General features: G+C 40.1%; 3 protein-coding genes and 1 non-coding gene across 6 annotated transcripts in view; 3 read left to right on the top strand and 1 right to left on the bottom strand.

Annotated features, from left to right (window-relative positions):
- The window catches only part of LOC145999583 (BTB/POZ domain-containing protein 2-like), a 113703-nt gene extending 29523 nt beyond the window's left edge, over positions 1 to 84180 (top strand). For both annotated transcript variants that reach the window (XM_083136614.1, XM_083136613.1), the window contains exons 2-4: positions 50249 to 50342; positions 75383 to 75592; positions 79240 to 84180. In XM_083136614.1, coding sequence (XP_082992740.1) covers positions 50293 to 50342; positions 75383 to 75592; positions 79240 to 80257 — 1278 coding nt within the window. In that variant the 5' untranslated portion in view covers positions 50249 to 50292 and the 3' untranslated portion in view covers positions 80258 to 84180. The remainder of the gene's footprint in view (positions 1 to 50248; positions 50343 to 75382; positions 75593 to 79239) is intronic.
- Positions 16591 to 16662, top strand: TRNAG-UCC (transfer RNA glycine (anticodon UCC)). Its single transcript has one exon. It is a non-coding gene; the product is annotated as a tRNA-Gly (tRNA).
- A 5034-nt stretch (positions 84181 to 89214) lies between the features above and the next one.
- Positions 89215 to 93466, bottom strand: LOC145999584 (BTB/POZ domain-containing protein 2-like). Its single transcript, XM_083136615.1, has 3 exons — positions 93253 to 93466; positions 91914 to 92102; positions 89215 to 90295 (listed from the first exon to the last, which is right to left on the bottom strand). Exons 1-3 carry the CDS (start codon positions 93306 to 93308, stop codon positions 89512 to 89514), a joined length of 1029 nt encoding a protein of 342 aa, XP_082992741.1. The 5' UTR covers positions 93309 to 93466; the 3' UTR covers positions 89215 to 89511.
- A 29359-nt stretch (positions 93467 to 122825) lies between these two features.
- Positions 122826 to 265423, top strand: Tmep (Transmembrane endosomal protein). 2 transcript variants are annotated; one of them, XM_083136610.1, is made up of 10 exons: positions 122826 to 123105; positions 126244 to 126459; positions 219740 to 219905; positions 230024 to 230114; positions 233341 to 233508; positions 235747 to 235916; positions 237990 to 238234; positions 242162 to 242246; positions 249650 to 249880; positions 258165 to 265423. In XM_083136610.1, exons 2-9 carry the CDS (start codon positions 126253 to 126255, stop codon positions 249844 to 249846), a joined length of 1329 nt encoding a protein of 442 aa, XP_082992736.1. In that variant the 5' UTR covers positions 122826 to 123105; positions 126244 to 126252; the 3' UTR covers positions 249847 to 249880; positions 258165 to 265423. The 2 variants fall into 2 exon arrangements, with proteins under 2 accessions (XP_082992736.1, XP_082992737.1); XM_083136611.1 differs by lacking the exons at positions 249650 to 249880; positions 258165 to 265423 and adding an exon at positions 245132 to 246841 and having other exon boundaries at positions 122827 to 123105.
- The last annotated feature ends 22935 nt before the right edge of the window (positions 265424 to 288358 follow it).

Here is a 288358-nt window from a genome sequence, read left to right as displayed (position 1 = left end):
AAAAACATTAACAAAACACTTTTAAAATGTAGCAAATTTTGACTTCATTTGTCTGTGAAGCACATAGGCTACACACGCTAGTAACTTTTATTGGGGAAATGTGTACATTATATGCATTCACAAACATCTAAACGTTAATGCAATTAAAAACCATAACAATTTCCATATTAATTCACTTTGTTATTTACATGGAGTACAACCACTTTTCGGGGAATGCCCCTATTACAATCTCTTAATAACATAACACCGTTGCTTTTTTGTTATATGGCACACAACGTATCTTTGATCAATAGAGTTGTCTGCTTGGAAAAGACGCGCCATGTAGCGCTTTCCGGAATTCATCGAATATGGTTACAAGATCTGGAGTTCTTTATTTAAACGATGCACACCAGAAATATCCACAGTGACGTCAAAATTTTTGCAACACTCCTCCAGAACCAGTGCTGACGGAAAATTACCACCCTTTGCACGTTCGAGGCTGTATAATGGCTAATTCTAAGGAGACTGGTTTTGAAACTGAGAAGTACACTGAGAAATAAGCCATGTAACTACCATAAAAATATTATAATAAACGTTTTAAAAGTTTTAACGAATAGCGCATAGTTAACCTTAACAGTAATTAATGTAATTTTAATGATAGAGTTTTTAAAAATATATTTATGATGCATACAGCTACAAATTATGATCATTATCTATCTACATGCAGTATATACTCGTAATATTCAAATTAAAATTGCAAGTTTTTTCTTAAATGTCTGAATGCTGTACTATCGGCACGCATGCACATACACACATATGCAGTGCTTTTTCGAGGAAGAATTTTTCAGGTACTTTTCATCTTGATTTGCTATTGTGTTCATCCCCTAGGAATTAGGAAAACTTGCCTGCTCTTCCATCTTCTCTTTTATTTGTAATTCTTTCTTGCATTTCCAGCTTTCGATCTTTTCTCACTTTTAGTACCTGTTCGTCTGTGTTTACTTCATCTTTCTTGACCATTTCATTTTGTAAATTTTCTTTCCTATTCTCTGTCAGTTTGTTCTTTATTCTTTCTCTTTATCTTCTCTCTTTCTTCTTTCTTTTCCACGTTTTTCTTCTGTTCCTTTTTGTACCTCTTGCTTTTCTAATTTCTTTGACTTCTCTGTTTCTTTCTCGCCCTATTTCTTTCGCTCTCGCTTCCCTATTTCTCTTCCCCTCTTCTCTCTCTCTTGCTTCTTTAGTTCTCTTACTTTATCTGTTTCTTACTTTAGTTTCTCTTCTCTTTCCTTTCCTTTTCTCTCTCTCTCTCTCTCTGTGGCTTCATTCATTCTCTTCCTTTCATTCTCTGCCGCTTCTTTTATCTCTCTTCCCTTAAAACACTTTTTTTTGTATTTTTAGGTTCTAAAAAGTGTGCTTTTAGGTTCCTAAAATAGGCTCTAAAAATCCTAAAATAGATTCTAAAAATCTTAAAATAGGTTCTAAAAATCTTAAAATAGGTTCTAAAAATCTTAAAATAGGTTCTAAAAACCTTAAAATAGGTTCTAAAAATCCTAAAATAGATTCTAAAAACCTTAAAATAGGTTCTAAAAATCCTAAAATAGATTCTAAAAACCTTAAAATAGGTTCTAAAAATCCTAAAATAGATTCTAAAAACCTTAAAATAGGTTCTAAAAATCCTAAAATAGATTCTAAAAACCTTAAAATAGGTTCTAAAAATCCTAAAATATTCTAAAATCCTTAAAATAGGTTCTAAAATCGTAAAATAGATTCTAAAAACCTTAAAATAGGCTCTAAAAATCCTAAAATAGATTTTTAAAACCTTAAAATAGGCTCTAAAAATCCTAAAATAGATTCTAAAAACCTTAAAATAGGTTCTAAAAATCCTAAAATAGATTCTAATAACCTTAAAATAGGCTCTAAAAATCCTAAAATAGATTATAAAAACCTTAAAATAGGTTCTAAAAATCGTAAAATAGATTCTAAAAACCTTAAAATAGGTTCTAAAAATCCTAAAATAGATTCTAAAGACCTTAAAATAGACTAAAAATCCTAAAATAGATTGTAAAAACCTTAAAATAGGTTCTGAAAATCCTAAAATAGATTCTAAAAACCTTAAAATAGGTTCTAAAAATCCTAAAATAGATTCTAAAAACCTTAAAATAGGCTCTAAAAATCCTAAAATAGGTCCTAGTAATCTTAAGTTAGGCTCGAAAAATCCTGAAGTAGGTTAAAAAGAACTTAAAAATTGTTCAAAATTCCTGAAAAATTCTGATTAGGTATAGTCACCGGCAGTGAAAATGGGACACCTATATCCTGAAATACGCATTATCTTGCATAACGTTATGTGTGTTGCCTAACCCTACGGCGATGGAAGAACTTACCATTGGAAATTTGCTATTAAAATCCACTCTTCACAGTTTAGTTAGGCAACAATCTTTTTTCATGTTATCTACAGCCTCTGTGTGACATAAAAATCCTGTAAAACCTTTAAAAATACATCAAAACCTTAAAAAAGGCTTGATTTAGGCTCATAAACCTAAAATAGGTTCTAACAAGCAAAATAGGTTTTTTAGGCAATATAAAACTTCATCAGTTGTTGCGTTTTTTAACGAAACGCTGACGTAACTTATTTCTTCTTGCATACCTGTAAAGGAAAAAAAAGTAGGTAAAAAGCCTAAAATCCGAGGTTGACGTTAAAAAGATGCCAATATAAATCTAACTTACCCATGTAAGAACTACTCAAAATAGTGTGGTGCATTCATAAATGATTGTGCATGTAGACACACACACACACACACACTTCTTTCGTAAAAGTAAAACTTCCTTAGTTTTTATTCTCGCCTACACAAAGGTGACAGTATGGCATTCACGGACTTGATCTAACCTTCCTGGTATCAAGGAAGAGCCTCCCCGTTAGCGTCGTCGCCTTGTAATTAAGGGGTCTCGGGTTCGATACCCGGTGGAGGCTCATAGTGGTTTGGATCCCACTTTAAACTGTAGCTCCAGTCCCGATTAGCCTATCTGTGCATAAAGTTGACTTAAAACAATAACTCAACTCAACTCAGAGCCTTTAATATATGAATAATATTTTTAAGTTACAAAGTAAAATGTGCCATCCTTCAACTTTTGAGCGAAATTGCCATGTCATTCAATTTGCATTGGACTCAGTGAAGGCTTCTGAAATAAGTAAGCACAACACGAAAACAATTTATCTACAGTATAGCTTCTAATAACATTCTTAATGAACTCAGAAATAACCAAAATGTCACTTACCATGTTTTACATAGAGCCCTCCATATGTGAGTGTTTTTAGCCACAGCACAGAGAAGTGGCGACATGGATGGGCTTGCCGTCATGAAAAAGTGGTTGTGTCCCATTTTTTTTAAAATAATAGGCGAACTTCTAAATTTTAAGTGAATAATGTAAATTTTGCGGTACTATAGGTCTTTTCTACTGTTTCTGCGGCCGGTCCTCATGCTGGCAAGAGAATTGGGGAGCGGGGATTACACCGCAAACCAACCAGACAACAGCGGTGGCGCCGAGAGTTACGACGCGGCGTTAGGAAGCACTACGTGCACCTCATTCTACAGGCTGCTGCGTTTCTTATCGTGCTGGATTGGTCGCTTCTCCGCTCCCCACTTTCCTTGCCAGCATATAGAGCGTCCACCGTAAGAGTAGAAAAGACCTATAGTACTAGTGTAATTTCACGTAACAAGAACAAATAGAGAATGATGATAAAGTATTTAGATGTGTGAAAAGTTGTACATAATTAACCCTTACAATGATACCAAAGAGCCGAAACACGCCCTCTCAATAACGGTGATTTTATTATTATTATTAATAATAATAATAATAAGCACTGGCAACAAAACAATCATGTGTCACACAGTCCAGGTAAAAAACCATTCACTGATTTCATCCTCAAAAATATCCTTCTTCTTCTTCTTGAGGCGCTACAACTTCATGTATTGAAAGTTTTGGCCTTCTCAACAACATCTCTCCATTTTTTCCTTTCCCGGATGCTCTTCGTCCAATTCTTTACTTTCATGTCTTTCAGATCTTGAATTATTTCATCTTCCCACCGTTTCTTTGGCCTTCCTATGGCTCGTGTCCCAAGTGGTTTCCATTTATATATTTCTCTTACTAGTCTTTCATCAGACATTCTATTTACGTGCCCAAACCATCTTAGTCTTTGTGATTTTATGAAATTTATGATATTTTCATTCCTGATTAACTTGTTGAGTTCTTCGTTGGTTTGTATTCTCCAATTTCCATCAGGTTCTTTTAGAGGGCCATAAATTCTTCTTAAGATTTTCCTTTCAAATATTGAGAGTTTCTGTTTACATGAGTCTTTGAGGGTCCAAGTTTCGCATGCATATGTGGTTATGGGTCTTATTATGCTATAATAAAGTCTCAGTTTTGCAGATTTAGATATTAGTTTACTCTTAAATAGGGCTAAGTTGGCAAAATATGCTTTATTACCTAGAATAATTCTCTCTCTAATTTCTTCTTCAATTGTGTTGTCGCCATTAACAACTGATCCAAGATATTTGAAAGATCTCACTTCTTCTATTCTCTCGTCGTTTATAATTAGGTCTTGTAATCTGCTTTTACCTTTTACACATCTGAGATATTTAGTTTTCTGCATATTAGTTACGAGCCCCATGTTCAAAGCTTCACTTTTTAGTTCTTCAAATGTTTCTATTAATGTCTTTTTCGTCCTTGCTGTTATAAGGATGTCATCGGCATATGCAATACATTGTTTTAATCTTGTTGATATGTTTCCTCTCAATTTCATCTTTTTCAATACAGAGTCTATCACTATACTAAACAGCGTTGCAGATAAGGGATCACCTTGCTTGACTCCACCTTCTATTTCGAATTCTTCACTCATTTCCCTGTTAATTTTGACTCTTCCTTTATTGTTGGTTAAGGTTAACATAATTAGTCTGATTAGTTTAGATGGTACTTCATATGATTTTAAAACATCTATTACTTTGTTCCTGTGCACCGAGTCAAATGCATGGGTAAAATCTATAAACAAGTTGTAGAGTCCAATATTAAATTCATAGCTTTTTTCAAAAATCTGTCTTACTATGAATATATTATCTATAGTTGATCTGTTGGCTCGGAATCCCATTTGATATTCGTCAAGTTTGTATTCAGTGCATTCCAATAGCCTTTTATTTAGTATTATAGCAAGTATTTTATATGCAATGTTTAGGAGTGTAATTGGCCTGTAATTATCACAATTTAATCTATCTCCCTTTTTGAAAATTGGGCACACTATACCTTCATTCCATTGAGTTGGTAACTTTTCATCATTCCATACACTTAATATCAGCTTGTGCAACTTCTGTTTCAATGTTCTTCCTCCATTTTTAATTAATTCTGGAGGGATGTTGTCTGATCCGGCAGCTTTATTTGTTTTTAGATTTTGTATTATGTGTGTTATTTCGTTCCACGATGGAGGATGTAGTTCTTGTTGATTATTGTCATTCTGTTCTATTGGTGCCTGCATACTTGTTGTTACATTATTATTAAGAATCTTTTTAAAGTATTCCTTCCATCTATTTAGGACTAGTGCTTTTTCTGAGATGATGTTACCTTCTGTATCTTTACACATAATTAACCCTTACAATGATACCAAAGAGCCGAAACACGCCCTCTCAATAACGGCGATTTTATTATTATTATTAATAATAATAATAATAAGCACTGGCAACAAAACAATCATGTGTCACACAGTCCAGGTAAAAAACCATTCACTGATTTCATCCTCAAAAATATACATATTCAAAAATAAATATCATCAAAATTGAAACTAAATGAAACGCTTTCATAACATGAAAGTTTACAATATAGCCTATTTGTTGCAACGGACAGAAGGGTGATAAAATATTGATCAAATGTCTGAGGTGGAGGAGGGGTGGGTGGCATTAGGTTTCAAATCCTGCTGAGTATTCGTGTCGAAAGCTTAATGTTTTCTCCTTATGCACTGTCTTCAGAGTCAAATAATCTAATTATTCTGAGATCTACAATATTGCTGCTTGCGTCTTGTAAGGATGTAAGTTCGAGTCCGAAACCAAGTCTTGCTTTTCGAAACTGTCGATCTCGTTGTAGACTTTTTTAAAAAAAGTACAAGTACGTAAATCAAATTTTGTTTATTGTTCGTCTTCGTCAGACATACCAAACGAATATCTACCTGATTATTTACAGGTAATTCATATATTTTGCTTGTAGTAATCGCAAGTCAATCCATGAGCGCCAATCGTGAACCAGTGCTGTTTCGTTGCACATATTCAGGGTAGAATTTCATTTTTCGAGAGTCCGTGGGGTCGAAATGAGGCGTCCAATAGAAAATATCGTTAAAGTTGTTCGCCTCAACGAACACGCTGTGAAAGTTTGTGCGGTGACAACGCTGTACATGCATGTTGTTTATACTATATACAGGGCGTTACAGTAAAAAGTTAACTGAAAGTATCCAGAACGCACAATGTTATGTTTTCTTTTCTTGCATCACCCTGTATATGTTTCGAGACTGAAGACGGGACCTAGAACTCCTCACACACGAGAATAGAGATGGCTAAATCTCGTCTCAATACCACCCCTAAACTACCTAACTATTACATTTCTCATAACTAGGTTGTGTGAACCACATGATCAGTTGTTATGTTCAGCTTTACAGTTTGTTGCTTTTTTTATCCCCATGGTCCTATACAATCGTTTGTCTGGCTAAAAGTTTATCGTGTGTTATATCCTGTGTGGAGAGGAAACGCATGCACGAGGACAAATTAATATTCTGTATGATTCATACACTTCCAACTGCTTGATTATTGTCATGAAATTTCGATGTATGAATTTGACATTTAAGTTATATTATGATAAAATGCTTTATCACAGAGGAGGAACTGGCATTTCCCTGTTCACTGTCTTGACGTAAACAAAGACATTTTAAGACTAATTAAATTCTTTCGTCAAGAATAAGAAATACAGGATGCGACACTGATGATGCCATAATGCCCAGAAAAGCTTACAGTATTACAACCGCTTGCTTTTAAATTTCGAGCGTTTGAATATGCAAGACTAATCATAATACCACACAAAATTCGATTCAGGGACATTGGTGAGTCCCAGTGGCGTATTCTGGGCTATCTTTTTCATAGGAATGGACAAAAATGTGCTTGGGGGGGGGGGGTTCTTTTTCGTTCAATGTTTATGATTTTGAAGCGATGTGACCTTGTGATTAAAAATACATACCTTACAAATAATTATGAAAATATCACTGCATGATTAAAATAGAAACAGTAAGGAACGATTTTCAAGTGTTTTATGTTTATTTATAAAATATAGAATTATATAAAATACATCAAATATAGTCGATTATTCCCTATATTTTAGCCTGGGCTTCGGAGATAGCCTAGAATATACGTGCCTGGTGACAGTGGCGTACCCAAGGTGGTTGGTAGGGGTTATAACCCCCCTTTTGGCCCAGTATTCCTAAAAAAGGAACATCAGACGCAGGAAAAGATGGCAAAATGAGGGCTGACTACTAAAAAATGTATACCTAACCCCCTCCTTTCGAAAATCCTGGGCACGCCACTGCCTGGTGAGTCCGAAGAAACAATTTATGCGGGACAAATGATACCATTCCGGGACTGTCCTGGAAAATCCGACGTATAGCCAACCTACCATAATCTCAGTATGAGGATGTTCCTGGAATTAGCCTAATTCGTGCCATAAATAAGAACTCATGATATGATATTATTTAGCACAAGCATGACAACATATTTGCCAGTTTTACTAAATGTTGTATAGAAAGTTTGCAAAGTAATGTGAAGTAACTGAAGTGATGTTTTAATTTTTGTCAACTCTTTGTAAGATTCATTGTCCATATCTAAACGACATAGACTGCAAAGACATAGCCTATGTTGTTAGTCTGTTTCAAAATTTTGCATCTTCTCGTATTGTTTCGAGACGAGACCGAGTGGTTTGAAACCAGTGATGTGCGTCTACGCGTAAACAACGATAGTCTACATTCTACACGTAGATTACGTAATCTATGTAAACAACATGGCGAAAGGTGATAACTTAACACAGGGCGCCGTGGAATTAAAAGAAAATTATATTGCGTATCAGTTGTTGATGTGTGAAGAGAACTTTTCATACTCTTTCTTCCAAATTCGAACAGTTTCTCACCTAGGAAGAAACCTAATATAGAAATATTCTAGTGTTTTATGGGAAAAAGACCACTCTTGCCTCACGACTGCCATCTGTTGTTGTTTTAGCATACTATTTATCTTCTTCCATAGTTGATGATAGAAGAGAAGAGAAATTTTGTTGTAAATAGGATTCTTTTCATTTCGTTAGGAACCAATATAGTTGAAAATGACACTTTCCTTTCATGAAAGCCTTGAAAATTAATTTTAATGCACCTTTGATTGTCTACTTAGTTTATGTAAACTACAACCCAATGTAATCTACGCGTAAATTACGTGTAGACAACGCATGTAGACGTAAACTTATAGTCTACGGCACATAACTGTTTGAAACCTTCATCGATAATTGTTGACATCAGAACGATAGTCTACTGTTCGTTGTATCACCACATTAACGGCATACAAAGGGTGTGGAGATTGGGCCCCCACACCCAGTTCCGAATCTACAAATCTTGCCCCCCCCCGCAAAATATTGCCAAAGGCCCCTCTACCTACCTACCTTTACACACACACACACACACATTCATATATATAATATATATACGACATATATAATGTATGTGTGTAATTCTTGATCTCATGTTGACAAAGTCCCTTAACACCGCCTATAAAAAGTAAAGGAGTTAGGCTGGGTACAATTGGTCATGATAGAAACAGGTTAGTAGTGTTGCCCACGGGACGAGACGGGACAGGCTTTTAAAAATTCGAGACGAGACGAGATTGATCATGTGTCCCGAGACAAACGAATATTTTCGAGACGAGACAGCATTTCACAGCATTTCCACGAGACGAGACAGGCCAAAGTCTCGTCTCGTGGGCAACACTACAGGTTAGGCTTAGGGGTGTCTTCCAAGCGGACGTCCGCCATATTTGTGGCCGCAATATTGAATTCAACTCAAATTTTTAGATGGGAAAGAGGTGATGTGATATACATATGACACTGTTTTCTCACACCTGGAAAATGATACATTTGTTGCAATCATCGAGTCATAACTTTTTCCTGATTAAAGATAGGTTGAAGAAACTTTCAGCACTGCATTTCTCGTGAAATTCCAGCCTGATTTGATTCTAGTCTGACCGCCACGCGTGAGACCCGGGGTGGGTGATCTGAGGTTGGAATTTTTCCGGCTTTATCCCCGCATAAAGCGGCTCTAGGGCCCACCCAACCTCAAGTCAAAGTGTACCGGCGAGAGGGTAAGGGCGGCCGCAGCGTGTTGCTGATCACTTCACCTCCAAGATGGCCGACATCGCATTGTGCTATTTATTCACAGGGAACTTTAACTTTACATTTACCTGTATGTTGTCACCTTGTAATCAAGGGGTCCCGGGTTCGATACCCGCTGGAGGCACAAGTTGTTCGGATCCCACTTTAAACTGTAGGTCCACTCCCGATTTGCCTTACTGTGCATAAGGCGTACTTAAAACAACAAATCAATCAATCAATCAGTCTGGATTAGCCTTACTGTGCATAAAGTGGACTTAGAACAACAAATCAATCAATCAATCATTTACCTGTATATATTGTATTTGTTTCTGTACCCCTGAGTACCTAAGTTTATTTTTTAAATATACGAACCCTTTAATATGCCAATCGCTGAGGGCCCCCTAAAGGCTTACTTGTCACTGCGGGGTTTTGCGGCTTGTAGGTCCGGCACTGCCCACACCCCATATACATTAGACAACAACGCCGGGGATTCCGGGTTCAAATCCTTGCCAGGGCATGGGTGTTGTTTGCGAGAGTATCCCTTCACCAATTTCATTCTCATCTTTGCGATTAGTGAAAAGTGGCAGAAAGGCGAAGCAAAATAAACCAAATAAGTTGAGATGGCGTGATCAGCACCACGCTTCTCTAGCCTTGCCCACGACGGTTGTCTCCAGGTAGAGTCCAATTACTTTCGGAACATCTCCAGCAGACTGAGAGAGTCTGTCTAGCGAGCCTAGTGGGTGTGCAGAGTTTGAGCAAGGGGATTAGTGATAGGTTCTGGGTGGAGATGACGTCAGCGGCTTACTTCGTTGATTGGCTGCTTCGAGAGTTGTGACTCGCTCCGAAGTTTCAAATGCATAACAGCCAAACATGTTGCGGAAATAATCTTCCTCTACCCATCGTTGACTGGATGAACCCCAGAGCCGGAGGGACATTAACAACAGCAAAACCCTGCGAAGAATCTTAATTCCTGTGGTTTCGCTCACATTGTTAGAACCTATCGTCTCCTCTTGACCTATATATATATCCAACGCCACAGCCGGCTTGGCAACAGAAGGGTACGCAACCAGTTCTTGCAGCAAGAGATTCGGCAGGTGATGCACGACGGGGCTGTTGTGAATGAAAGCCTCACAGACTCCATTTTTTTTGTCTTCGTCCTGGCTACGGAAATTTCCACGCGTCGTCTTCCCCCATTCCAGCATTCCCCTTTCTTGTTCTGGAGCTCGTCCAGGAATATTCTAGTCCAGGCATGTCAAACTTCAGCCCCCATACACAGATCCTGCTAATCCCTTACGCGCAATATGGAGAGTGACAATAATACCTATAGTGTAAAATCGATCGTTTCTGATGGTTCACGATGTTATACAGTGGCCGACGCCAGACTTCAAGCTTCTAATCATCAAATTTTTGCAATTCGTTGATTTTCTTAGGAAGATTTCACACTGAAGCGACACGCGCCTTGTGCGACATGCCGCTACGGTGTGAAACGTTGCTGCTGATTGGCTCGTTCCCAAACGAAACCTGTCGCTGTCGCCTGCCGTTTTGGAGTGAATTCTCCCTAAAGCCCGCATCACACGGAACTGGATTAACAGTAGGCATGCGCTAGTTGGCGCTGGTCTGCCTACCAATTTGCTAGTTTTCGCCTCACACGATACTTATCAGCGTACTTGTAGATAGACTTTTGTTCCCATACGAGGGAAGTTGTAATGGCGGCCGCGTGAGATGTAAACAATGTATCACTTCACATTTTTAAAAGCCGATAACTATTCAACCAAGAGGAATAACGTTTGGTTATTGGCGCTGCTTAAATACATACTTTACAACGTTTACTGTAAACGTATGGAAGAATATTTTAGTTGTTTCAAATGTAAACACCGTGCACTCAGCATAAATGGTGTAACTCAACGCGCCTTTCATGCTGTATACGTTATACATTGCTGGAGTAACACTCGGAAACCACAGATAAAAGCGATCCTTTGCACACTCACAGATTATCTTAACATGGCGAAACTTTGCTCTGATTGGCTGTTCCACAGAATGCAGTCGAGGAAAGCAAGTAGCAATTAGAACATGTCCCATTCCTCCAAACCAGTCAAGCAGTCAATCAGGCGGCCATGATTGCTATCTAGAAAGTTAGTTCAGCGCCAACTAGGGCATTCCTACTAGAAATCCAGTTCCGTGTGATAGGGCTTAAAGCTCACACAGAAGCGGCACGCGATACATGTCTGGAGACGAGACGCACCAGCCACCATCAGCTTCCCCTGCGTACGCCAGCGGTACTTAGGGAGATTTTACACCAAAGCGACACACGACACATGTCGCTTAGAAACGAGCCAATCAACAGCAACGTTTCACACCGCAGTGGCATGACGAGCCGTACAAGCTTGCCTTCGATTGGTCATATCCTCAAACGACACGTGTCGTTTCGGTCTAAAATCTCCCTTAGATATCCTTACCTATAATTTTTCTTAATATCTACATATTGCAACATTTTCTTTTCATCGCTTCACATTCTAGTGATACATTAACATTGTCACCAGTATGTCATTGTGCAAGTCAAACTCATCTTGGGGTTGATCAATGGTTACCTTTGACGCGCACAACTTGCTAAACTTGATGCTGATGTGATCAACACCACGCTCCGGCCGCCTTTGCCCCATCTCCCAGGTTTACCCAGAGATACGATTTTTTTTTATAGACTGCGAAAACACCAGAGCAGCCTTGTATAGGGACATGTTCTGAGTAATCCCCCACCTGAGACCACGTACAGTCAGGGTAATAAAGATGGGACGCGTATTTCCTGAAATACTCTCTTCAATACTTTCAACGACAAGTTCTAGAGTTAGGCAACATAGGCGTGCGCACGGGGGGGGGGGGCAATGACCCCCATAATCATGGGCGTCCGCAGATTTTTTTCCACGGAGGGACAAGCAGAGGTATTTTTCCATGGGACATATTACCCCGATAATAGTGTTGCCCCCTCAAAAGACACCACTTGAATTTGAAATTATCGCATAAATATAAATCAAATTATACGTGTGAAATATATACTTCTAGGTTGACATTCGGTTTCTAAGGGGGAGGTGTGGCCATCCTCCCCCCCCTTTCAAGACGTCCTACATTATTGTACTTTTACCTAGAAATTTAGTGGAGAGGAATCTTGTCGCCTTTAATAAACGATTGAGTATTTTCAAGCAGATTAAAGTTCAAAGCAACTACGGGGGAAGGGAGTACAGTGGTGCAACCCCAAGGGGCAAGGGGGGCAAACATTGAGGTAAAAGAAAGCAAGACTAGTAGAATCTAAGAGTAGGAGGTCAAAAGTATTCTTAAGATTGAATTAGTTTTCACGTCTTTCTTGCATTATTTCTTCCAGACGGCCAAGAGCACCTGCTGGGGGACACAGAGGGGTAATTGCCCCCCTCGATATCAAGATAATACATTCCGCTCGCTTCGCTTACAATTTCTGATTTTCCTACAGTTTTGTAAAGTTCGGAGCCGTAGTTAGGAGGCAGCGGGAGTTGACCCTGGGCGCCGAACGATCTAAGTGAAAAAAATTATAGAAGAGAATGCCATGGCACTCTATGAAATTTTTTGTCCCGTATTAAATCAATATTGTTTCCAATTTGCAAAGATTTGGATCTAAAAATTATCTTGCTCGCTTCGTTCGCGATTTTTTTGTCTTCGGTAATTCATTGTAAATTACCAAAGAGAGAAATTATAACTGCTAAGCACTTCAGACTCATGCTGTTAAACAGTTTTGTCTTAATTGTATAAACACAATTATTTGGAGGAAAAGGAGCGCGGTACAATTTATTTATTCGTTATGCTGCCACTATGTTTCTGCATTATATATATATATATATATATATATATATCAATACAATTAAAATAAAACAGTGATAATATGAGGGTTTTTTCCGACTGAAATTTCATCAAGGCTCTTGCCCCCCCCCCTCTAATCATAGGGTCTGCGCACGCCAGGCAACACACATAACTCATTGGCGGGAAGCGAGCATTTCGATCTAGGTGTTCCATTTTTATTGGCGGTGACTGTACCTCTGGAATCGAACCCGGGTCTCATGCGTGGCAGACACCCTATCGACAGAATCATGGCGGAAATATATAATATATAAAATTATTAACAGTAAGAAGAAATGCATTAAAATTTTTGACTTGACAGAAAAATGACCTTAGTGAAAGGAGTTTGTCAGGGCTGACCCAGAGTAATGTTTACAATCTATCAACACAGACTCGTTTATAACAATGAACTAGCATGGAGTGGTATTCTTAGAATCCCGACTTGGTTTCTTCCTTCTTCGAGGAAGCAAGGTATAAAATATATTTGGAATATATGAGGCGGAGGCTTATGCATTCATTCAACTTCTACTTGAGCAAGGACACCTGGACGCTGAAGCAGTGGAATATGACATATTTACGACTTCGCTTCCAACTGGCGAAATTTACACCAGTTCTCCGAATGTGTGACATGCAGTTTTTTCTCGCGGCAACTGTTCTGCGCGTGCATGGTATTTTCGTGTGTTGCTTTCAGGTACAGTAGGACCAGGTCTTGTCTGGTCTCGTTTGGAACCTCGAAATTGATTAACTTATGGAGACGATAACGAAACCAGACTCTTCCAGACTTGACCAGACACTTGTAGTTTTGTTGAGGCCAGACCCTTCTAGACTTGTCGAGACGAGACCGGACCCTTCTAGACTTGTCGAGACGAAATCAAAACCTTCTAGACTTGTCCAGATCTGACCAGACCCTTTTTGATGTGTCGAAACCAGACCAGACCCTTCTTGATGTGTCGAAACCAGACCAGACCCTTCTTGATGTGTCGAAACCCGACCAGACGCTTCTTGATCTTTCGATACCAGAACAGACCCTTTGTCGAGACCAGACCAGACCCTTCTTGATCTGTCGAGACCAGGCAAGACCCTTCTTGATCTGTCGAGACCAGGCAAGACCCTTCTTGATCTGTCGAGACCAGGCAAGACCCTTCTTGATCTGTCGAGACCAGGAAAGACCCTTCTTGATCTGTCGAGAACAGGCAAGACCCTTCTTGATCTGTCGAGACCAGAACAGACCCTTTGTCGAGACCAGACCAGACCCTTCTTGATCTGTCGAAACCAGACCAGACGCTTCTTGATCTGTCGATACCAGAACAGACCCTTTGTCGATACCAGACCAGACCCTTCTTGATATGTCGAGACCAGGCAAGACCCTTCTTGATCTGTCGATACCAGAACAGACCCTTCTTGATCTGTCGAAACCAGACCAGACGCTTCTTGATCTGTCGATACCAGACCAGACCCTTTGTCGAGACCAGACCAGACCCTTCTCTTGATCTGTCCAGACCAGACCTTGTAGACTTCGGAGACGGGACCGAGAACAGACGAATCTATGTAATAATCTTAACGAGACCAAACTAGGTGTCCTAGACCCTCGTATTTGTAGTTTGTGATGTAGCGTCATTTATCTAACAGGATTGGTTGGGTTACGGTATGTTAATAAGGACGATGAAGATAATTTGCTAAGTTCAGCGGTGAGATCGAATGTTGACCATTTTTTGGTCTCGTATTGTTCGAACCAAAATTACTTCACTATGCAACATGTTCCCAGTGTGTGATAATTTACAGATTTTGTTTATAGTAATATCAGAGTTAATCAGTTATCTTTCTTGTATGGTAGGGGATAAAAGAAGTTCAGCATTAACGTATTCCAAGTTGCGTATCCAGAAGTTACAGAAGAGAGGGGCGAATTCATTCGGGTACCCCAAATCATCTAGAATCACCGTTTTATGTAAACAGGAACCAACCTGACTTCCTTGTTCTATCTAGAGAATAGCGTATTCTTTTGTGAAATTGGGATTGAGGGCGCTGGATGGTAAGTAATGTATGCCTTACCGAGGTAAACTGAACCATAAGTCGAAGCGTAAAGTTCATAACCCGAAACAAAAAAACATATTCTATCAACAGGCATCGTTTTTTTTTTCATCTTTTCAGGCATATTGCACAGTGGTATCGTTTGGTTCCAAATTGAAATTGTAGCGTACGTCCAAATCCGATCAGCCTATGTTATTGAGCGTGTTAAATTTGGTGATAAGAAGAGTCTTCAATTCTTCAACAGTATTAGGCATAATAATATATATAAAAGCGTGCAGGCCCGTAGCCAGGATTTTATTTCGGTCGGGGCTCATCCCTTATCAGCAGCCACCATCTAAATCTGTAAAAGGACGGAGCTAGAAGCCCTGAAGATGAATTTCTCAGTGTATTACAAATTATTATACAAGATGTTTAATCCTGATAAGGAAGTCAAATTAATTACCACTATACACTATTTAAGTTAGATTTTTGTAGGATTTCGGGGCGCTTCAACCTCCTTAACCCTCCCCGTGGATCCTCGCCTGCTTATTCCCACAGAGGGAAGTATTGTGGCTTTTCACATTTCACGAAATCGGGATCACCTTGATAATTTCGTAATCCCGAATAGCCGTAAAATTCCAGATAATCTTATTTAAAAGAGGTTAATTCTTGATATTATCTGCACTATAAGTGTCTGAAATTGAAATTAAGTTCTTATTCCGGAAGTGCAAATCGGCCCGGAACGTCAGGTTTGTTAATATTTTCTTCCGAACGCCGTCCCAACGAAAAAATTTCTGTCCCACACACGCCCGAGTTACGGCAGTCAACTCGATTCTAATGTCTCTTGTGAAAAAGTTCTCTCGTTTCTATGCTGGACATGGCAGTCATTTGCTGTAACTAACAGCCTGTAAATCACAGAAAACAATATTGTTTGTTGTAAACTATCGCTACAATTTTACCATTTGAATTACATGTTTTTCCATATATATTTCAAGGTGGTGACAAGTGCCTCCCCCCCCCCCCCCCGCGGGCGCCCTTGGTTCTGAACTCTTCAAATGTTGAGGGCATTTACATTTACATTTGAAGACAATTTGACAGACTAGGCAATTGTCTTTCACGTATTTGTTATAATGTAAACACATTCCAGCTCCTGAGTTACATGAACAAATTGTCAAATACATAATGATTTTCATAAATAATTGGCAATTGAAATATATTAATTAGTAGCAGCACTAATAGAAGCAAGAAATAAACGTTTAATTCGACAATGTATATACTTATTGGATTTGTCATTGCATTGCGCAAGATTGCCTCTGAAAGTAAAGTGCGATGGTGGTGTAATGGTCAGCATAGTTGCCTTCCAAGCAGTTGATCCGGGTTCGATTCCCGGCCATCGCACGTAACTTTTTTTTTTTTCGAAAATACATTCTGAGTGTTTGTCTTTAATTATATAAATGTGGACGTGTTTTTTCTTTTCTTTTAATGACACATCCGCAGGAAATCTCGATACACTCTAGCATTGCTGTAGACTTTCGGGTAACAAGTCACTACTTAACCTAAATCTTAAGGGAGTAGAGTTACATTTTCTCTCGGTCTCATCTACCAAGCTAGGGGTCCCGGGTTCGAATCTCGGACATTCTTCGCCTCATCCCCAATATTCACGAGCACACACACACTTATAATATACAGGGCCTTCCCGATGGCATAGGGTAACGTCGTCCCCATTTAATCAAGGGCTCCCGGGTTCGATCCCCAGTAGAGGCACATGGCACAGTGGTTCGGATCCCACTTTAAACTGTAGTTCCAGTCCCGATTAGCCTTTCTGTGCATAAAGTGGACTTAGAGCAAGTATTCAATCGTATAATATATATATAAAATATACCAATACTGCGTGTTCGTGCATTTAAACATTTTCATATCTAGCTCCATGGTCCGCGAGTCATATTATATATTAATTACCCTAAAGAATGCTACATCAAAATAAAGTATGAGGTTTTATGACGATTAAAGGCGGCCACATAAAACATTTGGCCGTTTCCCATTCAGCAAACATATCCAGGAGATATCTAAGGATATCTTCTGGATATCCAGCAAAATCCAGAAGATTGATTGATTGATTTAGTTTATTTTACTTCGCGTTTTGTGCCTCTTGGCTAATTTGCGAAGATGGGGATGAGTGATGAAATGATGAAATTGATGAATGGACATTCACAAACAACCATACCCGACCGGGATTCGAAGCCGGTACCCTTGGCCTCGCAGCGCGAAGTGCTAACCACTCGGCCACAGGGTCGGGGTGAAATCCAGAAGACATCCCATGTTCAGGAAACATCCATGGGATATTCGGAAGAATGTTTTAGACATTCTATGGATAATTTTTGAACATGTGGCTGATTTTTTAGATATGTTTCGGACATCAGTACAACGTGGTTCAAGTAAACGGGACATTCATTATCTGGATGTCTTTATTTGATTGACGATAAGGATATATTCTAGACATTAACATTTTTCACACATACTTTGGATACGAAATGAACATTTTTGGACCAAATTTAGACATAATCAAAGATCTCGTGTACACATATAACATGTACTTTTCTCTCTCTCACGCACGGACGCACACACAAGTCTACACATCCGGAAAATGTTTCTAATCATACGCATATCCATGATAAGTAGAGTATGCACCGAATTTGAGCTTATTCTTCACTACCATGGGCGAGCACTGCAACTGCTTCAAAGCAAACATGCGTGGCGAGCGAGGCTCAAGGAACGTTCAACTTGCCTTGCGCGCATGCGTGAAGCGCTGGATCAGACAATGGTGATGTTTGCGAGTTATGAAAGACTGCGTGTCAAAACATTTATGCCAATTTTTTTAATAACACGTGGATACATGCCGCATATCCCATGAATATCCAACACTACAGATCCTCTGAATATCCAGGACAGGACATCCGAGGAGTATCCATGTATCTGCTCTGGACATTGTGGATATACAGGGTGTCCACAAAGTCCTGCTACCGTTACGATGAAACTTAACTCCTAAACTATATGAGATAAATACATGCTGTTTTTTGCAACGTGTTCTACAGCTCTCAAAGTTTTATTTACAATTACAACACTTCCACATGCGCCCCGTTAGTTGCCCTCAGGACGTCGAGACGGTATTCGATCTCGATCCATACATGCTGCAGCATAGCAGCATCAACCTGTTCGAGAACTTCTGCAATCCGTGTACGAAATGTGACAATATCTGGAACAGGGATTTCGTAGACACGATCCTTGACATACCACCAAAGGAAAAAAAATCCAAAGGGTGATATCAGGGGAGCGCGGTTGCCAGGAAATGTCTATCCAAAAGATACCTCACAACATAATCTGCAAAATCTACAAAAAAATAATAATAACAAAAAAATACCACTACTTATTAAAACATTGCGAGCTGTAGAACACGTTGCAAAAAACCGCATGTCTTTATCTCATATAGTTTAGGAGCTACAGTATGTTTCATTGTAATGGTAGCAGGACTTTGTGGACACCCTGTATTATGGATATATTGGAGATTTGTGCTCTTTGGGTTTAAAGCTTCTTTTTGTTTATAAGATACTAGAGGTTACACTTCAGAATTTGTTCAGCTGACTAGGCGAGTCTAGCGAGTGAGCCTACCAACAATCCACAGCGTCAGCAAGATGGTTAGCGATAGGGATGACGTCAGAGGCTCGTTTGCTGGTTGGAGGCTGACTCGCTCCCAAGCTGCGAACGCATAACAGCCATTGATGTTACGGAATTAAGCTGCTCGTTCTACGAGAAACTAATAGAACAGATTACTACAGGAGGTAGATGATATCATCTCAAGAAAACGGGTAAACAAAGCTCATATTATTTCAGTCTACGCATTTTTAAAGCAAGTGATATTGTTGTGCTTGTCGTTAATGCCACCACCCAATTTATGACATCAGCGCCACTGTACAGTCACAGGCAATACAAATGGAACACCTAGATCCTGAAATACTCGGTTCCTTGTAAGGCGTTATGTGTGTTGCCTAACTGTACGGCGGTGGCAGAAGTTGCCATTGAAAATTTGCTATTAAAATCCACTTATCGCCTTAGTTAGACAACACTCATAACGCCTTGCAGATAAGCAAGCAAGCCGGTGACTGTACATCTTCTTTCACGTCGCTGGGTTAATCGCGATGAAGTAATGGATCAAAACCTACCTTCACTTGGTTCGAAGCTGTCTTGTAGATTAATTATTTCGCTGGTCATTGTTGTAGAGATGGTAATTGTGTGTTCCGTGGAAGGGGTTGTGCATTTGAGAAGCTCATCGACCCAGATTTTCTCAAGAAGAAACTATTCCGTGGAGAGATGGAAAAAATAGAGCTGGATGCTGAAAAGAAGCCATTATCTCCTTTTTGAGGGTCATAAATTCCTGGGCCTGCCACTTCAATATCCATGAGCGCCACACACGAAATTGGCAGGACTCGAAGGGAAGGCTAATAAATTAATTTGAAACGTGCCGAAAGGGGGAAGAGGAAAGGGACTTGAGAATCACGTGTAGGCGAGTGTTGTTCTAGAGAGGGACTAGAGGCAAGGCGGCTAGGGTCACAGGTCAGGAGACTTGCTGCCACAGCAGGAAGAGCGACATCTGTGAGGAAGTTGGAACAGTGGAAACAAAAGAAGAACGTTGCTTTGTTTTGGCTTTTGCCAAATTCATTAGCAAGTGTGTATAAAAGTAAATAGAAACACGGAAAGTCAAAATATTAAAGCTACTGTTATGAATTGGGCTCGGAAGTTGAAGACCCATAAATTGCCAAAAAAGGACCTATAAAAAGACCTAAAAATATCAAAAAAGGACCTAAAAACGGAAAAAAAGACGTATAAATGTGATCCAAATTAATTAATAACTTCAGTTTTAACCTCCCCAACCCCTCCCTCTGCGCGCCACCTCCTTATCTGACTTGAGATCTTTGCAGGTGCGTGCTGTCTGGTCGTATACACCGTGTTGAAAGCTTCAAAACAAGAGAAAGTAGCCACTTACAGCTCGACCTTCCAGACAAGTTACGGTTAAAGTACCTTACCTGCTTCAGGGCCAGTTTTTCAATGCCCTGTTAATCTCTCTGTTAACTAACTGCCAGTTGGAGATAACAGCCAGTCTTAACCAGCACCGGTTTTTTCAATGTGAAAGTAACTGCCAGTTAACTAAACCATGGTTCGTTCTCCGAAACAGTGTGTTGGCAATTCTGAAGCACGGAAATTACAGGAAATCGATCTGCGCGCCATCTGTTAGTATAGATTCAAACCGCGTCGACTGGCACACAGCCTGGCGTACATTGAAAAACCGAAATTTTCACTAACTTCCAGTTACGTGCTAACATGAACCTTAACTGAACATTGAAAAACCGGCCCTCAGTCGTCCAAAAATAATTTTCTCTCGTTTCAGGGATGGTTCAAATATATTTATTTCTCTCTTGTTTTATTTCTTTACTACAGAAATGATGTTTAAGAGGTGATGAACTGATGATGATTCGAATTTAGAATGGGTGTCACGTGCCAGTTTCACACGACACAATGAATGTTGCAAGGAGGAATGGTTTCTCGGAATCGACAAGAGATGGCAGCACGCTATATATAGAGGAGTGAAGGAAATTATAAAAAACTTAGAGCGGAGAATTTGGATTATATATATATTATAGTAAATTGAGAAACACATAAAAGAAGAGTTCAAATACTATAAAAGAAGTAAATAGAATGATGTATATAGTAAATTAAAAGAATTAAGAATATGGCCGCATATGAAACGTTTAGGAAAGTTATTAAGTGAACAAATGTATTCAGAAACGTATCTCAATTTCTTTTTGATTCTCTGACGAGGAGAACATCGTCAGCTTTTGCATTTGTCCGTTCCCCGGTGGCGCTGTGGTCAATTAGACGCCCCGAAGCACTTTTCGGTTGCGCTTTTTATTAGTCGCACTGGGCCACTGGCAGCGCTTGTTATTAGCGATCCTGGTTATTCCCCTTTGGTCGTCAAATAGGAGGTGGCGCTATTGTCAGTTTAGTCGACCCTACTCTTTCTACAAGTATAGCTTGTATTGTTTGACAAAGAAGCGGGGGGAAAGCGAGCACATAAATAAGATTACGCTTTAATAAAAGAAGAAGAAATTCAAAGAAAAAGAAGAAGCCATTTCCATATTAAAATAAGAAGAAGCCGTTTCCATAAGAAAAGAAGAAGCTTTTCCATATTAAAAGAAGAAGAAGCCTTTTAAAAGAAGAAGAAGCCCTTTAAAAGAAGAAGAAGCCTTTTCGATTATACATATACATATATTTTCTCTGTATTTTGTCAAGTTCTCAGAATATAGATCCGCATTTTACTATATCCTCTTGGCTATAAAACGCTTTCTTATTTGGAATTCTGAAACAAAGAACCTATCCCCCTGAGATTAAGATATCTGTAGCCGTGGTAAATAACATGTAAGTACGTACCCACAAGGGGCGTAGCATTAGTGGCGCCCATAACGTGGAGCTTTACCTTACCCACGAATGAGAGGTAGCATGGGCAGTAAAAACGTAAGTGAAAGAAGGGCAAAAGGAGACGTTAAGACCTTAAAAAAAGGTTAAAAAGGCCCGATAAGCAAAAAAAAAAACGGCGAAAAAGGCAAAAAAGGACAAATAAAACCCACCTTTTTCTGGCCTACAATGACCCAAAAGAACATATATTATGTTGGGCCTCGTCTTCAGACACTAGGGAAAAAATGATTTTTCCTCAACTTCCGAGCCGTTTTAAATAGTTTGATTTCCTGTGTTTTTATTTACTTTTATGCACATTTGCTAATCAATTTTTCATCTGTATTGTAGTCTCTTGGCCAGGGTGTTAAAGGTCCCGGAATTTAAAGAAATTCAATTTCGGTCCAGAAGAGAAAATCAGCAAGTGTAAATGTGTCTATAGACCGTAAATAACCTTTTTATGTTTTAAAATATTTCAATTCGGTCCAGGAACCCTTTTTCCGGATAAATTTAAATCCGGTCCAAGTTCCGTATTGTAATGAAACAATACTCAACTTGAACCGAATTTGAATTGTGCGAGAAGAAAGGCCCTGTTACGGAACACATTAACATTAACAACCCTCCTCTGGGCTTAATGGCTTCGCAGATAGCCTAACTATATTAGCCAAGAATGTACGTTTCTGGCTTGAGGAATACACAGTGCATTTCACGGGCAAGTCGTCCGTAGAGCGACCAGCGCACCGGGCAGTGTGAGCGCGTCTGCCGGCAGACTGCATGCAACATCCGTACAACTGCGCTAGCTATGTAGTGACACAAGCTTGTACAATTACATTGACAGCTGCAATTAAAACGAGCAAATACCTTCTTACACGGTAGGTAGAGTTCCCCGTGCACATAGCACCGTACCATTTAGGGCCCCACACATTCTCGATCTCGGCCATTTTGTATGTGGTGTGATCAGCACCACCACGCTCCGGCCGCCTTTGCCCCTCCCCCAGGTACCCATTGATTTGAGGCTGGGTGAGCCCCAGAATCGCTTTATCTGGGGACAAGGCTGGAACTTGGATTACCCACTCAGGGAATCGAATCGAACTCAGGTCCCCCGCTTGGCAATCAGGTGCCCTACCGACTACACCATCGCGGCTGTACCTTGTTACAAGAGCTGTTGGAAATGTTGTCCTCCTGCATCCACACATGTACGGCTCTTTTTTTTAGGAAATTTTCACTAAAATGTTACCAGTTCCTCTTCTGAAATGGCTTCAATTTCTCCCCTGATATTTTCTTTCAATTCTTCTAATGTGTGGCTTCAGGTTTAAACGCTTGGTAACTCGTCACGCAGAAGTCATGAAAATGTCTGTTTCTTGTGCAAGGGGCCTGGATTATGTTTGAGGAGTATGTTCCAATCGTGCTCCAATGTCGTCTAGTTTCTCCTCAGTAAGCACACGCCCTTTCACCCTACGTTTCGTATCAAGAACACACCCCGTTGCCCAAAATTTGTTTCGAACACTGACTCTGCTGCAAAACACCTAACGTCCCTGGAAGAATTCGTTATAACTTAAGAGTCGAACATAAAAAAATCGTTATTTTAAATTGTACGTGTAGCGTGGCATTGTTTAGGAATGCAGAAAAGTACCACTAATACGTAAACTAAAACAAAACAATCTAAGACACTTGCTAACACCTTAACACTTCACAAACACGTGCAAACTGGACACCAGCTATCTGGATACTGAAGCACTGACGCGTCCAAGGTCAGCGTACAGCTGTGGATTTAAATGCAGTCAGACGCGCTCTCACCGCCCGGCGCGCTGACCGGCGCTCCACGGACGGCTTGACCGTGAGAAGCACTGTATTTCTGACGATATAAGCCGCCGCAACTGAATTGCGCACACTTTAGATCCAGAAATGCGCACAACTCTCACTGACCTGTTTTGCGCACAGATTTTGATCGAACGTTGCCACTTTGTTAGCTTTAAAGTCTGTGCGCAAAACTGTTTTTTCTTTAGACAAGAAGAGAGAGAGAAATAGAAATAGAATAGTAAATCTCTTAAGGATTAAATAAAAAAAAATATAATTTGACCAGTAAATGTAGCAAGTCAAGATAGGTTAGGTTAGACAAAACAGCAAAAACACGTGTAAGTCCACACACACACAAACAAAGAAAACAGAAGTGAGAACGGCTTGAGAACATTTTTCATCTGACAACATCGCCTCATTTTTTGTGCACAATCCTGTACATTGTGATAGCTTGTCAACGGCTTATCAGATACCACTGATAAAACCGGAAAAGTGTGCGCAATCCGGCTGTAGCCATGTAAGCTGGAGTTACATTTGTACAATTTTCGCGATTAGCCAAAAGTGACAGAGAAGCGAAGTAAAATAAACAAAATTACATTTGTATAAAACAGGAAATAGAGGGAAAATAGGATAGACTAAAAGCAAATAGAAAATAGGAAGAAAATGAGTGAGCGAAGGATAGAGAGTGAAGGAAATTTGCGATTGAAATGGCAATAAAGAGAATGAGAGAGAGAGAGAGAGAGAGAGAGAGAGATAGAAGGAAGAGAGAGAAAACATAGAAAGGGAAATATGTATAAAGAAGAAAGAAATGAGTAGGGGCATTGAATTTTCGCGATGCGCGAAATCGCGAAATGTGAAAAAAGATGACATTTTGAACATTCTGCACGTAACTACACCCCCAATGATGAAATATGCAAGAGTTTTATTCGCGAAGTAATGCGAAATGTGTACTTTTCCACGAAATGAACGCTATTTCGCGAAATAACCGTGAAATATCATCAAATTAAGTAGAAAACACGCAAAAACCGGCTATCGAGGTTGTGCGCGCAAACTGTCGATTTGTAACGAAACGTTTAGTTTCCTACCCCTTGCTGCTGAAGAACGTTTTATCTTCGATCACATCAGGAAGACGCTGCAAATTGGGATTTCCCATGCACATAATCTCAGTTCGAAAACTTCGCTCCCTGTCAAGCTGCATTTCTTTCTTCCCCAGAATGTCTACTCAACTTCCAGGTTCATTGAACTTGCTAGCTGTAACAGCGATAAGATTAGTCTGTTCCCGAACATCAAGGGAAGCAATGGTGTCATTTGTGTTCAGTTATGAATGCATTTTGTTTATCATCATGTGATTTTCAACATCTGTTTGTGTATATGCAGTAGTGATTATTTTATTTGTTGGACAGCAAGGATATCCTTTAAATACATACAATGAATAAATCACTTGAGATATGCAATTTAGAAATGAAGTGATTTTGTGTTGATGTTTTCTTTTTGGTTGGACAGCTAAGTACTTGTGTATGTGCACAGTATATAAAAATGAATTAGTTTATCAATTTATAGCTGTTTTGTATGTTGTTTCCTCTCATAATGAAAAAAGTGTGTGACAATTTTTTTTCCACCGCTGGTATATACCGCTGATCTAACATTTTATTTACCGCTCTCCTCAGTTTTTATTTACCATAAATTTTTCTCCCTAGAAGTGAGGAAAGAAAGAAACAGGGAAGGTAAATATAGTAAAGGTGACATAAAGAAATAGGAGGGAGGGAGAGAAAACACACGAGTTATGGGGAGAAAAGGGAACAGAAATAGTTAAGAGTGAGAAAAACGAAAGAAATTAGAAATCTGAAACTCCATGTTCACACCATTTTTTTGGTTGTAGTTCAGTGGAAAATTATAGTAACGTGAAACCTAATGTGTTTTGTACGTGACTAAATTTGAGACGTTTCAATCTTCAGTAACCTCCAGGATTAAGTGTTGGTCATAAAAACAGTGCTATCAGCGTGAACAGAAATTTATTGGACTAAAATCGCCGAACTGTTAAATGAAGCGGTAGGCCAATTGGTAAATCTCTCGTGGAAGCGTCATTTTGAAAGTCAAAACAAAACCAAGCTGCAGAGTGGAAATGAGATATGTGCCATTGGGTATTGTGGGTCAAAGAGCTTATAGTGTATAAGCTTCTCTGTTGTGGGGTAGCAAGAGGGAAGTTTAATAAGGTGCAACCATATCCTCTTGGAGATTTCTCATTGGCTGCCAGAATAAGTCAGAACTGCAGAGTTTCCCACAAAATACAATGCGTGCGCGGTTTTCAAGTTATTTGAAAAATATCGGAAATTTTAATTTTGTATAAATACGAGGTACGTCCAGAAAGTAAGTTCCGATTAGCCATAAAATAAAGTACAAGAGTAATAATTGACATTTAGTGCATTAGTTACAGTGGCTCATAATCTACTTTACGACATATTCACAGGTGCTGTTCAGGCATTTTTCACAGCGTGGCAATACATTTTGTATGCCCCTCCCATGTGTCTGCCACCAAAGACTGGAACCGTCTGTACCGTATCGTCGCTCGTCAAGACAATGTCGTGCCAGAAACAGCTCCAACCGAAGGAAGTGATGAAAGTCCCTATGCGCAAGGTCGGTGCTGTATAGGGGGTGGTCGAACCTTACGACTTGGAAGTGATGGAAAGGAGCCCGCGTGAGCTCGGCTGTATGAGGTCGTGCACATTGGATTGGCCTTCCGTGAATTGTCCGTACCATCGTTTCTAACCATATTGTCGCTGGACTCACTATTTGTCCGCCTCGAATCCTGGCGTGGGTATGAAATTTCTTTACGACTGTCACTTCATCAATTTCTACTCATCGCCGCGACTAGCAAAAATTGGCAGAAAAGCGGCGATAAATAAGAAAATCCAGAAATGCAAGATATTCGCTTTTTATGCCTGTGGTAGCACAATGAAGCAAATCCGGTTTACGTAAAATTTTCAAATATACCGAAGTAGTAGAACGAAACCGAGAATCTCGATATCCACACTGTCCCGGGATTTTCTGAACAGGGGAACGATAAGAAGGACTCTCCCTCTGCGCAAGAAGGACTCGCGAGAGGGCTCTGTCGATGAACGCGTGAGAGGGGAGTTGAGCGTATTGAGGGCAAGACGTGGATACATCTACCAGTCGTTTGCAGTAGGGTGCACTGCTCTACAGTTTCCCGAGACAGAGTGTACAGGGCCGTCTCGGTGTCGTCTCGAATTGTCCACTGCCATGTTGGTTCGTTTTGTTTTACGTTGTTCTAGAATCGAAATAGAACGCGAAAGAAACAATTGATAACTTCTGCACCAACACCAGTGCATTTTCATCTCTGTACAAGAGCAAATGGTCATGGACAATTTGTTTCTTCTTTATACTGCAAAAAAATTCCATCTGTCTTATTAAAGAGTAGGCCACATTTCGTATACGTACATAAACCTCGGCCACCTTTGTTTAAGCTTAGCTAGAATTATGTTTGCTGCTGTAGGAACGGAACGTAAACACTGACGTCATTTAGATAATGTTAAACGGGTGCCATCTTTGTTGGAAATACAATCTGTCGCAGAACACACGGATCTGCAACCAAATATGGCAATATACTTCAGGACAGTCTTACTTGTCGAATTGATAACAGTGGCACAATCAACACCCATTTCCTGTTGCCATTTTTGTAATTATTTGTCCAAGATAGAAAGAAGATAGTAGTGAAGCCTTTTCTAATGTGTATGCAATATCTATAGCTCTTGTATGCCAATATCGAGAAAGATTAACCATACACAAATTGGGTTATTTAACAAGAATCAAGGGGCATATACATGGTCGTCCGTAGGATTTTTCCCAGGGAGGGGCAAGGAAGGTATTTTCCCCAATAATAGTGTTGTTCCTTCAAAAAACATTGCTTAAATTTGAATTTACCATATTCTTGCAATAATTAACACCTATTATTGTGGCCGAAATGAAATAATATGTGTGAAATATATAATTTTGGTTGACTTTCGTTTTCCAGAGGGGTGCCACGGCACCCCTTGGCCCCCCTTCCTGACACCCATGGGCATAATATACCCCTTGAAGGATTCTAAAAAAGAAACATGCTTATGAGTGGAGGGTGGGTTTGTACGCACTACAACACTTGAAATTGTAAACATATGCGCACCCAGGAATTTTGTATAGGGAGGGAGGGGGAGGAGGTTTCAACCAAATGAAAAATATGATTCTGCCAGAACATTGCTGTGCCGTTTCAAACAGCCATTCCCGTTATCTGAAAATGATACAGGGATGAGAAAGTTTCCTTTATAAGATCGTGGAAAAAGGTAATTTGCTTTATAACAAGGGTGGGCCTGCCCCCATAACCCTCCCCCTCCCTTCGGTTCGCGCATGGACGTAAATGTACCAAATTCCGATTTTGGGTAAATGTCTTTTTGATGTCATGCCTTATATTGCATATTACAACGGAAACGGGACAAAATTAACCATAATGAGAGGAAGTGTAGAGTAAAACGCGGCTGCAGCTACCAGCTGATTCCAGCATCTCGCAGTGCTTCGCTCCACCCTCTCACTTTCTCCTCTTCTCTACCGTTATGCGCGACCTTGTTCCACATTTACCGAGATAGAGTGTACAGTACGCTGAGTCAACGTCATAATTTTGGAGGCTCCCACCGGGAATCGAACCCGGGATGGCTCCTTGGTACGAAGACTACGTGTTTCTGTTCACGGCAGTTTCTATCACCTTGTAACAACTTGCATAAAATATATTATTAGAAGAAACAAACGAAGGAAACTTAATCTTCATTAGCACCTATATCCATCAAAGAAAAATTGGGTTCGATTCCCGATGGGGCACATAGTGGTTCGGATTCCACTTTAAACTGTAGGCCCAGTCCCGAGTAGCCTTACTGTGCATAAAGTGGACTTTAAACACCAACTCAATCAATCAACCAATCAAAAAATTCCTGATCATAAAAAATTAGTGCAAAAAGAGTACTCGAGATTGGCACAGTTACCAAGTATTAACAAATTCAGCCGAGATAATATCATTCTGGAATCTGTGTTTATTCTGAAGTTCTTGGTGACGTCACAATTTTATAAGCAATGCGTAATTCTTGTATCATTACCCCTTTGCTAAAACAAATAGTGGATTTAAAAATAGTATCACAAATGACAACATTGTTAATCAAATATGAAGTGATAAGACTGTCTGCAAATGCATGTGACGCTTAATGATCTTTCTTAATCTTTGGAGCGCAGATACGTCATTTGGTGAGAAACAGTATTGCCAACTTTCGTACGAGAAAAGACTGAAACTAGATGGTTATAATCGTGTGTGATGCGTAACTTGAAGTTTTCCCATGCTGGTTTGCATAACACGTGCTATTTCTCAGGACCTGCAATGACTGTAGGTGGCAACTGTGGAAAATAGAAACAGTTGAATAACTGCTTGCGTTACAAGAAAGAGAGTTACCAACTATGACTAGCACATGCAGGATTTTCCAGGGGGGAGCTGGAATTACAAATGTGAATATTACATAGCTGCGTTCTAGGTGGGGCGGGATACACAACCAAATATTTTGTAGTTACCATTTCTTACCTTCATTTTAAGTGTGTTCAAAAACAAAAATAGCAATTGGAGGTAATTTTAAAAGGATTTGTATTTACCACTTTGATTTTTACTAAGTTTTTTACTGCTTTCATTTGAAAAAAATGTGATTTTTTAAAAATATATTTCGGGAGGGGCTGTGACCCCATCAGCCCCCTCTGTGTAAGCCAGTGCCGACCATAGTTGTCTTTAGAATTTACGGTGCTGTGTTGCTAACTGTACTGAATGATCTTACGTGTAGGGATTTGTGACAGCAGTATACAGGGTGATCCAAAAGTATGGAGATACCCGAATAAAAGTTGAATGACATACTGTTCCGCAAAACTAACACTGTAGGTTTGTAATAGGGGTGAGGGGAAATTTTATAGGGCATATGACGATGACGGCCGCCATATTGAAACTGTCATCATGAATTCAACTTCAAAATTTTAAATGGAAACTATAGCTTGTGACATCTTTACATGACCTTATATCATTTGTCGAATATATAGGATTCCAACAATGAAACTTATGTGAGGACTGACAATTAACAACAATAAATATTGAGGAAAATCCGTACACAATGGGGGAGATGGAATGCGGAGTTTTTCAATCGTGCTGTTTCGATAGCACTCGTTCTTTTTAACATCAGGTGTTCCATTTTCGGCCAAAAGACAGTGTCATTTAATTTTTACTCGTGAATTTAAACTTACCCAGGAATTAAGTATATTTATACTGAACAAGATTTTGTAATTTTGTCAATGAAAAGTGCACCTCTAAATCAATGTGACAAGTCACTAAATGTTGAGATATGAATTGTAAGTTGGCAATCCGTGTAGATTCTCACGTGTACCCTGCCGTGCCCCTTATTCATGTTTGGCGGGAGAATGTGCGATAAAACCTTTATCTTTTCGTGTTATGTAGCGTAAGCAGTTGAACTGTAGTCTGAGATGACAGCACGCTCCCCCTTCTGTTTTGACAACTCCCACTGAAATACTTGCATAGTAAGAGAATTGACCAGGGCCATTGTAGGTAACGTTCCCACAGAGTTTCCTGAATTGATTTCTCGGAAATAGACTGTTTGGAGATGACACCCCCAATTCCTTGTGCTTCGAAATGTGCAATCCTCAGCAAGTTACGACCATAACATGGTTCTTTCGGGGTATTCGGGTTCGCGCGCTTTTTTAGCGGAAGTAAATAAACACACAGTCGGTTTAATGTACCTCTCTTGAATACCAGGGTCAGAAACTTTGGTTAATACAAATGGCAGGCTCAAAGGTGAACCAATATATTTTCAAATTGTATTTCTTTTTTCTCTCCTTCTTCCTCTGTTCCTGTTTCTCTCTCTCTCTTTTTGTTCTTTCTTATAGGTGGGTTTCATGATGCACACAGCCGCCATGTTTACGACCAATTTTGTTTGTTGTGTGCAAGGAAGTATCTTGAAATAAGGTGAGCTTCTGTTTGAAACACCGAATACTGCACAATGAACCATCGTAAACAAGGTTCAAATCTCTCGCCCGCCCGCTTGAATTCCGTATGTTTGTGCATGATTCACCTTGTCATTTGCGATGGACTGGCCAAGTCGGATAAATACAGACCGGTCAATCAGAAATAAGCTAACAGGCATTGGTTGAGGCAATCTCATGACGCGCAACTGCTTTTGCAGACTGATTACTAAACATGAGACCGGTGATTACTAAACCATAACCGTCTAACCTGACCGCCATCATATGTTATCTACCTTGTATAGAATAACACAATGTAAATTAACGAAAATATGATCATCCTTACATTGCTATGGTATGTGAAACGTGTGGCAGTGACAAAACACTAAAACACACGCTATGTTGGGAGACAAAATACAATATATCACTATTGCGCTTAATAACCTTGACCTAGAGTGTATGTATTTTCAATATACTATTTAGTATTTGTTCTAGTGTTCATTGTACAGAAACATTGCACATAATGGGATTCATTCGTTCAGGAAAATTGAATCTTCAAACCCCGCCCTCTTAATACGTTTATGTCAAGACTAATTATACATCATTTCAGACAAACTCGCTCAACAAACTACTAAGTAGCATTGTGGATGCGTAAACAATCTCTGGCTCGTTTCTGACGAGCCTAGGCTAATTTCAAGTTTTAAAAACGACTCTGTTCTACAGTTTCCATGAATTGAAGACCACACATAATTTACTTCAACAAGCTGACACCAGGAGCGCTCTTATCGTCTGCAGCAGATCTTCCTTGACCGTAGCTCAGATAATTTACATTGTGACTCAACAAATAAGACATCTGAAGGCGGCTTTTGGACCTAATTTCGCCCTTTCCCAGACCTGTCATCCTCAATTTGGTGGTTAGAACATCGTTAACATACAAAAAAAGAAAAGAGCACGTTTCTCCTTTTGTTGGTGCCAGCTGTTCTTGTGTAGACGGACACAGGATCTGAATTCTCAGTATATTGTGATACTAGATAGTCTTCAGAAAGCCAGTCCCCCTTGGATTTGAATGTAGGTGAATTTCCATTCTTTATACATTTCAATTTAAATTACAACACATTGCAATTATAGGGGATTGAAAATTATACATGACTAAAATACCGTTCTTACAGATTCGTCACAAGAAAACAAGAATTCCCAAATTAGTAAAATAGCTAATTTATTCCTTCCTGTTTACAACATGCCAACACCTGAAATATTGATTGATTGACTTATTTTACTTTGCTTTTTGTGCCACTTTTGGCTAATTTTGCAAAGATGGGGATGAGTGATGACATGATGAAACTGATGAATAAACACTCCCAAACATCCATGCCCAGACCGGGATTCGAACCCGGGATGTTCTGTCAGTTTTCACGTACATGGAACATATTAATTATATACAGACATGGTAAAAGTAGGATGCTAAATTTCTAAATAGTTTTCTACAGTGTTATTTCTTTTAGCACGTGCTATTATCATGCTATTTTCTTTTGTAACAGGAAAATCTTACCACTGTAAGTGTCATTATCCAAGAATATTAGGACCATATCAAGGATAATATACATATAATAGATAATCCTTGACCTTATGTTAATAGTGAATGAAGCATGTTCAAATATGGTCATTTCATTGTTTCTAAAGTTGATATTGATTTCAGCATTCTAATGGAAAATATAGTTTTGCCTTGTTTTGCTCACAGGTGATCTATCATATATGTGTCCCATTTTAGACATTCATGAATTCATACGGCAAAGAATTTGACTGAATTCACTTGATTTACCTAATGTGGCACTTGGTTCGTCGTTTTTAATTTTATTTCCCATGTGATGCAATTCCACAGCTACAGTTCTGCCAGTGTTTACTATTATCTTCTTGTCAGTGAAAAAATAATTGAGTTTGCATAAGTCAAAATGTGCACAAACCTTTACACGTGCTCGGTAGATCTTCACCAGGGCTGTGAGAACTAAGTTAAATGAATTAATGTTAAAAGCATGTGAATTATATTTTCGGGAAAGATAACAACGTGCATAATTATGGCATTTGTATTTTGATGTTACGAGCAGTCGTTAGAAAGTCAGAAATCGTAAGACTTTTTCCACTCTGAACCGTATCACCTCAAAAACAAGAATGGTAAAATGACACTTGACGAGTGACAGAACTTGAAAGAAAGCTTGTTACGACACAAAAGAACTGGAAAAAAAGAGCAAGATGAAAGGTGCTAGTGTGTAACGGTAGCAGATTCCAGGTGTAGCAGTGAGTCAGACTTCCAGCCGTGGCGCTAAGTTACGAGTTGCTTGTGACATTCATTTTTCAGCAAGAAGTTGGTAACCAGATGTTGCACGAGATAGGGAGGAAGAAAAAAAAAGTTTCTTTATCTTTTTATAGCCTTGCCCTGGACAAAGAGTTGTGCGAACCCCTTCAGCTCACTGTGAGTACAAGGGCAAAAATGGAGAGCTAAGAAGCACGTTCAAGACATGTGTTTTTGAGCTGCATTGGTAATGATGATTTGATGTTTTTATCGGTAGAGGGCAGTTTCAAACATGATCAATGCTTATTGAGCAGAGTATAAAAACTTTCGGAGTGTGCCACTAATGACTAGGTGTGTCTACTGTGCATTTTGTTGTTGTATTTAACTAGTTCATCATTGCTGTATGTAGAGAAGAAAATATAATAACTTCACGAAAGATTTGAGTTACTCATACTGATTCAGATATATGAGAGAGAGAAATATCAGCCGGTTAAAGTGAAGAATAATACTACGTCAAAAATTGTACATTCATGAACAATCTTGTTAACTTAATTGTATTAGAGCTGAACTAATTCTAGTGCAATTATTCTTGGCTCAAAACGGGATCTAGTCTCCCGTGTCCGAACGAATTGAATATTGCCCCAATAACTGTGCCATTGATGATTTTCTGCGTGTTTGTTCCTCTTGTCAGTTTTCTAATCATCATTCATTATCATTCGGTGTGATTAACCTATCTCTCGATTCAGACAAGTCAATATTTTCTTGCGTAAGATGAAAGAACAAGTCGGTAGTGAAAGATAATTTGCACGTGCTACTCATTGGAAAATTCCATTATACTCTCTGTTGAAGGAGAAAAACCACAGTTTGTGCGTAATTTCATTCAGGTGGCAAGAATGGCGCCAATCTGATAATGTAGGATTAATTAAACAGTATCTTAATAATCGACTTCTATGTTTCGTAAATTCATTTTCATTCACTTTACAAGGAAAGTGTGAGTTTTCCTCCTTGTAATGAAAAATTACACATTCGTGCACGTAATGTCCAATTTTTATTTTTACATTTAAGTTCTTAAACTTTTATCAGTTTTCTTCATGCTCGGTGTCTACATTCCAGAATTGCCCCATTATATTCATAAACACACACACGTAGACGCGAGGGGGGGGGGAGGTGAGATAGATAGATGTGTTCCATGTCATTGCCTCAGTGAAATTCCATCCGTTAGAAGATCTAATACATTTGATTCAGTCCTCTCGTTGTTTCTTTTTTAAAAATTTTATTTACGAATCCAAATTGCACCCTGTACGGAATCTGTGTCTCAAATCTAAGCGTAGATCTATGCGCTTATATTATGTACACGTGAGACAAGGTTGAAGTTCAACGTCACCAGCCAAGGTCGCTTTACGATTGTTCTGTTTCACGTCACGGCCCCACCTTTACAGCATAACCCTTGCCAAAATAGAATTCACACAAAGAGGCAAGTTTATCTTGTTTCGAGAATATGAACTGTCGTGAAACAACTAGGAATTAAATTATACCTGCAATTTTAGTACGACCAGTAATTATAAAAATTTGAAAAAGCACCGATTTATAGTCATTTGAGCGCTGAAATTCCATTTACAGCTCCTAAAATATCTGGATAAGGAAGCCATAGTACCTTCAAACGGGCTTCTTTAGTTTTTAGAAGACTTATTTTGAAAATGTTTTCGATATAAACGATATCGGTTTGTCATCAAGTGATTCCGGATTCGATTCCCGGTCGAATAACATTCCACAGTGGTTCATATCACCCTTTAAACTAAACGTCCAGCCCAAAATAGGCTCTCTAATCTACGTTCTTTCTTTTATGAGATAGTTAAGGGCACTTCATTAGAATATATAGTCAGGGGCGCCGACTTGTCAAAATTCTTGGGGGGGGGGGCTCTGATCACTGAAATAAATTAATGAATGACTCACTCTCTCCCTTTTTTAAAGTTTTGATCTCAGTGTTCGGAATCACGTAAAAGCCCATGAATTCCTCAAAAATATCAAAATTTTTATTCACAGTTCTAATGCAGAATATTAATATTGTCCACGAATGGATATTTCACAACTTTCGTCAACCATAATAGCAAAATATTCCCGACTTTTAATATCTGCTACCACGGAGCGCAAAACAGATCTCCCTAATATATCAATGATCTCGTTCTGAATGTCATGTTAGAGCCATTTGTAGCCCAAAAGTCTCATCCACTACCCTAGTTCATGCACATCGTCTTTTGAAACTCTTTTTAGTAAAAAAAATTAACAATACTCATAATTACATACTTAGTATATAGTAATAAGTCATGTGTTTTGCTGTCTCTGGTCATATCCCCCCCCCCAAACTTGATGGTTTAGCGGTCTCAGCCCCCCAAATTGATGGTCTAGAACATTTCAAATGTGTATTTAAAGTTAAGTTCATGTGGCACAATTCTGAGTAAACTTTACAAGAGAAGCAAAATAATACATTAGATCCTCTAAAGCAAAATTATTTGGGGGCTCTGCCCCCACATCCTTAACATTGGGGGTCTCGAGTCCCCCCAAGCCCCATGGAGTCGGCGCCTATGTATATAGTGTAATAATTGCTGAAATAACCGTTGGGTGTCACCTATACCCCTGCTATACAAAAACAAAGGTTTCGTATTTTCAACCATTTACCACCTGTTATTCCAGCACCACATTATCTGCCTCATATTGCAAACATGTGTGTTGCAATATTTTGCTACGAATGTTGATTTTATGTACTAATGGCGTTGTCTCGTTTGTCTGCAGAGACGATCTGCCCTCTAGACAAATCTTTAGTTACATAAATACATTGTCTGTCCGGCGGCGTATGGACAGACAAAGATGTGCACAATACTCCCTTCCTGTCGCTCCGAATAAATACCGACAAAATTTGGCGACTATTATCTTAAGTAACATCCGAATGGCGTAAGAAAATTCCAACTCGAGGATCCTTGTTTTTATTCTTTACATTGAACTTCAAACCTACCACCAGGTGGCACTATCTTCCTCATTGCAAGACTTCATTGTTTTCCTCATTATAAGGCATCTTCTTTCCTACTTTACTAATTTTTCTGATAAAATTAATTTGATTTAATTACATAAGATATAAGAAAATGTGGAAAAATATGCTACAACAGTTGCGAACAGTTCGGAATTTCCATTATTTGCAAAGCTTTACTTACAATATACAACTATTTCAAATCTTATACTTGCAGCACAAATTGTGTTCTTGAATATATGCACCACTTTTACGTATGATTTCGTTTCAGAGTTAGAGCATGTAGTGAATACCAAAAGCAAATTGGGAGCCCTGAAAATTAACGCTACCCTTCTAAGACATAAATAAAAGACATAACAGCTGCAATCATTATACTACCTCATAGATACAGTACGTAACATTGTTATTCGTACACAGAATTTCCGAGGAAAAAATCTCATATCTACTAGTAAATATAATCATTTTCATATGTACCTGGAAATTAATGTTAATGAAGGTTTCACCAACAAATGTCAATAAAAATATATGTTCAAAGTGTATAAACAGAGCATATAATTTGTGTGAAAAGAGAAAAACACGCTGTTTCATGCAACATTGTTATTCGTACAGGCAAGAGTTTCAATCTTCCTCGCATACTGCGCCACCGCTATTCGGGCGATTTTGTGCATTTTGCAACTTCGTAACAAGTTTTAACATCCCGTCAAGTGGAATGCTGGCGTAGATATTGTTGTAGGCCTATCATCTATCTATCAGCGTGTTCGAAATAGGTAAGGTGAAGGAACTTAGTTCCGATCTGAAGGATGTTATTATAAATGTGGCCCTTAGAGGTTATTCGTTAAGAAAAATTGGACAAACAGTCAATAAATCACACTTTACAGTTCAATACGTAGTAAACAAATTTAGAGAAGAAGGTTCAACACAGAATGTGCCGAGAAAACCAAAAGAGAGACGGTTGAATAAACGTGATGAACGTTTTATTTTAAAAGGAGTGCGAGAAAACCCTCGACTAACTGTTCCTCAGTTACGACCGTTAGCAGAAAATGTTGCTGGCAAGATGATGTCCGATCAAACTGTCCGACGTGCCTTGTGGAAGCATGGATATCATGGCAGAATACCATGAAAGAGGCCGTATGTAAATAAGGTGAATCGCAGGAATAGACTTTCATTCGCGAAAGAGCACATTCACAAGGACCAGGAATTTTGGGATAGTGTCATATGGTCAGACGAGTCCAAGATTAATATATACGGGTCAGATGGGATAAATAGGGTCTGGAGAAAATGAAATGAAGACAATGATCACATTAACACAGTTCCAACAGTTAAACACGGTGGTGGGTCATTAATGATTTGGGACTGTATACCGTCCAAAGGTGTTGGTACCATCCAGTTTATTGATGGTATCATGGATGAATATGTCTATTTGGACATACCTGATCTTTGCATTCGATAATATTTCACGAGTAACTTACGAAATTTTAGCTTCGTTATTATGCAAAATTTGTAAAATATAATAAAATAAAAAAATAAACTTCAGTACACATTTTAATAGATATTTTGTCGTCTTTACTACATATTCTACCATTTTAAAAAAACGCCCTCTGCCAATATATATATATACATGTAACGGGGTTTGACCACTCGTCCGGAAGACCGAAGTCCCCAGTTCGAGGTGCCAAACTACTCTACCGCTAGTCCGTAGGTTCAGGGTTCCGCGGCCGCCCGATTGGACGGTCGTCGGTCCTTGGTTCGCGTCTCCGGTTAAGGAAACACGATTCCTACCACCAGCTAACGGTTTAATTCCAGGTTCATGTCACCGGGTCGGTTATTTACACCTCCGGCGGTAAGCCACGTCGTGCATAGAGTGGTGCTGTTATTCATTTATACCAATAATAATAATAATAATTGTTGTAATAATAGAAAACTATAACCCTTCTGGTCAATGGAGACAAGCTATGCAGCTTCAAACTCAGGACTAAAACCAAAAATATCGACCATACGAGGATATACATCTATACATACATATAAATGAATCCAAGAACACCTGTAGGATAACGAATATATACGTGTATTCGGCAAATATAAACACAACAATGATAATGTAACCATTACATATCCCCTCACTCTCATTCTATCATGCACTCACACACACACGCTGCAGGGGTGAACACAATATACCATTACATGATAAAATATCTAACCGCCTCTTTGGTTTATTTTCCGTGTACCTTCGAATTTGAGATTTCTATTAGCCCCTTAGGCTTGCTTTCAATGTAAATAAGCGCGGCCAGCACTCTGTCACGAATGAGACGCGATTAGCTAGGCGTCATAGTTACAAAAGTAAATAATAATTGACATTACACATTGTTGAGGCACTACAATGCAAATAAGCATACACTAAATGAATGACAAGAGGAAATTAAGTTGATTACAAGTACACGAGTGCTGATAATACAAACGACTGTAATATAAACTAGGATATATTAAAAATGATTAAGTTGGCTATATTATTTAGTACCTAGTTTTCTAATACCTATATATCAAAGAGCACGGTAAAAGTCAAATAATTAATTATATAAATACTCGGCGCGAGAATAGGAAAACAATAACAAATCGTAGGTCTTTACGTTTATAGAATTTCGAAGGGTGAGCGAAATAGGTTCTTAATTTATGAAGATTTATAGTACTTTTGATTTGATTGGCCAAAATAATTTGTAATTGCAGGCAACATTGTTCGATTTCATCTCGCTTTGTGTTATGACGAACCAGTAGCGACGTAGGTGGACAAATGTTCACTCTCACACATAAAGAAATAACTGGAGGATACTATACCGACTCAAAGGCGGCGCGGTCCTCGCTGATGTCAACTGTCCTCGTTGCGTCGTCCCGACGATACTCGTGGCTATGACAGTCTGTCCTCCTGGCGGGCAAAAACTGTCTCTTCGACTTAGACGTAACATTCATTTTTCTTCCTATTTTCCATCGCGGCGACGAAGATGGGCGGAAAAAGCACCTCGCTTCCATCTGTCTGCTCGGGGCGTTGCATCCGATCGTGGCTTCAGTGGCCGTTCGGGGATACGCAGGGCGTCGGGTCGTCTAAGGGCGGACGTCGTTTCATCTCTCTCTCTTCTCTATCTCTTCTTCTTTTCTCGGCGTAACATCCGTCTCACCGTTGTGGTAGTGTCGTCTCTCATCTGGGTTGGCAATGCGAGTTGTCGCTGCGGCGTGGCTTTCATCTCAGACGCCGTTATGCAAGCGTCGTGGTGTGGTTCTCTTGACTTAAGGCGTCGTATAGTTAAGCAAGGGTCCTGGCTTCTTCTCTTGGCTTCATGGCAGCAGTAATCGGAAACCCGAAGGTCCCGTCCCTCTCGTAGTTTTCAACCGCCCATGGTTATTCAATGTCCCTCCTTACAAAAAGGGGAAAAACACACATGGAGCACGTGAAACACGTAATTAACACGGCCTCAATTCCTGGCACTGTCACTGTGATCACACACTCACGACAATTAACACGACGCGGTCGAAAAGTTAAAACAAAGCAAAGTTCCGTAACCCGCGCAAAGTGACGCGGAGATGGTGTTCGGTCTGAATATGGCGCTAAACTGTGTCGGTCCTCTGGAGTCCAGGGGTATTTAAGGAAAACTTGAAACTTCAAAAAATCAACCGCCTCGCAGTTCGTTAGCTTAGAAAAAATGCTGGACGGTGGTCTTTCTTCCAGGCTCGTTGTCCACTTGGGAGGTTTGGGGGTGAAGAAAAAAAAACAGAGCAGTCCTCACACGTGTTGCGAAAGAACTCCCCCTCGGTCAGCAACTTGGACGTTGTTCCATTCGTTGAGCATGTAAAAGTCACCCTTAGTGTCAAAAATTCCACAAATCGCTATTGTTTTCCTACCCTCGCCGTCTAGAACCGAAAATCCAAGAAAAGCCAAAAAGCACAACTGGCTACAGAAAGTTGTTAAGAGTATTTACGAAATTCTAAAATACACTCACATAAACTACAAAAAAGACTGGTGACAAAAGTAATTGTCACATACATCCAGACTAAACAGTTATGAAAGGACATCAAGACGAACAAATTATTTCAATGCTATTTTGCTTCTAAAAACCGGCATTTTCTATCCTGTATGCATGCAACCGCGCGCTACATATTCATGGTTGCTACTGACAATATAGTAGCATTCTACATTACCTGTAGAAAAAAAGTTTTTTTAAAAAAATTTGTAAAGTACGCTACAGACAGATTGCGTAACCAACTAATGCAAAGGAGTGTGAATATCTCTGCTACAAAACTCATGGAACATATCTTTAATGCAAAAACATTAAATTGTGTACACAACATCCGTGTGGAATGGTTTATAGCAAGGCCGTCGAAACCACAGCTCTCGGGCCATATCCGGACCGCCATAGCTATTCATGTGGTTCTCCTTAGTACTTGTGTATAAGTACTGTAGATGAAGTCCTGATTAGCCTCTCTGTGCATAAAGTGGACTGAAAACAATAACCCAACCCATTTTTGGCGTTCCGTTCTGGTTCTACGACGATATTACGGGCGAGTTGGATAGCTAGCGAGAACGAAGCCATGAGGATCCTACATTAAACCAGTCCCGATTAGCCTATTTATGCAAAGAAGTGGACTTAAACTTTAGCAAATTTTGTTTTTTATAGTTAAGAGGGTGCGTGGGGAAGTTGTCCTCCAGTGTTTGCAACTTTCTGCATCCGCACTATGGCCTCGTCTACCACTTGAAAGTAAACTGTCTTTGCTCCCGTATTTTTGGCACCCAATCGCCGATACTGTTCGTGGGTTTGACAATGCCTGTAGAAAGACCAAAAATATTTCATTTCAGTGTAAAGTGACAGTATATAAAAGTAAAATTTTCAGGAATGAACAATACCCGACGTCATTTCGGCACGTGTCTTGTGCAATAGATAACTCCATGGAAGCGTAGCATATATTTGTCTCCGTAAGGTTATACTAGTTTATGATTCTTTGCTGTAGGTCTTCATTTGTTTACCCTGGTTCCAAGTTGGCACTTGTGTACATAATAGCTTAAAATTCGTCTGTACCTAGAATACACACTAGGTGTACGTACCTTTAGCAGTAATAAAAATGTGTTTGCTACTTTACCATCCTCCATACTTATTGGTAAGTAGATACTATGACTTTCGCAAGTACCCTTTAATCCTTGAATGTTTGCTCTTGTACATTATAATCTTTCCCCAGCAGCTTTTATAGTCTGTGCTTCTTGCTACGCGTAAACGTGGCATATTGGAATGTGCAAGGGGATTTCCAGCCTGTAGCCTGTGAAGTGTCTTGGTAGAAGATAAAGATTTTTGCTAACATACCTACATGTTCAGACTTGAACCATCACTTTTATTAGATTTGCGACTCCTTCCTTTGTATTCTATTTACTTCCAATGTTTGTTTCTTGCCGCTTATCTTTCAAAACTAGGCTATCCGTGTGTAGTTAGCTTGCTGAATCAAGCGTCAAATTCAGCAGAGTACTTTATGTAATCAAAGTTAACAAGTGATCAAAAAATTGTGCATTACAGTGTTATTAGCAGGGCTCGAAAAATCCCGGTCGCCATGGTGACTAAAAATTTCAGCCTGGCGACTGTGATCTTATGCTGTAATATGTACGAAATTTTGATGATTCTAAGTTTAAATTGCAGTACAGCGTAAGTTAGCGAATGATTTTTTTTTTTAAATCAACGTTGCGAACATTCCAGAGAGTGAGTAATAATTTCTTACTCTTTGTCCCCCAACACCCCATTTCCTGTTTTCTCGAATGATTTAGCGATGTTTTCAATACCGTGATGCTCAGCTTCTTATACAGTGTGTTTCAAAAGTTGCACAACCCAAACTTTGAAAATGTATATCATGAAAACGGTAAGAGATACGTATTTCTCAATGCTTAAAATTATCAGTTTTCTCCATGCAGAAAATTTAGATAAATTAATAACTGGCGGAAAGCAGCGTTAAATTTTTTCAAGAAATGCACTTTTGAATGAGAAAAATACGTAAGAAATTATCGAAGGGCCATAATTAGACGTATGATGACTGATGCCATATCAATCTGTCATTTGCGACCAATATTGGTCATGTGCAACATTTGCTGGATTTTGTATTGGCGATTTTATGGGTTGAGTGAAAAGTGCCATTTTTGGGACATATATGGTATGGCAATGCTAGCAGGTCGAAATATTGTCAACAGACGCACGCTACATGTGTCTTAAGTATTAGCTATACATTTACGTGAAAAGTCATAAACCATGATTTTGTGCCGATATTGGACTCTTGAGAGAATCCTAATCTGCCTCTGGTTATTCTGAATTCTCTTAGCTCACTTTCGACGCTACTATGCCTGTTCTTTTAATTGATTCAGCATGGCGTATTCTTTGGAGCATCGCGTGTGCATTTCTGAAGAGTATTTTACTACTCATTGTTACACTCATGTGCAAGAGGTTTTCCAAGAAAAATCCCCTGCTTCTGCTGTACCAAACAAGCAACTGTTTTACGACTAGTCCCACAAATTGTCATGAGTTGGTATTATTATTGAAGATTAGGCAAATACAGGAGATGTACTACGTAGAAATTTTCAGCGAAAATGCAGGCTCGACCTGGACTCGAACCTGGGTCTCTGGTATACCGTACGATTTCTCTAACCACTGAGCTACTGAGTCGGCCTGGCCTCGCCTGATTTCTCGCTGTCGCTTTTTTACCTGTGTGGAATCGTCTCTGCCAGTGCTACCGCAACGGGATCTGTTGCCTTTGAAACACAGTAGACTTTGACATTGCCTGGTTCCTTCCAGCGTAAAGATGTTAATGCATTTTTCGCTGAAAATTTCTACGTAGTACATTTCCTGTGTGTGCCTGATCTTCAATAAATTAACTTCTCTGAGTAACCAGGCAACATCGAAGTCTACTGTATTTCTGGTTATAAGAGTGCTGGAAAGATAGAATAGCACAGCAGTTTGCGTCTAGTGATTGTGGAATCTGTGGTGAGTCTTACTACTCGCGTGATGTGATGCTCCGTAATGGTGCCGATTGGATAGAATGCATGACCTGTGGAAAATGGTTTCATCTGTTGTGCACAGGAACACGTGGTCATGTGTTTGTTTGCGACGAATGTTCTGGGGAAATTGACGATGATTAGAGCTGTTTCTTTAATGTAGTACACAAGACAGCAAGTACAGGAAGTTCATTTTAGATAACGTTAATTACCTGTGTTCATTTGTAGTCATCGTTAATTTACACAAAAGGTGTTTTCTTTATTTACTCCTTCATTATGTAGATGTCAACTGCAACCTTTGAGTTATTTTGACTATCACGAAATTACCAAACCTGTGTAACGGTATTAACAAACCTATCACGATATTACCGTGTAGACACACTTTCCTCAATACTCTAAATTTACATTATGCTATTACATAATATGTACAAAATATTACCTGTGGTGTAATGCGTAGATAATGGCCTGCCTTTTGCTAAATGTCCAATGTCCAACAATAAATCCATCAAAAGTTATATCATTTTTTTTCTCAAAATATCACGATAATACCAACCTTTACCCTAGTTGAGCGTACACACTGCAAAAACATTGTGGTCTCTTCTTTCCTAAGCTTACTTTATCTTCGCGATTAGCAAAATTAAAGAGATCAATCAATCAGTTAAGATTACTTTGTCATCTCTGCCATTAATTGCAACGATAACAACTTCCGTTCCCTACAACGCAATTCAAAACCGGAAAAAACGGTTTTAATATTCTTGTATACCACCTCTACGAACATCTATACTCTTCGTCCTTATCATAGCAGGTAATCTGAAGCTAAACACACAGGAAAAAACAGAAGCATTCATTCTATCACGCCAGATATAGAATAGCCTATATTCATGATCCTTAAATTTCTTTGGGAATTAAAGGGATCTTGTAATTTTTGATAGCACGATTCATGATCAAAATTAACATAAAGTTACCGTAGAAAGAAAAGTGCTGCAAAGTGGGACATTTTGCAAGACCCAAATGTATGTTTAGGTGGGCGACGGGGGGGGGGGGTGGGGGTGGGTGAAGATACATGTAACATGTATATCATATACTCTATATATGCAAATATCCACAGTGTGTAGGATGTGAAGGCGAATAACGTTTCTTGGAAGTACTTTGCTCGTGAAGCTGTCATACAAAAAAGGGAAGTTAATTTATGTATGCAACCACGCGGTGCAGATCCACGATTTTCACTGGCATGTAATTATTCTGTCAGATAAAAAACTATTAATATGAGACTGACGAACACGTGCCGCTAATCTAAGCAAGGGTCGGTGTGTAAAGTGTTAGTACCCTTTTACTAAAAAAATTAAAAAGCCAAAAGCGACACGTGTGTATTATGATAAATGCATATTTTGAAGGAAGAAAGGTAAGCCCAGAGAGATCGTCCTGACAACTCTGCAGGCATTATATTTTTCGTAAAGCACCATCACTTTCTTTTAGGATCTTAACCAACAACAAATAACTTATTGCAGGAACCATGGATCTGTACTTCGTGGTTGCATACATACAGGATGAAAAATGCTGTTTTTTGAAACGCACTACTTTATTATTGTTGCACTTCTATAGAGTATTAAACCTTACATTACAGAACACGTAGGCTGCCTCTACAATTCCACTTAGGCCTATATGTAAATACAGAAACACATATACATACACTTACGTGAAAACATATATTATATGTACCTACTTATACGCAAACATTTAGGCAGAAAACTTGTAAATAATTTATATCTATTTTACACTGTAAATATAACATAAGAAATATATATACTAACATTGACATTTAGCAATCTATATTCTATCAGTATTGCGTATTTTCTTCTTATTTATAGCATTAAGTTTATTACTTTTTTTACCTATCAAGTTGAAGTGATAAATCTTAAGATATTGGTGGTTTGCAGAAAGTATATTGAAACTATTGCGTATTCTATTTATTGGTGAGTTATTCTATTTCTGAGTTTTTGAAATCTTAGAAGCCAGAATATTTGTATTGCGCATATTATTTTCTCTCACATTAAACTTTATTTGATCGATTGGTTGATTGATTTACTTCATTTTACTTCGCGTTTTGTGCCTCTTGGCTAATTTGCGAAGATGGGGATGAGTGATGAAATGATGAAATTGATGAATGGACATTCACAAACAACCAAGCCCGAGTAGGATTCGAACCTGGGATCCTTGGTGTATTTGATCGAGAAAAGAGCTATGATCTAAGATGCCGTTATTTTCTTTCTTTTGCTAAGACTCAAATCCAAATATTTCAAGCAGATTATTATAAATCACGTTATTTTGTCGTGGAGTAATATATATTCCTTGTAAAACAGATACCTTAGATAGCGTTTCTGTATTCTTTCTACACTGTTTTCGTATGATCTGTATATTGCAGACCAAATAATGGACGCGTATTCGATTGATCGACTTCGTTCATTTTACTTCTCATTTCTGCCACTGGCTAATTGCGAAGATGAGGATGAGTGATGCTATGATGAAATTTATGAAGGGACACTCCCAAAGAACACCTATGCCCAGGCGGGGATTCGAACCAGAATCCCTGTGCTAACCACTCCGCCACGAAGGCCGGCCCCACCTGAAATTACCAATTTGGGGAATCGAACCTAGGTCCCCCGCATAACAGACGTAGATAGGCAGAAAAGCAAGGTTTTTAACAGTAACGCAATAACAAGTAAAACACCAGATGACCAATACTTTACAACATGTGACATTTACTAATAAACAACGCAAGACAAAAACGACCTCCCGAATATTTCCGAAATGACTCACGAGCACAACATGGACTTTCTTTTATCCCTCAAGATTTAATTGAGTCGGCTAGCTTCCCTTATCGACATATATATCAAAGGGCCTGTCAAAACTTCCGGGCTCCAAAACAAACACAACGACTCCAAGACCAAAACACCTGCGTCCTTTTCAGAGTTTAGTCTCGAGACTCGAGTCAAGATCACGAGTGCATCTGGAGTTGATGAAAGAATGCCAGTGTTGCCGCTATAGCCATCGCGAAAATAAAAAAAAAATCCCTGCAAGACATTTTACTGATTGGGCTTATTCTTCTTCGCATTTCTGCCTCTCTTAACTAATCGAGCAGATGAGGATGAGTGATGCTGGGATGAAGAGACACTCGCAAAAGAACACCCATTCCCTAGCGGGATTCGAACCCGGGACCCCTGGCGTCATTGCACGCTGTGCTACCCCGAAGATTTTATTGATAGGACCGTTGTTTTTAGTTAAATGAATACACTTTTGATTTGCTTTATTTTACTTCGCTTTTTGTGCCACTTTTGGCTAATTTGCGAAGATGGGATGAGTGATGATACGATGAAATTGATGAATGGACACTCGCAAACATCCATGCCCAGACCAGAATTCGAACCCGGGACCCCTGGCGTCGTAGCGCGATGTGCTAACCACTCCGCCACGGGGTTTTCTAAATTTAAATAAGATTCCTGATGAATCTTAGAGGGAGACTAGCTTATTCATTTAATAAACTATATTATCTTAGGTAGCTTTCAGACCAAAGCGACACGCTCAGTGGCGTACCGAGGGGTTTCGTAAGGCCCTCATTTTGCCATCCTTACTGCCTTTGACGTTTCTTTTTTAGAAATACCGGGCCAAAGAAAGGGGTTATGAACCCCACCAACCTCCCTTGGTAGAGTCCAATTAATTTCGGAACATCTGCAGCAGACTGAGCGAGTCTGTCTAGCGAGCCTAGTGGGTGTACAGAGCTTGAGCAAGGGGCTTAGCGATAGGTTCTGGGTTGAGATGACGTCAGCAGCTCGCTTGGTTGATTGGCTGCTTCGAAAGTTGTGACTCGTTCCGATGTTTCAAAGCATAACAGCCAAAGATGTTGCGGAAATAATCTTCCTCTAACGCCACTGCACACGCGAAACGTATAGCTTGGGAACGAGCCAATCAACAGCAGCATTTCACACAGTAGCGGAATGACAAGGCACACAATCGCAAGCCTGCGTTCGATTGGTGAAATCTTCAAGCGACACCGTGTCGCTTGTCGCTTCGGTGTGAATCACAGAGTGTAACAGTTTTCATCGTTATGCGACTGTTTTCTTTGCGATATTTTTTTCTTTATCTGGGGACTGTAATCGGGCTTCCTTGTCGCACGGAGATTATACAATTTTTTGTATTTGCTTTTCTGTGTCTGTGCAGCTGCCCTACAGTTTACCCAAAGACTCACCCATCTTTTCATTTCTTGGATAACAAGAGTCAAGCACCGATAACAGTAAGCGTCGCCCTTCTTTCAACGCCTCTTGGAAAAAGAAACACTAAATCAATATACTGCAGACATGCATGAGGATTGTGAAGCAAATTGTCCAACACCACATTCATTTTCTTCGTTGAATTCACAAGTATTGCTCGGCAAATTTTCCACGACTATTTTCATTAATTTTTCTCTCTACCTTAGTGTTTTCGAGAATAGATTTTTAGCAGCTTGTTACAATTCTCAACCTTTCTATACGTAACTCAAAGGGAATAAACATAATGATGGACAATTTGTCTGATGAAATCTGCGCTTCATACTCTAAGCAATATATGCTGATGGAAGTGCTGCGTAAATTCTTTCAAAATCTTACAATATCTTTTATACCAAAGCGGCAGGCGGGAAGTGACAAGCCACAATCGGTAAACGACGTTTGTCATTTGGAAGACAATCTTCAGACATGCAACGTTTCGTACCAGAGTGACACGGTAAGAGAGATTTCACACCGAAGTGACATCCGACACGTGCCGCTTGGGAACAAACCAATCAGCACCGTAGCGGCACGACAGGCCGCACAAGCCTGCGTTCGATTGGTGAAATCCTCAAAGCCACTCGTGTCGCCTGTCGCTTCGGTATGAATTCTCCATAAGTCGCATATGTCGCTTGCGTGTCGCTCGGAGCCGGCCGTTTTCTTATCTATCAGGCCGAAGCGACAAGATATACACGACAGGCGACAAGCCAAACGTCGCACCGACGTGTTAAGAGACTCGAGCCCCCTTCCGTCTATGAACAAGTATTCACCACGCATGCGCTAACAGACCGAGACACGATGTTAGGAAAACAGCCCAGTCCGTCGCGTCGCCTATCGCTTGTCGATTAGGTGTATAACCCTCCGTGTCATTTGTCGTTTATGAATGAAATCTCCTTTCGGTTGCAAATTTTGACTTTTTCACTTAATGCACTGTCTGATTACTTTTTGTCGATAGATTCCTATGCTAACCGACGTAACCTTAAAACAGTCATAAGTCATTTTACCTATGACATCATTTATCCATTTTTTCCCCAGAACGTTAAATATTACAATGCTTTAATCTCAAAGTAATTTGACATTTGTGAGACGATATGATGTACGTACACGAATATGTTATCCAATTAGGGAAGACGTGACAATCAATTTACTTCAATCGGGTGACGTTTCAGCTTTTTATCGCATCTGACGCGAAGTAACTTGTTCAAGATTAAAACAACCATAACTCCACCCCCCCCCCTTTACAGAGAAATTTTTTTTCCTTGTGAGAAATGACAGATTTTTGGTACATATTTTCCGTGTTAGTTACTGAATGTTATCATTCGTATAAAAAGGGGTGTGGCAAAAGCTGCCAATGCCGATGATTTTTTGTTGTGATGTTAGTATCTCGATGGGACTGTGTTGCACTTCTCTCCCAGATTTGGATTGATAAAGTGTAAGTACTTTTTGCTAAATAATTGTACATAAACAAATGCATGTTATCTGATTATAATAGAAAATACTCTAATGTTAGACTAGATGAGTTTTGTGGACAATATTCATTAAGGGATATTGCGTGCAGTGGTGAGAGTTTTTATTATTATATTTTAACTCAAATTTGTACGTCTTCAGTTAGCAAACGACACAATTGTATGACAGTCCTCTCAGATGGCGTACTAGTAACGTCGTCGCCTTGTAATGAAGAGGTCCCGTGTTCGATACCCGGTGGAGGCACATTGAGGTTCGGATCCCACTTTAAACTGTAGGTCTAGTCCCGATTAGCCTTACTGTGCAACAAGTGGACTTTAAAAACACCAACCAAATCAATCAGTTGCAATCAAGGGGTCCCGTGTTCGATACCCGGTGGAGGCACATAGTGGTTCGGATCCCACTTTAAACTGTAGGTCCAGTCCCGATTAGCCTTACTGTGCGTAATATGGACTTAAGAAGAAAACTTCTTTCTTCAGTAGTTCATGCTGTATTTTATTATCTATTTTGTGATGCTTAAAAAAATTAAATCTAGGTCGAAGGGCACAGTCACTGTCTTACACACTATATACCAGAGGTAGTGCGCGCTACCCTTGTCTAAGGGTTGGTTCATTATGATTATATGGTCAGCTGTTATTGAATATTTTGTGAACATATTTTAAAAAAAAATAAAAGATAAGGTGTGATACATACTGGCGTATTGCAGAAAATACGCACATACTTGATATACAAAGGAGTGGGTTGGTCTTTTGTAGCTCACGCTATTCCCCTTTCGAAGGGAGGGTTCGCCTCTGCTTGCAACATTTACCCCCCCCCTTTCATCGAGCACACCTCTGATTGTATTATATTATGTAGGCTATAGAATCAGCGAAAACGACATAAAAAATGTAGCAAATAATTCTCGTGGGTCGCGTGTGTTAGAGGTTATATAATTATTGGCATTTGCACACGAGGTTGATTCAGGATCGAGGAATTTCCCATGGGGAAAGTGAAGATATTATTTGAATTATTTGAAAAGGAAATAACATTTATTGTACTTTCCACGTATAAAAGCACAATGAACAGAATGAAAATGTCACCTTTTTTTGAGGGCGGAAAAGCCCCCCCCCCTCCCTTACTCCCGCTGGATACACCATGATCACCTAGAATGTAAGAAGAAAATGAATGAAAATATTAATGGTTAACCTACAAATTAATGTTCATACATCTAACTGTATAGTGGCGTGTATATGTACTGCCAGGCAAGGTCACCATCCGCTATAACAGCATGAGTTCAATTTCAATTTCATTAGCGAATTAAAATAGTGATGGGCAAATTACATGGAAATACTTATTCATACCACTGTACAGTACCTATTGAATTATCCAGAGCGAGTTTGCCCCAGCTGCCATAATAAAATAGAGCACCCTTCTTTATATCAGAACCTAAAAGAAAACTCTGGCCCGCTATAGTACTCTATTGTTTTTTATTCATTACTGCCGTACAAAATTCTTGTATACGCCACCGCATGACTTCTAGCAGTAGTGTAATATGATTTCTCTAAAGCCTTATTTTTTCTGTATTTCAGGCGTCCACCAATGCAACACTGCCACTGAGAAGCTTCATTTCGACATGAATAAGAACGATGATGCAGTTTCCGCCAGACCCCAATTCTACAAAAGGTATGATCAGTTATTCGCTGAAGTTATCCTGTTTTAAATTCATAATTCCTCTCCCATCTCTGACCAGGACACATCAGATTCTCAAAGTGTCTGGAAAGAGTGAAGAATAGTTATGCACATCCTAACAACTCATTTGGTGCGATGAAAACTAACAACCTAACAAAAATAGGGAAAACACTGGCGAAAAACCCACCCACAAGTGGTGTGGTGAGGGCCAGAACTAATCATGCAAGCAAGATATCAGCTTCATTCAATATCCAAAGTGTTTGGGATTTTTTGTGAAAAATAGCTTAGAAACCATCAGAAATCTACCCTTTGACCAATTAAGTGGACAATTTAACACATTAAGGCAACATACATTAATGGTATACGAAAAGTTGGTGCATAATTTATATTTTTAGTTGTGCCCTTTTAGATTTTAGACTTCAGGAGGGAAATCCAAATTCAAGTTAAGGCTTACGTGGAAAATTAATGACATAATGTTTCTTATGTGAGTTGGTGTATATGTTATATTTGTGTGCATATAATGAGTTACGTTGAGGTGCATTTTTACACAAATATTAAAAGGTGGTTGATAATTGATTGATTTGGCTTATTTTACTAATCGCAAATATGATGATGAGGGATGATATATCATATATGATGAAGATACACTCACAAGGCCGGGATTCGAACCCGGTATGCCTGGCCTTGTAGCGCGCTGTGTTTCCTCCGATTCATACATTGTAGCTTTATTAATTTCATCACAGTTCTCACCAAGATAATGATAGAGCTTTGCCACACGTTAATAATGTTCTTCTTGAGTAAATCCAAACAAGAAGTAATCACGTTTTTATCCCTCGCAATCAATGGATCAGATTTAAGATTTATGGGTTTATTGAACAATTAAGGGCTATTTTCTTCGTACTTCCGTTACAAGTACAAAAGTTCATTAATGTTTTGCATGAGCAAGAACCAAGATAAATATAATTTTTTGCACCTCACACGAAAATTCCATGACACACCAAAACAACCAGACGGATCCACCTATACGTACATCTATGTATTCTACCCTTGAAGACACTAGAAATATACAGGTAGGATTGTAGCGAGCAAAAATACTGGGGCATTGTGCAAGTTCAAAGAACAAATGTTTCAGTCTTTCAGTCTTGTTTTTCTATTTTCCCCAAAGATCCCATGCTGTGGCACAAAAGAGTGAAAGTTGATCAGCTAGGTAAGGTCAAGAAGCGAGGATATTAAGCGCACCTGTTCTTATTAACAGGTGTAACTGACCTATTAAATCGTGGCTTTTGTTTCATTCTCTGTGCGGCTTCGAACTTACCGGTTAAATGTTTCTGGACCACGTGTCGGATCAGTTGCTGTAGAATTATTCTAAGATACATTTTCACAGGAGTATTTGTTTCGGGATTAATCTTGAGATTTTGTGCTTTCAGCAGTGTTGCCACAGGATAGGCTTTTGATTAATTCAATGGTGTTTCAAGTCCACTTTATGCACAGTAAGGCTAATTGGGAAATGACCGACAGTTTTTAAAGTGGGATCAGAACCACTATGTGCCTCCACCGGGTGTCGAACCCGGGACCCATTGATTACAAGGCGACGACGCCACAGACGACGCTACCACTGCGCCATCAGAGGCCACTGGGTCGGTTCTAGCTATTGAAATATATATGGTATGTAGTTCAACGGTTTTAACTCGCCGTGAAATAATCTTGGTCCACGCTTCTAGCTCACTTAACATGTCGTACATGAGGAAATAATCATTTAATGCAGGGCAAGAATTACGCATACATACAGAGAGAGAAATAGAGAGAAAGTTAGAGGAGAAGTGATGAGAAACAGGAATAAAATATATAGAAGCGGAGACTGAAAGATAGGGGTCGCGCTTATCTCATACCGTATTGAACACCGTCTTCTATTTACGTCAGTGTGGAATGCCTTCGTTGTTAGGTTGGTTTGATTTGTTGCTTTAAGTCCACTTTTATACACAAATAGGCTAATCGGGACTGGAACTACAGTTTATAGTGGAATCCGAACTACTGTTCCTCCACCGCGTTGTTATGTTGAATGATTGATTTTCTTCATTTTACTTCGCTTTTTGTGCCACTTTTAGCAAATTTGCCAAGATGGGGATGATTGATGATATGTTGAATGGACGCTCACAAACATCCATGTCCAGGTCGGTATTCGAACCCGGGACCCCTGGGGGCCGGCTAGGTCTGTTAGGTTTAGTTGTCTTAGCATAAATACACAGCAGTTTTTCGGCGCTTGACAAAAAAGCATAATTTATACTAACAAGGGGGGTTATCTAAGTGTCCCGCCTCATATGTCAAGATGAGGACAAATTGATGTGGGGATCTGACCCGTGTCCCCCTCCGATTTGTATGACATTTGGCAGGTGTATAGAGGGCCCTATGCCCCCTGTTTCTCCCTATGCCATATTTACGTGGTTTCGGGGTCAGATCCCCACTTCAATTTCTCCTCCTCTTGACATTTGAGGGGGGGGGTTGCCCTCTAAAACAGTTTTTTTTAGCTGAAACACAAAAACACGGCATTTCTTCCTTTGGGCCCTTCTATACACCTGCCAAGTTTCATGGAAATCGGAGGGGGACACTTACATAACCTCCCTTGTAACACCTCTACACCTAACGAGAACATTTGTCGTGACGTCAGTAGACGACGATGTTCAATAGTGTCCGATAAGCGGAACCCGAAAGGTGGAGGAAACTGAGGAAAGAAGAAAGGTTTAGAAGAAAAAGATAGAAGGAAAGGAGAAGAGAAACAAAGATAAATAGAGAAGAGGAAGAGAGAAAGGTATACAATTTGGGAGAGAGAGAGGAAGAGAAAGACAAAGGTGAATGAAGAATTGAAACTAGAAAGAAAATATATAAACAAAGGAGAGAGGGAAAACAGAGAGATATAGAGAAAGAGAAGGAGGAGGAAGAAGAGAAGATAGAAAGGGGAGAGAGAAAAGGAGAAAGAGAGAGAGTTAGAGAGTAGCATGCATAGTAGAAGCAACATAGTAAACATTTTCCTCCATTTCTGGTTTGTTTAGCAAAAAGCTCAACTATACTAGGATCCCAAGAATCTTTGGAGCAAGGCAGCGCTAGAGAAGGGAAGAAACCGAGTGGGCGGAGCGAAGCAGTATACGCTAATGCAAAGGCTGGTAACTGCAGTCGTTTTTCCCCCTCCACGTAATCCCGTTCCCTTGCACTTCTTTGGTGGAGCCTTCTGGAGTCACTACTTTCGCAGAGACTTGCTTTCGTTCGCTCGCTCCAGGGATCCCCGGGGCAGAGTATATGTTTTTTTTTGTTTAATTAAAACATAGAATTTTGTGATTTTTTTTCCGAAAAAGAAAAGGAGAATGCGAAATTTGTGGTTGTGCTTACCCACATAAGTCTTTTGAAACCAATCCTGCAACAAATTCCATAGTCTACGACCCCCTCCCCCCTTCACACACACACATACACACACACACACACGAGATTATCCAAAAATGGAAGAATAGCGCCGTGAAATAACCAATAATAGACACAGGGTGATCCGTTTCATATCACAAAACGGTACTACACTTTGTAAATTCAACATTTTGACGATAGAGTTTTTCTTTTGTACAGTGGGATCCGTGAGTATTACCGTGCAAATTGACCATCACCATGTTCGTGCACTTTACTTGACCCGATAAGAGCTTCAAGAACTAAGAGAAAACTCAAAACAAGCTGTTGACAACTTCTGCACCAACATACATAAAAATCCATCGCTTAAAAACACATAGGATGTAAGAGAAAAATTAATGAAAATAGTCATGGACAATTTGCACGGTAATACTCATGGATCCCACTGTACCAACTGCAATACAGTTTAGCGATAACGTGAATTCCCCTTGAAGCACGAAGCATGTGGCAACAAGGCTTATTTCATTCTCATTGTGACTCGTGCCACTGTGAAATCTACATTGAAAATCCAAGCACATTAGATTGAAAACCACGTATTCCAACAACTTTCTCCTCTTTCCTCTTTGCATTAAGAGCGGAATTATCCTATGATGCCGAACTTTTGAATCAGTTTCTAACATAGCAACAATGGCAATAAATCTAGTTCTTTGGTGTCGGACTTAGCGTAGTGCTCTATTAGTTTATCTTAATGATACAAATCTACTTATGAAATCATAGTACTTAGATTTGTCAATCACGGCTGAAAAGTTTTGCATGCGAAACCAGTGAACCAAAAAATTGATCACATCACTCAACCAATTTGATTATACCAAAGCATGTCTTCAGACAAGGAAGTTATACTGTTTACAAGGAACTTAACTGTTCTTGCTTTCTTTGAGTACTTATGAACAGTTTATCTTATCCTTGAAGCTGAGTATGTATTGTCATGGCATGAATTCATGTCAAGTTTTTAGCCGCACACTTGTACATTACGGTAGATAATGCACCCACTTTGATATGTCCTTAACATATAATCTATTTCCGGTTAACAGGGAAAGAGTATATAGAAAATAATAATTGATCTTTGATTCTTCTCACGTGCAATATCTATGTCCATTGTAGTAACAATAAGAGTTACCTACTGTTGTTCTGATACCGATAGGAAGACCGTGTCAAGCGCAATTTTTCAACATCTTATCTCCTTGTCCTTTCTAAATTTACCGACTTCATATCAGCACCGTTTACTGAAGGATTTCAATTATCTACAGTCTACACAAAACTGCAGTGGCACTCCGCTGCAACACACTCCTTCAGGAATTCCACTTTCGAGTGCCTATGCGCACGACACGTAACACAAACTTATTTAACACAGAAACACCTAGATTGGAAATTCAAAAAAGACCACCCTATATGATGACCTCCTATAAAGTGTTGACATCTTCAATTCAGGCGTTCCCGATGGCGCAGTTTTAGCGTCATTGCCTTGTAATCAAGGAGTCCCGGGTTCGATACACGGTGGAGGCACATAGTGGTTCGGATCACACTTTAAACTGTAGGTCCAGTCCCGATTAGCCTTACTGTGCAAAAAGTGGACTTAAAACATAAAATCAATCAATCAGTATTCAATACACACAATGCCTTTCTATCTTCCATCAGAAAAAAATGCTTGCAAATAATATAATAGCGCCATCTTGACTTATTTTTGTTAATATTTTTTGTGTAATTTCATTTTTGGCACTTGCCCCCTGAGCTATCTGAAAAAAAAGTCCATGTAATTTGAATGGTGTAATTGTAGCGGTATATTATTACAGATAATGTTGTTTTCTGTGATTTGCAGGCTGCAAGTCACAGAAAATAACTTCCATATGCAACATATAACGAGAGAACATTTCTATCATGAGATACATCATGTTGACTGCCTTAGCTAGGCAGTGGCGGCTATTAGGGGGACGTGGAGGGCAGTTGCCCCCACTTTTTGCCACTTTTTCTCCCGCACTATGCTAAACCTTATCTACCAAGGGAAGTTAAACTGTCCTTGCCCCTCAGCTTTGGCACCTTGCCCCTCCCCCCTTCCAGTTTTGAAACTCAATCGACACCACTGTAACTAGGAGTGTGCGGGATGGAAAATTTTTGGTCGGGACAGGATTAGAAAGGGAAATTTTGAAATCTCTACTTTCGGGACTGAAACAAAAATCACCATTTCCCGACTAGGTTGTGAAATTTTCTCTGGCATACTATTTCCCAATCGAGTGATTGTTTTTGTACTTCTTGATTAAGAAAGCTGTTAATTTCATGAAATTTTGGACACTTACAGTGTAGATAATACCAACAATTAACTACTTTTAAATACGATCGTTTGGAATTTCTCAACGTTGGGGATTACGAAATGTCGGGGAATAATTTCCTAAAGCTAAATCTTGACAATTCACACGTGCCATCATGTTGAATGACATTTTTACAGTACCCTTCGGCGCGAGAAAAACATGGATCAGAGGTTCAAATCTGTTTGATGTCTCTGCATCGTGAAAAAGTACAAAAGAACAAAGAACTATTCAACATCAAAGTGAAGTGAATCCAGTTTCTATATCTAAATATTGAACTCAGATCTGAACGTCTCAACAACGCCAAAATATTTCAATTGATTTCAATTTTATTAGTATAATAATAATAATAGTAATAATAATAATAATAATAATAATAAAAAGGTAAAATTGAAGTTTATTTGATTGAAGGACAAGATGTGAAATCTTTCTCCTTTCTCCCCGCTCCCTTCCCGGAGAAAAATTCCTGCGTGCGACCTTTGCTACGTATCAAAGGCTTCAAAATATATGAAACGACAATAATGGAACAAGCACTTCTATGAATGCAGTAGCTCAAAAACACGTGAAGGATGCATTTGTTATGATAAAACATAAGCTCAAACCTATCGCGGACTGATGCTTCACTTTGATTTCTTATTTAATCATATCTGAAGTGCATTGAATCTCGAGTAGGAATTAGAAGAAGAGAACAACTTCATAATTGCGAAAGCTTATTAACAGATTTTGCATATCAGAACGTATTTCCTTATCAATAGATACATATATCAGATTATCATAATGATTTCTGAATAGGGTGTTATAATGCTTTTTTTTTTCCTTTGGAGTGTTTCGTCCTTGCTAAGTATAAAGTCACGAAAACCGACATACCATTTACATACGAAACACAAACAAATATATGTGTAATAATATTTTAATAGCATATACTACTACAGAATAAAGCAATTCCTTTAATCATCATGAAATAAAATGAAAGTTCTTTGGACTATTTAGCTCTCACTGACAAGATAACAGAAAACACATACGTATAGATCATGTGCTTCACCTGCACATTGAACATGTGCTCAATGATTACACATTATCCACTCTTCACCACTGGCATCTTCAGAATAAAGTCCTTCACAAAAGTACATTCAACATCTAAATGGGCGTAACTTGGGACTTAACTTGGGGGGGGGGGGGGTTGCAGGTACGAACTTGAGGCTTAATTTTTGGGGGCAGAGTCGAAAAGTTTTTCATCCCATAAAAATAGTGTCCAGGATTATTTGATAAGTAACTGTTACATTTGCGAAATCATAAATATTATTATGGTCTTAGGATGTTAACAAAAATATCCCTAACGTGTAAATTTTAACGAGCCTGAAAATTTTGGGGAGGCAAATGAACCCCCTGGCCCTCGCCAAGTTACACCTATGGTCGACAGCGAAAGTAAAGGATATCCGCCACTGTTTTTTAAAAATTAAAATTATATTTTTACAAGGTGGAAGCAGCTGGGTCAGTGGGGCGAGAGGGAAAATATTAAATTTATTTTGTTTTTCTTCGAAATGACAGGGCTTTTAGCGGAGGTGAAATTTACACATTTGGCTTCCCAATAATTAGTGTAAAAGATAGAAGAAAAAGAAAAAAATAATATTTTTGAAAGAGATTGGCATTTGACAGGCCCATGTGACCACCACAATAGACCGAAATGAATTAAAGAAATGTAGTATGTACGAGCATTTGTACACTCCTACAACCATGCAAAGTTTCGTTGAAAACAGGCTGATATTTCTTGTGGGGAAAAATAATAACAATATATAGGAGCGGCAGTGTTGTCTGTTTATGGAAACAATTTCCGGAATTTCAATACTAACAGTAGAGTAAATATGTACTTCTGACCGCAACTCTGATTTCTTGACTAAACGACCACAAAAAGTTGAAAAACTCACTTTCTCTCCCCGTTCCGCGCCTCATTTATTACGCTGACGACGTTTCACGGGTGCAAAAAGGCAGTGATGAGTGAAAGAGGAGCTCTCCTCTTCTCCTCCTCTCCTCTTCTCATCTTCTCATTTTCTCATTTTCTCATCTTCTCATTTTCTCATCTTCTCATTTTCTCATCTTCTTATTTTCTCATCTTCTTATTTTCTCATCTTCTCATCTTCTCATCTTCTTATTTTCTCATTTTCTCATCTTCTCATCTTCTCATCTTTTAAGGACCAAATGTTTGTAGATCGTGATCTTCGTAAACCTCTCTTCTTATCCTCTTATTTTCTCATCCTCTCATTCTCTCATTTTCTTATTCTCTCTACCTTTAGAACATTGTCGTCAACATTAGAGATGAAGTTGGAGTGCTGGAATCAAGGGGGCCAAATGTTTATATATGGTGATCTTCGTAAACTTTTCTCTCGGGGGGGAAGGATGTGGCATATACACACGCGTGCGCTCTCATCTTCTCATTTTCTTATTCTCTTATTCTCTTATTTTTGAAAGATGAGTGTATTTTATCGTAATTTTCCAAGTCTGGGACCAAATGTTTATGTATTGCGACCTACGTAAACCTCTCCTCTCATCTTCTCATCTTCTCATTTTGAAAAAATGAGTGCACCTTATCGTAATTTTCCAAGTCCGGAGCCAAAAATGTTTATATATATCGTGACCTTCGTAAACCTCTCCTCTCATTCTTTTATTTTTGAAAGATGAGTGTATTTTATCGTAATTTTCCAAGTCCGGGACCAAATGTTTATGTATTGCGACCTACGTAAACCTCTCTCTCGGGGAGGGAACGATGTGCCACACACATACGTGCGCGCGTGCGTATGCCTCTTATTATTTTCCGTATTGTGGCGCAAGCAAACAAAATAATAATTGTTGTTTTTTAGGATCCCTGGCCCCTATATAACCTCGCCGGGGGTGCATGGTGGCGACGAAATCATCACGAGTTTAGATTTGTACTGTAAATATTGTCAAAAATTTAATCAATATTGTTTATTCTCGATACTAGAATCTTACATAAATTATTCTCTAAAAACAAAAATCGATAATCCTATGCCAAGCCCCCAAGGCACTCAGGCAATTTCTAATGTTCGCGTGGATAGCGACGCTCGGTAGAATTTTTCCTGTCCCACTGTGGAGCAATTGTGTTTCGTCGCCCAATGTAACATTTTCATCACGGACCAAACTATCCACAGCAACCCCTCCCCGAACCCATTCACCTTGCATCCTCTTTCGCCCGAAGAGATTCTATTTTTTTCAGCTTTCCCACGGTTCTGAATGAAGAATCCATCACATCCCCGATAACAATAGAATCAGAGGGGGATGTGGCGGAAGCAAACACAGCAGCATCTTCCGCTTTTTAAGTTTTATACTGGGAATTGTTTGTTTCACACACCACACCCTGACGGGGCGTGGAATAGAGGCCGAGGGGAAATGATCGACAATACATACATGGGTGGAACTATCAACGTCCCGTTTATTGTTATTTGTCCCCCACAGGATATTGTGCGCATCACAAAAGTTTTTTGTTGAAAAAAAATATAGCATGAATAAATGAATCAGTCAACAAGGGTTTTATTTGCTAGAATATTAACTATAGCCCTCATTGTGTTTTCACCAAAGAGAGTCGCGTGGAGTAGGAAGGAAAGAAGGAGAAAAAAAAGGAGTTCCTATATAACGTACTAGTTTTTTTGTACGTCATTATCATAGTGAACGTCAATCGTGGCAGTTCAGTATTCTTAATTGTTTATCTGGTAGTATACATATATATTATCGTGGAAGTTTTAGTGAGCTACAAGTTTTATTTTGAAGTCTCTCTATCTCTCTTGAAAGGTGAACGTCAATCGTGGCAGTTCAGTATTCTTAATTGTTTATCTGGCAGTATACATATATATCATCGTGGAAGTTTTAGTGAGCTACAAGTTTTTATTTTGAAGTCTCTCTCCACCTCTCTTGAAAGGTAAGTTTTTATTTTCATGATATATTAATATTTTTGTTTTGCGTCTGACACACACATATTCAGAGGAGTCATAAAAATTGACACACACTTACATGTCGTATATTTTTAACCCCCTACAACAGTGCACACACACATACATACATACATACTGTTTGCGTCTAATATATATGTGGAAGGAAAAAATATCTAGCATTTTTTAACTTTTTTTCCTTCTGTTTCAGTGCGCTTTCCACTACCATTACCACAACCCCCCCCAAAAAATTTATCTGTATATATATAAATAACAGAGAGAAAAAAAATGGAATCGCAACCAGGTCCCTCCGGTCTTTGCGTTAAAGTGGCATGTCGCAACTGCGGAATATTAATTTCTAAACGTAATATTGCCAGGCATTTGAAAAAATGTCGTCGACCGGATCATGATGTTGTAGTCCCGCCGGCAAAGAAATCTCGCACTGATGGGCATGAATGCGGTGCTTTGAATAAAAGTGCACGCATCATGACCTATAAATCTGGAAGCGATGAAAAGTATGACTCGAGTATCTTCCTCGACAACGTGAAATCTCTGGTAGTCGATAAATTACGTGATTGCCTCGTCAATGTTGCAATTAAAATTCATCTCGTCTTGACCTTGCTGTATGAGAAAGTTGTCTCGTCCGAGTCAAGTACTTTTAGCTTTTACGTAGGGTGTGAAAGCTTACACGATGACAATAACGAGAATCTTGACGAGATAGTGACACGGCTATTTGAGCACTTGACACAAAAACAAGAAGAGTTTGAAGGTAGAGGAAGTGGGTGGAGTCTTTGCGGTCACAACCACATGTTAGAACTTCGAGTCTGCAATTTCACACCATTACGCAGCGCTCAAAAAAAAACAAAAAAACAAAAAAAACAAAATGCAGTGTTGAACATACAAAGTAATGATCAGAAGAGTTTCCTATGGTCTGTCATCGCCGCATTACACCCAGCAAATAATAATGACCCCCAACGCCTGTCCAATTACAGAGGATACGAGGGAAGATACGAGAATATGATGAGAGGAATTTCCTATCCTGTGCCCCTGAATAAGATCAATCAATTTTTAAAAAACTATAGAGAGGAAAAAGGAGAAGATATCGATATTTCTGTGTTTGGGGTTGACGATTCCGGCAATATTCGTGTCTTAAGACCTGCTAGAACCCAGAATAATGTAATTCGACTCTTGCTTGTAGATGGCCGTTACAGTTTAATTCGGAATTTCTCAGGATTAGTAGGAAGACAGATCACCAAGCATCACGATAAGATCGAAATTTGCGATCGATGCTTGAGAATTTTTCGCGAGGGAAAGAAGATGAAAGAACAGCACAAGTGTTTTGGCTCCGTGAATGCAGAACCCGAAGATGTCATGCCGGAACCCGGAACCAAGATGAAATTTCAGAAACACCAGGCTCTTCTCCACCATCCCGTCGTCCTTTATGCCGACTTTGAAAGCTTCCAAGTTCCCATGACGTCTTGCGACCCTGATCCCTCTACCTCAAGCACGACCCAAATTTTTCACCACGAGCCTTGCAGTTTCTCCATCTACGGAGAAAAATTGAATGATGTCATCTTGTATTGCGGACCCGATGCGGCAAAACATTTTGTTGAGAAGATAGCGGAATGCGCGAGAGGACTTGCACCCAGCCTGAAAGGCTCTTACGTTTCTCCACCCGCTCTCACAACAGAACAACAACAGAGACATGACGCGGCGACAAGATGCGAGGAGTGTAACCAGACTTTCACCGCCGAAAATTACAAGGTTGTCCACCATAACCACCAGAATGGATTATTTCTAAGCACCATCTGTAATTCATGCAATCTCAAGATTAAGGAGTCGCATTTTGTTGCCGTGTTTCTGCACTACACGGAGAAGTACGACACGCATCTCTTCGTCAAAGAGCTCCACAACATAACTTCTCGAATCAGCATCATTCCGAGAACGAGCGAGAAGTACATCGCGGTGAGAGTGTGGATCCCTCTCGAAGAAGGAAAAAGTGTGGAAGTGCGAATCCTGGACTCTTACAATTTCCTGTCCTCCAGCCTCGCAAGCCTTGCATCTCAACTTGGCGACGAAGATCTTGTGGCCACCAAGCAAAAATGTTTTTCGGGGAGAGATGAGAATTTGAATCTGTTGCGTCGCAAGGGCGTCTACCCCTACGAGTACGTCAACAATTTCGACAAATTTGACGAGACGGAACTTCCACCCCGGGAGGTATTTTATTCTTCTCTCACGGAGGACGTCTGTTCCGAAGAGGACTACGAACACGCTCGTAGTGTGTGGACGGCATTTAATTGCCAAACTTTTCGCGATTATCACGATCTTTATCTGAAATTGGACGTGACACTTCTGATGGATATTTTCGAATCGTTTCGTAAGAGATGCATCACGATATACAAGTTGGATCCTGCGTATTTCTTCACCACGCCGGGATTGACTTGGGAATCGATGATGAAATACACCAAGGTGGAACTGGGACTCATCGCAGAGAAGGAACAGTATGCTTTCATGGAGAGTGCGATACGCGGTGGCATCGTCCAATGTCCCCGACGCCATGCTCAGGCAAACAATTCTCATACGCCTGGTTACGATGCATCGAAGCCCAACACCTATATTGTCTACTGGGATGTCAACAACCTGTACGGCCACTCCATGTCCCAGTGTCTTCCCATCAGCGACTACGCGTGGATGACCGAAGAGGAACTCTCCTGCGAGGATTTTCTCAACTGGAGCGAAGATAACGAATGGGGCTGTTTCTTGGAAGTGGATCTCGATTATCCCGAAACACTTCACGAGAAACATCATGGATTGGCCCTGGCCCCCTCCAAAAAGAAGCCACCTGGAGGATCGGAGCCAAAACTCATACTAAGCATGGAGAACAAGCGGAATTACGTTCTGCACTACCGACTCCTCCAATTTTACATAAGTCACGGCTTGCAGTTGAAGAAAGTTCATAGAGGATTGAAGTTCCGACAGAGCAAGTGGCTCGAACCGTACATAGCCGAGAACACGCGACGCAGAGCGCAATCGACATCGCCTGCAGACAAGGATCTGTACAAACTGTTCAATAACGCCATCTACGGCAAGACGATGGAGAACGTGCGTAATTACATCGACGCAATGTTGGTCACGAACGAAAAGAAATTTGAAAAGATCGTCGCGTCCCCCTACTTCAAAAACTTCACTATTTTCGACGAGAATCTAGTATTCGTCGAGAGGAGCAAGAAGCAGGTGAAGCTCAACAAGCCGATTGCCATAGGTGCCACTGTCCTTGAACTATCAAAATTGCACATGTACCAATCGTACTACGATCAGTTTCAACCCTTTTATGGAGATAACATCCAAATATGCTACATTGACACGGATAGCTTCATTTTTCTAATCCAAACACCAAGCCTCGAACATGATCTGACTAAGATGAAGCATCTGTTTGATTTTAGCAACTTACCATCAGGCCATCACTTACATTCGGCAGAAAACAAAATGACGATTGGAAAATACAAAGATGAAGTTGGCGGGGAGTACATCAGCGAATTTGCGGGGCTTCGTGCCAAAATGTACTGTGTAAAGATTACAGAAGAAAAAGAGATCAAGAAGGCGAAGGGGGTGGGAAAAATAAGTACCAGCAAATTTAGCATGCAAGACTACAAAGAATGCCTTTTTCATGGTAAAAGGCAACTCAGCACCGATCATCGCATTGCAAGTAAATTGCATGATTTGTACACGACGCGCGTAACCAAAGTAGCATTGGATGCAAGGGACAACAAGTTACGTGTTCTCAATTGTCAAATCCACACGCGAGAGTGGGGGCACTACAATGGAAGCGATAAATGTGACGCGTGTTAACCGTAACCTCATAGCCATGAAGTCCGCTGTGTTTTTGAAGAAGAATAGCATAGGGAGGAAAAGAATGAAAGTGGAAGCCCTCGGGCGATAAAAAATAAGAGTTGAATTTAATGAGCCTCGTTTTGGAGCGGGCTTAACAGCATAATAACAGGTTGCAACTTTTCATCGCCCGAGGGCTCCCACTTTCATTCTTTTCCTCCCTATGCTATTCTTCTTCAAAAACACAGCGGACTTCATTAACACTTAATGTGTTAAATAACTAACAAGGACAATGAATCTCTTTGGTTTTCGCAAAGAAAGCAAGATGGACACTCCTTCACCAAATTCTAATAACCTCTTACCTTCCGTATTATCTAAACTCAATGGTCTACTAATTGTACATCTTAATAGTATATGGACGGAAATAAATAACGATGTGGGCAAGATGTTTTATGTTTTTAATAACAATTTACATTTCTATGAAATTCCGATCGACGGGAAACTTCAAATCACCGTGAATCCGGAGAACGCAGGCGAAATCAAAATTTCTACCGGCAAGAACATTTTTCGAATGAAGCACGACAAGATACTTTCTAACATTACGTACGATGTGTCTGCAGGAGATTATCTTTACGTGGAACTCCTCGGAGACTACGACAAACTTATTCCTCTCTTCGTAGAATTACGAATCGTCTATCCTATTATAAATAACCGTTAACCAAAAATGCCTAACGACATTTTCGGCAACACCAAGCGTGTGGACCATGCAGAAGAGATTCTCATGTTGGACATTCGAGTTAAGAAGTTGAGGACTGATTTGATCGCTTTGCAGGAAACCTTAAACAAAAGTTTAGAGTCGGAAATCGCTACGCTCCAAACGCAATGTCTCGACCCTATTCTGAAAATCGATTCCGAACTGAAAACGCTGATAAAAAATTATGTCGACGTACCTTCTTACGACAGCGTTCAAAATATACAGTTGAACGTGGATTCGCTTCAAAATGATTTGGCCAAATTACAACAATTTCAATCGAAAAATGAAGATTTGGAAAAATTGAAACTCGAAATCGAAGAACGAACTTCCGCAATAGAAAAGAATTTCTCTGAACTTCAAACTGTGGTGAACGATATAGACGCAGAACGCTTGCATGTCGTTGTTTCCAAATTACAAGAAGAATTCACCAGCACGTTGGAAGAAATTAAATCCAAGTTGCAGACTTTGGAAGATACAATGACGAACCTACCATCGTCGGACGAACTGCAGGTCATCGGTAAAAGCGTTGCGAACATAAAAATTCAATTGGAGGCTTATCAAGATTTCGAACACATTCAAACCACCATTGCTACGCTTCAGGCGTCTCTGGAGTTGATCAACGAAGAAATTAAAAATATTCACGCTGAAGCAAGTGTGTTGACGAGTATTCAGGACACGTTAAGCACAGTTCAGCAGAAGATCCAATATTTGGAAAATTTGAACGTCGAATCCAATCTTCCTCATTTTCATCACGTACTGGACAACATACAGGGTGACTTGGAATCGTTACGAACAAGCGTGCCTTCGAGCGAAGATTTGGAAAAATTGAAAACGGCGGTGACGGCACTATCCGATTCGAGTGACATCAAAAGTTCGTTGAGCGATCTCGAGAGTAAAGTGGCCAATCTCCCTACCTCCAAAGAATTACACGCTTTGAAAAGGAACATATCACGTATGCTGAAACGACTGGAAACGGAAACGGCGAATGTGGAACAGATTCGAGACGAACTTGCTTCGCTGGTGTCGACGCTACCCACTTCGCAGAGCGTCGCCGACCTTCACACGCAGTTTACAGAGATGCGAAGCATCGTGAACGATCTTACCGAGAAGAGCTCGAAATTGAATCAAGTCGAGAACCTTCAGAACATTGTCGTCAACATCAGAGATCAAGTCGGAGTGCTGGAATCCACGCAGGAATCGACGCTGGCCTCTTTCGGTGCCAAGTTGCAAGAACTCAACGAAAGCTACAAGCAGTTGAACGTGGAAGTGAAAATCAAACCGTCATTTTCTACCGTAACGGATACCATAGTCGAACATTTGTTGCCCGTACAAAACACACTGGGTCAGCTTCACAGCAACCTCGTTAGCGTCGACACTAAATTCGCTAAACTGCATTCTCTGCAGGCCATCGAAATCAACAGCGTACCCAATCAACAGAGAATCTCCACCTTCGTCGAAGGTAACAAACTGTACATGCTACATCCTTATCATCCGTACTACAAGTTTCTCCTCGATGGCACGATTCAGATAAACGAATTTTCGTACTGGTCTCACGGCAGAAAAGCTAGCGTTCCCACCATGACTTTGATATCGAATCGTGGTGTCCAGAAAGCAGGAAACATTCCTCTGGCGCGTTGGAACGAAACGCGCAACATATATGAAATACACGAAGACGAAGATCTTACTGTTTTCGACGTGAGTGCCGGCGATAAGCTGATCATTCAAAACACGAGCGAAGTGCCACCCTCTTTGAATCCCATCACGCTGGTGCTTCTTTTGAAACGTAATCTCTAAAAATAATAAAAAATGTCTAGGCAAGCCATCGTCCAAGAATTGCATAAACCTGCACGCCGCAACTACGAACGTTTGGCTGTGGTAACCAAGAGAATCGACGACCTCTGGGAAAGCGACCTCGTCGAAATGAGTAGCGGCAAGTTAAAAAACGTGCATAAATTGAACAAGGGCAACAAGTACCTCCTCACCGTCATAGACACATTTTCGAAATTCGCATGGGCTCTACCTTTGAAGGCAAAAACAGGAACGTGTGTCACGGAAGCATTCAAGACAATTTTTCGCGAAAGCGGCGGCAGACAACCACGGTTTCTGCACACGGACAAAGGGAAGGAATTTTACAATGCCGTATTCCAAAAGTTTATTCAGAAACACAACGTTCAACATTACTCGACCTTCAGTGACGTCAAGGCCAGCATCGTGGAAAGATTCAATCGCACTCTAAAATCGCGCATGTGGTCACGCTTCACGCTTCAGGGAAGTTACAAGTGGGTCACTATTCTTCCGGAACTTGTTAACGACTATAATCACACACGGCACGCAACGATAGGCATGAAGCCAGCTGACGTTACCAGGTCTGACGAGCAACGTTTAATTTCTAGCGTTTACTGTCCAAAGTACACGCCCACGACAAAAAAGGCTAAATACAAAATTGGAGAACAGGTGAGGGTTAGTAAATTGAAGCGAACGTTCGACAGGGGTTTCACACGAAACTGGAGCACCGAACTTTTTACCGTGGTTCGAGTTCTACCCGGGAACCGTCACACGTATATAATAAAGGACAGTGGCGGTGAAATTTTATTGGGGCGCTTCTATGAAGAGGAACTCTCTAAAACTAAATACCCCGACACGTACCTTATTGAAAAAGTTTTGCGCAAGAGAGGCAACAAATTTTTGGTGAAATGGCTGGGACTTCCGGAAACAAGTTGGATCGATTCAAACGAAGTGATTCTATGAGTACGTGGAATGTTGTGAAACGTTTACCTAATTCGGAAAGTCAAACGAAGAAAAAGAACGGCGAATTGCTTCCCGACAGCATCCGCTGTCTGATCGTAGGTCCTTCAGGGTGTGGGAAAACGACACTGCTCGTGGACAATTTTCTCCTCGCACCGAATTGGTTAGATTGGAAGAACAGGCACCTGTACGTGTTCTCGAAAAGTTTGGAGCAATCCAAATACCAGCAACTGATGAAACTGTACGATGGTCTGGACATTGCAACGTTCGCCTCGGAAATAAAACCACTTGACGATTGTCGTGAAAATTCAGTCGTTGTGTTCGACGACGCCATCCTGGAAAATCAAAATGAAATTCGCAACTTTTTCACGCAAGGTCGTCACAAAGGAATGGATTGCTTCTACCTAGCTCAAACGTTTTCCAAAATTCCAAAACAGTTAGTACGCGACAATGCTAATTTCATATGTTTGTTTCGTCAAGATCACACCAACCTCAATCACGCGTACGATGACTACGTAGGCGGGGACATGAACTACAATCAATTTTCGGAAGGCTGCTCTTCTTGCTGGAACGGTGACGATTTCGGATTCGTGACGATCGACATGACGAGGAAACCCAACGACGGAAAATACAGAAACAAAATCAACGACTTTCTAAACGTTGCAACGTTGTGAGAAACGACGTATATAAATAACGTCATGACGAAACGAAAAATTGAAGACGAAAATCTCAAGCTTCGCGATTACCTCGCGAAACGCTTTAAAGGTTGGAAATCCGAGAATCGCGGATTCTACGAAGAGAAGAAACGTCAGGATCAACCTGTGATTGATGCCATCAGCGGTCTAGGTAAAGAAATTAAAAGTGTCACGGAACAAAATAAAAATTTGATTAATGAACTCGTACCGCTCGCAGCTAAAAGTTATGCTGTACCCACCCCCATTTCGAGCATTCCTTCGACACCGTTCGAACTGAAGGATGTACCGGCACGACGTCGAGCCATAGGTAGCACGTCGTCGTCTTCGGATAAAATCGAGTTGGGACCTTTGGCACGAGACTACCTGAGCACGGGGAAGTTCGACAAGGATGAAGTGTTCGGATTGTATCCCAGCATGGAAACCAACGAAGGCGGCGGTGTGGTGTGGAAGATTGGGAAATCGAAGGTGACCTTCGAAGGCAACGACATTAAAGTCAATTTAGGCGACAAGGATAGTTGGACCAGGTATCCGGGTACGGTGGGACTGTGGGAACTCGTCGCCAAAAAGCAGCCGAAAGATTACACCGACGAAGATTACCAAAGTTACAAGGAAATTCTGATCATGACGGATGCCTTGTACCAGAACAACGACGCCTCGCAGAATAGGGTGAAATCGAGCAGCGGCGAGAAGTACAGGAATCTCATCAAACCGATTTGGAACCAGGTCAAAACAGGCAGCGGCGTCAAACGCTACAACACGTTACCCAAAGAATTCGTTTGGGTGGACGACGTTAGGAAACTCGTGGACCGATTGTTGGTGATAGCCGGCGAGGAGAATTCAGGCAACCGTAATTTCTACAACGAGAAGGTTGGCATCGTGGACATGATCAGCACGAAACTTTCCAACTTCATCGTGAACGATGACAAGGGCATAGGTTACCTCATCAAAATCATCAACACGCTGCCTCCTAAATTTTGGAACGTGGCCGAAGGAAAGGGGCTTGTGAACGACATCATCAACAAGTTACCTTTCGAGATGCATTTACCAGGCTACCAGTACTGCGGACCGGGTACCAAACTCGAGAAAAGATTGGAGAGAGGAGACAAGGGTGTGAATCCGTTGGACGCGGCATGCAAAGATCACGACATCGCCTACAACACCACACAGATGGATCTGGATGCACGTCACGAAGCAGACAGAAAGTTAGAGCACGCAGCTTTCGAAAGATTCGTCAGCAGAGACGCATCGCTGGGTGAACGGGTCGCCGCACTGGGTACCACCATCGCCATGAACACGAAACAAAAATTGGGGTGGGGTATATAAATAACATACAGTAAAAAAAAACAACATGGCTTGCATAACTGATTTGCCACCCGAGCTACTATCTAAAATATTCAAAAAGATAGTAAACGGAGATGTTAATAAACTTGTAATCATAGCAAGAACGACGCCGGAATTTCGCATCCCTTGTGAAATGGTTCTCAAGGACCTTCTTCGGGAGATCAGCGGCCTGAGGTGCGGTGATCTCAACATTCTGCTTTCGGCTGCAGGGGAGAAATTGAACGATAGGTCGGACGAACTGTACGAGGCAAGGCAGGGAAGAAGACGGTATACTGATGATTGGTACAAGTCTATGCAGGAGACGGAAGATATCACTACGCACATCATCGCATTTTCCGAAGCACGGACTTTCTTCCTCTGTTAAAAAATAATAATATATATATACGTGTCAAAAAAACTTGATATATAAATAACACGCATCGTGAAAAAAAATAATCTTCGGTATATATAAATAACACACATCGTGAAAAACAATTAAATTTCTCTAACACCCACACTGAAATTTTTCTCTTCTTCGATATGACAACTGAAAAAATGAGTGATCTCCAAGCATTAAAACAAATGCTAAATTTGTCAGTCGAGTATGTAAAAATTCGGGAATTGGAAGTCGACAAATCTTACACGATAACTTCTGGTTCAATCGTTTCTACCCAGTATGGCCCCAAGGTACGCCTGTTGCTCAACGCACAATACAGTTTATTTTTACCAGATCGATATGTTAATATGTTATCGGACGAGAAGCTATCTATTTTAATCGAGAACAAAACTCGAATCGTGTACAAGGGGACAAAGGAACTTTTTGGCAAGAAAACAAAGCACGTAATAGAATTTGTGTAGCGACTGCGGGACCGTGAAAAAAAAATCTCAGAATATTTATATATAAATAACATACCGTAAAAAACTACACAAGAAAAAATCTCAGAATATATATATAAATAACATACCGTGAAAATAACACATAGAGCATCAACATGAAGCCCAAGGGTGTCGTGTACCAGATACCATATTCGAATCTAAAAAATCTAGGTACCATCGATGGGTTACTCACCAAGAAACAACGCGAGAAGAAACGTTCTTGCTTGTCGAAAGGACATGGAATGAAATTACTTCTCAGCACACCTCAATTGAAAAGATTGCAGCGTTCGCGGAAACAGCAAAAGATCGGAGGTTTCATATTCAGCATCCCGGCCATCCTGGCAGCATTGGGGGCCGTTGGAAGTTTGGCCGGCGGAAGTGCCGCCATCGCGAAAACCGTCATCGACTCAAAGAAGAACAAGGCGGAATTGGAAGAACAGAAACGTCACAACCTGGCCATGGAGAAGAAGGGGAAAGGTATAACCAAAAAACAAAAAAGCAACCTCGATGCTTTGAAGAAATATAAAAAAAAGAAACAGAAGCACTCACCAACCGAGACATTGAATCTCTGATCGAACCGTTACAAATCAAACACTTCAGAGGAGTTTTCATGTCCGACTCGTTACCTTCAAGCTTCAAAAGAAGAGAATGTGGAGTAGTCAACTTGGACGGTCAAGAAAATCCAGGCACGCATTGGATATGTTACCACAAAAATAATGATAAAGCATTCGTTTTCGATTCTTTCGGAGGTGTTCCACCTACAAATTTAATTCATTATCTGAAAACGAACAAAACCTCTATATACTACAACGACGAACGCATTCAAAATTTCGGAGACGTGAACTGCGGTCATCTCTGCCTCTCCGTGCTCGCGTTTCTCTCTAAAATAAATAACCCTACGATCGAGGATTTCCAGAAAGCATTGTGGAACCTCAAACAGCATCACTAGGATGGGCGTGTTCCATCTCACGAGCGAATCTTCAATCTTGAAACTCACGCTGCACGACGACATTGTCTATCCTAAATCCGTGGCTCTGCGTGCATTCTACAGCATGTACCTCATACCCAATGTTACGCAGCACAACAACAAAATTAGCGTCGGAAGCGAACACATCGTCGTCACGCCAGGACAATACAATCTTTCCACTTTGCAAGCTCAGTTACCCAAAGGCACGTACCTTTCTCAAAATTCGGTCACGCACAGAGTGGAAATCCTGTCGGCGACGGAGACCGTGGACCTGGGCACCATAGGAGAACTTTTAGGTTTCGAGAACAACACAAAACTCGAAGCTGGCATCAAGCACGTGGCAACAAACATTCCTAAATTTTTGGCCATAGAGACTCTGAACGTACACTGCAACGTGGCAGAAGGTATGATCACGAAATCCTCGGATGGATTGTTAGGAAGTCACAAGCAGACAGGAATCATAGCCACTTTCAAACCAAGTTCCGAATTCATGGAACCGATCATCTACACGCCCTCTTCGCCGATCTATTTTCCAGTATGTCGCAACCGCATAGACGACATAGAGTTGGTGGTGACGAACGAGAAAGGAGACGTGGTGGATTTCGCAGGTGCAACAACTACTGCCATCGTGGAGATCAACGTATAATAAATAACCATACATGTAAAATGGAGCAAATCGAAAGTTACGAATTGCAATCTTTCCCTCCCAACCGTCGCACGTTCGCCAATCTCAACGAGGCGAACAGGGAGATCGAATACGACGTTGACGTAGGCGATGGGTTCATTCATCCTCACAGAGCGGACCTCTACCTTCAATTCGACGTGGTGAAGAAAGAAAGCGGAGACACGTTTCCCGCAGCAGCAAACTTGATACTCGTAGACAACTTCGTGCCTCACCTGTTCTCGCAGGTGGAGGTGAGGAAACACAACACCGTCATTGACAGAATAGATTATCCAGGCATCACGTCGACGGCAGTGGGAACTTTGAAATTATCCAAAACGGATGCAGCATACTATCAGGCGGGAGGATTCGAAGCCGGGACCAAAATATCGACGAAAAGTCACACGGTGCTCTTTCCCATGCGTCTGCTGCCTGGTTTCTTCTCGGACTACAAGGAGATCATGTGGAAGGGAGGACTGCGCGTTACGTTTCGAAGAGCGGCCAACGACAACGACGCACTGATGCGATACGCTACTTTGGGTCCGGACGGCACCACGCCGATAGCCAACACTTTACCCGAAGCAGCGAAATGTGTCATCCGAAGCATGGAATTGAGAATGCCGGTGGTGGAATACGAAACGAACTACGCCCTCAAGTACAAAGCGGAGATCTTGAAAAGTCCGCAGGTGCCGATTCACTTTCACGGTTACCAGTGCGTGCAAAAGATGGCGTCCGGAAGTCACATGGAATTCGACGTGACAACGCAGTTCAACAACATACAGTTCGACATGCCAGATTTCGTCGTAGTGCTCTTTCAGACCGGGAGGGACAAAAATCAGGAAAAAGATTCCAGCAAATTCGACGACTGCAAGATCAAGAACGTTTATCTGAAGAATGGACGCAACGAAGTGTTCCCGCGCGAGAATTACAATCTTGACGTGACCAAAAACGATTACCTCAAACTTTACGAAGCGTTTTCGGCTTACAAACGCGTGACCGAGGGAAGCGTGGACATGTACTACACGCCCAGCGAATTCAAAGCACGGAGACCCATGACCGTCATCAACACATCTAAGAGAAAGCAGGTGGTGGTCAACGATCGAACCAACATCAAGGTCGTCTGCGAGTTCCACGATGCCTTGCCCGAGGATACCCTATGCAGTGTCATCCTGATTGCAGAGAAGTCCTTCGCCTACGACGTGAAGAACGAGAGGGTCACAGAGCAGTTTTAACAAGTTTTTTAACATCTTTTCTTGCACAATAAGAAATTTTCTGCACTAGCACAATCAGTTACAATGGCACAATACGAATTTCACTAGTTCAGATCAGTTACAAATGTCAATTTCATTAGCAATCAGCTACAATATCTTTTTGCACTATAGCACGAGACAATCAGAAAATTTGCACAAAAAAAAATTGTTGTTGTTTTTACACGTGAAAATTAACAATAAAATTTCTTTTTTATCGTTTCAGATGCTGTCGAAACATCAAAAACATATACACACACACTAGAAAATAAGCATGCAACTTTATTTGTAACACACACATACATTCTCCATCTTCATCAAGAAAATATTATAATAAACATAATTATTTTTATCTATCTCATAATAAAACTCTATATCCAAAAAATATCACAACATCAAATAACACTAGAGTCGTTAGTACACGTTGCATGCATTACGGAGGTCCTCTGTAGGGTTTCATGGAAGTTTGGGGGAAAAAAAAAAACACGTGAAACTCTACAGAGGTGCGGTAATCTATAACCGCAGCCATTAGAAAACTTTTACATTTTTGGTTGGGCACCACGCACCCTGGCGAGGTTATAGGGGCCAGGCATCCTAAAAAACAACAATTATTATTTGTTTGTTTGTTTGTGTTACAATACATAAGCGCGCGCACGTATGTGTGTGGCACATCGTTCCCTCCCCGAGAGAGAGGTTTACGTAGGTCGCAATACATAAACATTTGGTCCCGGACTTGGAAAATTACGATAAAATACACTCATCTTTCAAAAATAAAAGAATGAGAGGAGAGGTTTACGAAGGTCACGATATATATAAACATTTTTGGCTCCGGACTTGGAAAATTACGATAAGGTGCACTCATTTTTTCAAAATGAGAAGATGAGAAGATGAGAGGAGAGGTTTACGTAGGTCGCAATACATAAACATTTGGTCCCAGACTTGGAAAATTACGATAAAATACACTCATCTTTCAAAAATAAGAGAATAAGAGAATAAGAAAATGAGAAGATGAGAGCGCACGCGTGTGTATATGCCACATCCTTCCCCCCCGAGAGAAAAGTTTACGAAGATCACCATATATAAACATTTGGCCCCCTTGATTCCAGCACTCCAACTTCATCTCTAATGTTGACGACAATGTTCTAAAGGTAGAGAGAATAAGAAAATGAGAGAATGAGAGGATGAGAAAATAAGAGGATAAGAAGAGAGGTTTACGAAGATCACGATCTACAAACATTTGGTCCTTAAAAGATGAGAAGATGAGAAAATGAGAAAATAAGAAGATGAGAAGATGAGAAGATGAGAAAATAAGAAGATGAGAAAATAAGAAGATGAGAAAATGAGAAGATGAGAAAATGAGAAGATGAGAAAATGAGAAAATGAGAAGATGAGAAGAGGAGAGGAGGAGAAGAGGAGAGCTCCTCTTTCACTCATCACTGCCTTTTTGCACCCGTGAAACGTCGTCAGCGTAATAAATGAGGCGCGGAACGGGGAGAGAAAGTGAGTTTTTCAACTTTTTGTGGTCGTTTAGTCAAGAAATCAGAGTTGCGGTCAGAAGTACATATTTACTCTACTACTAACAATGGATATATCGTTTTGTATTTCAAAACACCTTTAGAGATATACTAATAAACAAAAAAGACAGAACTGAAATATCGTGTCTAGTTTTCAAGGAATGGCACGTTAAGTACTGCCATGTGGTAGGGGTAAATTTTGAAAAACGGGCCTTTGCTTCTGCGTCCCCTCTTTACCCTTAATTGTCCCACGTTAATTAAAATGTTGCTTTTTACGTATTATTGCATGTAAAATGTAATAAAAAAAGAAGCAGTGATTTACGAGCTATAGAAACTTATATTAATCTAGCCCATAATATTACGCGGGGTAACAAGGAACTTTTCAATCTACTCTTGTTAATAATAGTAACAATGGTTGTATTGTTTTGTAATTCGAGTATCTTGTACCTTCATATACATACTAATGAACAAAAAAGACAGAACTGGAATATCATGTGTAGTTTTAAGATAATGTAGTTTTAATTACTGCCACGTGGAAGATGGAAGATGGAAGTGGTTTGGATCGAAACCAGCTGTCCTCTGAAAACGTTTATTAGTTTACAAATCCTGAAAATGTATATTGAGGAAAACAATTCAAAATTCAAATTTTCTAGCTTTATTGCTCGATCTGAACACCTTACAACTCTATTTTTATAAATTCATCTTGAATGTCGTTCGATCTGCATGTTCTTTCCCTTTCCAGAGCGGATTCCTTGTTCGACAATGAAGCCGGAAGTGACGTAAGCTTCCTCGTGGGGATGGAACCGGACACCTGGCGATTGCCCGGGCACCGGAAGATCCTCGCAGATGCCAATCCTGTTTTCCATGCCATGCTCTATGGACCGATGGCGAGCAACAACTCCACCCTTGTTATCGATGATGTAGACGGAAGAGCTTTTGACAATCTGCTAAGGTAAAGACATATTTTCACTAGCCTACAGTTTATGTAATAAAGTAGATACTGTTCACCTTTCAGTTTGAATCAAGACCTGAAAATTTGACACTACACTAGTTCCCGCAGAACAATAATAATTCATTTTCATTGAAAAGTAGAGAATGTTGTAAAAATATTAAAACATCTAGGAAAGACAATGAAATCACATTTCACCCAGCTGATTTCTGTTTTGATAATATTTCGTTTAAGAATGTTGTTTTATGTAAATTCATTCATTTTCAATAATGTTGAATAAACTTGATTCATTTGGGTGATGAAAGTCAAAAATATTTATTAGCATGTTAATTCATCGGCGCACAGAATGCTAAAGTTGACGTGTTTACTTGGTTATGGTGCAAGATCTGAAGCGAGCTGCCGCCAACGTGGGTGGGGATAAACAGCAGGCGAGTTGTTTTCGTCCAATCACACTCAACCTTCGGCCAATGGGCGCAGCTGTCATTCTGCTCGTCTACTCCACGTGGAGTCTCAGTCACATGACTGTGGATATCCTGTTGCCGTACTTTGCAACTTCAATGTGGAGACCGTGGGAAGGCGGAGGGACGACAAGGTGGCGTAGAGTAGATGTGTGGCAACACTGTGCGTTGAATGTGATTGTTGCAGCTGGTGTGCGCGTTCCGTGGAGTTCAAAGCCTGCCGGTCGTTAACGTAGCTAGCGTGTCAACTACACCTGCTCCGCTTAGGACATTAGCACAGCATGAGATATCTCAGCGTAGGGTTCTTTATAATACACATGTATAGAAAGGAAACAACTTGAGGAGCTTATAATGGAGATATACTAAATATCGTTATATTCTGAGATCATCAATATTGTACATCAACAATGTTTGACATGTTTCTTTATTAGCATATACAGGTTGCTATTTGATAATCTTCTTATTTCTATATATATTGAATTATTCTCTTACATGAATATGGCTTCTACTTCTACGCCAAATGATTAAATATCTCCTTTCTCAGAAACATGGACTTGGATTTCTTCTATTTACAGGAATACAGACTTTTGTTTCTACAGGAACATGGACTTCTGCTTCTCCGCAGGTATAATTGGATTTCTTCTATTTACAGGAATATAGACTTCTGCTTCTCCGCAGGTATACAGTAATTGTTTCTACTTCCACAGGAACATGGATTTCATCTTCCACAAGAATATAAACTTCTGCTTCTCCGCAGGTATAATTGGATTTCTTCTATTTACAGGAATATTGACTATAATTCAAAGGAATCTGCTACTGTTGTCGACTGCCTCTTGGATCTTGTGAATTCTTATCTGCTACCTCCTGATGTATGCCTGTTGATACGTCAGATACATCAACCGGGATCAATTTATATTCCGGTCGCGCTTTATTTGAGTCATTCATTAATCCAAGCCGATCTTTGATCATAATAGAAGGTTTAATATCATCTCCTCCTTGACGCCTCCCTATCTCTTAGATAGCTTCTCGTGCATTCCTTCCTGCTATTTTACCTCTTTTCTTAGGCATTGGAGATAGATCTATCTGACTACTCCCTTCTGGGTCGCTGTATGAAGAACTTTGCCGCCACTAACTATAAACCAATGTGGGGACAGCTCTGGTTCGCGTCAAGCCACGCGCATGTGCCGAATCCGGTGCTACATATTGAATGTGCAAACCGTAGCGCTTGGGGGCTGCCCAAAGAAATGGCGCCACCCCTGGGGAACCAGCAAAATTCTTAACAAGACCTTTCTTGTTAAGAGGGACGAAAGACTGAGGCCGAAAGACCAAAGGCAAAAATCAAAATCGGTTCTCAACCTTCTTTGATTTTTTATACATATCGTAACTATCTTTCACATTTTCCACTTTTCTTATAATTCATTGTTGCACATACGACTTGATTTAATCACTCATTGTAATGACCTAACTTTCCATCTTTGTTTTAATTATCCTTTACACCTTTCTACTTTATTAAAATTAAATTAGTTTTATCCTTTGTCGCTGGTGCTGCCATCTACTAGTGTCTATGTTAAACATTTTCCTTTCATCCCTCCTATGGACATGTAACAAAAAGACTCGGAACATCTTCTCCATTCGGATTTAATTTTCTTGAAGACAAAATATCAATATAATGAATTTGCTCCCTTCTTGATTTTCCTACCCATAATGCCTGATCCCTATTTCAATTTCTTCTGAGCTCGTCTGTATTGAACGATTATAATAGGACCTGGAAAGTTACTTGAAAGTACGTAGAAAACGTGGGAAAATACATGCAATTTGATTTTGCAAAATAAGTGAGAACCCTAACAGAACCATGTTTAACGGCATACTATAAGGAGCAAGAAAAGAATTAAAGTTTTTAGATTAACTTTGGATTCTCGTACTTGTATTATTATAGAAATTGATAGTGAGAAATACGACTCAATCAGGTCTCGAAACTGAAACCTTAGTGACCATGTCACTACCCTATCCACTGAACTTCGAAGTGGAAATAAAGTGGCGACAGTCTTACGGGTTGGAGTCCTGGTCATCAACGTACACGAGTTTTTCTTCTGTTCTGCTTCAAAACACATACGTATCGACCAGTACATGATAAACTAATAAATCATTGATTTCCAATTAGGTATATTAGTTATTAACCCATCAATCATTAATTTTCCTTATGACATTTATACTGCATGATAATCTATATCTGCCCCCAGCATTTTCTTTATTCGTTTACGATCTCTTTACAGTTTATTATCTATTAATTCATTTTGTGATAAGTCTATTTACAATGGCTACAGAATAAGGAATCTTTTCCGTGTGTGTTTGGAAAATAACAAAATAATCAGATTGAAATTGTTCATATCCAGGGGTAGAAAAATACAGGATGCCCAGAAGCCATGCCCCCTAATATTTTCACCAGGCACCTGAATTTTTAAATTTAGATCTATTTTTTTTTTTTAATATTTCTTGTATTTCGCTTACGGAAATGTCCATTACCATTAAGAGAAAATAGCGAGTACAGTGTTTTTTTCTTTTTTTGATGTTCGTGTGTTTTCTGTATCATGTGTGTAAATATGCCATTACAAATTTTTGAACTGTTGCTAGCCGAATTTTAAAATCTGCAGTGATATGGTATGTGGTCACATATTAAAATGTATTGCATACTTTATTTGAACCAATAAGAGCTTCAAGAATTAAGAGAAAACTCAAAACAAGCTGTTGACAACTTCTGCACCAGCATACATAAGAATCCATTGCTAAAAAAAAACACGTAGGATATAAGAGAAAAACTGATGAAAGTGTCATGGACAATTTGCACGGTAATACACATGGATCCCATTATACATGTGACTCAAAAGCAGACCAAAGCGCCTGTATTTGTAGTATGAAATTTTGTCTAAAATAAAATTTTAAACAAACCTCTTACATAGTTTAATATAATGATTATTCTTACTGCATGTTTTACATTGAAATATCTACTCTAATTATACAATTTGTAAAGTAAATTACTTACAAAATACGTGCAAAGGCAACCCTACACACAATATTATGTCACATTCGAAGATTGCAAGGGTATGAATTTAGACATGGACTTGTACTTAAGTTATTCAGAGTACTCTTTTTCTTTTTTGTAGTAATACAAGTATAATATTGTTTTCTTTCTAGGTTTCTGTATAAAGAGGAGGTTCAGATTCAGTCAGTAGCAACAGCCCTCACTTCATTGTACGCTGCCCACAAATACCTGTGTCCAGGCCTTGTTCAGCTGTGTGTAAAATTCCTAGGCTCCAATCTTGACCAAACGTGCGTCCTGGAAGTATTCCAGCATCTAAGGTTGTACTGCAGCACGGAGAAACCTTACCTGACAGGCGACAAGGGATCCCAGACTGAAGATCACATTTGGGCACCATCGGCTCCACCAGAAGAAGATGTATTCGGATCACCAGAAGCTAAGTACAAACACAAGACTCTCGCAAAAGCTTTCTCCAATGCAAAAGTCAAGGATGACAAATTCGTAGTCAACAGTCACGTCAATATGTCTTGCTTGTGTGCAGAACTCCTGGACAACTGCCTGCAATACATCGACAAGAACGCGGATGCCGTACTTGCCCAGGAGCAGGTTGAAGATCTAGATTTGGACGGCCTACGGATGCTTGCTGAAAGGGATACTCTTGGGATATCCTCGGAAGCAATTCTATTTGATGCCTTCTTCCGCTGGTCGGACCGGGAGTGCAAGAGGAGAAAGCTAGAACTTTCTAGAGAGAATCGTCTGTTGGTTCTCTGCAACTCTCACTATCTCGTGAGGTACCTCTGCATGAACTCGGAAGAATTCGTCGCTGGTCCGGTTCAGTCTGGACTCCTGAACACCGAGGAACAGACCTCTCTCCTGTCTAACATCCTGAAGCATAAGCATCGTCCAAAACTTCCACGTCATCTTCAGGATATATTGCCAATTTTGCAAAAACCACGTACGAAAGTAGGGGCCAAGTCAGCAGAAGGAACGAACACCGTAAGTGCCATAAATACATCTAAGTCTCCAACAAAATGTAAATCGAAGTTTGGCAAGAAGTTCAAGAGTAAGAAAGAGGAGCAGAAGAAGAAGAAGAATGAAGGAAAGGAACAAAGGAAAGAGAAATGCAGCTTTTGTGATGTATGTTTTTCTGTATTATCGTGTATATTCGACTAAAATGTTTCTTTCGTGTTGTATATACTAGAAAGCTGAACTTTCTGAGTATAGTTAAGGGTTCTTTGTTACCAAGAAAATGTTCAAATTGTCATATTTTCAAAACCGAGTTACGTATACATACATATATATCGAGAGAGAGATAGAGAAAGATGACATCACATGGAGATCTTTGATGGTCTGAAGAATATTAGTATTGTAACGTGTTGTAACATAACTGTTTACACTATTTATTTGAAAGGTGTTGTAACATATGTGATTCTCCACATATGAATTCACTTGTTGGATTATCTTTGCAGAGTTTTTTTAATTTTTGAATATAAAAAATGGTACTCCGGGGCAGTAGTTTTCAGCAAATTTGTGACTATTTCCAACTTATATCGCTCGAAAATTTCTGGGGGGAAAAAATGTGGCTGAGCTCTTTGAAATGGTTTGATAAATTCAGCAGATAATTAGAAAATGTCTTCTGTCACATTTTCGGCTAATTGTGATGAATCATATTATATGCGATTGGTATTCGTCAAGTACAGACTATGTAGACTCATTTTCATGACCTATGAGTTATACTAGACACTACTGATTCTATATGTTGTCATCTTTCTTCTTTCTCAACATTGTACTTAACCTAAACATTTAACCCATCTTGAAATAATTTGTAATTTCATGATAGTGTCAATAAAATTTGGAATAAAATTCCATATATTCTAAGGGAGGAAAAATACAACTCTTTATTCCCAACCGGCTATTAACAGTATTTGGTCTCTTACAACTTTCACTTGCTAATTTTGTCTTTATATATGTAAAATTTTGCAACAATCATTTTTCACGTAACAAAGAACTCTAAAATTTCAAATACCTCGTTATTTATGAAATGTTTAGATACGCTGTAATTTTCCACTATTTGCATTTTTATATTCAAGTTTTTAGTTTGCGAGGATGTTTCTTCTTTCTAATTAAGAAACAGTTTTTTTTTTTTAATATAGTACAATATTCTGAAATTTTAATTCCTTGTAATTTGCACCATTTTCCAAGTTACAAATCTTGTCTGGATGTTAAATTTGTTCCTGTATGTAATCTGCCTCTCTCTTTTCCCCATGTCGTTTTTTGCTGTTATGTTTGCATACAAAATATGTTAAATTTTAACATTTATCTTATATAATTGATTGTGATAATATAGGTGCTTGCATTATGGTTTTTAAGGCCAGTGATAATTTGTTTTAGAATATGGTTTGATTCAGTTCTTTGTTTTCGCTGAAGTTCATTCGTATTCCTATCTGTAAATTAATATTGTTTTAGCGCATTTGGATTATGAATGGGGATGCCATATAAGAAAAAAAAAACAACTATATGTGTGCCATTTATTAAATAGCAAGATAGTTATGAGTAAAACTATGTTATGGTATGCAGGTATCACTTTGTACTCTGACCACGAATTCTCTGTACAATGTAATTTGTATTTATCATACAGTTTAATAATAATAATAACAACAACACAATGTTACACTTAATAGTGACTTTTGGTCAATATTGCAATTAGAGGCACATAAATTATATTGATGTGAAAAATCAGTTGAAAATAGTGCCTTACTATAGGAACAGAATATAAACAATCTATAAAAAATATCAAAATGCATTGTTGGCATCAGATTGTGTATATTTCCCTTGTGTCTTAAACTGTTTCGTTACAAAAGCCTGAAAGTATACTTTAGTATCCATTTATCTATGTGCCAATAGAAAAATAATACCAGTCTTCAGTTAATACCCTTTCCAAATTATGCATACCTATCTCTTTTCTAACAGTATTCTTCCATGACATTCTTCTTTTTATAGAATTTTTAATGTTATTTATTTCTAAAACTTTCTTTTCGAATCTCGCTCTTTCCGATGAGTGTTAAACATTGCAGTTGACATATTACTATGATGTATGACAAATTCACATCATTCAAGATAATGAAATATTAGCATGGCTAGCAGAAAAATGGAACGTCTTTCTAAGTATAGTGAATAGAAGTTTAATACTCCTGATAAAAATACATGAGAATTTATGAATGAATTTTCTGGGTGATCCATGAAAAATTCTGTTTCAAGTGAACCTACTTTAAAAATATAGAAAGAATAAAATAATAGTTTGAATTTCAATTATCCATACGTATCTATATTAAAGATGTTCCATACACACTGAAACTAACACACACATATTGTGTTCACTCTGATCATACTTATTTGTAGATAGCTTTCATAATTTGTGCCATTTGTAATCGCTAGTCGATTTAAGTTCCTATGTAGAAGGGATACTTTGTGTAAATACTAATATGGTTTACATGTCTAAAAAACATGAATATCTTTGAGAACAGTGTGCAAAACAGGTCATAAATATAGATAATATCATTGTTTATTCAAATAGTGAAATTGTAATGTATTTAATTGTGTACATATTGGAGGAGCATCCCAGTGATAATGAAATAGTATAGAAGAATACCTTTATAATTGATAGATAAGACTTTTATATTATTTTATTTTTGACATACTTTTGTCACAAAATATTGCAACCAAGAAATATGTTGAGGGGAAATGTAAGTACAGTAAAGAACTGATCTGTATCATTAGAAAGTAGTAAATTCTTCAGATTTTTATTTCAGATTATAGCAAAATGATGCTTGAAAAGCGATTGTAAGATTTATTTTACATCAGAAAATTTTACTGTCTAAAATAAAATTCAAATGTAGTTCCTATTTATATAAGGCATCCATACTTACAGCTCCCCAAAACATATTAAATTTGTTGTAATAATTTATGAACTCTTGCAATTAAAGCTTGTGTCATTTTGATATGTCATTTACAATACACATGCAAACAGATATACAGTAGAAGTTATTATGCTAATCTCAATTTCCCCTATTATATGCGAATAGTAAACATGCAAAAATTTATATTCGTGCTAGGAAATATTTGCATGTTAATAAGTTTGGCAATATACATTTTCAAAACTTCATAACGTTCACTGATATAAGTAATTCTTAACATGATAAATTGGAACATTAAACAAGTGTAAAATTGTATAAAAGATGAATTTACAGTTATAGTATTATCAACAGAAACTTGTCGTCATTGTCAAAATAATGGCGGTAAATTTATACAGTGAATGCTGTAGAGGCATATTTAAAAAAATTGTATTTTCCAAAATGTATGAGTTTCAAACAAATCTTTACTGCCGTTTAACATATCCATTCCTATTTTTCAATTTTTTTTTCCTCGGAAGATTTACACAGTAATGAGTATTGCATATTGTTAATTTTCATGCATAACGTCTTTTATATGTTGCCAAATTTTGCACAAATACATCAAAATAACATTCTTGTCCTCTTTATTATTCATGTTCTATTAACCTATAACCAAAATCTGTTGGAATGGACCATGTTGATAATCATAAATGTGTATGCATCTGTGATTGTGTAATTATGTTTAGTATAACTCTAGTCAACAGTGCTCACTTACTTACAGCTATCGGAAACACAGTGGTACGTTGAGTGGGCGTCTGAATTGTATAGTTAGTGCCATTGCATGAAGCTTTGTGTATTTATGCACAGCTTAATAATGATCCATCATTCACATTTGTTTTATTGTACTTAAGCATTTTTGTGTGTATGTATTATGATAGATTATTGTTACTAGCTTTTGTAATATCATGTCATGCTGGCTATGATTGTAATATAGAATAAAATTTTGATAGTTTCATTTTATTACTAAAAACAAAACATTTGACTAACTTGATTCTCTAGTAACCACAATTTGATCTATCATTTTGTCAGTAAAAATATGTTTTGTTGTACCACGAAAATTGTTAATTTTTTAAATGTAAATTTTATTTATTCTGGTTATGATATATTAAAGAATCATGTTTCTCAAATTTCATTATGTAGAAAAGAATGTATGCTTTTGTAAAGTATTTCCTATGTGTAATAAATAAATTATTTACAAAGATGTTTGCTTATTAATTCCAGGAGTATTAGTTTTTTTTCTTTTTTGTCACGAGTAGGGTGGTGCTTCGATAGCAGAATTCGCTTCATTTCATGTACAGTGAGTCTCATGGGAAATTTGGCCGCAGAGCAGCGGCCAGCGTTTCGGACGGTGGGATCCCATCTGCCGGCATTTAGACCCACAGCTGTACGCTGACTTGCCACTGGAGTGCCAGTGCTTCATTATGCAGATAGCTTGTGATCAGTTTGCACATGTTTGTGAAGTGTTGAAATGTTAACAGGTGTTTTGTTTTCGTTTATGTATTACGGGTGCTGTTCTGCAATCTAATAATGCCATGATATCCGTACAATTCGTCCTTACCAAGACAAAGGGGTGTACCAAAAAAAAAAAAAGAGTTAAATTGAGATAAGTCTACTGGGGCTTTCCTCTTGGTGACATCTACAAACTGCCGTAGTGGCGTATCGCAAAACTCAACGGATGCGAAGTTACGGTCTCCATGAGTGACGATGCATCTCAAAAAGTAAGCATTTGTCGCAAGACAGAAGAGCGTAACTCGAGTTACTCGAACTACAACATAACTATTTATGACCTCAAAACTAAGATGTGTCACTGTTTTACGTGGCATGAAAGACAGGGAAAAAGAGGATCATGTGAAATCACCACTTGCTTGAGAATGTACCTCGAAAATCTAAATGCTGGACATAATATAAAGAAGTAACTTTATTTGCGGATGGATGTCCTGGACAAAATAAGAATTCCATTGTAGTAACCATGCTCTTGCACACAGTATCGAGCTTGGAAAACATTTGAGAGATCAATGTTTGTTCTTTTTTTTAACCTTACCACTGGCAGAACGAAGGAGATTGTGCACATAGTGCCATTAGCAACTGATCACAGTCTTCCGCCTTGCGAGGAGAAAGAAACCATATATCCTGCACACACTCCAGACTTCTGACTTCCTGGATTACAAGACCATGGCACGTGATCTTCGCATACTATCGATCAGAAAAGATGATCAGGGAGATTCTGTTGACTGGATTGCAATGCAAGAGGTGATGGTGCAAAAGACTGATAAGCACAAAGTCTTCTTCAAGACCAGTCATCTGGTGGAGGCATTCAGATCCTCGAGTCCGAAACTACGATTTCAGGCCACAACTCAATTGGCAACTACCATGTAAATTGTACTCAGAACCTCCTAAGATTTCAAAGGACAAATATGATGATTTGATGTACCTTTGTCACAATATCTTACCTGTAGTCAGAGTAGCGGATTATGTCAGGTTTTTTGAATTCCTGCCACATTGAAAACAAGACAATCTTGCTTGCAGTAGTTTCTCAGATGTGACTATTTGTATCTAAGGGTCAAAATATGATGTTCTGACAGTTTGTGATTATGTCACTTCATAGTATTTGCGACAGGAGTCCATATAGTTCTGCATGTGTGTTTACCTTAATACCAATATCATTATGGCAATACCAAACATGTTCCAGTATAGTATTATGTACTTGAGGTTTATTGTTACTGTAAGTGTCCAGTATTATTTTGTTAATGGGTATGCAATCTATAGTACAATACTTTCCACAATGGAATATTACACAGTAGCTAACTGTATATTGTAAGTAAGTCTCATATGTATACATTCATGCCTTTGCAATGCTTTCTTGTATTTAATGTTTTTTGGTGTGTTTCCAGATTTCTTAAATTATTTTTCTGATACTAGCAAATGTTTATTTTCATTTATCTACCATTAAACAGTTTACCATGTTGCTACTTCCATTATATCTTCTTTTTAAAACTGTTTTGTAAGCATTAAGTCTAAATAGAAAGCTCTATGATGTGAATGGCCTGTTTCACTTAATTACCAATCTTCCGCGAAACATTATCATACAAAGGAAGACTTTCTGAACTCTTCATCATCAAGATGCTGTGACTACTTTGGGCTTACCTCACTTATTCCCTACTTCATGGCATACTTTGTGTGATCTCCAGTTAGGAGACAAAAATGCGTATCTGTGGCGTAACTCAAAATATCTCCACTGGAACATGTTTGTCTCACAAGACAAATGGGGCGTCTCTGTTTCAAACTGCCAAAAAAGCCATTATTACTGATTTGCAAAAATACAAACACACTCACCAAAAAGCACGGCTCTTTAGCTATCTGTATGCTTCGACACATTTCAATACCCCTGAAAACAAAAGTGCAATCTATGGGTGCGTTCCGAAAGTCTTAACGAAACGAATGCATTCAACGAAAATAACTGGGCTCGTGAATCTGGTGAAACCAGTTATTTTACAGACTTATGGGACACTCTAGGCGAAAGCGCAGGCGCAGCGTTTTCTTTAGAAAGTTTCCACATGGCGTCCAGCGGAAGGAATGTCCTTATGGCAAAAATAAACTTTACTGTGGACAGGACAGTTATTAATTTTAATCACATTCTAAGAACGGTTAAGGCATATTCATCTTGTGCATGTTGCTTCATATCGCTATCTGTTATAATTATAATACATTTTTCAAACTAGTGGAGTTTGAATCCATCAGAATGCACGTTTCTGAAGGCAGCAGACGATTCTCACCGAACAAACCAGCCTCCTGGCGCGTGCGTTTGGTGAATCTCGTTGTTGCACGGAATGCGACTTTTGGGACAGCATAATGAAACGCACGGAAGCACTTATGGGACAGCTAGTTACCATAACTCGTTTAACGCGTTAAACTCGTGCGACTTTCCGAACGGGCCCAATGATAATGTATGATCACAAACTTTACAATGCTCTCCTGAAAAATCAAGAAAACTGAGATACGCCTCATTGTCTCGGTAGGGATGTATTTAAAACAGCGATTTTTTATGTACGACTCTTACGTAATTACGAATTATTGTAGAGAAGTTAGAAGGCGTTTTGCAGCAGAATTTCCAGATGTTACACTTCCACACAGAGAAAGTATTCGGATACTTGTGAACAAATTTAGGTAATCGGGGTCTGTTCTTGGTAAGAAATTAAGGGTTAAACGGCTTTTTCTGTGGAGAAATTAGACAACATTAGAGCACAATTGGAACATACTCCTCAAAAATCTCTAAGGGGGTACAGACATTTCCAAGTTGTCTGCATCGCGAGGTACCAAGCTTTGAAATGAAGCCAATTGAAAGAAAACATCAGCAGAGAAATTAAAGCAATTTCGGATGCGTGTTAGTGAAAGTTTCCTAAAAATGTAAATGTGTGGATGCAGGACGACAACATTTCCAACACCTCTTGTAACAAGGCAAGTGCTCATTTTAATTGTAACTATCCATATAATTGTACCAGCTTATTTCATTACATAGATTGCGGTTCTAGTTATTCGGATGTTGCATTTAGTTTGCCGATAGACGCGCTCTCGTTGACCGACGCGCTAGCGGCCAAGTTTCCCGTGAAACTCACTGTATACGATACCAGGAGCGGAGAAAAGTATTCACGGTTGACATCCAAGGTAATCCATAAGTGTGGAAACGCCTGTTTAAACCAAATACGGACTTGGAAAAGTGAATTACACATCTTGATACATGATATAAGAAAGGGGGAAGAAAACATTTAGATTATGTTACCGAAATATCGGCCATCTTGGAATCAAATTCCTTATCCTAAATGGAAAAGTGGTCATGAAACATCAAAATAGGATGGAATTTGTCGAGAAGCATGGGGATGTGTTTAACTTCAACTAACTTTCAACCATTACTCTCTTTGAACCCCAAATGTTTTTCATTACGTGGTGTTAACTGTGCGCATCATCCAAAATTTCTTAATATGAACCTGGTAATATGTTACTAGCGTACGCAAGGGGGAGACAGTGGGGATACAGCCCCCTTCCGAATTTTTGAAAAGTAAAAGTTTTCAAATGAAAGTAGTAATGAACCCGGGGAAAAATCAAAGTGGGTAAGTGAACACTCACCTTAAATTTCGTTGAAATTCGTAGGTGGAGGGACCGTTACTCGAATTCAGGGATAGGTGGGGGATGCTTGTATGGTTCAACACGGATACAATGAAGAATATGGGGGAAACTTAACCAAATTAGTCTAGTTGGGGCGGATGCATTAAGCAACTAGTATCCCTTTCGTCCCTTCCCCACTGGCGTAACTGTCTATGGGGATTCGGGGCGCGCCCCCCTTCCAAATATTTTGCCAAATGAGGAACCAAGGGATATGCTACATTGACTTGGGAGAAAACACGATCCGATCTACATTTTTACAAATTAATTTTAAAATCTAGAATTTCTTGTTGCTGTACTGAACCCAGCAGGCCCATCGTTATTGAATCCTACAAATGTATTCGCACGCGACAGTTAAGCCAGGTCCAAGCCAGACAATAAACCAACTTGGATTAGACAATTCCCCACGGTCACTCCTCCAAAAATGGATTTGTCTGGGCAGGGTGACAAGCCACTGTCTGCAGGACACAGAAATGACTCGATTTAATCGCCTCATTTTACGTTAGAAAAACTAGAAACGTGGAAATGTTTTTGACAGTTTTTTCATACAACCATTATTTGGTGATCCTGAATGTAAATTTATTCTCAAACTACAACATTAAGAGAAGAGGAAGAACGTTTTTTTGGATCAGTTTGTGATTAAATGGAAACTATAGACTTACGTTCTTGCTTCTAAATCAAGGTTGGGTAGATCAATATTTCATTCTATAACTAGGCCTACCTACATATTATGTATCTTTAAACCATAGATGCTCTAACTGAATAAATATGTTGATACTTTTGAAAGAGTTCAATGTGATAATTTTACCGACATATTTGACAAGCCACAAGGGCAAAAGTTGCTTCGAATAAAAGATATGCCAGCACACCAACTTCGGAAACTTCGAGATGAAGCGAGGGAGCAAAAATCGGGCTGGAATTTATTATTATTTATTATATCAAGTTACAAAGTAATAGTATAAATTAACTGTGTCACATAAAACATCGTACACATTGTAAATGATTTCTTGCAGCTTTTATTCTGTCAAGTCGTATATGTAGTGAAAGCGATCAGTTTGAACATAGTACATAGTTACATACGTTTGTATCTAACATGATGCATCAGAGTGTAGTAGAAGTGGACTTAAAACATCAGAGTTTAGTAGATAGTTTGTTCAACTTCTTACATACGGTATATTCGAGTTTGTAGATGTTTTCAATCTTTAAATGTTTATGAAATTATACTTAGGTCTACTGGATTAGAGATGCACACAACTGAAACAATTTGTACACAACCAAAATGTTATAATGTTCTAACTGTCACACATGGAATAGTGAATCTCAGTCGCAAAAGGGTGAAAAACAAGAAACTATCAGGTCAAGTAAGCAGTTAGGCTCAACATTTTCGTTATTTCTTTCACTGTAACGATGAATCGCATTATAGTTAGTGAATTCATGCGATAACAGATTGTCTGTAACAGTGTAACTTGGCACGGATTCATCTTCTTTGCTTGTGAGTTGCGGCTGACATATCTGCAAGTTGCCAAGAACTGATGAGATATTTTCACGAGAAGGTTCTAACGATCTTCGTCGACATTCAATATTCGACCAACGAGCCAGAGTTCTCACAATGATTGCTTTCGATGACACACGCAACGTATTTCTTTCAATAATCATCAGGAGATCCTCAAGAGACAGATCTTCTACCTGCTCTTGGATCAAAATTTCATCTGCGTGTAGGTCGATGTATTCGAGGCAGTTCTTCTCCAAGCTTTCACACATGTACTGCAACGAAGCTTGAATGTTGATCAAATCTTTCTGCTGGATAGTAGCTGAATATTTACACTCTTCCTGACCTGGCTTTGCAGATTCGAAAACATCTTTTGATGGTGGTGCAGAAGGATCGTATGGGCCTTTAGTCGAACGTGTCTCATTCATCACAGATTTCTTGCTGTAAAAACGTACATATATGAAAATATCAAGTACACAGGAAACGTGAAGATTGTTGTTCAAGAACTCCACACAACGTTGAAGAAGACCTGGGCATAAGTAGCGGCAGGCAACTTCCAAGGTGGATAGAGCTGTTGTTACTGAGTTTATGTCAACCTCATTCTTCTGGAGGAATCTAACAAGAAAGAGAAGAACCAATTAAAAATTTGACGGGACTTCGTTGATCAAGAACCAAAATGAGTACTGGGAAAGAAGTGCAAACAAATTAACAGGATTTGCTAAACTATTTTTGACCCGGTTCAATTTCTACTGAAAAGGTGTTTGGTTTGAATTTAGAAAAGCATAAATCAGCAATAGAAAGTACTACGGGTTTCCATGGTGGCAACCAGGAGCGTACCCAAGGGAAGGGCGGATGGGACTGTAGCCCCGTCCCCACCAAATCCATGAGTGAATAAGATATTACTCTAGCTAGTTATGATTTGTTGGAGATAAATTCTTTTACATTTCACACAAATTTTTCTTTTACAGAGCTTGCAATAACTGAGCAGTTAGCTATCTTCTACACATTGTAAGAACGTTTACTTTGTCACATTGTATGTATAGACATGAGGTAACCACAGGACAACAAAGTGTACAGTGGGATCCATGAGTATTACCGTGCAAATTGTCCATAACTATTTTCATTCATTTTTCTCCAACGTCCTCTGTGTTTTTAAGCGATGTTTTTTTATGTATGCTGGTGCAGAAGTTGTCAACAGATTGTTTTGGGTTTTCTTTTAATTCTTGAAGCTCTTATTGGGTCATTTAAAGTGCACAAACGTGGTGATGGACAATTTGCACGGTAATACTCATTGATCCCGCTGTACAGAGCATTCTAAACATTTCATAGGTATGTATGTATCACTGACGATGTCGGCTGAGGACAGTAGGGTACTGAAGTAACTATATAAACACATGGAGATCGCCAGAAGTTTTGTAGAGGGGGTAATTTAAAGTAGAAAATAATAAAATAAGTACTATTATTATGAACTAATCATATCGATAAACTATTACTTTGTTATCAATGTCATCATTGTGTATATTATATTGTTGGGAAGACTTCCTATCAATTACATAATACAAAAACTGTACCTTGCCTATAATATACTTAGTTATTTATACACGAATTATATACATTTGAGGACTAAAAGTGGTAAACGTTGTAAGTGCAAAAAGCGAAAGTGTTGGGAAATCGCATCGTTCAGCACATCAGCCCGTAAGAACGTTCCCACTAGTGACCTCTTTACACGCCCTCTGAACTACTTAGGCTACCAGCCATATTTCACGATTACCACATTATAAAGCATGGCACATTTCACAGTTTAACGTGGAAAACTGTGTTTGAATTATTGTGGAACTTACAGCGTTTGTGTTTGAATTATTGTGGAACTTACAGCGTTTACCAATTTTAGTCTTCATTTATCTATCTTATCCCATTTTCACTTCACTGACTTATACAATAATATAATATTATTAATAAATATAATAATGTTATTCTATAAAGGGAACCACATCTCTTCTGGTCTCCAGGACATACAAAGTGCAAACCACACCCTTCATATCTGTGTTGTAACTCATTTTGTTCTGTATATCAGAACAAACATAAATAAATCCTCAACTGAACCGTTAAATTGTACCGTTTCATTTATCTATGTATCAATAAAGAATTATTATCTGTGGTATTACCTACACGCATTGTAATGAATGTTTAAATACGGTCACAGTACGTAAAACAAAAGATAACTAAAAAATACCTCAAAAGCAGAAAATATGATCTAGGTGACACGTCCGGAATCACAACAGTGGAACTCTCGATTGCTTCAGTACCAAAGAACATAGCTTGCAAAACAGGATTGGCCTCTGCAAGTGCCCTTCGTTCTCCCTTCATGCACCAGATGTCAGGCTCGTCACCTACAAGAAACGTCACGTCACCGCCAGCATCGCTGCAAAAAATGGGCAAAATGAATAATTATCACAGTGCCTTTGAATCGTTCAGTTAAGGACAAAAGATATAAATCTTTCAAGAAATTATTTAACAAGCCTTCTTAGATGTCGGCTAAATTACACCCTTGCCTCTAAAGACTTGTACACTAGGAAGATTGTGCAATCCCAATCTGTCAGTTGGTGCAACTGAAGGGACACCTGATCATATTATATTTGAATGTCGTCTTAATGTAACTACGCGTCAGTATTTCTTAAGAGATCTATAAGAAGCAGGATATAATGAGGCATACACCTTGTCAACACTTTTGAGGAACCCGACTAAGAAAATAATATATGTACTTACCAACTATATTGTAAGAGAAAATATTGTATTATAAAATTATGAAATTGTAAAATTATGAAATGTAAAACAAATGTACGAGTAACTGGTGCATAGCTGAAAAGCTACAACCAAATATACATTTGTGTGTGTATATACTGTATATATATAATAAAGGACAAATTATTACCCTATCAAGATCGGCTGATCGACTATTTTTATCTATTAGACAAAAGCTTTGCTGATTGAGGTTTTTGCAGAATTTCATCGGTTGCACTAATTGAATCCTGCGATGGTACCTTTAAGAATAGTCACGGTCGTTTCTTCGTTTTGAATTCCTTCGTCCTAATATAGTACAAACGAAAGAGGTTAATTAAATTATCTAACCGACAAGCAGTCAAGGTTGAAAGAGATATACTGAAGGGGGCGTTATGCGGGTCAGGATCCCCCATTTTGATTCGACTTTCCTTAAAAATATAATTGTATCGATTCATTTTTCTATTCATCATTGCATTAAAAATGCAATGCAATCCTACATGTTGATACTTTAACACATCACACTACTCTGTGGGGTTCTTGGTTATCATTTGATTTAGCCAACCAATCAGGTATAGCCTTACAAATTAATCTCGGATCAGTTGAACGGAATCTCGTGAACGTCGTTTTTCGTTGGTGCAATGCAAATCTTTAAACCAAGTTCATTTAGAGTGGATTAAAATTGATCTCGTTCATCTGAACTTCGAAATAATCGGCGTTGGTGAACGCGGCCATAAGTATCACACATTGTATCGCAAATATCTTTAAGAAGAGTTATCTCAAACTAAACTTACCTTTCACACAACTGCCCAGTGTTCAAGTTAGCTTCGTATGTACTGGACTTGCTCATCTTCTGCACAAGATGGAAGACGCTAATACCAGAGTATGATTCTTTGCGATCGAAACAATGTCACTGATAAAAAAACGATTACTCAAATCATACTATAAATGCTTTCGGCTACAGAAGCAATGGGTGCAAGTTTGCACAGTGGGTGAGTAAGCTCCACTTGGCGTAGTCTCTCATCAGTTGTGATTTCCTCTTACTTTGAATGCTATCTTATCAGAAGCTTGTATTTACGTAATTATCAGAAGACGTACACTTTCCTTATGTAGACCTCTTTGATAAAGGCTTCGTCTTGAAGTGAACTGCGCAGTTCAAGTTTACCAGATTATTACCTCATTCACACCTGCTTATCAGTGAACGACTTCCGAAAGATTATATCAGCTGCATCAAACGTTACCCATAAGTAACCGTTATAAAATGAGCAAATTTCAAATTGTATTCCTTCATCGCCTTGAAGTATTACTCTCTATCTTTTAAGGGTATATGAACGAAGCTCCTCTACCAGTTACATTCTGATGTAACTCTTTCTTCTGCACTTCTTTCCATATACCACATGACTTTTATCTATTCATTTATTGAGTTCGAGTTTGTTTTTAAGTCTGCTTCATGCACAGAAAGGCTAATCGGGACTGAACATACAGTTTAAAGTGGGATCCGAACCACTATGTGCCTCCACCGGGTATCGAACCCAAGACCCCTTGATCCCAAGGCGACGACGTTACCGTCGTAGGAGGTACCTATTCATACGATATATTATTTTATCTTTCGCATATTTAGTGTTCTCCGTTTCTTATCTACACACCTTCTTTCTTGATCTTCCTATTGACTTTCTTGTATGTAGTTTCCTTCACCTTTTCTGCACACGTTCTTCTTGACTATATCTATCCACCAGGCACGTAGCCAGGGGGAGGGCTAAGGGAGTTAAAGCCCACCCGAAACCCTACAAATATCTAATTTAAATGTTATTTTTATTGTTAATAACAGAGAAAGTTATAACCACAATAAAAACTGCATTACATCGAAAAAAGTTTAGTGTATAATAGAGGAACCAGTTTATAGTTTTATATTCTACCATTTTATCCAAAGAATAAATGGATCCACACGTTCCAAAACTTATAGTTTGCTTTGTGAGACGTCACAGAATATAAACTTTATGAGTAAAATTTACCATTAACTGTTAAAGCCTTTTCTGTGCGATTGTGTAAAAGTTAATAACAAAATACAATAACGATGATTTCCAGTATACTAACTGTACAAAATATGTGAAAAATAATGGACAACAATTGTGTTAGTTATTCACTGATACGGTGGATTGAATAGCGAAGTCTCTCAATTTATGTAATAATAACAATACATTTTGATTGAAATTGGTATATTTTTAATAACTTATAATAGTTATTATTGTAAAATAACAATAATTATTATTGTAAATATTAATTGTACTAATCAAGTTTTATCTAAGGCCTGAGCGTCCTCTACAAATACTTCTGGCGACGTCCGTGCTGATAAGGGATGAGCCTCCCCCCCCCCCGAAAATCTGACTACGGGCCTGCTATCCACTTCTTTGATCAGCCTTTTGATCTTTCTCCACCTGTTACTGGAACATCTTTCTTCACTCACTCTAGCTATCAATTCTTTGGTCTTCCTCGCGAAATCCTTTGAGCTTAACTCAGGCCCGTACCCAGTGGGGGGGCAAGGGGGTGATGCCCCACCTCGAGCCATGAAATAAATTGATGCAAACCTACAAAAATAACACGGATCATTTTAAAGATTTTGCAAGAATTTAGATTTTCTTCTTGTATAAATGAATGGGTTGTCTCTGGAGAGAGGCAGAAGACTCCAGAAGTCTGCAGTTATATTTAGTAATTTTGGTTTTATAACCATTTATGCGAAGCTACTAAATGTTCCAATTTGGTCGGGACGGTTCACCATACTTACTCCCTGTTTTGACTTTTTTCGAACTGCAGTCTTGATGAGAAAATGTCCTCTTTTTGTGGTTAATTCACATTCAGACATGTTCTTCATTCTAAGGATAATTCCATACCGTTGGTGGTCACATTCATGGCGGAAGGGGGATCTCCCACCTTCCTACCAACGATCTTGTTCTATTAAAATTTTTTCCCCATTAAAATTTTCCGAGAGTAAGAGTTTGTGTTATAACAATAAAGATAAGCAACATACTTTAGTAAGAATAACATCATATACACATGCAAAGAAGGAATAACAAAGCCTGTGTGAGAATGTTTCATACATCTCTTGTTATCTCTTTCTCTCTTTAGGACTGGTAACAGCATGGGGTAAAAAAGTACTTCTACAGTCATAGATATCAATTTGGACTAGTAAGAATTGCAGCCGTAGCTGCGAAGGTGGTTGTCATTGTTACCTTATGTCCCTGAAACACAGAAATTTCATCGACCAGTCATTTCTCCTCCATATCTCACATCCTCTCGTCGGGAATAAAACATAGCACTTACATGTAATTTAATAGGAAACTAATGTCTTCTTAAAGTTTCTCATTTCTTGTCCCTCCACCTAGTTATCCTTAATTTGCAATCGATTTTGCAGATGTGAACAATAACACACACTGCTTGAATGAAGATGGTGTTGGATGCACAACCCACTGTCCTCTTATTAGCCACATTTATTGAATGCTAAGTTTTCTTTCGATTGGATTCAGCGGAAAAGAGTAAGTACATAAAATCTCTACAATGTCTAAGTATGCCATCAACATCTAGGTAGGGGGTTGCAAATTCGGTGCAGGGGGTGCGAAAATCATTCTCGTCCTGGGCGATGAAATCCCTAGCTACAACTCTGATAAGGAAATATTTCCTTTCGAGACACCATTAATAGATTTACACCATTATAAAAACATAACACAATAAAAGAATAAAATATAATTATCATTTTTAATAAAACGCAATAATTAAATAATATCTAACACTTATTAAAAACATTTCACCTATCTTGTGATTTCTTGACATTTTGAACCGGTCGTTAAAGAAATTAATTTGCTAGTTTATAAATGTAGCAAATTAATTTGTTTAAATATGTTTACAAATATAAATAGGAAATTAATGAATTATTTAATAATATTTCATGACAATATATATATACACAGTCCGTCCAGTAGGAAAGGTGACTGATTTTTTTTTGCCACGGAACCACCAGTGCCATTTATGAAGAAGTATATGTACTACGTAGCGACACATTTCGACTTTCTTCCTGCAAAGTTGCAAAGCACTAGCGCCATCGGTCGACGCATACGGATCTTGTCACTGACAGTACCTGCTGAACGTCAGTCAGAAACGGAGCAATGTGGCAACATCAAATTCTGTTTCACATTGGGTAAAAGTGCAACAGAGACGTTTCAAATGGTTCAAACTGTTTATGGTATTGAGGCATTGAACCGTAAGAACGTGTTTAAGTGGTATGCAAGATTTCGTGATGGTCCGGGGTCCAGGCTCCCCAAAACCGAAGAAATCGCGCATGCAGAAGAGCCGAATCAAAACTCTGCTCGCGGTTTTCTTCGATTCCAAAGGCATCGTCCACAAGGAATGCACTCCGGACGGTCACACTGTGAACGCTGAGTATTACGTGGGTACGAGTATTTTGCATCGTCTATTGGCCAGGATTCGTAGAGTTCGGCCTGAATATCGGGAACAGGGCTCATGGTCTCTGTTGCACGACAATGCACCCGTGCACAAGAGCAGGTTGGTACGCAAGTTTTTGGCCAAAAAGGGATAGTGGAGCTCAATCACCCCCATATTCTCCAGATTTAGCTCCATGCGACTTCTGGCTATTTCCAAAACTGAAATTGGCTTTGAAAGGAAGGCGTTTCGACACCATTCCAGACATCCAAAAGGCTTCGACCGCGATTTTGGAGGCAATTCCGAAACAGGAGTACAAAGACTGCTTCACAAAGATGTACAACCGCTTCAGTGCCTGTATTGACTCACAAGGTGTCTATTTTGAATAAACGTTATTGTGAACTACCAATCCACAACGTCTTGTCTTTCATTTCTCGTTAGTCACCTTTACCACTGGACGGACTGTATGTGTGTGTGTATATATATATATATATAAGGTTTCGAGCTTGGTCCCCCCCTCAAAAAAATCCTGGGTACGGGCCTGGCTTAACTACCTCAATACAACATTTTACATAATGATAGCTTCAAATGTTGCTTTATCTGTAAATTTCGTTGCAGCTGGCAACAGCTGTGGGTGAGTTTGTCATGTCTCACATGATGCAAGCTGTGAAGTGGCATGGGATGAAGCCAGCTCTACCGTACGTGCAACACGAGCATTTGCACGGGGCGGCAAGCTCAAGGGGGCGCCAAAATGTATAAAAAATGGACGCTGCATTATTTGAGGCAGTTTGGTCTTCTTGGGGCGGAGAAAATTCAAATTAAACCCATTTGCATATGCATATCCAGCACAAAGCAGAAACGGATAATAAAAGCAAAGAGTAACTGCGAAAGAAAGCGGTACCGAAAGTTTCGTGTCCTCTCGTTTCGCCTTATTGCGTTTTCATCTCCCCCAATACAATTTCAAATGATTTATGTGACACGAACTTTCTAAGGCGAAACGGGACACCCCATTTCGCCTTATCCTGTTTCCCACCTGGGAATATTATCGACTTGAAGGGTAATTCATAATAGGTTAGGTTAGGTTAGGTTAGCTGGGAAGTACAAGGAAGATCCTTGTGTGAAGAAGTGGATTCGGCGAGCTGCTGCATCATGCTGCATCCATCTAGAAAATTGAAATAAATTATACTTGTAGTATGAGTCCAAGAAACACGCGATAAATGCACGTTATATCAATGTAGCATGGTGTTTTAATACATTAATAATAATCACCCTTCATGTCGTAATCGAAAGTTTATATTAGTTGTCGTCTTACAAAAGCAGCTATTATTGTTTTGTCTGTGAAAATGGTAAGCAACGTCTACTGTGCGTGTGCTGTGCCAAGTTAAATCCCTATATGCGCAGATCACTGCGGAGCACTTCCTATTACGTCATCCTCCCCACCATTCTTCTGCGCACTGGTCTGGCCTTGAGACTACGAGTGGAGCCAACTCAGCAAAATTAAGCTAAAACAAATATGACAAACTATTTTTACTGTGTGGATTGTCGGTGCTGGCTCATATCAGTTTATCAGTGGTTCATTTCATTTAATCCGGTCTTTGAAAATGCGTGCGGTGCGCGGATCGTAAACTGTAGTATTACGCATGCGCGTTAACGTTTATAACGAAGAGAAACTACTGGGCGAATGACTTCATTTTCTGAATGCGACATCGAGCAGTGGCCTGGTCTTTCTTTAAAGCCGAGTGGGGTGGGTGTTATTTTGTTTATCGTACAACAATCACTACTACGAGAAGGCAATCTGATAACACGCTTGACTGTGTTCTTTTTTAAAGCCATGAAATGTTCTTGCTCTTTACTCTAATCTGAATATTTTTGAAATGCAAAAATCAAATCATGCCGGGTCCAACGAAATCCACAATCTGCTCTGGAAAGCCCCTTAGAGGACAGGCCAGAGAAATTGTTTACAATGTTGCAACATATTTGCGAAATTAGAAGGAGTTACATAAACTTAAGTATAATGTTGCCGAGTCCACAAGCGCCGCCACGGGAGTATCTAAATGGATGGTTTCTCAAGTTTTAAAAGAATTGGATTGATTTTTTTTTATAAGTCCACTTTATGCACAGTAAGGCTAATCGGGACTAGACGCACTGTTTAAAGTGGGATCCGAACCACTATGTGCCTCCACCGGGAATCGAACCCGGGATCCCTTGCTTACAAGGCGACGACGCTACCACTGCACCATCGGGAGTTCAAGTTTTAAAAGAAGGGAAAGAGTCGTTGGCGAAAGGTGAGCTGAAATTCTGTACTCCGACAGGTAGAAAACAGCCCAGGAAAAAACGAATACAAATTTCGTTGAAAATCCTCAGACCATTCCGCTCCCTCCAGGTTGCAACACTGCGAAGCAACGTCGCTGCGGAGAATGGAGTGGGGAAATGTGGTGTGAGCTGCGCAACAGCTATTTGCAGCGTCTTGTTTTCAAACTTTTCAAACTTGTCAAGTTGTTTGATCGCGCGCCAGTCCTCCGCCCCCGTCCCCTGTTATCGAGGTTTGAGTTTTTGAGTTAAACTGACGTGTCGCATTCGGTAGTCGGAAATGGGTTCGGAACACTTGCACGGAGTGACACTTGCACGAATCCTGTCCCAGATCAATCGACCTTGGCTGAATCATTATTTGGGTTGTTACACTTTTACGGAAAGTAAGACGGCCCTCTCGATTCGCCCACGAGCTATCATGACTTTTTTCTTTCGAAATTTTGTTTGTTTTGAGAGACTTTTAGCTGACAAATGCCGTTTCCAGGGAACACCGCGTGAAGGTAGTCTCGCTTCGTCTCCCATAAATTTTGTTTCTCTCTTTTCAAAGCTCGTCATTTTTTTGTTTTTGTTTTCATTGTTTCTGGTTCCAGTGTATGTACAGTCCATTTGTGTACATTATTTACAATTTTACATTTTCCAGGCGATTACTCCAATTTCTGAATATAAGCAATTCAGCGGCGTATACTCTGGGTCACCTAGGTAATCGGAGATGACCCGGCGATAATTTTTTAAAAAGTTGTGTTTTGTTTCTTCGCAATATTCTTCCGAACCAATCTTTGATCCACGTATTCCTTTGCTTCCAGGGCGCGAATGTTTTCAACCGTTTGCCGCGGAATGTCCGAGAGGCTTTTTCTCCAGCTGGTGGAATCTGGTGACGTCAGGGTGAGATTCCACCGTCTCCCTTTAAATCCCTTGACGGGAGGGAGGGGAAGGAAACACTGCTTCTCAGACGCGGTTTTTCCGTGGCAAGGGCAACCTCCTTCTGGAGAGAGTCCGTCGGTCGCACTCTCCACCCCAGAGCCTTTTCCGTTCATTCAGCTGGCAGTGGCACCCTCTTCTGCCATTCTTCCCCGATGGCCTTTGTATCGTAGGAGCTGTGTTGTTTACGACAGCGAAATTTCTCAGGAAACAGAATTCTGGGTTCACAAATTACGTACTGAAAAGGAAAGAAGAGAAAATACATCTGAAAATGCGCGAGAAACACGGAACGCTGAACAATATTTGCGAACCAATTCCATGTTAATTCTCATTTTACGTTTGCTTCTGTCTTCCTGATCTCTGCTATTTCAACAGGGGGAAAAAAAAACTTTAATATTGAAGATGAATGTAATTAAATAAATAAAAATTTTAACTAGAAATTCAAGATATTACACCGACCTCCGTTGTGGAGTGTTAGCACAGCTCCCTACGACGCCAGAGCTCCAGGGTTCGAATACCGGTGTAGGCATGGGCGTTTTTTTTAAAGGTCGCTTCATCAATTTATTATCACTCGTCGTGATTAGCCAAAAGTAGCAGAAAAGCGACGTCAAATAACAATTTAATCAATCGATTAATGAAGTAATTGAACTATTTATATGCTTACTATTTCATTTTTGTATTTTAAAATGCGTGATTACTTTCTTTGTAGCCTTCAAGACCAGTGAGAGTACTTCTTTCACAGAAATGAATAATTTTAAAAGGGAAAGCTATCAGAAATAAATTATATATATACGTACACATATATTAGTTAATTTAAGTTGCTTTCCCCCCTCTTTAGATTAAAAATGATAATAATGATAAAAGATGTTTGAATGTAAAATATATAAACAAAAGACACAATGATTCCAACTTATAGAACCTCGCGCATCGCAGGGAATATAAAGCTGGGAAAGGGAATGTTTCAGCATCCATACGGGATTTAATTCTGTGTCAAGCAGGAAGGAACCACAATAGAAGATTGGCGCAGGGAATTGAATGCGTGTTGTAGCGATTCGAGAATTTAATATTTGTTTAGCTGTTAGTGGTTTAGTATTCGTGCTAGTGCTGTGTTTACTGAAGTTAAAGGCAGTGGATATAATACAATATTTGCGTGTGAAAATATTTGGAACGGGATTTTTTCCGGAGAAATTGCAAATAGTTAATGTATGTAGGCCAGTAGCATCTCTTGTACCACAGGTCTTGAACTTAAACTTCCGTGTATAAAAACAAAAATCGGGAATGCACGAGTAACTGGGTACTGGGGTAACTTGAATTTTACACTTCAATTAATATTGAGGGTTTTTATTTCACTATCGCATCCCTTTCATATTCTTTGTTACAGGTTTTTTCTTATAGATTTATTTCATTTTCTTGTTTTATTATTTGAAATTCTAAACTGCAAGTGCAATCACAACAATTATTCGACAGTGGTCGCAACAATAAGGTAAAGTTTTTAACACATATATTCATAAATCCTGTATGAATGTTGAGGTAAATTTGCAGGGAGACTTCAGGAGTGGGTGAATGAATCAAGTGTCGGAGATTACCCACTAGTTAAAACCAGCATACGCCACTGAAGCAATTGCTTTCAGAATTTTTCTCACACTACTGTTTCCTCAAGGCGTCACTTATAATCTTATCAGTCCTAATTGCAGATTTCTTTCTTCTTTCGCCGTCCTGATTGAGAGTTATCCTATCTTAAGTGTGGCCATGGTATTCAGCGTCTTCTCGGAGTGTGTTCACCAACGTGTAGATAATCCGATGACCCCTTGAAAAAAGATTGAAGACTAAAATTGGTAAACGCTGTAAGTGCCACAATAATTCAAACAATGTGCCATGCTTTATAATGTGGTAAACGTGAAAAGGACTGGTAACCCTCTAAGTAGTTCAAAGGGCGTGTAAAGAGGTCACTCGTGTGAACGTTCTTACGGGGTGATCTGGGGAACGATGCGATATCCCAACACTTTCGCTTTTGGCACTTACAACGTTTACCACTTTTAATCCTCAATTGTTCAGCCTCCTGTTCCAACCTTCCGAGACGTTGTTGGTTCGGTGGCGTATACCAGAACAATTCCACATATGCCTTGGAATAGTTTTGTTTTCAAACCACTGGTAGACGAAGTAGTATTCGTAGAAACTTCGTAGCTTACCATTTGCAGGTGTCTCTTCTTGGATGCATAACCAACCATTGTCAATCATATGAAACGGTACATGGGCTAGTGCAGCACACATTCGAACAACCCGATACCGTGCCCTCGTATCAACTATACTGAGCACCGAAATGTTCTGCTGAAACTGGTTGACAACTATCATAAACCCAATATCATATTTGAGTTGTGAGTTTTCGTTTTTTAAGTTCATTTTATACACAAATAGACTAATCAGAACTGGATATGCCCGGTGCCTCCCCGGTTATCGAACCCGGGATCACTTAATTATAAGGAGACGACGTTACCACTTTGTCTTCCATGTGTTTATATTTGTCAACAATCCTACACACGTAATCAAACTATTATTACTCTTATGATGGTGTTAGAATTTATTTATCAATATTTAATTTCATAGGTACATGTTAATTCATGCATAAAATCTTCAAGGCTAAGGGCATTGACTTACAAAAAATACCGTGACACGTTTCACGAAAGTTGAGAACCATTTCTCTAGTGTATAGGTATTCGCTTTATTCAGGCTGAAAAGTCTAGCGTATACAGTTTCAGGTCAGTGCATATTATTTCTCAGTTTTCTTATGCACAACATGCCTCTCCCAAATTTCAATAACTTGCACAAATTTTACAATTCAATTTACATGTAACAATGTCTCTTGTTACGTTATTTTCGGGTGACTAATAAACTGATTAATGCAATTATATCGGTACCATCATACAAACAGAGAAACCTGTGTCGCGTGCATCTTGTCTCTTCGGTGTGAAACACTCGTGTCGCGTGTCGCAGGTTTCTTCCGTGTGAGTTCTCCCTAAGTTGTATCACTACCCTGGACCTTCATAGAAGGTCGGCATAGTGCAAGCGAATATCGCCTCGAGGGAGTCTCTGATAAGAACGTAAACCAATCATGCGTGGAGGAGGGGAAGACGTCTTGCAAGGTTTCTGGCGAGGATGGAGTTTCGTCGCAAATTAAAAGGTCATGGACATTGACCTCTCCGTGCAACAGTCACTAAATTCACCTCCGTGCAAATGTAACTACGGGCAAGTGTCACAAACTCGTCGCAAATAGAGCTGCATTGTTCTTCGGCGTGTTGATCGCGAAAGATGGTGATGATAGGTATTGCCGAATCGCGAAAGGTGGTGATGATAGGTATTGCCGAATCGCGCAAGACGCAATAGTAAGTACGAATATCCGCTGTTTTTGTCGTTGCTGGTTGCACCTCATTTACGATCTTGACGGGGTAACGATAGTGCAGTTAGTGTATGTCGTGTGTGAGAACGCGCGCGTGTTTGAGTGTGACAATGTATTGAGAGACTTGTGTATTTGTGCTGTCATTAAAACAACTGGTTTGTCAAGTCGACGTAAGAGATTTAAAAATATATATGTTGCATTTGTAATTGTAAACTAAGGTATGTTTGATAAAAGGGGGGGGGACTCTCGGGTGCAGAGTGTCGTAAACGCAAACGAGAAAAAGAGCGCAATATAGAGAAGCAAAGTGGAGCCTTGCACAAATTTCTGAAATTTGAGGCAAGCGATGTAGTGAAAGCCGAAGAATTCGAAACCGGTGATTCTGAACTCGTGGCAGGTTGTTCTAATTGCGATCCTGATGATAATGGTGTATTTCAGCAAAAAAGTGAAACAGAATCTCCTTTTGTCGGTGCTCAGGATGTAGTGGAACTGCATGAAGAATATACAGATCCAGCGAAATGGAATCCACATTTGAGTGACGCCGAAAGAGTGGAGATCGTTAAAAAAAGGCCCACCTGAGAGACCGAAACCTGATTTTATTTTCTCTCGCAGCTCTAATGGTAGGAATTTTTCACCTGCACATTTCACTCGCGAATTAAGTAATGGAGAGAGAACACATTGATAGAACGTGGCTGGTTTATTCAATAGAAAAAGAATCTGTCTTCTGCTTTTGTTGTAAGTTGTTCTGTAATAACAAATTCTCACTCACAACTGAGGGCTACAATGATTGGGGACACTTGTATGTGTACGTTAATGAACACGAAACATCTACGAATCATTTACAATGCCACAGGAAATGAGTTGAACTTTCGTCACGTCTTAAATTGCAACAGACGATTGATTTCGTGCAACAAAAATTAGACTATGGTTCTGTTATTCACGACTTTGTAAATAGAAAAGCTAGACTAGTTCATTTGTAAGCTTTCAAATTTAAGGGGGGAAAAGGTACGAAGTGAATAGTGTAATCATGAAGAAATCGTGGTTTACGAGGCGTACATAATAGTTTATTGTAAATAGTGATGAAGGGAAGATATGTTACTTCATGTACAACGTTCTGGAAAATGTACATAATTATGTACAGTATAAATAGTCATGAAGAAATAGTGAAACAAAACAGGAGAGCTGAGAGTTCAGCACAGATATTTTATTATTATTAGGCTTAAATATATATTATTTTTTATTTATGAATAACTTATCTTCTCACATTATGTATCCTTTAATTTTATTATGTTAAAAATTGGCTATACCATATGAAATTGCCACGGATAACAAGCTTAGTTGTTCATACATTACGTTTTCTTTGTGCGTATTTTGGGGTGGGGGCGGCGGGGCAGGAAGCCAGGTGCAACTAAATATCCTACATATCCATTCGAACCAAATCATTTTGCTATTTTTGGCCGCCAGAAGTGTAGTGAAGTGAATTATTTATACGTGATACATAGGCGTGCGCAGACCCTCTGATTAGGGGGGGGGGAGGGTAAAAGCCTAGATGAAAGTTCTGTCGGGAAAGAAAAACCTTATTTTATCTCACTGTTTTAGTTTCATTGCCTTCATGGCGGTTTATACAACCCATCAATACCTATATAAATTCAGCAACATAGAGGCACCATAACGAATAAATAAATTGTCTTTGAAATGTGCCGAGATCCTTTTCCTCACCAAATTGTGTTCATGCATTTAAGATAAAACTGTTTAGCAGCAAGAGTCTGAAGCACTTAGTAGTTATGTAACTTTTGTCTCTGGCAATTCACAATGCATTACAGAGAAGAAGAAAATTGCGAGCGAAGCGAGCAATAAATTTTTTAGAGTAAATTGACGGAATATTTTACCTCTCTTTAATAAATACATATGTGAAATTTAATTAACGAAATATTCAAACTAAGAATGAAAATGATAATAATAATAAGTATGATCCCAATATTATGTCTATTTATGTAAGTAGTAATAGACCCATTAATAGCCCCCTCAATCCAAATTTTTGCAAACTGAAAACAATATTGATGTAATATGGCGCTAAAAAAAATCATGGGGCGCCATGGCATTCTGTTTTTCATTTTTTTTTCATTTAGATCGTTCGGAGCCCAGCACCGACTCCGGCCGCTCCATAGCTACGGCTCTGAATTTGACAAGACTGTAAGAAAAGCAGGCATTGCGAGCGAAGCGATCAAGAAAATTTTACGAAAGGTATTTTTAATTGTTTACATTATATATCGAGGCAATTTCCCTTTGTGCCACCCTACAGGTGCTCTTGGCCGTCTGGAAGAAATGATGCAAGAAAGACGTGAAAACGAATTCCATCTTGAGTATCCTTTTGTCCTGCTACTCTTAGAGCTTTCTTTTACCTCAATGTTTGCCTCCCTTGCCCCCCTAGAATTGATTTCCATGGAAGGTTGAGGAGGGGCAATCCCCTTCCCCCGTAGTTACTTTGGAATTTAATCGGCTTGAAAATACTTTATATTCTTTAAGAGTATAATATCGTTTAATAACGGCGATAAGATTCATCTATCCTAAATTTCTAGGTGAAAGTATAATAATGTAGGGACATAGACGTCTGGAAGGGGGAGCAAGGATGGCCACACCTCCCCCTTAGAAATCGAATGTCAACCTAAAAGTATATATTTCACACGTATAATTTGATTTCAGTCATAGTAATTTACATTAATGCGATAATTTCAAATTAAAGTGGTGTTTTTGAGGGGGCAATATACCCCATGGAAAAATACCTTCCTTATCCCTGTGTTGAAAAATTTGCGGACGTCCATGATTAGGGGGGCAATTGCCCGCCCTGCGCCCCTCTTGCGCACGCCTAAGACGTGATATCTTGCGTTGTTTTAGCGGCAATAGTGTACAGTGTGATCCACAAGCATTACGAAGCAAATTGTCCACCACCATGTTTATATTCTTTGTTTTGAGCAATCAGAGCTGCAAGAATTTAAACAAAAGAAAACAAACAAGCTTTGGACAACCTCTACTCCAGCATATAAGAACAAATCTAATCCGTAATCCTTAAGAACGAGTAGGGTGCAAGAGAAAACTACTACATGAAAATGGTCGTGGATAATTTGCTGAGCACTGCTTGTGTATCCAACTTTACAATAATAAGCTTATTGACTTGGTTTACGAAAGTAGGTCGTTAGAAGATATTCAGTCTGGAGCTGGGAAACTGTGGTTTAAAATTTCTGGAGAACTGCAAAGCACTAACTAAATTTTTCGTTATTAAAAATTCGGCCAATTTCCAAAACCTCTCTCCACTCTCTCCAATGGCAAGGCTATGCTTTACAAATTATTTACGTGAACGTATTTTACTTTCTTTTCAAGCGGTGATTAGATCCGTCCACGATTAAAGCATCATCAGCAACAGGTGCTGTCAGGGCCGTTTGTGGAGGCCCCTTGACAAAATGTTTCGTGGGGACTGTTGTGTATTTGGAACACACGCAGATCGCACTCAAGGTGTCGAATAGATTATAAATAATATGCACGCATAAACCAACATTATTCAATTGATCACAAAATTCCATTCAACAAACTATAATGAACTCCATTTATACAAGACAAAACACCATCTGTTTTTATCAACATCTTGACAACTTCAAAGGTCTTATAAACAATGCAGACTATTTATGCAATAAGCGTCACACATACGACAGGGACCTCCAAATTTTTTTTATTATTTTTTACTAGGAGCTCTATTAGCTCAATATGTTAACCACCAATTTTCAGCAGTTGAAATGGTAGACCTGATTTTAGAATCAGTAGTCATTCACAATCGAACATATCGCAGATAGGTTTGCAGGGAGAATAGCGCAGTAAAATAAAGGGTAACAGTATGGTATAGTGAAAACACATTTATTCAAATTTACAGGAGAAACTACTTACGGAACTGAGTTTCTGTAGACTTTTGGAAGGTTATGGAAGTGTTTTCTCCCTTCGTTCAACTTATTCGGCCGGTAAATCATGTAGTTTTCGACATAAATGTATCTCCGATGCACGATAGCTCTTGCCACCATTACCGTCGACTACGTGAATCAAATGTTCCGTGCGTTCGATTATGTAACCCCTGTTAGTGTAGCAACCAGGCGGTAGTTTTACAAAAATGAAACAGCGGTATTTTTCTCCAATTTAATTTTCTATGTTTGCCTAACCTAACTGAACCCAACCTAACCTTCCGTGAATGGTTTGTGGATGAATTTTCGCTGAAAAACCTTCTGTGAATAGATTGTGCGGCATTTTTCGGTCAATAAGTTTGAAAACAATGCATATCAGCTGACGATAGACAACGTGAGTCAAGATTTGCCCTCCATATTGTGTGTAACGAAAGCGAATCAGCAACGAACAATAAATACTTGTAATGTGAATAATTACGCTTTTTCAGTGAAAATAGCATAATCCCACTTTCACAAATGTTCCGCTATGCATAACAGGTAAGTACAAATATAAATAATTAGGAAATTAACAAGTGAAATGTGTTTTCACTATACCATACTGTTACCAAATAAAGTTTCAGGACGAAAATTGTAGCGCTATAGCAGCAGTAAAATTAAAGTTAGGTGTCCCGTAGTTCACTGATGCACCGAGAGAGAGCTCTAGTATCTCCCCAATTTTTTTCCATAGAAAAACTCCCAGTTCAAATATGATGTTATTAACGAAAGAAAGTTATGTACTTCGTAGGTTTATTTATTATCTTAATCGTATCTGAGAATTGATTGTTTGAATAAGTTTGCCTTATTTCGACATCACAGCCAAATCAATCCATGGTATAAAGTATACTGAGCTTCAGATATCTACAAACAGATCGACTGAGAGCTGTTTTACAATTGGATCCAGAAGAGTATAGACATCCGACAATATTGAAGTTTTTTTAAAAAAACAACTACAACTTCTTATGTAATTTCTCACAAGCATAGCCAGCTGGTTAAAAGATTTTTTTTTTGGTGGAGCCCCTTCATATCATCCTTTTGGTGCTGGCCCAGGGGCAATTGCCCCAGTTGTCCATAGGTTAATCAGCCCTGGATGCTGTTGTGAACTTGTGGTCACACTTGGTATCCATGAAGTCTGTGGTGCAAAAGTCATGCGGAAAACGAGTTTTTAAAACATGCGACAAATTTAAATAGCAATTTCTTCATTGTTATCATTTTCTGAAATAGGGAACATATGCGCTCTCGGATTTATAAAAACAGAAAATTGAGCAGAATACGGGAGAGTTGGCTGGCAACACTACATACATACAAGGTGAAAACTAAAAAAAAAAACCTAAAAAAAAATGAAGATGTCAGATTAATTTGAAACGAGCGAGGGAACTCGTATTAACCGCGTATCAAACTTTTGTTTCATAAATGTTGTGATCATATCTAATCCAAAAATCCAATATGCTAACCAAGGCATAATTTATTTTATTTTTAAAACATAAACTAAACGTTACGTTTCAATCCTCTAGCAAGGTCTTCTTCAGTCTCTGTACCAAATATAAGTTAAATAAGGTACAAAATAGAAAGATATATACACAAAAAATACTCCCCTCCAGACACAAAAAATTAGAAAGTTGTGTATATACTGTACATCTTCTTGTTTTGTACCCTATTTCATTTGTATTTGGTACAGAGTCGGAAGAAGACCTTGCTAGAAGGTTGAAACGTAACGTTTAGTTTATGTTTTAAAATAAAATAAATTTCTGCTTTGGTCAGCATATTGGACTTTCGGTTATCATTGGAACAAGGCTTATGATATCTTATCCATGTTGATAAACAAGAAAGTCACTTTATCAAATATGATTATTTTTAATCGAAAGAGGAAATCTTAGCAAAATTCTGTTATTTGAACCAAAGGCCAGATTTATTTTATTTTATACAAAGACAATTTTGTACATATGTACATCTTTGGCACAGGGCCGGCGCTAGTCATTTTGCCGCCCTGGGCAGTGGCGGTAGATGCCGCTCCCTTTCGAGCGCCCCACCCCCCGTCATTACGCAGCAACGGGAAATTGAAAATCAATATATTCCTAAGTAAAACATCAAACTAAAAAATAAAGTACGAGACTTGTTAAGCTATTTCAATACTATTAAACACAAAAGTATATCTCGCTCGACCACAGTTAAACTTTAAAAAATGCGACACTAATTTTATATTATTATTATATTTTATGAAAACTCTATCTCTCTCTCTCTCTCTCTCACTTAAACACATCTTAATTGTAACAAGTATTAGGAAAGAAATGAAGTCTTGATTTCATATGTTTACCATTGTAGATCTGTGATATATGATTGGATTTTTAAAATGTAATATTCCCGGATCTCCCGCCTGGGTTATCCAAGGTCTAAATTTTACCTGCGTTGTTCCCACATAAAGCGGCTCTGGGGTTCACCCAGCTTCAAAATAATGGGTACCTGGGGCAACCCTGGGTTGCCGGAGTGGTGCTGATCACATAACCTCCAAATTGGCCGACATCGAGTCCTATCTTGCATAAAATGGAAACGAGCTTGTTTCAGACATGATTGACCGAAGATAGTATTTTTATTAACCTTATTTTTTTAAAAAAAAAAATATTCCCCAGTTGCCATGGTTACCGACAGAGTTAATAAATTCGAAGTTCTACACTCACATTAGGTGCAAAAACATGACACTTTATCAGTTTAAGGTCTCCTTTGGTGTAATTGTTTTATTATAGCCGAAAGCAAATTCAGTTCATCTTCATAATTCAGTAACCTTCATGTGTTAACATTCCGCAAGTTTTCTACACTTTTCAGACAATAGATCAAATGGCATGTCTTTATGCTTACTAATATCATAAAATAAATTGAAAGATGCACTATGATGTTTAAGCTGCTCAAATCTTTCTCTTAGAGCTAAAAGAATCGTCTAGGATTCGGTAATAAAAATCAACTTTTTCCCGTTTTGTGGATCTTCAACACTTTCATCATACTGAAACTGCTTCTTCTTTCGATTTCGAACCTGTTCAGTGTTGCCTATCTTTGTATCATCTATATCTAAATTCGATGCCAATTCTTTCTCAACAACCGGGACTCACAGGGGTCGCCTCTACGAGTGGAGGGAGGAAGACCCTGCCAGGCTGCCAAGTGGCGCCTAAGAAACTTTGATTCATCACTCCTGCTTTTTTTTTTCAAAGCGCTGATATGCTTGCAAGAAATCATCTAACAGCATCTAACAAATCGTAGATTAATATTTTGAAGACATTTGCTCGTTACATTACGTGGAGTAAAAGTCATACCAGATAACTAGTGAGCAAAGAAATGTAAACCACACATCTGGTTTGCAATGCAGTGAGCCTCATGTAAGACCATTTGGACAGTTTTATTGTCGCCAGTTATTTGAAGGAGTTCATCAAAGACTTCTCCCACTTGATATCTCAACGGAGTTAAGGCATCGTGGTTTTAAAGTGACACTACTGATATGTTCCTTCAAAACTGTGGGTTGGCATATATTAACTTCCAAGTTATATAATATAATATTATAACTGTCAAGTTTTCAATAGGCTTATATTTTCTCTTCTTCAAATTTTCCCGCCCTGAAACTTTGCCGCTCTGGGCGGTGCCACGGTTCGCCCCCCCGCCGGCCCTGCTTTTGGCAGCAGCCTGACAGTGGCGTGCCCAAGGGGGGGGGGGTTGGTGGGGGTTATAACCACCCTTTTGACCCAGTATTCCTAAGAAAAGGAACTTCAAAGGTAGGAAAATATGACAAAATGAGTGCTGACTACCAGAAAAAGTATACGTAACCCCTCCCTTTCGAAAATCCTGGGCACGCCACTGCTGAACCTGAGTTATATATGTGTGCATTATACGTACACACGCACGCACGCATATGACAATTATTAATAATTAAATATTATCATTAAATATAGAAAAAGAAAGAAATTAACTAACTAACTAACTCCCTAGCCTTCTTAAACCCGAAGGTTCATGGCTGCAGCAACACAGGCCTTCCATCTGTTCCTATCTTGAGCAAGTCCTATATACTCTTTTCCATCCCTATCGATTTCCCTTAGGTCCATCTCAACGTTGTCCCTCCATCTTCGTCTTGGCCTTCCTACAGGTCTCTTACCATCAGGTTTCCCAACAAGAATCCTGTAAACTCCTCTTTCCTCTCCCATTCGTGCCACATGGCCTGCCCACCTAAGTCTTCTTGATTTAATTATTCTAATAATATCTGGACATGAATACAAATTATGTAGTTCTAAATTATGTAACCTTCTCCACTCACCTGTCTCCTCATCCCTTTTAGGTACAAAGATTTTCCTAAGGATCTTATTTTCAAATACTCTCAATTTATGTTCCTCTTTCAATGTAAGGGACCAAGTTTCATATCCATATAATACTACAGGCAAAATTACTGTTTTGTATATTTTAACTTTTAGTTTCTTAGATATTAAACGAGAAGACAAAAGTTTATGAAGAGAGAAGTAACATGCATTTCCTGAATGAAGCCTACTTTTTATTTCCTCTTTAATATAATATTCATTTGTTAATATTACTCCTAAGTATTTGAATTTGGAAACTGGTTCAAACGAGTTGTTATCAATAATTAGATTTTGATTATTGCCTAACACTTGGTTTCGGCCTGTAAGCATATATTTAGTTTTCTCTTTGTTAACTTCCAAACCTATCTCTTTAGCAGTTTTGAAAAATATTTTAGCATTATTCTTAATTGTATTCACATCATCCCCCAGTAAGTCTACATCATCTGCATATGCTAACAACTGAGTCACACCATTTAAAAAAAAAAGAAAGAAATTAACTTGTTATGTACGTATTTATAAACTAGCAAATTAATTCATTTAACAACTGATTCAAAATGTCAATTATAAAATGGATGAAATGTTTTTAATAAGTGTTCGATTTTATTTAATTATTACTTTCTTTAAATAATGATGAATAAAATTTCATACTTAGGAATTGTAGCTTTCCTGGCGACGAAAGGAAATAAATATTTGCTTATCAAAGCTGTAGCTAGAGATTTCAGCGCCCAGGACGAGAAAGAGAGAGAGAGAGAGAGAGAGAGAGAGAGAGAGAGAGAGAGAGAGAGAGAGAGAGAGAGAGATATATGTATACAACATTCACACACAGACAGACAACATTTGTTGTTTGTGTTTCTGATATTATTCCAAGTAAAACGTATTTAAAATTTAAAAAAATAATTGCTTATCTTTGTTGTTATAACACAAACTTTTATGCTTTTTTAATGCTTTTAACATTGAGAATTACCAGTGGTGGTTCGTCAATGAACTAGACGCTGAGCATTGCAGGTGAGAAAAGACGTACAGTAACAAAAATAAAGTAGGATGGGGTGACCTAAGTATATTTAGTAATTCAATGTGGAAAGACATAGATTCTTCTTTTTATTTGTCTGTTTCGTTTTAGTAGTCTTTTGTCTAACATTTACAAATATTATCTTGTGCAATTAGGATTACAAAACATCACCTACTTTTACATTTTATCATCCAGAACAAATGCCACAATGGTGAACCAGGAAAAATATCACAATTATTAAACTCAACAGAACACATCTTGCATAACTTAAGATGGCATGAAGAATTTACAGCAATCTTATCCTGCGAACTTACTTCGTGGCATATAAATCTACTGCTTTCTCCAGAAAATCATCAGTTGCAATCTTAGGTCCCTCTATACTTATTATCATGCAATGCACTAAAGTTCCTTGTAGCATTCTATAGTACAACACACATAAATTTGCCGTTCCGTAGATACCAATGTTCGTTTCGTCTCCCTCTCTCTTAGTATCACGTGTTCTACCCTGCTCGAAAACCTTCGCTATTGTTGCCATATTGTCATTCCATTCCTGGATACACTCGCGCAAACATCATTGAAAACAATTGAATAGCGCTCCAGCTCGCGGTTCACACCGTTCGGCAGGGACGGTAATGTGGCAATATAGCATGACGAAGTGGATGTTTCTTTTATGCAGTGCATGTTCATTGGCTAGCTAGTAACTAGTGTTGCCAATTGTAATAATGAAGCACTATTTCTCTCACGGAAGGGGAAAGGCAGGTAAAATGACGGTGAGTTTTGTTGGATTGGAAGCACCATATTTTTATTTTATACTAAGCATTTTACCGGTTTGACGTTGTGTGCGTGTATTGCGTGTGTGTATGTGAAAGTGTGTGTTTGTTAATGAACGTTAAATTCCATAATGCCTCCAGTTCTGTCAAAGTTGAAATCAAAAACCTTGCATAGCCAAGCTCGGAAAATTCTAAGCAACGTGCACGAGTTCATGAAGGAGGAAGCCAGTGAAGGTGTTAGCATCCCAATACAGCATTTTGGCAAGAGAGCAGCGGCTGCGACTGGAGTTCCTGAACGAACAATCAGGGCTATCATGAACGAAAGACAATCTCTTGAGATGTCAGAAGGTCCCTCCACATCATTCCACACTCCCGGGAAAGAACGACAAAGACCAGCGACCAAATCGTCAGTGGACGCTTTCGATGAAAACGTTATCCGTAGGCGCATATACGACTACGCTCTGCTTGAAAATGAAGTGCCGACATTGAAAAAATTGCATGTCAAATTACAGGCGGACATACATTTTGCGGGAAGTCAAGAGAGTTTGCGACGTTTGCTGCGAAAGATGGGATTTAGGTGGAGGAAGAGGAGGCTGTCATTTTTGCTGCTTAATGCGATGCATATTGTTTTCTGTGTTAAAATTGCCATGCTTTGATGGCTGACCAAGTTCATAGCAGGGCCGGCGGAAGGGGAGGGCGAACCGTGCCACCGGCCAGGGCGGCAAAATTTGAAGACAAGAAAAAAAATAAGCCTATTGAAAACTGTGGTCGAGCGAGATATTCTTTTGCGCTTAATAGTATTGAAATAGCATAAGAAGTCTCATTATTTATTTTATATTTTGATGTTTTACTTAGGAATACATTGATTTTCAATTTCCCGTTGCTGAGTAATAGCGGGGGGGGGGGGGGGGTCGAAATGGAGCGGCATCTACCGCCACCGCCCAGGGAGGCAAAATGACTAGCGCCAGCCCTGGTTCATAGCAAAAGAAAAAGCCGCGCAGCTTATCGTCTAGTGGCAGTATATGTACTTGTTATTGTTGTGGAAGCCGGCATCGTTTGTAAATGTAGAACAAAGGCAACCGACTTTCGCCGATCACAGAGAGGAAATAATAATACTGCTTGAGGAGGAGTGTTGTGGTCCAATTGTCGCGGTTTAACACGTTGGCATGTTGTTATCTGCCGTTGCAGTTCCGTAGATAAAATAACCTATTTTCAATTAGCTCAATAAAAAAAGTTTAAATTGTTTATAACTTATAACCATTATCTTGCTTACCACAGAAATTCGAACCATTGTATTGTGCTTACTACGATTTAGTTCATTGACCTGTGTTCTTGGAATCTTCTTTAAAGAGATCAAAACTGTTCAAAATGTGTGTGGAAGAGTGAAATCAGGTAAAGATTAGTCTACTCTGAGAAAATCACTCTCCAGGCGAATGCTCTTTTGTATAAGAGGGTACACATTTCTTAAGAAACGGTAGCATCGATTCGAAGATAAGATACAAATCTTCATCAGAAGAGTATATGACTGACCTTTTCTTTTCAATTTTTCAAATGGAATTTTCCGAAACTAAATACTAACACAAACGAGACTAGATACGACAGACCAACTTGGGTGCGTACAATGTACACCTCTTAGGGCCTCGCCGATAGAGCCTTGCCTTGTAATCAAGGGGTCCCGGGTTCGATACACCTGTGGAGGCACAAGTGGTTCGGATCCCACTTTAAACTGTAGGTCCATTCCTGATTAGTAGAGGCACATATTTTTTGTAAATAAAAAAGCAAAATTTCGGTACAAAAACTGAGTCAATTTCAGGTTCAAAAGCGGTAAATAAAATAAAATATCGGTGTTATAGCGGTGAAAAAATGGATGAAAAGTGGTATATAAAATGACATATTAGTTTTAAAATTGTGAAAATAATCCTAAATTTGATTTAAAAACTACACTTATTCCACAGAATTAACATTTCACTTCTAATAGCACATTTATGTAGTTATCAGAGTAATAAGTTTATTTCTGTGTAAAGGAGTCCATTTTTGCTTCTCCAATATTAACAGCAGAATTAATCAATTTTCCGGGAATTGCATAACACTCAGGATAATTCAGACCTCGGAAGGTGTCGCGTCGGTGAATAAACCCTGAATTTCGTGTTTAAGAGTTAATTTCGCTTTTTGCTGTTAATTTCGCATTATTTCGTGACAAAATATGGTCACAAAATGCACCTCACACCTTTCAAAAACATGAAAAATTAACACTACAATGTGTTTTTTCAAATTTCGTTTTTTCGTCAAACACGAAATATGCATGCCCCTACTGATTAGCCTTACTGTGCATAAAGTGGACTTAAAACACTAACTCAACAACGACAATGTACACCTCGGAAAACTGTACTTAAAACTATATAGGCTATTAAGAGATTTGTTGAAAATATAGATGTTTCTAAGACAAGAAAAGTCTCTCCTCTCAAATTTCAAGACGAGAATGAACTAAATCTCTGCAAAATCAAAGCGAGACAATACTTGATGTCCGAGAGAAATCTCGTTGGAAACTTTGGTTATCATATTTGAAGAAATTACTTAAAATAAACGTAAAATACTATGTCTTATTCAGACATATCAAGTGTATATCTCATTGATTTTTCAAATTAGCAGCATATTTTTTTATTGTAATTGCAAAGTAAATCCAGTAGTGACAATTATGAGCCTGTGCTGCCCGATTTCATCTATTCAGGATAAAATTCCGTATTTCGACGGTTCGCAGTGTCGAAACAAGATGTAAAGCAGACAAACGTTATTGAGAATAATTACATATTGTACGTTGTGAGAGTGGTGACACAATGTACATGTTGCTTATACTAAACATTTCTTGGGTCAGGACGAGATTTGCCGCCCCCGTGGCGGAGTGGTTAGCACATCGCGCTACGACGCCATGTTCCCGGGTTCGAATCCCGGCCTGGGCATGGATGTTTGTGAGTGTCCACTTATCAATTTCATCATATCATCCCTCATCCCCATCTTGCAAAATTAGCCAAAAGTAGCACAAAAATCGAAGTAAAATAAAGCAAATCAATCAGGAGGATATATATCGCCTTGTAATTGAGGGGTCCCACATGCACAGTGCTTTGGATTCCACTTTAAACTGTAGATCCAGTCCCGATTAGCCTATCTGAGAATGAAGTGAATCTAGAAAAAGTTTTAATAACTACTGTTCCGAAACAGAGACAAGAATAAGCATAAACAAGATGGAGAAGGACCTCACCACATAGGTGCGGTTGCGACAATTTTCGACTCATCTCATCGCAATATCATTTCTAGGTGAAATGAAATGTTTCCTAATCATTAAAGCAGAGTGCGCTTTGTAATTTTATCAGAGAGAGAACTTATTTTTACCTATGAATTAGATATACTTAGAATTCAGACACGAATTGCTTAAAATCTAATTTGATATCGAATGAAACAAAAACACAACGCCATTTTAAGTTAAACCCTAAAGTCAAACTGTAAGAGAATCAGATAAATGTACGAGAGAAATGAGAATCACTGCAGGTTCTGTTTTGCCAGTTTGCTTGTCAAGGGCACTGTGATGGTTAGATTTGATCCAACTTCTTGTAAACTTTTCTGCATGAAAATAATGCGATGGGGTCTATTTATTGAAAGGAAAAGTAGGTTTAAAACTATTGCATTGAATCCGCTTTCACATTCAGTTGATTTTGGATTGGATTCACAAAGTCGTTTAGTGAGATGTGAATTTTTGTTTGATCGATTTGGTTTATTTTACTTCGCATTTCTGCCACTTTTGGCTAATCGCGAAGATAAAGATGAGGGAAGATATGACTAAATTGATGATCAGGCACTCACAAATAGCACCCATGCCCAGGCCGGGATTCAAACCCGTGAATTCTGTCATCGTAGCACGCTATGCTAACCACTCCGCCACGGAGGACGAGGAATTGACTTGTCACCCTAAAACACACGCATATATATATCTACATTTAGTGCCACTACATACGAAAAAGAAACCTTGGCTGGCTTTTCCTATTGTCCACCAAAGATTGAGAAGAAACTTTTGATGCTTGCTCTGAGATTAAGGATTTCGATTTTGGTGCTTGAAGAGCGTCATCAGGTACAGATAATTAATTATATTACAAATAAATGCTTTGCCATGAATTTTTAAAGATATTGTTTTATATGTAGGCATGGGACTTTAAAATTAAAATGAACTAAACTGAAGGGGAACACTATAAGTATGATATATTCAAATATGGTTTCTATATCCAGTAGGTGGGAGATGATTATTCCTTGTTGGGAAGGCTCAAGATAGAGGGGATGGGAATCCTTCTCACACCCTTTAAATCGCAACCTGCATTAAAATGAATAGATGTATCTTTGTTCGCAATTTTCACATTTCGAACTCCTGATTTTCAGTTCCATTAAATGCAAAATGAGCCCAGAACAAGGTTCAGAGCTTTATATGTTTCGGAATTATTATCTGGTCTGTTTTTAAAATAATCATAAATCTAAATGAAAACAAAGAAATAAAAATTATTTGTGCAAATTTTGCATTAAATAAGAAGAAATTCGTGTGTGCTGTTCTAAAATGGACCTAGGAAAATTATACCTAGAAATAGGTTAATATATATATACTATGGGAGGCTGAATTTTGTACCCCCCCCCAAATGAAAAACGTTCCTACGCCACTGCTTCTGACATCTCAAGAGATTGTCTTTCGTTCATGATAGCCCTGATTGTTCGTTCAGGAACTCCAGTCGCAGCCGCTGCTCTCTTGCCAAAATGCTGTATTGGGATGCTAACACCTTCACTGGCTTCCTTCTTCATGAACTCGTGCACGTTGCTTAGAATTTTCCGAGCTTGGCTATGCAAGGTTTTTGATTTCAACTTTGACAGAACTGGAGGCATTATGGAATTTAACGTTCATTAACAAACACACACTTTCACATACACACACGGAATACACGCACACAACGTCAAACCGGTAAAATACTTAGTATTAAAATAAAAATATGGTGCTTCCAATCCAACGAAACTCACCGTCATTTTACCTGCCTTTCCCCTTCCGTGACAGAAATAGTGCTTCATTATTACAGTTGGCAACACTAGTTACTAGCTAGCCAATGAACATGGACTGCATAAAAGAAGCAACCACTACGCCGTGCTATATTGCCACATTACCGTCCCTGCCGAACGGTGTGAACCGCGAACTGGAGCGCTATTCAATTGTTTTCAATGATGTTGCGCGAGTGTGTCCAGGAATGGAATGACAATATGGCAACAATAGCGAAGGTTTTCGAGCGGGGTAGAACACGTGATACTAAGAGAGAGGGAGACGAAACGAAAATTGGTATCTACGGAACGGCAAATTTATGTGTGTTGTACTCTACCAGTGTATACGGGTTTTGGGAGTGAACAGATCGAACGCCACCAGTGCATTAATGCAATGAAAAATACTATTTTTTATTTTGTTTGAAATCACTCAAATAAGGAATCGTATGAAGAAGTCTTCTTTGCAGCATTTTTGGTAATTTTACGTATGTGTTAGTTCATATTTTGCGAGTTTTTAGTCCATATGTATGTAGCTACATACAAAGCCACTTGTTAGTACATATTAATCCTAGTCCTGGTATAATGCATGACGTTTAAAACTCAACGTTAGATAGACCTGAATTCTCTAATTTTATTGTTGTACGTATCAGCTGTGCATCGGCGCACTGCAGCGATTTTTCTATCTGCTTCATTAGCAACACTGCTTATTTAGTTCTGTCGCGCATCGCACGGCAGAAATATCTGTGCTGGACTCTACTTCTTGTCCTAGTTAGTATCCTATTCATAGCACTGAAAGACCTTTCTACGCCGGCTCTCGTTACGGGAATGGTTAGAAGGACTTCACACAGTTTTATCAACTCGCACTATCCCACGTTAGCTTCTAAGACTTTCAACAATGGATTGTCAGCTTCTGTATACTACATATATATTCCATTATCAAGCATCGACTTGACATAAAATTTGTAGGACTTGAGGTCAGCAAGAACGCCTTCCAAATTAAGCATGGGAAAATTAGCACAACACCTTTTGACTTCGGTGTCTTGCAAGTTGACTACTGACTGAAAGGTTTCAAATTGACTTGCGAATCTCATGGTATCAACAGATTGATCGTTGAACCTGTCTTCCATTTCTTTCAACAGAAAGTTTTCCTAGCATCTTCATCAGCAACCAGGTGTGCTTCAGATCCGATATTCTTCAGTTCGGTTCGAATACCTGTTGATGTTTTCACACTGATTTGCAATATCCTGCAAATGCAATTTGGTTGAAGTAATTAGAGGGATGACTTTAGCCAGACTCAAATGCTTCTTTTGCAAAGCGTTGCTGAGGATAGAAAGTGCACTGAGGATTTCATTCATCGCATTGCAAGTAATAATGAAACTTTCATTCGAGATGAGAGAGAGGAGATAAAGCTAGTGCGGTTGCCAGTTTCATTCTGCTTCTTCTGTAAGGTTGGACAAGTGTGGGCGTTGTTATTTACAGAGGGAAATACAAAGGCAAAAATATTCGCCACACAAAGTAATGCGGTCCGATGCCAGGGAAAGAACGGCAACAGAAAAGTTTTATACTTTGGTTTTGTTGTACAATTTTGTCCGGGGGGCGGTATAATCCCTCCGGGGGTGCCCCGGAATAGTGCCTGAAGAAACACTGAATGGGAGATCCCCCTGTTATTTCGTACCCTGGATGTGACCACCAACGCTATGGTATTATTACAGATGGGCGTGCAGTTGTAGAATTGTAATATTATTGTCCCAAAGCAACGGGGGAAAAAATCAACTCGGCGATAGAGCCCACCCTCCTCTCCCTGACCCGACAATCAACAACGAAGTCGCTTACAGAGAAAAGGTGTCGTGTCACACGGCATACAGCCAAAGGCGCAAATACGATTTTTTGTCTCCGGCGGGCGGGGGGGGGGGTGGGGGGGGCAGCACCACTGAATGGCAATGATTTAATTTGATTTGATTTTAGTTGTAATAATTACAATCTATGTTTAGAGAACAATATATTTATAAGTTAAGTTATACGTATTAGGAATGATTTTTAAAATGAAGAACATGTATGAATGTGAATTAACAAAAAAAAAAAAAATCTCAAGACTGCAGTTCGAAAGAAGTCAGAACAGCCGGTAAAAATAGTGAATTGTGCCTACCAAACCAATCAAATTGGGACGTTTGGTAGCCTTGAGGTTATAAAACAAAAATTATTAAATATAGTAGACTGCAGACTTCTAGAGTATGCCTCTCTACAGAAACAACTCATTCATTTATGCAAGAATAAAATCGAAATTCTGAAAAATCGTCTTTGTTATTTTTGTAGCTTTTTTTTAAGGTTCACATTAATATATTTCATGGTTCGAGGGGGGAGGCATGGCCCCTTTGTCCCCACTTCAAACTGTCCAATTGTTATCAAGTTTCCTGTGAATGTAAATAGCACGGGAGTTTTTTTTTTTTAATGACAAGGACTGTTTTTGAAAGCAACACATATTTGTTAAGTAGTAAGTACTTATCAACATTACGAAATATAGTGAAACATCTAAATGTTGAACCACTGTATATATCGTTGTGCAATGTATGTTTTTCCACCCACGGCTTGTAACATTTAGATAAAATGCTACAGTGTCTTATCACACTGGGTTAGGTTAATATCATTACATTTATACTTACACGGCTCTTTAATTTACTGACATCTATAAAAAATAAAATAAAAATCCGTTGCGCAACAGCCCTGAAGGGCCTAGGCTTAACTACCGATTGCCGGTCTCCCTATGGTGGATGGATGCAATTGATGAGATGATGCGCACAACCAGTGTGGTATTTATGAAATTTCAGGGTGGGAGGGGGGGGGGAGAATTCTACCGACTGTCTAGTGACACTATGAGATAATGTTTATATACATATACACATACATACATATATATATTTTGTGGCCGCCAGAAGATAGGGGCTGCAGGGGGTTCAATTTTTATGGTAAGTGGGGTCACTCCATTCAACTTTTTTTAAAAAAGCTTTGAACAAATCATATTTTTAATAAGGGATGAAACTTTTCCGATTTAAATTTGTTGTTTGAAAAACAACAACAGGAAAGAAACATCACAAATCTCTCTGAATGTTGTTGTTTTTTCAAAAGAAAAGGGAGAGGAATTTCAATATCATTATTGCATGACAATACAGAAAAGGTTGTAGTTATTGCTGTTTGAAAAACAACAGCAATAACTACATTTTCTCCTTTTTTTGTCGTTTCAAGTTTAATTAATAACAATCCGTCGCACAACAGCCCTGAAGGGCTTTGGCTTACTTTATAATAATCCTTTGCGCAACAGCCCTGAAGGGCCTTGGCTTACCTACCGACTGCCGGTCTCCCTCCCACGCTTTCCTTCGTCACATCTAAGCGTAGAGATCTGCAACCAGTATTGGAATAGGCGGGGGGTCAGCCCGACGTATCCCCAGCCGTTATAGTAGGTTTCCGGGACCGGATTACGCTTACTCATTCGAAACCCCCCAACATCCTCACGATGGTTTAGCTATGGTTTTATTTGCTTTGAAACAGTTGCTTATAAATAGTAGAAACATTAAGTCTTGACATCTGTTAGCAACGACGAAAACCAAGTTGCAAATGTAGTTCTTGTAGCTGCGAATAGATGGCAGAAAGGTGCTTACGACTATGCGAAACGAAGTGTTTTAGTGACATCTAGTTGTAATGAATTTAACCACTTTAGTAATGTAGTTTTGAAGCTCTGGTGTAGATGGCAGCATATAAAACCAAATGAAACTCTGCCAAATTTGTGCGTGTGGTGTGTTTTTTCGTATGTGTGTGTGTCTGTCTTGGGGGGGGGGGGGGTTCTCAATCTTGGTGGGTGAAAGGAAAAATTAATTATGTTGCTTTTTCGCATCGTTCTGATTGTAGAGTATAAAAGAACAGATACTTTTATTTGTTAATTTCGTTAAAACGCGCCATACGAAAGGAATGGAAAGAGATGAAACACTGCTTTCGTTTTGATGAATCAAATTGTTAACTGTTTACATTATAATTATTTATCATAAAGAATATATTCCGAAGGCAATCTGCGATTATTGCAGATGAAATTCATTTCGAAATTTACATATTACATTATTGCAGAAAAAAAATTCTGTACGAAAGAACACTAAGTAAATTGTGACGTTCAAACTTGACATGCGCAGAAAGTACTGACTGAAAATCGTTAAGTGTCCGCTGATCGTAGTGTGAACGGGTTGTGTTCGTGGAATTGGCATATTCTTCAGTGTGAAATATGTAACGTACGATTAGAAGGATTGCAACACACATTTCATCACAATGTTAATACACATTCAGTGCGTTTGATTATTGTTGCAAGTGTTTTTGTGTCAGATTGAATTTATTGCGAGTGCTATTTGACAATCGTGGCAGTGAATGTTTGTGTACTTATCAGGTGGTGGGAGTTTGTTGTTTTGACAGCAGGTGGGTTTAGTGTAACGTATGGTATGAATATTCTTAAGATATCTGAGTGGAGAATAAATTCTGTTACACCTTTGTCATGACTTGTACATTTGAATACAGTCTTAATTTGTTCTTGGTTGTTTAAAATAGAGTATAGTTTGCTTAAGTTTTACTCGATTGGGGAGACTTGGTATCAAAGGTCGCAATGACAACCATACGGTGCTAAACCAAGCAGCTGATAAGTAAAATAAAATGTTTCAAGTGAAGCTATTAACGCAATTATAGCAACATACAGCACTTGCTTCAATATCTTCAACATAGATATTGTATTCTGAATAAAATGCAGGTTGTATGTCTGTGAGATCTGGATTTATTTTTTTATGATTTTCGATACATTGAGATTGCTATTTAACGGAAAATTTCGTTGCCTCATTTTTTCCAAAAGGCAACTAATACAGTAGGTTATGCTGTAAAAACTATGAATAACTCATTATTACTCTTTAGTTAATGTGTACTTGGAGTAGCTATAATATATATTTTTTGACATTGGAATACATTTATTGTAAGAAGATATATAAGTATGTTCAGGAAATTAACAAATGAGGAACAATCTCTTGTAGGATAATAGAACTTAATTGCAGATAGTATTTAATATCTTCCACCACACATTTGTCTTTTGGTGACCCCCCCCCATTCTTTAATAACAGGGATCTCACTGATCAAGAAATAAGATATCTGAACTTGTATGAATATATATTTTTCACATTAATTATGAAATCGCCATTTGTGCCATTTAGGTGGTCACACTGGTAGCCTTATATAGGCACAAATGGCTAACCACAAACACAATTTATGACCAACCAAAACTGGAATAATTAGTTGTCATGTGGAATGAAATATAATTGATAAAGCACACATGCCACACGTTCAGTGGCGTGCCCAAGGGGTGGTCTGCGGGTTATAACCCCCTCCCCTTTTGGTCCAGTATTTTTTTAAAAAAATAAAAACGTTAAAGGCAGGAAAATATGGCAAAATGAGGACTGAATACTTAAAAATGTACCCCTCCCTTTCAAAAATCCTGGGCACGCTACTGCACATGTTGTAACTTGCCAGAAGTAAAATGCACACTCGTATTTCATATTTTTTATTTGGATTCTTAGTTGATCATATTTTATTTGAATTAAAAACAACATTTTAGTTGTATTTGGTTTGTTATGAATCATTTGAGTAGTGTGTAGTAACAGAGATTCAACACTTATTTACTAGCTAAATTTATTTTAAAATACTTGGTAATGTCAGGAAAGTTTTGTAGGAACCCTGGGATAAATAAGTGTTGATATTTTCATATTACCAACATCATATATTAATCACCATTAATTAATATGTTGACACTAATGTTGGGGGCCTTTGTCCAACTGTACCCTTCTCGAGAATTGTCAAATTTTTATTAAGTTGATAGATTTCAATGTTTTATGTAATATAAAGTGTGTTTCATGGTGGGGGAAACCACAAAGAAAAAAAATAGACCTTATGTCCTGCACGAGTAAAAAAAATCCTCAATCTCAAAAGTTTTTTATTCACACTGAAATAGTGAAAAAGACACATGCAGATGATAACACCACGAAACTTAACACTCCTAATCTAACAATGTTTAAAGCAGTAGGCACTAGAGTGCTGCATCGAGGCTTTTTTGCTCGATCGTTTAATAGTTCGCATGGATGACGCTAGATGGCTTACGGATTTTACTGTTTCTTCGCTCGAGCAAATAACGCTTGAACAGGCAAACGATCGATATATGCTCTAAGCCCAGTAGTTTACGTACAACCGTAATTTGCCTGTGGTAGTTGACCTTCAAATATACTTTGTGAAGTGAAAGACTCATTGAAATTGAAACTGAAGTGAACATAGTTATCATCTCCATGTTAAAATGTAGTTTAGTCTATTTTACCAATACATAGCAATATATGAAAATGAATAGATGATTACAGGCTGAAACTACCAGCACTAATATTACACATATTTGTACGATTATTGTCGCGCAGTACTTTAAAAGTGTAAATCATCAACCCTGAGACCTTCTGTAAACAAACCGTCTCACTGCTTTGATGTATCACTGAACACCTTCCCGCACGCATATAACCTGCCATGTTGAAAGTGGCACTACTTCCTTGCTGTTCACATGATTATTTTTAGAAAATAACCAATGTTACACAAATCCCTAAGCTCATTGAAAGTTACAATGCATATTCCTACAAAATGTTCACACTTATCTTGCCTTGCCATGTCACAAAGTTATTTTACGAAGTGCATTATATTTGGCGGATCAAAAATCGTTATTAGGATGCTTGTCAAAGTTTCCAACCGCAATACATTTACGAACTTTCTTTGTCTTGTTTTGATCATCATCATCAATATATTTATTGGACTTACAGCATTGCATATGGCTGTTTATGCCCATTATATATTTTATTTACATAAGATACAATTTACATAAAATCTACAAACAAATTTCAAATACACTCTTATCTATATCAAACCTTAGAAATATACATTACCATGTTATATAATTTTGTCTAAAAAAATGCAAGTAAAATATATTCAATTCGCATGCAAGAAAGAAGCCAAATTTATGGGAAATGATTACTGGTGCAAAGAGTTAAGAGTTAACCATAAAGGTGAAGCAATAAGTACAAAAGAAAGAGCATTGGATTTGAAAGTGAGACGTCATTTGCGGCAGCGTATCCCAGACTACAAATTGTTTTACCTTACGTAATGAATCCTGTAACAACACTGGATTTTCGTGTGGATTATTTTACTTCTATGAGTTTGCAATGCTTTCTGCATGCACGTGGTTTTGTTTACAGAAGGTCTCAGGGTTAGTGATTTGAACTTTAGTAGGCACCATCCCATTGGTGTTCTTTGGTTTGTCGTGTCGAGTGCTATATTCATTTATGCGAAACCTTCAGGCAGGGCTGCTTCAAGCTAATATAACAGAGGTATATTTGCTTCACCAATGACCTAAAAACAACAGAAAACGTCAATAAAACCATATAATATTTATAAACCTTGCACAATTTTTTACTTTCTAGCTGGGGTACATAGGGTGAAGGATAGCCTAATGTTGTTTGCATTTCTTATTTCTTTTTCAATTTTTTTCAGTTGGAAAGGATGACCAGTGCAAGTGGGCTAGTATCCACTGGAACTTCTAGTGATAGTGCAGCGACGGTGTCATCACCGTTATTATCTTCTATGACATCCCTAGCGAGCAATGACTCTATCCCTGTGGAAGTGACCCCGATATTTCTCCAGACAAAGACAGCGCAAGGGATCGCTGGTGCTTTCGTTTGGATTGCTCTCATCATAACTTGCCATCAGGTAAGTCTCTCTCTCTCTGTATAATTTCCAGATGGCGTGTGCATTTTGAAAGTGTTGTGTGTTTACGACATTTGCAGCAACTGGCCAATCTGAAAGGCCTCTTATGAAGATTGTGAAGTATGTTTTGGCATTCTAACAGCCTCAGTGTGATTTGTGCAATTCATTCTCGTATGAAACTCTCTTGGTGTAAGCGAAGTTTGGGCCCAGGTTGCGATTGTTTTATTCCGTATTTAGCATGGAGCACAGGCATTTCTTTAAATGGTTCAGATTATAATTCTGTCTGATAACACACACTTCAGTCTCGGTGATTATTTACTACATGTTTTCTAGAACTATTATTACGCTTCCATATACTCCTCCATGATTTTTTTGTTTACGAGTGTCCATTTTTTGGGTGCAGAGGGTATTTTGTTGCTAAATACGGTAACGGTTCCAATTGTTTTATGAATTCTCCTAGCATGAACACTAATTATCGTAGAATTTTGGAAATCATTGTCACACGAAATTTGAACCTTCCTTAAAGTAATGAGCACTGTTTGGACTGAAAGAATGTTATTTATGTTAAAAAAAACAACTTGAAAATTACCTTACGCACTTCTCATGGACAAGATATTCTCAGTCGACAAGCGACAGTAAATATCGTAGAAGCGTGGGAATGAATGTAGAAGTAGATCGGAACCTTAGTAGAATGCATTTAGGGACTTTTATTTTAATGCTAAGGGGAACCAAACCTAACCATGGAAGCATATATTGAACAAAACCTTAAGTAATCGCTAAAACTCCGCAGTATGTGTTAACAGACATACATCGAAATTGAACCATGTAAAAATTGATTCTGGTTTATTTGGACTTTTAACCACTGTTATTTAAAAGAGATGATTTACCAACGTTTCGGAGGCTGCATCTGCCTCCGTCTTCAGGGTAGCGTGTCTAAATGGTGTCCTACACATTGCACACCAACCCCGATTTACGTCAACGTGCAATCCGGGGCGGTCCAGTCCCCGGTGATCAAGGTGGAAACCTAACGGTGCCACACGAAGCCTTGATCGTGACCTCGACGTGGTCATTTTAAGAAGTGGAGCCTGGCCACTGATTATCCTACCTGGCAACTTTTTATATACTAGAGGTCCTTGTGACCAACAGACGCGGTGGAGCCTAGGCCACCTAGAATAATCTTCCAAGGCAACCATTTAGACACGCTACCCTGAAGACGGAGGCAGATGCAGCCTCCGAAACGTTGGTAAATCATATCTCTCTTAAATAACAGTGGTTAAAAGTCCAAATAAACCAGAATGAATAAATCACCACTGATTAGCTACAAAAAAGAATGTAAAAATTGCATTCGTAGCATGATGAAATCACAATAAAACAAAAGGAACTTGGGCCCTTAATGCTTTTGTTATTAGCTTAGGCAGGTCAGGTTTAGGACTCGGAACATTAAAATAACATCCCTAAATGCTTTAAATACCTGATCAAGTAAAATCTGGTAACCCTCTTTGAGCCTTCCGTGAAAATCGGTAAATTTCCCTGTCCCAATTGACTGGAAACCTAGAACAGCTGCTCGTTTAAGCTAATTTTCAAATCAGAATTTCTCCAGTAAATAATGCTTAGTGAAGCTTTTAATTGTGCTAATTAGTTTCTCCAACCTTCAAACTTACTCCCACAACCGTTTCCAGTATTCTAAAGCACTTCGTTGTACTCATATCGAACTTGCAAAAAAATCACTATACATTTAGGACAGTTGCCGGAGTTTGTTTCGTTCCTAGTTGCAGACCTGCACGTACAATGAAATTAAAAGAAAGTGATATAATGCAGCAGGTGGAAAATAATTCTGTCTTTAACTGCTTGAGCAACCAGTATAAACCTCAGTGCAGTTCTGTTGTGGTCTTTCTCTTGTCCATCTGTGTCCGAGTGCCATTTACAGCTTCAGCTGTCTGTGGCTTAGTGGTTCTAGTTCTATACGTATTAGTCATGCAGATTTCAATTTATAATAGTGGGGCAGTGATTTTTGTTTTTTACTGGCGGCTGTTGACCCACTGTACCCGCTCGAGATGTATGCTGAATTTTTTTTTCATAGACAGATTTTGATTTTTTACGTAATATAAAATTGGTTCCAGTGCGCAAAAAAACTCAAATAACTGATATATCTGATCCCAAAGTATGGCCTGCATAAGTAAAAATGTGCCATTTTGGAGTTATTTTGCCACTTCTTATTAGTAGAAACCATTTGTATGCACACTAAAATAGTAAGAGAACATGTAAAAAATAACTATCAATGTCAAACCTAACCTAATGATGTAAATTTATAGCTACTGTTGGGGAATGTCATGTTGGATGCTATATTCACTTGTGCGAAGCCTTCAGGCTCTTCTGCTTCACGATGAGATACATACATTACTTCACAGTAACACATTTTCAAATAATTGAAAACATTCATACACAAGAAAATCTTCATAAACCATGCAAGATATTTCACTTTCTCCAGGGGGTATAGAGGGTGAAGGTTGCCTTTCACTGTGCTTTGATGTGTTGATGATGGTGGAGTATTATTTCTTTTAAATTACTGTGTTTTTCTCATGAGCTTATGTCCCATGTGAAGAGAAGGATACAAATAGTGTTAGTGTTGATGCACCTTTTACAATTTTATTAAATAAAGCAACTGAAACTAAAAAAGAATTTGGTTCCATCCATGTCACCTTAGTGCAAGAACTCAGGATTAGCATTGTCTTATTACTATACACCCTCATCTGCACAAGTATCCTCCAGAGGAGAAAAAAAGAGGTGGTGTAGAATGAGAAGACACACTAGGGTACAATAGCCAGAAGAGATAGTTGACAACCTGAAATTTCCAAAATTATTAGCAACTCTTTCCGAGAGGAATTGGCAATTTCTGCCTCTCCTTTATACAGCGTACGGTTTTAGAAGCGATATCTGGCGGGGCCACGCAGTGTGTGTCCTCGGCAACCAACCAATGACAGGAGTGCAATGTTGTACAGTCAGGAAACTGCAGCGTGCAATTTAAACGCCATGTCCTGTACTTTTTGTGAAAGCTCCCCACTTGAAAATTCATAATAAGAAGGAGCAAGACATAATGAACCTAACTGTCCAAGTCTCGTAAATTTCCTACCGGAGTTATGTTTTCTCGAAGAAACACTGGGAGACAACAAGTCTCAACACACACACGAATGACCCTTTCATTTTCTTTCCGTCTGTTTTTTGTTGCCACCGTGTTGACCGAGTTGTGTCTTGAGAAAACAACGGGTGTTAAATTCGTCTCAATATACACAATGACCCTTCATTGCCGTGGGCATTCTCCAACATTGCGAGTCTGAGTCAGTTTGAGGGTCTTATATGCTGCAGTTATATGATATTATAATCCTTTGTAGAAATATTCACTGTACTCGGTATATACTGTGAATGCAGTATAAAAAAAATAGTTTAATATTGGACGCACCGAATTCTCTCTTTTTCTTCTGTTAGCAGTTAGTTTCTCAACAGCGCAATAGCACTGGCTGCATATTGGCTGAACCTGTGTTCTTTCTAAAAGCGTATGTGGTATAGTGTCGAAAAAGTTTTATCACCGCCTGAAAGAAGTGATCAGACATTTGGATCATCTGCAACTAACAATAAATCGTCAATGCTAGAGTACGTGCTGATCGCTGTCACCATAGGCGAATCTAGAATGTTTTTCTGTGAGGGACATAGAATATGTCATAAACATATGATAAGATGTACTGCTGGATGTATAATGTGCAGACTTTATGACATAACTAGCCGTCATGGTCTTGTCGGTAGAGTGTCTTGACTGCCATGCGAGAGACCCAGGTTTGATTCCAAGGGTGGGTTATCTAAGGTCTGAATTTTTGAGACATTGTCCCCACATAAACCGGTTCTGGAGTTCACCCACCCTCGAAACGGTGAGTACCTGGGGACAAGCCTGACCACATCACCTCCAGAATGGTGGAGACAGAGAATGTGGGTGGCCCTACAACCACATTCATAAATGTGCCTTCACGGTACTATATCCACGGGGGACTTTACGTTTACCTAAAAGGTGCAAGACCAGTCTGTGAGGACCAATGCCATTCTACTGACTGCCGGCCTCACTCCTGCCAGAGGTGGGAAATCATCCAATCAGTTATGGGATGCAACGAACTCCTAGTCGTCGTTGTAGGTGTTCTATGACTGGATTGCACTTCTCATTCGTAACTCATGAGTTTCCTCACAATGGTGGATGGCCACCAGCCTCATACACAGGCTGGAATGTCGGGAAAAGTTTTTACGCTCCCCATAGCTGGAGCCCATAGCATAACACCTTAGACCTCACAGCCACGGTGTGGGACACATACATACATACATACATACATACATACATACATACATACATACATATATATATATATATATATATATATATATATATATATATATATACAGTAGAGCGTCGATTATCCAAACGTCGGTCAACCGAACGACCGCTTAACCGAACTGTGTACTCGCTCACTTTCAGATATCTGTAATGAAAAAAGTACGTGACTTAGCTGCTCGTAAGCGTGTAGGCTTGCTTAGACAGACCAAAATAAAGGATTTTTTTAAACGTTAATTTTGTGTACTGTGTGTATTGTTCATGCAAAATGCGTATGTAATATGTACATATTTTTGTTTAATAAACTGTACCACATACTATATATTCCTACTAAAGTTGCCTTTGTACGTTACTTTGTAATACATACTTAAAGAGATGCCTGTTTTTATGAATAAATTTACTGTACAGTACTTCTTTTTGGCAAATAAACATGTACAGTTCGATTATCCGAACAAACCAGTTTTCCGAACACCCATGTCCCCCAATTACTTCGGATAATCGACGCTCTACTGTATATATATATATATCACACATCAAGACAATTACAAGGATTCGTTTAGAGACAGTTTGTGGTCAGATAAACTAATCAGGACTGGGTCTTCAAAGTGAATTCTCTGTACCTCCACCAAACTAACCAAAGCACCCTTTGATTATAAGATGACAGCATTTTGTTTTGTGAAATACTAGTTGCAATACTTTGTGTAGTAACACTTATTACAGAAATAAATAAGCTTGAGAATTTGTTTCTTCTGTCGAAACTGTCGCAGACATGGGAAATATTTGACCTAGAGTGTTCTCGCTTTCTGCCCGTCAGTTAGTGTTATTGCATTGTAACCAACAAGACCCTGAGTGATGCGTTTGTGCTAATCTTGGTTTTATTCTTTTGCTATTTGGAAGTGAATTGCTTGAACGTTTTTGTTAATTGCATTACAATGCTATTAATATTTTTTATAATACTTAGCCATCCCCTTTTTGGAAAGGGGCATGTGCCCCTGTGCCTTCCCCACCCCTGCCACATCTCACATTGGCCGTCATCCTTAGTCTAAAATGAAGCAGGGACAACGTTCTGCAACTATAGGAGTAAACTTCAAGGACCATATCTGGCAACAACTCCCTCACCTCTAAGAGAAGGTTGCTATCTAGCACTAGTCCCAAAACCAAAGAACTTCATTTGCAACTCTCTCTCTTTCTCTCTCTCTCTTTCTCTTTCTCTCTCTCTCTCTCTCTCCCAAGCACTCAACCCATTCCCTTCCAAGCACTACCATTATTTCAGCTTATTGAAACATCGAAACAGTAACATTAGTTATGTTTGCTAGCAACTTTGGCATCAGTTCGTTATATCGGAGACACTTTAAAATCGGATATTTTGTCGTTTAGTATGGTTCGTACTTATCAATTGTGTATTGCGGAACATATTTGAATGTGCCATTAAGGTTTTCATATGATTAGAAACATTTTTTACACTAAAATAATCAATTTCTCGAAGTGTTACGGAACGCACGTCATAGTGCGAGCCCCAAAAACCATTTCCGGATAGCCCCACGGACCATTCACAGAAGGTTAGGTTAGGCAAACAGTTAAAAAAAAAAAACGGCGTGGTTACGTTTTCGTTTAAATTAAAGCAACGGGAATTGATTTCCGGCTGAAGTAGATTGAAAGATGAAAGAAAACACTTCGAAGAACTTCGACAATGCTACAGTTTCTCCTGTAAATTTCAAGAAAAGTGTCTCCGATATATCGAACTGTTACCGCAACTTTAGATGTGGCATACTTTATCCGATAGTTTCTAAGTGGTGTAATTTGTGGAACCGCTCATGCACTTTAGTCCCGTAGATGCATAGTATTCGGCATCACATTTTCTTTTTCACCATTTCCACTTTACCATGTCTACTTTGAATGGTTCTGTAGCAGTGCTCGAAGCGGGATTAGCAAAAGTTTTGGAAAGCATCCTCCCCCCTTCCCTCCTTGCTGTCTGATTGTCACCATGTTAAACCATAGAAGCATCTCCCCAGGCAACATTTTCCACTACAAGGGCTGTCCTTTACTGAATTTAGTGTCACCCCATCCAGGGACCGCAGGTGGGAGGAGCGAGCAGTGTATTTTTTCCCCTGTGAGATGGAGCAAACTGTAGATGCATTTCTCCCCCCCCCCTCCCGTCATTAGAGCGAACCTCCCAGAAAAAAAGCACTTCAGTTTGAAGTCCTTATAATAATTAACTTAATTTACTGTGACCGAAATGTATTTGTTTTGTACGTTTAAAACAAATTGTTCAGTTTTTTTAAAAAAAAAATAATCCTAGGAACATTTCGGTATAGTTGGCAACACTGACGATACGAGAGCTATTTAACGATAGAACTTCTTGACTATAGCCGTCACAATCGTTAAATCGATATAAAACACTTTTTTTCGTCTGCGTGTTTTGTGGAAGTTGGCGATCCAGCGTCTACAATGTAGGCCAGGAGAACAATCTCTTACGAGGACCATTTCCCCGTTAAAAGTCGTGCCAAGGAAATACTGTTTGTGTTTTGAAGGTCGCTTCTGTGCCTTTTTCTTATCACGGATGGAGAAAGATTATTGGATGACATTTGTGAAGGAGAAACACACGTACGCCGGGATTCGAACTCCGGACATGAAATCGTACTGAGTGCGTCACTGGTTTAAAATTCCGACCATCAGTTCTAATAACAATAACAAATTGGGCTTCGTTTTTTATCAAAGTCTTTGTCTTATTGCAGTGTGCACACAGGGTTGCCAGGCATTCCCCCTTTTCTCGTACCTGCTCTATATTTAATCTTGGTCTGGCATCTGGGATCTGCGACTGTCTTACTTTCGAGCATAGATCACAGAATTTAAGAAATTCGCAAAAATTGAAATTTACAGCTAATTTATTATACTCCGGTGAATTTATTATTCTACATACACGTGGCATACACAATACATTAAAAAATGTTATGTTTTAAATATTAAAAAGCACCTTTGCAAAGTTCTGTGATCGATTGTGGAACTATTGTCGTCATTAAGGAGATCATTTTTTAAATAAAATGTGCTGTTTAAAATATAAGTTTTTAACTTAAAAAAGACAAAAAATAACACATAATTAAGTTCAGTTACTACATTTTTGTTATGTAGCCATACCGCAAATCTTGACGTTTCGCATGATGGCATGTGCGGTAATTGCGCCGCAATAGCGGGTCTTAGACGATTTGATTGCTGTGTACAGTTTGAAGAAGAAAAACGTAAAATGACTTTGTGTTGAGTCAACAGTTACTGCTGAGGCATCAAAAGAACTTTTCAATTTAATTTTTATAAAATTTCTGAAGCTTACTATTGTACCGTACCTTTTAAAAGTAATACGAGTATTGTATCAATAAAAAATTAATGAAATGCAATAATCGTACTGTTTTGCTTCTTTTAAAACTGACAGCCAATATACTAATTAATATTTGTTTACTTAAGCGAGGAAATTTAACATTTCAAATCTAAAAGGCCTAGAACTCAGTGTTTTAAAGTTGTTTTTTTTTTTAATTTCCGGGGGAAGGTCTCCGGACCTCTTATGAGCAAGGGGATATTCAACAACCCTCACGTACATCATATGCTTCTCCCAGAGTCTGCCCCCCCCCCAAAGCAAAAACTCAAACTCCGCCCATGGACATACAGTTAAAAATTGGGCATGTGTGTCCCTTTCATCAGTTTCATCATCACTCATTCTCATCTTCGCGATTGGCCAAAAGTGGCAGAAAAGTAAAATGACCAATCAAATCAATTGAAGTAGTTCAGGTGTTCAGAACCAACGGGGATAGGTGGTGCAGAGGTGTGTGTGGCCCTCAGAATATTTCCTGTGCCGTCTAGGGCTCTGTGCTTTGGACTCCGACTGCGGGACTACATGGGTTCGAATCCGCCTGGGTTTTCGGCCTGTGTAAAGGACCGGTGGCAACCCACCATCGTGAGGAAATTGGGGAGCTACAAGTGAGTTGCGTAACCCGGTCTGGGAAATCTCCCTATAATGGCTGAGGCTGACCCCACGCCACCCTATTACCCGTTGAAGATCTCCACACCTCTAGGTAGCATTGTGGGAGGGAGACTGGCAGTCGGGAGATGGGCCAAGGCCCTTCGAGGGCTGTAGAGCCACGGGTTACGTTATCTTATAGTTAAGTAACCATTCAGGTATTCGATTTTATATTAATGTACCCTGCATGACCATGTATTAGTCATATGATTTTTTTGCAATAATATTTAACTCGATCGAGCTTTCGACATATATGCTGAGTACCCCGAAAAACATTGTGCAGAAGGCTTTCTTAATTAAAAAAAGTTGTAACATTATGCAATGGAGAAGTTTGCCGCATCAGTGATAGTGACCTCCATAAAAACCGCTGGTCCGCTCGGAGTGTGGCCGCACTGCACGCCTTTCTTTCATGACGTGTCCCAGCGCCTGGACGGTTCGTGCGAGCGAGCAGGGAAGGACAATGAGGAAGTGGATATCCGACTGCCGTGTCAGCCGCTGTATGCATACGCGAAGGAGGAAAGTGCGGAATATGCTTCATTTCTCACCCGAACGTACGTTTCCAGCAGTGATGTGCTGTGGAATGGAGGTAATTTACGCGTAGATTACATTGACGTATATTTTCATTGTCCAGTGCCGTCGCGAGATAACGGATCACGGGTTCGAATCCTTACCTAGGCATCACTCATTTTCATCTTCGCAATTAGCCAGAAGTGGCGAAAAGAATGCCCAGTAAATTAAACCAGATAAAGAAAATCGGTCAAGATGAATACAAAATACAATACTAATTAGAATATGTAAATAAATTATTACACAAATAGGTTAAAATAGATATATCAGCACATATTCATTATCTAGCTTACCTGCAATTAAGGTAGGCATAATTTGTGTGAAAACAAGTGCCCTGGCAAAGACATTAATGTCAAATAGATGCAGAATTGATTGAATAACAAAACAGTAAGTTAGATCCAAATGGCAAAAAGTAAAGTTCCTCATTAATATTTTATGTATATTATCATAAATAGTACCGTGCAAGCATAAATCTTTGGTACTGTCCTTCATAGCCTCATCATTCCAATATAATCCTTGCCTTCCAATATGTACAGTAACCATCGATTATACAATTGCTAAACAAGTATATTTTCGTTATTTAATTTTCGTACTTGGGACGACCCCCTGAACACCTCCTAAATACGTCATTGCTTCGCGATTAGCCAAAAGTGGCAGAAATGCAAAGTAAAATAAAGCAATCAACATAGTCTGGAGTGTGTATACGTAACGTGCATCGACGCAGACAGGGTGAGATTGAATTCGCTCCCGCTGCGACGGGAGCGAACCTACAAGATACTGATCCCGATATGATGGTTCCGGGTTGGAATCCCAACCTACGAAGAGCGTTTCTGTGTGTTCAGTAATTGTTTATTATTATTATTTATTTCGTTTAATATCAACTGCTAGGGCCCTTTATAAAGAATTCTCGCGACACCCTTCCATGTTACACCGGAAGTTGTAGGCCTCAAGGTGGATTGTCAGATATTATAGGAACAAGCGCTGCAACGTTTTGGTTCATCAACAGTGTTGAGCGAGCGAATGCAAGAGGAAGTGGAACACTTTCACTTCAACCATTGTTGGAAAACAAAAGGAATTGGTGGAAACGACATGCCAGAAATGAGAACGAACAGCTATATATTATAGGCTCAGTTCGAGCGGCAGTTGGGGAAGTCAATTTTCAATCTCCCTGGAGTGATGCAAGAAAATCTGCATAGGCGAGCGAAAAGAAATAGATCTTCGAACTTTGAACTGTTCAGTCAATATTAAGGTTCGGCTGGCTGGACCTTTGGCTGTCGCCAGGACATATGTTTTCAAATTTTCATCTCCTTTCAAAAAACCGCTATCACATTCCAAAATCTGAAATATTACATCAGCTTATTATCAGTAGTTTAATAGACTTACGTAATCACGAAACCATTGATAATATCTAGATAACACCGAAAGCAAACCTCAGGAAAATTCACATGAATGCTCTTGAAGGAATTCCAAGTTGATGTAATTTTTCAGTTTTTGGAACGTGGTATCTGTTTTTTTTTTGAGAGGAGAGAATTGAAAGGAGATGACCTGGCGGTGTCAAAGGTCCAGACGAACCTTAAGGTGACGACACGTCCTGCAAGTACACCTTCTCTACTATTGCTATGGTTGGTTGGTCGATTTAGCGTTTTACGTCCACTTTATGCACAGTAAGGCTAATCGGTACTGGACCAACAGTTTAAAGTGGAATCCGAACCACTATGTGCCTCCACCGGGTATCTACTATTGCTATGACCTATGGCATTGTTGGGTAGAAATTATTTCAATGTCAACAATGTGTAATATTTCAATTTTCTTAAAATATTGAGTTTTCTCTGTTTACGTGGAACTAATGCTCCCACTGAACGAGTGTTTTCGTACATGATTTGTAGACAAGCATAAGCGTAACTTTGCGTGAGCAAATTGGATTTAGATACATTTACAAGTTATGGTACTTTTGTTAACCTCCTGGAACCTGAGAAGCAGTAACAGTTATTTATCAAAATTGGAGTACAAACACAAGTATTTGTGACGAAATAGTTTGTATGTTAAAATGTGTACTTTTTGCCGTCCCGTTTGTCCTTCAGGGAAAAATGTAAATTATCCCGTTTTGTTTTTAAAATCTGACCCTCTTAATCAACATGAGACATCTGATGCTGTAAATTTGCACTATCGTCTTGTTTCGTGAGTGAGGAACCAGGAAGCCCCTATGTGTCAGAACGAATGAGGTTAACCTTATTTCTCCTTGAAAAGTAAGGAAGAGGCAGTCGGGACGATTCAAACGTAAGTTGATTCTACATTCCCGTAGTTTTCTTCAAAAAGCCCCTCCCCCCACGTTCCTCCATAGTCTGGGGAGGGTAGATACGGTACTCAATCTTCCGAGGGGTTAAAAGCTACAGGACGGAGCGACGGTTGCAGAGAATTAAGCTGTTCGTAAAAAGAAGAGCTATTTGTGGCTCTACGAGGAGGGAGAAACGTTCCTGGCTCTCTCGCTCTATTGGTTCAGGCACCTCATACATGAAGGAAGCAGGTGGCTAAATAAATGTGGAAATTGCAAAGAGATTCAGTTGCTACTTTCCTCTGCCAATTCAAGCCATGATAAAGTAGGTGGCTAAATGAATGTGGAAATTGCATAGAGATGTACGCTTGTTTCTCAGTTGCTACTTTCCTCTACCGATTCAAGCCATGATAAAGTAGGTGGCTAAATGAATGTGGAAACTCCAAAAAGATGTATGTTGATTTCTCAGTTGTTACTCTCCGCTACCGATCCAGGCTATAATAATAGTAGGTGGCTAAATGAATGTGGAAATTGCATAGAGATGTACGCTTGTTTCTCAGTTGCTACTTTCCTCTACCGATTCAAGCCATGATAAAGTAGGTGGCTAAATGAATGTGGAAACTCCAAAAAGATGTATGTTGATTTCTCAGTTGTTACTCTCCGCTACCGATCCAGGCTATAATAATAGTAGGTGGCTAAATGAATGTGGAAATTGCATAGAGATGTACGTTTGTTTCTCAGTTGTTACTCTCCACTACCGATCCAAGCCATGATAAAGTAGGTGGCTAAATGAATGTGGAAATTGCAAAGAGATGTATGCTTTTGAGTTATTACTTTCCATAACAATTAGAAAAACTAATTATGCTTTCTTGCCTTATAAAAGTATGGACAGTTAATGATCTTCCACCCCAGAAAATAGATTGTCTGCGCCAAGCAATTGAAGTTTCTTAATACCGGAATCCATTCTGTAGAGAACAGTTTAATTGAAATTACTTCATACTTGAGCAGTGCGCCAATTGATTCGTAAAGAAGCTTGTTTGGTGCCCATTTTGTTATCGATGGAATAAAATGGCTGCTGAAATTTTCCTCTTTATTTCTTTCCTTTATTTTTGCACAGTAGATGATGGCTTGCTGTAACGCATGCTTTGTTTCAAGCGGAAAACGATTACTTATCGGAGTGAAATAACATTAAAAGCATTAGAATGGAACAGTGAATAGCTCGTGAAGGTTTCAAATGCAGTTCTCTGGTTTGACTTTCAACTTTTTTGTCCATATGCAGCGTTACTAACCGTGTAATGGCATCGTCATCCCCCCTTTTTTTCTCCATGAGTATTCAGTTTGCTTTTATGGAAACATTTTCAGCTTTGAGTTTCACGATGATATATTCATATAAAGTACATCAGGTGTATAAGCTGTATGAGGAAGGGAGGGACATGTTACAAACAGCACTCCGTTTGGTATGTCGGAAAAAGTTTTGTAGTGAAGCAATTTTGTACTAGGTGAAATTTTCATGCATCAGGGTTGTTAAAGGTCCAGGAACTTTAAATAAATTCAATTCCGGTCCAGGAGAGAAAATCAGCAAACCTAAATGGATTCTGGACCGTAAGGTACCTTTTTATCCATAAGGAATTTCAATTCTGTCCAGGAACTTTTTTTCCGGGTCAGTTTAAATACGGTTCAGGAAACTTTTTCCGTATCAATTTAGATACGGTCCAGGAACCTTTTTCCGTATCAATTTAAATACGGTCCAGGAACCTTTTTCCGTATCAATTTAAATACGGTCCAGGAACCTTTTTCCGTATTAGTTTAAATACGGTCCAGGAACCTTTTTCCGTATTAGTTTAAATACGGTCCAGGAAACTTTTTCCGTATCAGTTTAAATACGGTCCAGGAACCTTTTTCCGTATCGCTTTAAATACGGTCCAGGAACCTTTTTCCGTATTAGTTTAAATACGGTCCAGGAACCTTTTCCGTATTAGTTTAAATACGGTCCAGGAACCTTTTTCCGTATCAGTTTAAATACGGTCCAGGAACCTTTTTCCGTATCAGTTTAAATACGGTCCAGGAACCTTTTTCCGTATCACTTTAAATACGGTCCAGGAACCTTTTTCCGTATTAGTTTAAACACGGTCCAGGAACCTTTTTCCGTATTAGTTTAAATACGGTCCAGGAACCTTTTTCCGTATTAGTTTAAATACGGTCGAGGAACCTTTTTCCGTATTAGTTTAAATACGGTCCAGGAACCTTTTTCCGTATTAGTTTAAATACGGTCCAGGAACCTTTTTCCGTATCACTTTAAATACGGTCCAGGAACCTTTTTCCGTATTAGTTTAAATACGTTCCAGGAACCTTTTTCCGTATTAGTTTAAATACGGTCCAGGAACCTTTTTCCGTATTAGTTTAAATACGGTCCAGGAACCTTTTTCCGTATTAGTTTAAATACGGTCCAGGAACCTTTTTCCGTATCATTTTAAATACGGTCCAGGAACCTTTTTCCGTATTAGTTTAAATACGGTCCAGGAACCTTTTTCCGTATTAGTTTAAATACGGTCCAGGAACCTTTTTCCGTATCAGTTTAAATACGGTCCAGGAACCTTTTTCCGTATCAGTTTAAATACGGTCCAGGAACCTTTTTCCGTATCAGTTTAAATACGGTCCAGGAACCTTTTTCCGTATCAGTTTAAATACGGTCCAGGAACCTTTTTCCGTATCAGTTTAAATACGGTCCAGGAACCTTTTTCCGTATCAGTTTAAATACGGTCCAGGGACCCTTTTTCCGTATCAGTTTAAATACGGTCCAGGGACCCTTTTTCCGTATCAGTTTAAATACGGTCCAGGGTCCCTTTTTCCGTATCAGTTTAAATACGGTCCAGGGACCCTTTTTCCGTATCAGTTTAAATACGGTCCAGGGACCCTTTTTCCGTATCAGTTTAAATACGGTCCAGGGACCCTTTTTCCGTATCAGTTTAAATACGGTCCAGGGACCCTTTTTCCGTATCAGTTTAAATACGGTCCAGGGACCCTTTTTCCGTATCAGTTTAAATACGGTCCAGGGACCCTTTTTCCGTATCAGTTTAAATACGGTCCAGGGACCCTTTTTCCGTATCAGTTTAAATACGGTCCAGGGACCCTTTTTCCGTATCAGTTTAAATACGGTCCAGGGACCCTTTTTCCGTATCAGTTTAAATACGGTCCAGGGACCCTTTTTCCGTATCAGTTTAAATACGGTCCAGGGACCCTTTTTCCGTATCAGTTTAAATACGGTCCAGGGACCCTTTTTCCATATCAGTTTAAATACGGTCCAGGGACCCTTTTTCCGTATCAGTTTAAATACGGTCCAGGGACCCTTTTTCCGTATCAGTTTAAATACGGTCCAGGGACCCTTTTTCCGTATCAGTTTAAATACTGTCCAGGGACCCTTTTTCCGTATCAGTTTAAATACGGTCCAGGGACCCTTTTTCCGTATCAGTTTAAATACGGTCCAGGGACCCTTTTTCCGTATCAGTTTAAATACGGTCCAGGGACCCTTTTTCCGTATCAGTTTAAATACGGTCCAGGACCCTTTTTCCGTATCAGTTTAAATACGGTCCAGGAACCTTTTTCCGTATCAGTTTAAATACGGTCCAGGAACCTTTTTCCGTATCAGTTTAAATACGGTCCAGGAACCTTTTTCCGTATCAGTTTAAATACGGTCCACGAACCTTTTTCCGTATCAGTTTAAATACGGTCCAGGGACCCTTTTTCCGTATCAGTTTAAATACGGTCCAGGGACCCTTTTTCCGTATCAGTTTAAATACGGTCCAGGGACCCTTTTTCCGTATCAGTTTAAATACGGTCCAGGGACCCTTTTTCCGTATCAGTTTAAATACGGTCCAGGGACCCTTTTTCCGTATCAGTTTAAATACGGTCCAGGGACCCTTTTTCCGTATCAGTTTAAATACGGTCCAGGGACCCTTTTTCCGTATCAGTTTAAATACGGTCCAGGGACCCTTTTTCCGTATCAGTTTAAATACGGTCCAGGAACCTTTTTCCGTATCACTTTAAATACGGTCCAGGAACCTTTTTCCGTATCACTTTAAATACGTTCCAGGAACCTTTTTCCGTATCACTTTAAATACGTTCCAGGAACCTTTTTCCGTATCAGTTTAAATACGGTCCAGGAACCTTTTTCCGTATCAGTTTAAATACGGTCCAGGAACCTTTTTCCGTATCAGTTTAAATACGGTCCAGGAACCTTTTTCCGTATCAGTTTAAATACGGTCCAGGAACCTTTTTCCGTATCAGTTTAAATACGGTCCAGGAACCTTTTTCCGTATCAGTTTAAATACGGTCCAGGGACCCTTTTTCCGTATCAGTTTAAATACGGTCCAGGGACCCTTTTTCCGTATCAGTTTAAATACGGTCCAGGGACCCTTTTTCCGTATCAGTTTAAATACGGTCCAGGGACCCTTTTTCCGTATCAGTTTAAATACGGTCCAGGGACCCTTTTTCCGTATCAGTTTAAATACGGTCCAGGGACCCTTTTTCCGTATCAGTTTAAATACGGTCCAGGGACCCTTTTTCCGTATCAGTTTAAATACGGTCCAGGGACCCTTGTTCCGTATCAGTTTAAATACGGTCCAAGGACCCTTTTTCCGTATCAGTTTAAATACGGTCCAGGGACCCTTTTTCCGTATCAGTTTAAATACGGTCCAGGGTCCCTTTTTCCGTATCAGTTTAAATACGGTCCAGGGACCCTTTTTCCGTATCAGTTTAAATACGGTCCAGGGACCCTTTTTCCGTATCAGTTTAAATACGGTCCAGGGACCCTTTTTCCGTATCAGTTTAAATACGGTCCAGGGACCCTTTTTCCGTATCAGTTTAAATACGGTCCAGGGACCCTTTTTCCGTATCAGTTTAAATACGGTCCAGGGACCCTTTTTCCGTATCAGTTTAAATACGGTCCAGGGACCCTTTTTCCGTATCAGTTTAAATACGGTCCAGGGACCCTTTTTCCGTATCAGTTTAAATACGGTCCAGGGACCCTTTTTCCGTATCAGTTTAAATACGGTCCAGGGACCCTTTTTCCGTATCAGTTTAAATACGGTCCAGGGACCCTTTTTCCGTATCAGTTTAAATACGGTCCAGGGACCCTTTTTCCGTATCAGTTTAAATACGGTCCAGGGACCCTTTTTCCGTATCAGTTTAAATACGGTCCAGGGACCCTTTTTCCGTATCAGTTTAAATACGGTCCAGGGACCCTTTTTCCGTATCAGTTTAAATACTGTCCAGGGACCCTTTTTCCGTATCAGTTTAAATACGGTCCAGGGACCCTTTTTCCGTATCAGTTTAAATACGGTCCAGGGACCCTTTTTCCGTATCAGTTTAAATACGGTCCAGGGACCCTTTTTCCGTATCAGTTTAAATACGGTCCAGGGACCCTTTTTCCGTATCAGTTTAAATACGGTCCAGGAACCTTTTTCCGTATCAGTTTAAATACGGTCCAGGGACCCTTTTTCCGTATCAGTTTAAATACGGTCCAGGAACCTTTTTCCGTATCAGTTTAAATACGGTCCAGGAACCTTTTTCCGTATCAGTTTAAATACGGTCCACGAACCTTTTTCCGTATCAGTTTAAATACGGTCCAGGGACCCTTTTTCCGTATCAGTTTAAATACGGTCCAGGGACCCTTTTTCCGTATCAGTTTAAATACGGTCCAGGGACCCTTTTTCCGTATCAGTTTAAATACGGTCCAGGGACCCTTTTTCCGTATCAGTTTAAATACGGTCCAGGGACCCTTTTTCCGTATCAGTTTAAATACGGTCCAGGGACCCTTTTTCCGTATCAGTTTAAATACGGTCCAGGGACCCTTTTTCCGTATCAGTTTAAATACGGTCCAGGGACCCTTTTTCCGTATCAGTTTAAATACGGTCCAGGGACCCTTTTTCCGTATCAGTTTAAATACGGTCCAGGAACCTTTTTCCGTATCAGTTTAAATACGGTCCAGGAACCTTTTTCCGTATCACTTTAAATACGGTCCAGGAACCTTTTTCCGTATCACTTTAAATACGTTCCAGGAACCTTTTTCCGTATCACTTTAAATACGGTCCAGGAACCTTTTTCCGTATCAGTTTAAATACGGTCCAGGAACCTTTTTCCGTATCAGTTTAAATACGGTCCAGGAACCTTTTTCCGTATCAGTTTAAATACGGTCCAGGAACCTTTTTCCGTATCAGTTTAAATACGGTCCAGGAACCTTTTTCCGTATCAGTTTAAATACGGTCCAGGGACCCTTTTTCCGTATCAGTTTAAATACGGTCCAGGGACCCTTTTTCCGTATCAGTTTAAATACGGTCCAGGGACCCTTTTTCCGTATCAGTTTAAATACGGTCCAGGGACCCTTTTTCCGTATCAGTTTAAATACGGTCCAGGGACCCTTTTTCCGTATCAGTTTAAATACGGTCCAGGGACCCTTTTTCCGTATCAGTTTAAATACGGTCCAGGGACCCTTTTTCCGTATCAGTTTAAATACGGTCCAGGGACCCTTTTTCCGTATCAGTTTAAATACGGTCCAGGGACCCTTTTTCCGTATCAGTTTAAATACGGTCCAGGGACCCTTTTTCCGTATCAGTTTAAATACGGTCCAGGGACCCTTTTTCCGTATCAGTTTAAATACGGTCCAGGGACCCTTTTTCCGTATCAGTTTAAATACGGTCCAGGGACCCTTTTTCCGTATCAGTTTAAATACGGTCCAGGGACCCTTTTTCCGTATCAGTTTAAATACGGTCCAGGGACCCTTTTTCCGTATCAGTTTAAATACGGTCCAGGGACCCTTTTTCCGTATCAGTTTAAATACGGTCCAGGGACCCTTTTTCCGTATCAGTTTAAATACGGTCCAGGGACCCTTTTTCCGTATCAGTTTAAATACGGTCCAGGGACCCTTTTTTCCGGAGGAATTTAAATACGGTCTAGGAACATTTTTCCAATGGAACAATACGCAACTTGAACCGAATTTAAATTGTGCGAGAAAAGAGACTCCGGTCCTGTTGTGGAACCCAATAAAACCTATTAGAATGTATGGGTTCCCTCCCTTACAACGGTATAGAACCTTTTCGATGACCGCCTTTGCAGGTTTAGTTTCAGCCTCATCGTCGTGTTTAACGTAGAGAGGCGACATAAATTAAAAATACTTGAGTGTCGAATCGTAGGAGAGACTCGCAAAGTGTCTTGATTTTTTCAAAATGACCAAGCTTTGTAACATCTCACAATTCTAACCTGGTTTAGCATTGGAAGCTCGAGATTCAGCGACTTTTGAATCACCCTGTAGCGCAAGAAGTGTTGCAAGGGGAGTTTCCCATACGCCTTCAGGTAATTTGAAGTTATTCACACTTCCTGGTCAGTGATTCTTGCGTGGAAGTGGTTGCTTGACCTTGTGCGGCACCTGATAAAAATTAACTGCCGAGTTATCAAGAACAAAGCGTCCATTGAACAGGAAAGAAATGTGTGAAGTAGCGGGTGTTTAAGATTGCATTTCGTGATTTTAATGCCTCGGGCCCAATAGTCCCGTTTAAATGCGACACTGGCACAACCTGTACTACAATTTCTGGCTTTAAGTATGGGCCTTAAATTGTATAATGCACCCTATGCCTAATTTAGGTTTACGTTTTCAGAGTTGTGTTACAGGGCATAACGACTATGCTGTGTAAATGTTGTGCTTAAAATTGCCTCTTTCGGAAGTTAGTGACCATTGTCATTATCAATACCCAACATCTTTTAAAACTGACTTTTCAGAGGATTTCCTCACTACAGAGCAACTTGAACTCTTTTTATTTCTGGAGTTATATAATATATATATTAAAAAAACGATAAATATAATTATAATTTCCGCTATCTTCAGCGTATAGTATGAAATTAACAACCCCCATTGTTGTGGAAGTATAAAAAAAGGTAAAGTGTTCCCCTGTGCATAGCACCACGCCGTGAAGGCGTATAGGGGGTGTGGGGGTAACGCCCCACACTTTCTTGATCCGGTCGTGAGTGGGGGTGATGTGATCAGCATCACGCCCCTGACCGCCTTTACCCCCCAGGGTTTCCCCCAGGTACCCATGTTATTCGACGCTGGGTATCACATTCTTAATGAGTGATTGGAATGTAGAGATTTTCACTATCTGCAGTCAGGGTTGGGGAATTACACTTATAAATGTGTGTTTTTTAAAAATTATATAACAAAGATATTAAGGTCCTGCTTCAAAAACTATAACTTTTATACGTTTCTTAATGATTATGGACCTGATAAACACGCAGATAAAAAACACAAAATCGTCCCCTTGGAAATAGCTATTCCTAAGTGTTCCCCCCCCCCCCCCCGGCCATAAAATTCTTCTCTTCATTCATCCTTGTCGTGAATAACCGACATAAAAAGACTTCCCAGAGATGGAAAATACAAATATAAAAATATTAGATTGAATTTGCACAATTTGAAAGAAAATACAAAAAAACGTGGAAACAATTTTGACTTTAGCGTATATCTTTATAGTTTTGACTTAATTTGAACGTAGTAGTTCTAGTATGTGTGGAGAAAGTGTAACACTACATATTTACGGCTGGAATGATGATATCGCGTCGTGATCCCTGACCTACCGCACTGATGACATTGCATACATAAAAAAATGAGTTTTACCAGGCTTATATACTTGAAGGTGTTGGTAATTTATGGATTTTTGTGTGTGCGTTTATTTGGTTAAACCACAAGAGCAAAAAAGCGACATAGAATATCCAATAACAGTAAGTAATATAGTGGGAATTGTCTGCAAATTTAAAAGACCCTATACCAGCGCGGAAGAAGACATCTGTGATGAAATACAATGAGCGGAAGCGGACCGTATATTTCCTCTGTTGTTAACTTTTCCCTCCATTCGAACAAATGACTACATTGTGAGACCGCAAGTTTTCTTTTGTCGCACTTAATGACGATGCTAAAAATTCCTTGGAGCTAGTTCATTCTCTTAGTGTATGGCCCTGACATCATTTCCATTGTTTGGATAAGAGCACTTGTGAAGAACAAACTTACCTCTTGATCGAATGCATTAAGTTCTCTTTCGTTTTGTTCCAACTAAGTGTTTAAAAAATTGTCCTGTTTGTAATGTGCAAGAATCGTATTTGTGTAACCATAGTTCCGTAGTTTTACTTGTGACAAGACTGGTGAATATGTGCATTTCTGGTCAAGCTTAGTCATCTCTGTTAGCCGAGTTAAAAGTTGTTAAGTTTTGTCGTCCCCGAACACCGTCTTCGGAATTTTTGTTCCCGAGCGCCGTCATCGACGTTTTTGTTCTAGGGCAGCTTTTAGGTTTTTTTTTTTTCGGAGCACCATCCACGAGATTTTTATTCCCGAGTGCTACCCACAGAATTTTTGTTCCTTGACACTGTCTTTGGAAGTTTTGTTTCTGGACACTGTCTTTGGAAGTTTTGTTTCTGGACACTGTCTTTGGAAGTTTTGTTTCTGGACACTGTCTTCGTAATTTTTTTTCCCGTGTACTGTCTTCGTAATTTTTTTTTTGTTCCCGGGTACTGTCTTCGGGATTTTTTGTTCCCGGGTACTGTCTTCGGGATTTTTTGTTCCCGTTTACTGTCTTCGGGATTTTTTGTTCCCGGTTTCTGTCTTCGGGATTTTTTGTTCCCGGTTTCTGTCTTCGGGATTTTTTGTTCCCGGTTTCTGTCTTCGGGATTTTTTGTTCCCGGTTACTGTCTTCGGGATTTTTTTGTTCCCGGGTACTGTCTTCGGGATTTTTTTTGTTTCCGGGTACTCTTGGATTTTTTGTTCCCGGGTACTGTCTTGTTTTTTTGTTCCCGGGTACTGTCTTGGGATTTTTTTGTTCCCGGGTACTGTCTTGGGATTTTTTTTTGTTCCCGGGTACTGTCTTGGGATTTTTTTTGTTCCCGGGTACTGTCTTGGGATTTTTTTTTGTTCCCGGGTACTGTCTTGGGATTTTTTTTTGTTCCCGGGTACTGTCTTGGGATTTTTTTTGTTTCCGGGTACTGTCTTGGGATTTTTATGTTCCCGGGTACTGTCGTTGGAATTTTTTGTTCTTGGGCACTGTTTGAAATGTTTGTTCCTGGGTACTGTCTGTAATGTTTGTTCCTGGGCACTGTCGGAAATGTTTGTTCCTGGGCACTGTCCAGAATTTTTGCTACTGGGCGCTGTCTGAAATGCTTGTTCCTGGGCACTGTCCAGAATTTTTGCTACTGGGCGCTGTCCGAACTTTTTGTGCCTGGGAACCGTCTTAGGATTTTTCCCCCCGAATATTGTCCTCAGAATTTTTGCCCCTCCCCCTTTCCAGTGCAAAGGAATGCTCTTTTTTACCCCTAGCTCCAACTTGGGAATTCTACGTTTCCGAGCCCCAACTTGGAGACTTATTATGCCAGTTGAAATGTATTATGCCTTCAATCACAAACGAGGGACTTTATTTTATTTTATTGTAAGTCTCAAATTGAAGATTTGCAAATGGAAATTGAAACCCTCACATATACTTAGATTAACTATAATGCAGATACCTCTCCAACACTGTGCCAGCCATTTCAATACAACTGCAGAGGGAGAAAAGGCTGCCACTCGACTTTCTCCTGGAGGTGATGCACCTGTCGCACAATTACGATAATTAGTTTCACAGCATCTTTCCCGTGCAGAGAGACCAGTATGTGAGAAAGTGTGTTGGGGAACAGTTAGTCCAGCCATGTAAAATAGTTTCTTAACGGTACTTAGGGAGGTAGAGGCGGGTTGCAGGGATACGTAGTTATCGCTTTTTGTGTGAGAATCTGTGCCGAAGTGGTAGGAGGAACATTTCCCCAGTCTTCTCCGATCACAAAGTATCAGAAGTTCCCTACTGGATGAATCCAGCATTCTACTATGTGTTACCTATCGGATGCCTCCAGAGCATTCAACAGTTCCAGCAGGGTTGACTTGAAATGCTACAAAGACGCTGCTACGTCCCAGCCCCCCTTGTCCTTCTTGCTGGAATGCCTTTACTCAACTATAGCATACACACGGCATAAAAATTGGGAACAATTGCTTGGAATTCTATCGAATGAACTGCAACACATCTAGCAATTTAGACGCTTCTGTGAGTCAACATCTTGTATTCTCCCTGACAGAGTCTGATGACTAGTATTCTCCCTGACAGAGTCTGATGACTAGTATTCTCCCTGACAGAGTCTGATGACTAGTATTCTCCCTGACAGAGTCTGATGACTAGTATTCTCCCTGTCAGAGTCTGATGACTAGTATTCTCCCTGTCAGTCTGATGACTAGTATTCTCCCTGTCAGAATCTGATGACTAGTATTCTCCGTGACGGGGTTTGATGACTCTCGTATTCTCCGTGACGGGGTTTGATGACTCTCGTATTCTCCGTGACGGGGTTTGATGACTCTCGTATTCTCCGTGACGGGGTTTGATGACTCTCGTATTCTCCGTGACAGGGTTTGATGACTCTCGTATTCTCCGTGACAGGGTTTGATGACTCTTCGTATTCTCCGTGACAGGGTTTGATGACTCTTCGTATTCTCCGTGACAGGGTTTGATGACTCTCGTATTCTCCGTGACAGGGTTTGATGACTCTCGTATTCTCCGTGACAGGGTTTGATGACTCTCGTATTCTCCGTGACAGGGTTTCATGGCCCTCTTTATTCTCCGTGACAGGGTTTCATGGCCCTCGTATTCTCCGTGACATGGTTTCTTGGCCCTCGTATTCTCCGTGACATGGTTTCTTGGCCCTCTTATTCTCCGTGACAGGGTTTCATGGCCCTCTTATTCTCCGTGACAGGGTTTCATGGCCCTCTTATTCTCCGTGACAGGGTTTCATGGCCCTCTTATTCTCCGTGACAGGGTTTCATGGCCCTCTTATTCTCCGTGACAAGGTTTCATCGCCCTCGTATTCTTCGTGACAGAGTTTGATTACTCTTCGTATTCTCACACAGGTTTTGATGACCTCTGATTCCCCTTTTCCAGCGCAAAGCACAGCCATAACTCTCGTGGTTATTTCTGAGTTGTCAACCTTCATTCGCTTCATTTACTGGACAGGAGGAGGGTGGTGGGGGTGGACACCTCTTCCATCGTTCCATAATCATGGAGTGTGCGTCGGGGAGGGCGGGGAGGTCGGAGGTTTAACATTTCACCTAACAGAGTTGAGGTAGCGGCTTTTCTATTACTGCGGCCAGGCTCAACGATGGAAATAAATAATGAAGTTGTTATAGGACAAACACAATGGTACCTATATTCCTGGCCAGGATTTGAATCTGGGACCTCTGCCTTCATAGAACGGAGAACGGCAAGAAGAGGGGAAAGATGTGGCAACGCTTTCAGATATCAACTGTAGCATACGCCATGGTTTTATGAGGAAAAGGTCTGGGACAAGGATGTTTAAGCATTGCAAGGACTATATAGTAACACATCTTAGTGGTTGGCACTCTTATTGGGGTAGCATAGCGGTTAACGTGGTTTCTCTGCAACCAGCGGTTCTCGTGTTCACTTCCCATACTAGTTGGGCAGTGTTTCGGATCCCATGTGCGAGCGAATAAAGCGATGCGCACTCATCGTCATGATCCCTAGAAGTTGAAAAGCAAATACAAATACACAGACATATGCCATCATCTTTATTGTGTTTGTTTTAGACGCGTGTGTAATGCTCATATTTAGTTACAGCGGTAAACGGATTGCATGCATATATTTGTACGTATAACGACGTTCATGAACACATGCACATTCATGCTCGCAGAATTTTTCTCTCATTTCCCCATGGGGGGTGTTTCCTCTTCGAAAACTGGAGTTCTTTCATTCCAACAAGAAAATCTAATGTATACGGTTCATGGTGTTCGTGTATCAAAGTGGTGACTATAACTGTTCTCTCTTTGTTAAACGCTGTTGTTAGTTGCAGGGTTGTATCGAATGCGAGACGAAAAAGTAGAATGCAGTCGAGAGAAATCGATCATATGCGACGCGAAAGAGCGGGAGAGAGGCGAGTGACCCATATCTGGAATTACTGTGGCGGACTTCACCTGCATCGTTGCTTGCCTCCCCCCCCCCTCCGCATTTGTGCTTTTGCAAATACAAACAAGTCCTCACACACACATACTTGTCCTTCTGTACGAGGATGATCCTGAGACGAGTCTCTGTTTCTTTCAATTTATTCAACCTATACGCCACAGAACTATCCGGGTTTCAAATTATCCGATATCAGGAGAATTCGGATACCCACAAAATCCGAATAACCTGAGAATTTGGACATATGGATAATCCAGATAGAACACATTTGTTGAAGGATTTATGCAAAATACGTACAGTGTGTAACGAACCTGTTTTGTATTTGTAAGAAGTTAAGATTTTTTAAATGTTCGTTTCTTCAAATAATGTGCAAGTTGTCACAGACAACTATAGTTAGATTGATACAGTTGTGGTTGCAACTTGTATATATGTTTATAAAAACGTCATAATCTGTTCGTGTTGACGTCACTTTCTCATCTCAGCAGAGGAAGTGAACCCACCTGAATGTTTCTCACCTGACGACGACAGACTGAGTTTGGAAAACAGGTAACGGTGAAGGATCAATAAGAACTTGGAAACGGAAAGAATTCAAGAATAGATTTTGGGTTTTCGAGTTTTCTTCTTGTCGATAAGTTGAAAGTAAGCAATTAATTATATACTTTGACTTTCGCTATATGTGAATGAATTGCCCAACGTTAGTATTGAATGTTCTAGTGTTTTATTGGTAAGTGATTATGAAATGTAAGTGATTATAAAACTCCGTTTAACTTTGAATACTGTGTTGTGTTTCTTTTCTACCCAGCAAGCCCTGATGATTTGCAAAGATTCTCATGTTCCCGACTAAAGGAGTTGCTGACGACTAACTTTCTGACGACTGGTGTACAACCGGGGGACGTTGCAAGTGAAATACGAAAATGTCGAATAAAAGAATATGTGGATAGCCCTAAAACGGATAAACGATAAAGCTGTCCGGATAATGCACACATTCGGATATCCGTATAATCAAGATAATCCCGATAGAAAATTATCCGATATCCAAATAAAATTTTATCTTGATTTGGCCATTTCTAATTCAAGAGTGTAAGCTCACAAACTTTCTCTATGTGCATCAGTCATTAAGGCACACACAACTTTTCCTGATAACGTTTTTTTTGTTGTACGCCTCGTGTTCTGGGTTGGCAAACATTTTTTTTACGTATGAGGTGGTTGCATACATTTAAGATAAAATTAACTTTTTCGTTGCGTCAACACGAGACGTCAATCAGAAAAAAATGTTAAGAAAAGTTCTTGGTCTCATTTACATCTGTTCGCTGTGAAAGATTGTGCGGTTTCTTTTGTACAAACACACGCATATACTTCGAGATTCGACGCGTGTGTTTTAAGAAGACACCAAACTGAGAATGTGAGAAATCTCTAGCCGCCCTATATTTGTTCAGCGTTCTTTTGCTGCATATCGTATCACGTTGGAAAACTCTGTAAGTTACAGCGTGGGCGTATGTGGAAATAAAGGAACATTGGCATCTTTGAACAATCAGATGTTTGGTTTTGAAATACGTAAATAGTTGCTGTTATCTTATCGCCTGATGTTTTAGACGTGAGGCATGTCGTTTTCTTAAGATAAATGAGATAGATTACTAAGGTAGCCGGATTAGATAATTTTATTTCCAAGTCACTGTTGAAGCGACGTTTCGGTTTCGAGTTTGCTTTGCGTTGTTCGGATGAACAATGAAATACATGACGTCCTTTTTTTCTACAACGTTTGATAAAGTCTGGCTTTGTTTCGTGTCCTTTACGATGGAAGTTGTTAATAGATCTCGCTAATATTACGGTGTACTCCTCCGTGCACGTGCGGTCTAAGGCGCTGTGCTTTGGGGTCCTACTGCGGCACGGCATGGGTTCAGTCTCTGGGTTTTCGGACTGTGTATAGGACCGGTGGCAACCCACCATCGTGAGGAAGTTGGGGAGCTACGAGTGAGTATCGTAACCCGGTTATAAAAATCTCCTTTAACGGCTGGAGATTCGACGTGCTGACTCCACGGCACCCCATTACCGGTTGAAGATCTCCACACCTCTAGGTAGGATTGTGGAAGGGAGACTGGCAGTCGGGAGATAGGCCAAGGCCCGTACAGGCTCTACAGCCACGGGTTATTTAATATTACGGTACGAGGTACGGGACAAGTAGGTTGATTTACGTTCACTTTATCCTCAGATGAGCTAATCGGGACTGAACCTACAGTTTAAAGTGGAATCTAAAGCACTGTGCAATGTGCCTACATCATGGATCGAGCCAGAGCCGTTTTGATTACAAGGCGATATCATTTCCACCAGAAGCCTTAATGTATGAGAGTATATGTCTCATTCTAGGCTGCGCCGGCCCCCGTGGCGGTGTGGTTAGCGCATCGCGCTTCGACGCCAGGGGTCCCGGGTTCGAATCCCGGCTTGGGCATGGATATTTGTGAATGTTCATTCATCAATTTCATCACTCATCCGCATCTTCGCAAATTTGCCAAAAGTGGCACAAAAAGCGAAGTAAAGTATAGGAAATCAATCAATCAAGGCTGTGGTGTGACCGAGCTGACTCAGGAACCCTTCAGGTTAAAGTCCTGACGGTCGGGAGTAGCCTCAAGAGGAAGGAAGGCGACGTAAGATGGTGCAAATGAAACAGTGACGCGGCATCATTTGGGGGTCACGAATGGGAGTGTAAGGGGGACTGACCCCTTCTGAAGACACCCAAATGTCAACATCTTTTCCGTGTAGTACACCCTGGGCTCCATTTTGCAGACTAACGATGCCCTGGCGTCTGGACACACTGTCAGTATAATCCTGTGTGGGTCTCGGGATGGTGTTTGTCCCTTAATCCATTCCATCCTCCTCTTGTCGATTAGCCAGAGTGGCAGAAAAGTGAAGTAAAATAAATCAATCAATCGTCTCACGAACGAAGACGCCTGACACGTTCTCGAACACGGGAACATTTGATTACAAGGGGCCGCCAGTGCCTCGTCGGCAGTTTAAAATGCCTGGGGTAGAATTCGAGGCATTCGCAGTTTTCCAAAATATCTAAAAGGTATAATAATGTAAAATATACTCAATAAAACACACTAAAATCGCTAGCACAACCTATATACACCCACCCTTCGGTATATCTAAGCAAGTCGCACAGTAAATACAATGGACACTTGTTAATTCGAACTCCAATGGGACACACAAAAAAGTTCGAATTATCCAAATTTCGAATTAAGAAAAACATGTATCATTGAAGATTTCGAATGTTCGAATTATTGAGTAATTCGAATTAACCAAGTTTGAATTAAAGAGAGTTCATTGTATGAGTAGGCGAAATTACACACGTACATACATTACAATCAAGGACATATTTAAGGGGGTCCATGGGGTTCGGACCCCCCCCCCCGAAAGATCTATCAAGTACTAAAATTAAATAATGAGAAATTTATTCGTTTAGCCGTTGTTATATAATTTCATCTGAACTTATTGGAAGACAAGGATTATATTGGGATCATACGGCTTTGAAGGACACGAGGACGTGTTTCGGGGGTCCGGACCCCTCTTCTCACCCGAAAGACTTATGAGGTACAAAAAATAATTAATGAAAGTATACCCGTTTACCATTTGTTGTATAATTTCCTCAAGTTATTGGAAGACAAGGATTATATTGGGATCATACGGCTTTGAAGAACAGGAATGACGTATTTGGGGGGTCCGAACCCCCCCCCCCGCACCATAAACACACACCCGAAAAACTTTAAGTACAAAATTAAATAAATATACTCGTTTTGCATTTGTTGTATAATTTCCTCTGAACTATTTAGAAGGCAAGGATTATATTGGGATCATACGGCTTTAAAGGACAGGAAGTGTGTAATTAGGGGGGAGGGTCGAGGGTCCGGACTCCCCGAAAGACTTATCAAGTACTAAAATTAAATAATGAAAATATTAGCATTTGTTGCATAATCGATGGTTATTAATTTCCTCTGAACTTTTTAGCAGGCAAGTATTATATTAGGATCATACGGCTTTGAATGACATTACAAAGAACTACTATTCAAAATAATATGCATAGAATATTAATCGGAAACTTACTTTTCTCCAAATACATGTAACATCATTTTTGTTATTCGATAAATATTCGATTGTTTTTATGTAAATTATTCCGATCTTTACAGGCAAGCTACGTAATGAATATGTGCTGTTATATATCTATTCTTATATAGTATTTTTACCTAATCGTTTAATAATAATATATTAATTTATGTATTGTAATTTGTATTAATGTGATTTAATATAATTATTTTAATTTAAATATTATTATTCCTGAGACACTTGGTTCGGACCCCCCCCCCCACCCCTCCGAAACATATTTCTAGATACGTGCCTGATTACAATCTAGTGTACTAAGATCTCGAACTAGACGAGCCTTCCAAGCAGCAGTTTATCGATCTCGTCTCGATTTTGTACAAACCCGCGAGAGTTGCCTGTCTACCATTCCTTATAGAATGTGCGCCGCTTGGACAAATTGCCCGTGTTCCTCAGTTTTTCTCTCCCGAGGGCACATCGGCGCGACTGCTGAATTGTTGATGATTGTCGGATGTGACCATTTGTCAATGTGACCCTGTCGCATCAGTCAAAAGCTACGTTTCCGCCGGAATAAAAGTCATGTGACGGACGGAATTTTGTTCCGTGGCACCGAGGTGTGTGCGTTAAGAAATAATATTTTTCATGCTTGTGGTGGTGCAATCAGGACCTCCGACTGTTGTTAAACGCCTGTGGCGCAATGTTGCCAACTGAAGCGAATTTTCCCTCCCTCGTCATCATCTTTATGCGTATTATTATTACAGGGTGTCTGCCAGCCATGAAAGTCCAGGAAGTCAATAAAAAGTCGAGGAATTATACTTGTGGTCAAGAATTTTTGCTATCAGAATGACTAGTAGGTTGATTCAGTTTATTTTACTTAACTTTTCTACCACTTTTGGCTAATCGCGAAGATTAAGATAAGATGGATGAAGGGACAATCACAAATATATAGGGACGACAACACAAGCCCCACATAAGATTATACTGGTTGCGAGACCAGACGCCACAGCCTCGCTAGTCTGCCAAATGCCGTCCAGGATGCATTAATAGATGTAGCAAGTCTTACTCTCTTCAGTTTTCATATTAACTGGCCTTTTGGTAGGTTTTTTTTTCCATTAAATAAATATTTATTTTCTTAATTGCTAATTTCCAACTTTACATAAATGAGAAAAAGTCAATAATTTGTTATTTTGGTAGATAATTGCATAATTTTGCGCAGGCACTGCCAACAGAAAGCTGTATGATCACAATATAACCCTTTCCTTTGTGTAGGACTTCCCCGATGGCGCAGTGGTAGCGTCGCCGCCGCCTTGCAATCAAGGCGTCGATACCCGGTGGAGGAACATAGTGGTTCGGATCCCACTTTAAACTGTAGGTCGAGTCCCGATTACCCTTACTGTGCATAAAGTGGACTTAAAACACCAAATGAATCAATCATTTTCCTTTGTGCAAGTTCTGCGGTAATAAATCAACTTCATATTACGCAACTGTAAACGTTTAATTTTGGACTTGGTATGTCTTTCTGGGGGCAACACCCTGCCCCCTACCTCTATATACGTCCTTGGCTGTCAACCAGGCGTGGAACGAGAACGGAAAGGCTAATCGGGAATGAACCTTCAGTTTAAAGTGGGATCCGAACCAGTGTGTGCCTCCAACGAGTGTCGAACCAAGGATCCCTTGTTTACAAGGCGACTACGCTATCACTGCGCAATCGGAGAGGCTTGGGACTACACTAATGCACGTGCTTACAGCGTAGTGCTATAGGGATGTCCATCGATTTTGGCAAAGTAGATCGGCTTTGCAGCCCGGCATTGTTATACCACGTATATATGGACTGCAAATCGCGAGGACATACATTGTCCCAACCTCCGAACAAACTGTATTGTGACTTGTCAACAGATGCGATGTGGCAACAGCGTAAATTCTACTAGCCGCCTCATTTTATGTTCACTATTGTAGAGTTCATTAATTGACTTGCTGTTTTAAGTCCACTTTATGCACAGTAAGGGTAATCGGGACTGGACCTACAGTTTAAAGTGGGATTCGAACCACTATGTGCCTCCATCGGGAATCGAACCCGGGACCCCATTTTTACAAGGCGACACTGTAGAGTTCTTGAACATTGTTTCACTAACTTTTTGTTTAACTAACTCTCTAGCCTTCTTAAACCCGAAGGTTCATGGCTGCAGCAATACAGGCCCTCCATCTGTCCCTATCTTGAGCAAGATCTATATACTTTTTTTTTGTCCCTACCGATTTCCTTTAGGTCCATCTCAACGTTGTCCCTCCATCTTCGTCTTGGCCTTCCTACAGGTCTCTTACCATCAGGTTTCCCAACAACAATCCTGTAAAGTCTTCTTTCTTCTCCCATTCGTGCCACATGGCCTGCCCTTAATTATTTTAGTAATATCTGGACATGAATACAAATTATGTAGTTCTAAATTATGTAACCTTCTCCACTCACCTGTCTCCTCATCCCTTTTAGGTCCAAATATTTTCCTAAGGATCTTATTTTCAAATATTCTCAATTTATGTTCTTCTTTCAATGTAAGGGACCAAGTTTCACACCCATATAATACTACAGGCAAAATTAATGTTTTGTATATTTTAACTTTGTTTCTTAGATATTAAACGAGAAGACAAAAGGTTATGAAGAGAGAAGTAACATGCATTTCCTGAATTAAGCCTACTTTTTGTTTCCTCTTTAATATAATTTTCATTTGTTAATATTACTCCTAAGTATTTGAATTTGGAAACTGGTTCAAAGGATTGTTATCAATAATTAGGTTTTGATTATTACCTAACACTTGGTTTCGGCCTGTAAGCATATATTTAGTTTTCTCTTTTTTAACTTCAAAACTCCTAACTCTTTGTTTGGATAGTACTACAAAGAAAGTAGTTATTATTCAAGAACGTTTTAATTAACAATCATATTTCCCTTCATAGTTTATTGATTCGCTTGACGTCACGTTTGCACACAGTAGTGCAATAATGTTAGGGGAAGCGATCCAGCAATGATAAATGATAGCTTGCGATCGTGATATTGCTTAGATAATCACTTTTCTTATCATGCGATAGCGAGTTGGCATGTGTGCATCATGCGTCGCATGACATCGTGTGTATTGACGCGTTTGCGCGGTCATGTCGCCCTACAGGGTGTTTTAAAATTAGAGGCGGTGAGCAGTAAGTTCATCCTTAATGTATTTACAACCGTAAGGAAATACTGTGCGCAAGACGATTTACAACTAGGAGAAATGTATCTAAGAGTACTTTTTGTGCTGGTGTTCATTGCACTGGCATACTTTTCCGGGGGTGGGCAAACAATATACTTCGAATAGTGGCAATGTTTTATTTTAATTTTTTTTAAAAAAGGGAACAACATTTATTTCAGATTCCAATAAAGAGAGCACAATGAACCTAATGAAAGTTTTCACCACTCATTTTCAAGGGGGACAATACTCTCCTTGCCCACCGCAGGATACGCCCATGCTGCTCTTAGTAATGTAGTTCAAATGCTACAGTGTTCCATAGCTTAAATCTTGCCTGAAAGAAGTTTAACATAGCTTAACAAGTAACACCTCCCCCATTCCAAAAATGTCGAACATTTTAGGAACATTGGACGTGCTGAATAAATTCTTATGATTATAATACTTACTCTTCAAATTTACTTGTGATGTCTGAATAATAGACTGTGGCAAATATCCTTCAGATTTGATTGTTTTAAATAGTTCTGTAAGATAGAAATAAGAATCTGTGCATATTTTTTTGCAAGTAGATGCTTTATTGTTCGAGAAAGGTTAACTGTGTGCATTTTTCTTTTTTGGGAAGCGATTTTATTCAGTCTTATTGTAACAGTTATGGAAGAGGCGTAATGTAGATGGAATTCAAGTGCATATGCACTACTTTCACTCCCAATAAAATAATCGTCATTACAGAAGCGAAACTACCCTTGTGCACAAGTTGTTTGTCCGTAGTAAAACTGGGTGTTGCTTGTCCGAGCATTTTCAATGCTCATAGGAATGTGTAATATTCTTTTATGGTTAATTTCTTCAAGCACACAGCCTATTCGAGATTATATTGGGTTTCTAGAAGGATCTATCAGATACTAGCTTTCTTTGTCTGCCAGTCTTTACTAAATCCCTAACTCTCGGGCTACAACGTTGTGTTGAAAGATGGAGCTCTCGTGGCTACTTATTGTCTTTTTCACGTACAATTTACGTATGATATTTGTTGAATTTTGTGTATAGGCTGCGGTTCAGGATAGTGTTATTGTGAAACATTTACGGTTTTTTTTCCTCTAGTTTACCGTGTAAACATTTCTACGCAATTTTTCCAGTAAAATATAAAATATCATAGTGTGTTGTCAGCGTTACGCGCTACGAAGCCAGAGATCCCAGGTTTGAACTCTATGTAAGGCATGGGTGTATCATTGTGTTTATCCCATTGTCACGATTCAAGAAAAAATGACCATCAAAGAAGAAAGATTGTAAACAAAGAGTTCCGGGTTCGATTCCTAGTGAAGGTACGTTGTGCATTGAGCCAATCCTGATAAGCATATCCGAGCTTGGATAGAACTTAATACAAGTTTTTCCCTCTTTGAGGTTGAGTTTATGTGAGCCGCAAAGCCGATCTCCGTGGCGGAGTGGTTAGCACACCACGCTACGACACCAGGGATACCGGGTTCAAATATTCGCATGGGTGTTCTTTGTGAGTGCCCCTTCATCAATTTCATCATACAAGCACTCATCTTCATCGTCGCTAGTAGCCAATAGTGGCAAAAAAGCGACGCTAAATAAAAGAAATCAAATGTAAACCGTAAAATAATAGTAAATAACGAAGTTTGGAGTTATATATATTTATAACCTGTCTTGTTTTTAGTCTCTGAGCATATCTTATGGACAGATTTGAGGCGAGTCACTCACTTCACGTAGCACAGAAAGCTCCGCTCACTTCGCATCGTATTCATGCGCAGAAGCCTACTGCGCACTTCCTTTACTGAAATAGCTGGGGATGCTCCACCCACGCACCCTTTATCGTTGTCTTTGCGCACGCGTCATAACATTATAGGCCGGCTGACCTGACCGAGAGATGATTCCTTGGATGGAAATTAGTTTTCACGTTCCGTTTCAACTTTGAGCACGCCGGGGAAATAAGCTCCGGATGAATTATTCACGCGGACGCTGCGAATGTCTCCAAATTGGTTGCAGAAAATGCAGTTATGTAAAGTGACTCCAAGGTTGATCCAGTTACGGCGCGCTCCTTTCCCCAACCCATCGTGTCAAGGCGTCTGGAAACGTGGGATACATTCGGAATAGTCTTGTTAAGACATCGCTTTATGGTGACTTATCCTCATTTGCCTCTGGGGTTCCATGTTATTTGCAGGTTGAGGACTTTGTGAGGCTAACCTTGGAACTTCAAACTGTTAAGCAACTACCGCAGACACTTTCTCTGCTCGTCAAATTGAGTGATATTGTACAGAGGGCATATGCTGTACGTAAACACGAGATCAAGAGGCAGAACTACCTGTTCTCATCCCATTGAACACCACAGACCAACACCTCGGTAATTTTAGAAGGAACGATTCTGTCCTTGAGAAATGCCACACGATTTTTTTTTACTTTACACGGTATCATTTTGCACATGTCATAAATGTTAATGAAAATCCTTTCGTCTAAAGCGGCCTAATATTTATTTTATTCGGTCTCGAAGTTGCATTCACTCTGTGTTAGTGCTGGGACATTTATAAGACACGTACACTACATATAAAAGTTTCGAACTATAATTACAATAAGGTACTTAGCGTAAGATGCCAGATACGTATAGGAACCTTTAGGTATATTAATGTTACAGTGCATTTGAATTGGCTAAATGAATATTAATACGTTGTTTGTAACAGGATTTTTATTAACTGAGAAACAGACATCAGTTTATTGTATTGGAGATTAATTGATTCCCCAAAGTTAACGCGCTTTAAACATAATAGTGATTTAAAATAATAGTACAGTGGGGCCTTGATAAGTCGAACTTGAGGGGGAAAATAAAGAAATCGAGGTATCAAGGATTTCGACTTACAAAGGTTCGAGTTATTGAGGGCCAAAATCGCCGACTTCGAGTTATAGAGGTCTAAAGTTTACTCACCCTTCTGAACGTCGGCACTACGTATGAATTCAAGTCTCGACACGATTGTTGATCACCTGACATTGTACGTACGCTCCCTACACTTCGACTTATTGAGGTCCATGCGACAAAAACTTCGAGTTATAGAGGTGATTAGAATTTAACTTCGACTCATAGAGGTTTTTCATACTCTACCTTCGAGTTATTGAGCTCGAACGGCATCCCATAAACTGTACAAAAATTCGTTTTATCAAGGTTTTATTCGAGTTGTTGAGGTGAAATTAGTATTGAGTGTTACGGACAATTCAAGGGGATTACAAAAAATTCGACTTATCAAGGTTCTACTGTATTTTAAGTGTACAACCATATTGCCTCATCGACGTCGTCATTTGCTTGTCAACATTGGTAGCGAGCGGTAAACAAACATAAAAAAAAACATGCACCCAATATTTCATTGCGCACACACGTGATACACGTGGTAGGGACTTTTCCCCTTTTCTGCATATCGGCTTACTCTAATTTGATTGGCAGCTTCCAGTAGACGATACCAACACCACCTGGTGGCTAAACACGGCGACACGCAAGAATGTGCGAAATTGATCAATGTTGCAATTGTTCATTTCATGGTGCGGCAGGTGTTTGAAAACAGTAGAAGAGTTCTCAATTCTCTGGATAAGCAGCTTGGATTTTCAATAGCTTCACAGCTTGTATTGTGTTGTAATTTTTATCCTGAATATGTATGCAGCCTAGCTTACAATTGCTACTGATATAATGACGTAGAGGGAGAGAGGAAAAAGAGAAAGCTTTGCGCTCTCTTCTTCTTCCTTTACTCTATCCCTCCCTCGGTCTCTTCGTCTTTTTCTCTTCTTTCCTTTCAGGGAGAGAAAGACAGGCAAAGAAAGAAATCAAGGATCCATTTCTACTCTCTTTAATCTGTATTTTCTGTAAATGAAATAGAGCGTGTTTTCTCTTAGAGGGATCGAGAAATAAACGCTCACCGTTTAAAAGCAGGAAGATGATGTGATTTTCAATTTACAAGATACAGAAATTCTCCGAGGTTATACACCCAATAGTGAATACACGTGCTTGCGCATGCGCAACGCATCATAAATGCAGCTGTCGCTCCACAGATGCCACAAAACACTTGGCGGCAACTTGAATACCGTTTAGATGACTTTAGGGCAACTCAAGGCGCAAACGTGGAGTTGCATTGACCATTTTCCTAAATTCGGAGCGGAGAGTTTCTACATCAAGGTGTGTTAATAACCATTATTTACACTTCAAATTATCAATTATTTAAGTAGCTCTAAGCGGAACACCCTGTATACGATTTATCTATAAATAGTCAGGTAGATGTCCGCTCGGTTGTGTGTGGAGCAGGGTGGATAACAATCATGTTTTTTTATTTAAAAATTCATTTTCGATGATTTTTATTTAAATAGTTTTTGTTAGTTCAATCGATTTAAAAAAACACTCTCTTAGAATTACTTAAACTTGTTTTTGAAACCATTCATATAGATATGTGTTTTTTTTATAGAAAGGCTTCTTCTAGTAAACGGCACTGTAAAATATTTGAACAGTATCATTAAAGCAAAAAAAAAAATATATGTACATATACGTACATTTTTGTGTTTCTGATACTGTATAAATGAAACCTACTATGGAAGTGTTTGTTGATGAAACTATAAAATTTTCAGTAACTTTTCTTAGAGCTAAAACATTATGCATGTAACTTAAAATATTTTTTAGTCTTCGTAATTGAATGTTGGCAATTTTTTTTTAATAATAGTTTGCGAAATATCAGCTGCCATGATTATTTACAGTTTAATGATAATGACACATTTACGGTTAACATGATTAGTATTTTGTATATTTGTCTACACAAAATGTTTGCTATTTTTCCCTACAAAAACATTGAATTTCAAATTAAGGTAAATTTAAGTATGTTTACAGCTTACAGCTTACATATTACATTTCGTTTCGTGTGAGCCTCGCCCCATAGTACAAATATTTTGTTTCCTTTCTTAGAACCTAATAAATACCATTAAATGATTACGAGATTAATGTACTTCAACGAAAGTGATTCTGATATCTACAAAATCCTTATGTACATTATTGCTTCTAATGGCCGTGTGCACGAACGAAGATCAAATTTTAAACTCGGATCGGGAAAGGATCACTGGATCGCGATCTAGGAACATCAAAACGAGTTTATCTTCTGATCGGCCATTCGCCACCGTATTGGTGTCTGATCCTGGTTCACGATGCTGACGCTTCGACTGCAGGCAGTTGTTTTTTAATATAAAAAGAGCGGAAAGTGATATCGAGGGCGTGCAAACGCTAGAGATGTTGGATGTACAGGGTGGCTCAATAAGTCACTTAACACCCTCAGTACAAGGCCACTGCGGCATGGAATGTGAAAATGGCGATGACCAATCATTGGCTGGCCAAGGGGGAACCACATTGACGCCACCCACACGGTCGGCGGCCATCTTGATGTCCGCCATCTTGAATTCAACTTCAGAATTTTAAATGGGAAGGGGGTCGTGCGACATATCAAAATGGGCTAGAATTTCACGAGAAATGCAATGGTGAAGGTTTTTTCGACGTATCTTTAACCAGTAAAAAGTTATGACTGAATTCTTGTACCAATTTGCTCCTTTTCGAGGTGTTAGAAAAATGCCTTAAAATTTGTTTAGCGCATCGGTAATGCATCGAGATCAAAGTGACGTCTAGGGAGAGAAGTTCGCATGCCATTGCACACGATTTTAATCGGATACATCCATGAAGAGCTGCGCATTATGAATGGTTGTCGCGAACAATTTACAGTGTGACGCTTCCATTGAATTAAAAGTCCTTCACAGTGACAAGGCTAATGTTTATGTTCAGAAGGAAGTTCATAAACAGAATATTCGACCCTTGTCATCTGATAACTAACTTTGGACAAAAACAGGTTCATAACGTTCCCATAAGTGTTATGGTGTTCTTCCCTATTGAAAAAACTGTGTAAAAAGTACCTTCTTCCATAAGCAAGGATGAAAAACCCTGTTTATTTAACAAATCCAAGTAGCCCTAAGCATTTAAGGTTCCGTTGATGGAAAATTGACTAACCAATCGTGTTCCACACAGCACGCCACACCATTAACTTACCAACACTAACCATTCAGCTTTGATCTGTCGAAAATGGGTTATCAGATAAAAAGCATCGAATATTCTGTTTATGAACTTCCTTCTGAACATAAACATTAGCCTTGTCACTGTGAAGGACTTTTAATTCAATGGAAGCGTCACACATTACTCTATGGGGTTCTTGATTGTCATTTTTTTAGCCAGCCAATCAGGTATAGCCTTACAAATTAATCTCGGATCAGTTGAACGGAATCTCCTGAACGTCGTTTTTCGTTGGTGCAATGCAAATATTTAAACCAAGTTCATTTAGAGTGGATTAAAATTGATCTCGTTCATCTGAACTTCGAGATAATCGGCGTTGGTGCTTTTAGGATAAACGTAATAATAATAATAATAATAATAATGGCATTATTATTGTTATTATTACTAGTGGTAGTATCAAAGACGTTATTATCCTCCTGAATTACGCAAAAAGGGGGTAGAAGTCTGTGCTAAAGCATTTGTTTAGTCAAACGATTTGAAATATTTTTTCAACACCGTAAATTTCACATTTCCTAATGATGGAAGACAAACACACAAACTGTATTTTTGAATGGCAGAAAATGAATGACAAATGCATTCCGAAGATAATTCTTTTAGTACATATAACATGTATAACTTCCATGTACTAGATATGTTTTACACATATGCAACATGGAGCGACATAAAATTAGAAAATACGTATGCAACATGCTAACACTAAATCGTGTACGTATTCAAAGTTTATTCTATACATATATACAACACACATTATTTAAGCACATACAGAAAGCAAATAAATTGCGAGCGAAGCGAGCAAGAAAGTTTTTAGATCCAATTTTTGTAATTGAAAACAATATTGATTTAATAGGGCACAAATAATTTCACTGGTAGCCATGGTATTCTCTCTTTTTCAACGTTTTTCATTTAGCTCGCTCTATATCCATGGCCGACTCCCACCGGCCCCATAGCTACTACGGCTCTGAACTTGACGAAACTGAGAAAAGCAGGCTCAAGAAAATGTTACGAAATGTATTTTTATTTGCATAAAAGTAGTGTGTGCGTGCATGGACGTCTGGAAAAGGGGCAAGTTAGGGTACGACCCCTCTGGAAAATGAATGTCGACCTAAAAAAACATAATTCACACAATTTCATTTTCGTCGCAGTGAAAATGATAAACGTTCATGGTGTAAGGGGGCACCAGGCAGACAATGACACAGAGGATTGTTCTGATTGTGGGTGGAAGCGCCACAGCCTCCTTAGCCGGCAAGAATACCGCTTCCATGTGGAAGGGAGGATGGCATTTGCCTACTTTTCGTATAAACATTAATCATCACGCCCATATGGAAAGATAAAGGGGGAAACCCCTCGAAGGAACCCAACGTTCCCCCGTTTTTTTCTTTTTATTTCATAATTCAGTACAATATAATGATAATAATAAACAATACAATGTAATCCGATATTCGGGTAACCAGAACAATATATTGACTATTGTTAGTAGTTGAGTTGATGGTGGGTAAGGGAAGTACAAAATGAAGGTATCGGAATTTGGATAGTGATCTAGGAAGATTGCGAGGCAGCTGATTACAGAAAGAAGTAAGAAAGTGTATCTACTGGAAGCCAGCAAAGAAGAGAAAGCAAGATAGAGGAAAATAGTAACTTATTATTAATAAGTAAATTTAAAAAAAATAATAAATGGAAATAATCATCAGTAGGATCGTGGATGGTTATTATTAGAGCTCGAAGTTGAGGAAAAATCCTTTTTTTCTTCTTCCTAGTGTCCGAAGACGAGGCCCAACATAATATATGTTCATTTTGGGTCATTGTAGGTCAGAAAAAGGTGGGTTTTATTGTCCTTTTTTGGCGTTTTTTGGCGTATTGGCCCTTTTTTAGGTCTTAACGGCTTTTTTTGCAACTTCACCGTCTTTCGACTACGTTTTTACTGCCCATTCTCAATTCGAACCATCATCAGTTCATTACGTCTTAAACATCCTTTCTGTAGTAAAGAAATAAAAATATATATATTTGAACCATCCCTGAAACGAGAGAAAAAACACTTTTGGACTGAAAGAAGATGCATTTCATTCATATAGTTTTTTCGCACTGTCTGTTCCATACCACCAGAATTTTGTATTTTTTTTATTCATTGAATGTGTAATTAAAACTGAAGTTATTAATTAATTTGGATCACATTTATTCGTCCTTTTATCCGTTTTTAGGTCATTTTTTTGATATTTTTAGGTATTTTCATAGTTTTTTTTTTGGCAATTTATAGGTCCTCAACTTCCGAGACCTAGTAATTATTGTATATTGTTGATTATTAGTTTGAATCTGAATTCAAAATTTTGGGTGCGTCAGCACTTAGTCTATTTTGGACACGTCACATTATAAGGGGTCCAGCCCCCTTACAACTAAAATAGCATAATTGCAGTGTCGTGTTACTAAAATATTAAAATATTCTGACTTTCGTTAAAAGCTGAGGCTGTAAATGGGCACTCAGCACACACAAAATTATACTGGCCATAGTGTCAGTCGCCAGAGCCTCGTTAGTCTGCAAACTGCAGTCCAGGGTTTGATTATTATTACTTGTAGCCCACGTAGAAACGAGAAGCATGTGGAAATATACTGTGCCACACACCAATTCATCCCTCCACCCAGGCATCGTTTCCATGCCAGAAGCATCACTACCGCTGAGGTAAATTCCCACAGAGCGTTGCGTAAGAGGCTCTTCTGGACGCCGTGGTGCAGAAAGTAGGGCTCGCGTGCGTGGGAGACCGCGAGAGATTATATCACAAGATGCAACAAACGCTTGTATACGCTCCGGACGGCCTTGGGGCTCGGACACAAATGCGAAAGGGAAGCTCGAACAGCCAGACGGAAACCTTGCACTCAGCAGAAAAGAACAGTCATTCAAGGAAATCCGGTTCACGCTCAAACCCACACGCCGGGCGAAATGACTGCCATTTTTTTTTTCTTTCTTCTGCTGTGCGTAGATAACGACGAGTTGGTTCTGTACCGAGAAAGATACGGCCTTGTAAATAATGCGACAGGACAGAGATCAGACCCTTAAGACACGACTCCAGACCAAGGTAAATTCAGTGGCGCAACCGTCGACGGAAGTCAATTCTAGGGGGGGGGACAAACATTGATGGCCAAAGGAACCTGCAGGGGGGAGCACAGAGGAGAATTGCCCCCTTCGATTTCAAAGTATTATTCTCGCGATTAATCATGGGAATATGCATAAATGCACGATATTTTAAGTCCATTTTTATGCACAGAAAACCTGATCGAGAAAGTCAGATCCGAACCACTATGTGCCTCCAGTGCAGAGAAGCAACCACGAATTTTGCCCGGGGGGGGGGGGGGGGGCAAGTACCAGGATAAATGTACCAATAATAATAATAATGTTAATAATAATTATTATTATTATTGTTTTGCTTTATTTTACTTCGCTTCTTGTGCCACTTTTAGCTAATTTGCGAAGGTGGGGATGAGTGATGATATGGTGAAATTGATGAATGAACACTCGCAAACATCCATGCCCAAGCTGGGATTCGAACCCGGGACCAACATTATTATTATTATTATTATTATTATCAAAGACGTTATTACCCTCGTAAATTATGCAAAAAAGAGGTAGAAGTTGGTGCTAAAGCATTTGTGTTCGAACAAACGATTTGAATTATTTTTTCTTCAACACTTTCAATTTCACATTAATAATGAAAAACAAGCACACAAACTATTTTTGATAGACAGAAAGTGCTTGATAAATGAATTCCAAATATAATTCTTTTTTACATTAACATGTATAACTTTCATGCACGATATGTTTCACGTACTGTATATGCAACATGGAGCGACGTGGATACTAAATTGTGTATGTATTCAAAGTTTCTGTAATACATATTATGTACAACATAACATATTATTTAAATACATTACACAACCTATTCATCCATCTCACAACATCCAGCAGCAAAAATTACATAAATTGTCAGCCGGCCCCCGTGGCGGTGTGGTTAGCACATCGCGCTACGACGCCAGGGGTCCCGGGTTCGGATCCTGGCCTGGGCCTGGATGTTTGTGAATGTCCATTCATCAATTTCATCACTCATCCCCATCTTCGCAAATTAGCCAAAAGTGGCACAAGACGCGAAGTATAATAAAGCAAATCAATCAATCAATACATAAATTATCTCAAATGTGCACACTCCCTTTCCTCGAAACAATTGTTCATGCATTTAGAACAAAATCAATTATTTCTCTTGTCTGGTAATTTATAATGCATTACAGAGAACAATGACAAATTGCGAGCGAAGCGAGCAAGAAAAGTTTTGGATCAAATTTTTTTGCAGGCTGATATCAATATCGATTTAATAGGGTGCAAATAATTTCACGATACGCCAATGCATTCTCTCTTTTACAACTTTTGTGCCTCCCCGATGGTGTAGTGGTAACATCGTCGCCGTGTGATCAAGGGGTCGTGGATTCGATACCCGGTGGAAGCACAGTGGTTTGGATCCCAATGTAAATTGTAGGTCCAGTCCCGATTAGCCTTTCTGTGCGTAAAGTGGACTTGCAACCACAAATCAATCAATCTTACAACTTATTTTCATTTAGATCATTCGGCGCCCAGGACCGACTCCCGCCACTAACTAGCTATGGTTCTGAACTTGATAAGGCTAAGAAAAGCAGGCATTGGGAGCGAAGCGAGCAAGAAAATGTTTTGAAAAGTATTTTTATTTGCATAAAATTTGAAGTTGTGGGCGGTAATTGCCCCCTGCAGGTACACTTGGCTGTCAGTGTTTGCTCCCCCCCTAGAACTCATATCGGTCCAAGGTTGGGGGGGGGGCAGTGCCCCTCTGTGGTGGCGCTACTGCTCCAGTGAGTATCAAACTCGGCCCCCCTTGATCACAAGGCGACGACCTTATCATTATGCCATTGGGGAGATCCAAATACATGTTAAACTGTGAATTTTTCACCTTTGACACGTAAACTTTAATAACCCACAGCGCTACAGCCCTTGAAGGGCCTTGGCTTACCTACCGACTGCTGGTCTCCCTCCCACACTGTTCCTCCGTCACCTGTTATAGCGTGGAGGTCTCAGACCAGTGTTGGGGTGATGGGTGATCAGCCCGACGAACCCCCAGCCGTTGTTGTAGGTCTTCTTGACCGGGTTACGCTCACTCACTCGGAGCTTCCCAATTTCCTCACGATGGTGGGTTGCCACCGGCCCTATACGTAGGCCGAATAAATTCCGACCAGAGCCGGATTCGAACCTACGCCGTCCCGCAGCGAACGATCTCAAGACGAGTGAACGCCTTAACCCGCTCGACTACGGAGGAGGACAATTATTAGTTATTATTGCATAATAATCAAAACCTTGATATAAATTATTACACGTAAACATTGCCAAGAACAATTGCTAAACTAAAGAAATAATTATTGGATCTAGAATGTATTGGGAGTTTTTTTTAATTTCCTAAAGTCTGTTTTGGTTTTTGGTGTATCATCTCTTCATAATTTATCTCCTCCATCATGATTAACCTCAAGATGCAACAGCAGAATTAATAGTTAAAACACCAGACTATGCATGTACTTACGAAATAGATTTTTGTTCCACACGTGTTTTACACGGAAAGTATCAGGCAGATTCATACGAAAATCTTGTAATCTGATATGTTTATTGACAAGCATTGCTGTTTTGTTGCAGTTCCCAAAAAAACAAATGCCAGTGTTGAATGAAAGCTAAAGAAAAAAAAAATGTAAACACGCCTGGCCTTGGGCAGCCGTTAGGATTCGATGGTCTTGCATGGTGAGTTTCTTCCCCACAGTCCAGGGTCACCGACGTGGGCGACCTTCCACGATTTGCTGCACCTTTTGAATGCGGTGTTGCCACTTCTAAGAATTTGTGCCGGCTTAAAATTGTTAGTTTTGTGCGAGTGTTAAACGTGGCCCTTTATACTAGAGAAACAAAAAAAATAGAGGTTTAAAGAGATATGGTCCTAATAGAGATAAAATTCCTTACCGATAACACAGCGGTAACGCCGCCGACTTGTACACAAGTGGCACATAGTGGTTCGGACCCTACCTTAAACTGTAGGTCCAGGCCCGATTAATCTTTGTTTTAAATGCACTTAAAAACAATCTCAAACAGTTGTTGATTTATTTGTTTTATTTTACTTCGCTTTTGTGCCATTTTTGACTAATCGCGAAAGGTCAACACGCAGAGGATGATTATTCTGGGTGAGTTCAAACGCCAGAACCTCATTAGTCTGCAAAATGCCGTCCAGTGTGTACTAAGGGAAGGAGAGGTTGACATTCCCATATAGAAAATTCTGGATATCCCTGACTCATTCTCACCGTTGTGATTGATCTTAATAAATCGTCGTAACCTGCGTCAAGAAACAAGTGCAGAAATATTAGGCTGCTAATGCACAGATAATCTCTTGTCATCATCGTCGCGATTTATACAGATAAAGAAAAAACTAAATATGCTGACCAAGACAGAAATTTATTTTATTGTAAAACATAAACTAAACGTAACGCTTCAACCTTCTAATCAAGAAAATATGCAAGAAAGAATGTGAAAAAGAAGGCAAAATAAATAGCCTATGGAAACAGCTGGAAAAGAATGGCTATGAGAAGGAGGATAGACTGGACATAAACAGAAGAAGGAAGAAAAGTGGCAGGGGAGAATTGGAAAAGAAAGAAAAAGAGAGGAGGTTTGGAATAAGGAGTAATGGAAGACCACAGAAAAGATATGCAAAGTGCTTAGGAAAGCGGGCATTAAAACTTTCAGGAAGGGAGGGAGAAGCATCTTAAGAATAACGAAGGATGCAAACAAGAATAAGGAAAACAGAGAACAGGAAGGGATTATCTACGAAGTCAAATGTAAAGAATGTCAGAATGTGTACATAGGAGAAACGAAAAAGAGGCTGAAAGACAGGTTAAAACAACATATGGATGATGTACGACTTAAGAGAGAGAGAAATGCGATATTTAAACACACGAGAGAAACAGGACATGACATAGAGTGGGATGAGGCTAAGCAGATAGGAAGGGAGAAGAGAATACTATTGAGAAAATGGAAGGAGGCCAAGGAAATAGAGAAGAAAGGTGAAGAAGACACAATGAACTGGAATGGGGGACTGAAGATATTCAAAGAATGGAAGAATGTGTTAGAAAGAGTGGAAAGGACAAGAGAGAAAGAGGAGAGAAGAAGAAAGAAGAATGAAGGAAAAAGAAGGTGAGATTAAGAATCCAATCACATTCCAGATGAAAGAAAATGTTTAGCCTTTATCGTCCTGTTTTGTACCTTGTTACATTTGTACTTGGTGCAGAGTCTGAAGAAGACCTTGCTAGAAGGTTGAAACGTTACGTTTAGTTTATGTTTTATAATAAAATAAATTACTGCCTTGGTCAGCATATTGAGTTTTTTATATCATGGAAACAAGGCTTAATGGCCTTATAATTGAGATAAAGAGAAAAACGACCAAGACTCGATACAAAAACAGTGCGAAGCGTTGTTTTGACACCCCAAAACTAAAATACTAACCCTAATATGCTCACAAATTGATTTTCTTTGTGCGAGACTATTTTGCACACCCGACTGCCCAGTTATTTTTGTTGAGAGGTTTCTTTATCTCAGAGCCATGATGTAAAGTAAATTAAATCAATATCATTCCTCCATAGCTTCGCAGTTTGGAGACGGGCAACAGGTGTTCGAGAAGGTGTAATGGTGCAGTCCACTTTGCAACTCGCTCTGAACAGTCTCCTGGGTGTATTTACTGGTGCTGCTTTGGTGTCTAACATAATAGCCCACTTGCAGGTTTTACTCTCTGCGGTGACCAGTGACGGGTTCTATCGTTGTTGTGGGTCAGATGGGAGCCTGCTCTACATTGTGGGAATATTTGGGAGACCTATGTGTAGAGACGTGAAGTTTTCGCTTTATTTTCCATAAATTTCGATGTTATTATTAGCGATTTAGGGCAAAATTCGGTGTTTTTTTACATGCATATTTACTGTTTCTTCAATGCTTAAAATTATCACGTTGTTTTAGTTCTGGAAAATTGAAACAAATTTTAATTTTAATGACAAGAAGAATGCATTTATGACTTACCTATGTGGAAAATGGCCAAATTTCTTCCACTTGGAAAACTATTTCAACTCATCAGCCACTAAATATGAAATGTTTATTGAGTGATATCACCCAAATCTTTGAACAGAGTCATACACATCACATTTCCGTAACAATGCCAAAAAATCCCTCTCCGACCTCAAAATACCGTTTTGTGTACACACATGTACACGCCCCCTAATCCCCTCCCCTACAACACAACAGATGCTTCTTCCTGAAAATTTTCCCGTTCATACGAAAATTCCCTTCTGGGAAGATCCCCCAGCGAATTCCTTTTCAGGACGAGGTTAAAAACTGTCATGTCTGCGCCAAACTGCAATAAATGAATCGTGACAATCTCTTTTGTATCGAACTATCACCAACTAGACTACAAATGACAGATCCAATAGCGCTTCAGGTAATTCTTTTTCAATAGTGAAATGTTATTCCCAGTTTATATTTCGCGCCGTCTTTCGCGTTAAAGTGGAAAATTCTCTGTATTATTCTGAAAAATTGCAAAATTCACGTTATTTTCGTGATTCCGAAACACCGACAACTTGCCTCCTTAACCTACCCAAATATAATTTAAACACTTCATTTGCTTTCCTTAACTTTTCGGTGTTAACGTTAAAAAGAAAACTTCACGTCCCTACCTATGTGTTGTTCTTGCTTGAATGGAAAACGTTGCGCGAAAACATTATGAGCATAAAGTTGGGAACCATATTCCCACGCCAACCTCCATGGCGGAGTGGTTATCGCCAGGGGTCGCTGGATTCGAATCCCGGATCTTGGTGTGGGTGTTCTTTGTGAATGCCCCTTCATCAGTTTCATCACACATTCTCATCTTCGCGATTAGCCAAAAGTGGCAGAAAAGCGACGTAAAATAAACCAAATAAATGAATCAATCAATGAAAACCGTATTCCAGGTGGTTCTAGGTTCAAATCCCGCGCGAATAGGTGCTCCCACCTGTTATCCCCTCCAGTCGCTCCAGGCTAATGCTGAGATGTAATAGAACACGGGCGTTACGTGTCTTTCCGTGTCCCTTTCCTTCCATAGTTTTGCTAACCTTCGTGACGGAGTAGTTAGCACAGGGCGCTAGGACGCCAGGGGTCCCGGGTTCGAATTCCGGCCTGGTTTTTATGAGCGTCCATCAATTTCATCATATCACTCATTGTTATCGTCGCGAATAGCCAAGAGTGGCAGGAAAGAGACGCTAAATGAAAATCAAATCATGCCAGTCTTCTTCGAGTGGTTAACACGTCGCACTGCCATGCCCAGCGGTGTTTTCCTCCAGTGATATTATTTATCTATTTAATCCGCTTTTTTCTATTTAATTCTCCGTATCATAAACACTTGCATGGTACTAGTATCATGTATAAATATAGAGCATAAGACCACATACATGTCTGACTGGACAGACTTTAACAACCTGTATAGGTCATTAAAGCAAACAACTTTCCTTAATGTTTTTCTGTTAGTCGTCTTGTTTCGACGCCACGAACCCCCGAAAAACGGGATTTTATGTTTACTAAGTTCGCAGTTGCTACTAATAAGTTAATTTTCAATCATGATATCACACAGAACATCTTGTTGGTATACAGGCCACAGGCGAAATAATCATCTATATTTTAATTGATATATCGCTCTTTGATCGATATATCGACGATGTATAAACAATCAGGTAGATAAAACAATCATTTGATGTACCAAAGTCTCGAACAAGATGGAAAGTCTAGTCTCTGTTTTGAAATTATCCACTCGGTATGATCATTGTACGCTGCCAGGCTATTATGCCCTGTCTTCAATATATTTAGACTTTCACTCCTGCCTATACAAAAGTCTTACATAATTTAGACTTTCGTAATTTGATCGCTGGTCTCACAGCACCCGAGCAACACGGACAGTATTTGTCGTGGCAGCGTTCCTCGCGTGGAAGACTCGGACCTTTTTCCCGCGCTTGGCCAGCCGGAACAAAGGAAATCAGCGGGTTGACTTCCTCGGCAGCCACGTGGGAAGTAACTGTACTCCTCGCAAGCCAAGGGCGTCAACGTACTTCCTCGTACAGAATGTTAAATGGTTCTTTTGCCTCCGCTGGTTCAACAACATTTCGATTTCAGGCGGGAACAGCAGCTCGTTTCGAACCGAATCTGTGATTGGATTACAAACCAGCGGTCCTCGGTTCGAAACCTAGTTGAGCCACTATGTTTTCACTATTGTATCAATTTAACACTAATTCTCCTTAGGGTTTGCTTCCGAAGGCATTGCATTTGGGGTTTGCTTTTTAAACCTTGTCCGAGCTGCCTTCTTTGACAACTTTGTGGTTCGATGCTTGATGGCGACTTACCTGGTGGTAATGTCCCAGGCACAGACAGACTGGACTTGTTGTTTGCTTGCTAAGGGACTGGGCATGGTGTTTACTTGCGAAGGGACTGGGCATGTGGTTTACTTGCTTAGGGACTGGGCATGTGGTTTACTTGCTTAGGGACTGGGCATGTGGTTTACTTGCTTAGGGACTGGACATGGGGTTTACTTGCTTAGGGACTGGACATGGTGTTTACTTGCGAAGGAACTGGGCATGGTGTTTACTTGCTTAGGGACTGGGCATGGTGTTTACTTGCGAAGGGACTGGACATGGGGTTTACTGGCGAAGGAACTGGACATGGGGTTTACTTGCGAAGGGACTGGGCATGGTGTTTACTTGCGAAGGGACTGGACATGGTGTTTACTTGCGAAGGGACTGGGCATGGTGTTTACTTGCTTAGGGACTGGGCATGGTGTTTACTTGCTTAGGGACTGGACATGGTGTTTACTTGCGAAGGGACTGGGCATGGTGTTTACTTGCGAAGGGACTGGACATGGTGTTTACTTGCGAAGGGACTGGGCATGGTGTTTACTTGCTTAGGGACTGGGCATGGTGTTTACTTGCTTAGGGACTGGGCATGGTGTTTACTTGCTTAGGGACTGGACATGGGGTTTACTTGCGAAGGGACTGGGCATGGTGTTTACTTGCGAAGGGACTGGGCATGGTGTTTACTTGCGAAGGGACTGGGCATGGTGTTTACTTGCGAAGGCTCTGGGCATGGTGTTTACTTGCGAAGGCTCTGGGCATGGTGTTTACTTGCGAAGGGACTGGGCATGGTGTTTACTTGCTTAGGGACTGGGCATGGTGTTTACTTGCGAAGGGACTGACATGGGGTTTACTTGCGAAGGGACTGACATGGTGTTTACTTGCGAAGGGACTGGACATGGTGTTTACTTGCGAAGGGACTGGGCATGGTGTTTACTTGCTTAGGGACTGGACATGTTGTTTACTTGCGAAGGGACTGGACATGGGGTTTACTTGCGAAGGGACTGGACATGGGGTTTACTTGCGAAGGGACTGGACATGGGGTTTACTTGCGAAGGGACTGGGCATGGGGTTTACTTGCGAAGGGACTGGGCATGGGGTTTACTTGCGAAGGGACTGGGCATGGGGTTTACTTGCGAAGGGACTGGGCATGGGGTTTACTTGCGAAGGGACTGGACATGGTGTTTACTTGCGAAGGGACTGGACATGGGGTTTACTTGCTTAGGGACTGGGCATGGTGTTTATTTGCGAAGGGACTGGGCATGGGGTTTACTTGCGAAGGGACTGGGCATGGTGTTTACTTGCGAAGGGACTGGGCATGGTGTTTACTTGCTTAGGGACTGGGCATGGTGTTTATTTGCGAAGGGACTGGACATGTTGTTTACTTGCGAAGGGACTGGGCATGGTGTTTACTTGCGAAGGGACTGGGCATGGGGTTTACTTGCTTAGGGACTGGGCATGGTGTTTATTTGCGAAGGGACTGGGCATGGGGTTTACTTGCGAAGGGACTGGGCATGGTGTTTACTTGCGAAGGGACTGGGCATGGTGTTTACTTGCGAAGGGACTGGACATGGTGTTTACTTGTGAAGGGACTGGACATGGTGTTTACTTGCTTAGGGACTGGGCATGGTGTTTATTGCTTAGGGACTGGGCATGTTGTTTACTTGCGAAGGAACTGGACATGGGGTTTACTGGCGAAGGAACTGGACATGGGGTTTACTGGCGAAGGAACTGGACATGGAGTTTACTGGCGAAGGAACTGGACATGGGGTTTGCTTGCGAAGGGACTGGTCATGGGGTTTGCTTGCGAAGGGACTGGTCATGGGGTTTGCTTGCGAAGGGACTGGTCATGGGGTTTGCTTGAGAAGGGACTGGCCATGGGGTTTGCTTGCGAAGGGACTGGCCATGGGGTTTACTTGCTTAGGGACTGGGCATGGTGTTTACTTGCGAAGGGACTGGACATGTTGTTTACTTGCGAAGGGACTGGGCATGGTGTTTACTTGCGAAGGGACTGGGCATGGGGTTTACTTGCTTAGGGACTGGGCATGGTGTTTACTTGCGAAGGGACTGGGCATGGGGTTTACTTGCGAAGGGACTGGGCATGGTGTTTACTTGCGAAGGGACTGGGCATGGTGTTTACTTGCGAAGGGACTGGACATGGTGTTTACTTGTGAAGGGACTGGACATGGTGTTTACTTGCTTAGGGACTGGGCATGGTGTTTACTTGCGAAGAAACTGGACATGTTGTTTACTTGCGAAGGGACTGGGCATGGTGTTTACTTGCGAAGGGACTGGGCATGGTGTTTACTTGCGAAGGGACTGGGCATGGTGTTTATTGCTTAGGGACTGGGCATGTTGTTTACTTGCGAAGGAACTGGACATGGGGTTTACTGGCGAAGGAACTGGACATGGGGTTTACTGGCGAAGGAACTGGACATGGAGTTTACTGGCGAAGGAACTGGACATGGGGTTTGCTTGCGAAGGGACTGGTCATGGGGTTTGCTTGCGAAGGGACTGGTCATGGGGTTTGCTTGAGAAGGGACTGGCCATGGGGTTTGCTTGCGAAGGGACTGGCCATGGGGTTTGCTTGCGAAGGGACTGGCCATGGGGTTTGCTTGCGAAGGGACTGGCCATGGGGTTTGCTTGCGAAGGGACTAGGCATGGAGTTTACTTGCGGAATGACTGGGCATGGGGTTTTCTTGCGAAGGGACTGGTCATCATGGGGTTTGCTTGCGAAGGGACTGGGCATGGTGTTTCCTTGCTTAGGGACTGGGCATGGTGTTTCCTTGCGAAGGGACTGGGCATGGTGTTTCCTTGCGAAGGGACTGGGCATGGTGTTTCCTTGGGAAGGGACTGGGCATGGTGTTTCCTTGGGAAGAGAGAAAACTGATTTGAATTTCGCTTAAGGCCACGAAAGCATGAATGAACAGTGCCGTTGTCTGCATCCGTCGAACGAGAGTGGAACAGGTTCATCAAGCAGTTGCCGGAGGCACGAGAGCAAGTGCTCCTCCAACCTGTAGACCGTTTGTGTAATCGAATTTCTTGAAAAAAGGAAAGTGGTCGCAAGTTCACCATTACTTGCTCCAACCTAGACCTTCGAGATATTCCGGAGACGGAGAGCGGAGTCTCTCCAGTTGCCGAGGGACGCATCATTGCTCTCCAGGAAGTGCACGTCAAGATTTTTTTTTGGCATCCGCGAACACCGTGATCATCTCCAGCGATACGATATTATTTTGCCTTCCCGTGGAGTGGAAGAAATCGTTTCCGGGTTTCTGATTGGCGAGCACGTAACGCGGGAAAGTACCGTACTCGGAGATATGGATACGTACCTTCCTCGCTTTCTGAAAACTTAAGTCTTCGCATTTCTCAAATTCTTCTTCAGTCCCTGATCATCGTTGTTCTGGAAATCCTGAAGAACGCCCACCCATTCCAGTGTTCTTCTGGACCTTTGGCTGTCTCCAGGACATGTGTTTTAAAATTTGCCTCTCCATTCGAAAAACCGCTATCATTCCAAAATCTGAGAAATTACATCAGCTTAGAATCCCTTCTAGAGCATTGACGTGAATTTTCGTGTGAGTTGCTTTCGCTGTTATCTAGATTTTGTCAATAGTTTAATAGACTTGCGTAATCACGAAATATTTGAGAATATCTACAGGGTGAGACAGTCAAACGGGAAGGTTTCACAAAAAAATAGAGAGCAAATATTATTTATTTTTTGAACATGAATGTACTGTACATGAGTGGAAATTACTAGTGTACCTGAAAATGTTCATTTTTTGAATATGGTGTCAGTAAGATGGCGTCCTAGGTGTTGCACACATTGTCGAAGTCTCAGAGTAAATCCACCCATGACATTGCGTAGCATCTCCAACGGAATGTTGTGGATCTCTTGACGAATTCGCTCCTTCAAATCATCCCTGGTTTTTGGAGAGTTGTCCTTGAATACTTTGGATTTGAGGTAACCCCAAAGAAAAAAGTCAGGAGCTGTGAAGTTCGGTGAACGGGCAGGAAACGGAATATCGCCGAATCTGCTGATGAGACGTCCAGGAAATGAGAGTATGCACATCCATACACACTCTGGCAGTATGGATAGTTGCACAATCTTGTTGGAAGAGTGTTTCTTCATCTTGGTCATCGAGGGCAGGCAGGAAATATGTGTGCAAAAACAAACTACGCCATATTACTGACACCATATTAAAAAATGAACATTTTTCAGGTACACTAGTAATTTCCACTCATGTACAGTACATTCATGTTAAAAAATAACTAATATTTGCTCTGTATTTTTTGTGAATTTTTTAAATCTTCCCGTTTGACTGCCTCTCCCTGTACATACAGGATGTCTACAAGTCAAGAAATCAACATGTAGGTCAGGAAAAGGTCAATAAATTATGCCTGTGATCAAGAATTTTTTCTATTTGTTACAGTATAGTGAATTTACATTAGTATACCCGTACTGCGATTTGATAAAATTTAATGTTTGTACAAATCTTTTAGAAAATCCCAATACAGGTACATAACAATGTAAAGTTTCTTAATTTCATCTGAACCTAAGTAGGGGGCGATTAGATAAATGTTAAGGGAGAGGAGAAAAGGTCAAGAAAAAGTCAACAATTTGGGATTTGGCGAGCCTTAAGTCCACTTTCTGGACTGTATATTGCAGACTGGCGAGGCTCTGGCGACTGAACTCGCCCCCAGTATAATCCTCCGTGGGGCCGTATTGTATGCTGTCCTTGTGTGATTGCCCATTTCATCTTATCCTTCATACTCGTCTTTGCGATTAGCCAAAAGTGACAGGAAAAGCGACAAGTAAGATAATTAATCAAAGTGAGATCAAAACTGCCATGTGCCTCCACCGGTATCGAACCCAAGTCTGCATGGTTCTAAGTTGTCACTTCACCATCGGAAGGCGGTCTTGGTTTATATATATACAGGGTGTCATATTAATGGCGCCCACGGACCACAGATTCATATAGAGGACATCAAAACAAACAACATTTCTCAGTAACATTTTTCTCGTTGGTGCCTCGTTTCGGTGCTACAGCCGTTCAAAAAAGACCATTTTGCCGCCTGGATGCTGGCAACCCAACACAACATTTGATCGCATCTGTGACGTCATATCCCGTCGTGAAGCGATGCGTTCCAGGGTTGCCAGGAACACACATATTCTGTGAAAAATAATATAGCTACAACCAACCACACGTAACACTACGGACCTCAATTTGTTGTTCTAAAAGGGCTGATGACGTTTTCGTGTGTTTTGGAGAAATAGAGTATTTGAGTGAGCGAGTTCTTCGAAAAACAGTTCCGGTAAATGTATTCATTTCAGAGTAAGAATATTACATGTTATTGCAAATTTGACATGGTTATATCCTAATCAGTGACAACTAAATGTGTGCATTTGTATGAAATACAACATTCAATAACAATAACATGTTAGTGAAAACAACGTTTGTGTTCAACCAGCCCTAAGTACGACATTTAAGAATTTGTGAACCTAGCTGAATGATAAATGACTGATTTGTAACTACATATATTCAACTATCTAACACGAAAATAAGTTAATTGCTATGTATGTGTCCGTATTGTTGTGCATAAGTTGTATGAAATTGTGCACTTCGAAGTGTAAAGGTCACGTATTCATTATCTAGACATAATAGCAAGATATTCAGTTATATTCTCAAATAATATATTTATGTTCAGTTTAAAGGAACTATGCGCAAGATGATAAATATGATGTCAAATAAATATTATGTCCATTAATGAATTTTTACGACTTCGTTCAATTTTAATTTTGTGGTTAATTTTTGTACCTTAGTACCTGATGCAAACAATGCATGTTATATTCTCCTTCTCAAGGAGACCAAGATCTTTATGAATATTGCGATGTAGTTAATGAACAATATAAATAATGTGCACACCAGAATTTAAGATATGTAAAATTAAAATCTGCACAGAAGTTTCTAAAATTAAAATTTGCTCTTTACGAATAGCAATTCTTAACTTTGCACAGTCAGTCAGTGTGATTTCCTGTAACCTATTTGCATTCTTTTTAAATTTATGCTTCGTATTGACAAGTATGAGAGAGAGATATTAATGTCACAAGTGCAAGGGAAAATATAATTCCCAACTTGCATGTCAGTGAAATTAATGTTGTACCAATTCAACTATACATCATTTCAACGATTAAGTGCTTTTCTGGAATTCGTAATCTGGGCCAAGTTTAGATTGCAGGGTGATTATAACTTCATATACACACACACACCTATTTTACATGACACGATTTCGATACACATCCATGTAGAGTTAGCAGTATAATGTCGTTAGGAAAGGGTGAAGCACACGTTGACATTCATGAAACCTACGACATCTCCTGAGAAAAGACTTGCATCATATATTACCTCTTAAGATTTTCTATTACCTGGCTTCTCTACCGAAAAGGAATATAAATTATAAGAGTTTTATAACAATAGCAGCATTGTCCTGATTTTGCATGAGGACTACTAGATTCTCTTGCATTTTGCTTAGTGTTCATTAATTAATGTAAGCTGCTTTCATTATTATTGCCAATGTGTTTTTATTCTCTTTGTTAATGTAAACCCCTTCCCATAGGTTTGAATTAGTGAGTTAGGCGAATTAAGTTTGGTGTTCTTAGCATCCAGATGTTTCGAGTAGGTTAGGCTAGTTTGTTTGTAGCATAAGTATTTAACACTTTCACTCCTCGCCTGTTCGTGTGTGTACGCAGGATTTTTAATGGATGAAAATGTAACTCATGACTACGGAAACTTGTGTAATCAAATACCTACATGAGTTCTCGGAAATTAAATATGTGTGCAAAGTACACTTTGCGTTTGCAAAGTTTGAAAGTTTATTTAATACTAAATTTCATTCTTACATACTCTTTCCTCATCTTCATGTACGTAAAACTTTAGAAAGTTATCTTTCATACGGAACTCGGAAACATGAGTTAGTTTCACACAGAAATAAAATACGTATGATTGCTGAGAATTCTTTAACAATTAGTGTGTTTCCAAGCTTGTATGTAATTTCTAAGTAATATTTTTCTGTGATCCTTTTCTCTTCGTAATTTGAAAGGTAAGGACAGGTTGTGAAGAACAGCAAACGGAAGTGGATATATCGAATTTTGTCTACGTGTAATTTATTTGCAAATTAAAATTTCATTCTTATTCAAGTTTTTCCTTTTATTCTCAAATACGTAGATACTACATTTTATTCATTGTAAACCATGGGAGGGGAGTTCCAATGAGTCATTCGCCCCACTCTTGTAAATTGTCAATGTTAATTTCAATTCATAAAAATGCAGAAATATTGTTCGAACAGAATAACCAATGTAACAATTGCTTTAGATGGAATCACCGAGTATAAAATACAGGAATTAAGTTGTGTTTTAATATTCGACCATCCAAAACAAGGAATATACGGTTCCACTTTTCAAAATAAAAAAGAGAGATTTTTATGTAAGAAATCACAAAAACTTTAAGATTCCTTATTCCTCTACAGACTTTTTTTTTTTAAAAAAAAGGTATTTAAAATTAATAACTAAATAGAATGATTACGCAATTCAGTAAACCAACTGTGGAGTCGGAGACTGGGCAGTTCAGAGATAACGTTCTGTGGTGTGTTCAGTTTTATTTTAAATTCGCATGGCCTCTGCAACGTGTGTAAAGAGACATCTTTTCACTACCGAATGGTGCCAGTTTTATTTACCTTATTATTTGAAATCAGAAATAATTAGCGTGAGGAGAAGTGCAACCTGTAACACGTCCAGAGTAAACCCACCTACTGGGGTGTTCTAAATACGCCACTGGAATAATAATCTAGTTCAGGAACGGGATACAATTATTCTTAACACATTAATTACTCTGCTCAACAAGTTTTAGAATAAAATCAGGATTCACTGACCTTCTGAAACATATAGTTTAATACCTTTGTTCGAGATCTTATGATAAACACACGTCAACTGCTTCTTTCCCTGTGTTTGTTATACTCCATTTCCCTAAATATTTTACAATATTATTGTTAGTATTAATAACAAGAACAACAACTTTCGAGTGAGATTTGTTTATTATATTAGTATAGTGATTATTGTACAATAATAATCATAGTCATGATAATAATGTTTTTGTTATTTTTTTCTATTATGCAAGATTTATCAATGTCTAACGCCCATAGTGTAAACTTATTTATCCCTCCTGTATCCACGATTGAAATGCAGGTAAGAAAAGAGAGGGCACGGTAATATTTTTTTGCAATATAAAATGAAATTAGCCTCCCGATGACGTAGTATTAGACCATCGGGTGGTAATCAAGGTGTACCGGGTTCAATACCCGGTGAAGGCACACAGTCGTTCGGATCCCACTTTAAACTATAGTTTTAGTGCCAATTAACCTATCTGGGCTAAAAAGTGGACTTAAACAAAACTCAAACTCAAAACAAAATTCATAGATGACAAACAAAAACTACTAATACTAGTAAAAAACAACAACAAATAAAAAAGAAACTAAAGCTAAAAGAGCACGTGCTCAAAATGTCCACCCTGCGTAGCGAGACATGCTTCAGCCCGTCTTCGAATACCAATTGGCACGCGTAGCAACATGTTAGCATCAATTGTAGCCACTGCTGCGTGCAATTTTGCGACTAGCTCTTCAGGACTTGTTGGTGGTGCTCTGTACACGATTTCTTTCAAATGGCCCCAAAGGAAGTAATCTAGTGGACTGAGATCGGGCGAACGAGGTGGCCAACGTACAGGTCCGTTCCTTCCTATCCATTTATTCGGAAAAAATCTGTCCAAGTGCTGTTTTATGAACCGAGCAAAATGTGCTGGCGCTCCATCATGCTGGAAATACATTCTGAGGCGTGAATCCAGTGGCACATCTTCCAAAAGTTCTTGTAGTGTGGTCTGCAGAAATTCAAGGTACTGGTGAGCGTTGAGGCGGTTTGGAAGCAGAGCAGGCCCTATCAGTTTAGTGCCGACTATTCCACACCAGACATGTATTCCCCATCGAACCTGGTGACCGCGCTCTCTTGTAAGATATGGGTTGTCATGTGCCCACCAGTGGCTGTTATGAATGTTGAAAACACCGTCCCGAGTGAACAGTGCTTCATCTGTCCACAAAATATGCTCCGAGAATTGGCCATCTTGATCTAATTGGTGTACCAACCATTCGCAGTACACACTACGACGATTGAAATCCCCAGGCATCAGATGTTGTGTCCTTGTGTAGTGATACGGATACAGTTCTTCGTCTGCCAGAATCGAATGTACCATTTGTCTGGACAAACGAAACCGGCGACCGATGTCACGGGTACTTTGCATTGGATCTTGCTGAATTGCAAAGAGTACTTCCTCTTCAGCACGTGGTGTTCTCACGTACCGCGGACGACCTCTGTCCACCTGAGGAGAAGGTGCGACACTTCCAGTATACCTCATCCGAAGATCCAGTCTGCGTATTACCTTAGCATCAGGATGACGCCTTGCTGGATAACGTTCGGCATATGCTCGGGCTGCAACTTTAGCACGTCCACGCGATTCCCCAAGTAACATATACATATCGCAATATTCCTCGAAGGAGTACTCCATTCTATTGGCACTGTGCAAACCACCTAGTTTCAAAAGTCCGAGTCGGTATTTTTCTACTTATAGCACCCGTTGCCATAGATATTGCCAGATTATTGACCATTATCATCATTCATCAGCAATATTTTATTCGACTTACAGCTTTGACTTTGGCTGTTTATGCCCAGCATACATTTTCATTTTGAATACATAAAAGACACACTTTAGGTATACATTTCTGCCAAAAGTTGAAATATATTCTTAAGAAACATGTTTACATATAACTACATTCACTCGTTCATTTCCTAAAAAATTCAATTTTATATTAGCTTGTCTCAAAAAGCAATCACAATATATCGAATATCTGTTGCGTTCAAAAATGAAGTCAAATGTATGAAAAAAAAAAACATTTTATAATACTTTGAATAAAATGTTTCTTTTCTGAAAAGTATAAGTAGGACATTTGAAAATAATATGATGAACATCGCTCTTGAATTACTACAATCACAATTTGGAGATTTTAAAATGGATTCTTTGCAGATTTATATGTTATTCTATCCACTTATCCTTCTGATACGTTGTTCCTGGGATTGTAGAGTGGGATCCACTGTTCCGTGCAAATTATCCATCACCATGTTCGTGCACTTTATTTGACCCAATAAGAGCTTCAAGAATTAAAATAAAACTCAATACAAGCTATTGACAACTTCTGCAACAACAAACATAAAAATCCATCGCTTAAAAATACACAAGATGGAAGAGAGAAATTAATGAAAATAGACATGGATCCTACTGTATGTGTTTCAGACTTAATGTAACAACGTGAACCTCGGATGCTTCCATTATCAGCACCACAAACAATACCACAACGCGTGCATCAGGACAAATGTATAGACGTAACCTGTAGATATCAACCTTGCAATGATATTTGCAAATATTGAACATGTAGGCTGAGAGACAAAACCCGATATAACCACTTTCTTTTGAATGCGTTGTTTTTTAATCATTTTTATTATCGTTGGTTCATTTCCGGGTTGGTCTACTGGACGCGTTTCTCCCTTCGTTTTACAGCTGATAATGTGGTTGGTAGTTTGCTATTATTCACAGAATATGTGTGTTCCTTGCAACCCTGCCGTGCGCTGTTTCACCGCAGGAAATAACGTCACAGATGCGATCAAATGTTGTGTTGGGTTGCCAGCATCCAGGCGGCAAAATGGTCTTTTTTGAACGGCTGTAGCACCGAAACGAGGCACCAACGAGAAAAATGTTACTGAGAAATGTTGTTTGTTTTGATGTCCTCTATATGAATCTGTGGTCCGTGGGCGCCATTAATATGACACCCTGTATATATATATATATATATATATATATATATATATATATATATATATATATATATATATATATATATATTATTTTAGACACCCGGCACTACCTGGCGATCTTACGCAGGACAGAAAACTAGTATACGCAGGTTTTGTTCTCGGAGGGTGCTGGATCTGTAGCTGCTTTCTACCGGGTGTCCCATTTACAACTCAACCCGGAGTTGGGGATAGTACAACTTTTGAACCGGAAGTGGTACACATATATTCCTTATACCAAATTGAAGCCTTGTTCATGCATATATTTTTAAACCGGGGAACTATGATTGCATTTCATTAGTGTCCACGCAGTGTTGCAAGATGTAACTGGAAGTGTAAATGAATTTTTTTACAAAGCATGAAAAAAGGCACATAACACACATGTACGGACATGTCGTCGGTAATTTCAGTTTGGTTAGGTGGATTAGCTCGGCATCTATGGCAGTGAAAAAAGAAATGTTCATTTCTACAGATAGCCAATCGGATGAGGCGTCTTTAAGGGGGAACTGGAAAAATCGTTGTTTTTAGACATTTAGACTGTGCATTGGCAACACTGCCGGTGTTTCAGTGCCACAAAAGGTGTGTTTCGAAACTGTATACATCATGCAATTACTGAAAACAATAAAAAAGAAACTTGGAAATTTTCATGAAAATAGTGTTACTTACATGCACCTGGCAACCATGCGATGAGATTACATTTTCCCCCGCTTGGAAAGAAACAGGAAAGGCCAGTCGTGTTCCGTGTGCATAGCATGGACAAACTATGAAATATCTTGCAATTACAGTTTTTAATCGAAGATCAATTTGAGGGGAGTTTTTAATTTACCTCTTTTTTCCCCAGACTTCTTTACTGCTTTGATTTTTTAATTTTGTTTTTCACAATTTCGGGAGGGGCTGTAGCTCCCACTCCTCCCAGTTTTGGCACCTAATCGCCCCTACTGATTGTAGCAAAGTCTTGAACAAGACCAAAGAATCTCGGAACGTCAGTCTCGTCTCGAAATTCGAGAACGTCACGGTACTACCAGTTAGTGAACTAAAATTGAATGCTTTTGTACTAATCATTTTGACCAGGGCTGAGTCGATACCAGTGGTATCGGTAGAGGTTGGATTTTACTGACAGATTCTTTTCCGCCTGTTTGATCGGTATACCGGGGTGCCAAAGATGCAGCGCCAAAATTCGAAGTTTTCATTGATTTTCCACCAATAGTATGTGAAAGTGTGTTTTGTGATTACGCAATAGATATTGTTTATATTTTGATCTAAGGTTTGAATATTTTAAAGGAAAACTCTGGTTAATTGATCCTTATATTTGGAATGTGTATTAATATTAATAAATCTTTTGAACAACTTTTAATCATTACAATTTTCAGGTATTGGTGGTATCTGGGGAATCTGTATCTGCTCAGCCATTATGATTTTTGTATCTCTGCTTACGTTCTGCTACCACGCTTATCTTGTTCTAACTATAGTTTGATATTGTACGTCTCCTTTCATTCTCTGGACCTGCCTATGGGCTGGAATTTCGTGCTGAGAAAACACTCCAGGAATTCAGAATTATGTTTCAAAGTTGTTTTTTTCTGTTTTTCCAACCTTCCTGTGTGTTTCTTCATTCTTATAATTAACTATTACATAGCTGGACATATGATTAATGTCCCTTGCATCATCAGATGATTGCGTGTTGTCCTGCATGCCAGGTGAGGCATATGTCAGATTAATTTATATATTATCTTATCTCTCAAGTCTTATCGGAAGCATTTCTGACGAACGTGTTCCTTAAAAATGACTAAGACGCTTCCTTGTAATTTCTCAAATCTGTCTTAAGGTTTCAAGGTGTTTATAGCAGTGAAATGTGGAACCGAACAAAGTTTACTGGGAGTAACAAATCATTATTATTGTAAAAAAATAATTTCTTTGGTGGTTTCGATAATTAATAACAGTACCAGTTCCACTCCTTTTCGAAAATATTTCCCAGCTATCTACACCGTCTTGTATTTTTTATTAATTTTATTATTTTGTTCTCCATAGTGTGGCCTGTTTTTACGTTATGGAAACGGGGCCTTCCGATGGCAAAGTGGCAACGTCGCCGCCGTGTAAACAAGAGCCCAGGGTACGATACCTGCTGGAGGCACATTGCGCAGTGGTTGGGATCCAACTTTAAACTGTAGGTGCAGTCCCGATTAGCCTATCTCAAACGAAGATGCAGGCGAATGCTCTAAAAGAAATTCTGAGCAGATGTAATTTTCCACAGTGGTCCCGTGTTCGAATCCCGGCAAGGGTGTTCTTTGTGAGTCTCCCCTCATCAATTTTATCATCACTCTATCATCTTCGCGATTCGAAAATCTAAGTAAAAATAAGCCAAATCAATAATTTTCATAATTTGAAATACCAATTAGGTTTTTAGAAACGAGGGGAATGTTCGAAAACTACTTAGGCCAAAGGTGTTAACGGAGTGTTAGAACATTGATATTACTTAGTGCGAATCTAGATTATAATTCACGTTTCCACGGCAACGTCTCATGTCAGCCTTCTCATCCGCATTACCCACGCTCCGACTATCCGGTAATTATCCATTACTTGTTTATTTTAACTTCTCAAAGAGCCTCCTAGAGAAGACGTTCTAACGAAGACCATTCAGGGCGTAACCTAATTGAGCAGCCTCCTTGCGAGTCTCGTCTCTGCGCCCAAGGACTGCATGGAGAAAAAGAAAGACAGATCGCAGCATCCCAAAAGAACCGGTTCCCATGGCAACGACATTTTGCTTCGGATGCAAGTCCGGTGGGGATAATTTTGCCCTTTGCTGGCGGCTTGGGAGCTCCGAAAGAGGGTAAGAAATCGAATGACATGCTCCTCTTAGCTTTGTTCCGTGCGCGGAATGTGCCCGGTTGCTAGCGACTGCTGGTCTCCCAAGTGTGCCCATACAGAAAGGTCACGAAAGATAGTTTTATTTCCATGGGACCTCGATTTTTTCGCAAATGCGGCTTCGCCGAAAAACATATTTTCAAATGTTTCTATTTGGCTTCCTAGTTATTGTATTGGCTGGGTAGATGTGGAACAGAGAACGCTGGATGAGTCATAGTCCTGCCTTCGGGCAAGCGAAAAGTTGACTGAGTGCTTCTTGTTGTGCGAGACGACACTCAAAAGTGAATTTCCTGGGCAAGGCGATCACTTCTAATGTTCCGATTGGCTATTTTATGTAACAATACATGGTCTACGAGTTATCTCTCTCGTGAGGAGTATGGATATTTAACATTTTCAGAAGGATGGGATTTTGTAAATGTTTTGTGGATGGAATTCGGTGACGAACAATGCCCAGAAATAACACCATTAAGCCTTGTTTCCATGATATGAAAAACTCAATATGCTGACCAAGGCAGAAATTTATTTTATTATAAAACATAAACTAAACGTAACGTTTCAACCTTCTAGCAAGGTCTTCTTCAGACTCTGTACCAAGTACAAATGTAACAAGGTACAAAACAGGACGATATATGTACACAAACATTACTTCCCTCCAGACTATTAGAAAGGTGTTCTGGAACATTCTAGCAGGTGTCTTTCCCTTGTCATCTGCTAGAATGTTCCAGAACATTTTAGTTTATGTTTTATAATAAAATACATTTCTGCCTTGGTCAGCATATTGAGTTTTTCATTCCCAGAAATACATTTAGAATGGAATTTAGTCTATCTAAATTTGTGGTGCATTCCATCGGAGAGCAGTATTAAATTTTAGGTGAAATGAAAGATTTGTAATAAGTGCTGAGAGCAGACAGGTTGTTTATTTCTGTAAAACGATAGAGTAGAGTAGACCCAACATACGCTTGGAACCCTTAGTGACTGCGGAGATGTGTTCAGAAAAGGAAAGTTTCTCATCAAATATGATACCCAGGTCCTTCTGTGCGACAACTGTTTGAACACAATTATTTTCAATGAAGTGTTTTGTATTTAATGTGTTTTTCTTTGTGGAAGAGGTCATAGTAGTACATTTTTAGGGTTAAGTATAAGTTCAGTATTTCACACCACTTTATTAGGGAATCTTAAATTATTTTACAGAAGTGCCATGTCACAGAAATTTGAGATTTTACTATATATTTTGCAATCATTAGCGAACAAAAGAAGGTTCGTACACGAATGGGAGAGATTTGCGCCAGACTTGTCATATCAAGTAATACTCGTACTAATGGTTCCCCATTTACTCAAACCGTAGAACTTACCGGGAACATCCCATGTTCCACGTAGAAGACGCAGCAACCGTGTTTTCCCTGCATTATGCATGGCCATCGCACACGCTGTTGTGAATAATAAGCGATTTACACGGAACAAACACGGGCGGTGCTGTATTCCTTGCACGTTCAACAACGGGCAGTGCGAGATTTCGAAGTCACTGCCACATTTATTAACACCTTGGGGTCGTTAGTCCAAAGGGTACTTTGCTGGGAATGCGGAGGTTGTAGATGTAGAACCCAGGAGAGTGGAGGAAGAATTTATTATTTTAAAAAAATCAAGATCAGAAGGAAGAGTCCTCTCAAGTGGAGACTGAGAATTAGGTGTAGACTTCTGTGAAATAGACACGAAACCGAGATTTGAAATGATCGCAACTACATTAAGTTGGAATGTAAAGTATGTGAAGATTTTGACTGTAGATAAGAGATTGAAGGGGCTGTACTGGAGAGAGCGTGGAAAACTAGAGAGAGAGGTGGAGATTAGAGAGAGAAGGAATAGAGACTTCAGGGAGAGGTAGGGAAGAGGGAGACTATAGAGAGAGGGAAGGAAGAGGGAAATTAAAGTGAAGGAAGAGGGAGATTAAAGAAAAGAAATAGGTAGCGAGTGTGAGAGAATGGAACCAAAATGTATTTGCTGCGGGAGATACACAGTAATGTGCCGTATACTATAAGTTTACGTCTACATGCGTTGTCTACGCGTAGATTACATTTGGTTGTAGTTTACATAGACTACGTAGACAATCTAAAGTACATTAAAATTAATTTCCAAAGCTTTCATGAAACTGACATTTTCAACTCTATTGGTTCCTAACGAACTGAAAAGAATCCTATTTACAACAAAATTTATATTCTCCTCTATCATCAACTATGGAAGAAGTTAAATAGTACGCAAAAAAACAAAAAAAAAACAGATGGCAGTCGTGAGGCAAAATTAGTCTTTTCCCCATAAAACACTAGAATATTTCCTATGTTAGGTTTTTTCCCGGATGAGAAATTGTTCTAATTTGGAAGGGAGCGTATGAAAAATTCTCCTCACACACCAGCAAGTAATGCGCAGTATAATTTTGTTTTACTTCCACGGCGCCCTTTGCTAAGTTATCACCTTTCGCCTTGTTTTTAGATAGATCTACGTAGAATGTAGACTATCGTTGTTTACGCGTAAACGCACATCACTGGAGATACACCACCAAGAGGGTCTCTCTCTCTCTCTCTCTCTCTCTCTCTCTTTGTAATCTAGATGGGTTATGTACATGTGTAATGTGCTTGTCATAATGTGTTTTTAGTTTGCCATAATGAGTTTCTCTTAACACACACACACACACACATATACATACATATTCCTTGAAGAATCGAGACGAGCTTCCTTACGAGACCGAGACTGTTAAGTCTGGTGTCTTTACCATCGTTAACCTAGATGGAAAGAATAGCCATTTCAATTGTACGATATCCAACACACAGTCAAAGTCTCGCAGACTGAGAAAGATTGGGCTCTCCTGGAGCATTTGACACTTGCCATCAGCCCGTGGTCGATTTGGCAGATTCTAAAGCCGGTTCACCGCCCGATCTCCATTGATCATGATCCCGAGAACCACTTCGTGAGATTGATTAGCTGGTGAGTTACTGATGGCTTGGCCTTGAGTGGCAGCCCTGAAGACAAGGCTAGGATTTGCGACAGTTAACCTGCTAATTGACTCTGCTGATGATCAGTTGGAGGGAACGTATGTTGGCGTTGGTTCTGTCTGTGAGTTTGTGTGTGTGTGTGTGTGAGAGAGAGAGAGCGACTGACAAGAAGAGGAGGAGGGGAAGGAAGAAAAATGTGAGAAGGAGTCGAGGAAGAAGAATAGAATCCTGGGTTCGACCACCCGGTAGGGGCGTACAGTCACGGACACTTCTATGGTTGTAACTACCACATTGACTTTCAATGGAATCATTACAACCCAGAAGTGTCTGTGACTACAATTAGTGGTTCGGATCCTAATGTAAGTGTAAGTTATGGACACTTCTGGCTTGTAACAAACCAACTAAAAGTCAATGGGATTGTTACAACCCAAACTGTCCCTGACTGTACAATACTTAATTGTATTAGAACAGATAATGTGATATGGAAAATATGTAAGGTTTGCCATTTACCCTCCACAGTTAAGTTTGTCTGAAAAGTCAATGAACCCATCGTAGTCAAAAAAATGAATGCACATTTCATAAGCCAATGGTTCTCAACCTCCGCGAGCCGGTAAATTCTTGTTTTTCTAAAAGTGGATGCACCGATCCCAAGAATTTACTAGTAAATACCTTTCTAATGTTTTTACCTTTATGCATGCATTAATATGCAGCCTTGAAATTATATATTAAGGGTAACATTTCGATTACTTCTAGATTTGTTGACAAATATAAATTTAGGTTTGGATCTAATGTAATCTTGTAATTTGTGTTCCCAGAGTGGATAGCGCAGCCAAGGGTCCCGGATTTAAATCCCGGCATCAGCATGGGTGTTCTTCGTGAGTGTCCCTTCATCATATCATCACTCATCCTCATCTTCGCGATTAGCCAAAAGTGGCAGAAAGCGAAGTAAACCAAAAGAAATCAATCAATCAGCCCCTTTGCGATCAATCTTTTTCCACATTTGTGACTGTTGTTATTTTTAAAACGAATAAAAATAGTTAACATTGTCCACAATTTCTTCCCATGTCAGGGATCTTTCAGCATTCATGTAGCGATTCGAGTTTCGAGAGTCGCCATCGGTCACAGCCGTGATAAAATACTTGAAAACTAGTCTATTAGTTACCGATACATAGTATTCCGTTCGTTGAATATCGCGCTTGAGGATGACGTTAGCGCATGAGGCGCCTTTTCGACACGCCCACTCGCCAGTGTTTTGTTCTACTCGCAGGCAGTTTCCTTTTGACTCTTCCTACACGCCGGATAATTGCGCAACTGCACTATGGGGAAGGCGTAAGTATTACGTACGTAGTTCCACACTTTTCACTGTGAAATTTTTTATGTATGACTTTAACGTTGTTGCGTGCACTGGTTGTGCCCAACCGATTGACATAGTCAGTCATGGTTCACCGGGCACTTCCCGAAATTTTGCCATGTTACACTGCTCTGTAACGACAATTTTTACAGAAACAAACGTTGAAGTACGTATCTTACAGGCACGTATCCAAAAATTCTTTTCGGGGGGGGGGGGGGAGCTAAACATAATTTTTTTTACAGGGGCATAGATAGAACCTCGCAAAGTTTAAGGTCGATGGTGGCGGCGATTCAGTCCCAAAACGGTGGGGGGGGGGGGGGGGGGAAGGAGGCAAGAAAAGTTTACTTTCTCTTGGTAGACAAAGGTTAGCATTAAAAAGCCATAGTGTGGGGCCAAAAATGGAGAGCAACTGTCTCCTAAATCTGCCACTGTTTAAGCTGCTGTTTTTTTCTTCTTTCAGAACGTGATATCGTTACATTTTGTATCACGTGACTCCTCTGTTGCAATGTACGAACGTTGTGTTTGTGCCGAAACGATCTCAGTATGTCTATGTGTGACCGTTTCACGAAGCTGTTATGCAATGGACAATCCATTCGAATGTGTTCTCCCAGGTTTGGATATGATCCTTTATGGTGGTGTCGCCTGCCTTCGAAACTTGATCGTCAAGATTTAGGAAGAATTCAGACCGAAGGCACACACATGTCGTTTGCAATGAGTGACCCAATCAACAGAAACTTTTCACGCCGTAGCGGCACGACAGGCTGCACAAGCCTGTGTTCGATTTGTGAAATTCTCAAGCGACACGTATAGCTTGTAGCTTCAGTGTGAAACCTGGTGGGTCAATCTCATTGTCACCTTGAAACGGCAGCTCGTGTTGACCACAGAAGAAAAATATCTTGTCAACCGGTGGGAATGTCCCTTAGTTTTATTCTATCTCCTTTTTCTGTGCTTGTTAATTAAACAGGCAACATCTTACGGTTGGGCATACACAAGAGATGTGCCATGCAGAAATTTTAGCGGAAAATGCAGGCTCCACCAGGCATACCGTGCCATTTCTCTACAGCGACCAAGGAATATATAAGTATTTTACAGTGACAGCAAAAATCAAGCGAAGCCAAGGGTGACTCGGTAGCTCACTTGGTAGAACAAAGAATGGCACGGTATAAGCTATGCCAGAGACCCTGGTTTTTGGAGTCATGGTCGAGCTTGCTTTTTCCACTAAAATTTCCAGATATGCAAACATCTTCTTGCTTTCTCTTCTCGACATTCATAAAATTTTCGGCCTTCATGGCTGCCCCTTTGTGGTAGTTAGTGTTAGATTGTTTTTCCAAAACAGTTGACTTAAAAGTCTTTTTTTAACCCACGAAACTCTCTGACTGCATACACGAAACTTGGTCCGGTCACTAATAAATCGTCACTCAAAACTAAGATTTTCAGTCGATCTGTGCAGCTTATTTCCTTTTTTTTTTTTTTTTAAATGATGTTCCAATGCCCATTACTGCTGAAATATTTACTTTAGAGACCTTCGTTCGATCTCTTCGGCTCATGGCCCGAAACTAGCAGCACTTCACTGTCGGCAATGTCTTCAGCTTTGGACCCGAACTTGTACTAACAGTGGTAGACTTAAGCAATTTCTAGGAAAGTGTGTCACTAGTCCTCTTCCCCCCCTCCTCCCCCCTGAATCTCTACATATATTGACATAAAACTGTCAATGGATACTGATTGATTACTAATCGACTGTCACACTTACTCGTGAAGTCTTATTGAATTATTCTGTTGTGACCAACTGTGAAATTGAATCCGCATATTTATATCCATATTATATTCTGGAATGTTCCGCACTTTTTTGTAGTAATGCAACGAATCGCCCGACTCATGGCGCTACCTTTAACAGTGCTTTGTTGTGCAACTTCCAAATGCTGACAAATCTTTAAATAATGCTAAACTTCATTGTGACAACACCGAAAGAGCAAGAAAAGTTTACATACAATACTATCAATAACAGGCTTATCCTTCAGGGTTCTAGAACATTCTCCGCCTTTCCTCGATAATTATATTTCTCCTTAAATCACAATATTTTATTTCACACACACAAGCCAAAAACCTCATTTTATCTAGTGTAAATTGAAAAATTTCGGAGGGGGCTCGAGCCCCCTGAACCCTCCCTCTGGGTACGTGCCTGGTATCTTATACATATATTTTGAGGCGCGGTATAAAAAATGACATTAACCTGCATTGATTTACTTTTGTTTTTATGAAATACCAGAAAATGTAACTGAAACAGATGTAAATGTTGTATTGTAGCTGTATCCTACATGTAGAGACCTCCACAATTGCTGTAACACCAAAAGACGTTGATCATTGTCCGAAATTGTGTGGCCGTTGAACCACTGTATCCGTTCAAGAATTATGTTGAAATATGTTTTGCATAATATAAAATTGGTTCCAGCCCGCGAAAAACACAAATAAGAGATATTTGATCCCAAAGTAAGGAAAAACATGTCTCTTCGGACTACTTTCGCAGCTTTTTATTAGTATAAAACAGTTTGTATGCACACTCAAATAGGCCTCCCCGATGGCGCAGTGGTAGCGTCGTCGCCTTGTAATCAAGGGGTACCGGGTTCGATACCCGGTGGAGGCACATAGTGGTTCGGATCCCACTTTAAACTGTAGGTCCAGTCCCGATTAGCCTTACTGTGCATAAAGTGGACTTAAAACACCAACTCAAAAACAATATATGCACACTCAAATAACGAGAAAACACGTTGAATATTACTCAGTCCTAAACCTAACGATATAAAATTATAGCTGCTGTATATATATATAATATATACGGAATGTCATGTTGGTGGGTGCTATATTCACTTGCGCGAAGTCTTCGGAAATTACTTGCAAGTGGATACAATAACTTGCCAAATTCATTTTTCTCGTGTGTGTGTGTGTGTGTGTGTGTGATTGTGTACACGAAGTCCTGAAATAATGTAAATTTAATATTTTACGTGATTTTTCATGATTTCTCGCAAATCTTGCTACATTTTAAGCGTATTCTGTGAAGAACGTCGCGAAAGTTATGCATTTTCTGCTGCATGAGTTTATGTGAACAGCGGACATCACCATTTTTCTTGTATAGTCAGTTTATTTGTGGAGTCAATTAGTGTCATGTTGCGGAAATGTTGTGCAGCACTAAATCAGTTGCTTTGTCAGGGTTGTGAAGCCAGCACAATGAACTCCGGACTCCTTAATTTATGATACTCCGCCTCGTCTGTGTAACTAGACTAATTGTATCGTAAATCAGGATACTAGATTTGAAACCTGGAACTACAGGTATGCTGAAGCGATATTTTTTTTTTACTGAACATATAAAATTGAAGACTGTAAATTTTATTTTATTTAATTTAATTTTTTTTCAGTTTTCGAGGATTTTATACGCAGTTAGATTCATAATCATAACCTTTCCCTTTACAAGGTTCCACTGGCTTGAAATACCTAGAGAAGTTAACAAGACATTTTCGTGAAATTGCAGGATTTTTCCATGAACTTCTTAGTCATAGGCCATATAACGGATGTCAGGAATGAACCGTATTTGTCTATCCGGATTATCCGTTGCATCCGAAACAGATATCGGATAATTTGAAATACGGATATTCGTTGTTAGGATTTTGTGGGTGTATGTTTATTTGTTCAGGCATAACTCTCGAACGCCTGGAGCAATTTCAACCAAACATGGTAAACGTATCACTTGCAATGTGGAAATAATACTTTGGGGGTATGACACCCCTGGCACCCCTAGGGGTGAGGTGGGAAGGAGGACATGTAAAAATAATCGAAAACGACCGATATTAAATTCCGCACAAACAGACATCCGTGACTCTATGCAATCCCGCACAACGATAGTGTTTCTCGGGTTGTCTAACATTCAGGCTGATATGATTTTGTGTTGCGAAAGCGTGTGGAATCCATAGTTTTCGGATTCGCTAAGCTAATTGGTGACATTCACGATCACATTTGAAATGAGTTACATTTTACACTAGTTAGAATTCATTATTTTCCTGTCTAATACAAGATTGGGATAAATAAATACCCGGGCAACGCCGGTTAATCAGCTAGTACATAATAATAATGACCCCTCTTCCCAGACAGAAAAGAAAATCTGGATCCGCCGATGACGTTGCACAGGCGACAAGCAAATGAATCGTGCCTTTGTAGGCCTTGCGTTGCCTCTGGGAAGGGAGAAAGGTAGCAGCACGAGGTGATGGGAACGGCCGGCGATTGCAAAATTTCTCCACGCTGCCACGATGACGTCACGGGGGACGGACTTCTATATACGTGATTCAATGCCACCGCGAGGTTGCCACGCTGGTCGTCCAACAGCAGCGGGAAGCAGCCAGGTAACATGCAAATAAGTCCCCGGCTCTCCTAATTTCTGTGAGTGTCCTACAGTACGCATGATTTTCGTAAGGGAGTCGAGGTATCATGTCCCTTTTAGTTGTCAGTCACACATTTTGCCATTGCTTCTTGTGCTTGGTGTTTTTGTACATTTGGGGAATAATCACCAAATTAAAGGGTGTTGGCTTACCTGGTTGTTTATTCTAAAAGAACACTACAGCTAGATGAACACTACAAACACTAAGTAACACTGCAAGAGACCGCTCCCGTCGTTGTCCTGGAGATGGCTGAAATCTCTCTCTCTGGCTCTTTTCTTCCCCAGTCTTTCACCCCTGGTTCCAGGGGTCAAATCCCTTGCGTCTGGTAAGGCGGTTCCTTCTCCCCCCGTTAGGTGGCAGCAAAAGTCAGCGGCTTTAGGTGGCTGTCGCTACACCAGCCCCCCACGGAGAAAAAGGGTTACACCTTGTGTGGGAGGCGAAATCTTACGCGTCGACCAGAACGGGTGACGTAGTCACCTTTTGGTGCTGGACTCTCTTGCCGTTGCGCCGATGGTGGTTGGTTGGTGGGGGGCTGCGTTGGTGTCTCTGAGGAACCCTTGGTTGGTGGGACGTCCTCCGTCCAGGTGTAGGCTGGTTTGACCCGGTCAATGCTGACGCGGGTCTCACGACCGTTGAGACGCAGGGTGAAGGTCTTGCCGTCTTTGCTTAGGACTTGGTGTGGTCCGGAATACGGTGGTTGGAGGCTGCCTCGTACGGAGTCGTCACGGAGAAAGACGTGGGTGCAGGTTGACAGGTCCTTGAAGATGAAGGTGCTGGGTTGATTGTGACGGGAACCGGATTGTGGTCGCAGGCGAGCCATGTGTTGCCGAAGTCTGGAAACCAGGTCGGAAGGGTCTTCCATCCGGGTGGCTGTTGGTGGCACGATGAGCTCTCCTGGGAGTCGGAGAGGTTCGCCGTACACCAGTTCGGCAGGCGATGCTGCGAGGTCATCTTTGATGGCTGCGCGAATCCCAAGGAGCACGAGGGGCAGGGCTTCTATCCAGGTGGAGCCAGGGTGGCACATGAGTGCTGCCTTGAGGTGGCGGTGAAAGCGCTCGACCATGCCGTTGGCGCATGGGTGGTAGCTGGTGGTGCGATGGCGCTCGGAGCCGATGGTCCGTCCTAGTTCGCGGAAGAGTTCTGATTCAAATTGCCGCCCTTGATCTGTTGTGATGCGGGCGGGGGAACCGAATCGCGAGATCCAACACGATGTGAAGGCCGTCGCGACGTCCGCCGCGGTGATGCGTTCCAAGGGGTAGGCTTCGGGCCAACGGGTGAAACGGTCCACGGCTGTCAGGCAGTACTTATAGGGTCCCGCTGATGGGAGAGGCCCGATCAGATCGATGTGCACGTGCTGAAACCTTGCAGACGGAGGAACGAAATTGCCCAATGGTGCGTGCACGTGTCGGGAAACTTTGGTGCGCTGGCAGTCTTGGCACGATCTGGCCCAAGCGCGACAGTCTTGCTGGACTCTGGGCCAGACGAAACGCGACGCGATTAGGCGCGCGGACGCTCGGGTACCGGGATGACTGAGGCCGTGCAAGGCATCAAAAATGCGGCGGCGGTGCGCGGCGGGTACATACGGCCGGGGTTTCGCGGTGGAGGTGTCGCAGAAGAGCTTGACTTCGGTGCCAGGTATGTCCATGAGCTGGAGGTGGAGATCGCAATCGCCGTTCAGGAGCTCACGGAGCTCATCGTCCTCTTCTTGGGCGGAGGCGAGGGAGCGCAGATCGGGGGAGGGAGTGTTCCCGCGAACTGCGTCCACCCGCGATAGCGCGTCCGCCACCACGTTAGAGGTGCCTTCAATGTAGCGGATGTCCGTGGTGAACTGAGCGATGAAGGAAAGTTGGTTGAGTTGCACTGGAGGTAGTTTGTCACGCTGCTGCTGGAAGGCGTAGGTGATGGGCTTGTGATCCACGTATATGGTGCAGTGTTGCGCTTCCAGGATGTGACGAAAGTGCTGAACGGCTGCGTAGACTGCGAGAAGTTCGCGGTAGTACGGTGGCCACTCGGTCTGCTTGGTGGTGAGTTTCCGGGAGAAAAAGGCGAGGGGTTGCCACAAGCCGTTGGCGAACTGTTGCAGGCATGCACCGACGGAGGTGGCGGAGGCATCGGTGAAAAGTCCCAGCGGGGCTTCGGGATGCGGATGGGCCAGGAGCGTGGCGTTGGAAAGGCTGGTCTTGCAGGCCTCGAAAGCTTGTTCCAGGTCCGGCGTCCATGGGAATGGCTGGGATCCTCGGAGGGGGGTGACGGCAGCATGCAGAGGAGCTTGGTGTTCGGCAGAAGATGGCAGGAAACGACGGTAGAAGTTGATCATGCCGAGGAAGCGACGCACGCCGCGAGCCGTGGCTGGTCGTTTGAAGTCCTGTAGGTCTGCGATGCGGTCGGGAAGCGGTCGTGTACCGGCAGCGGAGACTTCGTACCCAAGGAACGTGACGGAGGGGGTCCCAATCACACACTTCTGGGTGTTAATCAGGATGCCGTGGTCCGAGAGACGTCCGAAGAGGGCGCGTAGGTGTTCGCGGTGTTCCTCGTGGTTGCGTGATGAGACGAGTATATCGTCGATGAATGGAAAGCAGAAATCCAGTCCTGAGAGCACTTCGTCGATGAAACGCTGGAACGTCTGCCCGGCGTTGCGTAGTCCGAAGGTCATGTATGGGAACTCGAACAACCCGAATGGCGTGGTGATCGCTGTCTTCGGGATGTCGTCTGGGTTGACAGGAATTTGTGTGTACGCCTTGACCAAGTCGATGACCGAGAAGACGGTGCATCCGTGGAGGTGGTTGCTGAAATCGTGGATGTGCCTCACTGGATAGCTGTCCGGAATCGTCCGGGCATTGAGGCCACGGTAGTCCCCGCACGGTCTCCAGCCCTCCGTTTTCTTGGGTACCATGTGCAGCGGCGAAGACCAGGGGCTGTCGGAGCGACGTGCGGTGCCTTCGCGCAACATGGAGTCGAATTCGGCCTTGGCTATTTGTAGGCGATCTGGAGCTAGGCGGCGAGGTCGGCTGGACACGGGGGGGCCCGGGGTCGTCCGGATGTAGTGGACCGTGGAGTGACGAACTTCTCGCGGCGTGCCGGCGGGACGCGTGAGCGTCGGGAAATCGGCTAGGACGTCGCTGTATGAAGAATCGTTCGACAAGGCCTTGATGCTGGGTTGCATAGTATTCGTTGGCTGGCAGGGAGCCGAGAGTCCCGTTCGTCCGTCGAGCAGGCGCTTGTTGCGACAATCCGGCAGCAGCTCAAAGTGGTCCAGGAAGTCCGATCCGATGATGGGCACGGAAACGTCCGCGACGACGAAACGCCATGAAAACTCGCGACGCAGGCCGAGTTTGAGGCAGAGGGGCAGAATTCCGTACGTCTTGATCGTCGAGTCGTTTGCGGCACTGAGCACGTAGTCGGTCGGATGGCGTCGGTCCGGGAGCATACGTCTCGGGAAACAACAAATATCCGACCCTGTGTCGACGAGGAAGCGGTGGCGGCTATAGCGGTCGGTCACGTACAGGCGGCTTCCACCAGGACGGCAGCCGTTTGCCGCGACTAGCGGCTGCCGTTGGTGTTTGTTGTCGCGGGCGCGTACGTGCATGGGTCGTTGCACCTCTGAGCCTGGTCGCCGAAGCGGTGGTGATACCAGCATATTCCCTCATCTCTTCCTCTTGACGGCGATCTGCGGCCGTAGCGGCGCGGGCTGGTACGGTCACGCGATTGCGAGCGACCGCGGAAGGCGCGAAAGTCGCTTTGCAGGGACGCGACTTGACGAGTTAGCTCCTCGACGCGTTGGAGAAGCCGAACCGTGTCGGAGGCGAGCGCGAGTGGCGTCGCGGTCGCGCAGATAGCCGGCGGGTTGGGCGAGACGAACTGTGCGGCGGTGTTGCTTGTCGCGGGGGTGAGCATGGGGGGGCTCACCTCCACGATGCGGTCCGCGAGCGTGGCAAGTTGGTCCAGCGGAAGTTCCGAAGACTGCACCTGCAGAATCGCTTGAACTTGAGCGGGCAGGCGTTGGAGCCACAACGTGCGCAGCAAGTCGTCACGCATGGGAGTGGTGCCTGCGAGTGACTGGAGGTGACGTAGGAACTGGGACGGTTTGCGACTGCCCATTTCTTCTTCCATCAGGATCTGCCGCAATCGCTGATTTTCAGACAGGGAAAATCTTCGCGTGAGTTCCGTCCGCAGCCGGGTGTAAGGGTCGGTTGCCGGTGGTGTACGTATAATGTCTCTCACTTCGAACGCGTACCGACCTTCTAACTGTCCCACGACGTATGCGAACTTCGTCTCCTCCCGGGTGATGTGGGCGATGGTGAACTGGGCCTCCACTTGGGAGAACCACAATTCCATGTCCTCGGGCCAGAATGGGGGGAGCTTCACACTCACTCGATGTACGGAGTCCTGTTGCGATTGTACTGCGTGCGGTGCTGGAGTCCTCGGTTGAAGTGCTTGCTGTCTGAGTTGCTCGTTTTCCCGCCTGAGTTGGTCGAGCTGCGCTTGAAGTTCCTCTGTCATCGCGGTGTAGTTGGTGCGTCCAGAACAAAGGGGGTTGGGCGCGTCGTCTAGCGTGAACTTGTTCGATCCGGCTGGTATGGTACACAAAGGGGGGTAATCACGATTCACGGCCCCCCAAAAAAACGATCACGTCGGGGTCACCAGTTTGGGGAATAATCACCAAATTAAAGGGTGTTGGCTTACCTGGTTGTTTATTCTAAAAGAACACTACAGCTAGATGAACACTACAAACACTAAGTAACACTGCAAGAGACCGCTCCCGTCGTTGTCCTGGAGATGGCTGAAATCTCTCTCTCTGGCTCTTTTCTTCCCCAGTCTTTCACCCCTGGTTCCAGGGGTCAAATCCCTTGCGTCTGGTAAGGCGGTTCCTTCTCCCCCCGTTAGGTGGCAGCAAAAGTCAGCGGCTTTAGGTGGCTGTCGCTACATACATAATAATTTTAAATTTTTGGGCCATTGGGAGGGGTTGTGAACCCAAACACATCTCGGGTACGCCACCTGTTAGAAGAGAACCCACACCTTGCTTGCTTGCACAGTAATGGACATTTCTGGGTGCGATGATAATCCCATCGAAAGTATGTGGTGTCGTTTCAACCCAGAATTGTAAGTTACTGTACTTTAAATTATTAAGTGAGTATATGAAACAATGTTATGCCTAGAGAGATTTGGTAAAAAATAACTCAAAGTTACTAACTGTAAGGGGCTGTTGGCCGTCTAATATTATGACAGCATAATTTGCCGATTAACACCACGATATACTTAAATGCTCTAGAAGGAATTCTGTAGAATATCATAGTGGTTATTCGATAGGAGAGACATTTTCCAAAAACGTCTTTGCTACTGGAGGCCCTGTGCTATCCTAACCGAAACGTGTTGATTACAAGCCAACAGCGTTAGCCACTGTGCTATTGCTGAAACCGCTGTACAGGGTAACCCAAAAGTCTCCATAAATAGGGGAATACGCAATTGATGTTTCTTGGCGCTAACCGTCCGTGAGTGGCTAAATGCGCAGTTCCCGAACCATTGGATCGGGAGACGAAGAATGGGCGCCTTGATCTCCGGGCCTCACTTCCCTTGATTTTTACCTGTGTGGACATTTTAAGTCCATCCTCTACCAGAAGAAAATCAGAGTTATGCTTCATCTGAAAGCTCGCGTCATCGACGCCTGCACTCGTGTGTCGCCAGACATCTTGCTACATGTGCGGCAAAACGCGTTGAAACGTGTCTGAGACTTGATAGCCACCACATGGAAACTCTGAGGACATTCTGTAACTCAACTGAGTAAAGTAGTTTTTCCATATGTACGGAGACTTTTGGAACACACTTGTAGATTCTCGCACAATTATTTTTATCATTGTAATTTCACTTGGAGCTAATTCTGACACCGAAGGTGGGGTGGAGGGGGAGGAACCGTGATTTAGCCACCCAGTCCTATCACTCCTCTCCCCCGAAATTTCTGCACCACCCTATATTTTTCTAAAAAAAAAAATAACTTTACCGTTGCACAGAAAAGAAAACTGATTTGTTTAGCTTAACTTAACACTTTTGGTTAAGCCTTTTAGTAACCGTGAACTAAAAATTCGTTAGCCTTTACTAAATTTTGACTAAAGTTTTTGGTAAATCCAAGCAAATGTTTACGGTTACTAAAATAATTTGATTCTGGTGAACAATGTTTCGTTAGTCACTTCATTAAGACAATTTCGTTATGAGAGACTGTGTTTTTGTTATCTGTACACTCGCAAATACGAACTTTCTCCTCCGAAGAAAAACCCCTGAAGAAGTGATGTCCGTGGATAAGGAGTTATTGCAGAAAATGTCGCGTCCATAAAAATAATACATTTTTCCCCTTCGCATCGGAGGAGTCTTTGCGGTTGTTGGACGATTTTCGAAACAAGTTTCCTTCTGCCCACGTGACACCGGATAAAGGCCACGTTGCTGAACACTTGATGAAGAGAGAGTTGCGTCATCACTTATGCCTATGACGTCATTGTTTTTAAAAGCAAAGTTCCAGTTTAAGTGGTTAGGTTCATTACTTGGGCAAGACCAGAGGAAAGGGGGGGGGGGTTGCTCGTGTCTGTGAACGTAATTAGTAAGGATCGTATATTATAAACCTCCAAAGCAAACAATTTAAGTAAAAGATGAATGCATCAGCGTTAGTGTTGAATATGAACTTCCGCGAATTCTGTCAGTTTTACTTATTGATTTGACATTTGAAATATTGTTGTTGCAGTTTTCTTATTTTGTGTCGCAAGGAACACTCACAATGCCCAGACCAGTTTTCAGGCAAACATAATCATTATTTTACAATAAAAGGGGCATTTTTTATAGCAAAATTATGCAAAAGAAGCACCCAGACACACTAAAGATGGGTTACCAGCCTCCAATGGCGTCGTGTGCGGTTCGCATACAAGTGTTCACAATAATGTTTTTGTACTTCATGCAGATTTACTCCTCTCCCTTGTAACTTCATCTACAATTGAAAAAGTGAGAATAACAATTCAATTTATTTTCAACAATTTCCCCCCAGAATCACGCTATATTTGAAGTAATGCAAGAAGGACCTAGGGGAAGTTGTCCCTCTCCCCCTTAAAATCCACCAGGTTTAGCGAATTCTCGCTAAAGTTTGCAACTATGTAGCACAGACCTTTTAGAGTGCCCCTAGACATGCCTTGTATATGCTGCACTCTCTGGTGCCGAATGTAAGAAGTATTGCCGCTTGCATCAGTGTTCGCACAGGGAAGTGAACATCTTCGGCGTATAGTGGCCAACAGCCCCTTAGCTGTCAGCTCTATGCAACCGCACAGCAATTGTGTTCAACGCCCTACGTGGAACACCGTAGGAGTCAGTGTTACCAACTATCTAGAAAAGTTATCAGACGTGAATGAAGTCGTGTCAGAATAAATTGTGTGCATATACTCTAGGGTGTTTCATTTTGTAAGGCAAAAATAAAATGTAAAATTTTTACAGACTTTGCTTACGCCCCGAGTCTCATTGATATAAAAGATATATATGCCAAATTTCAAGAAGATTGGATAATATTTAGAGGTTGCACACTTTGATCAGTTTTGTAAAAGTAGGCAAAAAATACGATTTTTCAATGTTAATTACTTTTATTGGGAAAAATAGAAATCACAAACTTAAAATAATATTAAAACTTGACACTAAGATTAATAGGTAGTATGATAGGCAAAACATGCGTTATATTAATCAACTTTGAACGATGCAATCCCTTCTTTTGTTCGCTTGGTGACTACTTTTCTGTGATGCTCGACTACCCTCAACAAGAATTGTTTTTCTTGTTCGTCCCTGACCGATTCGTTAAACTTTTTTATCCGAGCAATTCCTCTTTCTGCGGTATCATTAACCACCTTAAGAGCGTTCACATGGCTTCTTACAGAATCTCTGCAGTACTCTGTCACGTCGTGGATCCCAAACAATTCAAAGAACGTCTTTGTTTTATTAGTAACGAAGTGGCTCAGGTATTTTCCTCAAAAACTAGGTTTTTACCCTCTAATTGTTTCATTTCCTTTTTCTTTGCACGTTTGGTTTCTAAATGTTTAGTTATATTTTCCTTATCAGTCTGATGAGTAATACGTTCGTCCAAAAAAAGCCAATCCTACGTTTGTTTCTGACAGATACCAAAGGTGTCTCTTAGCAACTGTGAGAGCACTTTTTTTTACGTCTGCATCTGGGTAAGTGCTCAGAAGCTGTAGCATATCCAAAGCATTCTTTGGAGCCAATCGACTTACAATTGCCTCGTGCCAAAAGCGAACATATATGAGGCTGACAAAATGTGCAACCCGTTTCATTCCTTTCAATTCTCGTGGAGGAATATTCAACTGTTTAGTGAAGAGGAAGAGGACAATTTTAAGTGCATATATTGCCTTTGCCATCCACCTTGCTTAATGCAGAGCGCCTGAGATCCTGAAACTGAAGTCGTTTTGAGACCAACCTCCTAGGAGTGAGAGTTGTAATAACTCTTTGTAGTCTTCTCTTGGATGAGTTCCGTCTTTTAGGACATTTTGGATGTAGTTAACCATTTTCACTCGTTGTTCTTCTAGAAAGCCTTGAACGGGACTTTCTTCATCCAGCATTGTCGTATATGACTTCTTATCAAGTGAAGCCCACAGACTTTGGAACTTACGAAAAATCTGGATGTCAGGACCACTTGATGGTACGCCACAACACTCCTCAAACACTCCTTTCAATATTAGTTCATGGGTGTGATGACGGCAAGCCAACTACAACAATGTTTGTCCGAATTCCCTTTCAATTCTGGTACATGCCCCTTGGATCGGTCCTGTACTAGATGCTGTAGTATCAAAACACATACCGATGATATTGTCACGTAGCCCAAATCGGTCCACTTCCCGAATAACTACTTCAGCCATCTGCTCACCAGTGCTTTTCAGGGCAACAGGTACACCAAGAAAATGCTCAAAATCTTGGCCAGTCACTAGAACTGCAACTCTATCTTCTAAAGTTTTGACACTCCCACGGGCAACAGTTTACTATCCCAATTCAAGACCAAATGAGGAGGATTTTCAAAGAGTGACTCTTCGATTTTCTTTGCCATTTTACTTCTATTGATCGCCCGAGCTCGGTAAACGGTAGCTGGAGATATCGAAATTTTTGAAACATCGTGGCCAAGGCTCTTTGCAGTTGCTATAAATGAAGTACTTGCTTGTCGAATAGAGAGCTGTTCTCGATCCCGAGTAGACGTGAGTGTCCGATCAATCTAGGTTTTAATCTAGGACTTGAACGTAATTTTTTCGTTGCTGGAGGCGAAAACTCGGCCTCTTCGTCACTAGGTGTTGATGATGATGGAGATGAGTCTTCCAGTATAACTGTCTTATTGATTTCAGCTATAGCTTTGTAATATTTATTCTTATATGAATCATTTTTGTCTTCTTTTGTACACTTAGTTCTTATTTTCGAGGCGAAAACCTTGTCTACTCCACTCATTAACGAACTCATACGATCTTCTCTTTGTGACCTAAGAAATTCTTTATCTTCTTGTCGCTAGTCATGTCCATCACATTTTGCCGGGAAATGTCAAATAACTCGACGTGATCACCTTTCCAAATCTGCCGTTTCACATTTGCTTTATCAGTGTTCCTCGATTTCTCTTTACCCAGATTTTGGTATTCTTTGTACAGCTTCTGTATACCAGCACGGATATTCTCCTCCGTCTTAACAGGGATATTTGCTTTCCTCCACACTTCCTGTAGATTAGTACTGGTAGATTTAGCAGCATCCCAAAGTGTTTCTTTCATTTCCTTGTGAGGGTAAATAAAAACTAAAAGTACTTGTTCCTTTGAAGGGAGCCGAGCTCCTAAAAACTCACCACTAGGCACCTTTTCTTGCAGCCAAATTACTCTTTTGGTTCCCATTTTAAAATTCAATTACTTGCAAAAGATAAAAGAAATACATGAGAAGCCCATTAGTACAAAGCACTTCAATATTAGAAATTACACTAGTTTGAGATAAAAGTGATCAATGTGTGCAACCCCTAAATATTATTCAATCTTCTTGAAATTTGGCATATATATCTTTTACATCACTGAGACTCGGGGCGTAAGCAAAGTCATATGAAAATCACATCTTTGAAAAAATGAAACACCCTAATATACTCGTACATCAAACATAGTCTTTTTTCGAATAAATATACGTATGTGTGTGTGTGCATTTAATATGTACGTAATTTAAGACACATACATGAGTGTTCACGTGCTCGTGCGAACATTATCAGGCGACGCGAAACAACGTGAAACTGATGTAAAGTATTATTAACATTGCACCCTAGTAAAATTAGTTTTCGTAGAACCCCACCCCCACGAGACAAGAGATAAAATTAGCTTCAGATAGAAAATCATCTTTGCCACGCACATGTCGCGTTTTCTCGCCATACTACGTTGCAGCAAGTTGGGTTTTGCTTGTGGCTTGCAACCACCACGTATGCAGCCATTGCTATTAGTCTTCAGACATAGCAAGCGGATACGTTCTGAATAATATGTATACACAGTTTAAATTGTACATTTTGTTTTTATTTATTTATTGAGAAAATTTCATATACAGCACGGTTGGCCATTTTACACTGAAATTATCAACAATGAAAATGCAAAGATGATGATAATAATAATAAGCAAAACATATTTAAAAAATAATAAAAGTAACAAAATAACACAAGTGAGTAGCAAATTAAATAATAATAAGTAAAAGATGGCACTATTTGATATTATTTACAAACATTTCTTCTAATAGATGACCGTAAGGCAAACTCTGTGGAAAATATATCGATTCTTGATGATAGATCATTGTATTGTGTGGCAAGTCTGTAAAAGATAGATCTTTTTTTAATTTCAAGTCTAGGTTTTTCTGTATAAAATAATCTTGTATTGCGAGTTGAGCGCATAGGTACTCTAAAGTGGAATTCCTCAGGAAGTATGTTGCAGCTGATTTTGCCATTCACAATTTTGTATAAATAATTTAAATCATTCTGCAAACGTCGCTGATAAGCAGTTTGTAGGTTTAGAAAAGACAAGAGATGCGGAGATGAAAAATTACGTAATGAGGGAACCCTGTATCGAACTATAGCTAGGAAGAGGTGAAAGACTGAATCGATTCTAGAGAGATGAGTGGGACGGGACATGCCAAGGAACAGACGGGAGAGCAGTATTTTATTATTGGGGAAATGAATGATTTGAAGTACAAGGTGATTGCTGAGATGTCACAGTAAGCCTAAGAGACGCATGGCCTTTTTTGTGGTGCATAAAATTTGTTCCTCAAATGTGAGCTTTTGGTCGAAAACAATGCCTAGGTCTTTGTGAGAGGATACTGCTTTGATGTTATTGCCAGAGATGGCGTAAGATGACTTTAACAGGTTCTTCTTGAGAGAGATGGCGAGAGTAGTACACTTTTCAGGATGCAATGTAAGGCCCCATGTCAGACACCAGGAAGTAAATGTTGTTATGTCATTCTGAAGAAGATGAGTATCGTCGATAGTGAAGTCAGTCATGTCAAGATATTATTAGAATAATTAAATCAAGAAGACTTTGGTGGGCAGGCCATGTGGCACAAATGGGAGAGGAGAGAAGAGTTTACAGGATTCTTGTTGGGAAACCTGATGGTAAGAGACCTGTAGGAAGGCCAAGACTAAGATGGAGGGATAACGTTGAGATGGACCTAGAGGAAATCTGTAAGGATGGAAAAAAATGGATTGATCTTGCCCAGGATAGGGACAGATGGAAGGTTTGTGTTTGCAGCCATAAATCTTCGGGTTTAAGAGGGCGAGAGAAAGTAAACAGTCAGACCATTTGGAATAACTGTGAGCTTGTGCTGGGTGGTTGCATCTGTGTTCCGCATAAAAATCTGTTTTCGAAGGATCGTAGCGTCGAAACGAGGCGTCATATAGAAAAAACTGTATGAAGAGAGGTTGTTTGCGTTAATCATGGTATCTATAAACTGTGAAAGCTTTCGTGTGTTGATGCGTGTATATATTGTTTACCAGCGTTTCTCAACCGCCGGGCCATGGCGTCAATTATATTGGGTCGCTAAGTTCTCTCCTAAAACCTGAAGCAGTCTTCCTCCAACATTATTAAAATCGCATCAGTAGTTATCAGTTTTCCGAATATAATACTATTACCATCGATTTCCCAAATAGCATTTTTTTTTTTGTCTTCAAAATGGAAAATGCCAATGAAGACCAGTACTTACAAATTAGTTTAATGATGTTGGACTGACGAAACTACATTTTTTTTATTATATCCGGTGTTTGATAACTAATTTAAACCTTATTTTATACGAGGAACGGTCAAAAAGTAATGCCCCACATTTTTCCCCAGCTAATATTTAATTGACGTTAATGATATTGCTACAGAGTATTGTTGTATGTATCCTCTATACATGTTATTTTTCAACATAATCTCCCTTCACTGCTACGGCCTTACGCCACCTTGGAACAAGGGCTTGTATGCCATCCCTGTACCAGCTTGCGGGCTGTTTCTTCAACCATGTTTTCGCAGCACGAACCACACTCTCATTGTCCTCAAATTTCACACCGCGCAGTGCATCCTTTATTGGCCCGAAGAGATAGAAGTCGGAAGGAGCGAGATCAGGGTTGTAAGGAGGATGGGGGAGTACAGAGAACCCCAATTGCCTCGGTGGTTTTCAGACTCGTGTGTCGTTTTGCATGCAAAAGCAACACATCCTTCACATTTCTGTCTGGTCTCACTCTCCTGTAGCGTTTCTTTAGTTGCTCCAACGTGTTGATGTACCTGTCAGAATTTACTGTTTCACCTTGGGCCAAAACATCAACAAGAACGACCCCAGACATGTCCCAGAACACTGTGATCATCACTTTGTCGACAGAGACTGCTTTTTAAAACTTCTTCTTTCTTGGTGATTGTGTGTGGTGCCACTCCATCGATTGTTTCTTTGTCTCTGGTTCGTAATGGTGTGCCCACACCTCATCACCAGTGAGGATACGAGATAAAAATTCTTGTCAGTCTTCTTCAAACCGATGCGACAGTTCATCACAGATTGTTTCCTTTGCCTCTTGTGATCAGTTGGTAGGCTTCGAGAAACTCACCTTGCACACACCTTGGAATAACCCAGTTTGTGGATAATGTCAATTGCACTTCCATTGCTAACTGACAGTGCTTCTGCCAATTGGCGGCTAGTGATGCGGCGATCCTCACGAATAATTGCATCGGCACGTTCCAACACGTCTGGGTTGGTTGAAGTGGAGGGACGCCCAGTCCAGCACGGGGACGATCACACAGTTCAACTTCAATCACCTTCTGCGGACTTAATCCTCTTCATTCACCGCCCAACGGTACTCCTGTCCACTGCAGATGTTCCATAGACAGCACACAACCGTTTGTGAATATTCACCACACTTTCGTTCTCGGCCACCAAGAATTCAATTACCGCTCTGTTTGTAACGAATGTCACACAGACCCGCCATCTTTACCCACCGCTACAATGCTACCGCCTATCGGTCGAACGTGAAACTCTGCACACAAACTAAGGAAGCATCACAGTCGGACCGAGGAACAGGACACTTCGATATCTTGAACCTGTAATGAGAAAAAAAATGTGGGGCATTACTTTTTGAGCGTCCCTCGTATTTAACAAACCTATACTTAATCGAACTATTACTATTTATGAAAGTGCCAGGGCACATGTTTATCCATAAAGTTAAAAAAAAAAAAAAAAAAAATCGGTCGGGGCATCGACTTTCAAAGACTAATTTGCCGGCCAGTGTCTCTTGTTTATACTCGTATACTTCGATACTCGAGACAAAAACCATAGACACTTATAACCATGGACACGGTCGATACACTCTCCCCGTAGTATATAAGCCGATAGTCAATTAATCCATTCCATTATGTTCACTTCTGATAACATACAGATAGCCCATGTTTACAAGGTCCATAATTAACTGGCCATCGGTATCATTTCCAAATATGACTACCTTATACGAGGGTCGGCTTGAAAGTTTCTGGCCTGAGGGGGAAAGAGATGTGGTAGCGAGCTGAAATTTTATGTGCGTTCTACATAGTCCCCTTATATTTGAATGCACTTTTCCCAGCGTTGCTCCAGTTTCTCTAACCTACTGGGAAAAAATGTTTCGTCCTGGGTGTGTAACCAGTCATTAACAGCATCCATAACTTCATCGTCCGTGCGGAAATGCTTGCTCTTCAGGTCTGCCTTCGTGGCAGGGAACAGATGATCATCTGAAGGTGCTAAGTCGGGTGAAGATGGGGGATGTTGGATCAATTCAAAGCCACAGTGATGCAGTTGTTGGAGTGTCTGGCGAGCAGTGTGGCAAGGTGCGTTGTCATGGAGAAAGAGAACACCGCGTTCCAGTTTCTCAGGGCACTTCGTTCATTTCAGAAACTCCCCCTTCCCCAAATCTTCCACCTCGCGCTCCTTCGAAATGCCTAGACGTGTTGCAATAGTTTGTTGCGTCAGTCGGCGATCCGCCACGATCATGTCATGCACTTTCGTGATGTTGTCGTCGGTGGAAGCACTCTGCGGGCGCCCGATTCGAGGTTCATCACTGAGGAACTGTCGTCCACGTTTCAATTCATTCACCCACCACTTCACTGTTGCATAGGATGGGGCATTGTCCTGTAAGGTGTTTTGCATGTCCTCATGAATCTGTTTGGCCTTCCAACCCTTCAGGAAGAGATACCAAATCACTGCACGATCGGCGATGCGCTGCTCAGTCACAGATGGCTCCATCCTGGCTCACAATTCCACCTGCTGAAAAGGAACGGCTCAACATTAGAACATGTAACCTCGTAGGGTATCCATATAAGGACTACTCTCTAACATACAAAAGTTTCATGAAGCACAAACGCTTCCTTCTGGGCCAGGCCAGAATCTTTCCAGCCGACCCTCGTATATTATGGGGCAATTTGCAATCTGGACTCCTAAAAATCGAGCAGTGTCGTGCAACATTGCAACATTACTGGCAACCGTCCGTCACTGATGAAGCTGCAGATGGCAGGGCGCATTGGAGAGACATGGCTGACCGCTCCTCTGCCAAAGGTTGCGGGGTCTGATGGCCGGTTGAACTTGCTGCCGGCTCCGAAATGAGAGCAAAATTACTCCGATCCTTCGGGAGGGCGTTTCCATGCCAACAGCGGGTGACCCAGAAACGGGGCTTCGGGAGAAAATCTCCACGCGCGGAGCGTGAGAGATCAAAGACGTAGGCCGTCTAGGATTTCCGACCATATGTTTGTATTTTTATCTACCTCTGGAAGGGTAGAAGTTGCAACTTTTTAACTCTGATTTGACCACTAAAGCACCCAAGTTACTATTTTGCCGTCTGGACTTCACGGTCTCTCAACCGAAGGTTCCCGGTTCGAGCCCCGGACAGGTCACTACTTTAGACTGTGTTCTTTTGTCCATTGTTTTCACTCTTTACCATTGTCTCGTTGTAAGAGTTGGAAAAATGACATAACTAACTCTCTAGCCTTCTTAAACCCGAAAGTTTAAGGCTGCAGCAACACAAGCCTTCCATCTGTATACTTATCCTGGGCAAGACCAATCCAATTTTTTCCACCCTTACAGATTTCCTTTAGGTCCATGTCAATTTTATTCCTCCATTTTCGTCTTGGCCTTCCTACAGGTCTCTTACCATCAGGTTTCCCAACAAGAATCCTGTAAACTCTTCTTTCCTCTCCCATTCGTGCCACATGGCCTGCCCACCTAAGTCTTCTTGATTTAAATATTCTAATAATGTCTGGACATTAATACATATTATGCGGTTCTAAATTATGTAACCTCCACATATCAAGGGTAATGCCGCGATCTTACCTTTAAAGAAGGCCACGGAAACTACTCCTGCCATTTCCTTGGCCCACTGCAGTGATGGATCTCGCCGCTGAAAGTTGTGTGTTCGAGTCTTCCAGGGCATGTTCTTTCAATGATAACTTCGTATAGATGCTGATACTCATCGTCAGGCTTGACCTAAAGATGTGGAAAATGGCATTAAATAAATGTGAAACAGGAAAAAGGTGGTGTACAGCTAGACGTTTGATAGCATGCAAATTGTCGGTCAACTATTTTCCGTCCCGTGGAAGCTATGAATTGAAACTGAAACTACAATTAACAAGAGGATGTAAGCTAAGCGACGCACAGAAGTCAAAATGCAGGATGGCCGCAGTGGCGTGTGACTTGATCAGATAATGTTAATTGGTTCTTGGCACAGTTGAAGTAACAGTACTTGAAGATCGTAATTTATATTGAAATTTCAAGACTTTAATTAGATTATAGGGAGACAGGTTAATTGGATAACATTATCTGGCTGAAGTACATGTTAGAATACTGTGGCAGAGGTTGTTTAAGACTGTCAAGGTTCAAGTGAAAAGTACAAATATTGTGAGTGCTACAGAGACGAGACTGTTGTAGACTGGTGGGATCTGAAGGGGACTCTGCGGCTTCTGGAACGTAGCGAGGGGAGTTGCACCTGCGGCTCCTGGATTAAAGTGGTTCCGGCGAAAGAATGGACTTGGAAATTCTATTTTTGTCTTTTCTGTCGAAAGCCATGGAGGGTCACATGAACCGCTGGACCAATCGGCTTTGTCCAGTTGCCGTGGTGAGGGGGAATTCTCGTGGTATTCTCCGTTGCCAAATTTTTCGTTTTGGGTCGTTTTCGAAAGAGGTCGAACCCTCATCAAAGCCAATGGTTGCCGCCACGTAGGAGGTGTCGTGTAGGACTGGCGTGTAGCAACCGGTAGCAATACCGCTTTTACCCCTCTGAACTGGAGGCGGTAAGTCTGGGTTTCCTCAAGTCCATTCTTTGGCCGGGCGGACTTTAGTTTCTGAACTGTCTTACTTTTTGGAGCAAATAATTTCATCTTTATCGGACATTCTAGTTATTGTAGTCATCTGAACTATTAATATCTTAATACGCGTTAGGAAGTAAAATTTACATGTGTTAAACGTTCTTTCCAGCAACCAGTTCGTGACCCGCTTTTTCCTTCATTGTTCTCGTGAACATACTAAGGTCCCGGGTTCGATACCCGGTTAAGGCACACGGCACAGTTGTTCGGATTCCACTTTAAACTGATTTCCAGTCCCGATTAACCGTTCTGTGCATAACGTGGACTTGCCATTCAATTGTGAACATACTACATTCGTGTAAGACGGTCACCGTTGCTTCAACTTGCTTCAATGGACTCGTTCTGGGTACTAAATGTAGGACTTAGGACTCTGCTATGCGTGTGTGAAACTGTACTGTCCGAGAAATGTCGCTTCAATCAAAATTGTTTAACAATGAGTTATTGAGGCAAATCAATGGGGGTTAATGTCTGATTTATATGCATATTATAGGTTGTGTGTGTTGTACATTTACATTGTGCATGTGCTGTTTCGAGGCGAAGTCGCCAGAACGGGAACGAGTGTGCCAGGTATCTTGTCTCCGTTACCACCCCTAGCTTCCGTCATATTAGATACACGGGTACGATTTCCCGTCGGCGTTATTGGTGGAGGAAGAGAAGATAAATGATGGATGCGTGGCTAACGAAACTACCGCCAGGGATAAAATCCTGGGGAGGGAGCCTTAGTAATGCCTCGACAGGGATCTCGTTCTGCAATATTCATGCGTTGAGCTCCCGGGGGTAATCGTGCAGGCTGGCGGAGCGGTCGTCTTTTCCCGAAGCAAATTACCAATCTCTTCCGATGCAGGCGCTCGCCAGGGAAGAGGAGCGGCCAGGAATTTCGGGTTGAATTTGTGGCGAAGCGTCCAGTTTCCCGGCTTATGCGCTTCGTTATAGCCCCATGAAGTATTGGGAGTCGCTATCTGGGTATGGGATTTTCTCCCGGGCAGTGAATGTCGGTTGAATTGATACCCTGAGAGTCGACGGAAACTTCAGATGTCCATTAGCTTATTATGTGATCCGCTGGTACGCAGATTGGATGATTGTGTACAACAGGGCTAAAATTTTCATGATTTAGCATATTTTCTTTCGTAAGGGTGATGTGTTGCCTAAATATATAGAAATTCATATTATGAAGAAACTAATTGAATTAAGGTGCTTTATAAGGGCATATTTTGGCCATTTCTGCGTGTTAGAGCATATTTTGATTAATTTTCGGTTATATTCAGCATATTTTCGCTTTTTCAAGAAATATAAAGTCATTTTCGAAGTGGATTCGTTCTTACTCTCATGTGTACTCGAGGGTAATTTTTTTTTTGGACTGCGCCAATTTTTTTCCATTTTTATTTGAATACAAAAAGTATTCAGGACCCATAAAGTGAACTAAAAATACGTAGTACGTACGTGCAAATAGCATATGTTAGATTTTTGTGTTTGAAAAAGTTGCTATAAGGGCATATTTTGTAAAATTTTAGGTCATAACAGCATATTTTATTTGGCATATTTTGGTAATTTCTTGGTCATAAAAATCGTAGCCCTAGTGTACAGTCACGAGCACAAGTCTGAATCGATGTTCCCCTTGGAACCTCCACTAGTTGGACAGTCAGGAGTAAATACTGGAATTCCTGCACACGTTTTCTCTGGAAAACAACCTTACATCGTGTATCGCCTCTTGATTATTGCCCCTGGCCTCCCCGATGGCGTAGTGGGATCGTCGTCGCCTTGTAATCAAATGGTGCCGGGTTCGAGGTACAGTCACCGGAATTAAAAGTGGGACACCTAGATGAAATTCCCGATTCCGTGCAAAATGATGTGTGTGTTGCATAACTCTACGGCGATTTTTCAATGCCAACTTCTGCCACCGCTTTACGGGGAAGCGGATATTTGAGGTTCTAGGTGTTCCATTTGTATTGCCGGTGACTGTACATACTAGTTCAGATCCACTATAACTGTAGGTCTAGTCCCGATTAGCCTATCTGTGCTAAAGTGGACATAAAACCTCTAAAGAAAAATCTTAAATAGGAATGCTGTAATTTTTCCATGACATCGGCTACAATCAGAATCTCTGAATGCATAATTACATTTTTCCTTCCGACAGTACACGTATAGAATGGTGACTATTTTGAAATAATCTGTGAAAACCCTACAACCTGATGAGTGAAAATAGGTAATAATAAATCACTGAATTTTGCATAAGCAATGAAGCTTTCTTCCTGGTGAGCTCATAATACATGCCTAAGCAGCAGGAGGCTGAATTACCATATCTCTTGCAGATAATATCTTGCTGTTGGGGCTAGCAAGCATCCGGTGCGGTGCGCGAACGCGACCGACGAAGCCTCCTTCCTCTCTCACCCCTTCTCTCCGCCCTTTTTCAACGCTACAGTACCGCTGCTCGCTTTGAGATGTACACGAGAACGCTGACCTAGCGTTCCAGACCGAGAGATGGCGCTGATGTTCATATCCATCCAAATAACAATTGAACGTTAATATAAAAGCGTAGATTAACATCTTGGTATAATAATTTTGACGTAAATGGCGTAAAAATGCTTGTCGTCGCGGTTTCTGGTCCAGCGAAAGCGAGGACCAAGTCAAGGTTGGTCTTTGTTCTCAAGAATCGGGAAAGGATTTTTTTTCCACATATGCACCAGCGATCTGCACACGGTGTCCTTCGGTGCTCATTCAGGGAAGGGAAAAGTGTACGGTGTGCGTTCTTGGAAGGGCTTTTCCTGCCAATTCTGTGGTCTGTCGGGTACTGTAACACGTTGCAAAAGGAAGGATTCAACCAAAGCTCCAAGGGCGTCATTAAGGGGAGCCTGCCCCCTCTGAAACTTCCACCCCCTTTTTCCAAGTATGCATTCTTTTTTGCACCCATGTGTTGTGTGCCGGGGTGCAAGTGTGATCCTTTTGGAAGATACACAAAAGTCAGCCTCACTTCCACGTAGTTGGCACACAAAAGTCAGCCTCACTTCCACGTGGGTGGCACGCAATAGTCGGCCTCACTCCCACGTACACTCTTTTCCAGAGATCTCGTTAGCAGGCTAACTAAAACAAATCCCTGCGCAAGTAGTGACGCGCGACGTCTCCACCAATGAACACGTGAGAGTAACTGAATTACGTGAAGGGGGGGGGGGGGGGACTGCTGTTACCGGTCCTCCCAGCATCGTGTACTGCTTCGCTCTGCCCATTCGATTTCCCCTCACTATAGATGAGACAGGGTATAGTTGGCACACAAAACTCAGCCTCGCTTCCACGTAGAACGCCGTGGACTGCACTTTGCAGACTAACGAGGCCCTGATGTCTGGACTCTCGGCCAGTATAATCTTCTCTGGGGGTTTGCATTGTGGTCTGTTCATGTGTGTTTGTGATTGCCTTTCATTCATTTCATCTTACTATCATTCATCATCTTCTCGATTACCCAAAACCGAAGTTATACAAAGCAAATCAATCGCTCAATCTTTGCTTACGAGTGTACAGTCACGGACACGTCTGGTTTGTAACAATAGCATTGGCTCTCAATGGAATCGTTACAAGCCAGAAGGGTCCGTGTCTGCAATGGAGTTGGACAACCTAAACAGCGAGAGAAGTAGTATTTTGATTGGAGGTTCAAGCAGCATCTTCAGAGGCTTCTACAGTTTCTCTCGTTCCGAAAAGAGTAGCGAAAGGCCCCGCAGAATAGAATGAGAAGGGAAGAAAGGAGATTTTTCTCCTGCACAGACCTCCTTTCACCGTACCCTCCGCCTACTAAAACTCAGCGTTGCCAACTGCTACCTGTCAATATTACCAATTAAAAATTAAACTCCGTGACACAGAACCATCTGATCGCCAAGGCCAAGGTTTTCCATTGCACGACGGCTTGATAAGCGCCTAAACAAGTGTCCTGTTTATAATTTTCATAACAATAACGCTTATAATCAATATGTTAATGAGATTAAAATAATATTAAAATAGGTAAATTTATCTGTTGATATAATAATTATTAAAAGAAGTATCATGTATTCATTATTTGGCTTATGTTTAGTTAGGATCACTAACATTTATGTAAGAATAGCTGTCCTACAAATTAAACGAATGCCAAAGAAAATTTAGTCTATTATTTATAACAAAGAATTTGTTAGGTACAGTTGATGAAAAGTAAAGTCCTGGTCTTTTTTTTGTGTGTATTATTAGTAGTGGCAGTTAACACAAAGCTGTATATTCACAAACTGATGCTTACCTCGGTTAGCAACAAGTATTTTGCTGATTGAACTTTAGACTTTGTTAGTCTTCCTTGGAAGGGGGGGGTCTGGACCACTTGGACCCCGCCCTAAATGTGTACTTACTTGCTTTTAGTTTCTGGTCTTAGTGACATGTTGCATCGGTTGGCAACACTGCTCCGCGAACGTTACGTTCGCAGCTGTTCTGCGGGAAGCAGGTCACATCGATCTGGTCGGTTCACTCACCTTGACATGGCTCCCCATCATCACTGCACTTGTTTCCCTAACAGCTGTTGCTCTGCTCAAGTGCTCGGAGCATGGATTGGGATAATCCTTCTCTAGAAAAGTGGTTGGGGTGGGAAGTTTACCTCCGTATGCAAATTGCAGTTATGTAATTTACATGAGACGAGTAGATGGTGGAAGAATGTTTTTAGGCAGGAGTCACCGCCGAAGTTTCCAGGTTCGTGTTCCGGCATTGGCATGGATATTCTTTGTCAGTGTAAACTTGCCTTCTTGCACATTGCACCTCCCATGAAGTCATTGAAGTAAGACCCCCACACATTCTCGATCTCGGCAGTTTATTGATGTGATGTGTTCAGCACCACGCTCAAGTCGCCTTTACCACTCCAAGGGCCGCTTTATGAAGGGACAAAGCCGGAAAAATTCCGATCTCCGATCACCCATTCCAGGAATCGAACCCGGGTCTCCTGCGTGGCTGTCAGACGCCGTACAGACTAAACCACCGCGGCTTCTTTTGCCAGTGTACCCTCATCGATTTCAACTAATCACTCAACGTCGCGATTGGCCCAAAAGAACAAAGGCGGCGCTAAATACTGCAAATACAAATATAGGTGGAATCTAAAGCTAAATTTAGACATGGATTGCTCTATATTTCTTTGAATATTTGAGAAGTGTGTGTGTGTGTGTGTGAATAAATTATTGCTTATTAGAGTAAGCTATTTTCGTAACATCTCTAGTTGATGTGCGTTTGCATCTTGGGAACAAGTCACAACTCACGATTCCTCCAGTCAGCAAGTGAGACGATGACGTCATCTCGACCCAGCACCTATTGCTGACACTCTTGCTGACCTTGTGCGCTGTTGTAGGCTCGTTACAGGCGAACTCGTGCAGCCAGCTGGAGATGTGGAGGAAAGTAATCTCACTGTACTAGAGTTGACGAGCTGTATCTTTGCGGGTGAACCCTGTTCAAACGCGGCTGCGCAGTAGCAAGGGGAAGGAGCTACCGGCTGCGCGTCATTATCCTTGCGTTCTGTCCTTGCTGTCGACCACGCAAAGGGCGAGTAGGTGGCAGCTACATAAACGTATCTCTCTCACACTCTGCGCGGAGTAGCCAAGGCCCCCCGCAAAGATACAGCTCGTCAACTCTACCAATTTGGCGAATCTGAAGGAAGGGGGAGGGGGCTGGTAGCCACAAAATAGCTTCGGGTACAACAAGCAAGTGTCGACACATTGGGCACAACAGCGTAGTGGCTAAAAGTGGTGTTTAATCATATAAGACGCCAAGTCTCATTTTTTGCGGCTTCCCGTCTCTAATTTCAGACTCTTCTTACAACATGTCTCTTTTTTTATTTTGCAGATATACCAGCACTTGCGGTTCTACACAAACCCAGCAGAGCAAAGGTGGATTGTTAGGATCCTGTTCATTGTTCCAATCTACGCGTTCTATTCTTGGGTTAGTCTGCTCTTTTTCAACAATGAGGGCTATTACGTCTACTTCTTCACCGTCAGAGATTGTTACGAAGGTAAGTCTCGTACATTCAAGTTCAGGGATAGTGTTAAGGTAAAATGTGTTATTTTTTTTCTACGAAGAACTGCAACGTGCAAGTAAAGTTACGCCTGAGGCCGTTGCATAAGCGCAAAACTGAGCCGTAAGTTCCAGAGGTGCTTGTGACGCGCGAGAAAGGGAAAACTTTGCATTGTTTAATATGGGCTTTGGATAGTGGACATGTTATGCCTTAGCCCGAATGATAGATGCACTGACACTTTTGGTGCAGATTGTAATTTTACGCTATTCTTTGAATTTTCGCGTGTTTTTGTGCGTGTAGATTGAAATTGCTCAACAAAAAGTGGTAATTAACGAACCTGTATACGTAATTAAAACACGCAAGGTTCAAGAATAAAAATCATGGTTATGAACATGTCTGGGAAAATTTAATTTTTGGGGTGGAGAACCTGGAAATGTCAGGGAATTTCATAATCAAAATAGGAACACTGAATAGTTTTGGAAAAAAAAAAAAACCGTTGAAAGCACTCCTGATACGACGAATTGGACGAATGCTGGTCACTGATAGGAACGCGTTCACTAATATCTCTCCATTCCTGCAACTATACTTCCTCTTTCCTCTTCTTTCACTGCCCTCTTCCTGTCCTCGTACGTAGTGGGAAATTGGTAGTTTCAAGGTAGAGTTTTAATTACTTTTGGAACATCTGCAACGGACTACGCGAGTCTGCCTAGCGAGCCTAGTGGGCGTGTAGAGCCTGAGCAGGGGGCTTAGCGATAGGTTCTGGGATGAGATGACGTCAGTGGCTCGCTTCGTTGATTGGCTGCCACGAGAGTTGTGACTCGTTTCGAAGCTTCAAATGCATAACAGCCAAAGATGTTATGAAAATAATCTCCCTCTATCTGTCTGTTGGCCGCGTGCACCAACGCCGATTATTTCGAAGTTCAGATGAACGAGATCAATTTTAATCCACTCTAAATGAACTTGGTTTAAAGATTTGCATTGCACCAACGAAAAACGACGTTCAGGAGATTCCGTTCAACTGATCCGAGACCGAGATTAATTTGTAATGCTATACCTGATTGGTTGGCTAAAACAAGTGACTGTCAAGAACCCCATAGAGTAATGTGATGTGTTAAAGTATCAACATGTAGGAGAAGAAAATAATTCGGGCTGCAAACTTCTCTGAATTTGAGAAATGTACTAATCAACCTTGTCAATATGTACAAGGATGTGGTGGAGTGTAAAAAATAATAATATTAAAAAAGAACTGACGGCACAACACAAAAGGAGAAGGAGAAAGCATGGAACCTTCTTCTACGGGACTTTAATGCCTTACGAAATGCGTTCGATATTGAGAGAATAGCGTATGCTGAACCTCGCCCGCTCAAATAAAGATATATTATTATTATTTCTATTATTGCTGTACTGTGGTAAGTATTTGAATTTTTCATTTCTTAATTCTTATATATTTATATTGTCGTGCCGTGTAAATAGACAGTAACATGTATTTTCGTAAATTTATACAATCATATTTCCAACACCATGTAGCAATATCGTAAACATTGCTGTGTTCTAACTTACCTTGCACGTAATATATGAAATTTATATATGTTTTGTGTTCTGGGATAGAAAGTACAGTATATATAAACATTACGACTTTGCACCACAGAACCACAAATTATTATTATTATTCTGGCAGTTTTTAGTTCTCGAATTATCAGCATTGTACATCCAACATCTCTATCGTTTGCACGCCGTCGATATCACTTTCCGCTCTTTTTATATTAAAAAAAAAAAAACAACTGCTTGCAGTCGAAGCATCAGTATCGTGAACCAGCATCAGACACCAAAACGGTCGCGAATGGCCGATCAGAAGATAAACTCGTTTTGATGTTCCTAGATCGCGATCAAGTGTTGAACCGTCTTCGCGCAATGGAATTTTCCAGTGATCCTTTCCCGATCCGAGTTTAAAATTTGATCTTCATTCGTGCACACGGCCATGTATTTCTTGCGTTCTTTTGGGGGGGCGGGGGGCTGCAGTTGGTTTCATAAATTATGTTAAACTTTGTTTCTGAGAATTTTCAGGTAGTCTCTATCTGCCACTCCCATCCCCCCCGGTCCCTGTTTTATTTTTTATTCCAGCATCGCTACTGGGTGTCATGCAGAATCTTGGTAAATCTTCTTTAGAAAAAAGGAGGAGAAGGGTTGGGTTCAGTCGTGAACGAGGAATATTGCTGCTTCACTGGTCGTCGCAGCGAAGTCTCTAAAATGGCGGAAGCAAAGTTAGATAGGGAACGCGTAGGACGCTTTGGAGGAGTTGGTGGGGAAGACAGAGTAGGAGGAAACGCCCACTTCCTATACGGTTTCAGATGTTATTTTTTCACTTCTGCTCCGATAAGTTATGCCTAGATTGCAAACTAATGATACTCTGGCGTCTGGATTCGCATCACGTGTCCTGTCCATGCGTGTTCGTCCTCTCGTCAATTTCATCTAATCAATTCATCACCCTCATCTTTGCGATTAGCCAAGAATGGCATAAAGGTGAAGTGCTTCTTGCGAATTTATTTGTATTGAAAATATATGGAGCACATCCGTATCGTGAAGAACGACTGCAAATTTCACCACGCAGCAAGGGAAGTAGTAAGTAGTATGCGTTGGCTAGAAGTTCCCCTCCACCCCATGGGAGGGCCAGAGGAATTAGGATAGCCAAGGGAAGCATTGATTTAGCTCGGAAGATTGAGTGTAAAATGCAGAAGCCAAGTTCCAAAATATTTCTTCGGGCGAGCTCAAGGGTGAAGAAGTATTTGCAGGTGCATTCTGTATTGGCATGGATGCTAAGATTCTGTTTCCACCCGCCTCTCTCTCTCTCTCTCTCTCTCTCTCTCCTCCGTTCTTCTTCCTCATGTTATTTTTATATTTTTCGCTTTCCTTCTTCCCCTTCTTCCTTTTCCCTCCTCTTCCTCTTAACTTCTTCTTTCACTGTCCTTTTCTTTCACTGTCCTCTTCTTCCTCTTTCCTCTTCTTTCACTGTCCTCTTCTTCCTCTTTCATCTTCTTTCACTGTCCTCTTCTACTCTCTTTCCTCTTCTTTCACTGTCCTCTTCTACCCTCTTCCCTCTTCTTTCACTGTCCTCTTCTTCCTCTTTCCTCTTCTATCACTGTCCTTTTCTTCCTCTTTCACTGTCCTCTTCTTCCTCTTTCCTCTTCTTTCACTGTCCTCTTCTTTCACTGTCCTCTTCTTCTTCTTTCCTCTTCTTTCACTGTCCTCTTCTACCCTCTTCCTTATCTTTCACTGTCCTCTTCTACCGTCTTCTTTATCTTTCACTGTACTCTTCTTCCTCTTCCTATTTTCTCTCCTTCCTTTATCCTTTTCCTTCCTCTATCCTCTTCTTCCTCTTGCACCCTCTTTCTTCACTGTCCTCTTCTTTCCCCTTTCTTCTTCCTTCCCTTTGCTCTTCTTTCACTGTCCCCTTCTTTCCTCTTCCTTCCTCTTTTCTGTGTATCTCTTTCGTCCACTGTTTCTTCTTGCCAGATCAGGAAACCTTCTTCCTCTCTACACCTTCGTAGGTGATTTTGTCTCTATTCTAAATCAGTGTTACTCAACCACCGGCCGCGTTCAAGTACAGGGCGCTAGTCAGTGACACCGGACCCCGAAAGGTTCGTTAGATCCAGTGGTGGAGGAAAGGAATTATCGGGTAGCATTCCCGAGAACGTTAAGAACCGTTGCGTTGCGACACTTTCGCGGAGTCTATCCTGGAAATTATGCAAAATTCAAAGGTTATTTTAATATTTAATCAGTTTTGTGTGAATTTTGTGATTACGTAACATGTAATTTAATATTCTGATGCAACTCTGAAATATTTTCAAGCAAGAGCCTGGTAAATTGATGAACAGTGGAATACTTATACATTAAAACTAATGTATATTTTGAACAATTTTTAATTATTACAATTTTCAAGCATCGGTGTCTGTATAGGCTCAGCCCTAACACATCAGCCGGTTCCTATATTTTACATTATTTTTTTTCGATTTTTTTACTTTGGTTGTTCTCTTCGAATACTAACTTAACTTTATTTCTGTGCTATGCACCACGCCATGAAGGCGTACAGGGGGTGTGGGGTTAGGGCCCCACCAATTCTTGATCACGGCCGAAGGTGGGAGTAGTGATGTGATCAGCACCACGCCCCTGGCCGCCTTTACCCCCCGGAGTTTCCTCCAGGTACCCACATTATACGACGCTGCGTGGGGCCGCTTGAACAGGTGGAAAAATTCCCGGTTCTCCCCCGCCGGGGATCGAACACGGGTCTCTCGCATGGTAGTCAGACGCGCTAACGATAAATATAAACTTTATGCTTTTCGTAACTTGAAAGAATATCCGAGGTGGGAGGTTATAGACGGACCCGATGTCATGCACTGTGCCACCTTTCGCTTTTTTACCGGTGTTCAAACAATGTCCAATTGCAAATGGCCTCCCGTCGCCCTCTGACTGTACAGTCACCAGCACAGATGGGACACAAATCCTGAAATACTCGCTTCGCTGCAAAGTGTTATGTGGGTTGCCTAAGTCTACGGCGAAAATCGGATCTTAGTAGCAAATTTTCAATGGCAACTTCTACCACCGCAGAGAAGCGAGTATTTCAAGATCCAGGTGTCCCATTTTTATTGCGGGTGACTGTACATGACTTAAACGAGGCTATTGCCAAGCTTTCGCGCCTCGTGGCGCCCCCAGAGCCGTTTCGAGATTATCGATTGTATGGAAATTGCAGCCGAGAATAGTTGGTGGAAGTTTTTATGCGGCCGCATGGAAGGACGTTGAAGCGACAACTCCGTTGCGCAGATCTTGTCTCGTCTTTCCACGCAGGGTGATATTCGATCAAAGATACCCGCTGGATACCCGCCAACTGGCCTGGGGACCTAATGTAGGACAATTCCATAACAGAGAGTCATAATTCGGTACTACGGCCTCAGAGTCTGTGATTTGAACTGCTCTGTTGAGGATCCGTTCTGTGGGCATGGACGTTTTGTCCGTTCGTTAATTTCGGGTGATCTTTTATTTTCATCGTCACCACAAGCTACTAGGCTATTCTAGGCATAGGCGGAGTTCAGGGGGGCCTGCCCCCCCCCAACTTAAAGAAGACTAAAAAAAAAAAAAACATGGTGAAGTTCAGTTACTACATTTTTGTTATGAAGCCATACCGCAAATCTTGACGTTTGGCATGATGGCATGTGCGGTAATTGCGCCGCAATAGCGGGTCTTAGACGATTTGATTGATGTGTACAATATGAAGAAAGAAGAACGTAACATGACTTTGTGTTGAGTCAACAGTTACTGCTGAGGCATCAAAAGAACTTTTCAATTTAATTTTTCTAAAATTTCTGAAGCTTACTATTATTCCGTAACTTTTTAAAAGTTATACGAGTATTGTATCAATAAAAATAACAATGAAATGCAATAATCGTACTGTTTTGCTTCTTATAAAACTGACAACCAATATACGTAATAATGATATTTATTATTAATATTTGTTTACTTAAGCGAGGAAATTTAACATTTTCAAATCTAAAGGGCGTAAAACTCAGTGTTTCTAAGTTGTTTTTTTTAAATTTTCAGTGGAAGGCCTCCGGACCCCTTATAAAGTAGGGGATATTCAATAACCTACAGGTACATCATATGCTTCTCCAGAGTCTGCCCCCCCCCCACCCCCAAAGCAAAAGCTCAAACTCCGCCCATGATTACCTAGGGTACCCAAGTCCAGGAGGGTGCATAAAAATGAGACGCTGAAGAGACAGTAGTGTCAAAGACCATCGACAATTAATGTTTCTTAATACAGTAAAACCTCGTTAATCCGCACTAATGGGGGGGATAAGTTGACTGGTTTAACGAAAGTCCGGATTAACTGAAATAACCTAAAAGAACAGTAGAAAGTGCATTAAAACTCCGTTTATAGCAACAAAACACGTTTATTATGGTGTATTTAAAGGGCATAGGCCTAAATACACTATACAGTATAGTAAAATGTAAAGCAATACGTACATACGCGATACTCATATTATGATGACGTGCCCGACGGATCTGGCTCTGCATCACACCTTTTTTTTTTTGCCCTTCGCCTGTCCGGATTAAGCGAACTCCGGCTTATTGGGGTCCGAATTAACGAGGTTTTACGGTATAATAAATATGATGATTAATGTCGGCAGGATCTAAAACAAATGATAGCCTAGGGGCCCAAATTTAATAAATCCCCGCCCGATCGTCACAACGGGTAGAAATGCGACGTTTTACCAACTCTGCGTATCACTCTTTCAATTCAGTGTAGCCAGGGTGTGATCATAGTTTCACGAAGGGGAAGGTAGAGAAAACTAGAAAGAAACAACCGAGATATGTCACTGCTGTGGCCATAGGCGTAACTTAGTGGGTAATGCCCCCCCCCCCCACATTTTCAGGTTTATGAACATTTACAACTTAATGGTACTTTCGTTAACCTCCTAGGACTGCTTTTTCAATATTTCGGAAGCGCGAGGACCTTTGTGGTTGCACGAGTCGCTGGTAAGAGTTCGTCACCTGAGGCCGGTCGGTCGGTCACTCGAAGACTTATGTGGAAGCTTTATTCTTAGAACCACCGCTCCCTTGCTTGCGTGTTGCCCTCCGTAAAAATGGAACAGGTTCAGGAAGGGGAGAAGATAAGGCGACCCTTCTTTTCTTATCTCTCGAAAAGCAGCAGGAGGGCGGGGGTATGCGTGTCTCTTGGTTGGTGGAATATGATTGTATCCATTCCGTTAAAAACTGTTATGTAGAGGGTAATTACACAGAAAACTGATTTGTTTCAATTAACAAACACATTTGTTAAACATTTTTGGTAACCATAATTGACTTGCTATTTAGCGTCCCTGTTTTGCCACTTTTGGCTAATCGCAACGGTGAAGATGAGTGATGTGATTATGTAGGGACACTCGCATAGAGTATTCATGCCCAGGCCGGGATTTGAAGCAGACCCCCTTGGCGTCTTAGCGCGCAGTACTAATCACGGGAACCTTCACCAAATTCAGTAATTTTGACCATTTTTTTTGTTAATTAAACAAAACTGTTGTAGTGAACAATTATTTGTTTATCGCCTATTCAGGCAAATGTTGCTTACGAGAAACTGTTTTTTAACTTTTCTCTCCACGCCAGAAAATAATATTATGCGACGAGAATTTTTCCGGGAAAACACAGGGGTGAAAATGGCCAGTAAAATTGGTACCTTTTCTGGATTTGGGGACCATAATGACTTTTCAGTGAAAGCCATATATCTGAGAAATGCTTGTGGGTATCAAATCAACATGGATTAGCTCGTGCTAGGAGTTCAGAAAGCAATGGAATGAGAGAATAAGACAGATGCTTTCAGAAGCAGTGCAGAAAATTATTGAGAAAGCAGAGTTCACTGTCAAATTTTCTTAAGTCAAATAAATTTTACTTTATAGTAATTATATTTTCTTTGCATAATTATTATTTTTAGAATGGAATATATTTACCTTGAATGTTTCAGTACATTGAGAATATTTTTATCTTCGTTAAAGCATTGCGTGCTCGATAGAAAATGTGTGAAGGCTGGCTGTGGATAATGTTTACAAATGAAATCCCAGTATTTTCTTTTAAAAATGCTAATTTATCGCTATAAATAAATTGGTCAGTAATTAGTCAGTTTTGTACTTAGGCCAGTTAAGTCAGTAATTTAGATCCAGTTTCCATCCCTGAGAACAGTCACATGTACCAAAAGCCTCTAACTAGAAACTAATTAATTTTGTGTTCCTATTTTATTCCTTGTTGTGCTCTCCTGGAGTTGTAGATTTATGGTCTACCCTAGTTTTGCATTGAATCGCATGTCTCTAGTAAGATGTGAAAACTTTGGCTCCAAAAGCCGAGATCTAGTTTCGAACCCTGCAATGATGCTGGTATCGTGTCGCGATCCGTGGCCCACCGATGATGACGTCACATATAGTCTCTGCACAGGCCTTGTTATAAGAAGGCATCGGCGGGGCGGTACGTTGTAAATGATATTAAACGTTTTGGTGCACGTGGCAGAACTAATTAAGGAAATTAACCGCGCGAGGACGATGACACACACTTTACACAAAAGAACATTAGTTAATACAACATTGCACAACCTACGACTTGCTACGGCTCGTAAAACGGAAAATTACGACACAAAAGAGGTAGAGAGAGAATTGTGTTTATTACGCACCATGAAAATATAGTTCGAGTACAGCTTGGTTATATGTGGCAAGCGGGAGTTCAGGTAGCTAATGCGGATGGGAGCACGATCAGAGGCGTAACTTGGCGGGGGCAATGAGAGCTCTTGTCCCCTCCCAAATTTTCACGTTTATTAAAAACGTGAAGCCCTAGGAGCAAAGTAATGAGTATTTTTTATATTTTTCTAAATGTAATGGTTATTTAGAAAAATAACTCTGGACTAAGGAACGTCTATGCTAAACCTTATCTACCAAAGGGAAAGAAGACTGTCCTTGCCCCCCCCCCCCTAGTTTCGGAACCCAATCGCCGCCACTGCTGTGGACTGATGAGAAAAGTAAGCTATCTCTGTAAAAACTGAAGTCCATGCTTATTGTGAAGTAATTTGTTAGCGAGTATTGTGTGTCATTTCACAATAGCCTGCCTGCTTCGAGACAAACAACTCTTGAGTGAAAATCATTCTGCAAGTAAATATTCCAGCAGAGATTCAGACTTTTTTACATGTACTATTTTCTTTTGAATGTCAATACTAAATTTATTCCAATGTGGTTTGTCTAGAAATGTTTCAATTTAATGCAATGTAATTTTTTCCATTGGCCCGTTCTCTGAGAGTGATTATAACTAGCGAATCAATGACAATGAGTGATAATACTAGAAAATTGCATTAAAAAAATTAAAATTAACGTTATTTAGTGTGAAAAGCTCTGTAAATATAACTTTCCTTACCTTATTTTGTTCATTGAAGATGTAATGAGTAATCAAGCTTTAAAACAAGGTATAACATGTTCCGTTAGAAGAAGGATGTATTGTGCATCGTAATCTTGAAAAATAAGTGTCCAGTATTTTTCTCTGAAATATGTGGGAACCTTACCCGGGATGCTATTTTTATGAGATGGAAAACTTCTCGATTCTGCCCCACCAAAGCTAAGACCAAAGTTCGATTTTGTACAGTCACGGACACTTCTTGGTTGTAGCAATCCTATTGAAAGTATATGGGGCTGTTACAACCCAGAAGTGTCCGTGACTGTACCAGTAAGGCTAGGCCCGAAGTTACGCCCATGAGCACGATGGTCATAACTAGGTCTCGGAAGTTGATGACCTGAAGTATCTAAAAAGATGACCTAAATATTTCAAGAAAATGTTCTAAAAATAATTTCCACCCTTAAAATGAAAGCTTGATTTTTCACTAGTTGAATAATTTGATTAAATCTGTTGTTTGGTGGTTTAAACTATCGAAGCAGAGGGAAAAAGCAATAAAGTGCTAAAGTAGTCTTTATTTTTACTTCCAGGTTACATAAAATTTACCGCAAGTTTTCCTGTATAAGTTATTCACATCCTTTCAGAGTGGGCTTTGCACAATTTGCGATTAAAATTAACCGATATGCCATCTGGTGGGATTTTCAGGAAGTACTCTAAGTAGGATACGTTGTGTTGAAGTCGTTTAAAGCATGGGGAATATGCGAGAGACTAAGGTCTACTGTTCAGGTTTTTTTTTTTTTTTTGCTCTAAATCGTTTTATGGGCCAGAACATGTTAAAAGTTTTCATATGTTTCCACCCCGTGGAATCAACGAAATGAAATTTGTTAATAAATCTTTTATTGTGCATATTTTGTTGTTGGTGTAGATCTGTTAATATTCTCTTTGAAAAAGAGTGGGGAGAAAGCATGCAACACTCACAAACGCACACAGAGAGACATATATTATCCTTAATTCTTTCTGTTTCTTTTTATTACTTGTTTTTTTCTTAGTAAAGTATATTTGAAGTTAAAACTAATTTTTTATCTTCATTTGGCACCCTTTTGTGGGGGAAGCTGAATATCATTTTATTGAATTTTATATACCTATCTCAGAGTAGCCATCCTGTTAATGTCATAGCACCCATGTATCTAACCTTGACATTTCTTTTGCAGCATTTGTCATCTACAATTTCCTTAGCCTGTGCTATGAGTACCTGGGCGGAGAAGGCAACATAATGAGTGAGATTAGAGGGAAACCGATCAGGTGAGTGAACGTTGCTATGTTGATCCAATTTTGCAGTGAATAATTCAGTATTGATTAATGTAGTGTCAGAAATACAAGTAAACATATTGATTTCCTTCTTGTCCAACACAAATTGCTAAAGTACTTTTTAACCTTGGGATTGGACGGTTTTTGTCTCATCCATGAAGGTTAAACGTCTATGCTCGTGCAATCAGGCTACTTTTTTTACCGCAACAATTCTTATTTATGTTTATTATGCACCCCATCTAGATTAATTACATAAAATGAAATTAAAAACACAAATGCAGACATGCAAGTAAAACAAAAACTGAAGTCTGGCAACTTCCATATTTTTAATAAAATCTCCCCTTTTGCCTAATATTTCACCTAGATTTCCCTGCACCAAGGGAAGTTTCCCTTAATGTAGCAACACTGCCTCTGCCAAGCGGGCCCCAGAAAGCAGTAAGGAAAAAGCAGTTTTTCTTGCCAACGCTGTGTGTAGCGGTGGAACTGACGCTGCTCTCGCCCTCCCCATGTACAGTCAGGAGGAAGGTTTAGAGAGGGACAAGAAGTGATTGCGAACGACAAGCGTCCTGGACGGTCTTGCACGTCAAAAACGGAATCAAACATTGCAAATGTCGGTGAATTGATTGTGTACCCGAAGGTCAAACTGTCAACCAACAATATTTCATTACGATGATGATGACCCTTCGTGGGCGAGTAAGAAGACGACGACCTGATTTGTGGAAAAGCAAGTCATGGATTCTTCATCAGGACAATGTTTCTGCCCGCACGGCATTCTCAGTCAAGGCTTTATTGGCCAAGTATGGGATCCCAGTGTTAGAACATCCACCGTATTCACCGGATCTCGCTCCATGCGACCCTTTTTTTTTTATTCCCAAAGGTCAAATCAGCACTGAAAAGAACCAGATTTAAGACTGTAGAATGTGTGAAAACAAAAGCGACGGAGGTCATGAACATGGTTTCGGAAAATGATTTCCAGCACTGTCTCCAGCAATGGAAGATTCGTATGGAGCGGTGTATTGATAGTTCAGGGGAGTACTTTGAAGGGGACAATGTTCATATTGTACAAAATAACTAATATAAGATTTTGTAGCAACAGTCAAGGTTTTTTCTAGCCACACCTCGTATATAAAAAGAAAAAAAGGTAGTTTACCAGTTGTAAATGCGGTAACATGGTGAATGCACCACTGCTTCACACAACACTTTCCTCATCTGCTGCAAACAACAAGTTAATGTAAACAAAACCACATGACTTCTTCGAAAAATTGGCCATTTCCTGTGTGTTACTTCTGGTCACTGGTGTACCCAAAAGGAGCATGTAGTGGCTCACCATATACACTATATATGTGAAACATAGCTGCCATTCTAACAGCCAACCAACCGTAGATGTGAAACATTGCAACTTTTTAGAATTCCAATTCCATTGAATTTATACATATTTATTAATGCCAGGAGGCAAGATTTTCACAGTTTATCCTTTATATTTATCGAAGAAGGAAAAGAGAAGAAAGCTGTGTGGAAAATAAAACAGAATTCTCTCAGTCCGTTTGCTTTGTTAGTTTGTTAGTGTCTTTTGCGGAACAATCTATCTGACAGACGGAAGACTATTGCGAGATAAAATTTCTTCAAGTTGATTACCTAGTCATATCATAAATACTGTCACAAGGTTTGCAGGAAATAGACACAAGATGGTTAGGGTTAGTGTAATATCCATAGAATATGTGGTATACGAATATGTGAAGAACACAACACCTATAGCTACTCAAAATGACCACCTTTAGCATGCACACAGTCCTTCAGTCTTTGTGGCCACGCATCAATTGCATTACACACGATATCTACAGGGAAGTCCACCACTGTCTTCACAAGAGAGCGATTCAAACTGACGATGTTGGGGTGTATTTTCTTGCACGCCATTCTCTGAAGAACAGTGCACAATTTGTAGTCCAGAATGTTAAGATCGGGGCTACCAGATGACAAATCAGAAGTGGGAATGAAGTCCGGCACAGTCATCTGGAGCCACTGCTGGGACGTCTTAGCCTTATGGGTTGGTGCCGAATCATGCAGAACCTCGAGGCATGACTGCGAAAGAGGGTGTTCTTGATTCCCTTGACCACACCCTCAAGGACCATCTTTTGGTACACCTTGGCCGATGTTTTGATGCCTTGCTCACAGAAATGCAGCTCAGTGGTGCCCTTGTAGCTCACCCCCCACCACACCATAACTGATACCGGATGATGGACCCTCGGAGCTTGTCAGCAGCTTCTCGTGAACTCCTCGCATATACGCTGTCGTTTTGGGCATTGAACAGTTTTTCATCGGTGAAGAGGATTCGTCTGTGCTCATTTGCTGCGTACCGCGTGAGTAGGCGCTTTGCTTTGATCTACCTCTGCTGCTTTAACACATCATTGAGGATATGATCTGTACGTCGTGTGTGAGCTTGCAGTCCTAGGTTACAACGTAACATACGAGACGGACATTTTTGACACCTTGTGGTCCTGAAGCAGTGCTGACTGTCTCCCGACAGGATTTCGTCGTGCACACACCGCCACTGCTTTCACAACCTCTGGCATCCGTACTGTCCGATGCTGCCCTACCCTGGTCTGGTCGTTCAGTTTCAGTGTATCGCTGGATAGTGCGATACACGAACCTCTTTGAGATTTGAAGCTTCTGGGAAAGTTTGAAAATCTCACCTGCTTCTTTCCCCACCTTATGTAATGGAATGACAGCCACTCGATTTTAATTCTCGCCCCATTCCATCCTAATCTGTACCACAATCACCTTCTCCCATCTGCAGCTCACCACACAATGACTCAGGTCTTACACCTCCCCATGGGCAGGTGCTACCCTTGCCCTGAAGATGTCCAGCCAGCCTCCAAAGTTGTGACAGTATTTATGATATGACTAGGTAGTTAAATGTGAGTTCGAAATTCTTATACAATTACTATATCATCAAGTAACATTTGTGACTTGTGTTTGAAGATATATTTCTAGTCTGAGTATGTGAAATGGAAAATGTAACCTCCACACGTTGAATTAAATATATATACCATTATGATGGATGGTAGTACGTAAGTTTGAAATAGAAAAAAACACTTCCTCGTACCATTAAATTCTTTGAAAGTTCACCTTGAAAACTGGGAATTATACTTGAATTTTATCCTGGTCCTAGAGTGGACACCCTGTATAAGTGTAATATTCAATTTTCTCTTTTTTTCTGCAGGTCAAACTGCATGTATGGCACTTGCTGCCTGGTGGGTAAAACATATACGATTGGCTTCCTGAGGTTCTGCAAGCAGGTTACCCTTCAGTTCTGCCTAGTGAAGCCTGTCATGGCATTCGTCATCATCATTCTTCAGTCCTTTAGGCGATATAGAGATGGTGATTGGAGGTAAGCATTAGTTAAAACAATGAATAGGTTAGTTTTATTTTGGTTAGTTTCTGTAAATATGTGTTTGCCTTATTGATATTTTTTTTGTGTAATGGAATTGCATGTTGTTGTGAAAGTCAATTTTCTATCTGTTATGGTAATGATAGTGCAATATTCATGAATTGGGGAGGGGATGGTGAATCCTACACATTCCCCCCCCCCATTAATATGATAATCATTCCGAAAGTTTTGCACCCTATATATGGGTGGCCAATGGGATGATGTAATTACAGTTGAACTCCAATTTTACATTCCTGGATTTTCCATTTTCCCGCATTAATCTTGATGGGCCAAACATAGCAAAATGTTATAAAATTGTCCTCGATTTTACATTTTTTCGCATTTTAGGTATTTCAGCTTTGTCCCATGAAAAACGTAATATCGAGGTTCCACTGTACTCGGATTGTTGGGGCAACTGCAAGTCAGACTTCAGAATGGGATGTTGTGTGTACATTTGTTGACTAACAGTCAGTGTCGTGAAGAACGTTGGTATTTTATCCAGCTTCCACCAGTTGGTTAATGAATTCTTTTTTTTGTTGTTTCAGCGGTCTCAAGGTGTTGATTAATTCTAGATTGTCGAAGGTAATTTTCTCTAATAAATTGGGTACAGGTTTCATCAAGCTATAACATCCTTTATTTCCCCAATTGGAGAGCAAACTACAACCATAGATCTAGGGCTGTAGTGCACACCGACAAAGGATGGCTAGTTCGGAGGTGCCAAGCATCTAGCCCCTCCCCCTCTTCGTAAAACAGGACAGGGAGAGGGTGACGAAGGTGGACGTTCTTCTGTTGCTCCCTTGAGCATTTTTCAAGAGTGGCAAAAGATTAGGTTTGGTCCCTTTGTTTCTTAAACGTTCATCTCTTAATCCCTCCCATCACATACATGCCGCTGGGTGATGCAGTGACCATACCCAGAGGAGGGCTGGCTGGTGATAAACGAGAAGGAAGAATAGACGTGGCAACACTTTTACTGTTAACCATGGCACGTGTTGTGGTTGTGGGGCAAGGACACTATAACATGGCGAGTTCATTATTGATTGTTACGGTTTCGATATCTTGTAAGGCTGCTGTGGTTAGACATCAGAAGGGGTAATTGGCATATATTCTTGTGCTAAATACCTGTGGCTACTCTTTACTCTTGTAGATTGTTTCACGATTCATTGTTAACTTCAGATGTCTTTGGGGATTGTTCCGCAACACTTCACCCTTACCGGGCCGCTTCTGGCAGGAAAACCCCAGTAAACAACTAAATAGGCTCGTTAGTCCTGGGTTCCCATCCCGTTCCTCACCAGAGCGCTCGGAACCAAAGAATCAATCACAGGCAAGAACTTACTGAATTAATGTTGCAGGGTGATTGCTCAAAACTCGCAGAAATGGGCTTTATACATTTATTTACAATTTAACAAAACAAGGCTTGGATTCTTCGAATAATTCTCTAATTTACATTATTTACATTCCTCTAACTTGAGCCCCACGGCAGAACTGCCAAGTGGAAGCTAAGCATCGGCAGAACTGCCTCGGGATGCTTTTTCTCAAGGGAGTCCACTGGAGCCCGAAGATCGCTCTCCCTTCTGCTATCCAGTTCATAACACACCCTGTCCTGTCCTCTGTCAGAGGCCATATTTATACTTCCTCCCGGGTTGCATGGGGAGGGCTGAAAGTCCAAATCTTATTGGCTCTTTTAACTACCCAGAACCATGGAAGAAACCCAAGCATACAGAATCATACACAAACACAAAAAAAGAAACAAAAAACAAATACTGTTTGTAACAGGATGTGATCATTTATTTCTACATGTCAATGAAGATAGACAACCTTTTTGTATGTGAAGAGAATGGAGTTTGGGTGGATGGGTTGCAATTTATTCCTCTGCTAATTGAATCTTGGATTTCAGAAATCTGCTATTGACCAACTGTCTGGCAAATTGGCTTCTTTCCAAGTCAAAATCTGCGTGTGTGTACAATAGATATAATAAACCACAGTTTTGTTTTTAAGCTTATTATTTAAATTGATATGTTATTATCTAACAACTTCAGATGATGACATATGATAATTATCTGTACCCATTTCCTTGCACTTGCTGTATGAATGTATTATTTTTTTTTTATGAATACATGTTTACACAAGTCATGATCTAGCTATAATTATCTGAATAGATTGAACAGTTTTTGTGTATGATGCATAATTTTTCCTCCTCAGTGCTGACAGTGGCTACCTGTACATCACCATTATATACAACATCTCTGTGAGCTTGGCTTTGTATGGGCTGTTCCTCTTCTATTTCGCCACGAAGGATCTCCTCACGCCGTTCGATCCTGTCCTGAAGTTCTGTACAGTGAAATCAGTAATCTTCCTTTCCTTTTGGCAGGGTAAGTCAACATTAAATATGCATTCCTTTAAAGTGTTGTAGTAAACACAACGTAGAAATACTTGTTAGAAATATGTATTACAATGTTCAAGAATTACTGATATCTTTAGCAACTATCTCTCTTTTAATTTTTAAAGATAAACTTATATATTACTTCGATGGATTAACATGGTAAAGTTGAAATGTAATACCTGGTGTTTCAGAAATAATTCAGGCGTTACAAAAAAAAAATTGGAAGTAAAGTATTGGCTTATGTTAATGAAACCAGTTCAGAACGAACGACAAACACAGTTTTTTTTTTTTTTTTTTTTTTTTTTTTTTTTTTTTACACGTACAAATATGTGCACCACGGGTGACATGGCACACATCTACACGATAGTGTATCGCTGCGATGATATGCTCTCTTTGATGAGTCGAATACCCTGTCTTTGATGAAAGCCCGCAAAAGAGAAGTGACACTGTGAAAGGTCCGATGATCGTGGGGACCAAAACATTGCAGAAAAACACTGTGAGTGATGCGAGTGTTGTCTTCTAGCGGCAGGAATGCGAACTCGCAGCTTAACGAAACATACTTGCATTCCTCTTTCGTTCTGGACTGGTTTCATTAATCTAACTTAAATATTTCCCTTGCAATAAATTGTTGAAACACCTCAATTATTTCTGAAACACCTGGCATTTATCTTGATAATTTTGATTTGCCAAAATAATCACATGTCCTCCTCAAGATACCATACATCATGTTGACTTTATGTGGTCCTTCTTTTTTTTCGTGGTTTTATCTTTTCACATATTTTTGGGTATACATTGTTTAAATTAACATCCATGCGTTTGTTATTGAATACCAACATAGAAAATGTTTTTTTTCGGAACTTCCTAATTGACTCATTTAGTATGCTGGCTGCAATAAACAGTACATTGGATAGACTAAAGGTATCATCTCGATTTTACGCAAGACAGGCCTCCATGTTCTAAGAAGTAAAAATATTGAACTTGAAGATAACTATGCAAAACTATACTCAAGAAAAATTTTAGTCCACTCCTAATATTAATTTATTAATATTAAAAAGCCACAGTGACACTCCCTAAAATTTTTCACAAGGATCCAATTTATGATCATTTAGGCTCTTAAAGTCATGCTTACATCCCTCGAAATACAAACTTACCCTCCCTGATGCAAAATTCTGGATCAACCCCTGGTCATCAGGCTATCTGCAAAAACTTTAAACATGTGTGTGTCTTAATGCATGAGGACTGCAACACCTCGGTCAATTTTGATGACTAGCTAGTTTTCGTTCACCCTCATTGAAGCAGCAAAGTACTTTTAACCCTTTCCAGATGAGTGACGGGCATAGCCCATCCTACAACTACTGTTCAATAAGATGGGCGATGGGCACAGCCCTTTATTCACTCTAAAATTGCATTGTGAATGAATGATGGGCTACAATCGCATCCCGTCTCTCGTGCACATGTGTTGTAACCACCTCTTTTAAATTCCAACTGCTAAGTGTAGTTTTTTCATTGCTGAATTGTACTTGTGTCAAATTATATTGCACTTTTGTTTATACTCTTGGTAATAGCATTGAATACTTTCTATGCACATTGTGGAAATGTTTATGAGGATTTGGCTTCAGATTACACATTTAGTAACCATTTCAATCCCAAAAAGATTTTTGGTTATTTTTCATTTTATTTCTATATTATGTATTAAAATGTTTTCAGGAACTTTTTGTTACAATGTTTATTTTTTTAACTTCCAAAATAGTTGTTATAGAATAAATATTTGAGAAAATTTATGTAAAATGTAACATATTATATATCTGTAGAAAGAGGACACATAGTTTTCAGAAAAAAAATGTTAGAATACACGTTGTTACGTATGTTATTTATGATTTTCTGAATACAGCTAAAACTCTGTCCCATCCTGAAAGGGTTATTAAACCAACATAGAATACACATTTTATGAAATCTTTCCTGATAATTTTCATCAAGAGTTAGCTTATGGTTTTAAGTAATTGCCAATTTACATACTCTGTTTTCAAAACACTGATTTTGCCCCCCCCCCCTTTTTTTTTAGGTGTGTTGCTTGCTGTTTTGGAGAAAGCAGAAGTCATCGACCCGATTTTAGACAGCGCTGGCCACCGCACTAACGGACCCGGCACAGTTTCCGCTGGCTACCAAAACTTTCTCATTTGCATTGAGATGTTCTTTGCGGCCATAGCTTTGCGGTACGCTTTCCCGTACCAGGTGTATGCTCAGGGTTGTATCACGGATTCACACGGCAGGAGCGTCACCATGCAGAGTATTTCCAGCAGCCTGAAGGTAAGCGTTGTTTCTTTCTTACCCTCAATTTCTGGACGTGATTTCATTTTGCTAGTAAAAGTGAAGGCTTGACCAGAAGCCAGGTCTCTAGTATATCATGCAATTATTCTTTGAAATCACCTTAATATTGACAGCTGAATATTATTATCAGGGAATGGATTATATGTACAGAGCATTCTCTGACATTCGCTACGAGACACGGTGGAAAGCGCCCCGGCATCAGCGCTTGTCTTTCCCGTTGAACGGGTCCGCGACAGTCGCTTATATTAAACCTCGTAAAAAAGTTTAGATTAACAGGGTCAGTTTTGAATAAAAGTGGAAAGAAAAATGGGGAAATAAAGTATACAAAGACAATCCACACACCATCCGTGAGTTAAACGAGAGTATTGTACCAAAAAATCAGGAGAATTACAGTAGACGAACTTGCATGTGTAAATGCCAATTTCCTTCGGAGTTGCCAGGAATGTGTTGCAGGAGAGTGACATTATTTTCAACACCCTCTGTAGTCAAGGTTAGTACACAATATGAAAACTAATTTTCATAGCCGACTCTAGTGACTGTCGCTGACCTGTTCACCGGGAAAGACAAGCGCTGATGCCGGGCAGCTTGCCGCAGAGTCTCGTAGCGAATGTCAGGGAATGCTCTACATATTTAGTTATTTTCACCAAAATGTGGAGTTACATATTGACTTATAATTGTAAAAATTTACCTTTTTAGTAATATAAGACACTACACAAGGTACACAAAATACAGTTTTGGCATTGTAACTATTTCTGAGACTGTCTTGAAGAGAAACCAGAGGCAAATCCGTACGTTGGCACAAAATCAATGCTGTCAGGCACACAACTAGTAGCGAGGGTGGGATTAGCTCAGTTAATGGGCTGCTCGACTTGGGACACTCTGAACGTTGCCAAAATAATGTTAGCAACAACCAGAAGCCGATGCTCGAGTCCTCGGTCTCTATTGTTGACAACAATTGTAAATAAACAGGAATTTCAAGTGTTTTACAATAGCTAGAGCAAGCTGTTGGAAGGTGTAAAATTGTTGAATATGATTTGAGGAAAATTATTGCATTATCTACATTAAGACCATTGGGACTAATAAACACTCAACTCTTTTGGTTACATGGGGACATGTAGTTATTGCACAAATATGGAGGGAGTATATGTTGAGAAATGTTCTGAACTATGGAAATATGTAAAAGGAGCCAAAACCAAATATATATACAAATATGGAAAATAAAAACTGCATTCTGAAAGGCTACATGCCATGATGTGCCGAATTTGCTTTCCTCTGGCAGACTTTTAACTTCCCAACTTTGTCATCCCTGTTAGGAGATGATGACAGAGTTTTATCAAATGTTTTTAGCTTTTTGCGAAGAGCTGTTCTCTTCCATTGTCTGTGAGGAAGCTTTTAGTTCATTCTGACTTTTTAATGTGATGTGTTTGTCTTGTGCTGGTCCGGGGTCCCAGGTTCGATACCAGGTGGAGCATAGTGGTTCGGATCCCACTTTAAACTGTACATCCAGTCCCGATTAGCCTTACTGTGCCTAAAGTGGACTTAAAACATCAAATCAAATCTTGTGCTGGTCCTTTTACAGCCTTGCACTTTTATTTTCCCAAGGGGCTTTTTACACCCTTTGTTTTAAAGTTTTAAGTAAGAATTTTAGATAAGGGGATATGACCCCAAATATATTGAAGGGTGCAATGGCTCAAAGTGCTGACGCACCCAAAAAAAAATTAATTCAATCAACATGGAATGACACTCAAAGATAATACAAAATATAACTGATTTCAGCTTCATACATAAATATTTATTTACATATAAATTCTTTCCCTGATTATTACAAAGTTTTGAAATTACGAGGCGCATCCAGAAAGTAAGTTTCCCTATTTTTTTCCCGTGAAAGTAAACACAATGAGCCGTGTAAATTGCGCATGCGCAGCAGAGCTAAGACGTATCAATCATATGCCAGGCAGACAGAACCCGCCCGGCACCAGTAGCGAGGCAGCAATGGTCCGAAGTGGAAGCTCGTATTCCTTCTCCCGCGGCATGAGAGGTTCGGTCGGTGATAAAGTTCCTGAATGCACAAAGCATTGCACCAATTGACATTCATCGTCAGCTCTGTGAGGTCTATGGGCCGAACATTATGAGTAAGCAGATGGTGCGTTGCTGGTGTCGGCAGTTTTCGGAAGGTCGTCAAAGTGTCCATGATGAAGAGCGCAGTGGGCGTCCGTCCCTCATCACTGATGATCTGGTTGAGCTGGTGCGGCAGCGCATCGTAGAGAACCGTCGCTTCACGATTACGCAGTTGAGTAGCCTTTTTCCACAGATATCGCGATCCGTGTTGCATGAGATTGTCACGCAGCGCCTGCTGTTCAAAAAATTGTGTGCCAGGTGGGTGCCGAAAAACCTGACACCCGAACACAAAATGAAACGTTCAGGAGCAGCACTGACATTCCTGCAACGGTACCATGATGACGGCGATGATTTCCTCGACAGGATCGTCACTGGCGATGAGACGTGTATTTCGCACTTCACCCCGGAAACCAAGCAGGAGTCAATGCATTGGCGGCATAGTGGATCTCCGGTCAAGAAGAAATTCAAACAGACGCTGTCGGTACAGAAAGTGATGTGCACCGTGTTTTGGGACAGGAAGGGCATTTTGCTCATTGACTTCCTCCCCAGAGGTGAAACGGTTAACGCTGACCATTACTGTGAAACACTAAGGAAATTGCGACGTGCCATTCAAAACAAGAGGTGTGGCATGCTTACTGCAGGTGTTGTGCTCGTCCACATTCGGCTCGGCGCACAGCAGCTGTTTTGACAGAATTTGGCTGGGAGTTGTTTGATCATCCACCTTACAGTCCTGATCTAGCTCCCAGCGATTTTCACGTTTTCTTGCACCTCAAGGAATTCCTGTCCTCCGGTGAGCGTTTTGGCAACGACGAAGAGCTGAAGACGTCTGTCACACGCTGGTTCCATTCACAGGCGGCAGAGTTCTACGACAGTGGGATCCAAAAGTTGATACCACGATATGACAAGTGTCTCAATTCTGGTGGTTGCTATGTTGAAAAATAGCTGAACCTTTGCTGTACCTGTTGCCAATAAATGGTTTCCTGAAACTGTGTTGTTGTTTTTTTTTTAAAAATAGGGAAACTTCCTTTCTGGATGCACCTCGTAATTCCATGCTTTTAATCCGGGAGAACGTGCACGGCGACTTCTTACATGAGGAGGCACGTGCGGTCAAATTGAACGTGCTTGAATATTTAGGTCTGTTGGGTCTGTTTCATCATATTTAAAAATTAGTTTTCTTGTATTTTATTGTTTCCTTCTTTCTTTTTTATATATTTTTCTATTTTTAATACAATAAATAAAAGTGTTGAAGAGTTTTCAAAAGTTTAATGCACTTTTTATAGAAAATGCTTTATCTATTTTGTAAGAATATAATAGGCAAAAAACACTATTTTAGAAAAAAATAATAGGTAAATGTTCTTGTTCATTTTTTTATAATTGTAAGGATACAATGTAATTATGAAACAAACATAATTTTCATAGGTTTGATGCAAAGGTTTTTAGAGAGAACAAAATTATGATACTATAAGGTTTTTACAATTGCAGTATATTTTCTGAGCTTACTACTCCACTTTTATTTTAATTTTATCTATTTAATTATTTCATCTCTTTATTCCACATCCACTTCATCGCCGTCACAATTTCCATTTGCACAGTGTGTGTAGCTCAACATGTTTGATGTAAATGTAACTTTTCATTCCTCCTGATTAACAATTTTTATTTATCAGGGATACAGAGTATCTGTTTGAAAATCAGAACACGTTTCAAAACACCTATTGATCTACTGAAAACAGTAGACAAAATTTTCTGCGGGGAGTTGTAAACTTCTATCCTTTTAATATTTATTTCCAGGAAACAATGAATCCGAAAGATATCATGACCGATGCCATTCACAATTTCCACCCTCAGTATCAACAGTATACGCAGTACAGTTCAGGTAAGTCTTGCACTTGAATGTTTTTTTTTGTTTTATTATGCAGGCATTAGCTTAATGGCATCTTTCCCCATCTATTATAAACTACATTTTCCATGAAGTTGGCATGAGGTTGTAAATATTGGATGCATGTTAATGGTGCAAGATTTCTAAGATCAGTTTAAAAAGTAATGATTGTGGGCATGGTACACTTAATTTCTGTTTTTCACATTGCACTATGGATGTATGCTGTTTACAAAGCTAACTATGCACGGAATGTTGTTTCGTAATACAAATTCAGTCCAGGAATTACATACACTTAAAAATATTATAAAAATGACAGTTTAATATATAAAGGGAAGAAAATTAAAATGTGAATTAATGCATGGCAGAACCATTGCACTGGAGTAAAACAATTGTTTAAGTTGCATATAAGAACAATGCCAGTATTGTCATTTTAAACTAAAAAAATTAACTGAAGGCATGGCATGTAGCTCAGGCATGGTGCAATTATAATTATTCAGTAAACATGTGTATATACGTATATATATATTAATAACTTACGTTTTGCGAGTATCTAGGTAACTCCTGCAACGTTTCGGGACACAACTGCTCCCTTCCTGAGGCTGCTCACGTTTAGGTTATGTATAAATCATAACCACGTCGAACTCTCCATAGGTACAGGATATAGGATTGGTAAAAGGTGTGTGGTTAAAAGTTTTAACATTCCAAGGAACAGTTTCTAATCAGGGAAACAGCATGGTAGTCTGACGTGCACCTGTAATGGGTTTTAGATTTTTATTGTTTTTTAACCACACACCTTTTACCAATCCTATATCCTGTACCTATGGAGAGTTCGACGTGGTTATGATTTATACATAACCTAAACGTGAGCAGCCTGAGGAAGGGAGCAGTTGCATCCTGAAACGTCGCAGGAGTTACCTAGATACTCACAAAACATAAGTTATTAATATATATATATTAAATTTGTGAGTAATTCACACAACTTTCATCATGAATCAGTAAACACGGTGACAAAAAAAATGTTAAATTCTGCTGAAGCATTTAACAACATATATTTTGCACTTTGTCAACACAGTAAAATATGTGTATGCTGTTACTTCTTCTGTGGCTAAAAAGAAACACAGTTGTACTTAATACACCAATAATCATTCTGCGCAATAAAACAATGTGCACTTGCAAATGCAAAGTGATTAACAAGACATTTAGTTACAATATTAACAGGAAATAAACTTAATTTTAGATTAGTTAATTAATTTCTAGTTATTCACTTATTTGCTTCAGTGCAGACCAAAGGTTTTTTTTATCTGTAATTTCCAAAACCATGGCATCAGTATTGTGTTATAAATTGAATACATTATAATGCCCTGGAATATAGGTTGTGGGCTCAGGAAACAGATACCAGTTTGCCGCATGTAGAATTTGTAAAATATGCATGGTTCTAGAAGACTCTAAATTGTCTCAACTTAAATCAAGTAATTGGCACAGATATATACAGTGCCTTCCATGGTCAAATCGTCCGCGGAGCTGTGGCAAGTGCACCTGGCAGCGAGAGCTCGTCTGTCGGCAAACTTGATGCAACATTCGCGTAACTGGAAATGCTAGCTATGTATTGAAATAACCTCGTGCAATTACATGGATAGTTGCAATTAGAATAAACACGTACGTTGTTACAAGAGGCGTTGGAAATGTTCTCCTCCTGTATCCACACATTTACCGTATCTTTTTAGCAACTTTTCAGCAACATGTATCGTTTCTCTTTCGAAATTGCTTCAATTTCTTTCCTGATATTTTATTTCAATTCTTCTAATATAATGTATGGTTTCAGGTTTAAAAGCGTGGGAGCTCGCCACACAGACAACTTAAAAATGTATGTTTCTTGTGCAAGGTGCCGGAGGGATTTTTGAGGAGTGCTCCAACATTGTCTACTTTCTCACCCTTCGCTTCTTATCAAGAACAAACCCTGTTTCCCTAAATTTGTTCACAAGTTTCAAACTGTCTCTGTGTGGAACAGAAACATCTGGGAATTCTGCTGCGAAACGCCTTATAACTTCCTTCCCTACAAGAATTCGTAACGACATAAAAATTTGTTGTTTTAAATTGTACGTACGGATAGTGTGGCATTATTAGACTGCAGAAAAGCACCAGTAATACGTAAATTAAAAGAAAACAATCTAAAACACTTGTTAACACCTTAACACTTCACAAACACATCCAAACCGGACACCAGCTATCTGGATACTGAAGCACTGACGTGTCCAGTGCCAAGGTCAGCGGACAGCTGTGGATCTAAATGCTGGCAGAGACACTCCCACCAGCCCGACGAGCTGGCCGCCACTCCGTTAATGACTCGACCATGAAAGTCACTGTATTATAGCGAATTAAAAAAAAAACACAATCGTGATATTGCAATATTTTTCCTAAATTCAGAAAAAATACAATGAAGTTGTTATTGACTTATGCATAGCATAGCAAACTCAGAATAATTGGCAATTTTACCACATATTTTTGTATTGTTACTTCTTTATACATATCACTTTGGTGCCAAGCATGTTGAGTTTGATGAATGATCTCTCCGTCGAAGGTTCCCAGTTCAAGTTCTGTCTGCATGATAATTTATTCCCTTTCGTTCATTTCATGTGATCATCATTCATCTTCATCACGATTTATCTACAGAGGTAGAAAAGCAATGATAAATGATGAAAATAATGCAAATACAAGGTACACAAAACGTTGTGTATAAAGAAAGGGCAAGGTCTGGACTGTAGGGTGGATGTAACAGGATGAATCCTTTTGGAAAACAAGTGTAAACAGTTCAAAGATTTCTAATTACATTAATCTTAGTTTCAACCATTCTACGAACCATATTTTTGTTTTCATTTTTTCAGAAATCAATTCAAATCAACCTTATGGAAAGCTGTAATGTGGCAAAGTGGAAAAAAATGAAGAACAATTGAAACTTTAAACTGAAAAGCTTTGCTTGTTGCCAGTGTGAAGTAGACAGCAGCTACGGAGCTTGGAAGCTTGTTTGCATGAATTTTTCTTTCCTTTACTTGCAACATTTGTAATTATTTCTTATAACAGACTTCTGTGCAAACTATCTAGACACATTGTTCACACGCAACATAGCCTTGTACTGGACAAATGTTCCATTGGAGCATATTTATTATTATTTTGGAGTAAACATTGTTCCAACAGATTGCATGTTTCAAATCCTGTATAATTGCATGCTAATTTATACTTTTGTTCTGTTTGTAAAATTACTCTGTAGGTTATGATATCTTGTATTTTTTTTTTATGATGCATTAAAATTGGGTGTTGTGCTTTTCCAGTAAAATTAACACAGTTTAAGGTTGAAGCCTTCTATTTTCTGTTTAAGCTTCTTTTTTCTTGGTTACAGTTTTAAGTAAATCTGTGTACATATACTTTGGTTTTAAGAATTACAAATTGTGTGCTGTTATATGGTTACTTCATCTTGAGTAAGAACAAACAAAGCAAGCTCTGTATATATATATGTAGCAAATGTGTCCTATCTCCAGTTCTTTTATGTATTTTATTATTACCTCAAACTAGTTGTCACAAAATGTTTTTCCCTTAAGATTTTGTAGGAATTAAACATTTCAGACAAATGGTGGCGTGCTGGATCCCGAAAAGTTGGTACCAGAATGAGGAAAATTTTTCGGGAAAGTACTTTCCGACTTTTCAGGATCCTGAGCAGTTGGGAAAGTGGTTAATTCTTGATGTTAACTGCACTGTTAGTGTCTGAAACGTCTCGGAAATCGTTAGTTTCTATTTGAGAAATTCAAAAACAATCACTTTTAAGGCAGTGGTTCCCAAAGTGTGCACCATTGGGTGCCGCGAAATGTGATATGATTGTTCGAAATGTGTGCTTATTCAGTACTTTTTACACGTAAAATGTTTCTGAATTTGAAATCAGCATTTATTTTTTAGCTTAAGGCAAACAATTTAACCACACTAACTAAGCATTGCAAGTGTTGGATAGGCCTACATTGTGACTTGGGTTCCACCGAAATATCAGAAACAAAAGGGTACCATGAAGCAAAAACATTTGGGAACCCCTGACTTAAGGGAAAAAGCATAGAATTTAAGATTCCCACAGTGATGGGACATTTCAAACATTTCTTGTCTCAAAATTTTCGTGATATAGTCATGACATTGCAAACTTTACCTGTCCCAAGCATCATGATTTTAAAAATTTCCCATCCTCACCGAGAAATTTGTCCCACACACTCCTACAGACAAAATGTATTTTCATTTAGTTTTTATTTAATTTAAAATAATAAACTGAAGCATGTGATCCTAACAGCTAGCATAGTTTTGATATCATCTCTAGGTTAACAGATATTAAAGTTATTTGATTTGTGTAAGAGCACTTTTATATTTTATATGTATTATAATCACCATGACTTGGCTATATTTTGATATTTTATTTTTTTTGCATTTTGAATTTGTGAACTTGCTGCATGTACTTAATCATAAATTGTTTTCTTTTTCTTTTCTGGTTTGTGCAAGTTATTATTTAATGTATTCTTAATGCATCAAGAATTGTCAATAAAATGTTGCTGTATGCCAGAGTTTGCTTGATTTTTTTTTTTTTGATTCTGCGCATTTCTTGCTTTTGAATTATACAACTTAGTGCATTTTCTGTACTGATTTGAGATTGAGTTTTCTTTTATATGAGAAATAAAATATAAACCATTGTACATTTTATTGTTTTTCATACAGTATATTTACGGAGGATACAGTTCAGCAAATAGAGAAAAAATAATATGACTCTTGAAAACCTGCATAGCTGTAAGAGTATTATGAAACGTTTAAAACATTTTTATTTATTTGTCTTGTTTGGTTGAATTGATTATTAATCATGAAGTATTGCAACTTTGTTGGTAAATGACACTCCTTTCATGAACTGAACATATATTTTTCTTGATTGTAATGTGCCCCTTGTAGAAAAATGGACGATTGCAAAATCAAAGCAGTGTTTACAAGGTAAATTATCATTTTTTAAATAGTTCTTACTTGTTTGGATTCTATTACAAATTTAATCTAATTTATTTTTATCTTTACTGAAATTTTCCATTTCGTATTCAACATGTGCAATACATAAGGTTAGAAGTGTAAATTGTATGCCAAGTCTTATGAAAATTATTCATATATGAATGTCACAGGTTCCCACGATAAGGCTTAAGGGGAAGAGATACAGTTACGCACTAATTGTGCATTTATTTCATTATCGCTTGAATGGGCACTGCTCCTAAAAAAAAACCTGGGTGTATCCAAGAGTATGAATTTCTCTCCATGTTTCAAGTGGAAGTGTTTTTTTATGTTTATTATTAAGCTGGACAACATGTTTGAAAAATATGATGAATAAGAATTTTCGGAATCCAATGTATTCCTTATGGGGAATCAACTTCAACATGAAGTTACTGCTAATCAAATGGAAGATTCGACTTTTCCGCTGGTGAAATTCATCTTCAAACTGCCCTCTTCCTGTTGACATCTCTTTCTATTCAATCAGAAGTTTTATATTCCCAAGAGAACGAATCAAATCATGATCAATGCTTTTCCCCTTGCCTCCTGGCAGTGTTGCCAAACCTCATGCACATAAAAGAACTAAATTTCCCCTTAAATGGAGCTAAAACTGACTTTCATGGAGCTAGATTTACGAAGGCTGCATAAGTGCCTTCTAGGGTAATGTTAGTTGTCAAACTGCTATTATCATTAACTCTAAATTGATGATAATTTATCCTTAGTTTTCAACATCTAGATCCGGCGGCATCGCCCATCTCAATAATCCACCGATGATGTTATGAAATCGAAAATAAAGAATTCCCTGATAACAATATTATATCAATTTCGCGTAACATTGCGCTATAAATAAGTAGCTGAGGAGATAAGAGGGAGTGGGGCGACGCAGCCAATATAACAATATCACGTCACGTGCAAAACGTATAATTATGACAAAAGTTGGTCTATGTGGGCTGGAACGAGTGATAGCATCATAGTGGGGCACGAGGGTGGGTGTCCCAGTTCACAGCCGAACGAGTGCACGAAAGAACCAGATCTGGCTCCAAGAGAGCTAAGTTGGCACACTGCCATGGACGTAAGGGCTTGGGAAGACTCCCATGGAAACCGTATCGCATGCCCTTAACTGTACCTTTAGTCGACACTAGGATAGCTGTTTTTGAATTTTTCTCTTCGAAAAACTGCTATGAAATTCCAAAACCTGAAACATTACATATACTTATAATTCCTTGTAGGGCATTCGCATGAATCTTCATGTGGTTTGCTTTCACAGTTTCCTAGTTATTTTGTGACTACCGTAAGTCGATTAAACTATTGATAATATCTAGACAAAAGCAAAAGCCAAGATTCATGTGAATACTCTAGATGGAATTCTAAGCATGTGTAATTTTCAGGTTTTCGAATTTCATAGCAGTTTTTCAAAAATAGAGGAAAATTTGCAAACATCTGCCCTGGCCTTGGCCAAAGGTCCAGCCGAGCCTTAACTTCTGAACTTTCATTCTATTAATAATACAGGGTGACACAGAAAAACAGGAACTTTTGAAAAGCGTAGCTGGCAACACTGCATAACAGTATCTTGAGCAACAGACAACCTTGCCATTTAGTAATCATGGATCAGTGGAACGGTCAACATCGTGCTTTCACCATAAAAATGTTATCTCTCAATTTGGTGGCATTCCCTGGCCACCAAGATCCCCAGATTTGTCTGTATGTGATTTCTTCTTGTGGGTTCAGCTTAAGAGTCAGTCTCGGCCAAGAACAAGGGATGAATTGAAGCAACGAATTAAAGACTAAATTCGTGCCATCCCACCTGACATTGCAGCGATCAATGAGGGATCTCAATGGCAGATTGCAAGAATGCAGAGCTAGCCAAGGACTCCATCTCAAGGATGTAATTTTCAAAAAGTGATACTGTGGATTACTGTACCTTAAATGGCAAGTTGTAGCAGTTCAATTTCTGTCAATATGTTTTTTTTCTGATTTATCTGGTGTCTGGTGGTTTTTCCAAAAGTTCCCATTTTTCTGTGTCACCCTGTATAACAACAAGAACAAATAAAACCTACATGTTCAGAGCTGATGAACAAGTCATTCAGATTACAGACTGCACCTATTTCCAATATGGCAGTTTGTGATGTCACAGTTGCCAAGTCTTCCCGTTGTGGCCTCATGTTCTTGACGTTTCTTTTTTACTTTCTAATATTTTCGCATTAATTTGCAGTAGTGTCGGTAAAGTTTAAGACCACTTTATGCACAAAAAGACTAATCAGGACTGAACTAATCCACCGAAATGTACATTAACAAGGAAACAACTATAACTTCAGCTGTTTTAATTTCATAATATCTTTTTAAAAAACTTGCAGGAGGAACATCCAACTCCTTGAGGAGCATGCGGGCAGCTACCTACGACCCTGACGACCCTCTGCCGAACGGCGGAAGCATGGGAAACCACGGAATGGGACGCAAAAATAACCAACCAGCCAACCAGCGTGTGTCCACAATTACGCAGAGCTACAATGAAAAGACGATGCTACTGAGTTCCGATGACGAGTTCCAGTAAAGCATAGGGAGTGTGTGCACGTGTAAATTTACAGGTAGGTACTTATTTTGTTTGCTAACACTGTAGTTGTGTTGTGATTTGTTAGGACTTCCAGGGAGCATAGACACAACCCAAGACTGTTATTGAGCCATGTCATCCTCAAAGGTCTCGCTATATGCACCATGTAGAACAGTGATTGCCTGCACACCTGTAACACAAGTGCAAAATTTTCCCAATGCCCTCCTAAAGTTTATCAGCCACGGTAGCTCAGTCGTTAGGGTGGCTGACTACCATGCGAGACACCCAGCTGGGGAGAACCGGGAATTTTTCCACCTGTTCAAGCGGCACCAGCATCCACCCAGCATTGTATAAAGTGGGTATCTGGAAGATACTCTAGGGGGTAAAGGCGGTCAGGGGCATGGTGCTGATCAAATCACCCCCACCTTGAACAAGAAAGTGTGGGAGAGCCTCCTCGATGGCGCAGTGGTAGCGTCGTCACCTCGTAATCAAGAGGTCCTGGGTTCGATACCCGGTGGAGGCACATATTGGTTCAGACCCCAATTTAAACTGTAGGTCCAGTCCCAATTAGCGTTACTGTGCATAAAGTTGACTTAAAACACTAAATCAATCAATCAAAAAAAGATAGTGCGGGGCCCTAACTCCACGCCCCCTATATGCCTTCATGGTGTGGTGCAAAGCACAGGAGAGCACTTTACTCTTTTTTTTTTACTTCTAAAGTTCACATTTTTTATTTATGTTCATTGTGCTTGTAGTGTCCTTTCTTTTCCTTTTGTGCGTGTGTGATATGAGTGTTGTATGGTGAAATGCATAATGCAAGTGGCACTTATAAACCAAGACTAAGTTTAACGAATAATTTTTAATCACATGTGTTTGTATTTTAAAGTTTACAAGTGTTATTAATACAGAGCATGCAATTGGAGGGAGTACCATGATAACTAAACTGTTGATAATTATAGTAATGTCGACAGGGCCCAAGTGATAGCAGAGAGGCCCAAATTTTATAGATCCAAAGGGTTGCCTGGAAATTTTGTTTTTTTTCGTATCTCCTCTCAAGAACTCTATATGGAGCCAGAGCGACATATCTCCACTTCTAATACTTAACAGTAAAGTAGATACACGTATCTCTAATTTACTGAGGTTTTTCCTCAAGGCATATTCCTAAGAATACGATGTATTTCCTCTCCTGTAAACTTGTTAAATTAAAGTTACGTCCGTCTGGTTCTCGCATGATGAAATGAATGTGCTTTTGTGAACAGACAGTAGCTCAGATAATGTTCTTAGGATTAATGTTACGTTGCTACATGAGCTTTAAAGTGTGGCACTAATTTGATTGCTGTTGTGACATGTGATGTAATAGGAGGTGCGGAAAATACTGGGCATTTGTATCTGCAGTTCTTCAAATGTCTCAACATTGCAGCCACACTCATCTTTGATTTGTCCTGCTGATAGAGAAATTTTACAAGTGAAATGGCATTCTGATCGACGTACCTATATCTCTAAGCAGTGATGGAGAGGGGGAGTAATTTCAGCAATTCATTTTTCTCCATTGAAGTTTCTGTTAAGTACTAAAACGTATGTACCCTCTCAAGCATAACCTTATACAGTAACCCCGCCGAGTTATGTAAGTAAATGCATTCCGTAAACCGTTACATAACTTGAATTTTACGTAAGTCGAATTTGTAAATTGCTTAAGTGTAACTTCGTAAGAAACTGGAATATTTATTATTATTATATGTATGTATGTATGTATGTGTGTGTGTGTATATATACAAAAATAATGGAGACAGTAAACACTTACCACACGAAAAGAAATAACTTGATATTTCGTGGTATTTACCACATTATCATTGTAGAGGTAAAAGGTAAAGTGCTCCCCTGTACATAGCACCACACCATGAAGGCGTATAGGGGGTGTGGGGGTAACACCCCACATTTTCTTGATCCGGTCGTGAGTGGGGGTGATGTGATCAGCATCACGCTCCTGACCACCTTTACCCCCCAGGGTTTCCCCCAGGTACCCATGTTATTCGATGCTGGGTGGGCACCGGGGCCGCTTCCATCGTTAGAAAAGTTCCCGGATTTGAACCGGCCGGGGATCGAACCCAGGACCTTTAGCATGGTAGTCATACGCGTTACCGATTGAGCCACTGCGGCTCAGTAGAGGAAAGAAATAAACTGTGTTACGTAGTGCAAGGGCACAGAATACTGACGGTAGCGTCTGTCCAGTCAGTGTTGCCAGAAACAGTTCATAGTTAACAAATGTACTTTCACCAGTGTTTACTGCATGGTGGGTGGGTGGTTTCGGAGAGGAAGAGAAAGGGTTATTGTTTTGCTAGGCTGAGTCCGGGGAGTGTAGTGGCGTGCATGCCTGATATATAGGCCCTTTCCCATTGCCTGCGGAAGGACGTGTCTGAATGGGGGGTAAAAGATTGATGATGGCCACACCGAAACAGTTGTTAAAGGTGGTATTATGACTGTTGGTATGGATGGCAACTGTGAAATCGGAGTTTTTGGGTTGAGGAACATTGGTTATTGATCCTAAGGTTCAAGGGGGTGGAGGTTTCGCCCAGGTAGAAGTTGCCACAGATTTGGCAGATGAGAGTGTAAATGAGGTTGGATGAGTGGCAGGTGCCCTTAGTGTGAAGGGTGAACTCACCCTTAGCGGTGGGGAGGTGATGAGTATGGGGCAGGTCTTGCACCTGGGTTTGTTGCACATGTGAGCTGGGGGAGTGGTGTGGATGGGGTAAGAGTGTTTTGGACCAATATGTTCTTGAGGTTATATATAATATGTATGTATATTATTTTATATATTTTATATTTATATGAAACAACATGCAGCAGTATTTACTCGGATGTAAAGTATGAAAAATATATAAAAGAATATAAGAACAAAGTGAAATCACGCTTCTAATGTCTTGTGACAGCTATGTACAGTTATTACGTAACTGCAAATTTACGTAAGATGCGTAATACACAAGTCTGGAGGTTACTGTAATGAGATTTGTACTGAAAGAAGGAAGGAATTTGCAGGTGTGAGCCCTTTTGTCAAGGTGCGAGTTTGTCCTTTCATCCATTTAGTCTGTTCTGTCATTCATTCCTATTGTCACAATTAACCCAAGAGGTGGGAAAGTGGCTTAAAATAGAAATTGAGAACAGTGGAACCTTGTGGAGACTGTTAAGAACTTACAAAGCAGGAAGATGTAAAATCTTAGGAAAATGTTCTAACATTTTGCTTCATTGAAAGGCAAAATTGTAGTAGGAAAATATAAAATGAGGATTCCACAGTTTATACATTATGTACAGTTTGTACATAATTTCACGTAATATTACACCTTCTTCACTGCAGTACCTCCCTGATGGCATGTTGTTTGGGATCCCACTTAAATCTGTAGGTCCAGTCCTACTTATTACTGCGTTAGGTAGAAGATTTTCTGTAACATACTTAGGCATTGGGTGATACATATAACCAAACCCATGAACTGTCTGAAAAAGGAAATACGCTGTGAATTATACTGCACATGGTGAGCATTCTTTCTTTGTCTTTGTTTGCATAGTTCTGCATAACAACTGAAGCAGTATCATGTTCACTTTCGTCACTTAAACAAACATACACCTCTATGTTCTCATCTTCTTCATTAATTAGGGTGACCATACATCCTGTTTTGACCAGGACAGTCCAGTTTCAGAGGCGTGTCCTGGTTGTCCCATCGATATTATTTAAAAACTACAGAGCATTCCCTGACATTCGCTAAGAGACTCTCGGCGGCAAGTGGCCCGGTGTCAGCGCTTATCTTTCCCGGTGAACGGGTCCGCAACAGTCACATACTATAGTCTGTTTTTTTCGCTCTCCCTGCCTTCACTCTCTTTCCCTTTCTGTTGACGCTGCAGGCTGATGCCAGTATAATCCTCCCTCGGAAGTTGTGTTGTGTCATGTCCGTGTGTTGAAGATTGTGGCTTAATGTGGCACCACAAAAGTTTACATTACAACAAAGGATTTATCTTGTCGAGCGGTACTTCGGAAAGAGGAATTGTGGAGAAGTGCGACGACGTTTTGCAACAAAATTTCCTGGTGTTCCCGTTCCACATAGGACCACTATATTAAACCTCGTAAAAAAGTTTGGAGTAACAGGGTCAGTTCTGAATAAAAGTGGAAAGAAAAATGGGGAATCTAAAAAATAAAGTATACAAAGACAATCCGCACACCATCCGTGAGTTAAAAGAGAGTATTGTACGAGAAATCGGGAGAATTACAGTAGACGAACTTGCACGTGTAAATGCCAATTTCCTTGGGAGATTCCAGGAATGTGTTGCAGCAGAGGGACATAATTTTCAACACCGTCTGTAGTCAAGGTTAGTACACAATATGAAAACTGTAATTTTAATAGCCGACTCTAGCGACTGTCGCAGACCCCGTTCACCGGGAAAGACAAGCACTGCTTGCCGCCGAGTCTCGTAGCGAATGTCAGGGAATGCTCTGTACTATTTGTCCCATTTTATAAAAGTCTAGCAATTAGCTTGAAAACAGCTTAAAAAAATTGACGAAGTTTTTAAACTAGCATCATGACAACACCGTGGCAAAGCAACTGAACAGCATTTCAAGCCCTTCATAAGAATCAAAATGTTCCATTGTCGTTGAGAATGTTCGAGCAAACAGCAGTTTACTGTTTAAGTTAGCTTGCGTCTTGAGTTATATTGCTTCGCGTGTGTTCAGTTGTTTGTAAATCGATGAATAATATGTAATCCGTGCACCTTGACACAAACTCAAAAGTCAAATCTCGTGTTGTGTCAGATACGTGTGGAGTTTTATGAACGGTTGACTAAGAATAAAGTTGTTTTCAAAAAGATTGGTTCTTCTGCTAAATACTTCTGGCACTCCTCAACTTCAACTTAAGACTAACGTGAAAGGTTGATCAGGAGGGACCTGAAGCACTATGTAAGTCATACCAAGATTATAATAATTAATATATTTTGAGAAGGGGAGCTCATATTTCATTTATTGTTTGATGTATCATTTATGGGACCCATACTTAGTAAATAATAATACATTAATAATAACAGTGATTCTATAATGAGCCCTAATCGATTTTTTTAGGGGTAAACTGATCTTGGGATGTCCCGTTTTTGCATCAAAATATTATGGTCACCCTATATAATCTGAATTTTCTGTGTGCACTGGATAAGGAAAGCTCTTATCGCAACAAGCCATGGACTATCACGGAACTGCAGGACAGCCTTTGACCACTTCCAACACTTGCTGTGACATCACTGTACTTCTCATAAACCAAGTTGTGTCCGTAGCAAATTTCATTACAATATGACCAATAGTTTGATTTTCATAAGCGAAAATCAGGGACTGAGAGCGAGTGAAACACCCTGTATAATGTCACTTAAGGGTGCAGCAGAAATACACAGCTGAACTTGGAACGAAGTCAAAGAAAGAACTTTCAGCTCCACATAAATATGCGCAGTATAGTTCAGTGTTGCAAACTCATAATGAATATCCAAGGGATCCTAGGTTAGATATCCAGTGGTCTGGATCCCACTTTAAACTGTCGGTTTCAATCTGTGCATAAAAGTGGACTTTAAACAAGATTCAATTAATCGTAATGAATATTGTTGGCGACGCTGGTCACCTACGTGCCTAAACATAGGTTAACCTGCCTGAGAATGAAGTGGACTTCTGACCCTTCCCACTGCAACACATTACGGGGAAACTCTGTATGTTACATGGAAACTCTGTATATCGTAGCATCCTTAAACATTCCTGTGTAGTTGTCATTCTAGAGCTGGCAGAAAAGTTAAGAATGTGCCAAATAAGATAGGAGGTATTGTGCATTGTTTGGGAGTGTTGCATGGTAAGAGAAGGGAGAATTAATTACGGGGAATGACTGAATGCTTGGAGCAGGAGAGAGGTTAAGAAGGGATTGTTTTTGGGATAGAGATCAGTTGTTGCATTAAGAGGGAGAAAGGGTTGATCTTATGGAAAAGTTGGGAGCGAGTCTGTCGTTTAAAGTTCAGGATTAACACTCAGTTTTAGACTTTTAATAGGGAGTTAAGTAATTGACAACCAGTTAAACAGACTTTCTATTATAACACCATTAAGCCTTGTTTTCATGATGTGAAAAACTGAATATGCTGACCAAAGCGGAAATTAATTTTATTATAAAACATAAACTAAACTTAACGTTTCAACCTTCTAGCAAGGTCTTCTTCAGACTCTGTACCAAGTACAAATGAAACAAGGTACAAAACAGGACGATATATATACACAAACATTACTCCCCTCCAGACTATTAGAAAGGTGTTCTGGAACATTCTAGCAGGTGGCTTTCCCTGTCAAATGTACTTTCACCTAAAAGGCTAAACATATTCTCTTCCATCTAGAATGTGGTTGGACTCTTTATCTCACACTCTTTTTCCTTCCTTCTTCTCTCCTCTTTCTCTCTTGTCCTTTCCACTCTTTCTAACACATTCTTCCATTCTTTGTTTATCATCAGTCCCCCATTCCAGTTCATTGTGCCTTCTTCACCTTTCTTCTCTATTTCCTTGGCCTCTTTCCATTTTCTCACTAGTATTCTCTTCTCCCTTCCTATCTGCTTAGTGTGTGAGATTAAGGACCACCTATCTGACGAGGCTTACTGCACGAGACAGGTAAACCCTTTTATTGAAAATGACCACGAAGATATCCATAGCCTGACCTAGAAACTCAGCAGTTGACCTGTATAACAAGTTGTCCAGAGAGTTAAGACATGAATCAAAAGTGGAAAGGTTTAAAAATAAAATCAAAACCATGCTAATTAAACATTCATTTTACAGCTTACAAGAATATACAGAGGCAACACTCATCTTTTGAATGCATACAGACATATCTAATGGTCAGAGTGTGAATGACTCAAGGTCTTGTGTGTATGTAATGAGAAACTGAAATTGTCACGTATAATATCTTTATATGCAAGGGTTATGATACATCAATATATATGTGCGTATCTTACGTAAAAATTACCAAACTTTATTATCATGTATTTCTATTTGACATATCCTATACTTAGGGACATTGAATTTTCGCGATGTGCAAAATTGCGAAGTGTGAAAAAAAGATGCAATTTTTAACATTCTGCACGTAACTACACCCTCAATGATGAAATATGAATGAGTTTTATTCGTGAAGTAATGATAAATGTGAAATATCATATCATAACCATGAAACATCATCAAATTAAGTAGAAAACACGTAAAAACCGGCAATCGTGGTTGTGCGTGCAAACTGTCGATTTGTAACGAAACGTTTGCCTAAAATTTCCTACCACTTGAAGCTGAAAAACGTTTTATCTTCGATCACATCAGGAAGATGCTACAAATTGGGATTTCCCATGCACATAAACTCGGTTCGAAATATTCGCTCCCTGTCAAGTTGCATTCCTTTCTTCCCCCGAATTTCTACTCAACTTCCAGTTTCGTTGAACTTGCTAGCTGTAGCAGCGATAAGATTAGTCTGTTCCCGCATTTGTGTTCAGTCATGAATGAATTTTGTTTATCATCATGTGATTTTCAACATGTGTTTGTGTATGTGCAGTAGTGATTATTTTATTTGTTGGACAGCAAGGATATCCTTTAAATACATACAATGAATAAATCACTTGAGATATGCAATTTAGAAATTAAGTGATTTTGTGGTGATGTTTTCTTTTTGGTTGGACAGCTAAGGACTTGTGTATGTGTACAGTAAATAAAAATGAAGTAGTTTATCATTTTATAGCTCTTTTGTATGTTGTTTCCTCTCATGATGAAAAAGTGTGTGCCAATTTTTTTTTTTTACACCGCTGATATAACATTTTATTTACCGCTCTCCTCAGTTTTTATTTACCATAAATTTGTCTCCCTACCTATACTACAGATGTACCTACTTGTACAAAATTGTAGTCCTTGGATGCAAAAAATTATATGCTGGTTCAGTCGTAAAGGTATTTAAACCAATCTGTGTGTGCCACCTTTCATTTCAGTGTTGTTTAGATTATGTTAATTGTACAGCCTTTGCATCCCCTATGGAAGCCTAAGCTACTTGTTGGGAAGTAACGCATCCCATGGTTTGATCCCCATACCATTAAGTTTATGTTGACGCACTGTGATTTAGTATTATTCATGGTGGTAAACTGCACTCAAGAGTGTTGTTTTACGTGGTGGAGGTGCAGGGCATCGATCCATGGGATGCGTTGTTTTACGATATACACAGGTAAGGATTAAGTAAATCATAGCGCACATCAAAACATTAAAAACCTCTGTATTTAATGCTGTTAAAATTTCCTTGTATTCCTCCATAGAGTACTTTAACCGATCGTCTCCAAAGATGTTGACATCTGCAGCAATGAGGATGGCAACACTACTGACTAGAATCCATTGCAGACAGTATTCCTGTTACAGCACCAGTTCTAATGAAGGCTAAATATGTAACATATAAAAACGAAGACAACATACACTGTCCTATGAACTGGTGTGAAATTGTGTGATGTAAAAGCTGACTCGAAACTGTATATAAGCGTAAATACACAAAACAAATGTTGGCCCAAAACTTCATTTTATGTATAAGAGTCACAGTACTGTGCTTATGAATTATATGCTATGTTGTTTTCAATTTAAACGGAAAAAATAGTGTGTTGCAAACTAATAGAGAAATATGTACATTCTCGCAAGTACAATGTGTATGTATCACATGATGAAAAAAAGGCCAAAACTATTTTCTAGCCATATCTCATACAGGTATATTTAAATAGACATGTTCTACTTTTGTTCAAAGCTGCTTGCGCTAGTTGTTTATAAAACAGGGTAAGAAAGAAAGTAAAACGTGATCTGATGTTCTTGTACACAACACTAGGTTTCTTTTTACATTCCGAGCGAATCTGTTCTTCATTACCCTGTATATCCTGCGGAGGTCTGTCTTGATGGCATTAAGAAAATGGAAGAAATTTGATTTTTATTTCAAGCACTCGTTAGCTGCGTGGTGTTTTTTGGTTCCGTTGTGTGCTAGACGCTGCTCAAGGAGCGTACGAACTGAATTGAAAGGGTTAGTTTCTGTGCCGTCGTGCATAAGTGCCTCATGGTGAGCAAGTCGTGACGAGTGTGAGTAACGCAGGAGGTGGAGTTAGGAGTTACTTTTTTCTTACTTGCACGCTATCTTTATTTCCGCTACTGTGTGAAAAGTACAGTGCGTATTTCAAGGGTCCATAATATTAGGTTATTGTACAGGTAAAAACATTTGCGATTAATGTTTATTTTTTTCTCTCTCCAGTGTACGTGCGAGTGTTGATTTTGTGTTTCCATGCTGTTTCAGAGTTGTGTTGAACAATGTGTGCTTCTGTTTGTGAGTATTTATGTGATATGGGTGCTTGTGTTGTTGTTTTTCTGTTGCATGTTTACTTTTTTGTTGAAAAAATTATACATTCCAATTGCTAAACTGCTATGTACAGGGTGCCCCCCAAAATGTAGAACCATTGTATTGTGTTTGATTTTTTTGGGCACCCTGTATAAAACAGCTTGCCCCAGCTGTACGCGAGACATGTTTGTAACTTTTTCAATTATAAAGGTACTTATTTAGATATTGTTGTATATGCATTATGTAAAGAACAAAAAATAACAGTAAGTTTTTGCTGCTTGAAACTTTTGACTAAGAAACTGTCATGTTTCTGCATTGAAAATATACATTCCGTATTTTATTTTTACTAACTCAGTTTTTTAAGCACAAATAAATTTGAATCATTAATCCATACTACTATAAATGTATTGGAACGACTACTACCTATGCTGCTGTTGCTTTGTGAAAAAGTGCAAAAATGAATACATTTCTGAATTTTAACAGTATTTCCAGAAAATTTGCATGGAAAACCTTAAAAGTACACTAGAAGTTTCTAATTGTAGTTTACACTAAAATTTCCATCTACAGTAGGTTGCTACTGTGTAATATTTAACCATGTAAAATATTAATTAACCATGTCTTCAAATTTGTATATATCAGTTTTTCTAAAATCAGTAGCGAAAGTTCTTGCAGTGCTCTGTATAACGCATATTAAATTTTCTGTCTATTTTGTGCATTTTACCATTATACTTCATAACCCAAAATATAAGTATAATGCTGCTGTGTGATTTCTGAACACCTGTTTGCCTTTTTTATTAAACATACAGATATTTTTTCTGATCTTTCAATGTTTTTATGGGCATTTCTTTTCCTGTCGTATTTTGATTTAGAATTACTAGCTTCTTGTTCTATTTTCCAATATTTATATCCTGTGTAATAATTTATGAATTTCTTCAGTTCTTCTGTCAGTAGGTTGTGTTGCAGATGCTACAAGATATTACTCTCTACTATCTTCATAGAATCTCTATTAGTTTCATATACTATAATACTTAAAAGTTGCTTTTTTAATTTGTTCGAAAATTTTTGAGTAACTTTAGCCTACATATGTGTCTGTCTTGTACATTGACTGTGTCGGAAAGGTCCAGAAATCAAGCTTGAAGTACGGTCTTGTTGGAAGTGACGTCACGTAGTGCAGTTTGTAAGCACCAATTGAACGACCATGCAGTAGGCGACAATGCTCACTTGTTTGCTATGCTCGTTCACTTGTTTGAAATCACGGAAGTCAAAATCTTTTGTGTGGAAATAGTGCTTTTCATGGTCGAATTGTCCGTGGAACGACGGCTAGCACGCTGGGCAGTGACGTCACCTAGTAAGGTTTGAAAGCGCCAATTGAGTGACCATGCAGTAGGTGGCAATGCGTCTGCTGGCAAACTGGATGCAACATTCGCGTAACTGGAACAGCTAGCTATGTAATGAAATAAGCTCGTACAATTACATTGTAAATTGCAATTAAAATTAGTACGTACCTTGTTGCAGGAGGTGTTGTCCTCCTGCATCCACACATTTACGACATCTTTTTATGAAATTTTCACTAACATGCAGCAGTTCCTCTTCCGAAATTGCTTCAATTTCTCTCCTCATATTTTTTTTCAATTCTTCTAATGTGTGGCTTCAGGTTTAAAAGCTTGGTAGCTAGCCACACAGGCGTTTTTAAAATATCTGTTTCTTGTGCATGGCACCCGAGGGATTTTTGAGGAGTCTGTTCCAATCGGGCTCCAACGTCGTCTAGTGTCTCCTCTGTAAGCACATGCTGTTTTACCCTTCCCTTCATATCAAGAACATATCCTATTTCCCTAAATTTGTTCACAAGTTTTTGAACGGTGTCTCTGTGTGGAACAGGAACATCTGGGAATTCTGCTTCAAAATGCCTTCTAACTTCCCTACAAGAATTTTTAAATTACATACGAGTTGTTCATAAAAATTCATTGTTTTAAATTGTACGTATAGCGTGGCATTATTACACTGCAGAAATCTCCTACAATATGTAAACTAAAACAAAAGAATCTAAAACACTTGTTAACATCTTATCACTTCACAAACGTGTGCAAACTGGACACAGCTATCTGGATACTGAAGCACTGACACGTCCAATACCAAAGTCAGTGTAAAGGTGTAGATGTAAATACCGGCAAACGTGCTCTAACTGCCCGGCATTCTAGCTGCCACTGGATGACTTGACCGTGAAAAGCACTGTATAAGTATAATGCTGCTGTGTGATTTCTATGGTGAAACATAAGTGTTTATAATGGGGGGGGGGGACAATGTATTCTTAGTTTTATCTACTGACCGTATTTGGGGCTGCAGTCGAAGTGCAATTCGAAAGTCACTCACTTCCAATCCACAACTTCAAGACTGAACTGCGAGACCGTGCTCAGAGGATATTTGCTTTAAGTACGGTCCTGAACCTTTCCGGCACGGCTATATTATTTCCCCGTTGCATTGAGATTAAAATTTTATTGTAGTACCGTAATGCAGCGTTACATTAATGACTTTACAAATGTCGTTGGGTAATATTTCTGTTACAATCTATACAAAATTTGTATAAAACAGTTATACTTACATGAGTGAGAACGTACGTTTGGGGGTTCGACTGCCCCCTTTCTCAGGTTCTTTTTTCCTCTAGGCAAATATCATTTTATGCTGCATCAAGAGTGTTCACCGTTCCTTTAAAACCCTCAGTTAAAAATCCTAAAGAAGGGGCAGTCAAACCCCGAAACGTAGTTTCGAAACTCTATACTCACTCACTCACGTAAGTATAACTATTTTATACAAATTTTGTATAGATTATAGTATACAGTGAGTAACTCGCACAATACGTAAATATTTCTGTTGGGAAATATGAAGGTTTATTTTTTTCTAACTGCAAAGATGGCACTATATTCTCCCAGAATTATCTTGTGCGACACTAGTAAACTTTTATTGTAATTATTTTTGATAAAACGTTTTTTTTTGTAAGTTTTTTTTTTTGTTATGGTTTTAAGTTAAAGCAATAATTTTGTAGAGGTTTTTAATTGACATTGAGCGTAAACATACATCACTTTCAAATGTTTCCTTTCCATAAGGAGGGAAGAGTATTTATTATAAGTAAATAAACAAAATGTGGGATGTGTATTTCAAGTACAACTACATGGAATTTCTTAATTTTGTTGTCATTGTTACTTTGCGGGCACTGGAAAGTAAGTTTTCACAAATGGGGATCAAGCGAACTGTATCTTATTACAGTAGTTTAAGCTTTAAGAGTTAAAAGACTATACAAAAATCCTTGTTCTCGCATATTTATATTTTTTATTGCAATGCTTTACTTCCGTAGTAATTATCACTACAGTATGGTTAAGAAGTGTGTGTGATTTGTGGTTCTGAAACAAGGGAGACTGTTGTCTATTGTGAAATTGTTGTACCTGTGATTGTTGTGTTGTACTGTGTGTTTTGTTTGCGTGTGATTTGTATTTATCGAAGAAAAAGTGTTATGAATGAAAAAAAAAGCACATCTCCTGCACTTGTTACCAGTAATATTTTGTGTGTTTTAGGAGAGAGGTTGTTGCAGATAAACTATGTAAGTAGATACTTACTATCGCTATAGTTGAAATGTACATAGACGTTCAGATTTAACTAGTACGACGGGTAGTGCTGTTGTGTGTGAAACTAGGAAGTGATTGGGGGAGAGGAATTACTTTGAGTTTTTTCTTTAATAGTTCTCAAACATGTAGGGAGTGTTGAGAGGTTGTACTCTGTATGGACACTTTGAAGCATTTGTGCGTGGTCACTAGTTGGGTGCATGTTTCGTACAGTTGCTAGCAAAAAAGCAATTGGCATATTCTTCTCTTAGTTTTGTGCAGTGGTCTAGTTGGTAGGGCGTCTGGAGCATGGTGCTAATCACATCACCTCCAAAATGTCCTAGATCAATATGTGTAGCCCTACCTCCAATTTCCCTAAATGTGCCTTCATGGTACGGTGCTATATGCACGGGGAACTTTACCGTACCTTTAGTTTCGTGCTGAGGATATATTTCGAATCAAACATTTCAAAATTTGTTTCTAGAAGTGGAATTATCTATGCATTGAAGGGTATAGTATAGAAGTCTATGTTTGAGCACTAAACAAGTCATAGATTAGTGTATTCAACTCGTAGACTAGACTCTGATCTGAAAGTTCTGGATTCGAATCCTGGTATGGGCATCTAATCATCTGCCAAATCTACAACCCAAATATTTCTAGTCTTTTCATATAATTTGTTTTGTCTGTATTTCCACAAGCATCTTTCTTAAAAGCAAAACCTTCCTTTTTTTGAAAAATGCCAATTTTGCCACGGTATTAATATTTTAAAGACTTAAAGAAATATTTGATACAGGTTCCTGCAACAATGCTAGAATTTAAAACTTGATTCCAGAGGATGGGGTAATCTTGCTTTCCCTGCCTGGAATAATCCTATGGATGACATTGAATGAAAGCAGATTAAATGCTTGCAAAATTCTTTATTTTGCAAATTATTTTATAACAATATAGAATTGATTTTTCAGAATGATAATTAGGATTTTCTGTCTTCCACCTGCAAATCACATTTTGAGCATCCTACCATGTGAATTTGTAAACTATCCTTCATTTGAATCTTTAAAGCTGGGGGAAACATGGATAAGAGTGGAACTCAGTGCACAGCCCATGTGTTGCCTTGAAAAGGATCATTGTACTTAGCTAAGTCTAAGCTATATAAAGTCCTCAAGATAAGTAGTGTTTCTCATGGACATTTATTAAGCAAATGTGTGGGCAGAAGTTCCTCCATTGAACCTGGGACCCCTTGATTACAAGGTGACAACATTACCACTATGCCATCGGGAAGACCTACTAATTAGGTTGAGTATACTCTCTCCCAGCAGGAATCTATGAAGTAAGGCCACACATATCGGTAGAGAAGGAGATAACTGCAAGTTGGTGAGCGAACCAGTGCATGCTTCTACAAATGGCTGGTTTGCCACACTTGCTTCACTTCTCACAAGTTCATATATTCCATGCATTTTTAGTCCAATATAAGTAAACCAAGATTTACTTTAAGAAGAAAGATATATAGGGTGTATAAATTCAGCCTTACTGTCCAGAATATAACATAGGCAGTTCCAGAAAACTGATACTAATATCTCACCTTGGAAAGTGATATGGAACTCCTTTTACCAAACATTAGTCATTGTAGAAAGTACAATAATTTAAACAAAGAAATGCTTCAAAGTGTCCATTTGTTCTGCATTGTTTAATTTTGAATTAGTTTTCACAAATACGAAACTAACTTTCAATGTAACACTACAATTGGGTGAAAAAATTAATATCCAGTGCAACTTGCCACCAGTGACTTTTGTTCAAAATACTATTAATTATTAACTTTAGAACAATAGGGATCAGCTTTCATATGGTTGTTGATTGCTCAAATAGACTGGATTTTTGTGCAAGGAGCTCTGGTGTGTTCATTGTTAAATGAAAGGTTAATAAAAATAGTTGCATAGACAAAATGCTAACCTGCATCAAATTCTGTATATGCCTGAAGCAAGATTTTTACAAAAATAACATTGTGAACAATACTGTAACTTTTAATTCAAGTAAGAAAACCAGATTAACAAATTATTGACAGTACTTAAATTCATAGAAAATTATTGGAATGATAGATAAATGGGTGAAAAAAAACTATGGTAGTTTGTAGTCAGCACTTGTGCTTGAAAAATATCCTCTTGTGTTTGTAAACACTGCACTCTGTTAAGATAATATATATTTTGCTGGTAAATGAGATGTTTTATCCACACTTGTATATTTTTGTGTTTGTGGAAGTGTGAATGCATGGTACATGTTGGGCAATGTAAATAATAACTTGAAAGGCCAACAAATAACTCGTAACTTATGAAGTTTGCTATTTTAATTCAAAGTTGGCACCAACAAAAAGCAATTTCAAATTTTGTTGCTGTCACCTTATTAGATCTTAATCTTTTGCGACAAAATATTGAACAAAACAGAATACTTAACAAGAACAAACATTCTAACTACTGATGCTATTGTAGATTGTACTTAATTTTTACACCATGTATTGCCATGGGGGAAAAAAAAATTTAAAAGCATGTACAGACATGATTGTGATTCCTAGCGTTTAATAAACTATTTGGTTTACTTCCTGTAATTACTGTAATGCATTTAAGGAAAGAGAAATATAGTTCAGTTGATATTTTAACGTATATTGTATTTGTTTCCATATTTGTGCCTAATCATTTTATACTCTATCTCGGTAATCTGTGGAGCATAATGGTAGAGCAGGGGAGTGAATGGGCGGAGCAAAGTAGAATACACTCCTGCAAACGGCTGGTAGCGGCAGTCGCTTTCCTCCTCCATGCAATCCCCTTCCCTCTCACATGTTTATTGGTCAAGCCCTCTTGAGTCATTCCTTGTGCAGAGACTCGTTTTAATTCACTCGCTCCAAAGATTCCCGGGACAGGGTATAAGTTAATTTTTAAGCAGGTTTTGAGGCTTGGTTGCTGTAAATGGAGAGCTTAAAGTAACATATTTTCAGCAGAAAGTAGTTTAAAATTCAATAAAAATGTTTTCTATGATGATTACAAGATGTCATTAAATTGTAACAAACACAAATGTTTTCTTAAGGATATACATTTTCATTAATGAAAAGAAGTGAGGGCCTTCCAAAAATCCCTCTAAACTCTATAAAGAAAATATTATGGATGAATGAATTATAAGGTTCAATGATACATAGGCCTAGAATTAAATTACATTACTGAATAAAAAATTTAGTTTTATTCTTTAGCATCAAGTTTCAGAAATCAAACCAGTCTTAAATTTGTAAGAACTTTTTAAACATCTTCCTCTCTTGATAAGAAAACTTTGCTCAAGGACCACATGAAAAGGCTTGTACAGAGTCAACGAATTTGGCAATACAGTTTGTTTTTTACAACATATATTGACACACTAATAAAGGGTGCGGCAACATAACTTCCTTATTTCGGAATGCAATAAAACCCATGTGATGAATTAGAATTGTTTAATGGTCTTTTTACACTGTAGGTACATATCTAAAGTTATGTTTCTCACAGTTTTGAAAATCATATCAGGGAGGTGATGCCCCCCATTGTCCATACACTGAAGAAGCCGATTTTTGGCATTCTTCATGACCCGAACCAGCATATTAGCAGGAATGTTGGCAATTTCTTGACTGATGTTGGCCTTCAGGTCTTGGAGGGTAACAAATGTGGGATTGCAAGAGGCCAAATCGGGGGAGCAGGCTGGCCACTGGCGATAACAGAACATCCGTTCGTAAAGTAGGCCTCGACGGCAAATGCACGCTCCTCACTGTTCCAACGCATGATGGCGACTGACCGGGACGCAAACGAAACTTTAGACTCGCGGCTGTCGAATGAGACCACTCCTGCCCCGCTATGACCTCTAAAGGCTGCATGGCGCGCATTTCAAAAAAGGAAGTTACGTTGCCGCACGCTGTATTTCACTCTTTGTACACATAGAAGCTTTATAATCTTCAACAACAAAATAGAAATAAATTGCACAAAGGTATATGAATTATGGTATTAACGCTATCCAATTGAATTGCAGCTTTTGCAAATATGCTATATAAAGAAACAAACTGCAGGAGTTGTAAGTGAGGCACTGTACATGTCATGAACAGAAATTTTATAAAGTAGTGCAGTATACTATCAGAATGGTATATTTTTAAGAAAGTAACCAACGATGCTGCCATCTATTGGCAGTTGTTGGTAGAGCTCGTGCACGTTCGGAAGTTCTCTGGCGTTTCTAATGTGCAGCGTCGTTTCGAGTCTAACACTCGGCACGGAGGTTACCGAAGGGAAAGTGAGTGGGTGCGAATGTCAGAGCCAATCAGCACCAAGTGCCTCTGCACATGCGCGTACGATCATCAGCTGTTCTGCTAGAATGCTTGTAACAGCGAGAGTTGGAGAGAACAAAGTAGAATACTAGTAATACAGCAGTGCATTTAAAGATAACAAATCATTTGTAATCCAGTATAAGACGTATGCGAAAATGAATATCCTTAACGAGAATAAGTAATTAGTAGGGACATTGAATTTTCGCAATGTGCGAAATGTGAAAAAAAGATGCAGTTTTGAACATTCTGCACGTAACTACATCCCCAATGATGAAATATGCATGAGTTTTATTCGCGAAGTAATGCAAAATGTGTACTTTTCCATGAAATGAATGCTTTTTCGCGAAATAACCATGAAATATCATCAAATTAAGTAAAAAACACGCAAAAACCGGCAATCTAGGTTGTGCGTGCAAACTGTCTATTTGTAACGAAATGGTAGCCTAAAGTTTCCTACCACTTGGAGCTGAAGAATGTTTTATCTTCGATCACATCAGGAAGACGCTGCAAATTGGGATTTCCTAATTTCTTCTTTTTTTCAGTGCAATTACCAGTGGTGGCAATTTGGGGGGGGGGGGAGGGTGTAGGGTCCCCACTTTTTTTTGCCTCTGCACTATGGCCTCTAAATACTAAACCTTGTCTATCAAGAAAAGTAAACTATCCTTGCCCCACCCAATCGCTGCTACTGGCAATTACAGTTGAAATCTCGAAGTACTTGTGCATGTGTACAGTATATAAAAATGAAGTAGTTTATCAATTTATAGCTCTTTTGTATGTTGTTCCCTCTCATGATGAAAAATTGTGTGCCATTTTTTTTTCCACCACTGATCTAACATTTTATTTACCACTCTCCTCAGTTTTTATTTACCATAAATTTGTCTCCCTAGAAATTAGTAAAAGTTGGAAAACTTATGTGGTGGAACTGGAACAGATGTATGATGGCGACATTGCGGCTCTTTAATCCAATCTTTCGATGTCTCTTATGGAGGAATCTTCTGCTTCGGAGTCACTGGAACTGTCACTGCATATTTCACTGTCACTACTGCTGCTGTTAACCCTGATACTGAGGCGCTCTATTTCAGGCTCCAACAAACCTTCAGTTTTGATATAGTATTGTTCAACATCTTGCACATGACGGCAGACATCACTCCATTCTTTCTCCCCAATCTCCGAAAATCTTCCACAGCTCCCACACATCAATTAATTTGAAAGTGACATTGTGTTGTCCAACCCATTGTTTTACGTTGCCCCATATCTTCTCAATGCTGTTCAAATCTGGATGATAAGGTGGTAAACGTAGGACCGTGTGACCATATTCAGCTAGAATTTGATCTAAAACGAACATTTTGGCTTTGCCCGTATGAAACTTTATGAGTTCGTAGAGTTCAGTTTTATACATGCCATCACCGAAGGGAATATTGTTTTGTAACAACCAGTTTTGCATGTCTTGCTTCCTACCATTTGAGGTTGGGCATTTCTCGTACTGAACACTGTGGTAAGAAGCATTATCTATTACTAAAACAGAGGTAGGTGGCAAATTGGGTAGGAGCATTTCTTTAACCCAGCGAATGTAATTCTCAGAATTCATTTCTCTGTGGTAATCTCCGGTTGCCTGATTCGATTTAAAGATCAGCAACGCGTTGGGAATAAAACCTTTTTCACTGCCGGTAATGACTCTCAAGTAAGCTATACATGTATTGTGTATGTTACTTCTTTCAATGAGCATCCGTCTGTTGCTTTGAACCTTTTTCCAGCAAAATCCCAGTTTTCGAAATATTTTTCTTAAGCTAGATGATTGACCTTCATATCCAATATCTTGGCGCAATTTTAGCAACACGGATTTTAAGGTAGGAATTCTCTTTTCCTGAATATAAAAATCATTAATTGTTCTTCGCACGACACAGAGATCAAATTCGTCTAAATTTGTGCACAGTCGCGGTTGGTTCCGATTTCTGCACGGTGTCCCAAGTCCTGGTTGATGTGCCTTCTTCCACCTTTTCCATTTCTTTTTTTACAGATTTTATAATTTTCAAAGACGCACCAGTAGCAGCAGAAACACGTGCATATACTTTCTTTAGTGGAATGGTACATCCATTTTCATCGGCTTCCCTTTGCATGAATTGCAGCACGTTTGCCACAACTTCCCGCGTTTGCCCACGAATCGTCCTGCGGAAAACCTTAGAATGAACGGGAGGCATGTTTCCCTTGAAACAAACGAATGTGAAATTAACAGCACCTGCGTGAAGATAAACAACCGATTTCCAACTTGTTTCTGCCTGGCCGTCCAGGACATCAATATTCTGACTCATGCTTTTCTTCTCTCCCCCTCCCCTACTTCGCGCCAGCTCGAGCCTTTGCTGAGGCTCGTTGACCAGCTTTCATCCATACGCCAGAGAGAACTTCCGAAAGTGTGCGAGCTCTACTATCTGATCATGCCCAAGCTAGTGGTGCTTAGCCAAAATTAGAACCTTTTTTGGCAAAGGTGAAAGCATATGCCATCTAGTAGGAAATGCCTGAACTAACATTGAAAAAATTTGGATCACTCCTCGTACCTCCAGTCAATAAGGATGTTGTCCCAAGTCCTGGCCCACCCTTAAGCACTTAAGGGTGGGCCATCCATTTGGAAGGAAGGATGCGCCCTTTTCTCCCCCTCAAGGTCGTTGACCCTCACACCAGGTGTGAGAATGGTTTAATGCAGTCTCAACCAGATGTGAAAGTGGATTGGGGATTGCAGGTAGTATCAAATTCCAATTATCCTTCAGTTTTTCACAAAATTCAGGCATTCCAACCATTTAAAGGTTTTGCACCAGTCTGGCCAATTCTGGTGTGTGGTGGTGGTGGTTCATGGGTTTTGGGGGGATTTTCTGTATTGGTATTTATGCATATCTTAAGACAGTGACAGGCATGCGTAGTCAGTGCTATGAACAACGTATTGGCATCTGTCGTGTAGTACAACTGAGTGCAATTAGAAAATTTGTGGTGAAGAAAATTAATTCCTTCCGAACATCTTTCAGAAGGAATATATAAAAAAAAAGTCATACTAAAAAAATCAGGTTATGCAGATACTGATTCGGCTGGTGATGTATCAACTAGAAAATCAAACTGGTTATGTATTTATGTATAAGGGAGCTATGATAAGCTGGGCTTGTAGAAAACAATCTTATGTTTCATCATCTTCCACTGAAGCTGAGTATCTGGCAATTGCAGAAGCATGTAGGGAAGCAAAATGCATAAAATATGTAAAATGATATGGATAAGAAATGTGATTATCCAATTATCATAAATGAAGATAATCAAAGTTGTAGTTTGAGAACTAAACATATTGATGTAAAATATCATTTTGTACGTGATCTGTATTATAAAGGTGAACTAACATTTAAGTACTGTACTTCAGAAGACATGATTGCAGATACATTAACAAAACCACAAACAGGTATAAAGTTAAAAAGGAATGGTAAGTTAATGAATATGATAATGAGTGAGTAATTATGATTTATTGAAAAAACGTAGGATGTTTTGTCAAACACTAGGGGTGTGCGGGATCCTGAAAAGACGGGACTGGGATCGGGAACCAAATTTCCCCTCCCAATCCCGACTTAGGGAAATTACTTTTCAGGATCCTGACCAGTCGGGGAAATACCGAATGGTCATTTTACAAAGTCGTTAATTCTCGACGTCTTGGGCATTGTATCTGGAACTTAACAGAAACGGTTTTTTATTCCAGAAATGTAAAAACCAATACTCAATGTGAAAGTAATTTTTTCCAGTCCCGGATGTCCGGATTTAAATTTCCCGTCCAGACCCAAAAAATTCTGTCCCGCACACCCCTACTAAAAAACGTAATGTGTTCACCCTCTAACAGGGTCTTCAGTTAGATTTACAATAAATTGAGGCTGTTAGTGTAAATGTTACGTTCTTAATGTATATTTCTTATACAATAAATTTTGCCTTGGTCAGCATTTGCATGTTTTATTGTGATTTTAATATATTTCATTCCAGCGCCATCATCGAGAAATGTCTAAACTACAGATTAAATTTAAAAAAAAGAACAGTGACGTGTCCTTTAAAGTTACTTGCACTCCCTGCTGGGATCGATCCTTGGACCTCTAGAATACTGACCACCTGGGCTAACCCCCGCACCAAGAGATCATTCACTTTAGACATCTCTTCCCCAGAAGCTTTAATTTCACAGCAGTCTGGAAAGTGTAATAACAAAATGATCCAAGTTCTTGAAAAAGTTTCTAACGTTGCAGGAAATGCAATCCTTGGACTGTCCCAATGCCAGTCGATTCATGCAAAACACTACACCATGCTGGAATTAACTTCAAGCTTCCCTTTCTGCTCGAGGTATTTGCTCTTCGTTGCGTGAGGCGAACTGGATCTTGTGCAGACCTGTTCCACCCTTTGGGTGTGAGGTTTGAGGGAGAAAAGTTTCTCTACCTGCAATATTTTCAGTCAGTCAATTCTTAGACATGTCTAGCGATGAAGACTACCTTAATGTTTGACAACTGTGGACATTTGGCAAGGAATGGGACATTGCTGCTTGAAGAACACTGTAGGCACCTTGGGGTGAATGACTGCTCTGTCTCCACGTTGTAATCTTTCGTTGTAATTTCCTCTGCTCTTCAGTTGGTTCCTATACATTAATATGAATATAGCGATCTGCTTCTACGCATGAAGAACAATAGTATGAAAGTAGAGTATGTAATACGCGTACACAATGCAATCTACGTAAACAACATGCTGACGAGCTTGGGCTTCACAACTGGTGCTGTAGAAGCGAAATCAAATTATCCAACATCTGCTCCATGATACAGAGTTCCAACGATCGGATCCCCGCTGGAACGAAAACTTCTTTTGAACGACTTGCAGTCATCCTAAAGCCGTCCAACTCTATTATTATCACATGCTGACTACTGTGACACTCAAGTAGCAAGGGGAAACAACTTGAAAGTAAAATATAGCGTAGCGCAGTGGTTAGCGCACATGCTCCATACCCCAGAGATCCAAGGATCAAATCCACGAAGCAGCGATAACTTTTTGAAGAACCTTCAATCATCATCAAAATTCGACTGGTTCAATCAGCCAACTACTGTGATCGACAAGTCCTCGAAGAAGCTAGCCAATCTCTAACATAGGTACGGAAGCAATCTAGAAATCGAAATAAGAAGGTTGATAATGCGGTGAAAAAAAATATTGCCGCTGTGACGGGGATCGATCTTTGGACCTCTGGAACATGGAGCACCCCTGTTGTGTCCCTAAATAATAGTGTTGAGTCATTTGGTGGCCCTAAGCTTTTCATTGGAGCGGCGTGCGCAGACCCTCTGATTAGAGGGGGGGGGGGGGGAAGCCTTTATGAAAATTCAGTCCAGAAAGAAAAACCTCATTTTATCTCACTCTTTTAGTTTTGCATTGATGGGTATATATATATAGGATGATATGTATATATCTGTGTGTGTGTAACATATTATTTAAATACATTACATAATTCATCATCCCCATAACAAACCAACAGCAAAAATGACATAAATTGTCTTTTAAACGTGCCTGCTTTTTTCCATCCAAACCAAACTGTTATAGCAGCAACTGTCTGAAGTACTTAGTTGTTCTTACTTCTCTCTCTCTCTCTCTCTGGTAATTTACAATGGATTAGAGAAAAGAAAGAAATTCCGAGCGAAGCGAGGAAGAACATTTTTTGATCCAAATTTATGCAAATGGAAAACCGTATTGCTTTAAATGGGGCGCAAAAAATTTCCTAAAGCCGTCCAACTCTATTATTACCACATGCTGACTACTGTGATCCTGAAGTACCAAGGGAAAACAACTTGAAAGTAAAATACAGTGTAGCGCAGTGGTTAGCGCACGTGCCCCATATTCCAGAGGTCCAAGGATCAAATCCACGAAGCGGCGAGAACTTCTTCATGAACCAATTGAAGCTGAGGCTTCGATGTGCTGACCCCACGTCACCCCATTACTGATTGAAGATCTCCACAGCTGTAGGTAGGATTGTGGGAGGGAGACTGGTAGTCGGGAGATAGGCCAAGACCCTCCGAGGGCTGTAGAGCCACGGGTTATTTTAATTTTTTACAATCTTCTACTATACAAATTTGGGATTTATACTGGGTGTTTCATAAATAATTGAGGGATTACAAAAATTTATTGCAATTAAAGGATTGAACTAAGTTAATGTAACCAATCCAGAACGAACGAGGAACAGTTTTTGTTTACACCTATAAATGTTCAATGCCATGGGTGAAACGCCACACATCGGAACGATAGTCTAGTTCTTCCTACACTTGCATCAACATGGGCCTGTCAATGCCTATCGCTGCAATATCACGTGGCATCAGTGAGACGAATACCCGGTCTTTGATGAAACCCTTCAAAAAGAAGTCGCACAGTTTAAGGCCTGGTGATCTTTGGGACCAAAACACTGAGTGATGTGGGAGATTTGAGTGTCGCCTAGTGGCAGGGATATGAACTATCAGCTTAACAAAACATACACGCACAAACTATTTGCGTTACTCGGTCGTTCTGGACTGGTTTCATTAACGTAAGTTCAATAGTTTACTTGCAATAAACTGTTGTAACCCTCAATTATTTATTAAACATCCAGTACTTCAAACTAATTATTTTTTGGCTCTCCCGTACAAAAACAGTCATGAATTATACTTTTATACTTGATAAAATAGTATAATGTTGCAGAATTTAGTATTTTCAGAAATATCAAATCAGTAAAAATGACAATTTTATCATTAAACCAATATGTATATACTAGGGATGGGACCAATTAATCGGTACTTCCGATATAGGCATATCGGTAAAATTACCGATCCGATATATCGATAAATATCTGATAATATAGTGCAAACTTCTGCCATTTTGTTGTAATTTTTATGGATAATCTCCATGCCCTACTTTCTAAAAACTTAAATATCTAAATATGCAATTTCTTTTTCACTGCAGTCACCTCGAAACACACATTTATTAAGGAGGTCAATGAAACTTTCAGGTTCTTCAAGGACCATTTCTAATTTTATATCGAATCGGTAGAATATCGGTTATCTGTATCGGTAAAATTTATATCGTTACTTTATCGGTATCGGCCCATCCCTAGTATATACTGACCAATGGCAATAACATACTTATTACCTCCACTAATTCCTAATACACACGCTTAATGTTTGTATATTAGACATCGGATACGGTGTCGTTTCTAGGAACAACCAATATTATCACCAGCATGTAGAAATCGTGTCTTAAAATACTTCCATTATTGAGAAACTATTAACAAGATCAAGACTTTATTTACATTGTTTCATATTGTTTCTAAATTTGCACAATAATTCCTACTCAAACTTTAGAAATTCATTACAATCAGTAGGAAGTTCTTTTCTGAATCAAGCACAGTAGTACAGCAAAGAGAATTCCACGCCCGAAAATGAGGTATAGTGAGGTACACAGTGTTGCCAACCTCTTACTCGAAAAAATAACAAAGGTTTTTCTTTTTTGGTCTAACCTAACCTCAAACAAGGAGCTGGCAACCTTGCTTGAGGCTTTTCTCGCAGTGTTGCCAGCTGGGGCTCGGTGGGGCTCAGTGCCAACCTCTTACTCGAAAAGTTACCAAGGTTTTTATTTCTTGGGCTAATCTAACCTAACGCGAGGAGCTGGCAATCTTGCTTGAGGCTTTTCTCGCAGTGTTGCCAGCTGGGGCTCGGTGGGGCTCGCAGTGTTGCCAACCTCTTACTCGAAAAAATGACCAAGGTTTTTATCTTGGTCTAACCTAACCTCAAGCAAGGAGCTGGCAATACTGCTTGAGGCTTGTCTTGCAGTGTTGCCAATATTTTACTCGAAAAGTTACCAAGGTTTTTATTTTGGTCTAACCTAACCTAAGGCAAGGAGCTGGCAATCTTGCTTGAGGCTTGAGGCTTGCTTTAATTAATTGCATAAATCAAGGTTGCCAACCTACTGGTATTTCTACCATGGTTTTTTTACAAAAAAAAGAGAGAGGGGGAAGAGTTAAACAACCGACAATGCTGCCAACACCTACCTATAGTTTTTCTTACTTGATAAGGGTTTAGCCAATTTATACACTGGCGTAACATACACACACTGTGCAATAGAGCCGGCAACAAATATATACTGCCGTAAAAGAGAGATGGCAACACAGTGCGTGTGTGCGTGTATAATATGTAGCATTATTAACTAGAGTGTGTTGGCAACCTACCTGCAATTAAAAAAAAACTAGAGACGTCAATGTTGCCGTAAGATAAAGAGGGAGACTAAGCTGGCAACAGTGGTGAGCGAATATGCCTTATTTCCAAGTTCTGGGCGTCAATGTATATCGGGATTTTTGTAAAAATCTTATCGCGGGAACGATGTGCTGCACATGCATATGCGCGCACCTGTATTGTGACGCAAACAAACAAATAAATAATTGTTGTTTTTTAGGATTCCTGGCCCCTAACCTCGCCAGGGTGCGTGGTGCCCAACCCAAAAAGGTTCTAACGGCTGCGACTCTAGATAGTCGCACCTCTGTAGGGTTTCACGTGTTTTTTTTTTTCCCCCCAAACTTCCATGAAACCCTACAGAGGACCTCCGTAATGCATGCAACGTGTACTAACGACTCTAGTGTTATTTTGATGTTGTAATATTTTTGGATATAGAGTTTTATTGTGAGATATAGATAAAAATAATTATGTTTATTATAATATTTTTTTGATGAAGATGGATAATGTATGTGTGTGTGTTACAAATAAAGTTGCATGCTTTTTTTCTAGTGTGTGTGTATGTGTTTTTGATGTTTCGACAGCATCTGAAACGATAAAAAAGAATTTTATTGTTAATTTTCTCGTGTAAAAAAAAAACAACAAATTTTTTTTGTGCAAATTTTCTGATTGTCTCTCGTGCTATAGTGCAAAAAAGATATTGTAACTGATAACTAATGAAATAGACATTTGTAACTGATCTGAACTAGTGAAATTTTCGTATTGTGCCATTGAAACTGATTGTGCTAGTACAAAAATTTCTTATTGTGCAAGAAAAAAATGTAAAAAACTTGTTAAAACTGCTCTGTGACCCTCTCGTTCTTCACGTCGTGGACGAAGGACTTCTCTGCAATCAGGATAACGCTGCATACGGTGTCCTCGGGCAGCGCGTCGTGGAACTCGCAGACGACCTTGATGTTGGTTCGATCGTTGACCACCACCTGCTTCCTCTTCGTGGTATTGATGACGAACATGGGTCTGCGGGTTTTGAATTCGCTGGGCGTGTAGTACATGTCCATGCTTCCCTCGGTCACGCGTTTGAAAGAGGTGTAAGCTTCGTAAAGTTTGAGGTAATCGTCTTTGGTCATGTCGAGGTTGTAATTCTCGCGCGGGAACACTTCGTTTCTGCCATTCTTCAGATAAACATTCTTGATCTTGCAGTCGTCGAACATGCTGGAATTTTTTTCCTGGTTGTTATCGCGCCCGGTCTGAAAGAGCACGACGACGAAATCTGGCATGTCGAACTGTATGTTGTTGAACTGCGTCGTCACGTCGAATTCCATGTGACTTCCCGACGCCATCTTCTGCACGCACTGGTAACCGTGAAAGTGAATCGGTACCTGCGGACTCTTCAAGATCTCCGCTTTGTACTTGAGGGCGTAGTTTGTTTCGTATTCTACGATCGGCATTCTCAATTCCATGCTCCGGATGACGCACTTGGCCGCTTCAGGTAATGTGTTGGCTATCGGCGTGCCGTCGGCGTTCAAGTTGGTGTATCGCATCAGTGCGTCGTTGTCGTTGGCCGCTCTTCGAAACGTGACGCGCAATCCTCCCTTCCACATGATCTCCTTGTAGTCCGAGAAGAATCCCGGCAGCAGACGCATGGGAAAAAGCACCGTGTGACTTTTAGTCGATATTTTGGTCCTCGCTTCGAATCCTCCCGCCTGGTAGTATGCTGCGTCTGTTTTGGATAATTTCAATGTTCCCACTGCCGTCGACGTGATGCCTGGATAATCTATTCTGTCTATGACGGTGTTGTGTTTCCTCACCTCCACCTGCGAGAACAGGTGAGGCACGAAGTTGTCCACGAGTATCAAATTTGCATTGGGCGGAAACGCATCTCCGTTTTCCTTCTTCACCACGTCGAATTGAAGGTAGAGGTCCGCTCTGTGAGGATGAACGAACCCATCGCCTACGTCCACGTCGTATTCGATCTCCCTGTTTGCTTCGTTGAGATTGGCGAACGTGCGACGGTTGGGAGGGAAAGATTGCAATTCGTAACTTTCGATTTGCTCCATTTTCACTATGTGTGTTATTTATTATACGTTGATCTCCACGATGGCCGTCGTAGTGGCACCTGCGAAATCCACCACGTCTCCTTTCTCGTTTGTCACCACCAACTCTATGTCGTCTATGCGGTTGCGGCATACTGGAAAATAGATCGGCGAAGAGGGTGTGTAGATGATCGGTTCCATGAATTCGGAACTGGGTTTGAACGTAGCTATGATTCCTGTCTGCTTGTGACTTCCCAGCAGCTCCCCGTCCGAGGATTTCGTGATCATGCCTTCCGCCACGTTGCAGTGAACGTTCAGAGTTTCGATGGCTAGAAATTTAGGAATATTGACTGCCGTGTGCTTGATGCCAGCTTCGAGTTTGGTGTTGTTCTCGAAACCTAGAAGTTCTCCTATGGTGCCCAGGTCCACGGTCTCCGTTGCCGATACGATTTCCACTCTGTGCGTGACCGAATTTTGAGAAAGGTACGTGCCTTTGGGTAACTGAGCTTGCAAAGTGGAAAGATTGTATTGACCTGGCGTGACGACAATGTGTTTGCTTCCGACGCTAATTTTGTTGTTGTGCTGCGTGACGTTAGGTATGAGGTACATGCTGTAGAATGCACGCAGAGCCACGGATTTAGGATAGACGATGTCGTCGTGCAGCGTGAGTTTCAAGATTGAAGATTCGCTCGTGAGATGGAACACGCCCATCGTATTTAAGATTCCACAATGCTTTCTGAAAATGTTCCACCGACGGGTTATTTATTTTAGACATGTATGCGAGAACAGAAAGGCATAGGTGGCCGCAGTTAACATCGGTGAAACCCTGGATGCGTTTGTCATTGTAGTAGAGGTTGGCAACACTGAGATACTTCACCAACCTGGCAGGTGGTGTGCCACCGAACGAATCGAAAACAAATGCATTGTTATCGTCAATTTTGAGGTAGCATATCCAATGTGTACCAGGATTTTTGTAACTGTCCAGGTTGACCACGCCATACTCCTTTTTCTTCACAGCAGAGGGTAGAGAATCGGACATGAAAACACCCCTGAAGTTTTTTATTCCCAACAGTTCGATCAGAGATTCAATATCGAAGTTGGACAGGGCTTCTTCTTTTTTTTATATTTCTTCAAAGCATCGAGGTTGCTTTTTTGTTTTTTGGTTATACCTTTCCCCTTCTTCTCCATAGCCAGGTTGTGACGTTTCTGTTCTTCCAACTCGGCTTTGTTCTTCTTCGAGTCGATGACGGTTTTCGCGATGGCGGCACTTCCGCCGGCCAAACTTCCAACAGCCCCCAATGCTGCCAGGATGGCTGGGATGCTGAATATGAAACCTCCGATTTTTTGCTGTTTCCGCGAACGCTGCAAGCGTCTCAATTGAGGTGTGCTGAGAAGTAATTTCATTCCGTGTCCTTTCATCAAGCAAGAACGTTTCTTCTCGCGTTGTTTTTTGGTGAGTAAACCATCGAGGGTACCTAGATTTTTCAGATTGGAGTATGGTATCTGGTACACGACACCTTTGGGCTTCATGTTGATGCTCTATATGTTATCTTCACGGTATGTTATTTATATATATGTTTTGAGATTTTTTTTGTTTTGTGTAATTTTTTTCGGTATGTTATTTATATATAAATGTTCTGAGATTTTTTTGTTCCGTGTAATTTTTTTTTTCAAGGATATACTTCGCGCAGAGCTGTTACACAAATTCTATTACGTGCTTTGTTTTCTTACCAAGAAGTTCTTTTGTACCCTTGTACACGATTTGAGTTTTGTTCTCGATTAAAATAGCTAGCTTCTCGTCGGATAACATGTTAGCGTATCGATCTGGTAAAAATAGACTGTATTGTGCGTTGAGCAACAAACGCGCCTTGGGACCATACTGGGTAGAAACAATTGAACCGGAAGTTATCGTGTAAGGTTTGTCCACTTCTAATTCCTGAATTTTTACATACTCTACTGACAAATTTAGCATTTGTTTTAATGCTTGAAAGTCACTCATTTTTTCAGTCGTCATATTGAAGAGAAATTTTCAGTGTGTGTGTTATTTATATATCAAGTTTTCGACAGAGGAAAAAAGTTCGTGCTTCGGAAAACACGATGATGTGCGTGATAATATCTTCCGTCTCTTGTTTAGATCTACGCCAATCATCCGTGTATTGTCTTCTTCCCTGCCTCGCCTCGTGCAGTTCGTCCATCCTCTCGTTTAATTTTTCCCCTGCAGCCGAAAGAAGAGTGTCGAGATCACCGCACCTCATGCCACTGATCTCCCGAAGATAATCCTTAACAGCCATTTCACAAGGGATGCGAAATTCCGGCGTTGATCTCGCTATGATTAAAAGTTTATTAACATCTCCGTTTACTGCGTGTTTAAAAATTTTACACAACAGTTCGTGTGGCAAGACGGTTATACCAGACATGATGTGTTTTTTTTTTTTTTTACTGTATGTTATTTATATACCCCACCCAAGTTTTTGTTTTGTGTTCATGGCGATGGTGGTGCCCAGTGCTGCAACTCTTTCTCCCAGCGAAGCGTCTCTGCTGACGAATCTTTCGAAAGCTGCGTGCTCTAACTTTCTGTCTGCTTCGTGACGTGCATCCAGTTCGGTGCGAGTGGTGTTGTAAGCGATGTCGTGATCTTTGCATGCGGCGTCCAACGGATTCACACCCCTGTCTCCTCTCTTCAATCTTTTCTCGAGTTTGGTACCTGGTCCGCAGTACTGGTAGCCGGGTAAATGCATCTCGAAAGGTAACTTGTTGATGATGTCGTTCACGAGTCCCTTTCCTTCGGCCATGTTCCAGAATCTCGGAGGCAGCGTGTTGATAATTTTAATGAGGTAACCTATGCCCTTGTCGTCGTTCACGATGAAGTTGGAAAGTTTTGTGCTGATCATGTCCACAATTCCTACCTTCTCGTTGTAGAAATTACGATTGCCTGCAGTCTCCTCTCCTGCAATAACCAACAACCTGTCTATGAGCTTGCGCACGTCGTCCACCCAAACGAATTCTTTGGGCAGGGTGTTGTAGAGTTTGACGCCGCTGCCTGTTTTCACCTGGTTCCATATCGGCTTGATGAGATTTCTGTACTTCTCGCCGCTGCTGGATTTGACCCTATTCTGCGAGGCGTCGTTGTTTTGGTATAAGGCATCCGTCATGAACAAAATTTCCTTGTAACTCTGGTAATCTTCGTCGGTGTAATCTTTCGGCTGCTTTTTGGCAACGAGTTCCCACAGTCCCACCGTACCCGGATACCTGTTCCAACTATCCTTCTCGCCTAAATTAACTTTAATGTCGTTGCCTTCGAAGGTAACTTTCGATTTTCCAATTTTCCAAACCACACCGCCGCCTTCGTTGCTCTCCATGCTCGGATACAATCCGAAAACTTCATCCTTGTCGAATTTCGCCGTGCTCAGGTAGTCTCGTGCCAAAGGTCCCAACTCGATCTTATCCAAAGACGACGACGTGCTACCTATGGCTCGACGTCGTGGCGGTACGTCTCTTAGTTCGAACGGCGTCGAAGGAATGCTCGAAATGGGCGTGGGTACGGTGTAATTTTTAGCTGCAAGTGGTACGAGTTCGTTGATCAAATTTTTATTTTGTTCCGTGACACCTTTAATTTCTTTACCTAGATCGCCGATGGCGTCGATCACAGGTTGATCTTGACGTTTCTTCTCTTCGTAGAATCCGCGATTCTCGGATTTCCAACCTTTGAAGCGTTTCGCGAGGTAATCGCGAAGCTTGAGATTTTCGTCTTCGATTTTTCGTTTCGTCATAGCGTTATTTATACTCATCGTTTCTCACAACGTTGCAACGTTTAGAAAGTCGTTGATTTTGTTTCTGTATTTTCCCTCGTTAGGTTTTCTCGTCATGTCGATCGTCGCGAATCCGAAATCGTCACTGTTCCAACAGTGGGAGCAGCAGCGTTCCGAAAATTGATTGTAGTTCATGTCTCCGCCTACGTAGTCATCGTACGCGTGCTTGAGGTTGGTGTGATCTTGACGAAACAAACATATGAAATTAGCGTTGTCGCGTACTAACTGTTTTGGAATTTTGGAAAATGTTTGAGCTAGGAAGAAGCAATCTATTCCTTTGTGACGACCTTGCGTGAAAAAATTGCGAATTTCATTTTGATTTTCCAGGATGACATCGTCGAACACAACGACTGAATTTTCACGACAATCGTGGAGTGGTTTTATTTCCGAAGAGAACGTTGCAATGTCCAGACCATCGTACAGTTTTATCAGTTGCTGGTATTTCGCTTGTTCGAGACTTTTCGAAAATACGTAGAGGTGCCTGTTCTTCCAATCTAACCAATTCGGTGCGAGGAGAAAATTGTCCACGAGCAGTGTTGTTTTCCCACACTCTGAAGGACCTACGATCAGACAGCGGATGCTGTCGGGAAGCAACTCACCGTTCTTTTTTTTCGTTTGACTTTCCGAATCCGGTAGACGCTTCACCACGTTCCACGTACTCACAAGATCACTTCGTTCGCGTCGATCCAACTTTTTTCCGGAAGTCCCAGCCATTTGACAAACAGTTTGTCGCCTTTCCTACGCAATACTTTCTCGATGAGGTACGTGTCGGGATGTTTTGTTTTAGAGAGTTCCTCTTCGTAAAATCTTCCTTTCAAAATCTCGCCGCTACTATCTTTTATTATATACGTGTGTCGGTTTCCGGGTAAAACTCGAACCACCGTAAAAAGTTCCGTGCTCCAATTTTTTGTGAATCCCTTCTCGAAGGTGCGTTTGAATTTGCTGATCCTCACCTGGTCTCCAATTTTGAATTTTGATTTTTTGGTAGTCGTGGGAGTGTACTTTGGACAGTAAACTGTAGAAATTAAACGCTGCTCGTCAGATTTCGTAACGTCAGCTGGCTTCATGCCTATCGTTCTGTGTACCGTATTATTATAGGTGTCGACGAGTTCCGGCAGTATGTCGACCCATTTGTAATTTCCTCGAAGCGTGAATCGTTTCCACATGTGTGTTTTCAAGGTTCGATTAAATCTTTCCACGATGCTGGCTTTGATGTGACTGAAGGTCGAATAATGTCGAATGTCATGTTTTTGAATAAACTTTTGGAATACGGCATTGTAAAATTCCTTCCCCCTGTCCGTTTGCAAAAACCGAGGCCGTCTGTCGCTTTCGCGAAAAATTGTCTTGAATGCTTCCGTGACGCATGTCCCCGTTTTGGCTTTCAAAGGTAGAGCCCATGCGAATTTCGAAAACGTGTCTATGACGGTGAGGAGGTACTTGTTGCCCTTGTTCAATTTATGCACATTTTTCAAATTGCCGCTACTCATCTCCACGAGGTCACTTTGCCAGAGGTCATCGATTCCCTTGGTTACCACCGCCAAACGTTCGTAGTTGCGACGTGCAGGTTTATGCAATTCTTTGACGATGGCTTGCCTAGACATTTTTAGAGATTACGTTTGAAGAGAAGCACCAGCGTGATGGGATTCAAAGAGGGTGGCACTTCGCTCGTGTTTTGAACGATCAGCTTATCGCCGGCACTCACGTCAAAAACGGTAAGATCTTCGTCTTCGTGTATTTCATATATGTTGCGCGTTTCGTTCCAACGTGCCAGAGGAATGTTTCCTGCTTTCTGGACACCACGATTCGATATCAAGGTCATGGTGGGAACGCTAGCTTTTCTGCCGTGAGACCAGTACGAAAATTCATTTATCTGAATCGTGCCATCGAGGAGAAACTTGTAGTACGGATGATAAGGATGTAACATGTACAGTTTGTTACCTTCGACGAACGTGGAGATTCTCTGTTGATTGGGTACGCTGTTGATTTCGATGGCTTGCAGAGAATGCAGTTTAGCGAATTTAGTATCGACGCTAACAAGGTTGCTGTGAAGCTGTCCCAGTGTATTTTGTACGGGCAACAAATGTTCGACGATGGTATCCGTTACTGTAGAAAATGACGGCTTGATTTTCACTTCCACGTTCAACTGCTTGAAGTTTTCGTTGAGTTCTTGTAATTTGGCACCGAAAGAGGCCAGCGTCGATTCCTGCGTGGATTCCAACACTCCAACTTGATCTCTGATGTTGACGACGATACTCTGAAGGTTCTCGACTTGATTCAATTTCGAACTTTTCTCGGTGAGATCGTTCACGATGCTTCGCATCTCGGTAAACTGCGTGTGAAGGTCGGCGACGCTCTGCGAAGTGGGCAGCGTCGACACCAGCGAAGCAAGTTCGTCTCGAATCTGTTCCACGTTCGCCGTTTCCGTTTCTAGTCGTTTCAGCATACGTGATATGCTCCTTTTCAAAGCGTGTAATTCTTTTGAGGTGGGGAGATTGGCCACCCTACTCTCGAGATCGCTCAATGAACTTTTGATGTCGCTCGAATCGGATAGTGCCGTCACCGCCGTTTTCAATTTTTCCAAATCTTCGCTCGAAGGTACGCTCGTCCGTAACGATTCCAAGTCATTCTGTATGTTGTCCAGTACGTGATGAAAATGAGCAAGGTTTGATTCGACGTTCAAATTTTCTAAATATTCGATCTTCTGCTGAACCGTGCTCAACGTGTCTTGTATGCTCGTCAACGCGTTTGCTTCAGCGTGAATATTTTTAATTTCTTCGTTGATCAACTCCAGAGATGCCTGAAGCGTAGCGATGGTGGTTTGAATGTGTTCGAAATCTTGATAAGCCTCCAATTGAATTTTTATGTTCGCGACGCTTTTGCCGATGACTTGCAGTTCGTCTGACGATGGTAGGTTCGTCATGGTATCTTCCAAAGTCTGTAACTTGGATTTAATTTCTTCCAACGTGCTGGCGAATTCTTCTTGTAATTTGGAAACAACAACATGCAAGCGTTCTACATCAATATCCTTCACGACGGTTTGAAGTTCAGAGAAATTCTTTTCGATTGCCGAAGTTCGTTCTTCGATTTCGAGTTTCAATTTTTCCAAATCTTCATTTTTCGATTGAAATTGCTGCAATTTGGCCAAATCATTTTGAAGCTTATCCACGCTCAACTGTATATTTTGAACGTTGTCGTAAGAAGGTACGTCGACATAATTTTTTATGAGCGTTTTCAGTTCGGAATCGATTTTCAGAATGGGGTCGAGACATTGCGTTTGGAGCGTAGCGATCTCGGACTCTAAACTTTTGTTTAAGGTCTCCTGCAAAGCAATCAAATCGCTCCTCAACTTTTTAATTCGGACGTCCAACATGAGAATCTCTTCTGCGTGGTCTACACGCTTGGTGTTGCCGAAAATATCGTTAGGCATTTTGGTTAACGGTTATTTATAATAGGATAGACGATTCGTAATTCTACGAAGAGAGGAATAAGTTTGTCGTAATCTCCTAGGAGTTCCACGTATAAACAATCTCCTGCAGAAACATCGTACGTAATGTTAGAAAGCATCTTGTCGTGCTTGATTCGAAAAATGTTCTTGCCGGTAGATATTTTGATTTCGCCTACGTTTTCCGGATTCACGGTAATTTGAAGTTTTCCATCGATCGGAATTTTGTAAAAATGTAAATTGTTGTTAAAGACATAAAACATCTTGCCTACATCGTCATCCAATTTCGTCCAAATGCTATTAAGGTGAACAATCAGTAGACCGTTGAGTTTAGTTAACATGGAAGGTAGAAATTCATGATCTGTCGTCGCGCGGTGTACAGTCTCCATGTTGGTTTGTTTTCGGAAACCAAAGAGATTCATAGGTATGCTGGTTATTTAAAATACGGTCAAAGTTTTTTTTGTAATGACAGTCAGTGTTTTTTTTTGTAATAACTAACAAAATGATTTTTTTTGTTTTTTTTGTTTTTGTTTTATGAATCTTCTGTTGAAGATGGGCATATGTTGCAGGTTTTGCTTTCTGCTAAGCGATAGTGCCCCCACGGCAGTGTGTGGATTCCACATTGGAGAACACACCTCTTGTCGTCGTTGGGATCCAGGGCAATCTTCCTCACTTTGTTGGTGGTCAACACATGGTCGACGCTCTGGATGCGCTGTTCTGCTCTTAGAACCGACGACCTGGTCTTGAGGCAATCCACGAAGTCCTCGAATGTGAGATGCTCCCGAACCACCTGTCTGCCGACACCCTTGGCCTTCTTGGTAACGCTACCCTCGGCTTTGATGGTATAGGCCTTGGCGCGAAGACCTGCAAACTCGAGAATCACATCTCCGTCCTTCTCATCTTTGAGTTTGCCAGGCACCTTCTTGTTGCGGGCCAGGATACCGCTCTGGTTCGGTTGGGGATAGCCTGACGTGTCAAAGAGGTTAACCAAAGATGGAACTGTGGCTATATCCCCGTATGCGTCGGCTGTGTGAACGTGGTACACCAAGCTGTCCGTGTCCGTGTAGAGAAGCGAGATGTTGTGGCCGTAGTGTGGACGTAATATGTCGTAGTATGTCTCGAACATGTGGAGCTTGCTCAGATCCAGAACCGTGGCTCCAACGTAGATGGGCTTGGTGAGTTTCACCACACCTTGCCTCATGTGAATCAGAGCCAGCTGCTCGTTATAGATTGTTCGAGACTTGAACAATGGACTCGCGACAAGCTGACGACATCGCTCTTTCCTCGTCACCAATTTTATGTCCACGCGATTCCGTACATTCTCCATGGTCTTGCCAAACACCGCATTATTCATGAGCTTGAAGAAATCCTTATCAAGCTCGGACGTGGCTGCGGTGCGGTGTTCAGTGTTAACTTCAATATATGGACGCAACCACGGAGAATGCTCGAACTTGAGGATACGGTGAACTGCGTGGACTGTGACCCCTTGCTGCATCAACCACCGGAGATTCTGGTAGTGAAGGACGTAATTCTTTTTGGGTTCGAAATCCATGACGAGCTTCTTCTGGTTGCAATCGGGTGGACACTTGAACTCGGGTGCAGGGGGAAGATCGCAGAACGAATCCTGCACGTTCTTGGAGAACTCAAGGTCCACCTCGGCGAAGAACCCATGTTCCGAATCGTCAAAACCTTCAACGTCGAAGTTGGAAGGATCAGCCCACTCGAACCCTCTAAAGGGGAGTGGCTGCATCATGGAGTGCCCGTACAAGTTATTCACATCCGTGTGCATGATGTAGCTCGACGGTTGGGTGGAGTCGTAGCTAGTAGCCATGTGATGGTTGTTGGCGTGCGCGTGCCGTTGCGACACCTGGACCATTCCACCCCGGATAGCGCGTTCCACAAACAGCACCATGTCCACGTCCAAAAGAAGCTCAAGCTTGATTTTCGTTACCAGAAACATGGCTGACCACGCCAGTCCGGGGAGACTATAGAAGTAGGCGGGATCCAGCTGGTAAATCTTCATTGCGGTTGCACGGAACGTCTGGAACACGTCGGCGAGGAGCGTCACATCAAGTTTGAGGTAGGCGTCGTGGTAGTCTCCGAGAGTTCGACAACCCAGCTCGCACCACATGGACTGGGCGTGGTGATATTCTTCGTCGGTGATGCCCGAGCCTCGTAGCTGACTGTAGAAGTTCGCCTGGGGAGGTAGCAACGTCTACGCAAACTTGGTAGAGTCGGTGACGTATTCGTAGGGGTAGACCCCCTTACGCCTGAAGAGACCGACGTCCAAGTTCGGAAAATTTGCAGAGGTGATGAGTATTTGCTCGTCGCTAAGCTTCCCTGCGAGAGCATCGAGGCTTGCCGGGAGGAACCTCAGGGAGTCGAGGAAGCGAAGCTCGACGGTAGAGTCGGATGCTGGGATCGGCACTTGTTTGCTCACACTGATGTAACGCTCCTCGTTTTGTGCCAGGACATTGATTCTTGCGTTGTCGTACCCAAGATGCTTGATCAGGTGGTGGAAGTCGTATCCCGAGCCATTGTGAAAAAACACAGGGATAAAGTGCGGGTCCTGGGCCTTAAGGTTACATCTGTTGCACCAAGGACCAACGTACCTACCGTTAAAGTGATCGTGGTGATGGACTTTACGGTTGTTGGCGGTGTACTCCTCGACGCAGACAGGGCAAGCGATGGCCTCGTCATGTCTTCGTTGATCGTTGGGGGACAGTGGGAGCATAGGCTTGGGGGTCAACAGTACCCTCCTTATCTCGATGGCCTCGACAACCATCCTCTCGAGGAAGTGTTTGGCTGCGTCGGGACCACGGTACACGTAGGGCTCGGGGGCGATGTGTTGATCTCGTCGCACCACAACATATGCGAAACTGGATGCCTCGTGGAGTTGGTAAGGGGTGGTGGAAGAAACTTCAGGATCGGGATCGCAAGTGGACAGGGGTTTGAGGAAGGCCTCGAAATCCGCGATGATGATAGCGGGGTGCTCCACCATGGCACCGTGCATGTGGAAACGCTCCACGGTGCCAGGTTTGGGTAAGACTGCCACCCCCGGCTCGTTGGCATTGCAGTAGAGCTTGTGGTTAGCAAGCTTCTCGGCAGCGATGTTTTCTTCTTGTAAGCTCTGGTGTTTTTGTTGTTGGTTGTCAAAAGTGATCAGACACTTTCGACAAACTTCTATGCTACCATGATGCTTGCTTTTTTGACTCGACACAAGTCTAGAGAGGGAGCGAATAAGAGTGTAGTGGTGATGGGTCTCGTTCTTGATGAGTAGGAGATGGATTTCTCGAGCATCATTGTTGTCTATGTCGCTCACCCGGATGGGGTACACCACATTTTTGTCGGTGAGGCCATAAACGTTGATGGCCAACCGAGGGTTGTGTGTACGGGCCTCGAACTTGCGAATGTCCGAGACCTCCACCGGGTAGTCAATCCCAGCAATGGCATCTTCCAGCTCTGGCTCATAGGGTAGGTAGTGGTTAACTCGGTGTGGATGGTTTTTCCAGTGAACAGGGTGCAACGCCGCAAGCACACACCATACGAAGCACTTGTTATCTTTATTTTGGATGTTCAGGACGGCCGTCTTTGCCGCAATTGCTTTTGGTAAGCGGACGTAGCTGGAGGCGGAGAGAGGCACAAACTTGGAAAGTTTGACGCGCAGCTCGTGAGGCTCACCACACAGCGAACCCCCCGAGCCCTTAGCTTCATGTTCT

The sequence above is a fragment of the Lepisma saccharinum genome, chromosome 15, assembly GCF_977018435.1.
Source record: "Lepisma saccharinum chromosome 15, izLepSacc3.1, whole genome shotgun sequence".
NCBI classification, from domain to species: Eukaryota; Metazoa; Arthropoda; class Insecta; order Zygentoma; family Lepismatidae; genus Lepisma; species Lepisma saccharinum.
Note: the sequence above shows the minus strand (reverse complement) of the source record. Positions and strands in the feature narration are given on the sequence as shown.

Excerpts from the sequence above, each read along its gene's own strand:
- LOC145999584 (XM_083136615.1), bottom strand. The coding sequence starts at position 93,308 with ATGAGCAAGTCCAGTACATACGAAGCTAACTTGAACACTGGGCAGTTG. Across the intron at positions 92,103-93,252 it reads ACTGGGCAGTTGTGTGAAAG|CGATGCTGGCGGTGACGTGA; the intron begins GTAAGTTTAGTT and ends CATTTTTTGCAG. Across the intron at positions 90,296-91,913 it reads TCATATTTTCTGCTTTTGAG|ATTCCTCCAGAAGAATGAGG; the intron begins GTATTTTTTAGT and ends CTTTCTTGTTAG.
- Tmep (XM_083136610.1), top strand. The coding sequence starts at position 126,253 with ATGACCAGTGCAAGTGGGCTAGTATCCACTGGAACTTCTAGTGATAGT. Across the intron at positions 219,906-230,023 it reads CGTCAGAGATTGTTACGAAG|CATTTGTCATCTACAATTTC; the intron begins GTAAGTCTCGTA and ends TTTCTTTTGCAG. Across the intron at positions 242,247-249,649 it reads GTATACGCAGTACAGTTCAG|GAGGAACATCCAACTCCTTG; the intron begins GTAAGTCTTGCA and ends AAAAACTTGCAG.